General features: G+C 35.6%; 1 long non-coding RNA gene across 1 annotated transcript; it reads right to left on the reverse strand.

Annotated features, from left to right (window-relative positions):
- Positions 1-28,205: 28,205 nt before the first annotated feature.
- Positions 28,206-167,831, reverse strand: LOC134728708 (uncharacterized). The gene is made up of 3 exons (XR_010109405.1): positions 167,700-167,831; positions 118,150-118,211; positions 28,206-33,002 (listed from the first exon to the last, which is right to left on the reverse strand). It is a non-coding gene; the product is annotated as an uncharacterized LOC134728708 (long non-coding RNA).
- Positions 167,832-288,358: the final 120,527 nt, after the last annotated feature.

The raw sequence follows: 288,358 nt of genomic DNA on the forward strand, positions 1-288,358 counted from the left end.
TAGTTTATTTTTACAGAAAAGTAAGTTATAAAACACATATGCCAAATTCATTTCTCAAAAATAGATTATATGCTAAGATACAACAAAATATTTTCAATGGATATTTCTGGGTGGCATTTTTTTTGCTTTTTTATATTTTTAGCAAATGGTTTTGTAATCAGAAAATCACTTAAATCAAAAACAGCCGGGCGCGGTGGCTCATGCCTGTAATCCCAGCACTTTGGGAGGCCGAGGCGGGCGGACCACGAGGTCAGGAGATCAAGACCATCCTGGCTAACACGGTGAAACCCCGTCTCTACTAAAAATACAAAAACAAAATTAGCCGGGTGTGGTGGCGGGCGCCTGTAGTCCCAGCTACTTGGGAGGCTGAGGCAGGAGAATGGCGTGAACTCGGGAGGCGGAGCTTGCAGTGAGCCGAAATCACGCCACTGCACTCCAGCCTGGGCAACAGAGGGAGACTCCGTCTCATAAATAAATAAATAAATAAATAAATAAATAAATAAATAAATAACACAGAGATGAAATGCCCCTTCTTAAGGTGGCTTCTCCAGTTTCTCAAAGTTAATTGTTTCCTTCTTCATTCTGCCATAGTTTCTGTTAGGGAATCCTTATGATTTGTTTACATTTCTCTCTCTACCAGTCTACTCTGAGCTCCTTCAAAGTAGTTACCAAGTTTTACCAAGTTTTGTTTAACTTTATGTCCCCACTGTCTGACATACAACAGAATTGTTGGGTATTAAAAGAACCCTTAATAAGGTAAAACTCAGAACCCCTATAGAAGCAAATTTCATTTTTTTTTTAACTTTTATTTTAGGTTCAGGGGTACACGTGCAGTTTTGTTATATAGGTAAATTCATGTTACAGTGGTTTGCTGTATAGATTATTTTGTCACACAGGTACTAAGTCTGGTCCCAATCTTTTTTTTTTCTGCTTCTCTCCCTCCTCCCATCTTCCATCCTCAATAGGCTCCAGTGTCTGTTGTTCCCTTCTTCGTGTTCATGAGTTCTGATAATTTAGCTCCCACTTATAAGTGAGAGCATGCAGTATTTGGTTTTCTGTTTCTGAATTAGTTTACTAAGGATAATGGGCTCCAACTCCACCCATTTTCCCTCAAAAGACATGATCTCATTATTTTTAATAGCTGCATAGTATTCCATTGTGTATTTGTACCACATTTTCTTTATCCAGTCTGTCATTGATGGGCATTTAGGTTGATTTCATGTCTTTGCTATTGTGAATAGTGCTGCAGTGAACATTTTCATTCATGTGTCTTTATGGTAAAATGATTTTTATTTATCTGGATATATATCCAGGAATGGGATTGCTGGGTCAGATGGTAGTTCTGTTTTTAGCTCTTTGAGGAATTGCCATACTGCTTTCCACAATGGCTGAACTAATTTACATTCCCACCAATGGTGTATAAGTGTTCCCCTTTCTCCTCAACCTCGCTAGCATCTGTTATTTTTTTTACTTTTTAAGAGTAGTCATTCTGACTGGTGTGAGATAGTATCTCATTGTGGTTTTGATTTATATTTCTCTAGTGATCAGTGATATTGAGCTTTTTTCATATGCTTGTTGGTTGCATGTATGTATTCTTTGGAAAAGTGTGTGTTCATGTTCTTTGCTCACTTTTTAATGGAATTGTTTGTTGTTTTCTTGTAAATTCGTTTAAGTTCCTTATAGATGCTGGATATTAAACCTCTGTAAGATGCATAATTTTCAGAATTTTTCCCCCATTCTGTAGGTTGTCTGTTTTCTTTTTTGATAGTTTCTTTTGCTGTGCAAAAGCTCTTTAGTTTAATTAGATCAAATTTATCAATTTTTGCTTTTAATATAATTGCTTTTTGCATCTTTGTCATGAAATCGTTGCTTGTTCTTATGTCCAGGATGGTATTGCTTAGGTTGTCTTCCAGAGTTTTTATAGTTTTGGGTTTTACATTTAAGATACAAACAAATGGAAAACACCCCATGCTTATGGATAGAAAGAATCAATATCATTAAAATTGCCATACGCCCAAAGAAATGTATAGATTCAATGCTATTCCTATCAAACTACCAATAACATTCTTTACCCAGCTAGAAAAAACTATTTTATAATTTATATGGAACTTAAAAAGAGCCCAAATAGCCAAGGCAATTCTAAGCAAAAAAGAACAAAGCTGGAGGCTTTACATTACTCAACTTTAAACTATACTACAGGGCTACACTAACCAAAACAGCCTAGTATTGGTACAGAAACAGACACATAGATCAATGGAACAGAATAGAGAGCCCAGAAATAAGGCCACACATCTATGACCATCTGATTTCTGACAAAGCTGATAAAAACAAGCAATGGGAAAGAACTCACTATTCAAAAATGGTGCTGGGATAACTGGTTAGCCATATGGAGTAGATTGAAACTGGACATCTTCCTTATATCTCATATAAAAATAAACTCAAGGTGGATTAAAAGCTTCAATCTAAAGCAACAACTTTTAACAGGTGGTAGATGGACAAGTATTTGTGGTATTAAAAAGTCATATTCTGGCTGGGCGTAGTGCCTCATGCTTGTAATCCTAGCACTTTGAATGGCTGAGGTGGGCAGATCAGTTGAGGTCAGGAGTTTGAGACCAGCCTGGCCAATACGGTGAAACCTCATCTCCACTAAAAATACAAAACTTGGCCAGGTGTGGTGGTGGGTGCTTGTAATCCCAGCTACTTGGGAGGTTGAGGCAGGAGAATTGCTTGAACCCAGGAGGCAGAGGCTGTAGTGAGCTGAGATTGTGCCACTGCACTCCAGCCTGAGCAACAGAATGAGACCCTCTAAAAAGAAAAAAAAAGGCATATTTTGTGTTGTAACATAATTTTATATTTAGAAAGTAAAAAAGATGAAAATTATAGAAGGTGAAGTTTGACAAATTTTCTTGGGTGGTGGTAATGGCGTGATGTGTCTTCAGTGGGGTAGGCCACACTGGACAGGTTACAGTATTGGAGATTGAGTACAGGCTGCATGTGTGTGTGTGTGTGTGTTTGTGTGTGAGTGTGCATGCACACGCGTGTGCGTGCGTGTTCATATAGTATTTACATTTATGAAAAGGAGGCCTGGCTGTGGAAATGCTGCTCCTAGATTTGCTTTGGAGGGAGAAATTCCAGTTGAAATAAAGACAGTTCTGAGCCTCTTGAGTTCTTGGACTTCTTGCAGTGTTGACTCCATGCTGGTTTTAAGGGGTGTGGTATGTTTCTTCTATGTAGATTATGATCTAACTGGGGTTAAAATTCTTTCCTTGTAGCTGAGGTACCTCATACCCCCAGATGGCTTTATTTAATACTTAAGAGGGTCAAAAAAGCACATATAAGGAGTCTGCAAAGTTGTCTTTCTTATTCTTCCATGGCTAACTGGCTCCTATCCAACCACATGAAAATTTAGGATTGGAAAAAAGCCCACCAGGGACCCCCATTCACTCAACATCCAATCCCAACACCTACTTCTACCTCATTCTGCCTTTGGGGTTCAAGCTCTTTCTCCCAGGCTTGGCCTCTGGTCCAAGATATAGTGTCCTTTCCACCACCTGACACCAGAAGCGGTGTTACTCCTGGTAACATTTAGATGAGATCCTGCTTCTCAACTGTAGGGATGTGGTACAAGTTCAAAATCAAAATCAGAAATATCAAGAATGTTGAATGCGGTGTTCTGAAGCAAGAATTGAGTAAATATTAATAGAGTGACTGTCCTCATAACATGCATTGTGATTATATAAAGGAGAGCAACCACATTATTTTATTCATGATTCCGCAAACATATTTTTGGTGCACTAACTCATGTGTTTTTTCCTGGTGTTTGTTTCCATTCTCTAACACATCTCTATCTTGGCAAGACTTTTATTTCCATTGTCTCAAAAATTCAGAGAAAGAAGCCTAAGCGTTATCGAGCCAGGGTAAAAATAGAATATGACGTCAGATGGAGTCAGCTTCTCCTTGCCCAGGTGAGGTCTGGGGAAAAAAGAGGACACCAGTTTTACTGCACCGTAATGACGATGAAGCAGGAGTGTGCCTATGTGGTACAGCTCTGCCTCTCAGAGTTTCCTGTAACATACCATGGTGCAGCAAGTACAGAAAACTTTAGGGGTTGGGAGGGGTAAAGCTGTTACTTCCTGATGCCCAGAGTGGTTCCAGAATGGGAAGAACATTTCCCAAGGCTCAATGGTGGCATGATTATGGGACATGAACAGGCCTTGCAGTTGAGAATGAAAATCTCCAAATATTTTGAGGCTCTCTGCCTTTGAATTATTTAAATCCAATGCTTGTTATTTGTGATCATATCTGATTATGGTTATAAAATGAAGCTATAGCTCAATGTAGAACAAATTTATTTTTCTGATTTGAAGGGTGCATTTGAAACACAGTGCAACATGTAAAACAAATAAAGTAAATGGGAAGTGGATATGTATTGAAAATAGCCTTCGTGGTTTATAAATAGTAGTCATGTAATTAGCCCAACACACAAATGCAACATAATTAATGCTATTAACCAAAACGTAAGTTTCAAAATATCTAGGACAATTGTATAATTATAGTGTAATTGAAGCTACTTAAACAGAAACTTTGCCCTTTCCTTTTGGTCTCAGGTATTCTTTTAGTTGTTGAGCCCATATTTTCTGATTTTAAAGAGTAAAATATATTAAGGTGTTTTAAATCACTAGACTTCTTTTGCTCTGATAAACTGACTTACATTTAGCTTGTTATTATGTAGTTGTTCCTGTGATTCATAGTCACGTAAAATTCACACTGACCAAATACATATGTATTGCTTTGATGAAATGTATCAACATTATATGAAAATTCCAAATGCATTTATAAAATAGATAATAGTATAGGTACTATAAAAGTCAACATTTTTATGGTTAAAACTATGTCATCATTTTCATAATGTGTTCCTATTTCAAAAACGTAACTTGACCGAAAGATTTTATATTAAGATTAAATGTGATTTTTGAGCTTTCAACCAGAGCAATTTTTAAAAAGTGATTTTTCTTAGTCAGATTTGACATTTCTCAATAGTAGACAGGCATAAAAGGAGGGCCAATTTCCTTACTGTGACCATCACTTCAAATGCCTATTGTTACTGAAACACACTTGCATACAAAAATAAATAAGCAACACAGGGTTACTTGTGTCCTTGGATCCATGTCATGGCTGTCTTATGGGGGAAACAACTCATCCAATTACAAGACTCTTGACTGTGCTCCAAAAGAGAATCAGCACATTTCCTTTGTTGCTACATTCTTCTCTTTACCTAGACTTTCTCCAGACTATCCTCCATTTCTGTTTCAAAAACCATAATTCTATGAAGTTTCCCCCCTTTTAATCCTCTCAAGTGAATGAGCCAACTCCCTAAAACCATAAAGCCCTTTCTATTATTGACATTCATTTGTTTGTTTAACACACATTTTCCTACTTTTCTTATTCTTGCTTTTTTTTTTTTTTTCTTTGAGATGGAGTCTCATTCTGTCACCCAGGCTGGAGTGCGTTGGTGCGATCTTGGCTCACTGTAACCTCCGCCTCCCAGGTTCAAGTGATTCTCCTGTGTCAGCTTCCCCATAGCTGGGACTACAGGCAAGCACCACCAGGCCAAGCTAATTTTGGTATTTTTAATAGAGATGGGGCTTCACCATGTTGGCCAGGCTGGTCTTGAACTCTTGACCTCAGGTGATCCAACTGCCTAGTCCTCCGAAAGTGCTGGGATTACAGGCATGAGCCTTCGCACCTGGCCTCTTATTCTTGCTTTTGAAGACAGGGACTTAAATGAGTTTTCCCAGCTTTAAATTCCTAGTGACATAGCTCATTGCCTTATGCATATGCAGATTTAATACCTCCTAGGCCCCTAGGTCTTGTTAGTTGGAATTGAACTTTCAATTATTATTTTTTGTCTTTTATTTTTGCTCCTATTTCCTCAGCATTCTCATAGCATGTTGTTCAGATCACCGTTAGAGCACCTGGCTATTTATAGGACTCTGCACTAGAAGTTTTGGATGAGTAGGTCCGTTTGACCTAATTTGGCTTTGTCATTGGTCTACTTCACCTATGAATCAGAGGCTAATATAAAACAAAACTTCTCAACCTAGACCTCATCCTGGCAACTGCTTGGACTCTTCTTAATTGGCTCTGCCCAAGTTGTTGCTACAGGAGACCAAGTTGAGGTCACTGGTCTAACTTCTCACACCTGACCACAGAAGGCATCTGCAGAACTCACCATGCACCACCTTCTCTCCTTCAAGGGGGAAATGGGTAGAGACCAAGCCTTAAGCCTCTTTGCATTCCCAGAACTAAGGACATGGCAAAGACTTGTTAAATATTTCCTGCATAAGTGGAATAATCCACCAATCAGTTAATTGAGACTTGTTTGTCTGTTCTTTCTATTAATTAATATAATGAATATTTAGAATGAGGAACTGTTTCTCTGGCCATGAGGCAAAATAAATAAGAATTAAATGCATAATTCTATCTGTATTAGCTCCATTCACCAACCAAATGAACTTACCATGTACAGACTGTTCCGCAGAAGGTGTTAATTCACAATGATTCAAATTAACATTAATATTTGCAGACATTGCCTTTCATTTATTTTAGCTCATTTACTTTATCACAAAATAAAGCCGAGTTAAATATTACTATATGTGGAAGAAATTTAAAGTGATTATGTATTACAGCAAGCCTTATAAAGCATTAATCTTCATTACTGAGGAGACATTTGACAATTCCCTTAAGGATACACCACTTGAGTTCCAAGATTCCTCAAGGGAAAGGTGTAAGCTTTGAGATGTAAGCATCTTACACGTTACTCAAATAAAGGATTTCTTGTAATAGGTTTGAAGATAGAATCCAGAGAAAATGGGAAATATATATGCAGTTGATCAATTGAATTGATGACCCTAATTTTCCACATCTTTCTATAGCGATGCCCTTTGTCATCACTGTTAGTCCATTTTGTATCCCTATAAGGGAATATCTGAGGCTGGGCAATTTATAATGAAAAAAGGTTTAATTGGCTCACAGTTCTGCAGGCTGTAAAGGAAGCCTGGTGCTGTTATTTGCTCAGCTTCTAGTGAGGCCTCAAGGAACTTTTACTCATGGTGGAAGGAGGCAAAGTGGGAGCAGGCACATCACATGGTGGGACAGGGAGCAAGAGAAAGAAGAGGGAAGTTCCAGACTCTATTAAGCAACCAGTTCTCATGTGAACTAACTGAGCAAGAACTCACTTATCTCCGAGGGGCTGATGTTAAACCATTCATGAGGGATCTGCCCCCATGATCTAATCACCCCCAACAGGCCCCACCTTCAACATTGGGAATCACATATCAGCGTAAGATTTGGAGGGGACAAATATCCAATCCACATAATCACTGTCCCACACTTATCTAAAACTTGGCCACAGAATTTTCTTTGGCCAGCGAGACAATTTGACATAAGTGGCTTGAAAAGTGCTTGTGGATTTCCATGTATTCACTTGGACATTTGTCATTACCAAGAGAACACACTTAGACTAGCCTGCTAGAGGGATGTTAGATGGTAGAAGAGGTCAGGGTTGTCCTAGCTGAGGCCATACCAGACCAGCCAATGCCAGTCCACCCTCAGCTGACTAGACACAAAAGTGAGCACAGCCTAGATTTATTAAACTAAGTCTTGATCAGCAGAACTTCTGAGCAGAGCCATAGCTTTGTGAAAAATAATGAATGATTGTTGTTTTAAGCCATAATGCTTAGGATAGTTTGTTACACAGCATTATTGTAGCAATAGGTGACTGATAGAGTGGCTAATTTTTCTACAAGACTACGGTGAAGTCTACAATTTATTGCAAATACATAGTGAATTTATATTTTAAATTTTTCAATACTTTTCAGTAGAGGGGAGGCATATATGTGAAAAGTTGAAGTGAAATTCAAACTAAGTTTTCAAAAGGAATAAAATAATCTGAGAAAATGAGAGAATTTTCAGAGTCAGTATATTGTCTTGGTAAAACATAGGCTCTGGAGGAAAATCATATAGGCTAGAGTTCTGGTTGCAAACCTTAAGAGCCGTGTGATCTTTATCAATTTACTTAATCATCTTTTTATCCTTCCTTTTTTTAATCTGTAAAATTGGAATACCTATTGATGGTGGATGGCCATGAAAATTATATCTATATATCTATATCTATATCTATATCTATATCTATATCTATCTATCTATCTATCTATCTATCTATCTATCTATCTATCTATCTATCTATCCTTAGATGAGTTTTGACGCTTAATAAGCAGTCAATAATGTTAACTAGTATTGTGTAACAGGTGAGGCATAAAATAGAGTAACATCAAGTCATTACTATGTAGCAAGCTTCAGGACACTATGTAGAACTTCAAATAGGGGAGAGTTTTCTGGCCATGATCAATTGCTTATTTATTTTCTAGATATTTTTCAAAGGCTGGTATCAATTGCAAATCATTAAATAATAGAGGAATAGTGGGCTATAGGGAACAGCAAATCCGGATTCAAATTGTATGATGATGGGTCAAATATGGAGCCTTCCAGGAATTCAGTTTATTTATCAGTAAGTGAGGTCTTGGTTGAACAAGATGATCTGTAGGAACTGCATACTTTGAAAATTCATTATGTCTAAACCTATACCTTAGTATCAAAGTACTTTAAATAGGCAAACTGATCTCACGTCACAATTGTCAATGAATGATTTTTTAATGCATTAGTAGTTTAAATGCTAAGATAGTTTAAATGGTGAGTAGTTTGGTGAGAAAGAATAGCAGTGATAATATTTTAAGTAAAAATACACTGTTTTATACAAAGACAAAGAATATAGTATGTATTGGGGATGTTTCTTGAGGATCTACATCATTCCTGATACTGTGGTAGATTCTGAGGACTAACAGATAAAAGCCCATTCCCACAGAGTACCTACAGTGCAGTGGGAAGACAAAGAAGTAAAATCTGTGGTAACAGGGACACAGACCAATAGGGGCAGCAGAGAAAGAGAAAATAAATCATATTTGAAACAAAAACAAATTATTTTATTTTGTTCTTCAGAAATGTTAGTCTTGTTGATTGATATGAGAGAAAATCCAGATTTGTTGTGTTTATGGCCACTAGAACATAGACCATCCCACAATTTTTACTTGCTTTTAAATTTTTCCATAAAGGCATAAAAATGGAAAATTTTATCCCTAAACAAAAAGTTGTCTATGTTTTAACAAAAATTAAAAATAAGGTGTGCTCATTACTGAAATTACTGTCTCTCAGTTCTATACCCAGCTTTGCCCTGTAAGATTCTGCCTATAGAGGGTGCTATAGGAAGACTGGGAAGCTGAAGGGGAGGGAAGGCACTTTCTATTTCCTTGTGAGCTTCCTGCTCTAATAACATCCAAATCCAGTTTGCAACTTTTCCAACACGTACAGAACCAGCTTTTGGATGTCCCAATGCAGAGACACCCCAGCTAAACAGCACTCCTCAACAGATGTCTGCATTTGAGCCCCACTGGGTCCTTCCTCTAAGATTTTAATAATCTCAACCTTTAAATTTTTGTTCCCCAGTCCCTAGGCTGATAGTGGCTTTCTACAGTTGCTATTTCTGAGACACCATACGGTCCTCTTTTTATTCTTTCAATTACATAGTTATCAACTTTGTACCTTTGTCAATTCTTTATACTAAATTTTCTATGCACAAAAACTGGTGTGGTTTCTGTCTCTTGACTGAACTTTACTGAAACCAGGAACAAAATAAAAATATCTTAACCATATATTTAAAAACTGTAATTGAAACATAACTTGCATACATTAAGTATATGAATCTGACATGCTAGCTAGATAGATAAATATAGATATAGCTAGTGTAGCCAACATCTGGATTAAGATATAGAACATTTCTAGCACTAAGAAGCTTTTTTGTGTTTCTCCCAGTTAATACTCCTAGCAAAGGTACCCATTATTGAACTTTATATTAATGGAATCATGCAATATGAAATTTTGTGTGTCTGGCTTCTTTGGCTGAACATCATAGTTTTAAGATACACGGTTTTTTTGTGTATTTTCTCTTTTACCAGTGTGATGTATTGCATTGTACATATATCAATTTATCCATTTTCTTGTTAATGGACAATTGAATTGTTCTTACTTTTAAGTTATTTTGAATAAAGCCTTTATAATACATCTTGCAACAAGCTTTTGGTGAGCATAAGCACTCATTTTGGAGTATATAACCAGGAATGGAATTGTTAGGCCATGGAATACGTATTTGTTTAGTTTTGGTAACTACTGCCACACAGTTTTTCCAAAGGGGTTGTGCTGATGTATAATCCTTCCTGCAATGCCTGAGAATTCCAGTTGATCCACATCTTTGCCATTATCTCTTTAAATATTGCTTGTATCTCAATCTCTCCCTCTCCAGGAAATGAATAAATGAAGGTTAAAGTTTGTATCCTATGTGTTACCTAAGTTATGTTCTTAAAAATAATATTTTATTTGCTTGTCTTTGAGCTTACTTCTTCAGTCTTCTGTTGTGTGCTGTTAAACTCAATGAGTTCCACATTTCAGATTTTATATTGTTCAGTTCTAGAATTTCCATTTAACTTTGCAATTTTCTGTTTAAATTCTCCATGTTTTCATCTATATTATACATATTTTAATTTTTTAAATATATTAATCATAGCCATTTATGTCCCCCCATCTGATAACTCCTTTTTCTGAACTATCTGTGAATCTGTTTTGATTTTCTGTTTTGATTGAGTTCTGTGCATTGTTGAAACTATATATATTTAGTCACCACTTAAAATAGCTTCTAAAAGAGTATGATTTAGTGTTGTAATGCAAAATTATTGTGTATTTAGCAATGAACAGAAGCTGGTATAAATTTAATATTTATTTCAAAGAATCAGTGTTTGGTTTCATTGATTTTTGTCTATTTTCACTTTCATAAATTTTGATTTTTACCTTCATTATTTCCTGTCTTCTGATTTGAATTTAATTTGCTCTTCTTTTTCTAGTTTCTTAGAATAGATACTGATTTGAAACCCCCATTTTCCTAAGATGAGTACTTTACACTATGCATTTTATTTTTGATCCATGGTTTATCTAGAAGTATGTAGTTTCATCATCAAATATTTGGAAAATTTTCACTTCCTTTTTCTTTTAATGATTTTTAGTTTAATTATATTGCAGCCCAAGAACATACTTTGTAAGGTTTCTATTCTTTTAAAATTTTTAAGTATTTTACTTTTGGCCCAGAATGTGGGTTATCTTACTTATTGTTTAATGTTCACTTAAATAGATGTATATTTTGATGTTTTTAGGTAGAGTATTCTGTAATTATCAATCAGACCAAATTGGTTGACAGTGTTGTCCAAATCATCTATAAACTGACTGATTCTCTTTTTATTTGTTCTGCCAATTGCTTAAAGAGAATTAAAGAGAATTGTTGAAGTCTTAATTCGGAATTAGTCTATTTCTCCTTTAAGTTCTATAAGTCTTTTCTTCACATATTTTAGAGCTCTATCATTATGTGCATACTCATGTAGGATTAATATGACTTCTCAGAGAATTGACTGCTTTGTCATTATGTAATGTCCATTTTTGTCTCTCATAATTTTCTTATTCTGAAGTCATTTTATTTGATATTAATATGATTACTCCAGCTTTCTTTTATTAGTATTTGCACTCATTTTATATATATATGTATATATATGTATATGTATATATTTCTATTCTTTTACTGCTAGCCTATCTTTATATTTAAAATAGATTTCTTGTAGTCAGCATTTAGTTGGGTCTTACATTTTTATTTAATCTGACAGTAATCTCTATCTTTAAACTGGTAGTTTAATCCATTCACATATAATGTGATTATTGATATAATTGAATTAAAACAATTACCTTGCTAGCTATTTTCTAGCTATTTTCTATTTTCCCCATCTATTCTTTGTTTCTTATTTCCTTTTCTAAAAAAAGAAAACTTGATTTAACTGAACATCTTCATGATTTTTATCTTCTTTATTGACTTATAATGTTTATATCTCTGTTAAAAATTAATGGTTGCCCTGAAGTTAATAATAAACATACTTACTGAATCAGAGTCTATCTTCAAATATTATACTGCTTTATGTATATTGTAAGGAACTTATAACAGTATACTTAACAATTTCTTTCTCTTATTCTTTTTGCTATTGTCATACTATTGTCACATATTTTAGTTGTGTATTCTTCATAAAAATACAATGAATTAACAATGGTATATGTCTGTCTGAAAAACTACTTTTTATAATTGTCATAAAGTTGGTCTTCTTGGCACTGAATTTTCTCAGTACTTATTTACCTGAAACAATTTTCACTCTTTTTTGGAAATATATTTTTGTTTGATATAGAATTCTGATTGACATTTTTTGTTGTTGTTTAAAACTCTACATTTTAAAGATGTAGTTATCATCTACTAGTTTGCAAGATTTCTAAAGATAAACCTGCCATAATTATTTATTATTATTATCATTATTTTTGAGACAGGGTCTTACTTTGTCATCCAGACTGGAGTGCAGTCATGCAATCATTGGCTCACTATAGCCTCAACCTCCCAGGCCCGAGTTATCCTCCAACCTCAGCCCCCAGACTAGCTGGGACCACAGGTGTGCACCACCATGTTTGGCTAATTGTTAAATCTGTTTGTAGAAATGAGATCTTCCTACATTGCCCAGGCTACTCTTGAACTCCTAGGCTCAAGTGATCCAGCCTCAGCCTCCCAAAATGTTGGGATTATAAGCATGATCCGGTTATTGTAATTTTTATCTTTGTTCTGCTGTGGGTAATTTGTCTTTTTTGTTCTGGCTGCCTTCAAAATTTTCTCTTGAGCTTTTGATTTTGGTATTTTTAACATAAAATTCCTACATAGTTTATTTATTTGTATTTATCTGATGGGTAGTCTTGAGCTTATTCAATCTGTGGTTTGGTATCTGTCATTAACATTGGAAAATTCTTGGCCATTATTTCCTCAAATTTTTTAAAATTCTGTTTTTCTTTCTTTTCTTTTTGGGATTAGAGTTATGAATTCTAATGAATATGTATCTTAGATCCATTGATATGTTGATATTTTTACACTGCTTTTGTATGTTGTAGTTTTTTTTTTTTTTTAACTTTTCTTTTCTTTTTGTTTGTTTGTTTGTTTGTTCGGTTTAGGTAGTTTCTATTGACCTGTCATCAAAATATCAACAAGTTCACTGATTGCTTCTTTGCCTATGATAAGTCTAAGAATGAGCCTGTAACAGACATTAATCATATCTGTCATATTTTAATTTCTAGCATTTGCAATTGATTCTTATAGTTTTCATCTCTTTCCTGGAATTACCTAGCTGATCTTGTGTATTGTCCACCTCTTCCATTAGAGACTCTAACATATGAATCAAGTTATTTTAACTTTTCTGTCTTTTAATTTCACCACCTGTGTCATACCTAAGTCTGGTTTTTATGACTGTTTTGGCTCTTACGAGTGTGTTGTTTTTACTTCCCTTTTTGTATGCTTTGTAATTTTTGTTGAAAGTCAGGCATCTTGGAAAAGAAAGTCCAGCATTTTATATAATTTTTACCCCTGGAAATTAATGTCTCTCTTTTGAGTAGAACTATTATGTAGGAGATTTAAGTTCAAGTTAATTTAATACCCTTAAGTAGTAAGGGTATCAGCTTGGTTTTAGGTTTATTGTTGCTATGGTAACCTTTAGGGCACCACTGGCTTCAAATTCCTCCAGAAATACCTCGTGTTAGTTTGGTTTGCCAGAGGATTTTTTTTTTCTTCTACTTAGTGGGTGATCCTATATCAACTCTAGATCTTCCTTTGTGCTGTACCTCAGAAAATTTCTTTTCATGTATTGGTTCCTCTCCTATGCCACTCCAAGTCATATTCCAATGTTGTTACTTACTACTGCTTGTTAGCTTGTCAGCAGGGAGTGGTACTGGGGCATTATTTCCGGTTTACATTAAACTTAGTCGTAGGCTGGCATGGTGTTATGTTTCTGGGTCCTGAGTAGTTTCCCTCCTCAGGCTCTAGGCCTGGACTCTGCATGCAATGCTGCCCCTCTCTCAGGGGAAGGATTTTAAAAATTGTTGTTCTCTTCTTCTAGCTGCAATTGATTTCACTGGTGTGTTAAGGGTGTGTTTGCACTTGCCTCTGTAGTTTAAGGCTCTGTTCCACAGCAGAGATATAGTAGGATGCAGGTAGGGCTCTGTGTTTGTCCAGCAGGGGCTGATGTGTACCATAAGAAACACTTTCCTTCCTTGAATCTTTTTTGTGATTGCCCTTGGTTCATGGAGAAAAACTGTAAGGAGAATGTAGAACTCCTTAATTTTCTCATCTCTTAGGAACTTTGCACTCTCTCTGGAATAAACTTGGCCTCCACCAATATGCCAATTACATCAATTGAACCCTTTTTACTGGTTTTCAGTTGCATCTGTCTTAGATAAGCCATTGCATATGTCTTATCACTTCCTACAGGCACCTGTCTTTTCTTTGATTTTGGGCTAGCTGGTTGCCCTGCAATTTCATCTTCCAATGGTTTCAAGAATTGTGAATTTATTTGGCTCTGTTACATTATTTGGGTGGAAATGACATTCTTTTGAGTTCTTTATATCCCTGGATGAAAAATAAATTTGATGTTAATAAAGCATCATTGTAGAAATAATCAGAATTTCATATTTTCTTGCAAATTAACAACAAGGGTTTTATGAGACCTAAAAAAGGAAGATATCCACAAGTAGATGAAGATGTGTTATATTTTGTTCCTAAAATACTTGCAACGAGCTTACTCTCACACTCCAAGTACTGCAACTGAAGGTAGGATAGATTGCCAAATTCTTTGGAATAGATGAAATCATTTCAAAGCAATGAGGGGCTGATGTTCTCAATTCATGTTGTACAGGATTATCATTAAGGCATCATGTCATGGTTTAAATAGCAGAATTTTTTTCTTTCTTAGTGGTTCATAAAATAATGATGTGACTTAAAATCAATGGCATTCTCTGTGCTGTTAGCAGTGGGGCGAGGCTTTGTGTAGCTCCAGTGACAGGCAACTTTCAGATTAGGCACTGAAATTGAAGTGCCTATAAAAATTTTATGTATATATATGCACGTGTGTGTGTGTGTGTGTATGTGTGTGTATGTATATTCATGGAAGGCTGCCATAGTAAGCCTTTCTTATTTGTGATTGTCTTACAATAATTTTATTAATGAGGCTACTATTATAGCTGTTACATTAGAAAATGGGCAAAGAAGTTTCTAATGGCTTGCAAAGTAGCTCAGCTATATTTTCAATTAGGGGAAAGGTAGACTAAAGGCTCACAGACTACATTTCAAAAGTAAGTATTATTGGCACGTAAGAAGTATGGCATGAGACATAGGTAATTTGGGGTGGAAAGTAAGAAAAAAGGTTAAAAGATAAAAATGTCAGTGGGTAGAAACTGGAAAGCATCAATGATATTTTAGATCTTTCTTCATATATTGGTATAAAAATAATAAGGTGAGTGTGAACTTATTAGACCGAACTCTGCTACATATGCAAAGGAAATCAAATTCCTTCTTTGACAACTGTATCGCATGTAACACCAGGGAGAATTCTTAACCAGTAAGTTGACCCTGTTCAGTCTGCTTTGTCAAGGAGACATTAGTGTATTGGGGAATTGTGTACACTGGCTTCCTGAAGTAAACTGGTTCATATTTAGAGAAACTATTAACTTACAGAGAGTTCTCTAGAATTTTACCAAATCTTTGTGGTTCTTAACATGTTTTTGTCTGTACAACCCTCTTTCAAAAACTCCATGATAAGTTTCAAGGCAAAAAATGACATTAAATTAAGAGTTGTGTAGAACTGAGTCTCTATCCTTCAAGAAACATTTGATATCTTTGTTATGAAATTGTCTTTAATCATTAATTCTAAATAAAATATAAGATTTATCCATGTAACATGTTAGGGAATAAAGTAGAGTTGGGGCCAGATAAATATTGATTTCCTTGTGTTTAGTTTTATCATTCATAAAAATTCCGAATGAAGAGATATGCCACATGCTAGTGTATTTTTCATAATGTATTTCTTTGGTAGTATTTTAAATAACAGGGAGTACCAGAAAACTGATCATTATGTAGAGATTTAACCTCAGCTAGCTATTTTATAACCAATGCTTTATTCCAGCTCTATAATTAACATCTAAAATTAACATTTTTCAACATGACTTTAAACATTAGAGAATCTAAGTAGATATAAATACTTAAAGTACTATTGCTTTGCACTTTTTAGGCCTTTCAAAACGGAACTAAAGGCAGTCTCTCTCCACATGAAATATGGCACAGTACATGCTTTGGAACTGTTTTATAGTCTTAAATATTTTTTATGCAATTGAGTATAACTATTTCCATATGTTTATAAAGAGTAAAAGGAGGTAGCCACAGAGATGCTGAAATGTTCTATGTCCCTTTACATTACTAGTCACATAAGAGAACTGGCTCCTTCTTATCTCTGGTCTTTTTATCAGATAAATAGAATTTATTCACTTTCTTTAATACTAACCTGAAGATGATGTTTAATGCACCATAAACAAATCTTATGAATTTTTTTACATGATTAAAATGGTCGTAACTATCCAATGTTTCTTGCTGATTGAATCTGCCACTTCTGTTTACTAGGAAAATAAATAACACATGTTTGCTCTCTTTCTAAAAGGTTCCTATTTATTTTGTGGTCATTTCCTACTTATAATATTTCCAGCTTAATTTCATAAATCAGCTTTTATACTTGAAAAAAAGCTTTTATTGTACATTGTCTTCAAATATTTTGTCTTTGAGCTCTGGGCTTTTATTTGATGAAACATTGTTTTCTTTTCTCTTTTCTTTCTTTTTTTTGAGGCTTGTATTGGAGTTGGATTTTAAAAAGTGAAACAGCTGCATGCCTTACATATGAACAGGCAGTATTCAGCTGTCTGAGATTTTTTTCCTCCACTATATTAGCAATGCTTGCGTCTAATTTATAGCTGTCAAACAAAGAAAAACAAAATTTACAGGGCATTTATCTGTCAAAGGGCTCATTAAGATGAACAAGCATGCAGAATAAACTGTCTAACAAGAAAACTCCCATTGTTATCATTTCTTAAGTCATGGATGCCGTGAGTAATGTTATTTATGCATCCCTTCCAGTGATTTAGGGACTGTATAAAGTTCAATGAACATGGCTAAATGATATCTTCAGTAGATAAACTTCTACTCTGTCATGCACTCCATGCCATATGCTTGACATACATTCATACTGAGAGTCAAGGCCTGTTTCTATACCACCATGATTGTATTAAAATACGAAGCATCTTGGGTACATACTTCAGGGCATATCTCAAATTCACCTTCTTTAAGGAGCTTTCCTGTTATCTGTGTTTGATATGATCCCAAATCTCTATAGGCTATATATTCTGCCTTGTGTTATTATCATTTGTAGGGTTGTCTTATTTCTACCACATGTGCTCCTTCTCATCTTAACATTCCTGCTCCCCTTCTAGGAATATATATCTCTTGGTAATAGTTCTGCAATCTAAGGCAAAGGTTAAGGGTAGATGTGCTCTATCTATGGAGTTGAAGTAGCTAGTCAATGTTTCTTCCACTTGATAGCATGAGAGCCTAGCTCAGCTTGGAGTCAATGTCATACATTTACTTCAAAGCTGGGGCCCATGAAAGGAATGCACTCAATAATGGGCCAACAATCATTTTACTTTGTTAGGTCCTAAACCATGAGGTCTGCAGTTTTAAGTTAGTCTTGCTATAAATGAGGTTCCTTATCGTCAAAAGAGAAAATAGTCTTACATAATAATTTCCCATTTCTCTAGAAATTAGTTAAATTTGCAGCTTGGCATATAGGCTTTTGCTGTCAAAGTGGACACAATTATATGACATTCCAACAGAAAACTATATAGAGGGTGCTGCTAAATGGTGCTAGTATTGATCATGTCAGGTACCCTGTAATATTATGTATTATAAGAGATATATATATATATACACTTATTTAGCTATAATAACCCTATAAGGTAGTGTCATTCGTCATTCTCGTTTTATACACAGGTACTTGAGGCTTGGTCTCATAAATTAGTGAATAATGGTGTTGGACTTCAAATCTAGGTTTGTCTTACTTGAAAATGCACACTCTTAATTACATTAAGCTGAATTCCTACTAAATTTAATTGTAGATCTCTCATTTTTAGAAATCTAAACTTAGTTCAAATTCATTTTCATGAAGGAAGAGGCTGTGTTAGCCTTATTTGTAAATGGGACTGGCAATTTAAATTATATTCCATAATCAAAATAATCTGCAGCAACTGCCTTTTGCATTTCCAATGGGGCAAAAGAAGATTCTGTGAATTATGTAAACTTGACTTATTTAATAATTAGTTGACTTATTTAATAATTAGTTGCATGCTGTGGATATTCTGTGAATACACACACACACACACATACACACACACACACACAATGGAAAACTAAGGTGTTTTAATCTTTTAGAAGTTTATATCAAAAAGTTTTTGGAAGAAACCAAGAAAACTGTATAAGCATGATTTAAGATGGGCTGAAGAGAGGAGTGTCCTTTATGGAAGATTGAAGGAGGAGCATTTTCAGGGCAAGATCGAAAAGATAAGATTGCTTTGAAGGGCCCCAGTGAGGTGTCATAATGTCGCCCTTGATAACGGGTGATATCGATAGGGTGATATCATTTTGACTATAACAATTGAATAGTAACCTAGATTGTATTGCCAGCTGTTATCAGCCAACTTGGTCATGCACAACTATTTTGTTTTTGTAATTAATGTGTGCCACTAACAGTTCAAGTGTTAGATACTTATCCACAATCTCCAACCAATATTCTTATCTTCATCCCTATGCTCTACCTTTTTGTTTTCTTCTACATATGAACTTCCCCTGCTCCTGTCTAAAACCAATTCATGACTTCTTCCCTACAAAAGACATTGTTCCAGAAATTCTTCCCTCCTTCTTTTGCTTGTTATTTTTAACTCTCTTCATACAAAGTTGCTCTTATTTCTTCCTGCTCACACTTTCCCTGCCATGTATTGATCCAATCATTAGAGTAGAGAACAATTGACAACATGATTTATTTGTGAGAAAGATGATGTACATAAAATAAGTAAATATTTTGACTTTTGGGACTGATAAAATTGATAAGGCCTTTTAGTGAGTTAGGGATGAAAAGAGACTTTAAGCTTAAGTGATTGATTATTGTAGGTGTAATATATCGATAAAAATTTTCATTGAGAGGTAAAAAAAAATCACCATGTCAGATGTTTCTTCTTATCTCTGCTCAAATAGTCATGGGAAAATACTCCTGAAAAATATACTATTACTTTGATAAAGATGAAGATAAGAGGTTTTTAAGTGAATGGCATAAAATAATGGATAATTCTTTCATAAGTATACTACAAGGGAGTGGAAAAATTCCTGAAGCCACAGATTGTCTTAGAGTTAAAAAGTTTAGGACTTCCAGTGACTGTGGTAATGTCAGGAGTGGTAGGATATGTGAACAACTAAGAAAATCTATCAGAATAAAGATTAGCTTTCAAGATGTGTTGGTGATGTATTTGGAATATGCCTGGATGTCAGACCACGCTGCAGGTCTGGGGCAGCTGTGTCTGTTGCACATGGCAATGACAGTGGACAATTGAATCTTCAGTGCTTCTGAGAGCCAGATGAGCCCCAGAAAATGGATGCAATGAGAAACCCAATTTCTGAAATTTAGCAGTAAAAATAAAGATTAAAGGATAGATATAGCCTACATACAAAAAAGGCAAAATTATTCCATTTCTCAATCTGTAGATATTTGCTGAGCATCTATGTGTTATAAATAAAAACTGTGAGAGATAAAAAATGTATAAAATAAATGGCTTCAGTTTTATTATATATGTCAGTGCATGAGTATTTTCACTGAGCTAATCAGAGAGTGTTATAAAAGTAAAAACTAAGTTCTTTGGCACTTATTGAGCAGCTACTGTGTGCTTGTTAATATTCTAGGCATCTGTCCTTGAATCATCTCATTTAATTATTACAATAGTTGTAAAATGCTGGTGTTAGTATGTACCTTCATTTCCACAGAAGGAGGTCAGGTCACTTATCTAAAGTAAGACAATCTTGCATTTATCAAGTTTCAAAGGAAAAAGTGTTCACTGCAAACAGATTGTCGAAGATTTAAGTCTCATATTGGGCAGTGAAGAATGAGATACATAGGAAAGGGAAGCAGAAAGATACTAGAGGTTGGGTTAGAGAAGGAATATTGAGGGCCATGAATAGATGAGCCTGGTGGTAAGAGAGCTTATGTGCAGAACCAAATGAAAAATGTATTTGGAAAGTGAAGTTTAGCCTAAATTACCATGGGTCTATGTACTTTTAAACACATCTCTCTTACCTATCTCTCATCTACTTTTTCATTTCCATTGAGAGGAAGGTGAATTTAGTTCCATATTATCTATTTTATAGTTGTTTGGTTGATGAAAGATCAAAGATGAAAAAATGATAATTTTGGTTTCACATTCTATATCTTAAAGCAACTTGATTTTATAAAAAGATGCCCAAGCTACGCTATTTGGATCTGGTTCATAATTTGTGCCTAATATAGTCTACACCTCAGATATGTATGCACATAAAGCCAATTCCAAGCAACTTTAAAGTAACACAGGAAATTCAGGTTAACATTTGTCACAGTTTCCAATGGCAACAGCCTCTTCTATTTAACTTGTGATGAAATGAAAATGCTATACCTCATTTTCTCTCTCTTAGTGTGATGCCTTCTTCTTCTGTCCTAGCCAAAAATCTCACAAACTTGGACATTGTAAAGAATACTCTCTTCCTGGCCTTTATTGTGAGATACTGAGGACTGTTTTCTGTAAAGGACTTAAAAAATATGCATTTAAGAGATATGATGAATGTTGCTCAGTGGTAAATCTTTGTATAAAAATGTGTTAAATTTTAGTCATTTTCTGTGGGATTGTAGCATCAGCAACTGGCATGCGATGAATCAGACTGATGATTCCAGTCCTTTGCAAAGCAGACAGCATGATATAATGGCACTGAAAAAATCTCCCTTGGCAACTTTTGTAGCCACGAAGTGCAAAAGAGGTGTTAGATATTACTATACTTGGAAAGAGCAAGAGTCCTCATTTCAACTATTGAAATTATTTGAAGCCCTCTTTTACTATTTCCTTTAGTGCTGATAATGTGGATACCATCACATTTGATCTCCTGAGCAAGGTAGCCTTACCTTACTTTTCTGTGGGATTCTGGAGCCCTTCAGAAGTTTAAGAACCTTTTCTATAAAGGACTGTTTGAGCAATATATGTCCAGATACATTTTTTCCTTTGTACAAATTCAACCTTGCCAAGTATCATTTCAAGAACTGAATGTTTAGTTTTTTTACAACTGCCATAATCTTGCTGGGAAGGTCACCTTCTGTGAAAGCTGAATAGATATGATTTCTTCAAGAAAAAAATTAAGGTGAGTTATAAAATCGTAATTTTAAAGGAGATGTACATGTTACAGAAGTCACATAAAGCAATTTGTAAGCAAGAAGTTCTAAAGGCTGTCAGGATATGTTGATTCAGAAGTTTCAGGGATTAATTGACCACCAGGAACTTTCATGAATCTAGCAGTGGATCTCCAAAGTGATAAATGCTAGCATTGAAGTGTTAACTTAGTTATATTGGAGCATACAGCAGAAAGAGACTAATTCCAACTGACTTCACATAATCATCTTTTGCCTGATTATATGAAGCTATTGACTATTATAGAAGTGGGAAATCTGTTCTTAGCCACAATTTGTCTTTAGCAGCCAAGTATACTTTTTCTAATCCTAACCAGCCAAATCTTAGGAAACAAGTTGCAGAAGCCATGTGGGTTAGACTCCTGGCAAATAGCACCTACACCAGGTTACTCCAACAGCCATCTAGGTGACAGAACCACCTCGGGGCCAGTTATAAAGATGATTGTGTTCTCTCCAGCTGCTATTCTAGTTTGCCATTCTGCCTTCCATAAAGCCTTCCTTCTATTGTTTGTATTTTTGTAACTATGGAATATATAATTTCAAAAGATTTCTCTTATGTTCCTCATTTATACTCTTTAATACATCAAGGCATATTATGCAGGCCTTTCAACGTTATTCAAGAATGTTAAGCTTACTGTTAAGCTTACTGCTATCTAAATAATCTTTTTGTGATATTGATATTTTCAATGTTAACTGATATTTCATTGTAATGATTAATACATATTTTCAAATTTAAAGGGGACTTTTCAAAGTAAAGTGCTTTCTATATTTATTGTAAGAAATACTTCAAAAGCCCAGTTCTTGAGGAAGACTAAAAGGTACTATATGCAATTTCTTAATCTCTTCTTTGGGCATTCTACAAGTTGGGGTAGTCTAATTGCTTCAACATGTACCAAATCTCAATTAATTAGGATCATGCAATTTTATCTCTTGCTCGTAAGATAGTTTTATGTAAGTTTTTTGGGGGCAGCCTTTTATATATTGATTTAGGAATTCAGCTTCTTTCTAATCTTTGGTGCTACTATCCTTTAGAGTCTCATAGGCCTCTGCCAATTCTTTTACCCCCAGCAAACAAATGGGTGAAGAGACAGAGTGTGTGATCCTATGGGAGGATATTTATGGACCAAGCCTACAAGAGAGGCTTATCACTTCCACCCACGTTCAATTGGCCCAAACTCGGACTTAACATCTTCACCTACTTATAAGGGAGGCTGGGAAATGTATAGTTGTATTCCCAAAATAAAGGAAAACAGAAAAACTAGATATATTCTACTATAGGCACTCATCTTGGATTTGTAAACTGCTTATATTTTTGATATTGAACATCTTTCATTAAATTTTGCTTTCATATTATAGTATCTTTATATTGCAGTATGAGCTTCAAATGAAATAACTTCACAATTCAATCTTTGTAAATATTTTAATGACAGCCCTCTTACCTAGTAAAACATGTATATTCTCAACTTCTGATAAGAATGAGAACTTTTCTTTCAAAGGATAATGGGCGTTCCTTATGTGTAAGTAGTTGTGTTAATCTTGGGGCAGACTGTGAACTTACTGATTTTTTTTTTTTTTTGACAAGTCTCTCTTCTGCGTCTTTCTAAGGGGTTCACAATTTGCTGAACTTCCTGCCTGAAGCAGGTGCCCATTGTCTTAGCATTCTCTCCTGCTTATCTAAGGAACTTCATTCTGGGCTTTCATGCTTGCCCCACCTATTAATGGATATTGACATGAATGGATATTTACTCCTCTTTGTGTTTTAACATTGGCTTTCTGGAGTTATAATTTCTTAAGCTGTTACCCCTAGTGCCTCCCAAAAAGCACTGATTGCCATGAGATATTAATAAGTGTTTCTTTTACACAGATGCACAAAAACATACATACATAGACACACATATGTGCATAAAATTACATATATTCTATGACCCACTAAATTTGGTAACCACTGATGTAAACTAAATTAAACAGATTTCTCTTTTAAAATATTTCTTAAAGCTCATATTATGTCAATGTATGTTTTGACTCTCCAAGAGTTACGAGAATTACAAATAATATGTGGTGTTTCTCAAATTTATTTGAGCCTGAAAACTTTCTTTTTAACACCAAGGCACTAGTCTACAGAAAAACACTGGGAAATACTGCCTGACTCCATGGGAATTGTCCTTATATCAAATATATAGATGCTGCAACAGACTTGTGCGAGTGAGAATTGGGGCACAAAGCATTTTGTTAAAAAAAGTCCATCTGCAATGGGATATTTATTCTTTTTTTTCTGCTCAGAATAAATTACTTCATTTGAAGCATGCTTTGTTCCCAGTGACATTATAGTCAAGGAATATGTTATTGTGATCTACAAATTTAATTTCTATTAAGAAAAAATTATAGATATTTTTGTGAATTGTATAAGCAACAGTTACTTAATGCTTCCAAGAGGAACCAAGAAACTCTGACTCTTCTTATATTGTCCACATCTCCTTGGGAGATAAAAAAGATGCACATTTTATTTTTATGGTGAAGGGAGATACTAGTGTACTTGAAGAAGAAGCTTTTTTCTCTAAAGAAGGAACTCTAATGACTAGTTGGGAAGGGAACAAACTGTTGGTATTCTTTTGAATCTAAGCAACAAAGTTTTGGTGGAGGACTTCAAATCATATGCTATTTGTAACCAAAATTATGGGAAATGACATTAAAAATATTTTCTGACCTACAGTGTAATTTTAAGTCCCAATCTTGTTTGTTATATATCTTTAATTTGGATGGAATTATTTAAATTATTAATTCTCTGCCCAATTTTTTAATATATTACTGCAAATAAAATTTTCTTGTTCTTTGGTCAGCAAGCAGCGTTTTCAGTATTAGGAAACTAATCAAATGCAATTCGACCTGGAAAAAAAATATTGAATTAGAAAAATTTTATTTTTTCTTTGTGAAAATGTTGAGAACTTTCTCTTTAATGTACTTTCCCAAATCTTCTCTGGCAGGAGATTATATATATTTGAATAAAGATGAACATTCAAAGATTGTTTTAAACCACATACTGTAATTTCACCAGTGGACTAAACAGAGTCTATTGGAGAAAACTTACCCTGGGGCTTTAGATCTTGCATCCCATCTTAACAAGAGACTAAACAGTGAAAACCACTCCTTTGTTAATCATTGGGCAGAAAGGAGGATAAATGATAAACAGTGACAAAGTATAATTGTGTCTGTTTCTTGGACATCAATTGATACCATGCCAGCCAAACTGAGGCATTTTAAAATGACATGCTTGTCGACATCAAAGAGTCTAGGCAAAGGTTAAATATCTATGTGATAGGGATATCTTTAGCTTTGTATTGGCCACTGAAACTTCCCTTTAGTTACCAGAAGAGGAAACATTGCTGACTTACTCACTTAGTTAACATGGCAGATAGGTACATACAAATAGCATGTATAATAAAAATCCATACCATTAGTGGTTTTACTTACATGTTTCTCACAAATGCTAATACTCTATTTTAAATGTCTAGGCAATTGATTTTTTTATAGATAACTTCTTGACTAGCTATCAAAGTCCTGTCAGCCAATATGTGACTATACAAGAGCAAGGATAGCTAAAGAAAATAATAAAGCATTAAATTACATGAACTCATTGGAAATGTGTAAGAAACCATTATGTTATTATAGTTCATCATTAGCCAGATTTGGTCATTGGATATCAGATTTCCTTCTTATCTAGTCTTTGATTATATTAGATCTTTTCTTTCAGAAATTTTATTTTGAGGATTCATAATTTCACATCTTCATAAGAAAATAAGGAACTTTATTCTGATCTATTCTGACTTATAATTTGGAACTAATTCCTCTAAAAATGAGACAATTCATAAATCACAGTAGAAAGACAACTTTCATCTTTTAAAAAATATAATGTTGCAAAAGTAGCTAATGAGATATTAGTAGGTATAAAAAATATTTTTTTTCCTAAAAATCAGCAATCACACTGCTTGAAAACAGATTATGATATAACTTTATGTGGAAATCCTGGAGATATCAGAACATGCACAACATTTAATTAAAATATTTTATTGACGTGTTAAATGTATACATACATACAAGTGAGTGATTCATAAGTATACTGCTCAATAATAAACACAAAGTGAACACACTAGTATAACCCCCACTCAGATCAAAATGCAGAGTATCACTAGTACCTTAGAAGTATCTGTCTTCCCATTTAGGACTATTTCTCCAGGAAACCACTCTCTTGATTTTTTTTAATTTTTTTAATTTTTAAAAAAAATTTAAATTTTTATTATTTTTATTTTTTATTTTATTTTATTTTATTTTGAGACAGAGTCTCGCTCTGTCACCTAGGCTGGAGTGCAGTGGTGTGATCTTGGCTCACTGCAACCTCCACCTCCTGGGCTCAAGCGATTCTCCTGCCTCAGCCTCCCTAATAGCTGGGATTACAGGTGCCCACCATTACTCCCAGGTAATTTTTAGAATTTTTGATAGAGACTGACTGTGTTGGCCAGGCTGGTCTTGAACTCCTGACCTCAAGTGAATCTGCCTGCCTCAGCCTCCTAAAGTGCTGGGATTACAGGTGTGAGCCACTGTGCCTGGCCTACTCTCTTGATTTCTAATACCATGTATAAGTCCATCTTCATAATTAAGTAAACAATGTCATACATTATCCATCATTTTCTCTTTTATTTCTTTCATTCAATGGTGTATTTGTCAGGACTGGCGTGGTGGCACACACCTGTAATCCCAGCACTTTGGGAGGCTGATGTGAGTGGATCACCTGAGGTCAGGAGTTCAAGACCAGCTCATGAAACCCTGTCTCTACTAAATACAAAAAATTAACCAGGTGTGGTGGCGCATGCCTGTAATCCCAGTTACTCGGGAGGCTGAGACAGGAGAATCATGTGAACTCGGGAGGCCTAGGTTGCAGTCAGCCAAGATTGCACCATTGCACTCCAGCCTGGGCAACAAGAGCGAAACCCCATCTCAAAACAAACAAACAAACAAATGAACAAACAAACAGTGTATTTGTGGGTTTCATTCCTATTGGTGCATGTAGCTTTAATCTACTCATTTTAATACACTTTTAAAATTTTATAACAGTTTTATGTTTATGGAGAGTTATAAAGATAGTACAGAGATTTCTTATATACACAGTACCTAGTTCCCTCATTATCATCCTACATTATGATATATTTGTCACTATTAGTGAACCAATATTTTCCCATTATTAACTACAACCTATCATTATTCTTATTTCCATAGTTTTATCTAATGTCCCTTTTCTGTTCTAGGACCCCATCCAAAATTTCATATTATGTTCAGTCATCATGTATTCCTAGGCTTCTCCTGTCTGTGACAGTTTCTCAGACTTTCCTTGTTTTTGATGATCTTGACATTTTTGCAGAGTAATGGTCAGGTATTTTGTTGAATACTACTCTATAGGGAATTGTCTGATGTTTTTCTCATGCTGAGATTGGGTTTATGGGTTTTTGGGAGGAAGACCACAGAAGAAAATTTTCATTCTCATCACATCATACCAAGTGTACATACTCTCAAAATGACCTATCACTGTTGATATTAATTTTGATCACCTGGCTGAGGTAGCATTTGCCAGGTTTCTACACTGTGAAGTTTTTCTTTCCCTCCCCTCCTTTCAATACAGTACTCTTTGGAGGGAAGTCAGTAGGTACAGTCAATATTTAAGGAGTAGGGAGTTATCCACCTCCTTGAGGGTAAAATATCTTCATAAATTTTTTGGAATTCTTCTGTATGAGAACTTTGTCTATTCTCCCTCATTTATTGAATTGATTCAATTATTCATGTCAGCATGAAGCCAATAATATTTGTTTTATACTTTGAATTGTAATCCAGTGCTACTTTATTTATTTTTTACTGAAATTGTTCCATCTTTGGTACATTAAAGGCCTTTTCAATTGGCTTCTATGCCCCTTTGACATATCACCATTGATGTGTGTGTGTGTGTATGTGTTTGAGAACTTCTTTATTTTTGGCACTACAAGATGCTTCAGGCTCATCGTGTATATTTCTTGCCTTAATCTTAGAATCAGCCATTTCTCCTGGGAGCCCTGGTTTATTTTATTGGAGAATGGCATTAGATCTGGGTGTTGGGTCTGCCCATTGCTATTGGGGTATCATTGCTTTTAGACCTCGTTAATTGATAGATTAAGGAATATATGTGTGTGTATGAACCGTGTATAAGCAAAAAACCATAAGTATGCCTATATGTAATGATCTTTATGTATATGAAGCTAAACATGGGTTCATACTGATTTCTCCAACTCTAATCCATTACAACATGGGTCATTCTAACCTTCTCATCTTGCTTGTCTACAACCTTCTACTCCGAAAGCAAGAAACCTGGCTTCCACCATTCATCATTCAATTCCTTAATTGTTCAATTCCTGTATGCCTATGTAGTGGTTTGAGAAATATTAACCCATATCCTCAATTGGAAACAGTTTCATCAAGTAGAGCATGGTGCTTACATGCATTGTAGATAGTGGCTACCACTTACACCAAGATTCTAACAGCATTTTTACTTTCTATACATCAAAAAGCTTTGTAAATAAAATCTTAACGTTTTGGGTTTTTTAAAAATGCTTTTCTTTTCAATAAATTTTTTTTAATGTTAGGACATTTTATGGAGTAAGTGCCAAAAAAGTATTTTTAAGAATTTAAGTGAAATAAACATGCTATTCTTTGGCTTTAAATAAATAAATAAGAGTCATATAGACTCCACTTACTTTCCCCAGCACCATGTCATTGGTTGTTTCATATATTTCTAATGTAATTAGATTCTTTTATCACAGTTTGTATTCCATCATGGGTTACTCTGACATCCTAAATGATTTTTTTTAAAAATTGGCATGCATTAAGGTTCAATTTTTTTTTGGGTTGTAAATTCTGTGGATTTTGACAAATACACAGTGTCAAGTATCCACCATTATAGTATCATACATAATAGTTATACCACTGTAAAAACAACCCATGTGCTTCACCTATTCAATCTTCCCACTGACTCACCTCCCCACACTGAGCCCTGGAAACCAATGATCTGAGTATACTCTGCATAGTTTTGCTTTTCCCACATTTCATATTAATGACAAAATAGAGTATACTGCCTTTTAAGAGTGGTTCCTTTCCTGTACCTATATGCATTTGTGATTCACCCATGTCTTTGCCTGACTTGCTAGCTCGTTCTTCTTGATGAGTAGCATACCATTGTATAAGCATGCCACAGTTTATTCATCTCCAAGGTTGATTTTTAACTTTGTCCTACCCACCAACATTTATGGAGTGGCTATTCTAAGCCCAGTGTTATTTTAGTTATTACAGGGAACACAGAAGAAGAATAAAGACTCTACTCTCAAGGTAAATATAATCTTATTAAAAAAACAAGGATTACTATAGGAAAAAATTTAAATATGTGAGGCAATAGGTGAAAAATGGTCAGATGAGGTACATTCACTAATGTAACAAATGCAAGTAGAAAGAGAGAAAACACTATGACCTGGAATGCTCTGGGAAGAATTAATACAGAAAAATTACCTTAAATATAAATGTATAGAAATTCACCTTAAAACAAATTGAGATACCACTATGTAACAACTAGAATGGCTAATATTAAAAAAGACTGATAACACCAAATATTGGCAAGGATTTAGAGCAACTGGAACTTTTATATGTTGTTAGTAGGAATGTAAAATGGTAAAACACTTTGGAAAATATATCTGGCAGTTTCTTATAAAACATATACTTATAAAATATGTAGTTATCTTTTGAGCTAGCAGTTCTACCCTTATGTATTTGCCAAAGAGAGATGAAAAAATGTATCCACTGAAACCCCTGTGTAAAATGTTCATAAAGCTTTATTCATAATAGCACCAAACTCTAAACTGCCCAGTTGTTCATCAATAGGAGAAAATATGAAAAAAACTGTAGTATATTCATACAATGGACAATTATTTAGCACTAAAATGGAAGCACTACTGATATATGCAGTAATATAGATGAATATCAAAATTGTTAGTTTGAATACTTACAAAATATAACACATACAGTATATTTCATTTACATGAAGTTCTAAAAGAGGTGAAGCTAATATTCAGTGAAAGAAATTTGAATGATGGTTGCTTTGAGCCTAGGGATAGTGAATCACTGGAAACAGACATAAGGGAACTGCCTGAGGTTACAGTAATGTTCTTTATCATTATAAAAATTTAGTTTCACAAATGTATGCATTTGTCAAATGGTACACTTAAAATTTGTGCATTTCATTTTATATAAATTTAACTTCAAAAAAAGTACTGTAAAAATATTAAACTCTGGGATAAATGCAAAAGTATTTTGGGGGGAGTGTACTGATGCTTGAAACTTTGCAAAGCATTAAAGTAATATGCATTGATAGATGGATAGAAGTATAAACAGATGCATGAACATGTGATAAAACAAGTATATCAAGTTTTAATCAGAGAATCTAGTGATGCATATATGAATATTTGCTGCAAAATTTTTTGAAATTTACTCTATGTTTTAAAATTTACATTAAAAACGTTAGGAAAAAATCAAGAATCTAACCAGCTTTGTACTACCTCCTCTGCTACCCCTGGGCTGTGCCACAGTCATCTCTTTCCTGGAATGCTGCATTGATTTTGCCGCTTGTGTCCCTACTTCTGCCCCTGCCCTTCTGCAATCCAGTCTCATCACAGCAGCCAGATTCTTTTGGGAATGTGAGATGATGTTAAACCAACTCCTAGCAATGATCTGCAAAGGCCTGTGTGGTCTTCTCTTCCTGTCAACTCCCTGATCTCCTCTTCTCATACTTTTCCACAATACAGCTCCTCTAACCAAACCTTCCGTAATGTTCCGCCAGCAGGCTAGACATGCTCTCACCTTGGAACTGTTTCTGCTTGAGATGCTCTTTGTTCACATATCTTCATTTAGATTCTTCAATTCTTTGCCCATATCTTGCCTTCTCAATGAGGTTTACTCTGATCACTCTATTCAATAAAACAAACTGTAACCTGATCACAGTATTTCCAATTCCCTTTATTCTGTTCATTGTTTTATTTTTTCCATGGCACTTATAACTTTCTAGCATATGATGTAATTTATTATTATAATATTATTCCTCTGTTAGAATGTAAAGTATACTACAGTGGCATCTTTATCTCACTGACGTATGTAGCCAAGTACCTAGAAGAATGTCTGATACGTAGCAGACTCTAAATAATATTTGTTTAAAAATGTAGTAATGAATAAAGTTGGACTTGAAAGACAGAAAATCTTTTTCTATTTTTTGGAAAGGAGAACTACTTTTCTTAAAGCAACAAATGTTTATTGCAGAAAAATTATATCAAAGAAGGCAAAAACAAAGCAAAACAAAAACTTCATAAGCAAACCAAGCAGCTGCTATCTTTGCTGATAACTTGATGTATATTTGTTTCCTGTAATCCCAGCATCTTGGGAGGCTCAGGCAGGAGGATCATTTGAGGTCAGGAGTTTGAGGTCAGCCTGGGCAACATAGGGAGACCCTGTCGCTACAAAAAGTGTAATAAATAAATAATAAATAAAATAAAATATGATGTTTATTATACATACAAATTGTTGATAGCATATATTTTTGCAGAACTATTTCTATATGAATATATGTATTAAAATTATATTACTTGCTTTTTTCTTAATACCATGCTTTATTTAGCATATTTCTGCAATAATACACTTAAGCAGCATCATTTTAACGAGTTTGTTACTTTGTCTTCTGTTGGTCATTTAGATATTTCCAGTTTTGCAGTACTCAAAATATTTTGATGAGCATCCATATAGCTTAATCTTTGGACACATCTTTAATACTTTTTTAAGATAAATTCCAGAAAATGGAGTCACTCTATCTGAGGATAAACATTCTAAGGCTCTTAATAGGTATTATCAAATTTTCTCCTCATAAGGTCTATAAAAGCTTATGCTTACCAGTTTACCAGTAGTGTAGGGGCTTTCCCTTTCCATGGAAAGACAGTAGGATTTGGATATGTGAAGAAATAAAGGAGGGTATCCTACTGACATGAGTATCACATGCAAAAGCCAGTAGACAGGAAAGGCCATGCCATGCTCTGGGAACAAGAATCTCTGCCTGGCCCACAGGGCACCTTCACCATGGGAGACTATCCAAGTCAGCTAGGGCTGCCAGAACAAAATACCACAGACTGAGTGGCTGAAAAAACAGAGATTGATTGTTTCACAGTTCAAAGACTAGAAGTCCATGATCATAGTGTCATTAGGTTTGGTTCCTCTTGGGGCATCTCTCCTTGGCTCGCAGATGACGGCTTCTTCCTGTGTCTTCACATGGCCGTTCCTCTGTGTGTGCACATCCTGGTGTCTTTTGTTCTTATGTCTAGCAATACTAGACATACTGAATTAGGGCCTCAACCATTTGGCCTTATTATAACTTAATAACCTTTATGAAGACCTATGACAATTCAACCCATAACAGAGAACCTGGGAGAAAGCATCCAGAGGGTCTCAAAAGCTTCTCTTCAGTCCAGAACTGAGCTGATTCATAAATGGGGAGTTTTGACCAATATTTTGATGTATCCGGATCAGGTGGATCTGAGTGCAGCCCATTGAGCACATTTCCAGTTTTGCCTCACCAACCTTTAATTACAGCCTCTAATACTTAGTTCTTACTGTAATTCAGTAGGAAAAAAATACAGCTTGAGCAGAAGCCTGCCAAAACCAACATATCTGAAATTGGGCCCCCTGAAAAATAAGTACTGTTAAGAGCAGCATTTTTCCTTTAGGAAAATGGGGAACAGCTTTGCACACAGTTGGTCCGTTTGAGGCTGGGTTACCACCGAGAGAAATTTCTATGACACGTTCATGTTCCTTAGGTTCTTCTTTTTCTCCTTTTTTGACGTTTTTTGGGCAGATATTTCTCTAATCAGAAGACATTCAAGTCTGGGAGGATAAAAATCTCTCTTGACAATCTTGAGAAAAAGAAAAAGTCAATTGGTTCCTTCAGGAAGTGAAAGGATTTGTTTGGGGCCTTGGAGAAGGAGAATTATGAAAACTATTCATGATTTTTATACCTTCACGAGTCTCATTGTTTTATGGCCAGAGTCCATAAAACAATGAGACTCATGACATCTTTTTGGATGTTCTCAGATTCAATTTCTATTCTATGCCTTTGTATCCTGCCTTAAGCCAGGTATGTGGGAGTTGCAATATCTTATACTTCAACTGATTAAATATTAACTTGATGCTTTATGCAATGCATCTCAGAATTGCCCATCCTCAGAGAAGAAAAAAATATTTATACATTGGTCCTTCTCTTTTATTGGTCATAAAGGTGCTCCATGGACTTTCGAGCTGCAAACAGATGTCAAAGGTTCTCAAGGCACCAGTGAAACCCTAGAGAAACAAACAAGATGCATCTGGTCAGGTGCTGTCAGGTTAGATCTAAGTAAAAGGAGTCAAAGCAGATATATAATTGATCATCACAGGAGCAGGTGGGATAAGAATGTTGATCCCAAGAACATTTGAAGTAATGCACAGGAGTCCAATAAAACAGGTTAATTATTGAAAGCAAAATAATTATCAGATAGTAAATTATATGAGAAAAATGCAAAACACTGTGATAAAAGTTATCTTTGACTACTCCATTACCGTCAATAATATTTAACGTTTCTTTTGCTTACAACCCACCAGAAAACATATTTCAGCCCCAGGGTGCATGCTGTGAATGGGGTGCTTGAGCATATGTTTCCCTAGAAAATTCAACTTGTTTCCCATTGAAGCCATGGACTCCAATATGAGTTTGAGTACTTTTAGAATATGCACTCCCCACCCCCTAAGCACCCCTCCCTGCCAAATCTGATTAACATTTCCCAGATGGGAAGTGTGCCTGGAGTATTTGCAGGTTAAAAATGAGTTTTTTTAGGTTAAATGAACTTTATGTTATTGGAGCAACTTTTAAATTCAGCAAGTGACAAGGAATTAGCCAAGTGATAGTGCTCTTAAAATAGCCCAATTATAATGAAAAATGTAAAGCACTTTTTATTAGAGGATAAAAGTGTAAACAGTTCATTTTCTGAAAGGCAAGCGAATATTATAACAAATTTTATTGAATGTTTAAGTTCAAGTTTCAGTTATTGTCATGTTGGTGTATTTAATGCCTAACTGTTAATTATGAAATTATTGCAAGTTAGGAAAATATTAAATACTTCCTTACTTCACACAATACTATCTCCATACTTCCAACATCACTTGCTGAACTTTTTTCAACTTTCTAAGATAATTTTTCTAAGATAATTTTTAGCCCACTTTTAATATAGACTTTTCCCCCAAGAACCAGAAAGAACTGAACTTCTTCCCTAAGCTGGTTGTGGTGTTAGAGCAAATGAAAACCAGTTTTCAGTGTTTATATGGTCAGCTTCTCTCATTTACTCCCATAACCCTTAAGCATTAACCAGAAGTCTTGAAATATACTTGTCCCAGTTTTCAGCAGTATTAATTTTATAGAAGATGGAAGAATATCTGTACTTTTCCAATACTCTTGGAAATACTGTTCTGAACGTTTGTTTCCTCGAAGGTGGGTTGTAGATTAATATCTAACTATCTATCAATCATGAAAAGATAGTGAATTTTAAACCAAAATCATTTAGACCTGATTAAATTAAGAATGTATGTTTGGAAAAGTATGGAATTAAAACTAGAACAATTATTTAATTAATTTATTGTCTAATGTAAATAATTTTTAATTAGTAACTAAAAGATTCTTGCATCTTATTATTTATAAAACTTGTTCAACATTAGAAACTGGACATCTAAGCTTCTTGTAAATGTTAATATACTCAAAGACCTTTGCTATGTTCACTTCTCATTTGAGTTTATAGGAAAGATTATTATTAAAACTAATATTTTTCTTGGAAAATGAGTACCGTTATTACCATTTGATAACTGGTTTCTACACACTGCATTATCAGTATAATTTCTCATAACACTCTTCAGCATATCACAGCTTTGAATCAAGCTTGGAGAACACTGGTGTAATATCAGTTTCAAATTAACAAATTATGTGATGGAGCAAAGTTTCAAAGAGACCTATTAGAATTTAAAAGTAATTTATTTTTTAGAAGTTCTTTAGGAATGCTAGATTTTCAAAAAAAATTGTGTGTATTGTTTTAAGGCACAAATATTTTTATAACTGTTCTTGAGGCATGAGTTTAAAATATGTAAAGAGAAACTAGATGAGATTTATTTTGTAAACTTATGGTCTAAGGAATAATTTTTAAAAATACGTTTTTCTAGAGTAAAATTTGTAAGCTCGGCATGGTGGCACATGCCTGTCGTCCTAGCTACTTGAGAGGCTGAGGCAAAAGGATTGCTTAAACCCAGATGTTCCAGTCCAGCCTAGACAACATAGCAAGACCTTGTCTTAAAAAAAAAAAAAATTACATAAAAGAAGCTACAAGAAAAGGTTTTTTATTTCTTCTTGACCCTATACACTTTGGCTTGCTTACCAGAACTTTGCTAAGCATTTTAAAGACTGTTAAGAATTTTTGAGGGAAGGAGTAATGGGGATGAGATTTATCCTCCTGGATTAAACAACTGAAAAGACCCAGACAAAATCTGTGAAAAAAGTGGATTTAGATAGTGGAAAGCAAACAACTCCGGAGAGTGAGCCCTCAGATAAGCTGTCCTCAGTTTCTCACTGCATTAGAAGCGCAGCAATCCAAGGAGGAGAAACCCCCCAAATTTCAGTGTTCTCTGTAAGTTGAGGAGACAGAGTTTAAAATGCATACAGTGGCTAGACTTTGGGCAGTGTACTGGAGAGAAGAGAGCTGCACAGAGAAAGATTGAAATCTGGAGTGAAGTTTTGAGCTGAATATTGTTCATGCTTCACATGCATGTGAGGAAATTACACGAGGCGTGGAAAAGACCCACCAGAAGGGATCAGGCAGAGCCCACACGTGGCTGGGATCAAAACCAGAGAAAGACATTATAAGTTTAAAAAATTATAGGGTAATATCCTTCATAAACCTAGATGCAAAATATTAAATTCCACAATATATAAAAAGAATAATAGATAATGACCAAGTAGGGTTTATCCCAGAAATACAAGGCTGGGTTAACATTTATAAATCAATCAATGCAATTCACTATACTAAAAGAATAAAAGAGAAAAATCATAAGATCATTTCAATTGATGCAGGAGACTCTTTTGAGAGAATTTAATATTCTCTCAGATAATATTTCTCAGTAAACTAGGAATAGGAGGGAATTTCCTCAATCTGATAAACAGGATCTACAATAGTTATACATGATCAGATTAAAACCTTTCTGTCACCATTTGGAACAAGGCAAGAAAGTGTGTTTTCACCATTTCCATTCACCATTATAGTGAAGGTCCTTGCTGGTGCTGTAAGACAATTAAAAGAAATAGAAGGCATTCAGATGCAGAGTATCAACATTCTTAAAGAAATGAGCATAAGGATAGCAAGTACTTTTGTTTAATGAAACCCTAATTTGTTTCTAGTGGAAGATGAATGCAGTTTTCCTTTTTATTTTTGCATGTTTAAATTTCCTCTTCCTCATTAGATAAAATAGATAAATGAACTTCATAGTGGTACTTTGCCAAATCAACCTTTTTTTTCCTTCTACCAGTGAATGCTTTTGAAAGGCTGATGTCAAATAATAGCTATGTTATACAGCCTGTTTCATAAAGCCTGTTAATATTGATCAAATAAGTATTTTCATATTCTTATATGGCAGTTAGCCTACCAATTTTTTGGCTAGCTCTATAATATCTAGTATATTCTTATAGACATAATAACTGCCAGGAAAATGTTTGGCCAGACCTCATTCAAGTAAGGGAAAGGATATTCATGATTATGTGACATGTATATTTAGAATATAATATTTCAAGTTAGATTTGGCAAGAAAACAGTCATGCACTAAAACATGTGAGATATCTTGAATCCTTTTGGAAAAACCCTCAAAGGAAAATAATTTAAGAGCTACTAACATTTCTCTTAGCTCTGACTTCTCAATAAACTTTTGGTACAACATTTGCATTTTACTTGACTGGCTTCCTTTCTACATGAACTTTCATTAAACATTCTTCGCTTTCCAAGTATTCTTTGTCATTAAAAAAAACTGGGTGATTTACATTTTCAGATGAATTCATATACACTGAACAAAGATTATTTTATATATTATGATGTTGGGGACATTTCTCCCAATTATGTAAAAATAGTATGAGACACATGATGGATAGCAATGTTCATGGAGGTGCATGTATAATTAGAACCTCATAATAAATACAATTTCTTGTGTTTGTTGACTACAATTAGCAACTTAAGCCATCAATTGTACTGCAGCTCTGCTCTACAATCTTCTTCAAGCTACATACATACAGCCAAAATTGAAAAGTGACTTTGCAATCTGACACACACTTACTGCTTGGGATAACATCTCCCTAGTCAAATTCAAAGTAATTCTTTGTATAGTATACTGGGGCTACAAAATAAAAATAAAAATCCAGCTGGTTTGATTTCAGTTGTTTTGACTCCCTCTCACTATATCAAAACCAATTCCAGTTGGTCTTAGTTAATAAAAATGGTACCAAAATTTATGGAAATTAGGATTGAATATAGGATCATTAAAGTGTTGGTGACTGTTGCAAACATTAGAGATTGTAAACTTGGTAGGCAGTGTTCAAAAAAGCCTTCTGGTATGGAGATTGAAAGAGAAAGAGATCAAGCCCATTTATCTCTTCTCTGTATTGTATGTTTCTGGAGACAGAGCTTTAGTTCCAGTAACATTACTCAAGAATATGCCTGGGGAGTCTATTCTTCTGTGAGTCTCTGCCAAAACAGCTTGGGAAACAGCTGGTGATAATTCTGGCTTCTTTCCCCCGCTCAACAGCTGATGTTCAGGAGCAGGAAGGCAATCGGGTGGGTGTGTTCTGAGCCATGCCATCGCTGCTTCCCCTCAGCTGCTCCTACTCCCACGCAAAAAGGAGCGGACTGGAAGACTGACTTCCCAGAAGTGGCCTCAAAGGGAGGACAGTCAGTCCTATAGCTTTAGGTACTGGGGGGAAAAATGAATGGTTTTGCCATGTAAAAGTCCAGGGGCAGGATTAGAAAAGACCACGTCCTTCTAATATCTGAAGAGGAACCTTTATTTAAGATACACTGTTAAGCATTCTAGTCTTTTAAAATGAAACAATGAGATAAGTATGGAAATTGCTGATTTACCACCTACAGATAAATTCTCTCAATTAACAGAGTTTATATTAATTATTTTAAATGAGTTACCCTTTTCTTAATCCTGGGCCCTGCTTACTAAGAAGTTCAAAGGTAGTGGTGGTTTTAGATAAAGATATTGTTGCCTATTTTCCCTTTTAATAGTCTAATGAGGAGGAGGTTTTGCCTCTCCAACTGGAATTTTTGAGACATGAATTCTAGTCTCAGCTTTACCAATATCTAATGTGACTGTGAACAAATTACTTATATTTTCAGTTTCATTTTATTTCTGCAACATGAGAGAATCAGGTTAAAATAGATTCCATGTGCAGTCCCTTGAGCTGACATCAGTACACTGTAATCATAATGCTGAATCAGTGTAGGATGACTTTAATCCCTCTTTTACTTGATAGCCTTTCCCACATTTGAAGACTGCACCTGTGCTCATCCTATATATTTCCCCTTTTAAGCCCATATTCTCTCTTCTTTTTTCTCATGACTCAGTTTCTAGTTAAATTAGCCTGAACATGCTCAAGTATATCTAATTGCTTCTTGAACCATGGCTACAAGAATTATACGTGATGTCGCAGATGTGGTCCAGTCAATTCAGAGTAGCATTAATTTTTTTGCCGTTCCATAATTGTCTTGATTTTCGTTAAGCTTGAAGTCAACCCAAATTACCAAATCATTTTAACCCATGTTACCTTTCAGCACTGTTTCTTCTAAGCTCACTTTTTACTTTTATATTGGAGCTCTTTTTGGATTTAAGCAGATATTTTTATCTTGTTTACATACCGTATGTCCATTTTAAGAGCACAAATTTTGGGTTAAGAGCACAAATTTTGACTGTAGGACCTGTGATTAAATCCTGACTCTGATATTTCTGGCTTTGGAACATCATCAGTATAATAAAGTCAATTATAGGATCTTAAAGTCTTGATTCTCTCATCTATAAAGTAAGGGCAATACTAAATCGCTTAATATTATTGTGTGAGCTATTTATAGAATTGATATATGCCCAGTCATTGATAGGACATCTGGAATGGAGTGAGTGTTCAATGAAGAGTAGTTATTGTTAGTGCCCTAACTCTGTCTTTGACTGTATTGCTATCCCACTAAAGAGATAAAGAAGTTGTCCACTTTTTGTCTAGGGCCATGATAAAATATTTTAACAGAAAAGGTTTGAGGTGTGAATCTCAAGTATAAAACTACTGATCTCTAGTCAAGTGTGACTTTTTTTTTGCATTTTTTATTCAACATTCCTTGGACCATATTATTCAACTATATAAACATTCATGTAATATTGTTTTCTGGACCTCATATCTACATCTTGTTCACAATAAAAATGTAAAATAATTGGGTTTATTCTGACCTAATTCATTCCTCCTGATGTTATTCTGGTTTCTGATGATTACGACTTTCCTTTCTAAGACCTTGCAGTCTCATAATAATTTGTTCTCAAATCTTTTCCAAATCGATATCAAGTTTACTGACACTGTACACTGCACCATTCTCTTTATTCCCCCATTTCTTGTCACCTGCACTGACACCATTGTTCCTGAAAGACTGACTATTGCTGGTGATCAAATGATTTCTTCCTATTTTCTTCCCACTGTTTTCTCATTCAGTTGGGTAGTTATTGATCAGGTCAGGACATCTGCTGGTGAGAGAATTTAAATGGTCCTTTCCATATGGTCACTGGTTTGGGTTTCAAATTTCTCTTTTTTTTTTTTTTTAAATTGAGATAGAGTCTTACTCTGTCGCCAGGCTAGAGTGCCGTGGCACGATCTCGGCTCATTGCCACCTCTGCCTCCCGGGTTCAAGTGATTCTCCTGCCTCAGCCTTCCAAGTAGCGGGGACTACAGGTACATGCCACCACGCCTAGCTAATTTTTGTATTTTTAGTAGAGACAGGGTTTCACCATGTTGACCAGGATGGTCTCGAGCTCCTGACCTCGTGATCGACTGCCTCAGCCTCCCAAAGTGCTGGGATCACAGGCGTGAGCAACCGCACCTGGCCTTAACTTTTGTTTATTAACAATATACTGTTTGGTAGTATTTCCCTTAATACTTACTTCCTTTTCATTCTGTTCAGAATAATTTATCTTGAGAAGCTCGGGAGCTTCCTGAGTAGAGCATTGTGGATTTATTAGGATTCCTTTAGATGCCAGTTATAGAAAATCGAATCCAGGGAAACTTATTGGGAAACAACTGAACAGTCTAGGGACAATATGGCTCAGACATTGTTGTAGACAAGGATTTAAACACTGCTTCTGGACCCAGCCCTTCTTTTCCTATATGGACCCTTGTTTTCCGTTTAACATGGCTTCATTTGCAGATATTTGCCCTCTTGTGTATCAGTGTTTGTGGCAGCTCCAGCATCTCAAGTCCAGTGGGAAGGAACATGGGGCTTTCTGGCAATCTGAGCAAAAATTTCCTGATATTTCATAGGCTCTGCTGGTTTCTCATGCTCCTCCCTGAACCAATCCCTGTAACCAGGGAAATTTACCTGCTGTTTGCCATTCTTGAGTTTCTACTAAATTCTGAGACAAGTGATGGGGTTCAGGATATGCTACACCAAAATATGGCACCTTAGCTATTGAAAAAATAATGAAAGCAACAAAGTACTCTAACCTTTCCCTTGCCCCTTCTCCCCTGAGTAGTCATAAAACATAGTTGGCCTTTCCCTGATGGAGGTCCTAAGACCCTTATTTCAGACGTGCCCTCTGTAGAACCAGAGGAAAGGAATGTCCTTATCTCTGAAGGACAGAGGGACACAGAGAAGAAGCTGAAAAACCAAGCCTTGCTAAGTTCATCTCAGCTTATTACCATTAGATTATACTCTTTTGTCCAATCATACTTTTGCATGACTGTCTACTCTTTATTTAACCTAAGCAAAACAAATAGTTTTCCTTGTATCTTTGAGTCATTTTTTTTAAAGTTCCCATGGTATGTAAAACATATATTAAATAAATACATGTGATTTTCTCTTGTTAATCTATCTTTTATTGTAGGTGTCTCTGCCATGAACCTTGTGATGATTAAGGAAAAGTTATTACTGTTTCTTCACTGCAAAGGAAAGAACCTAGCTCCACTAGAAGTCTAAATGGGGACCAATCTCCACTATAATATTAGGTCTCTAAATAGATGTAGTACACCAGAGAAGGCAATGCATAATTGTGATCAAACCTTTAGAACAAACCCTTTTTTCCTAATTGTACTCTCTCTCACATGCATTCGCATATGCGTGTGCCCATATGAGTGCACCCATGCACGCAGGCACACTTACACACACACACGTGAGGGTGCTAGACACTCATTAGTTTATTTTACTCTTCTGAATTCTCATGATCGGTTTAACCTTTTCTTAATAACTAGGCTTTTGCAAACAAAAAATGTTTTTGTTCTAACTTTAAAGTGATATTTGTATTTAAGTATAAAAGCTTCCCAAACTGTACTAAAATGGCAGTAATGTAATGAACACATAAAGGCAAGAACAGGACAGGAAGGAAACAACTGAAAACTTAAGTAAACTGAATTTTGGAAGATAAAATTTTTATGAACAAGCAAAATGGAGAAAGGAAATACTTCACACTCTGTACTGAGAGAAGCCAATAATGAACAAGGAAATTTGCACTGGAGAATTCCAGAGAGGATCAGTAAGTGAAGGAGATGCTGGAGCTCCACACACATCTGAAAGCAACAATGTGAAGTTGGGTTGAAAACAGGATAGTTCATTTGCAGTCTGTTAGGAGCACTTAGAACATGCATATTTATTATCTTGTCTCTGCAGAAGACAGATTCAAGGTGTATTCTATGGAGAGGTAGACTCTGATCTTAGAAGTCCCAAAAACAGTAAAGTGAGGTGTTGAGTTGAAAATAAAAAGATGAATTCTTCACATTTAATTATGACTTTCATCCTCCTTTTCCAACTTGACTTTAGAATGATGGTAGCCAAGTTTGTAGCACCAGGCAAGGGACTGATATAACACTGGGGAAACTGACCAGTACAAGAAAAAAGTGCAAACCAGGTTCACTTTGCACTGGTTGCCACTTCATTTCTGTATCTTGGACTGTACTTTTACTGCTTGCACAAGTACAGTTAGACACAATATTCATACAGACAGGTTCCATGAAGTGGGTTTATTACTTATAGATAGGCAGCATGAGGCAACAGAAGCCTAGGATTTATGATTAGTCAGTCCCCCAATGCTCAGGAAAGCTGCCTAAGGTAGAGGGAGTCTCATTTGCACATGCTCCACTTGCAATGAAAGGGAAAGAGCCCAGAAAGCAGCCTATCCTGAATTTTATAATCTGGGGGCAATGATACAGTGGGGGTAAAGCATTGAAGGATATTCTGTTCCGGGGTGGACAGGAATAGAGCCCAGGCTGTTCCAAACAGTTCCTCCTTAAGATATTGCATTCCCAGCATGTTCTACAGTTATTCTGAGAACTACAGAATGAAAATGGAACCCTATTTCTCACCATATACAAAAATTAACTCAAGATCTCAAGATGGATTAAAGACTTAAATGTAAGACCTGAAACTATAAAAATTCAGGGAGAAAACCTAGGAAAAACTCTTCTGGACATTGGCCTAGGCAAAGATTTATGACAAATACCGCAAAAGCAAATGCAACAGAAACAAAAATAATAAAATGGGACTCAAAAAAGCTTCTGCATAGCAAAAGAAATCATCAGCAGAGTGAGAAGACAACCTACAAATGGGAGACAATGTTTGCAAATTATGCCTCTGACAAAGGACCAATGTCTAGAATCTACAAGAAACTAAAACAATTCAACAACAAAAAATACACATCAACCCCATTAAAAACTGGGCAAAGGACATGAACAAATATTTCTTAAAAGAAAAAATACAAGCAACCGAGCAACCGACAAACACGTAAAAAATGCTCAACATCGCTAAGCATCAGGGAAATGCAAATTAAAACCACAGTGAGACATCATCTTACACCAGTCAGAATGGCTATTACTAAAACGTCAAAAATAACAGATCCACATGGATGCAGAGAAAAGGGAATGTATATTCACTGTTGGTAGGAATGTAAATTAGTTCTACCTCAATGGACAACAGTACGGTGATTTCCCAAAGAACAAAAGATATAACTACCATTCAACTCAGCACAGCCATTGCTGGGTATCTACCCAAAAGAAACAAAATCACTATATAAATAAGACACCTACACTCGTATACTTATTGCACATTGTTCACAATAGCAAAGTCATGGAACCAGCCTAAGTGTTCATCAGTGGTTGACTAGATAAAGAAAATGTGATATACATCCACATAGAATACTATACCATGTAAAAAAGAATGAAAGTATGGTCTTTGCAGGAACATGGATGGAGCTGGAGGTCATTATCCTTGATAAATTAAGTCAGAAACAGAAAATCAAATACCACATGTTCTTACTTATAAGTGAGCTAAACAATGGGTACACATGGACCTCAAAATAGAAATAATAGACACTGGAGACTCAAAAAAGGGGAAGAGTGAGAAGGGGTGACGGCTGAAAAATTACCCATTGGGTATAAGGTTCACTATGTGAGTAATGGGCACTAGAAGCCCAGTCCCCAGCAATACACAATATACCCATGAAACAAACATGTATATGCACCTTCTGAATCTAGAATAAAGTAAAACTTAAAAAATTAAAAAAGAGAATAAAAGTTCCAAATCAAACTTAGAGAGATGAAAACTACAATGTCTGAGATAAAAATTATACTGAATGGGAATAATAGCAGATTATATACTGTAGAATAAAAGATTAGTCAACCTGAAAATATGGCAATAAAAACTATACAAAATGGAAAATACAGGGAAAAGAGAATTTAAATGCACATAGAAGCAGTAAGATGTAGAATAACTTTAAACAGTGAAATATACACGTAATTAGAATTTCTAAAGCACTGGAAAGTAGAAAACAAAAAAAAAATTGAAAAAGCTAATGGGTGAAAGGGTTTCAAATTTTATTAAAAAATACAACCTTGGGGATACAAGAATGTCAATGAATTCCAAATCTAGGAAGTATGAAGACAATTACCTCAAGTCAAATTATAACCAAATTGTGCAAAACCAGTGAGAAAGAAAAAATCTTAAAAACAGCTAAAGAAAAAAACATATATTACACATGGAGGAGCAAAGATAAGAATGGGAGCAAAGTGCTTGTCAACAATACTACAAATGATGAAACAGCGCAGCAACATTTTTAAATTACTGAAAACAGAAAGACAAATATCGCATGTTGTTACTTGTTTGTGGGATCTAAAATGGAAAACAGTTGAACTCAAGGCCATAGAGAGTAGAAGGATGATTACTAGAGGCTGGTAAGGGTAGTGGGGGACTGGAGGGGAGGTGGGATGGTTAGTAGGTATAAAAAAAATAGAAAGAATGACTAAGACCTACTATTTGATAGCACAATAGGGTGACTATAGTCAATAATTTCTTAATTGTATTATTTTAAAATAACTTAAAAATGTAATTGGATTATTTGTGACTCAAAGGATAAATACGTGAGGGGATGAATACCCCATTCTCCATGATGTGCTTATTTCACATTGTATGCCTGTATCAAAACATCTCATGTACCTCATAATATATAAATAAATACGCCTACTATATACCCACAATAATTAAATTTTTTAAAATTCCTGAAAATAAGAAAGCAAAACATAACATTATTAACCTAGAATTTTATACATATGAAAAATATTTGAAAAAGAAAGGTGAAATAAATGTTTTGCAGAAATAAAAAAGGTGAAAGCATTAATCAGGACCAAACCCTCACAACAAGGAAGTTCAGGTATAAGGAAAATGATTCCAGATAAAAATATAGCTCTACAAAAAACAATGAAGAGCATTGGAAATAATAACTATATGGGTGAATAGACAATATATATATTTTTAAAAATCCCTTAAAATATAATTTACTAAGAAAATAATAATATTGTATGGATTGTATATGTAAAAGTAAAATGTATAACAAATATAGCATACATCAGGAAGAGTAAAGAAAGCATAGTATTGTAAAGTTGTTATACACAAAGTGGTTATATCACTTAAAGATAGACTACAATAATTTAAAGATACATACTATGCCATAAAGCAATGACTAAAATAATAAAACAACAAATTATAGTTAATAAGCCAACAAAAGAAATAAAATGGAATCATAAATGTTCAATTAACCCCGAAGAAGGCAAATAAAGAAGAAAAAAGGGAAAAAATTTCAGATGAGTTAAATGGAAAATAAACAGCAAGATGTTAGATTCAAAGCTAACTATAGTAGTAATCACACTAAGTACAAATGACTTAAATATCCAATTTAAACGGGAATGAATTTGAAATTGGATACAAAAGCGAGATCTAACTGTATGCTGTCTATAAGAAATGCCCTTTAAATATAAGATACAAATAGACTAAAAGAATGGAAAAAAAGCCATACTATTATAACACTAATTTTTAAAATAATTGAAAAGATATTATTAATATCAGAAGTATATTTCAAGGAAAATAATATTTCTAATAATGAGGAAGGTAATTTCCTAATGACTTCATGATTCATCATGAGGATATAACAATGTTAAATGTTTATATACCTACCTCATAATAGAGCTTCAAAACATCTGAAGCAAAATGAATAGAACTTCAAGTGGAAATAGTCAAATCCACAAATGTTTTTAGGAAGTCTGATAATTCCTTCTCAACTATCGTTAAAATAAGTAGTCAAAGTCAATAAGGAGAGAGAATATTTGATATGTACTATCAACCAACTTGGTTGATTTAACACCTATAAAGCCCTCTACCCACCAACAGAATATATATCATTTGCAAAGTCACACAAAATATTTATTAAAATTGATGATGTTCTGGGCCATAAAATAAGTGGTACTAAGTTTAAAATGATTCAAGTTATATAGTGCCTGTTTTCTGAGGACAATGGAACTAAGTTAAAATAAGTAATAAAATAATCCTTTAAAAATTCCCAAATATTTGGAAACTAAAGAACACACTTAGCCCACTGGTCAAAGACAGAATTAGAAGGGAAATTAGAACATTTTTTCACTTAATGAAAATAAAAATACAACATATCAAAATTTGTGGGATGAACTAAAGCAGCACTGAGAGAAAAATTATAGCACTAAATGTACATATTAGAAAATAAGAAATGTCTCAAATCAGAGACCTCTGATGTCATCTTAAGAAACTAAAAATGTAGAGCAAATTAAACCTAATGTAAGCAGGAGACAAAATAATAAATATCTGAGCAGAAAGCAATGGAACAGAAAACAGAAAAGCAGTAGAGAAAATCAATGGATTAAAAAACTTGGTCTTTAAAATTGATAATATTTATTGATGCTAAAATCAGTCGAAGTATTTGATTTTCAGATGTTCTGACTCTGTTCCTCTTTTATTTATTGCTTCTTTTTAAAATTATACTTTAAGTTCTAGGGTACGTGTGCACAACATAGGGATACATGTGCCATGTTGGTTTGCTCCACCCATCAACTCGTTATTTACATTAGGTATTTCTCCTAATGCTATCCCTACCCAAGCCCCCCACCCCCTGACAGGCCCCAGTGTGTAATGTTCCCCTCCCTGTCTCCATGTGTTCTCATTGTTTAGCTCCCACTTATGAGTGAGAACATAGGGTGTTTGGTTTTCTGTTCTTGTGATATTTTGCTGAGAATGATGGTTTCCAGCTTCATCCATGTCCCTGCAAAAGACATGAATTCATCTTTTTTATGGCTGCATAGTATTCCATGGTGTATACGTACCACATTTTCTTTATCCAGTCTATTATTGATGGACATTTGGGTTGGTTCCAAGTCTTTGATATTGTGAATAGTGCCACAATAAACATACATGTGCATGTGTCTTTATAATGGCATGATTTATAATCCTTTGGGTATATACCCAGTAATGGGATGGCTGGGTCAAATTGTATTTCTAGTTCTAGATCCTTAAGAAATCGCCACACTGTCTTCCACAATGGTTGAACTAGTTTACACTCCCACCAACAGTGTAAAAGCTTTCCTATTTCTCCGCATCCTCTCCAGCATCTGTTGTTTCCTGACTTTTTAATGATCGTCATTCTATCTGGCATGAGATGGTATCTCATTGTGGTTTTGATTTGCATTTCTCTGATGACCAGTGATGATAAGCATTTTCTCATATGTCTGTTGGCTGCATAAATGTCTTCTTTTGAGAAGTGTTTGTTCATATCCTTTGCCCACTTTTTGATGGGGTTGTTTGTTTTTCTCTTGTAAATTTGTTTAAGTTCTTTGTAGATTCTCGATATTAGCCCTTTGTCAGATGGATAGATTGCAAAAATTTTCTCCCATTCTGTAGGTAGCCTGTTCACTCTGATGCTAGTTTCTTTTGCTGTACAGAAGTTCTTCAGTTTAATTAAATCCCATTTGTCTATTTTGGCTTTTGTTGCCATTGCTTTTGGTGTTTTAGTCATGAAGTCTGCCCATGCCTATGTCCTGAATGATATTGCTTAGGTTTTCTTCTAGGGTTTTTATGGTTTTAGGTCTTACATTTAAGTCTTTAATTCATCTTGAGTTAACTTTTGTGTAAGATATAAGAAAGGGACCCAGTTTCAGCCTTCTACATATGGCTAGCCAGTTTTCCCAGCACCATTTATTAAATAGGGAATCCTTTCCCCATTGCTTGCTTTTGTCAGGTTTGTTGAAGATCAGTTGGTTATAGATATGTGGTGTTATTTTTGAGGCCTCTGTTCTGTTCCATTGGTCTATATAACTGTTTTGGTATCAGTACCGTATTGTTTTTGTTACTGTAGCCTTGTAGGATAGTTTGAAGTCAGGTAGCATGATGCCTCCAGCTTTGTTCTTTTTGCTTAGGATTGTCTTGGCTATACAGGCTCTTTTTTTGTTCTATATGAACTTTAGTTTTTTTTCCAATTCTATGAAGAAAGTCAGTGGTAGCTTGATGGGGATAGCATTGAATCTATAAACTACCTTGGGCAGTATGGCCATTTTCAAGATAGTGATTCTTCCTATCCATGAGCCTAGAATGTTCTTCCATTTGTTTGTGTCCTCTTTTATTTTGTTGAGCAGTGGTTTATAGTTCTCCTTGAAGAGGCCCTTCACATCCCTTGTAAATTGGATTCCTAGGTATTTTATTCTCTTTGTAGTATTGTAAATGGGAATTCACTCATGATTTGGCTCTCTGTTTGTTTGTTCTTGGTGTATAGGAATGCTTGTGATTTGTGCACATTGATTTTGTATCTTGAGACTTTGCTGAAGTTGCTTATCAGCTTAAGAAGATTTTGGGCTGAGACGATGGGGTTTTCTAACTATACAATCATGTCATCTGCAAAGAGAGACAATTTGACTTCCTCTTTTCCTAATTGAATACCCTTTATTTCTTTCTCTTGCCTGATTGCCTTGGCCAGAACTTCCAGTACTATGTTGAATAGGAGTGGTGAGAGTGGGCATCCTTTTCTTGTGCTGGTTTTCAAAGGGAATGCTTCCAGTTTTTGACCATTCCGTAAGATATTGGCTTCTAAATGAAGATATTTTACTTTTTAAAACTCTGCCATCTTCCTCTTTGTCTCATTCCATTGTTTTATACTTTATATTGGTGATTTTTACATTATTACACACATGTTGTCTTAAGGTGATAAATCTCTAACTTGATTAGCTAGTAAAAAATGGTAGAAGATACAATTCCTAATAATAAAAATGAGAGAAGTGTCGTAACTACAGTATACAGAAATTAAAAGATAAAGGAATATTATGAACATCATCGTACCAATAATGTGACAATCTAGATGAAATGAACAAATTCTATGAAAGCAACAAACTACTAAAACTCACTAAAAAAGAAATAGGTAATGTGAATATCTCTGTATCTATTATTAATAAAAAATTAAATCTGTAGTTAATAATCTTCCTACAAAGAAAACTCTGGGCCTACATAGCTTCACTGGTAAATTCTACGAGATATTTAAGGAAGAAATAATATAAAATTTACACAAACTCTTTGAAAAATTGAAAAGAAGGTAACACTTTCCAACTCATTATATGAGGCTAGCATTAGCCTGATAATTAGCCTGATACTAAAAGTAGACAAAGAAATATAAAAAAGACATCTACAAGCCAAAACTTCTCATAATCATAGATAAAAAATTCAAAACAAAATTTTAGCAAATCAAATTCAAAATATATAAAAAGAATAATGCATTTTGACAAAGTGGGATTTATCCAGGAATTACAAGGTGACTTTAATATTTGAGAATCTATTCATATAATTGACTATATAAACTTAAAAAAATGATGTTTGTCTTTGTAGAGAGAGATTGATTGAATATTTTCTGTACTATTATTTCCTATTTTTTCAATTTTTTCTCTTTATTTCTCTGAATTCGCTCAGATTACTTCAAGCTGTCCCTCTTTGTCTATATTTTATTTTCAGATGTGCCTTTTCTCTTCCTCTTTTATTTATTGCTTCTAGATGACAATATTTTACTTTTTAACTATTTTTTTTACTCTACCATCTTCTTTATCTCAGTCAATTGTTTTTATACCTTATGTTGGTGTTTTGTCTTCTAAATTATTACACCCATGTTGTCTTAAGGTCCTGTATAGTGCAATGTACTTGTGAGACATATACTTCTATTTGTTATTTTTCTTTCAGAAAGCATTCGGAATTGTTTTGTAAATAATATTTCTTCCTTTAAATCTTTACTTGCCAAAATATTACTGCTAGAGGGGCTGCCATTTAGAGCAAAGTAAGTGAAACACTAATGTTTTAAGGGGCATGATAAAACTCAAAAAGCAAGATGAATAATATTTTAATAAAATATTTATTAAAATAAAAATTAATTTTAAAATTCTATGATTATCAAAATATCAAAATTTTACATAAAACAGAATTAGTAATCAAACTCTGCCAATTCATATTGAAGCCTGAGGCAGAGGAAATTTAAGTAACACTGATCCTTGCTTTTTTAAAATTTTAATTATTCTGGTGAGCATGTAATGATATTTTCTTGTGGTTTTGTAGTTTTGTCTTGAATTTCCCTGATAACTAATGATGTTGAACATCTTTTCATATGTTTACTGGCCATTTGGATTTTGTCTTTTTTGAAATGTCAAAAATTTTGTTCATTTTTAAGTTGGGTTGTTGCTTTCTTATTATAAATTTGAAAAAAAAGTCTTTACGAATATTCAAAAACAAGGTTTATTTTAATTCTTGCAAGTTTCTTTTCTCATTTTGTTGCTTGGTTTTACCCTACTGATGATTGATAAATTGAAGTTTTTAATTTGCAAAAAGGCAAATCTGTCAACATTTTTCTTTGTGACATGTGCTTTCTTTAACTTACTCAGGAAACTTTTTGACATCCTGAGGTTTTTACAATACTTTCCCATGTTAGCTTATTTTAAATTAATTTGAAATGTTTTAATAATTACATATACCACACATATACAGAAGCACAAAAATTGTATTGTACAATTCAATAAATTATCAAAAATAGATCTATGTGATCACCAATTATGTGAAAAACAGAACATTAAGAAGGCCCCAAGAATCCCATGACATGACCCCTTTTGAAAACTACTCTTTCTCTTTTTTTCTACAAGTAACCACTATCTTCATGTTTAATGCAATAGAAAAGTTTTGTCCATGTTGAATGTTTTATAAATGGAATCGTTCGTCAAAATTATCTCTTAAGAATTTTGTAAATACCTTTGCTTATAGTTGTAGTTTATTTCATTAGTGTACAGTTTTCATTGTATGGCTATCACAGTTTCTTTACCCAGTGGTCATTTAGATCATTTCTAGGATGTTTCTTGGCTTCTGCGAACATTTCATATATTTTTAAATTAACATATATGTTCACCTTTTTTGCATAAATACATAGATATAGAATTGGTGGGTCACATTGACAGTGTCTGTTTATATAAAAACCTGCAAAAAACTGTTTTCCCAAGTGGTTTACCATTTTATATTCACACCAACAATATATGAGAGTTTCAGTTTTTGGTTATTATTAATAACACTGCTATGAAAACAACAGCATTATGCGTGCGTGTGTGTGTGTGTAAAATAGATGACTCATAGAATATGCATATGTTTGATATTAGTAGATAATGCCAATTAGTTTTCCAAAGCAGTTGTCAAAATGTACAAACTCATCAGCACTGTGTAAGAGTTCTCATTCCTCCCTAACCTGATCAACACTTGGTATTATCAGCCTTGTAATTTTCAGCAGATCTGGTCACTCATCTCATTGGTAGTTTGAATTTGTTAATGAAGCTAAGCAACGTTACATATGTTTGTTGGCCATTTATAGATATTCTTTAATGAAATGTTTGCTTTTTATTTGCTCTCTTGTACCAGTTATTATTATTATTTTTTTACCTATTTATTTATTTTTTTTGAGATGGAGTCTTGCTGTGTTTCCAGGCTGGAGTGCAGTGGTGCGACCTTGGCTCACTGCAACCTCTGCCTCCTGTGTTCAAGCAATTCTCCTGTCTCAGCCTCCTGAGTAGCTGGGACTACAGGCGTGCGCCACCACTCCCAGCTGATTTTTGTAGTTTTAGTAGAGACGGGATTTTACCATGTTGGCCAGGATGGTCTCCATCTCTTGACCTCGTGATCCACCTGCCTTGGCCTCCCAAAGTGCTGGGATTACAGGCGTGAGCCACTGCGCCCGGCCTGAACCACTTATTTATTAAAAATCTAATTTTACCTTATTGATCACAGAAGTTTTTTCTATATTCTGTATTAGTCCTTTTGGTTATATGTACTAAAAATGACTTTCCCATGTATCTTACTGTCTTCACACTATTAATAATGTTTTTGATGAAAAAATATTAATTATAATGAAGTCAGACTTGGCAGCCTTCCTTATGTTTTATGAATTGTGCTTTTTGTGTATTCTTTCAGAAATGTTTCATAAACCCAAGATCATGAAAATACTTTCCTAAATTGTTTTGAGACACTGTTGCTTTACATTTCACATTAAGATTTACAACATTTTGCAATGTATTTTGAGGTATAGTAATGCATAGAAGTCTTTCTACCCCTATTCTCCTCCCTCATCATCTCTATCAAGAGCATTTATTAAAAAGATTTGTTTTTTCCTTTGTACCTAAGTGACATATTTAACGAATCAACTGCCATATATGCCTGGATTTGTTTTTGAGGTCTGTATTTGATTCTTTTGTTTTATTTGTCTCCATAGCAATACTATACTGATGTAACTGTGAGTTTATAAAAATTTTTGTCAGGTAGATCAATCTTCTCGCTTTGTTTTTCTTGGAGAGTGTGATGGTTATTCTTGGTCTTTTGAATTTTCATATAAAGTTTTAATCAGCTTGACAATATCCATGGTGGAAGGAAGGAGAGAGAAAGAATTAAAGAAAGATGAGAAAGGAAGGAAGGAAGAGAAAAGGCATAAAAGAAGAGAAAAGATGAAAGAACATGCAAAACAGGACAGAAAGAATAAATAAATAAACAAATAAGTGACTTATAAAGTTAGGTTATAAATTGGGGTTATTCAGTATCTATAGAACATTTTGAGATAATTGACGTTTTTATGCTTACTCTTCTAATCAATGAATTCAATATATTCTCCATTTATTTGAACCTTATTTATTTATTTTTTGTAATGCTTCATAGTTTTGATACATAGGTCTTCCTATCTTTATCAGAGTAAATCTGACATGTTTGATATTTTATGCTAGTATCTATAATATCTTTACAATTTTTCACTTATCAAATTTGTATTCTTTATATGTAAAAGTAAGTTCAAAAACAATTAATCTTGTTATACTTGTTTTAACTTCAATGACTTATTTTTACGATCAATTGGATATTCTATTTATACAATGAAATCATTTTAAAATAATTCCAACTTTACTTCTTGCTCAATCCTTATATATTTTAGTGGGTTTTTTTTTTGTTTTAATTAACAAGCTAGGGTTTTCAGTAACAGATTTCTTAGAAGTGAAGATAGTGAGTATTCTCATCTCATTTCTAAATGCAAATGAAAAAATGTCAATATTTCCCAATTTAGTACAACTTATGTTTTCTTTTAGAATAAAATCTTTATTAGCAAATATAGGAATTTACCGTACTTTTAGTTTTCTAAGAATGTTTAACTTAATTTTTGATTACTATCAACGGATGTTGAATTTTATTGCCACTATTTAGGTGATCATATCAACATTTTAAAATGTTTACCAGCTGGGCGTGGTGGCTCATGCCTGTAATCCTAGCACTTTGGGAGGCTGAGGTGGGTGGACCACCTGGGTTCAGGAGTTCGAGACCAGCCTGACCAACATGGTGAAACCCCATCCATACTAAAAATACAAAATTAGCCAGGCATGGTGGCACACACCTGTAATTCCAGCTACTTGGGAGGCTGAGGCAGGAGAATCGCTTGAACCTGGGGGTGAAGGTTGCAGTCAGCCAAGATCCAGCCATCGCACTCCAGCCTGGGCAACAAGAGTGAAACTCCATCTCAAAAATAAATAAATAAATAAGTAAATAAATGTAAAAATATAAAGTAAAATATTTACCTCTTTAATGTGGTAAATCCCATTTACATATTTTTTAATATTAAGCTACAATTGCCTTACTGGGATAATCTCAAGTTATTCAGGATATGTGATCATTTTTACATTTTTATATATTAGGATTGCTAATATTTTGTTTAGGATTTTTGGACTTGATGGTTGGTGTTTGAAATTGATTTATTTTTGTTTACTTGTTAGTTTTGAAATCAAGGCTATGCTGATTTTATAAATTAAGTTGGAGAATATACTTAATTTTAAATTTTTTGTAAGAGTTTGTATAAGCTTTGTTTTCTATTGCTCTTACATGGTTAATTTAATCATCTAAGATTAAATTAATCTGATGGCATCTGGCTCCAGATTTTTGGATTCTATTTCTTTGGTTTGGGATTACTCAATTTTCATTTTCTTCGTGTGTCAGTTTTGAAAATGTATTTACTGGGAATTTGTCTATTTGCTTCTTAAAAATTCTTCAGTTCTCTTTTATCTGCTTAATTTAGCCATTTCAGCTTCTTTAATGTTTGTATGTATCTTTTTATATTATACATTTAAGTATTTGCATATTATATTATTTTTATTTTTATTTCAATCTACTTCTTATCAAATTTGGTTTAAAGTGTCTTTTGGCAGCTATTTGGCCCATTTAAATTTACTGTAATTATTGGTATATTTAGGTCTAAATATACTATCTTGCTAAATGCTTTATATTGTTTGTACCTGCCAAATATTTCTCTTTCTCTTCTTTCCTATCTTTTGGAATGATTAAGGATTTCCTTTATATTAGTCCCTTTTCCTTTTATGAGTCTAGAAAGTATATACTATTTTTCTCTTTTTTAGCAGATACTCTGGAAATCATAACACATAAACTTTACTTATCAGCATCTAAAACTGATAATTTTATTTTCATTCCAAACAATGGAAGAAACTTAGAACACGTTAATTCAATTGACTGTGTTTGTTGTTTGTAATGCTGTTGAACCTATGTGTGTGAGTGTATGCAAGCCTCTAACAGCTTCATTATTGTTTTATCTACTATTGATGATTACTTACATTTACCCACATATTTACCACACCGCTTTCCTTGAATTCTTATGGCATCTCTGACTTTTAATTCAGGATCACTTTTTTCCTTCTGAGGATCACACTTTATTTTTTATTTTTAAAATTATTATTATTATTACTATTTAATTGACCATGTGAGAACTGGAGTCAGCACTCAAATCAGTCTCCAGGATCACACTTTAGAATGTCTTTACTCTCAGTTTGTGTGAACAATCTCAGTTTCTTTACATTCAAAAATGTCTTTATTTCACTCTTAATCTTAAAGAATATGTTTCTCAACATACAATTTTAGTTATGTAATTATTTATTCCAGCATACAGAAAATTGTATTTTAATATCATCCCATTACCATATTGCTCTTGAAAAGTCATTGCCAATATAACTGTTACTCCTTTTTATGTAATTATTTCTCATCAATACTGCTTTTGATCCCTGTTTTTTTTTTTTTTGAGTTGATAGGTTCATGTAGTTTATCAGTTTTTTAAGACAAAATTGTTAGGGATTACATGTTTAAAATGCTTTTGTCCTATGCTTTTTCTCCTCTATTTTGGGGTCTTCTGTTTTACATATACTACAACTTCTCACAGTATCCTTTATGTTTCTGAACCTCCTCCTTTTCCATCATTTTGACATTTCTTTTACTATTTTTAATAACTACTTCTGTCTGATTTTATGGGCTCCTAATTTGCTCTCTGGATATGTATATATATTCTGTTAAAACCATCCACTTAGTTCTTAATTTCATTTATTTTTCTATTCTAGAATTTCACATTTGTTTCTTTTCAAACTTGCCATAGCAATTTTTATAGTTTCAAGTTTCCTGCCAAAAATTCAAGGTTGGATTTTATTTACTCAAATTTGGTAAGCATAGTTTTACTGTCTGGAGTTGATAATGTCAACAGCTTAGGAGACTCTATGTATCCGTGCTATCTGTAGATTCTGTTGGTTTCACTTGTGTTTTATTGTCTTCTTGCACAGCACCCCACTGCTTATTTTACCAAATTAAAAATAGTCTGCCTGAATTTTATGATCTTTTATAATCTATTTCAGCACTACTCATTCAATTCTGTTTGTCACTATTAACCACCACATACTTTCCAATCCAGTTAATTCAATATGCATCATTACTGTCTCTGTATTTTCCTTATGCTATTAATCATCACTGATGTTATCTATGCACCTCCTCTGGAGCTAAGTCCTACTCATCTTCCAGAGCTCACTTTTCACACTTGTTCCTTGTAAAGCCCAATGCAACTATTCCAACCCATAATGTTCCCATGTATGTCAGGACTGTTTCCATGGCAAGCCACAGAAACTCAGCTGAAGCAAAATGGAGAATTTATTGGCACTGCTGTATTTTTCAGGCTCTGCTGGATCCATTGATTTGATGTCATTAATTCTTCTTTATTCTTTTCCCATTTAAAAAATCTTCCTTCTTCTTTCCATGCGATGACCTCTTGCAGCTCCAGGCTTATATTTTCTTTTCTTTTCTTTTATTATTATTATACTTTAAGTTTTAGAGTACATGTGCACAACGTGAAGGTTTGTTACATATGTATACATGTGCCATGCTGGTGTGCTGCACCAAATTGTAATTCCACTGGAAAAAGAAATTTTCTCCATCATTAGCACAAAAATCATTTTATAATTGACTTATATTTGCCTGTACTAGGGTCATATTCCTGTCATTGTTGCTGGAATAATTGAATATGGTCACTTCTGGGTCATGCACCCCTCTGGCACATAGGCTGAGATGATGCGAATTATAATTCTGCAAAGGAAAATAAAGATACTGTTAAAAGGAAGGAAGATGTGTGATTTTCAGAAAAAACAGTGAGGTCCTTCATATATCCCACCTTTGGGCATTCTGAAGTGATAGTCACTAGAAATATTGCATTTACTTATGTTTTAATGAATATATATATTCATATATATTTGCTTCATCTTCCCAATTAAATATATCTTTTAAAATATATTAATGGGTTTTATAAATCTATTCTATCTCTCATGGTGTCTTTTTATTAGAGCTTATAAAGCATATTCATACTCACTTCTCTCTTTTTCTTTTTTTGGACACATGCAAATACTTTCTTCCTTGCAGTTAGGTGGGTGTTATGTAAAAAATTGTGGCCAATGGGCCCTGAAAGGAAGGGAACTGTGTTACCTTTCATCTGAAGCAGTTAAGGTGTAGATATGTACCCTATATACTTTCTGTTCCAGTGATGTGGCAAATTCTGATGTCACTAGTTGATATAGCAGCATTATAAAGTGATGCAGATTTTGTCAGCCTGGAGTTCTAAGTGACTGTGGAGCAGTCTCCTGCCAACTTTTATTAGATATATAGCATGAGCAAGAAATGTAAGTTTGTTTTATTAAACCATAAAAAATTTGGGATTACTTTGTTTCTACATCATGTCCTAGCCACTCATAAATAATTTTTGAGTAATCAAGGCCATGCACTAAGTACTGTTTATGAGAAAGTTGCTATTTGAGCATTATGTTTTTAATCATATGTCTTTGTAAAGCTTTGGAGTTTTAAGGTGTTTTCTCATATATTGTCATCTGGTTTTCACAACAATTATATGAGGTAGGTAAAGGTTTTATTTTCTCTGTTTTGCAGGTTAATAAAATATATCTCAGATCTGTTAAGTGACATACTCAAGAACACACTCATATGAGACAGAGCTAGGACCTAAATATTCCAAGTTCAAGTCTGGAGTTTACATAGTCTAGATTTATAGCAAGTCACAAATTTAAAGCGTTTTTGCTTCACTGAATATCAATATGTCTTACCACCAAAAGTCAATTTTGTAATAATAATTTATATTACATAAAAGAAAGTTATTTTTACATTATGTTTCCTGTCTTCTGGAACCTAGTATCCATATTCAGGAACTGTACAATCTCAGGGGGATTATATAATTAATGAATGGTGCATTTCACTATTTAATATATATGAGTATCTTTTCCTTCTTTCAGACTTTTTTACATGACTATGTATCGTAACACACTTAAAATACTTCTGTATGTTGTAACTAAACTCAACTAGCTGATGAGTTCTCCGTGGGATAAAAAAAAAAAGTAAACCTGCCCCTTCAAGCTATCTCAGTCATAGTCTGTTTTAAATGTTATCAGTTCAGAATTTAAACTTAGTACAGTGAACATTCTGGCTTCTACTGCCTCTCTTTCTCATGTGGGGGTGATCTATATAGGAGGGTGGTGACTGGGTTTACATCCCATCTTTCATCAGGACCCTGGAGGGGGCAGGAGGGAGTCTGGTCTCAGTGTGGACCTGGGTCCCTGCTGACCTTTGCCTTCTTCTATATGGTCTATGGTCATGCTGTGTTGGCACCTGCTTTTGGTGTCCATAGTCCTTTTCATGGTCCTGGTCATAATATAAACTACTCTTGTCCACCATATTCCCACTGCAATTCTTTTTTCTCCAGCCTTCTCAAAACTTCTCTGCCTGAGCATGGGAGAGAATTGCAGGGAGGTGGCTTCGGAAGAGTTTAGGAATTCTTTGCTGCTTTCCTAGCCCCAAATAGGCTTCTGTAAGGCTGCCCTCAGGTCCAGGTGGAGAGATACCTCCCTCAACCACTAAATTCGGTGTTTAGCTTCTCTAAGCAACTTAGACTTTCTATATCCTAGGTTTCATTTATATTAAGTGCCTGTATTTTTGTTTTGTATTTTGTTTTTGTTTTTGGAGACAGGGTCTGGCTCTGTATCCAAGGCTGGAGTGCTGTGGCATGATCAATGCTCGCTGCAGCCTCCACCTTCCAGCCTCAAGGGATCCTGCCACCTCAGCCTTCCAAGTAGCTGGGACTACAGGCACACACTACCATGCCCAGCTAATTTTTGTAATTTTTATAGAGACAAGGTTTTGCTATGTTGCCCAGGCTGGTCTCGAACTCCTTGGTTCAAGTGATCTGCTCAGCTGAGCCTCCTAAAGTGCTGGGATTATAGGTGTAAGCCACTGCGCCATCCTTTTCCCTTGTATTTATTCCAATTTTTGGCTTTTATCGCAAGACTGTGCCTTACACACTTCTGTATTAAGGTCCTAGTAAAATGTATAGTAGCTACTTAGTTAATGTGTGCTGGATAACAATAGTTTGGATGAGTTAATTGTACCTTCCTGTACTATGTCTAAATCTACTGATTCTTCCAAATGTCTTCAAAATTGGTAAGCATCAAGTAAACGATCAGAAATGTTTACTGATTTATTGGTATGTTAATTATAATTCTTTTGAGCACAAGGAATAGGAAGATGACTTGAGCTGTATTAGACAGAAGAGAGGTATTTGAAGGACACTGGAGTACCTAATGTAACTCTGAGACCAGCAAGGGTCCAGTGAGCTCTCAGAGTTAATGGATACACAACACTGTGAATGCTTTCAGGACACTCTCTATTCTGTGCTACAAACACTGGCTTCTGTCTTTCAGTCCATCTGGCAGGAAACAAAACCACTGAATTCCAAGCGTCACATATCACAACCTGACCAGCAACTTACTACTCTCCATATGTTGTTTATTTTTAAAGAATCTTTTGTACGTTCAGATCTAGCTCGACCTATCTTAGGTCAGATACTTGCCTCAGAACCAGTTAATGCAGATGGTAGATTATTATTACTGGCTTGATGAGAGTCAAAAAGGTATCTGGTTTTCTCTTCAATGAGGTATCCCTGAATGAACAAATGATAACTGTACTGTATCCCTTGTATGTTTGAATATGTTTGTATGATTGAATAATCTGATTAACTTAAGAAGTGAAAGACGTGTCCAAGTTCATATGGCAATATCATTTAAGCTTAGCAGTTTTTTTGAATCATTTTATTTCCTCACATAGATCCAACTTCATGACGCACTTTATGAAAATATTCTTTTAATACATGGAGATAATAACTGAAATGATTACTATCCATTAATATGGATTAATAAGGCAGATCTAAATTAAACCATAAGAATTTAGTTTGAAATGCATTCAGAGTGATTTCCTTTAGTTTTGAAGCTTTTGCAATTCCCCACCAGACCCTCCTTTTTGGATAAATGCCCAAAATACTATCTATCTTTTGGTTCATTTAAGTAAGTGATGGCAAATGAGTATTCCATTGGCATATGTTGTAAAAACATCTTTCCTGCTGTTCATGGGCTTAATTTTCCCACCACGTATTTCAGTATTCTAAATGCATAATGCTTCACAGGACACAAAATGAAGCAGCTAGTCCCATTTAAATATTATGGCACAATCTTCTTTGAACTCTTAAAGCATCATGTTGTAGCATACCACTTTTCATGAGGTCTGTATATTTAAATTATTTATAAAGGATTTAAAATGAGCTTGTTGTTGGTTAATCAGTTTCAGCTGGGTTGACATTACCCTTGTTAGCAGCTAAAGAGATGGAGGGATAGAGAAAAGAGTATAAATATGTTGAGGGAAAGAACTATGTGAAAATCAAGGAAATCACTCCAATGCCCATGTACTACATAAGAGCCTAAACTGTTTTTCTTTATGTATTTTGAGATAAGGCATTTATTTTTTATTTTCCTATGAAAAATAAGATAGAAATATTTTGTGTTGGGTGTTTGAATTTGTCATCAAATATTTTATTCCTTATTTTTACAGTGATATTTAATGTTGGGTCTAATAGACGGAATGCTTTAAAATAGTTTTACATATAGAAAGCTTATAAAATCTGGTTTCAATGAGTAAGTCATACCTTAAATACTTTCAAATAGTTTCATGCAATAGATAATTAAGCTGTTTAATAATGTAAAATTTAATTAATTTAATAATGTAAAAAGTTTAAAAAACTGGCCATAAATGTCTGTGAGGTTATGAACTTTCAATCTCATTCAGGGCTAAGACTGTGCACAGTAATCCCCAAACAAGGTAGTTTTTACTAAGATACGTGTTGTGATCTTGTAAATTGCTGAAGCAGGATATATGTACGTATGTACACAGGCATGTATATACACATCAGCAAATATATGTCATACATACATGAAAACATATAAATATCTATATCTGTATTCAATGTTAACTATGCCTCAGCACCCTTTAGCAGTCCACCAAAGGTATCAAAACATTGTCCATTTCTTCCTAAAATTGTGAAATACAAGCAATTATCCATTAAATGTGAAAAACCAAGTGGGAAGGTTGAAATGGAGACTGCTAGTCACTTAAGGATTCCCTGAGAAGAGTGATAATACAGTGAGGGTATCATAACTCAAGGACTATTTCCTAAGATAAGATATTGGGATTTTATTAAGGGTAGTATGCAGTTTTATTGTATCAAATTTATAAATATACCTTAAAAATTAAAAATCATATTTTGTACCCCTTTGATAGTAACTAGTGTTATACCACAACCACATGTAATTGTCATTGTCACATAATATTAGAATGATTTATGGGGTATTAATTACTTGGTTCCTAACAATTATCAGTGAAATTTTAAGAATCTGGTTAGATATTTCTATATTTTTCAATTACCATTGGTCTCTAGAATATGTAAGCCAAAAAATTACAGGTAATTGCTTCACATGTCCTTAGAGTTAAAAAATTATGACATAAAGGAAAAAGAAAACTTCCCCTGTTGTTGGAATTAGACCATATTTCATTTTTCAATTCAGTGTATTTCTCATCAATATTCCTTTCCAAAACTTGAGTGTGTTTTTGTACTTTATTTTAGTGAAATGCTAATTAGAAGTGTTATAGCTAATCGATGCCATCAAAATAGTTCTTTTAAATAACCAGGACATGAACTCTTTAACAAGATTCAGTCAGTTCTATTTATAGTTCCCCTAAGCTATGAACTATTTGTACACCCATGTTTCTGCATAATGACTTTTCAGTGTGGTTTCAGTAATCATTCCAGAAGGCACAATCTCAAAATATCTATATGCATAAAGAATATATTTAAAATAAAGGCTAAATTGGCTGGCCATGCATTAAACCATTTGTCTGTGAAATCGTTTTGTGAACTATCTCCAAACAGGAGATGTTCCAGCTGAGTGTAGGACATAGCAAACATTTTTTTTTTTTTTTTTTTTTTTTTTTTTTTGCTTACCATGTTATATCACCATAACTTCTTTTGGAAACACTTCTTCCTCTATGTGTCCTCTTAAACACTTCTTCCTTCTTTCTCTAAGATGGCAAGCCATTTTGAGAATTTGGACTTTATTTAGCCCACACAGGATTAGAAGAAGAGATAGGCTCACTCTCAAACTACTTGACTTTAAATACTTAATAGCTGAAATGAGAGGCACTGGTGATTTTGTGAAGAAAGTATGTTAGCACCAGATTCCCTCAATATTAAAAGATGAGGGGTGCAGAGAGTGAATAATGTAGGCTTCCCTGGAAGAACACTTGTCTCCTATGTTTCTGAATGAGAAGCTGTTCTCTCTCTCTCTCTTTTTTAAGGCTTTGGAAGGAAAGGCATTTAAAAGAGCCATATTTTTAGTTTCAAAACAAAAATAATTCATTTCTTTTGAGCTTTTCTTTAATCAAGAACATGCGTGAAATCTTTTCACATAAATGAATAATGCTTTTATAATTAACCTGGTCTTTTATAAGACAATATCAAAATAAGTATGTTGTGCTGCTAACTGCTATCTTTCTATCTTTGTGAGTGTGAAGAGAGACATCAGATTTAGACTTATTCATGATTTCAGACCTCTAGTAATAGAGAAGAATCTTCATTATATACTTAATTTTAAAATATGCTCCCTTTTCTCCACTCAAATACCATCCATTTCTCAAATTATTAGAGTCAGATCGGCTAAAATATTCATTGTGCTTATTGTATGACTTTTTTTTTCTAAATTTTAGGGCAAGCATGTTCCCTGACATTAATCTCTATCCAATATTTACCATAGAAAAGAGAATTAGTAGCTTAATTATAACTGTTTCTTAGTAATTTTTATTTACTAGCTTCTGCTGTTAATGTGCTTTTAGAAAATAAAAATGTAATTCTACAAACTTGACTGTTTCCTGATGTTTATTTATTTTTATTTTTTATTATATTTTATTTTATTTTTAATCATGGATGGAGGATCCCAGTCACCCATATCACAGGTCTTAATTCAGGTATGGGATATAAGTGTTGGGTAATTTTTCTTACTGCCATGAAATAGTTTTTATATGTCTGTTCTTATATCTGCTATATATATGAACATACATACTTTTAAGTAGTGCATGAAGATAAAAATTTTAGGTGTGTTGAAAAATATAATTTACTTTTAGGTGTGGCATATTTACAGCCTCTAAACGGAGGTACCTACACTGTCTCTTCTAGATAAAAAGTGAGTTATATACTCTGCCATTCAATAAGTACACCTATTTTACTTATATAAGCACATGACATCATCATTTAAACCAAACCGATTTCTAAGCACCACAGCTGTTACTAGTTATTTAGAAGTCTAATTTGAGCAGAATGTGTCACGCCAACTTTGCACACACGCGCTCACACAGGCAGTATTCACATTAAAACTTTCACCTCTATTAAATAGCAACAGTTCTTCAAAAATTCCAACACTCTACTCTTAACAACTAAATAAAATATGTGTCTTTGAGGAGTAATATGCCTATTTTATTTTTATTCCTTGAGGCAAATCTTGTATTGAGTGGTGCAATTTTGTTTCACTGCTGTCACTTTAATCAGTTCTCAAAGATGCATGTGACACTGGGTGGGTTTAGTCTTCCAACCTCATTGTTTCACTCCTCTGAATTCAGGGCAAATCTCTGTGACTTTTGTTTTCAATGGAGGTCACACATATATAGCCATCAATATTGAAATAGCATTTTCTCATGCAAACAGAAGCTTTAATAGCCTCTACAAGGGTTTGCTCCTTAGGGAGAGTAAATTCAAAATGGCACAAACCATCTGTTGTGGTGGGATTTTTAAGTTTCCTTGTGCAGTACCCCTCTCTCTGTGTCTCTCTCTCTCTCTCTCCCTTTTGGTTGTATAAAATGATGGCTTTATAATCCATTCTTAAATTTCAAGTTGACTAACTCATAAAAATAATAGCAGGTCCACAGACCATTGTAGATAGGTGCACTGTATGACCAGAGTAACTGAAAAAATCAAATTTGCATTATGGAGTCCAACAGTCAATTCAGTGTTTACTGAAAAATACTCCCTGTTGCTCTGGCCATGGAGTGCTTTGGGAGATGATAGGAAAGCTGTGGGTGGGCCCAGATAGGTGACTGTGCCATGAACCACTTATTTGTGTGTACCTCTGAAGCCTGACTTCAGAAGGCTTTTTGTTGAGCTGAAATTAATATGAAAAGCATTTTTTAGAACAAAGAATGTTCTTTGGGTTGAACTTGAATATTTCCCAGAAGTCCAGAGGGCAGAATTGGTGAAAGGAGATTTTTAAATCCCCAAATCCAGAGAGTGCACTATTAACTTTTACAATACTAGAAAAATTGTAAGTAAGTTAGTATCTGTTTTCACTAATAGATTGTAAGCTTAATGCAAGTAGACACTGCCTCATTCATTCTATAGCCCTAATCTCTAGCAGAGTACCTGGTACATACTAAGTGCTGAGTCAATATTTGTGTAAAGGAAGAAAAAAGAAAGAAAGGTGGGAAGGCAGGGAGGATGGGAGAAAGGGGGAAAAATAAAATTAACCATGAAAAGTGAAAAGCTCCAAGTTCTTTAAGAAGCATTGAACCTTATAGGTTACCAACTCTAAATGAAAATACTAAAAGAATGGTTTAAGAATAAAATCTACAAATTATGAAAAATGTTTTTAAAATGAAATATCAACCCGATACTAAGCTATTCTAGCTACCATACAGAATTGGTCTCCAGATATGACATCCTTACTTTGAGTTTAGAATTGCGTGGGTTTTGAATAATTTAAAACCTCAGCTAGTCTAAGAAGATCATACTCATAATAGACTGAGGGTGAATAATGCTTTGGGCAAAAGTATGATTCCTCCTGTTTTAATAATTTTTATGTCACAATGAGGAATCCAGTAGTCAGCAGTAGCTCTCAAACTTTACTCAAGAATGAATTCTGGACTGTGTCTAATTCAATTTTCTAGACTGCTTTTTGCTATATTCAGATTAATTTGTAGTAATTAAGATTTGCAGGATGATGACAAAGAATGTTAAATAGGACCATATGAACAATGATGTGCATTTCTGTACAAGGACAATATTTTCCCTGTGACACATGCCTTAATTTCCCTGTTTTGTTTCACTCCATGAGCATAAGACCTAGAAATCACAGATTATGTAAGCAGAATAGGGTGTATAAAAGGAGATTGTGGTGAGTAATCATGGAAAGACAGACAGAGGCCAATATGTTGATGTTTCACTTTGTGGTCCCTTGGTTAGTTTTCTACGTTCTATCTTGTTTTCACCTGGTTTAAGTCAGACTAGCATTGAAGCCCCACCTCACCATCACCTGCTGTTATTCCATTTCTCTGGACTAAAATAATACAACATAAATCTTAAAAGAATGAAAGAAAGAGACAGGAAGTAGCACCAGAGCCTAGGACACAGATTTCCAGACTCCCAGGCTAGTAATCTTGGACATATGGAGACCATTTCTTGTCACTGTATCATCTTTTTTTTTTTTGAGACCGAGTCTCACTGTGTCACCCAGGCTGGAGTGCAGTGGTGTGATCTCGCTCACTGCAACTTCTCCCAGCTTCAAGCGATTCTCCTGCCTCAGCCTTCTGAGTAGCTGGGATTACAGGTGCCTGCCACCACGTCCAGCTAATTTTTTGTATTTTTAGTAGAGACGGGGTTTCACCATGTTGGCCAGGCTAGTCTTGAACTCCTGACCTCGTGATCTGCCCGCCTCAGCCTCCCAAAGTGCTGGGATTACAGGCATGAGCCAACGCGTCATCTTTCACCTTAGTTTTCTCATTTGTAAAATGAAGTGCAGGACCAAATTACACCCAGGATCACTTTATGCTTCCAAGAACTATGATCAAAGATAAAATTGTTTGACGGGTTCGATAGAAACATAAGGTTTTCCACCTGACATTGACTGGAAAGTGATTAAACAGTAATTCCTGGAGAAACTGTTACATAGGTGCTGTTTAATGAAAATACATAGGTATTGCTTATATAGAGACTCTCATTCATTATTTTAATTTCATTCACAAAAAGACTGATTCAATTAAAGGCAGGTGAACACTACATGATTATTTGTTTCAGTCTATTTCCTTCCAGCTATGCTAGTTGCCCAGCACAGTCTATTATCTCCATCTCATTGAAAAATATATTTGGCTGGGCACATGATTGACCTACCGTAGACTGTATTTCCTGGACTTTGCTGCAGCGTCGGCTCATGGAACTCAGTTCTTGCCAATGGAATGTGAACTAAAATGGTGTGTACAGCTACTATGTCACTCACTTAAAAGGAATTTGTTGTACCCCCTTCATTTTTTACTTTCATCTCATGAGTTAGAATAAAGATGTGACCATGACCCAACTTAAGCAAATAACAACAATGCCCTAGAAAATTCAGGAGTAACAGATGGAAGTAAATGGAGTCCTGAATGACCTGCAGCAGACTGGTGCCACCAGCTGGAACTTCCCATCCCCATCTATTTCTACACAGATACTTGAGAGAGAAATACAACTCTTATCCTTCTCGATTCACTATTTCGGATCCATCTGTTACCTGACTAAAGGCATGTTCTTCTCAGCAGGAGCTGGGTGCAGTCACCACAGCGGTAGGCAGAACACTAAAATTTGAGAGAGGCACTGACTCTACTGCCCTTCCACAGCTGGTGTGCCCAAAGCTACAGTACGTCATGAAAATCTTAATTCTTAAAGACTAGGCCTTGAGCAAATGCAAAAGCAAAGTATAAAATAAGCCTTGAAGGAATTAATAGCCTACCAACCAAAAAAAAAAAAAAAAAAAAAAAACAAGCCCAGGACCAGTTGGATTCACAGCTGAATTCTACCAGAGGTACAAAAAGGTACCATTCCTTCTGAAACTATTCCAAACAATCGAAGAAGAGGGACACCTCCCTAATTCATTTTGTGAGGCCAGCATTATCCTGTTATGAAAACCTGGCAGAGACACAACCAAAAAAGAAAATGTCAGGCCAATATCCCTGATGATCATCGATGCAAAAATCCTCAATAAAATACTGGCAAACTGAATCCAGCAGCACATCAAAAAGCTTATCCACTAAGATCAAGTTGGCTTCATCCCGGGGATGCAAGGCTGGTTAAACATACACAAATCAATAAACGTAATCCATCACATAAACGGAACCAATGACAAAACCCATGATTATCTCAATAGATGCAGAAAAGGCCTTTGATAAAATTCAACATCCTTTCATGTTAAAAACTCTCAATAATCTAGCTATTGATGGAACATATCTCAAAATAATAAGAGTTATTTATGAAAAATCCATAGCGAATATCATACTGAATGCTCAAAAGCTGGAAGCATTCCCTTTGAAAACCAGCACAAGATAAGGATACCCTCTTTCACGACTCCTATTCAACAAAGTAGTGGAAGTTCTGGCCAGGGCAATCAGGATACAGAAAGAAATAAAGGGTATTCAAATAGGAAGAGAGAAAGTCAAATTGTCTTTTTGCAGATGACATGATTCTATATTTAGAAAACCCCAGTGTCTCAGCCCAAAATCTTTTTAAGCTGATAAACAACTTCAGCAAAATCTCAGGATACAAAATCAATGTGCGCAAATCACAAGCATACCTGTAGACCAACAATCGGCAAGCGGAGAGCCAAATCATGAATGAATTCCCATTCACAATTGCTTCAAAGAGAATAAAATATCTATGAATACAGCTTACAAGGGATGTGAAGGACCTCTTCAAGGAGAACTACAAATCACTGCTCAAGGAAATAAGAGAGGACACAAACAAATGGAAAAACATTCCATGCTCATGGATAGGAAGAATCAATATTGTGAAAATGGTTATATGTTCCAAAGTAATTTATAGATTCAATGCTATTCCCATCAAACTACCATCGGCTTTCTTCACAGAATTAGAAAAAACTACTTTAAATTTCATATGGAACCAAAAAAGAGCCCGTATAGCCAAGAAAATCCTAAGCAAAAAGAACAAAGCTGTAGGCATCACACTACCTGACTTCAAACTATACTACAAGGCTACAGTAACAAAAACAGCAGGGTACTGGTACCAAAACAGACATATAGACCAATGGAACAGAACAGAGACCTCAGAAATAACATCGCACATCTACAACCATCCGATCTTTGACAAACCTGACGAAAACAAGTAATTGGGGAAAGGATTCTCTATTTAATAAATGATGCTGAGAAAACTGGCTAGCCATATGCAGAAAACTGAAACTGGACCCCTTCCTTTCATCTTATACAGAAATTAACTCAAGATGTATTAAAGACTTAAAAATAAAACCCCAAGCCATAAAAAACCTAGAAGAAAACCTAAGCAATACCATTCAGAACATAGGCATGGACAAAGATTTTATGACTAAAACATCAAAAGCAATTGCAACAAAAGCCAAAATTGACAAATGGGATCTAATTAAACTAAAGAGCTTCTGCAGAGCAAAAGAAACTATCATCAGAGTGAACCAGCAACCTACAGAATGGGAGAAAATTTTTGCAATCTATCCATCTGACAAAGGGCTAATATTCAGAATCTACAAGGAACTTAAACAAATTTACAAGAAAAAAGAATCCCATCACAAAGTGGACAAAGGATATGAACAGACACCTCTCAAAAGAAGACATTTTGCAGCCAACAAACATATGAGAAAAAGCTCATCATCACTGATCATTAGAGATATGCAAATCAAAACCAAATGAGATACCATCTCACACCAGTAAGAATGGTGATTATTAAAAAGTCAGGAAACAATAGGTGCTGGCATGGCTGTGGAGAAATAGGACACTTTTACACTGTTGGTGGGAGTCTAAATTAGTTTAACCATTGTGGAAGACAGTATGGCGATTCCTCAAGCATCTAGAACCAGAAACACCATTTGACCCAGCAATCCATTACTGGGTATATATCCAAAGGAATATAAATCATTCTACTATCAAGATACATGCACACATGTGTTTATTGCAGCACTATTTACAATAGTAAACCAACCCAAATGCTCATCAATGATAGATTGGATTTAAAAAATGTAGCACATATACACCATGGGATACTATGCAGCCATAAAAAAAAAATGAGATCATGTCCTTTGCAGGGACATGGACGAAGCTGGAAGCCATTATCCTCAGCAAACTAACACAGGAAGAGAAAGCCAAACACCACATGTTCTCACTCACAAGTGGGAGTTGAACAGTGAGAACACATGGACACAGGGAGGGGAACAACACACACCGGAGCCTGTCGGGGGTTGGGGGACAAGGGAAGGGAGCACATTAGGACAAATATCTAATGCATGTGGGGCTTAAAACCTAGATGGTGGGTTAATAGGTGCAGGAAACCACCATGGCACATGTATACCTGTGTAACAAACCTGCACCCTCTGCACACGTATCCTGGAACTTAAAGTAAAATAAAAATAAATAAAATTAAATTAAGCCCTTATGCATGAGCTCAGGAGTTTGAGTCCAGCAGGGCAAAATAGTTAGACCCGTTTCTAAAAAAAGAAAAGAAAAAAAAGGTAGGCACTAAATTTAGATAAACAGACACAATAGAGCAGTCACACTGTATGGAATTAGAGCAATAAGAATTACGAAAAAGTATAAATGGAGAATTAGAGGTGCCTTAGTCATAGCGGTTAAGGGTTATCACCTATTTCTTGGTGAGAAGAAACTGAAGAAGCTGAAGCCTCCTCTGAATATCCTTTATAGTTCATTGGATATATTAACAATATGTATTTTTATTACTGATTGAATTTACTCATTAATACCATTTTGTTATTATTATAATTCTATTCTTTAAAAAACCACATGATAATTACAATAAATAGATACCTGTTCAAGTAGACTCCACCCAGTTTGGGGAGTTTATATCCTAACATCCAAATTGGTGAAACTAAGTAATCAGCATGTGGTTTACTTTTTTTCGGGAGTGCTAGGTTCACATTTTATGAGATATGCTAACCCCATACTCACTTTGATTGCAGAATAAAATCAATGTTCATTATTTTTTTCATACAAAGAATCTTTTTACTGAATGGCTCACATTTATCCTCCAGGCAGTGTTATAGATACTGAAAATTCAGGGTAAAGTTACAACCCTTACAGTTTAAGGAAGGTGCTGGTAGCATTCTCTGATTTTGCTCTAATAACTGCCCTAATATATCTACACTTATTCCTCATGGTTATTATTATTATTTTACCTTTTATTTTATTTATTTCAGCGATATGCTTTCTAAGTACTTAAGTATTAGGTCAAACACAACAGTTATTCTTGACTCATTGTCCAAATTTTCATATTTTTTGTATTCATAGTATATTGATATAGCAGTATTGAATTGATATACATCAGTATACATGTTACAATTTTATCAATTATATTGAAATTACTAACATTTCTTGTATTTATATTGATATTAAGGATTTACCTAGAAATGGTATTTCCATACATTAGCAGCTGATTGTAAAGTAGTGGTCATTTGGGCAAATGTTTTCATTTTTTGAAAATTTATTCCAAATTTTGAAGTTGAAATGTATATACATGTCATATTTTAATGATTAAATGAATAATTCAAGGGTAAATACATACACTTACATTGTCTTTTTGATGTCCCAAGTTTGTATGCTACATTCCTGTTTCTCTACTGCATAGTGAAAGCAAATCAGATGTATGAGTATTCTTGTTATTTGACTGTGTGCTGTGACTGTTTGGTAATTTGGGGAAAATAGGTTGTTTCTCAAGGTAGGTTTTCCTTATCTGCATGCTCCAGGCATCCCAATAGTTAATATTTAACAACTTATATTGGTTGAATTCCTTCTTCCCTTTGATAGCTCAACTGAAGCTTGATGTTTATGGTGGAAATTGTCTTGATTCCTTTAGATGATATGAGCATCCAAGGAGTTTGAAAATGTGTTTTAATTAAGATTCTGCTAAATTTTACCAGACACCTACTTGGAAAACAAAGCAACTGAATAATTAACTCTGATGAGAGCAGATGCTGGTCTAATGACAACCTGTTACTGCTCAAGTGCATCATTAGTTGTTTTACTGTGCTCCTTTAATATGTCCAGAGCTGTCCTCTGTTAATGAATACATCGGTAGCTGGGTACTTAAAATAGTTCCTCATTCTGGACTGTTGTAAAAGATATTTCTAGCGTCTGCAAAATTCTTCATTTAAATAATTTGGTCCCTGTTCATCAACCCCCTCCCTTCGTCTATTTGGCATGTGCTTGGAACCAAGCACTTCTTTAGTTTTCCTTGTGGGATTATTTTAGCCATACATCAAGGGAAGCTTACAAATTGATGAGAATCTAATGATGCATTTATTTACAGATGTGCATTTCATTTCCCTGGTATGTTGTTGAGGGGTAGGAAGAGTCGAAAGACTCCCCCTCCCTAACTCACCCCTGCCAGTGTTATGGGAATAGCCATGCATTTGACAAAATAAGAAATAGAAATAACCTCATATTTGATTTTATGTATAGTTGTCAAACATGAATTGGTACACATTCTCTTTAAGTGCATGGTTGATCTTTCAGAATAGCAATGTAGGAAATTATTTCTCTTCAATGATGCAATAACCCTATGCTGTAGTTTTTTTTTTTTTTTTACTATTGTATGCATTGTTTTTATATAAAATCATAGGTTTACAGTTTAAACCTTAGGCACAGCACAAAACTACCTGACAAACAACATAGGTTTTAAAACTGATGCAAAATAAGGGAATGTAGAATCCAATTTAGATTCCATGTTCAGAGTCACAACACACATATTACATCTTGAAAAGTTTAAATATTTTTATGGAAATTCATTAACAAATGAAAGATGAATATGAAGAGTATACTTTAGATTACTTCAAATAATATTCTAATCAAACCAAAGGCAATGGGTACAGAATATCCATGAAGGGGAAAGACAATAATTTTTACATGCTATGCTTCATAACATTCTGTATACTATACATACTTTAAATTTGTAAGGCAATTCCTCTGGAGTTGGTCACATACTATGCAGGTCAATCAAGAGTACATCACAGGACCTTTGGACTTTCTCCTCCTCCTCATTTCTACTTCCAATACCCAACCACTGTCATATAATAGAAGTTAATTTTAGTGTTCTTAAAATATTTTCTAACAAGAAAAAAGCTATACCTCAAAGTGGTTAAAATACTGTACTTTATCAAGTCATACATAAAATATGGTTATCTTACTGTGGTAACTAAGTTTTCAAAATATTTCTTTCCTTTTTTATTGTGGAGGGTAGAGGGAAGTGGAACATGTTAAGAATTCGTTTTATGAAACGTGTTTCAGAATGGCTTTACCAAGTCACAATAAACAACTCCCTTTTATTCATTAAAAATTCTGGTTGATAGCCAAAAACATCTTAATGTAGATGGCATAGAGAAAGCCTATTTCTGTTTTTGCCTTCGATCTATCTCAAAGCTGTGTTCGAAGTCTGACATTAAATTCCTAGGTATTTTATTATTTTTGTGGCTATTGTGAATAAGATTGTGTTTTGATTTGGCTCTCAGTTTGGATGTTGGTGTACAAAAATGCTATTGATTTTTGCACATTGATTTTGTATCTTAAAACTTTGCTGAAGTTGTTTATCTGATCTAGGAGCTTTCGGATAGACTATGGGGTTTTCTAGGTATAGAATCATACAGTCTGAAAACAGAGATAGTTTGACTTCTTCTCTTCCTATTTGGATGCTTTTTTATTTCTTTCTACTGACTGATTTATCTGTCTGGAACTTTCAGTACTATGTCAAATAGGAGTGGTGAGAGTGGACATTCATGTCTCATCCTGGTACTCAATGGGAATGCTTCCAGCTTTCGCCTGTTCAGTACGATGCTGGCTGTGGGTTTGTCATAGATGGCTCTTATTATTTTGAAGTATGTTCCTTCAATGCCTAGTTTGTTGGAAGTTTTTAACATGAAGCCATGTTGAATTTTGCTGAAAGCTTTTTCTGCATCTATTGAGATGATCATGTGGTTTTTGTAGGTGAAAAAAATCTCTGCAATAAGCAGTACAAAACACTGCTCAAAGAAATTAGAGATGACAGAAACAAATGGAAAAACATACTATGCTTATGGTTAGGAAGATGCAATATTAATGACCATGTTACACAAAGCAATTTACAGACTCAGTGATTTTTAATCAAATCACCAATGATGCTCTTCACAGTATTAGAAAAAACTATTTTAAAATTCATATGGGACCAAAAAAGAGCCTGAATAGCCAAGCCAATTCTTAGCAAAAAACAAAGCTGGAGGTATCATGTTACTCAACTTCAAACTATACTACAGTGCTGCAGTAACCAAAACAGCAGAGTACTAGTACAAAAACAGACACATAGACCAATGGAACACAATAGAGAACCCAGAAATAAAGCTGCACACCTACAACCATCTGATCTTCAACAAAGATAACAAAAACAAGCAATGGGGAAAAGATTTTCTATTTAATAAATGGCGCTGAGATAACTGACTAGCCATATGCAGAAGTTTAAAACTGGACCCCTTCCTCGTACCATGTACAAAAATCAATTCCAGATGTATAAAAAACTTACATGTAAAACCTAAAACAATAAAAACTCTACATGATAGCCTAGGAATTACCATTCTTGATGTAGTCCCTGATGAAGATTCCATGATGAAGACACCAAAAGCAGTTGCAATAAAAACAAAAATTGACAAATGGGACCTAACTAAACTGAAGAGCTTCTGCACAGCAAAAGAAACTACCAACAGAGTAAACAGACAACCTACAGAAAAAAAGAAAATATTTGCAAACTATGCATATAACAAAGGTCTAATATTCAGAGTCTATAAGAAACTTAAATTAACAAGCAAAAAACAACCTCATCAGAAAGTGAGCAAAGGACATGAACAGACACTTTTCAAAAGAAGACACACATGCAGCCAAAAAGCATATGAAAAAAAAGTTCATTATAACAAATTGTTAAATAAGTGCATATCAAAACCTCAGTTAGATACTGTCTCATACCAGTCAGAATGGCTACTATTAAAAGGTAAAAAAAAAAACAACAACCAGATACTGGCAAGGTTGCAGAGAAAATAAAATGCTCATATACTGCTGGTGGGAATGTAAATTAATTCATTGTGTAAAGCAGTATTGCAGTTTCTCAGATAACTTAATATTTGACCCAGCAATTTATTATTGGGTATATACCTAAAGTAATATAAATTGTTTTACCATAAAGACATATGCATGTGTATGTTCATTGCAGCACTATTCACAATAGCAAAGACGTGGAATTCAACCTAAATGCTCGATAGGCTGGACAAAGAAAATGTGGTATATATACACTATGGAATACTACACAGCCACAGAAAGAGTCACATCGTGTTCTTTGCAGCAACATGGTTGGAGCTGGAGGCCATTATCCTATGTGAATTCATGCAGGAACAGAAAACCAAATACTGTATGTTCTTACTTATAAGTAGGAGCTAACCTTGGGAACAAATGGACACCAGGAAGGAAACAACAGACACTGGGGCCCACTTGAGGGTGGAGGGTGGGAGAAGGGAGAGATCAGAAAACTACATATCAGGTATTATGCTTATCAGCTCGCTGATGAAATAATCTGTACACCAAACCCCCTTGACACACAACTTACCTATATAACAAACCTGCACATCTATCCCTGAACCTAAAATAAAATATCAAAAAAAAATCTGATATGAAACTGGTCTTGCAGAAGTTGTTCTTCCTTCCTGTGAAACAATACTCAGTTCACTTCTAGAGCTAAAAATGGTATGGAAAAGAGACATGCTATTCACTTATTCTGCCAGCAGAGAAGAAATATGTGTTGCACATTCCAATTTCACCCTTTCAAACGTGGGGTTCCATTGTCAATTTTTTTCTAATAAGATTTCTAATAGGCACATAGACTATGCACAATATTTATAGCTTTGTACAAGTAATCAGGGATTCCTAGAATGCTATGGAACTGGTAATAATTCCTGATCCTCAAAGAAAGGATGTGCCATAGAGGAAAAGCATAAGACATTAAAGGAATTACTTTGTAGATTTAAAAGAAGCATAGCACAGAATGTTGTGACATACAGCACACATGAGTCGCTGTCCTCCTCATTCACACATATTTCACTGCCCCATGCCCTTGGTTTGATTAGAACATTATTTAGGGTAATCTAATATACCCTTCTTATATTCACCTTTCATTCATTAATGAATGAGTCAATGTGAGTTTCTGTATCTGTCCTTGAATTCAGTATTCAACTCCACTATTCTTTTGGAACTGTGTTGCTTTTCCTCCTACCCTCACCCTCTTTACACACTGGGGAACTGAGGTTCTCAGCAACAGAATGCAGTTGTAGCTCATCAAAGCAGCAGCTTTCTCACTGTCTGGATTCTAACAGGCTGAAAAATCTGAGGAGGTTTCCCTGCTCTGCTCAGAGCTTTCTTTGCACAACGTCTTCTGCAGAGAGAACTCAAGAAACATACTCTCCTGAACATGAAGGAGAGTGCGAAAGAGTGTGGGATTTGGAGTCACAAAGACTTGTGTTTGGATCTTAACCCTGTGATCTTGCCCACGCTATGTAATCTCTCTGAGCCTCACTCTCCCTATATATACATTAAAGCATTAATCCTACCTGATATTGGGAACATAATGGGCTGTGTGCAGATGTTCTGACTTCTCTCTGGCATAGGCCTTCACACGAAGACACTTAGGCATTTTTTAATTTACCAACTTTTCACAAAATGAGTGTCGTGTCTACTGTCACAAATACGTGACTTATGTTCTATTTTACATGGCTTAGTTTATGCTCTATTTTGTTTCAGAAAGTTTTCACTCTTCCCACTGTTGGGACATAGGGAGATTATATAAAAAATCAAAGCAAAAACCTTTCAGTATTCAGGCAATTCTACATATTTTGGAGGTAGTGAAGAGACATTGTGATCACATGAAAAGCACCAAGCACAAAGCAGGTGCCTATGAACATACTTCACCCACCAGCCTTGCCACATGGTGCTATGAGAACGTCTGATCCTAGGACATGTAGACAGTGAAGAGGAGGAGCTGCCCAGCACTGGGAAGCCAGGGGCCTACACCTAGCTCAGACATCCACTCTCCTATAATTTTAGGCAAATTATCAGAACCTTGGAACCACCTTTTTAAAGACATATGTATGATCTTCAGTATGTTCCATTATAAACAACTGTTTCTGAAGTTTAGATTTCACAGAACTGTAAGTTAGGAAAAGTATGGGAATCATATAGGATTGTCATTTTTCTTTTTCTTTGAGAATAATTTTTAAATTATACTTTAAGTTCTGATTCATGTGTAGAACATGCAAGTATGTTATATAGGTATACACCTGCCATGGTGGTTTGCTGCACCCATCAACCCGTAATCTACATTAGGTATTTCTCCTAATGCTATCCCTACTCGAGCCCCCCACCCCCTGACAGCCCCGGTGTGTGATGTTCCCCTCCCTGTGTCCATATCTTCTCATTGTTCAACTTCCACTTATGAGCGAGAACATCTGGTTTTCTGTTCTTGTGTTAGTTTGCTGAGAATGATGGTTTCCAGCTTCATCCATGTCCCTGCAAAGGACACGAATGCATCCTTTTTATAGCCGCATAGTATTCCATGGTGTATATGTGCCACATTTTCTTGATCCAGTCTATCATTGATGGGCTGGTTGGTTCCAAGTCTTTGCTATTGTGAACAGTGTTGCAATAAACATACATGTGTGTGTTTCTTTATAGTAGAATGATTTATAATCCTTTGGGTATATACCCAGTAATAGGAAAGCTCGGTCAAATAGTATTTCTGGTTCTAGATCCTTGAGGAATCATCACCGTCTTCCACAATGGATGATCTAATTTACACTCCCACCAATAGTGTAAAAACGTCCTATTTCTCCACATCCTCTCCAGCATCTGTTGTTTCCTTTTTCATGATCGCCATTCTAACTGGCATGAGATGGTATCTCATTGTGGTTTTGATTTCCATTTCTCTGATGACCAGTGATGATGAACTTTTTTTCATATGTTTGTTGGCCACATAAATGTCTTCTTTTCCAAAGTGTCTGTTCATATCCTTCTCCCACTTTTTGATGGGGTTGCTTTTTTCTTGTAAATTTGTTTAAGTTCTTTGTAGATTTTGGATATTAGCCCTTTGTCAGATTGATAGATTGCAAAAATTTTCTCCCATTCTGTAGGTAGCTTGTTCACTCTGATGATAGTTTCTTTTGCTGTGCAGAAGCTCTTTAGTTTAATTAGATCCCGTTTGTTAATTTTGGCTTTTGTTGCCATTGCTTTTGGTGTTTTAGTCATGAAGTCCTTGCCCATGCCTATGTCCTGAATGGGATTACCTAGGTTTTCTTCCAGGGTTTTTATTGTTTTAGGTCTTACATTTAAGTCTTTAATCCACCTTGAGTTAATTTTTGTAGAAGGTGTAAGGAAGGGGTCCAGTTTCAGTTTTCTGCATATGGCTAGCCAGTTTTCCCAACACCATTTATTAAATAGGGCATCCTTTCCCCATTTCTTGTTTTTGTCAGGTTTGTCAAAGATCAGATGGTTGCAGACGTGTGGTGTTATTTCTGAGGCTTCTGTTCTGTTCCATGGGTCCATATATCTGTTTGGTACCAATACCATGCTGTTTTGGTTAGTGTAGCCTCTATAGTATAGTTTGAAGTCAGGTAGCATGATGCCTCCAGCTTTGTTCTTTTTGCTTAGGATTGTCTTGGCTATACAGGCTCTTTTTTGGCCTTAGAACCATTTTCATCCTCATTTATAAGATTAATGCAATAACATTTATTCCAACCAGCTCACAGAATTATGTGTAAATATGCTTTATTTAACACACTTTATACATATGATGTTTCATTATCATAAGTCACTGGAATAGAAAAAAGAAAATTAGGTTTCCTACAACTGCACAGAAGAAATATTAAGAAACAGACCAAAATATCCGTTTAAGTTCTGAGAAAGAAAGGTGACTAAAATATAATTAACAAATTTATTATGGTTTATGGTGGTGAATATGGTTCTAAAAACCTGCAATTAAAATATGCTTTACATATTATAGAAGTTCTAATATTTGAATGTAATTTTTCTGGAGAAGGTGAGCATTCTAAGTTATACAAAAACATAATTGTATATATTTGATGACTAAACATTTTTTTTTTTTTTTGAGACAGAGTCTTGCTCTGTCGCCCAGGCTGGAGTGCATTGGCGCAATCATGCCTCACTGCAAGCTCCACCTCCCGGGTTCACGCCACTCTCCTGCCTCAGCCTCCCGAGTAGCTGGGGCTACAGGTGCCTGCCACCACGCCCGGCTAATTTTTTTATATTTTTTAGTAGAGATGGGGTTTCACCATGTTAGCCAGGATGGTCTCGATCTCCTCACCTTGTGATCCGCCCGCCTTGGCCTCCCAAAGTGCTGTGATTACAGACGTGAGCCACCGCCCCTGGCCGACTAAACGTATTTTTGTAAGAATCTCTGGCGTCTTAGGGAAAAGGCTCCTTTTGGATAAATTTTATTAAGGAAATAACCAAGATGGCAATTCTGGGGAGCAACTGGCTTGCCCTTGTAAGTTATCTCAGTGGGGAAGCGGCAAGGATGTTTTAGAAGATGGTTGAAGAGAGAGCAGTGATGGACAGTGTAATGGTTAATATTGAGTGTCAACTTGATTAAATTGAAGGATACAAAGTATGGTTTCTGGGTGTGTCTGTGAGGGTGTTGCCAAAGAAGATTAACATTTGAGTCAGGGGACTGGGAGAGGCAGACCCACCCTCAATCTGGGTGAGTACCATCTAATCAGCTGCCAGTGTGGCTAGGATAAAAGCAGGCAGAGGAAGGACTCTACCGGCTAAGTCTTCTGGCCTCCACCTTTCTCCCATGCTGGGTGCTTCCTGCCCTCGAACATCAGACTCCAAGATCTTCAGCTTCTGGACTCTTGGACCCACATCAGTGGTTTTCCAAGGGCTCTTGGGTCTTTGACCACAGACTGAAGGCTGCACTGTCAGCTTCCCTACTTTTGAGGTTTTGGGACTCAGACTGGCTTCCTTGCTCCTCTGCTTGCAGATGTCCTATTGTGGGACTTCACCTGTGTAAATCAATACTCCTTAATAAACTCCCCTTCATATATACATCTATCCCATTAGTCCTGTCCCTCTAGAGAACCCTGACTAATACAGACAGAATGGCACAATTTAGTCATGCTGCCCCACAGAATTTGTGGAATAGTATGTTTAATGCAAATTAAGTCAATTTCCTCCTTTGGTTTAGTACTTCAACTTCACTTATTCCCACGCAGCCTGATATTTAGTCTCTTTTTTTTTTTTCTTTTTTTGAAACAAGGTCTTGCTCTGTTGCCCAAGCTAGAATGTGATCATAACTCACCATAGCCTCAAACTCCCGGCCTCAAGTAATCCTCTCACCTCAGCCTTCCGAGTAGCTGGGACTACAGGTGTGTACCACCACACCCAGCTGATTCGTAAAAATTTTTTATAGAAATGGGGTCTCACTATGTTCTCCGGTCTTGCCTCAAAATCCTGGCATCAAGCAATCCTCCTGCCTCAGCCTCCCAAAGTGCTGAGATTACAGGCATGAGCCACCTCACCCAGCCTGTGGATAGTCTTGAATAACCATTTAGCAAGGCTGGCTCATGGGTGTGTGACCAGTGTAGTAGTACAGCACCTTTGCTCACAAGGTTTCAGCACTTGGGGTTTAATGTTCTTTGGTGGTCCTCTTGAAATTTTTAATTTTTGTCTTGGAATTTGTGTTTTGCAAGTGAAGTTTAACAGAACAACAGAGCCTGCACTGAGTGTGGGGAACCCCGGTGCAAGTGTGGTCTAGTTCTCACTCTTCTTCCATACACCTTCCATCCCCCATCCGCAACAGAGTCTCAGCTGCCCGTGGGGCAGGAGACCCTGCCAGGTCTCCCTCCATACCTCTGCTATCCTCCAGAAGAGATGGATACAGGTCCTGTGAGGTGGGAGTAGGATGGAGGAACTCACAGTCTGCCTCCACTCTCTGCACTGAGGTGCCCTGGGCACTGGAGAGGGTGGGGTGCCTCATGGTATCCTAACTATCCATCTGGCTACTAGCTGGAAGCACCACAGTGCATTTGGCAGGACACTTGTTGGGGGCCTGTTGCCCACCCTGAACTAGATGCCAAGGGTGTTCTAGTACAGAAGTAGTAATCCCTGAGGGGTCTCCCATCCTCTATGGGTGAGGGCAGTGACCCATGCTAAGGGGAGATTGATATCCCGGGTGGCTGTTTTACATTTGGTCCAGGTAAATTATGTAGCTGGCCCTGCTTTTCAGCAGTTTCCGAAACAAGATCTAAACTCAAAAGCAGTCAGCTTAATGACATGGTCATGCTCTCAATGAATTGCCAACTAAGTGTATAAGGACCCTAAGTGTGTAATGGCTGTTACACATTCAAGAGATGTAATCAGAAAGGTCACACAAGAATTTTTTATCTGCCCTTCCTCTTTTCTGGTAAGTGCTACTTGGTCTGAATTAAACAGTTGTTCTAACTTTGAGGGGACTCGATAGTAGGGAAGTGCAGAAGTACTTTTTCTGGTGGAAGAATCAAACCATCAGCTACAACAGTAACAAGAAAAAAATACATGAAATGCCTGAAACAATCCACTTTGTCCAGCAGTGTTTGCCCTGTTTTGGGGGTCAATAAAATGCTGAATTTAAAAGCAAGTAAAAAAGCTCTTTCTTATCCCCACATTGGGGTGAGTCGAGGTGGAAGGTGCTAGCTGAGTGTAATGTAACTTCTCATATCTCAGTTGTCTCACGTGAAAATGGGGGTGATAAAAACCTCATGGAGTTGTGAGGGTACAAAAGGGACCAGAAGGCACTTAGCAGCATGCTCATCACATGCTAAATTCTTAATACAATGATGATTATTGTTGAAATTGTACCGCCACCATCTTCATCATCCATTTCTATTTACAGAAGAGAAAGTCATCAAGAGAAAGAAAACATATCAGCTCAAACCTTATCTACTTTTTAAGTGATATGGATTTTATGTATTCCTCCTCTATGTGCTAAGGAAATAAACATAATTACTAGCAATTCAATAGAATATTGATACATACCGTAAATGGTGATAATATGGTATGTTCAGCTTATAGACAAGGAGAGAGTTTGGGGGGGATGTTCATGCCTGATCACACAGCCCCTTAATGGCAGACAGGGACTAAAAATACCAGGTTATGGATGCTGTGATCCCTCCTCTACTCAGTGTACAATGTGCATTTAGGACCTGAAGCATAAGTAAGCTGTTTTAAGTCCTTATCATGGGCCGAGCATGGTGGCTCATGCCTGTAATCCCAGCACTTTGGGAGGCCGAGGCAGGTGGATCACCTAAGCTCAGGAGTTTGGGAACAGCCTGACCAACATGGTGAAACCATGGTATATATTAAAAAATACAAAAATTAGCCAGGCATGGTGGCGGGCGCCTGTAATCCCAGCTACTTGGGAGGTTGAGGCAGGAGAATTGCTGAACCCGGGAAGCAGAGGTTGCAGTGAACTGAGATCACACCATTGCACTCCAGCCTGGGCGACAGAGCAAGACTCCTTCTCAAAAAGAAAAAAAAAAAATCTTATCGTGACTTATAGCTGTTGCATTTTTACCTTATCATAGCTTATTTTGCTACAGCTATGATTTACACGATGTGATCCTTGGTTAAGAATGCAAAATTCCTGTCATTGTACCTTTCCTCTGCAAAAACATAATTTGCTTTATGATACCTGTTTCATGACAGTTTCCAGAAATCCCATGTAAGCAAAAGTGGGGACAGATAGCATCATCAAAATCTCTGATAAAGTAGTTATCAATTCTGCAATTGGTCGTTCTTCCTGCACACATATGACGATATTAATATCCCTGTCTTCAGGTCTGATCCTGTGTGTAAGGGTGGCCCATACAGAACAATGTGTGGTTAATGCAACATGACTCAAATCATTTTAGCTTTCATTTGGCCAGGCCATCCATCAAGAATCTGAAATCAGCAGCCTGATTCTCATTTTGCTCCTTCCCCTTGCAGATCTCCTCTAGGTCCAGGGCTGACATTTACTTCAAAGGGAATGCTCCACATAGAGGAGGGATCCAGGAAAGGAAGAAAAATGAGAATCCGGCTCGTTATTTTAAAGATGGTTAAAATAAACAAGTCAGCAACGCATGTTTTCTTTTAGACTACTCAATTGGAATCTTTTTTGTCGAAGCACAGCAGTTCGTAAAACTTCTATTATCTGATCCCCATGTGAAGGGGATCAAATGTATTTTTCATTTGAGGAAGTTGGGTAGAAGTTGGACTGAACTGAATTACACTGATTGCTATTCCCCACAATTCCCAACACACTCTTAAAATACGTTTACCTATTATACCCCATAATTTTCTATAGACACTAGCTGCAGAGGAAAAAAGACTTGTACAGATCCAGAAACTCAAAAAAGCAAGCCAGTCACTTGTTTTTATACAGAAACCAGCATACTGACATTTTAATGATGCTGGGCTACTGCCATAGTGTGAAATTTTGTATTCAGAACATTTAAAAAAGGAGTGGAGAAAGATAAGTAGGCACCCAGTGGAATGTGTTGGATGAGCTTTTGTACAAGAGAGGTACCATGTAATGATTTGACTCTGTGGGTCACCTTTCCTCCTTACAATATAGAAGAGGCCTTTACATTTATGGGATGCACAGCTGAATGTCATGCCTTTTATGGAGGCCTCTTTGGGTCTGATTAATTAGTAACTGGGGCAAGATCTATGCACTTCAGTGACTCTTGCTGCCTTGATTGTAAATTGCAATCTGGTGCTAAATCTCAGCAGGTCACATTGCTGTTTTTGCTGTACCCCGGTGACACAACCGATTAAATCTGTGTAAACAGTATCATTATGAAAATATTTTTGTTATAGGCATGAGGAATTAACACATTTTTATTTTGGATGGAAATTAAAATTATTTGTGGGAGCTTGGTATGTTTTCATCAATTGTCAGTCATCCCAATAGAGCATGTAGTGAAGTAACTGTTTTAATTTTCACAAAGGAAGAAAAAAAGTGCTCAGAGGACTTTTAAAACTGAGAATTACGATAATTATGTCATTCATAATAGAGATAGCAATGTTACAGGCAAGTATTATGTCACTTAATAGTTAGTTAAACAAATAAACAGAAATATGGGAATTAGCCCGCATATTCCCCTTACAATGGAGCACTTTTGATAGAGTAGCTTTGTTTTAATAGATGCCAGTACACACACACACACGCACACACACACGCACACACACATTCCCAAATGCTCCCCCTATTTATAGGCTACATGTTTCCTAAGTTAACTTTAACAGAACTTAAACTGAGTTAGTTGCCTCTGGATAGGAGTAAGAGGTGCTGATGCATAGCTACAGAATGCATTGACACAGAATGATGACTCAGGGCTCCCATAGACCAGGTGGGGTTTCAGCTGGGGGATAAAGGTGAGCCATTAGATAGCCTCGAGCAGTTTGTGTAACATTGTTTATGCTTGATTCTGAAGCAAACAAATTTGATTTCTATACTAGAGCCGCATGGCTGTCTGACCATTAGCACCTTTGAAAAAATTTCTTTTGCAGGCATGGTAAGGTTAAGCAAATGTGTAATTTGCTAGGATTGAAAGCTACATAAGTCATAATGTTTCTAGTTTTTTTCCTGAGTGACTACTACCTAATTCTAAGCAGGCACTAAAATTGTATTGGATAATCCCTAATGATGCTTGATTTCACCTCAATGTGCTGAGGCTGGTAAGTCAACCCAATCAGATGGATGCTCTCCTATTTGCTTCATTTCACAGAGCACCTATTGGAAAAGGCTTAAATAAACTTTAATCAAATGTGCCTATTATGTTACTGAGATATGAATTACTGACCATCTATTTGCTAGCAGCTAAAGCGTAGATACAAGAAAAGTGACTTTTTTCTGTGAGCTCACTAAAATCATTATCAAACTATTAAGGCAAAAAAAAGAGAGCTAACAAGTCAGCGAATTTGCTATGTGCCAACTTCCACATTTAAACAAAGAATCGGCTGTATACATTTCAAATGACTGCCTTCATAGTATCTAGGCTGAAAAAACAAACAAACAAAAAGAACAAAACTGCCTTTGAAGAGAAGAGGAAGCATTTACTCTACCCTTTAATGCTATACAGATGTTCCACATCCTCTTGACAAGGTGGGAGGAGTTATGTATGGAAAAGACTGGCTTCAGAATATTGACCATCAGTAGAATATTCAGAATGATAGAATTGCATGCTATTATTTGGGGCACTCATGCTTGCCTGATAAGTAAGTTCCTAAAGAAAGACTTTTTGGTATAGATCAGTCTAGAAAAATATTATATTTGTTTAAGGACCTTACATTTTTATTTTTGTACACCATTCACCACTGCAATATTTGGCTTAACTGGAGACTCTGAGGACTGGTCGATTAGATCATTTTAGAAATGCATTTTGTATATCAGATATTACACTTATCTTTCCAAATACCAAAGGGCAAAGATGTTTAAAAAGATCAAAATAAAGGATAAGGGGTAGCAAAGAAAAAAGTTTATTGTTTACTTTTTCAACTATTCACCAAACTGATGCAAAGCATAAAGCCAAAAGCTAGAAAAAAGAAATTCAGGAGAACCGAAGTGTAAACTTGAGTTGTTCAAATAGGAATGAAGAGTAAGAAAATGTAAGAATAATTTATTATTGAATATAAACAAATTCAGAGCGATTACATTTTCTTATCAAGTAATTTATTGCTAATTCTGACATTCTATGTTGTACATACTATAACTTATATGATGTCAATAAAATTTAACTCATTAGAGTCTCTTGGAAATAATGTTTTAAAAAGTGTAAAAGGCAAATTTTGAGCAGCATTATGTGCAATATAATTTTTACTGGCCTATTAATAAACTCAAGTGTTATCTTGATTTAGAAAAATAAATAGGATCATCACTCCTTTCTAGTAAATACTTGCAAAGTAGTTTTTAGAATATAATATACCAAGAAGTCAGGACACACAGAAACACCCACAGTTAAATGCAGGGACTCCATACACTTGCATATCTTCTTCTCCAGAAAAACAGCCCTTGTGGCATGTAATGTGAAAAATTAATTCATCATATTTCTGTCAAAAAGTATGATTTTCTATCATAAAGGTGATGTGTGCTTATTATACAAGTATCAGAAAAGGTAATAAAGTATAAAATAATAAATCACCCATGGCTCCAACTCCTACAAACACACACTAACTTCTGTCTTCTATGCATTGCTTATGGATATGTTGGTCACTCTCTATATGAAATCTTGAGACTTCTGTGCAGAATTCTTTAGTAATATAAGTTCCATTCATTATGGGTAAATGAACTTCTTTTGACACTCCTAGATAATCCTTTATGTTTCCTTGTTTCACAAACCACAATGTACATAGGCAGAAATATGATGTTATTACAATGAAAGTTTATTAATATAAGACCTTGGAATGTAAAATCTTCTAAAAAGTGTTTCACACTTACGAATGACAAAACTGTTGTTGAAACCAGAAGTCATATGTAGGAATGAGATTGCTGTAGAGGAAGTAGAGCATCCTCTTGTTTATGTCATTATGTTGCTACTTCTCTCATTATTCACACTTAAGCCCACTCCTATCCTGACTAAAGACAATTTGGTAAGGCGATAATGAGGATCTAATAAACACAAAGTAAGTTCAAAATCTCATAAAATCAATTAGCCACTTTGTATTTGTGAAAACTTTCAGAAATATGGATATTTGTATATAACAAAATCTAGAGGTGAATAACCGATCAGTGATTTGGGGCTAAGGCCAGGAAAGAGTGGAAGTAAGTGGCATGGGTATGGCTATAAAAGAGTAACATGAGAGATCCTTGCGGTGATGGAAATTTCTGTATCTTGTCTATATATATAAATAAATACTCTGGTTGTGATATTGCACTATAGTTTTGCAAGATGTTACTCTGGGTAACATTGAGGAAAGGGTGTATGAAATCTTTCTTTGTTATTTCTTACAACTGCATATGACTTTATAATTATCTCAAAATAAACAGCTTAATAAAAACATAAGTTAATTCTGTTTTTGCAGATACCCCTGACAATATAGATATATGCATATCTACATGCATATATATAGATGCCTTGCCTAAATTCTTTTAGGTCTATACCATTTTGATTTCAGACATGAATTCAGCTTGCTCTGTAGAGGTTATGTTGAATATATTTATTTTGATTTGAAATATCATTTAATTTTAATAATTATGCATTATTTTGAAAAAATGTAGTGATAAGAATGGTTATTTCTGAGAGCATGTTAGAGTGCAGTGGTTAATGCATGGGCATGGGGGTCAGATTACCTGGTTTGAATCCTTTACGTACAGTGTGAATTTACGTAAGTTATTTAATCATTCTGTGCCTCAATTTGTTCATCTCTTAAAATGAAGATAACAGCAGGTATCTCATAGTGTTATTGTAAAAATTAGACAAGTTAATATATTAAAAAAAACTTCTAATAGAGCCTGACACATAGTAAGAACTATGTACATATTAGCTGTTCTGTGACAATAATGATGAGGATGCCTTATAAGCATCAGCTCATATATAACTCATGTCAATCCTAGCTGTAGCCACCATTATTAACCTTGTTATAGATGGCTAAGCAGGTTAAGTGCCTTGCCCAAGGTCACAAAACTTGTAATGTTTTAAGGGACTCTACATTAATCACTTTACTATATGTTTGTTAGTGAGAGAGTCCAAAATTTTGTTATAATAAAATAACATTATATTTTGTTAGTCACATAAACATCTGATTTTCTATTTAAACAATAGTGATTTAGAAATGACACTATAAATTTTTTTAAAAAACAGCAGCTTTCTACCTAAATTTTCACTATTTCTTGACTCTACTGGGCCTCGAAGGGCATCTTCTCTCTGCTATTTTGGTCACTCAGTTTTTCATCCTGGACAAACCCAAAGAGTGAAGAGGTGTATAAAAACAAAAGTGAGGAAGCAACCCGAAGTTCATTCTCAAAGCTTCAGAAATGTTGAGGTTTTGGGTTCAGTCCAATAAAGGGTGAAGATTCAGGTCAAATCTTATTTTATATAAAATGACTACCTTTGTTTTGAAACAATCTAGTAGTTAGAATTGTGGCAGGTTCTGGTTTTAGCTAGCCTTTGAGGGAAAATGCTGAAATTAATCTTTTGAATGAAGAAGGGACTCAACGATTTACCAGAGCTACTAAAACAGGGACTTCCTGGAAAAGGATGACTGTTTATTAAACAGATTGTAATATCAAGTAAAGAGTTCTTTGGGGGTTGTGTTATATATGTGGGAGTAGGCATGTGTGTTTGTATGTTTGCCAAATATATGGGTATGCAAAAAATCATTGCCAAATTAAAAAAATTGAAATCATGTATCAAATAAGAGATAGTATATCTGGTTATTGAGAGCATGGGCTTTGGGGCCAGATTTCTTCAGTTCAGACTTTGGCTTTGCCTCTTAACCCATTTTCCATTTGCCCCAAGAAATGAGTGCTGGCAGCAAGCTGCACTTTTTTTTTCCTAAACAGGACATGGGTTAGGTATGTATGACCTTGTACCTTAGCTTCTTAATCTGTGAGAATGGGAATATAAAAATAGTAGCTGCCTTATACAGTGGTTTTGGAGAATAAATAATGAATATATGTAAAACACCTAAAAGACTGTATAGTACATAGAGCGTACTTAATACATTTTAGCTGTGCTAAGTAATTGCATAATTAAATGCTAATCATGTGCTGAGTTCTGACTTAAGCTATTTCCAGATACAAATTAAAAATAAGAAAATTTCCTGAATATAAGTAATTTCAAACTAGTTAAGACAGTTAAATATATGCAAAGAAATGGAAGGATAATTATAACGCAACACAGAAGGGGATATAAATCTAATGTATCAGTTAGAAATGCATTTGGCTGCAAGTAACAAAACAGCCCAACTATAATTCTTTCTTTCTTTATTTTTAAATAGGGATATACATTATAGAGGATGTTTGGTGCTGAAATTTTGTCAGCAGTTAGAAATGCATTTGGCTGCAAGTAATAAAACAGCCCAACTATAATTCTTTCTTTATATATTTTTAAATAGGGATATACATTATAGAGGATGTTTGGTGCTGAAATGTTGTTAGTATATTGACGAGTGCCAATGTTTCTGCAGCTCTCTCAACATTTTCCTAATAGTTTCAAATCATCACATTCTCCTTTAAGTCAGAAAGAAATTAGGGAAGGCAGTGAATCTCTTTAGAAAGTTAAAGCTTTCCCCCAAATCATACTGTCTAGCAGACTTTTCCAAATGCTTTTCAAAATCCATGCAAATCCAAATACTATTCTTTTTTATCTGAGTTGCAGGGCCACACTTACCTGAATTGTAATCTGGAATAGTAGGTTCCAGGATTGCCATAATTGGTCTAACCTAATCACAATCCATTGCTTTGGGGCTAGGCATATATTTGTGATAAACAAAAGCAGAGTTCTGTCAGTAATTATGGGAAAATCACTATGGAGTAGGCAATTAAAGGCGTTTGCCATCCACAGCCTCAGCAAAAGAGAGAGTATGGGTTAGTTAGGTGAGGATGCCAGGAGGTAAAAGGATGAAAGGATGACTCTTTTAAATGAACTGCTGATTGTGGATTAGTAGAGACTTCAAAGACAAGACAGAGTAAAGAAATAGCAAAAGCAAACCAGGCAGGGAAAAGTAAGATGTATAAAGAAAGTCAGAATAGATTAGATCTCCCTAAAAAGAAGCAGCCATAAGGATTGAGAATGGATAAATTTGGAGAGATGTGGAGAAGCCAGCTGATGGAGAGAACAGCTTAGTAGTTTCCTTGCTTCACCCTACCACCAAATAGACCAACCAATAAATCGCCAAGACTTTGGAATTCACAAAAATTGGGAATATACATTATTTTTAAGTACTCATAGAATATTTTTAAAAATGGAAAACCTCAATAAATTCCGACATTAGTCCATGTGGTCTAACTACAATAAAATAAAACTAGAAATTATCATAATTTCTAAACAAGTATAAAATTAAGAAAATGTGGCACATATACACCATGGAATACTATGCAGCCATAAAAAATGATGAGTTCATGTCCTTTGTAGGGACATGGATGAAACTGGAAACCATCATTCTCAGTAAACTATCGCAAGAACAAAAAACCAAACACCGCATATTCTCACTCATAGGTGGGAATTGAACAATGAGATCACATGGACACAGGAAGGGGAATATCACACTCTGGGGACTGTCGTGGGGAGGGGGGAGGGATAGCATTGGGAGATATACCTAATGCTAGATGACGAGCTAGTGGGTGCAGCGCACCAGCATGGCACATGTATACATATGTAACTAACCTGCACAATGTGCACATGTACCCTAAAACTTAAAGTATAATAAAAAAATAATAAAATAAAATAGAATTATAATTTATAAACACAAAAATATTCTGACTTCAGTATTAAATATATATACATATATGCATATATTTAAACATATATATGAAATAAAAATACATATACACATATATTAATGTACGTGTGTGATAACACTTGAGTTAAAAAACAATCAGATCTATAATTATAGATTATTTAGAAAATAAAAAATAATTTAGAATTCTATCTACCAAAGCACATAAGATGTAGCCAAAAACTATTCTTAGAGAAAGATTATTTACCTTAAGGGCTGTCATTATTAAGCAAGAAACCAAAGGGACAGAATGAGATTAACTGAGCCTACCTGGAAAGCTGGAAGAAAACAGCAAACAACAAAAGCAGGAAAAAGGAAAAGAAAAGGCCGGGCGCGGTGCCTTACGCTTGTAATCCCAGTACTTTGGGAGATCGAGGCGGCGGATCACGAGGCGGCGGATCACAAGCTCAGGAATTTGACACCAGCCTGGCCGATATGGTGAAACCCCATCTCTACTAAAAATACAAAAATTAGCCGGGCGTGGTTGTGCGTGCCTGTAGTCCCAGCTACTCGGAGGCTGAGGCAGACGAATCACTTGAACCCGGGAGGCGGAGGTTGCAGTGAGCCAAGCCTGCATCACTGCACTCCAGCCTAGGCGACAGAGCAAGGCTCCATCTCAAAAAAAAAAAAAAAAAAAAAAAAAAAAAAAAAAAACAGGAAAATAAAAATATTTCAAATTCAACCTGTAAAGTTTATATAATTACAAATAAAGAAGAAATAAAATTGATTTTAAAAGCACATCTGACAACATTTGATAAATATTAGTGAATTTAACTAGTATAAAAATATAGATGACCAAATATTATTACAAACTCTAGTAAAACCTGAATAGATTATTGACTATAGAAAATGCTGAAAAAATTATCAAAGAAAATTATCAAAGAAGCTTCCCCTTTAAAAGCCGCTAGGCACACAGAAGTTTTTGGAGAACGTCATTCAAAAAAACCTCAAGAAACAGAAATTCTTAAGTCATCTAACATCTTGTATAGAATAAAAGAGAAAAAATTTCCCAATTATAAGAAAAGTCTGGAAATTCTGATATCAGAAATGCTGTTTTCAGAATAAAAGGATGAATAAAAGATTAAGAAAAAAGAAAGAAAAAATAAGGGAACTATGGATTAAACTCACAAATACAGTACAAATATTTTTAGTAAATGATTGGAGATAGAATTCAGCTATTCACTCAAAGATAGTTCAATATTAGGAAATTTATTAATATAAATTACTATACCTCTAGGACAGAAAGAAAAAGATGAGCATGAGCATCCCCTTCATTGCTTTAAATCTATTTGATAAGTTTGAAGAACATTTATATTTTAGTTAAAAATACTTTTACTATACTGGAAATATATTTCCAAACACTATAAACTTTATAGCAAACCAACAATTAGCATCATGTATGTTTGTGTAACACTAGAAGAATTGCATTTAAATCAACCTAAAGTCAGGAAAAAGACAAACACACTTGCTATCTGTCATCAATTTTATATTACAATGCTAAGAAAGAGGTAGCCAGTAAAATCAATTAAAATGTTAAAAATCAGTATGAATATTGAAATGAAAAAACTAATTATTTGATGATCCACCAGAAATACCAAGAATAAAAAACAGTTGCAATAGACAAATTATATGGTATAGAATATTACTATATTACTAATATTACTATTAAATGAAGTATATCATCAAATATGCAAGTCTTCGTAGATATCCTGTATGCCAGTAAGTGACTTTTAAAATCATATGAAAACAGATACCATTAACAACTACAGCAAAAATAATTAAATGTCTGATATCAAATTTATTAAGAAGTATCCAAGTTTCATCCAAAAAAAATTGACTTCCTAATGGGATTTTCAAAAAATACATAGTTAAAGTGAAATACACCTTGTGCTTAGCTGTAAATGTTTAATATTACAAATACATGAAATCTTCCTGAATTCAATTACAAATTTAATTCAGCTCTAATTAAAGTATGGATCAAATTTGTTTAAAAACTTGAAAATATATCTGACGTTTGCAGAATCTATCTAGTAAAGGAAATTCTGGAAGAAAACATTAATTGGAGGGAATGAAGCCCCCCTGACACCATAGAGTTAATCATGTATTCCTTCCCAGTTACCTGTACCTTCCTTTTTCAGGACTTCTCATACTTTGTAGGTATAGATTTACTTGTGAGATTATTGTCCATCTTCTTCATTAAACTGTAAGCCACATAATGGCAACAGCTGTGTCTCTTTTGCTCATAGTGTCAGCTATTATGTCTTACAAAAAGCAGACCTGCAATAAATATTTGTTGAACAGTTAATTAGAGAAATGTTTTCAAAATTAATGAATTACAGTGATAAAAGCTGTCTGATGTCACCATCATAATAGAGGGTAAACCTGTGGACCAGAACAAAAAATACAGAAGCTCACATAAATATATGCTTAAAAAATGTTAAAAAATGTTTTATTGACATCATTGTGGATAAGACAGACTATTCAGTAAATGGTATTGGGACACATGACTAATTATCAGGAAACAAACTAGTTACATTTTCACACATTACAGCAAAATAAATTCTAGGGGAATTAATTTCATAAATGTAAAAATAGATTAAAACTTCTAAGTACTGTAAAAAAAATAGGGATAGAAGAAGCCTCTTTAAATCTTCTCCTGCCTTATATTAACACTGCTGAGAAGCATTAATTTGTATAAATACATATGCCACTAGTTCAATTACTTTCTTAATTGAATTAAGGTGGGATTGCCAGTTGAAAGGATATGCACATGGTGAGAACCTTGCAAATTTTCCTCTTCAAATCCTTTAACAATTCACACACCTGTTGGAGGGCAAGCGCTTGCCCATTTTCCTGTGCTAGGTGCTCACACTCACATCACTGGTTTAAAGTAGTTAAACTTAGGATGTTTTCCCTCTCTTTAGACTGGTTTCTCTAAGATAGTTCTACAAATCCAATACTTACAAAAAGCCCAATTTGTAGTGAGATAAGACAATTTCTTTTCACATGATGAATAATTAAATGGTCAACAGTATAGGACTCGTTTATCTAGTGAAGGTGTATCTATACAATCAAATGCTATGCAATCATCAAAAATGGTGTCCCTCTATATTAAGTGATATGAAATACCATTTAAAATATATTGAACTATAATGTAAGTGATTTGATTCTAAATTTAAGTAAAATATGTATTTATATGAATAAATTTGCTTGAAAAAAGGATAAGCAAATATACAGCAAAATAGTAATAAAAACTGTCTCAACAGGCTTGCAAGTGATTTTAATACTAATTTATTTTCATAATTTCCATTTTTAAATTTGTTCTTCCAATGATTATATATTACTTATGCAATATAACATTTCCTTAACAAGGCCAAAGGAGCACATAATCTGTTCCCAACATTTTGATTTATTTATTGAGCTAAATTTATTTAAATTTTCATTACCCATACCATATGGTTTTGTTATGCCACATAATAGGCATCCAATAAATATTTATGTAATACTTCAATCAGAACCATATATATTGAGGGCCATTACTGATAAGTCACGTGTACCCTACTTTAAAAAATTTATATAGCTACAACTAAAATCTCATGTATAATGGTTAATAATATCTAAACGAATGAAAATTTATTAGTAGATTGAAGTATGTTGGGGGGAATCAATATCTGTTGACCACCTATTAAGTATCAATTCCTGACTATCTTCTTCAGCTGTATTTTTATAATGACAGGCAAATCATAGTAGAAAAAGGTGGAAAACAGTTTTACCAATTTTGTTAACTTTAAGCGTAAATCATATTATACTTGGACAGGAAATTTAATTATGAGATCCCTGGATGCCACAATAAAACAATGTAGTTATTGATTAAAAATTAAAAAGAAGCACACAAATATATTATTTCTTCAGGGGTGAATTTTCATACCATAAATATCCAAGAAAAAATTTTACCTGGTATCTTAAATAGAGATAATTTAATGGGTGATGTCTCTAATAGCAGCTTTCCTGGCAATACAACATATTTTTTCAGACAGGTATGTTTTTTATTGACTCTGAATTAAAACAAAATTTAGCAAAAATATTTTAATAGAAAGCTAATTTTCCTAGGCCTTTTATCATGAGTCAGAGACTAGCACTTAGAACCCCTTGGGAAATGGATGGGTACATGATTTTGTTTCTCAAACATATTTTTTCAACCAAATGTTGGCAGTTATTGAATGGTCTCTCAGTTTAATAATTCTGAGCTTTCTAATACCCGGGACACCAGAATTCTATGTTATTGGTTAAAATGAGACTCAAAAACTGAATGCTAGATTTTTCAGGTCCCAAGATTGACAGTCTGTTATGGTAATTAAATATTTTAATTTTTATTCTTTTTTCAGTTTTTGTAGAGACAGTCTTGCTATGTTGCCCTGACTGGTCTTGAATTCGTGGCCTCAAGTGATCCTCTTCCTCCCAAAGTGCTGGGATTATAGGCATGAGCCACCACATCCAGGCTTCACTTGCATTCTTTTCCCACAAAACAAACTGTCCCATCTCCACATGGAGGGACCATTTTTTCTCAAGGTTTTCATGTGATCAGGGACCAGTTTGAGACTAAATAGTAGAACACGTATTTTTTTAATTGGGAATAGTCACACAGTGATAATCTCCAGGTATTAATAATGGCCAACATTTATTGCACAAACATGTCAGGAGCCATGCTAAGTGCTTTACATGTATTGTCTCATTTAATCCTCATATCCATCAGTGAAGATAGAATACATTTCTCTTTATTTCGCAGATTGGAAAGTAAGACAAGTGCTTGAATCACATAGTTAGCAGGGGTTGGCGCTGAGATGGAACCCAGGTTGTCTGTCGACAGCACTTAAGGCCTGACAATTCTGCTATCCCGCCTCTTATAACCATTTATCTCCAATCTCCTGCCACCACCTTAGTTCAAGTCCTCATCACCTCTTGCCAGAGTTCTGAGCCAGAGACACCCTTCATAGGTGTACTGCCAAAATTTGAAATGCAAATCAGTTTCACAAACATTATATTTAGTTAGAAGATATCATTTTTTTTATTTTTGGGTCCACAGAATGTTCTTTCAAATTTATCAGAGTTTCACATTTAAAAATGTCATGGTTTTTATGTTTTTGTTTAACTATAAGGAAAAGGCCAGAAAGAAGAAAATTAACATTTATTGAGCCCTTAATATGTGCCAGGCAATAGTGCTTTGATTATGAATCAAATTTGATTATGAATCTTCAAAACATCCCTACTAAGGAAGATTGAGACTGATACCTATTGATTGTCTCTTCTGGGACTCAGGCTTTGTGCATATGCTAATTTATTCAGGGAAGCAGTATGGCATATCAACCAAGAACCCGTTAGAGTTTAGGCTGTGAGGTCAGTGAAAGATGGCATTGGTTACTGTTCCCAGCTTTCTGAGACTGAGGAAATAAAACATTAGAGATCCTCAGGTTTCAGCCCCACTGATTTTAAAATTTATCGGTTGTTTCTGAATATTCACTGTAATGAGTCCAAGCAATGGCCAAAGTAGTGAAATACAATTAAAATATATTTTAATTGTAGAGTCAAAACTGGATACTTTTCCCCCTTACTTTGCCCATGTTTTGTCAAAATTGGGTTTGCTTGTCTTTGGAGTCCTGCTGTCCTTCCTCCTCTTCTTTCACATTCTCTATAGCACTTACGCATTGGTAAGCACAGAGTGGTGCCTGATGAGGATCTGAGGTTTGCTTCAGGAAGTTTTTAAATAATCTTTGGGTTTCAGAATTCACAGAACAATCCAGAGTCAATAATTCCAACTTCCAACCAGATCTCATTATTACAACAGTGACTTTGTTGTCCATAAATAGCTGCTTATTTATTCTTGCCATGAGCTCTTCCTCTGAAATTGCCAATTTGAGGCAACAAGGTTAAGGATGGGTGAAGGGAATATAGTAAACACAAATGTCTGATGCAGGCATTTCAGAGAATGTCAGTCATTAATTTAAATATTATTAATTTGGGATCCATTTTGGTACTAGCCCTGGAAAGTGGCTATAAATTTATCCCAGGATTAAATTTTAAGCATGTTGTTTTATTTTCACTGGTTTCTACTGAGTAAGACATGTGCAACTGGGAAAGAAATGAATCCCCTATGGCTTGTTCAAGTGTATTTTTCTCTTGGTAACACTCATCTCCAATATCATATTTAAAAATATTAGGAGAAAGTTCTAAGCAGAAAGTCTCCAACTATGGAAACTTCAACCTTTTGCTGAATTACAGGATGACATTCAATGTCATTTCACTGTCCTATATTTTCATGGAGCTTCTTAAAAGTGGTCTCTCTGACTCATGTAGAATCTAAAATTGATCTCCCAGAAGTAGAGAGTAGAATGGTGGTTAACAGGGGCTGATAGGAGAGGAGGCTGGGAAGGTGTTGGTCAAAGGATACATATTTACAGTTAGACAGGAGGAATAAGTTCAAGAGATGTATTGTATAGAATGGTGACTTTAGTTAATGACAACATATTGTATTCTTGACAAATGCTAGGAGAGTGGGATGTTAAGTGTTCTCACCAGAAAAAATGATAGCTATGAGAGTTCATGCATTTGTTAATTATCTCAATTTAACCATTTCACAAATACATGTCTACTTCAAAACATCATGTTGTACATAATAAATACATACAGTTTTATATGTCAATTAAAAAATAAATAACTTTTTAAAAAGTTCTCTCTCTCTCTCCACACTCATACACGGGGAGTGTATTTTTCTTTTGGTGCTGTGACATTTTTTCCACTACATAGGATGCTCGTGGCTCCACATAAGGCTACTGCCAGGCAATACAGAATGAGGGCCAGGAATTGGTTGAAAGTGAGGGGCCATGGGGTGATGGATGTCAAACTAATTATTGATCAATTTACTGTGTCTATTTAGTAAGTCAGTCAGTCTCCAGATACTTTTGTAGTCTTTAAGGACGACAAATGTTCACAGTTTAAATATCCCTAAATATATAACAGATGAACAAGCATGCTTTGGTGTGTAAATGCTGCATAGATTCAGAACCATCAAAAAGCCCCTCAAAAATGCTTTTCCATCTGCTGCTTCTAACTACATATCGCACATCCTGGCAGTGCACTTCACAGTGGTGTGAAAGATAGGTTCAAAGCCAACCTGGCAAAATCTATTTATCTTTTTTTTTTTTCTCCCCAAAATGTGTTTCTTTGTGCAGCTAAACTAGCAAACATATATAGGAACAAGGTGCCAGGGCTAAGAGGAGGCACTTGTCAGGCCTTAATCATTCAGGAGAAAACCTGCTTTGTATTACGCTCTGAAATACTGACATCAATTTGCATCTTCTTAGGAAGTATGAGTTGGAGAAGCCTTGGATTCTGTGTTCTCAGTAAAACTTAACTTACCTTTGAGTAATGCCTCAGTGTCCAGGAGAACCTTGTAAGTTACCCAAACAACCCCATAGATGGAGTGGCCAGAAGAGCCTCCCGCAGAAAGTATGCGATAGCTTTCCTCTTTAGTTTTTAAGGAAGTAATTATGTGCAAATCAGAAAGTGGATTCATGAGAGGAATGCTCCGTTTTTATGCAATACAGCTCTCAAGTATAATCTGTCAGAAGAGGAGACTTTTATAAGTAGAGTGACAGTTCATATTAACGTAGTGGTGGAAGCTAGTGGCCTACTAATAAAGCCTTCTTATTTGAAATGGTACAAGTTAATTTGTTTAGATAGTGAATATTCTTTTTTTATGGGGTAAAAAGTATCCAGAAAGGTAATATTTAAAACTACCTTTCAAATTATGATATATTGTCAGGTATGTTAATACATCATATAGATGACCTATTTCTCTTTCCTGACACATTTTACTGATGCTCTACTCTAGTAGAGTGTAGGAGTATTAATAGAGGGTATTAGAATCTAATCCTAGTCATAGTTTTCATAAGGGGATGAGGGTGCATACAGATGTTCTAATGCTTATTATTACAAGGGTGGTTTTCAAATTTAATTTTAGCCATAGTATCACGTATTTAAACAATAGTTGTTTGCAAATATTACTATATATACAAATTGTGGGGGTTGAGGGGAGCTGCCATAAGAAAAGTGAGGGATGGCAGAGTCCTAGCCACAGTGTCCCTAGTGACTACACTCCCAGCTGCAGAAGCTCCTCTCAGAATTTCAGGAAGAATGACTGGAAAAGAATTGCAAGCTAAAACACTTATAGGAGCCAGCTAAGTAAGTGAGGGAAGACCACTTGGTATTTTACGTGGAATATACGGACATGATTTTCATTTTCATAAAGAAATATCCAGGCTCATAGAAAAAAATATATATACTATCTATAGACTATATAGAATACCAGGTCTCATAGAAAACACAGGCCTCCAACTGTATTTTTCATTTGATAATTTTTTTGTGGTGACATGGCAGCAGAGACAACAGTGTAAATGTGACTTTTAAAGGCAACCTACAGCCTCAGTTTAGGGGAGGCATCAGGAAATGTTGGGAATTGTGGCAAATTGAGCATAAACCCCACCTAATGGGGGCAGCTACTTTTTGTCTCCAGCCAAGTGTCGACCTGTGAGAATGTGAGCACAGCGCTAGCTGCTAGAGCCGTCTGAAAGTTTAAAAGGAGTTTTCAATCTAGGCTTTTTTTTTTTCTATGAAATTTTCTGATTTTTAAAAATTGGTTCAATATTTTTAAATATTTTGCTAGCTGAATCAAATTATTTGTCAAATTTTGCCCAATCTCTAGGCTACTAGTTTATGAACATGCTTTGAAAGAATCTATATTTGCCAGAGCATAAGAAAGCCACCTAGACCACCCTATATTTAGTTTATTTGAGTTGAAGTTTTTACTGTAAGCTATAGATAATTTTGGGTAATAGTTTTGAACTATAAACCATGTAATGTAAACCATATAAAAAAAAAGAAACCAAGGTTGGCAAATTTAGAAAGATGAGTTCAATACCTGGGCCTGTCACTTAGGCCTGAAGCAGCAGTTCAGACAGGTTAAGCTGCTCTCAAAGATTCTCTGTGAGAAATACAAAGCACCATTAGAGACCGTTATGAACAACAACAGGCCAACAAATGGGAAAACCTAGAGGGAATGGATAAATTCCTGGACAAATACAACCTAAAAATAAATAGCCAACCTCAAGGGACCAATAATAAATAAAAAGATTAAATCAGCAATAAAAACTCTCCCAACAAAGAAAAGCTTAGCACTGGGTGGCTTTACTGCTAAATTCTATCAAAATATTAAAGAAGAACTAACACCAATTCTCAAACTATTCCAAAAAATTGAAGAGGAGGGAATCCTTCCTAATTTGTTCTATGAGGCCAGCATTATCTTGATATTAAAATCAGAGAAGCACACAATGAAATAAAACTACATGCCAATATCCCTGATGAACATAGATGCAAAAATCCTCAACAAAATACTAACAAAGCAAATCCAACGGCACATGAAAAAGATAAATACATAATGATCAAGTGGATTTATTCCAGGAATGCAAGGATAGTTCAACACATGAAAATCAATGAATGTAATACATCACATGAACAGAACAAATGACAAAATAGATCATCTCAAGACACAGAAAAAGCATTTGATAAAATTCAACATCCTTTCATGATAAAACTCCCAAGATATTAGATATAGAAGAAACACCTCAACACAATAAAGGCAATATATAACAGCTAACATCATAGAAAGAATTTCCTGTAAGAACTGGAAGAAGACAGAATGCCCACTTTCACCACTTTTACTCAACATAGTACTGGAAATCCTAGTCAGAACAATTAGGCAAGGGAAAGAAATAAAGGGCAATCAAGTTGGAAAGGAGAAACCCAAATTGTCTCTCTATGAAGATGACAGGATCTTGTATATTGAAAAATCTAGACTCTACCTAAAAACTCTTAGAATTTATAAACAAATTCAGTAAAGTTGCAGGATATAAAATCAACATACAAAAAATCAGTAATGAGTCTATACATTAATAAATGGGCTGGAAAAAGATCAACAAAGCAATCCCATTTACAATGACTACAAAATACTTAGAAATAAATTTAACCAAGGAGCTGTAAGATCTCTACAGTGAAAACTATAAAACAGTGATGAAATAAATTGAAGAGGACACAACAAAATGGAAAGATATTCCATGCTCATGAATTGGAAGAATTAGTTATGTTAAAGGTGACATATTACCTGAAGCAATCTACAGATTCAATGCAATCCTTATCAAAATACCAGACACTCTTGACAGAAATAGAAAAAATCCTAAAATTTCTATGGAAACACAGAAGTACCTGAATAGCCAAAGCAATACTGAGCAAAAATAACAAACTAGAGGCATCACACTACCTGACTTCAAAATATACTGTAAAGCTATAGTAACAAAAACAGCATGGTATCTGTATAAAAACAGACATATATACCAATGGAATAGAATAGAGAACCCAGAAATAAATCCACATAAAAGCATACCTCATTTCATTGAGCTTTGCTTTACTGCATTTTGCAGATATTGCATTTTTTAAAAAATGGAATATTTGTGGTAACTCTGTATTGAGCAAGTCTATTGATGCCAATTTTTCAAAAGCATGTCCTCACTTTGTGTTTCTGTGACACTTCGGTATTTCTGTCAAGATTTCAAACTTTTTCATTATTATATCTGTTATGGTGATCTGTGATCATTGATGTTACTATTGTAATTGTTTCAGAGTGCCAAAAACTGCACTCATATAAGATGGTGAGCTTAACTGATAAATGTGTATTTTGACTACTCCACCAACCAGCCATTTCCCCATCTCTCTCACTGTTCTTGGGCCTCCCTATTCCCTGAGACACAAGAATACTGAAATGTAGCCAATTAATAACCCTGTAATTTCCTCTAAGTGTTCATGTGAAAGAAAGAATCACACATGTATCACTTTATTTATTATTTTTTTGACTCTTATTTTAGATTCAAGAGTACATGTATAACAAGAGTACATATACAAGAGTACAACACAGGGGTTTGGTGTCCAGATGATTTTGTCATCCAGGTGATAAGCATAGTACTCCATAGGTAGTTTTTTGATCCTCACCCATCTTCCCCTCTCCATCCTCAAGTAGCCCCCAGTGTCTATTGTTTCCTTCTTTGCGTCCCACTTATAAGTGAGACGTGGTATTTTATTAGCTCCTACTTATAAGTGAGAACATATGATATTTTATTTTCTGTTCCTGCATTAGTTCATCTAGCATAATAGCCTCCAGCTCCATCCATGTTGCTGTGAAGTATATAATCTCATCTTTATGGCTGCATAGTATTCCATGGTGTATATGTACCACATTTTCTTTATCCAGTCTACTGTTGATTAGCATTTAGGTTGATTCCATGCCTTTGCTATTGTGAATAGTGCTACCATGAATATACACATGGATATGTCTTTATGGTAGAATGATTTATATTCCTTTGGGTATAATCCCAATAATGGGATTACTGGGTTGAATGGTAGTTCTATTTTAAGTTCTTTGAGACATCACCAAACTTCTTTCCACAGTGGCTGAACTTGTTTACATTCCCACCAGCAGCATATAAGCATTCCCTTTTTTTTCCTACAGCCTCACCAGCATCTGTTATTTTTTGACTTTTTAATAGTAGCCATTCTGACTGGCAAGAAACAGTATCTTAGTGTGATTTTTGACTTGCATTTCTGTAATGATTAGTAATGTTGAGCATTTTTTATATGCTTGTTGGCTACATGTATGTCTTCTGAAAATTGTCTGTGTCCTTTGCCCACTTTCTAATGGGGTTGCTTGTTTTTTGCTTGATATTTTATTTAAGTTTCTTATAGATTCTTGATATTAGATCTTTGTTGGATGGATAGTTTGCAAATATTTATCCTATTCTGTAGAAATAAACTCTCTTGATCATTTATTTTGCTGTGTAGTAGCTCTTCAGTTTAATTAGGTCCCATTTGTCAGTTTTTGTTTTTGGTGCAATTGCTTTTGGTGTCTTCATCATGAAATCTTTGCCAAAGTCTATGTCCAGAATGGTATTTCCTAAGTTTTCTTCTAGGGTTTTGTATAAAACCATAAAGTTTTAGGTTTTACATTTAAGTCTTTAATCCATCTTGAGTTAATTTTTGTATATGGTGAAAGGAAGAGGTAGAGTTTTAATCTTGTGCATGTGGCTAGCCAGTTATCTTGACACCATTTACTGAATAGGCATCATTTCCCCATTTCTTGTTTTGGTTGAATTTGCCAAAGATCAGATAGCTGTAGGTGTGTGGCTTTATTTCTGGGCTCCCTATTGTGTTCCATTGCCCTGGATATCTGTTTTTGTATCAGCACCATGCTGTTTTGGTTATTGTAGCCTTGTGGTATAGTTTGAAGTAGGGCAATGTGATGCCTCCAGCTTTGTTCTTTTCGCTTAGAATTGCTTTGGCAATTTGGGCTCTTTTTTGGTTCCAAATGAATTTTAGGATAGTTTCTTCTAATTCTGTGCATAATGTCATTGACAGTTTGATAGGAATAGCGTTGAAATCTGTAAATTGCTTTGGGTAGTGTGGCCATTTTAACAATATTGATTCTTGATATCCATATGCATGGAATGTTTTTCCATATGTTTGTGTCATCTTTAAGTTCTTTCAGCAGTGTTCTGTAATTCTCATTGTAGACATCTTTGTCTCCCTGGTTAGCATTATTCCTGGGTATTTTATTCTTTTTGTGTCTATTGTGAATGGGATTGTGTTTTTGATTTGGCTCTCAGCTTGGACATTGCTGGTGTATAGAAATGCTACTAATTTTCATACATTGATTTAGTATCATGAAACTTTGCTGAAACCAGTTGTTAGTCACATCTAGGAGGTTTTGGGCAGAGACTATGAGGTTTTCTAGGTGTAAAATTATATTTTCTGCAAACAGATAATTTGATTTCTTCTCTTTCTATTTGGGTGCCTTTTATTTCTTTCTAATGACTGACTGTTCTGTTGTTTGTGTCCTTTGCCCACTTTCTAATGGGGTTGCTTGTTTTTGCTTGATATTTTATCTAAGTTTCTTATAGATTAAGAATATTGTACTATGTTGAATAGGAGTGGTGTGAGTAGACATCCTTGTCTTGTTCCTGTTCTCAAGTAAAATGCTTCCAGCTTTTGCCTGTTCAGTATGAAGTTGGTTGTGGGTTTGTCATAGATGGCTCTTATTATTTTGAGGTATGTTCCATCAATGCCTAGTTTGTTAAAGGTTTTTAACATGAAGGGATGTTGAATTTTGTTGAAAGCTTTTCTGTATCTATTGAGATGATCACATAATTTTTTGTCGTTCTGTTTGTGTGATGAATCACATTTATTGATTTATGTACATTAAACCAACCTCGCATCCCAGGGATAAAGCCTGTGCTTGATCATGGTGGATTAGCTTTTTGATGTGTTGCTGGATTTGGTTTGCTAGTAGTTTATTGAGGATTTTTGCATCTATGTTCATGAAGGATATTGGTCTGAAGTTTTCTTTTCTTTGCTTTGCTTTCTTTTCTTTTTCTTTCTTTCTTTCTTTTTTTTTTTGTGTGTGTGTCTCTGCCAGGTTTTGGTATCAGGATGTGATGGTTAAAATTAGGTGTCAACTTGATTGGATTGACGGATGCCTAGATGGATGATAAAAGTTGTTTCTGGATGTGTTTGTGAGTGTGTTGCCAGAGGAGACTGACATTTGACTCAGTGGACTGGGAGAGGATAATTCACTCTCAATGTAGGTGGGCACTATCCAATTGCTGCCAGTGCAGTGAGAACAAAGCAGGCTGAAGAAGATGGGAGAAGGTGGGATACATTTGCTTGCTGAATCTTCTGACTTTTTTTTCTTCTCAAGTGGGATACTTGCTTCTGCTCCTCTTGCCCTTGGATATCAGACTTTGGTCTCTGGGACTTACATAAGTGGATTCCCAGGAGCTCTGTGGCTTTGGTAGCAGACTGAAGGCTGCACTATCAGCTTCCCTGGTTTTGAGGCTTTCAGACTTGGATTGAGTCACTGGCAGCTTGAACCCTGTACCTGGAAAAGTCACAAGTACTCAATAACCTATGATGGCAGTCTCAGGGGCTGACCCTTGCAAAGCCACAAGGGCAGAGCTGTCCAAGGCCTTGGGAGCCCATCCCCTGCACTAGTGTGCCTTGGCTGTGGGATGTGGAATCAAAAGAGATTATTTTGGAGCTTCAAGGCATAATGACTGTCCTGCTGGGTTTCAAACTTGCATGGGGCCTGTATCCCCTTTCTTTCGGCTGATCCGTCCCTTTTGAAATGAGAATGTTTACCCAGTGCTTGTACCCTCATTATATCTTGGAAGTAAATAACTTGTTTTGATTTTACAGGCTGATAGGTGGAAGGAGATGAGTCTCAGATGAGACTTTGGACTTGAACTTGGGACTTTTGAGTGATTGCTGGAATTTGACTTTGAGAGACTGTTGGGAAGGCATGCTTGTATTATGAAGTGTGAGAAAGATGTGAGATTTGTGAGGGGCCAGGGTTGGAATCATAGTTTGAATATTTGTCCCCGCCCAAATCTCACATTGAATTGTAATCCTCAGTATCAAAGATGGGGCCCAGTGGGAGGTGATTGGATCTTGGAGGTGGTTTCTCATGAATGGTTTAGCACCATCACCTTGGTGCTATCCTCACAATTGTGAGTGAGTGTTCAAGGAATGTGTCTGTTTAAAAGTGTGTGGCATGCCTGCTCGTGCTCCCATTATTGCCATGTGTCTGCTCCCTCTTTGCCTTCTGCCATGATTGAAAGCTTCCGGAGGCCTCCCCAGAAACAGATGCTGCTGGGCTTTCTGTACAGTTTGCAGAACCATGAGCCAATTCAACCTCTTCTTATAAACTGCCTACTATCAGGATTTCTTAATAGCAGTGCAAGAATGGCCTAACACATGGGATAATGCCTGCCTCACAGAATGTTAGGGATGAATCCCTCCTCCTTAATTTTTTCAAATAGTTTCAGTAAGAATGGTACCAGCTCTTTTTATATGTCTGGTAGAATTCAGCTGTGAATCTTTCTGGTCCAGGGCTTTTCCTGGTTGGTAGGCTTTTATTGTTGATTCAATTTCAGAATATTTTATTGGTCTGTTCAAGGTTTCAATTTCTTCCCGGTTCAATCTTGGGAGATTGTATGTTTCCAGGAATTTATCCATTTCTTTTAGGTTTTCTAGTTTGTGTGCATAGAGGTGTTTGTAATCTCTCACTTTAAGTCAAAAGCTAGAAACAATTAAGCTTAGTGAGGAAGGCTTGTTGAAAGCTGAGATAGGCCAAAAACTAGGCCGTTTGTGCCAAACAGTTAAGCAAGTTGTGAATGCAAAGGAAAAGTTCTTGAAAGAAATTAAAAATGCTACTCTAGCGAACACACAAATGATAAGAAAGCCAAACAATCTTATTGCTGATATGGAGAAAGTTTTAGCAGTCTGGATAGAAGATCAAACCAGCCACAACATTCCCTTAAGCCAAAGCCTAATCCAGAGCAAGGTCCTAACTGTCTTCAATTCTGTGAAGGCTGAGAGAGATAAGAAAGATGCAGAATAAATGATTAAAGCTAGTAGAAGTTAGTGCATGATGTTTAAGGAAAAAAGCCATATTCATGACATAAAAGTGCAAGGTGAAGTAGCAAGTGCTGACGTAAAAGCCACAGCAAGTTATCCAAATCTAGCTAAGATAACTGATGAGGGGGGTGCTACACTGATTGATAGATTTTTCAAGGTGGATGAAACAGCCTTCTATTGGAAAAAAAGATGCCTTCTAGGACTTTCATAGCTAGAGGAGAAGTCAATATCTGGCTTCAATGCTTCAAAAGATAGGTTGACTATCTTGTTAGGGGCTAATGTAGCTGGTGACTTTAAGTGGAGGCCAATGCTCATTTACCATTTCTCAAATCATAGTATCCTTAAGAATTATGCTAAATCTACTCTGTCTGTGCTCTATAAATGAAAGAAAATAGCCTGTATAACAACACATCATTTATAGCATGGTTTACTGAATATTTTAAGCACACTTTTGAAAAGCACTGCTCAGAAAAAAAGATTCCTTTTAAAATACTACTGCTTATCAACAATGTAGCTTGTCACTTAAGAGCTCTGAGGAAGACGTACAAGAAGATTAATGTTTTTGTGCCTACTAAACACAATATCCATTCTGTATCCAATGGATCCAGGAATAATTTCACCTTTTGAATCTTATTATTTAAAAAAAAATCTTGTAAGACTACAGCTGCCATAGATAATGATTCCTCTGACAGATCTGAATGAAGTAAATTGAAAACCCCTGGAAAGGAGTCACCATTCTAGATGCCCTTAAACACATTCGTGGTTCATGGGAGGAGGTCAAAATATCAACATTAATAGGAATCTGGAAGAAGTTGATTCCAATCCTAATGGATGACTTTGAGTGGTTCAAGACTTCAGTGGAGGAAGTAACTAGAAGTGTTGGGAATCATGAGAAAACCAGAATTAGAAAAATGTGTTCAATCTCATGATAAAAGTTGAATGTATGAGGAGTCGCCTCTTATGAAGAGGCAAAGAAAGTGGTTTCTTAAGATGAAATCTACTCCTGGTAAAGCTGCTGTGACCATTGTTGAAATGACAATAAAGAATTTATAATATTTTATAAATTTAGTTGATAAAGCAGTGGCAGAGTTTGATAGGATTGACTCCAATGTTGAAAGATGTTCTACTGTGGGTAAAATGATATCAAACAGCATCACATACTACAGAGAAATCTTTCATGAAAGGAAGAGTCCATCAACGTGGCAAATGTCATTGTCTCATTTTGAGAAATTGCCACAGCCACCCCAGCCTTCAGCAACCACCACCCTGCTCAGTCAGCAGCCATCAACATCAAGGCAAGACCCTCCACCAGCAAAAAGATTATAAAACTTGCTGATGGTTCAGATGACTGTTAACATTTTTTAGCAATAAAGTTTATTTATTTATTTATTTATTTTAATTGAGACAGAGTCTTTCTCTGAAGTGCAGTGGCATAATTGTGGCTCACTGCAACCTCCAACTCCCAGGTTCAAGCAATTCTCATGCCTCAGTCTCCTGAGTAGCTGGGATTACAGGCACCTGCCACCATGCAAAACTCATTTTTTTTGTATTTTTAGTAGAGTCAGGGTTTCATCCTATTGGCCAGGCTGGTCTTGAACTCCTGGCCTCAAGTGATCCGACCACCTGGGGCTCCCAAAGTACTGGGATTACAGGCATGAGCCACCATATTTGGCCAATAAGGTATTTTTAAATTAAGGTATATACATTATTTTTTAGACATAATGCTATTTCACACTTATTAGACTACAGTATTGTGTAAACATAACTTTTATATGCACTGGGAAACCAAAATTTTTGTGTGACTCACTTTATTGCGATATTTGCTTTATTGCAATAGTCTGGAACTGAACCCACATCTCTGAGGTTTGTTCTTATTTACAGCCAACTGATTTTTGATAAAGGCACCAAAAACATACATTGGGGAATGGGCACCCTCTTCAATAAAGTATGCTGGGAAAACTAAATATCCATATGCAGAAGAATGAAACTAGACCCTTACTTTTCACCGTATAAACTCAACAATGAATTAAAGATTTAAATGTAAGACCCAAAACTATAAAACTACTAGAAGAAAACATAGGAAAAGTACTTCAGAAGTTTGGTCTAGGCAAAGATTTTATGAGTAAGACTTCAAAAACAGGCAACAAAAACAAAAGTAGACAAATGAGACTCTATAAAACTAAAAAGCTTCTGCACAGCAAAGTAAACAATCAACAGAGTGAAGACACTACCTGTAGAATGGGAGAGAATATTTGCAAGCTATACATGCAATGAGGGACTAAGATCCGAAATATACAACCAACTCAACTCAACAGCAAAAATAATGATGTATAATCCCATTAAATATGGGCAAAATATCTCAATAGACATTTCCCCAAAAAGACAGAAATGGCCAAGTATATGAGCAAATGCTCAGCATCACTAATCATCAGGGAAATGCAAATCAAAGCCACAATGATGTATGATCCCACCTAACTTAGAATGGCTATTATCAAAAAGAAAAAATAACAAGTGCTAGTGAGAAAGTGGAGAAAAGGAACTCATATACTGTTGTTGGCAATGTAAATTGGCATAGCCATTACGGAAAACAGTATAGAGGTTTTTCACTAAAAATAGAATGATCATGTGATCCAGCAATCTCATTACTGATTATCTAAAGGAAAAGTCAGTATATTGAAGAGATATCTGCACACCCATGTTTATTGTAGCACTATTCATGTTAGCCAAGATATGAGTTAAACTAAATGTTTATTAACAGATTAATGACTAAAGAAAATATGGTATATATTCACAATGGAATACTATTCAGCCATAAAAAAGATAAAATCCTGTCATTTGTGGCAACGTGATTGAGCCTAAAGAAGCAGTCCCCAACCTTTTTGGCACCAGGGAATGGTTTTGTGGAAGACAGTTTTTCCAGTGGGGTTTGGGAATGAGTGGGGGACAGTTTTGAGATGAAACTGTCCCACCTCAGATCATCGGGTATTAGATTCTCACAAGGAGTGCACAGTTTAGATCTCTTGCATGCACAGATCACAATAGGGTGCACACTCCTATGAGAATCTGAGGCCACCGCTGATCTGACAGGAGGTGGAGCTCAGGAGGTAATGCTCCTTTGCTTGCCGCTCACCTCCTGCTTGGCAGCCTGGTTCCTAACAGGCCAGGGAGGCTACCAGTCCAAGGCCCAGGGGTGGCCCAGGGGTTGGGGACCCCTGTGCCTAGAGAACATTATGTTAAATGAAATAAGTCAGGCACAGAATGGTAAATACTGCATGTTCTCATGCATATGTCAGCGCTAAAAATGTCGAGGTCAAAGAAGTAGAGAGTAGAATTGTGGTTATTACAGGCTGGGAAGTGTAGTGAGGAGGAAAGGATACGAAGAGGTTTGTTAATGGATAAAAAAAATTATAGGGGAGAAAAGGATTAAGTTCTGGTGTACAATAGCACTAATGGGTGAATATAGTTAATAATAATTTATTGTATACTTTCAAAAGGTTGAAGGGAGGATTTTGAATGTTCCCAACACAAAGAAATGATAAATGTTTGAGGTGACAGATATACTAATTACTCTAATTTGATCGTTACACATTGTATACATGTAACAAAATATCATTCTGTACCCCATAAATATGTACAATTATCGTGTGTCAACTAAAATGAAAATGAAAGAAAGATTTCCTGTGACAACAGGAAATTTAGTATCTTTTTTATTTTGGAAAGAACACTGATTGGGTAAACGTGAGCCTGAATCCTAGACCTTCTATGTGAACTTGAGCAAATTATTTAAGATTTCTTTGCCTTATTCTCCTAAACTGTAATCATAATGATACTAATATCCTTATAATGACTGAATAAAGATTAAAATAGGTAACAAATGTTAATACTTGACATTTAATAAACACCCAATAAAGGGTAGATACATAATTATTACAGATATCTTTATATGCATTGCTTTCTCACAACCTAACACGTTTGCACAGTCTTGTAAGGATGATTAAATTACATGATCTATATATGTTGAAATACAATGCCTACTAAACACTCAATTAATTTTGGTTATTATTATTATAATGTGTTATGAGAGTTACATGTTACCCAGTGGCGTGCAATAAATAGTTCCATACAAAGGCTGACATTATAGCTCTGGTCAGTGGACTCACAGTTCTGATGAAGCTTTACAATGCTCAGTGTCCATTTGGAGAGCTAGCCATCATGCAATTTTTCTAAAATCAGAGCTGATTTGATTATTTGCTTGTTTTTGTTTTTTGTTCAGTATAGTTTTCAGGGTACCTTGCTCAGCAGGGATGAATTTGCTAAAAGATTTTAGGAGGCTCCTATTTCACAGGAATATTCCCTGTATTAAGAGCTATTTTAGAAACATTCAAAATACTCCACAAACAAACAATGGAAAACAATCCTTTTAGAAGTTTCCACCACAGAATGACCAGATCTGTTATTTTGTCGCTCATTTTACAACCACTACAAGACGTACTGAAAAGGTCCTTTTCCATTCTGTCTAGACACCTTTTCCTAGACAACATCCTGAAACATAAGAATAAGCACAGAAATGAACATATTACATCAAACCTACCACTGAGAAGAATGATAAGTTTAACAGTTTCCCACGTGGGAGGCATATTGACGGTAATTATCTCTCCTCCCACTTCACTCAGCTTTATGAACTCCTCTGTCGTGGCTGGGAGGGTCTGGTCATGCCTCACCACATACTTGAAGCATGTTTTAATTGGCTGGAGGAATAGTGCAACTTGCAGGCAGAGGGAGTTAAAGGAAATTGGTGTTTTCTTGGGTGAGTAGGCTCTATGCTGCTCATTACTAGTACTCATGGGAAATTTATTCTCACAAGGTCCAAATGAGTTATCAGCATGTTTCAAATAATGTTATCAATTAGCAAGATGTTTTCAATAGTATGAAGCTTTTTCAAGGACATGTAACTACCCATGGGAAGTTATTTATTTCTTATGACAGGATTTTTTTTGTTGTTGTTTTTATTTCTGCATACAGATTACAATTTTAAGTTAGCAGAACACCAGCTCACATGGAAACAGTCTCCTCCGTGAATTCTTTCTTTGGCTGACAGACATGAGATGTTAGCTGTCTAAGAAGACCTTCACACCAACACCTTCTTAGAAGATATTGTAAGATAACAATCCTTGAGTGGAACCTGAATTCTTTCTAAACGCTGCATGTAGGAAAACAAGAGGCAGTTCACACAATCACTTCACACCTCTTCTTAAAAGTGAATCCTTGAAGGAGTGGTGTTCAAATATTTAAGTACATTAGATACTTTATATACGCCACATCCAAAATGCTCAGTATTCCTAATACATTTCATTTTCTCCCAAGTTTTAATGGTTGATGCACAATCACATTAATTTCCTATTAATTTCTAGGAATATGTACACAGTAGCCTTAGGAGAAAGAAGACAACTATTACTTTACATTTTTAACTGTTTTGTTTTCATGTCCGTGAGAGAAAAATTAAAGTAAGTTAAAAAATTAACTCAGACACTCTATTTATTTTTAGGAAGACATATACCCCCCACAGGGAGACTTTTACATGTTGTAATAATGTTCACAAACAGCTACTCTTTAAGTGTAACACTATTCTAAGCCTCTTTTCCTCCATTTTATCTCATATACATTTATGCATCTGCATGCATATATAACCACATGTATTTATATTTAGTAGGTATAGTTTATTACACATAAATCTAAATATCTATCATATACAGTAAATTAGAACCTAGCATGATACTAGCCATATATTAGAGACTCAATGAAAATGGTGGCTGTTTATATACAATGTATTCATTAAAAAAACCCAAAACTGATTATATGTGTCTTTATTTGATTAAAATAATGATTAAAAAATGTAACCAGGCTGGGTGGCACAGGTGTCATTCATAACATTCACTGACAAAATATGGTAAGGTTTTCCATGCATGCTATTTTCTGCTACCTCCTCACTGCCTTTAGGAGTTGAAATACAATATTAAATTGCTTACTGCAGATACCACAACACCTCATAATTATGGCTCTATGGAAATAATTTTCTCTAAATAAACCTGGAAACATATTTTTAGGGTTGCATTTTCTTTTTAGACTGGCAAATGCTCCAGCTTATCTCATTGCTCTATTTTACCCAGTGGAATTTTGCCAGCGGTGGATCTGATTGCACTCACTGCCTGAATCAGGTTCTTATGAAGCATTTCGTCTTCGCTGAAAATGCAAAATTCATAAACTAAGTTGAAAGTTACTGACGGACAGCCTTAGTGAATTACGTTTCCCATCAGCTAGCTGTCTTGAATCCGATTCCAGCATAGGAAGAATCACATCTGCTAATTCTACACCTGGAATCTGAAAGAGCGGATTCCTCAGCTTTTCCCAAAGAAAGAAATGCAACACCACACTTGAAAAAATGGCATTTCCTTAGGAAATTATATTTGTAGTACTCTATATATGATCATCTTAAAATCAGATGGAAAACATTTTACTTTCTATTTTTTTCCCTAGGCAGATAAAATCTCTAGGTCATTTTTTTGAGTCATCAATGTCTCTCATACAGAAAACTCAATTGTTGATTTGCTTGCCAAACAAAGTATAAAATAATTAACAGTGGTCTTGCAATTAAATAGTAATTTAGCCTCAGCTTTAATGTTTCAATTAAAACTTAATAAGCATGCACGAGATGTATTTGCAGTGTATGCTGAGTAGTGATAAAAAACACTTGTTTTGCCCACTTTTGCAAACTGGTAGATAGAACATATTTGTTTACTTGTAACATGATAATTCCTCGAGGTGTGAACACTGGGGTATGGAAGAGGTGAAGAGACAAACATTATAACAGGTATTCTGCAGAAGTGTCAAGAGATGCAGAATGTTGCAACACAAACAAAAGATGGTGAATTGAAAATGATCTGTCCAGGGGTTGAACTAAAATTCTAAGAATGGCAAATAATAACATTATGTTGCTTGATTCATGCATCTTTAGAAAAATTCAAGATGGCTTCAAGATGGTATGTTAAATTGTAATTTTTAAACAGATATTAATTCATTATTAATGACTAGTATATATTAGGAAAAAACAGGAAACAATGTATTTGTCCTATTATATAAAGTAAAAATAATAATTATATTCCATTTCCTTAATTTAAAACTTTTTTTTTAACACAATAGGTTTTTTTGTTTGTTTGTTTGTTTGTTTGTTTTTTGAGATGGACCCTTGCTCTGTTGCCCAGGCTGGAGTGCAATGGCATGATCTCAGCACACTGCAAACTCTGCCTCCTGGGTTCAAACTATCCTCCTGCCTCGGCCTCCCGAGTGGCTGGAACTACAGGTGTCTGTCATTACACCCGACTAATTTTTGTATTTTTAGTAGACACAGAGCTTCACCATGTTGGCCAGGCTGGTCTCCAACTCCTGACCTCAAGTGATCTGCCCACCTCGGCATCCCAAAATGCTGGGATTACAGGTATGAGCCACTGAGTCCAGCCCACAGTAGGTAAAATTATCACCTGTTTAACTGAAGCCACCGATACTGACTTCTATATTATACTATTAAAAAGTTAAATAGGCCAGGCATGGTGGCTCATGCCTGTAATTCCAGCACTTTGAGAGGCTGAGGCGGGTGAATCATGAGGTCAGGAGTTTGAGATCAGCCTGGCCAATATGGTGAAACCCCAGCTCTACTAAAAATACAAAAATTAGCCAGGTGTGGTGGCGCATGCCTGTAGTCTCAGCTACCCAGGTGGCTGAGGCAGAAGAATCACTTGAACTCAGGAGGCAAAGGTTGTGGTGAGCTGACATCATGCCACTGCACTCCAGCCTGGGTGACAGAGCAAGACTCCATCTAAAAAAAAAAAAAAAAAAAAAAGTTATATAATAATTGAGAATAAATATTATTTGTAAGATATCAAACTGAATGTTTTTATTTTTGAATTCCAATATTTAAAAGTGAAACATTTCATTTATTTTAAGTAAATTCTCATAAACTGCATGTTTTCATTTTGAAGTGTTATTGCCAACTCAGCTTTTCTTAACCTATTTAATAAAATGGTGTAATCTTGACACATTGCCTGATGTTACTCAAACCCTCCACTCCTTTGGTTCTGTCAGGATCCTTGTCAATTTTATTTTTTTAAAGCCTACTAATTTTTGAAAAGTGATTATTTTCCTCAATAATTGCTCAAATTTTATTTAATTTTCCTCTCATCTTTTGATGTACATAAAACACTTAATTTTGAAAAGAACATAAACTTAAGAAAAAGGACACAATCTTACTATGAAATAAGTATATGTCAAAGAGAAAAATGATGGCTCAGTATGTCAGTGAAGTATCTGATTTAGAAAGAAAATGCCACTATTTTCTTCTACGAATTCAGTCTTTAGCCAACATTTTTGAAAAAATCTAAGTCTTCAAATTAAAAAAAATCCATACAATTGAGTTGAGCAAAGTCTTTTTTTTTAATGTGCCACATTTTTAAGTTTTATTTTGTTTTATTTATTTATTATTATTATACTTTAAGTTTTAGGGTACATGTGCACAATGTGCAGGTTAGTTACATATGTATACATGTGCCATGCTGGTGTGCTGCACCCACTAACTTGTCATCTAGCATTAGGTATATCTCCCAGTGCTATCCCTCCCCCCTCCCCACACCCCACAACAGTCCCCAGTGTGTGATGTTCCCCTTCCTGTGTCCACGTGTTCTCATTGTTCAATTCCCACCTATGAGTGAGAATATGTGGTGTTTGGTTTTCTGTTCTTGCGATAGTTTACTGAGAATAATGATTTCCAATTTCATCCATGTCCCTACAAAGGACATGAACTCATCATTTTTTATGGCCGCATAGTATTCCATGGTGTATATGTGCCACATTTTCTTAATCCAATCTATCATTGTTGGACATTTGTGTTGGTTCCAAGTCTTTGCTATTGTGAATAATGCCACAATAAACATACGCATGCATGTGTCTTTATAGCAGCATGATTTATAGTCCTTTGGGTATATACCCAGTAATGAGATGGCTGGGTCAAATGGTATTTCTAGTTCTAGATCCCTGAGGAATCGCCACACTGACTTCCACAATGGTTGAACTAGTTTACAGTCCCACCAACAGTGTAAAAGTGTTCCTATTCCTCCACATCCTCTCCAGCACCTGTTGTTTCCTGACTTTTTAATGATTGCCATTCTAACTGGTGTGAGATGGTATCTCATTGCGGTTTTGATTTGCATTTCTCTGATGGCCAGTGATGGTGAGCATTTTTTCAAACTATACTACAAGGCTACAGTAACCAAAACAGCATGGTACTGGTACCAAAACAGAGATATAGACCAATGGAACAGAACAGAGACCTCAGAAATAATGCCGCATATCTACAACTATCTGATTTTTGACAAACCTGAGAAAAACAAGCAATGGGGAAAGGATTCCCTATTTAATAAATAGTGCTGGGAAAACTGGCTAGCCATATGTAGAAAGCTGAAACTGGATCCCTTCCTTACACCTTATACAAAAATCAATTCAAGATGGATTAAAGACTTAAACGTTAGACCTAAAATCATAAAAACCCTAGAAGAAAACCTAGGCATTACCATTCAGGACATAGGCATGGGCAAGGACATCATGTCTAAAACACCAAAAGCAATGGCAACAGAAGCCAAAATTGACAAATGGGATCTAATTAAACTAAAGAGCTTCTGCACAGCAAAAGAAACTACCATCAGAGTGAACAGGCAACCTACAAAATGGGAGAAAATTTTCACAACCTACTCATCTGACAAAGGGCTAATATCCAGAATCTACAATGAACTCAAACAAATTTACAAGAAAAAAACAAACAACCCCATCAAAAAGTGGGCAAAGGACATGAACAGACACTTCTCAAAAGAAGACATTTATGCAGCCAAAAAACATGAAAAAATGAGCAAAGTCTTAATCTCTTCAATCTACAATGTATATATTTTTCTTCCTAATGCCAAAACATTTCCGTGAAAAAGTGAAACTAGCAACATGTAGCCAAAGCAACCAGGCAAGTTAATGATTTTTTTTTTTTCTCTCTACCAGGTTGATTTGGCACTTTGTAGACACTGCTAAGCCAGCTCATGTTAGTGCTTGAAGTAAAGTGTTTCAGAGTTTTGCTTAGTTGTTTTTCTCATTTTGATATAACTTTTGTTTTCTGGAAATCTTCAAGAAATTTGTTATCCAACACTAGTAAAACAACCTGTTGCATTTTAAAAGAAATCAAATATCATAACAAAAAAGAATAAATCAAATGTGAGAACAGCTATAAATTTTTAGAACATTTCAATCTTTCACTGCAACATAACATTCATTGTGATGATGACCATGAAAACAGAAAAAAGATTTTTAGATTCTGACATAAGAAAGAATTGGCTGTACAGATTACCTTTAAGACATAACTTTATGTGAAATCAAATTGCTGTGGTAATAAAGCTATAAAATGTTACTATTAAAATTCTTAATTTACAATCAATTTTAAACCAAAAAAGTACCTTAAACTATTTTTAAATAAGTTGTAAACATATATGAAACTTAAGGATACATTCACCATGCTTAAAATGGTGACAAATGTTCATTGACCTGGATATGCCATTGATTTTGACAATGAAGTTGGGGCACCTTGACAATAACCTGCAATTGAATTTATTTTCTGATCAGTGCCACAGTCAAATTGATCTGGCTCTGTAATGATTACCAACATTTTCAGCATATTCTTCCAGATTTCCATGTATTCTTTGGCAGAAAAAGAGACAGTTTGAAGAGTTTCCCTTTAAACCATTGAAATTTTGGAATTCCTATTAAACATCTTGTCAGCGCACGTGCATCTCTGACACCACCAATCTCTTTCCAGCTCAGGATATTTCTCTGAAGATCTAGCTCTTACTTCTGAGTCAGAATTACATCAGAAATCCTCATGTTTCCTTAAGCCAGCAATAATGAATATGGATTATTAGGTATTAATTAATTTCATTATAATGGTAAATATGTTTCAAGTTTTGAACTAATCTTTTAATAATAATGTGAGCTTATTTAAGTCCTAAAAATTAATCTCCTTGCATTGTATTATCTCTGTGATAGTTAAGAGTCAGAGTGACTTTGGGACATTTTTTTTTTTGATATCCTTATCATCATGTTCCCTTTTAAACCAGTTCCAGATTTCACTTTACTTACCTCTCCTCCTGAAAGTGCTGTCCACAGTAACCTAGACACACAATCCAAGATAAAGTGATATGATCTTCTTGCCTTGGTGTTTGAAATCTTTCGGAACATGAGAGTGAATGCTGGGGGATTTTTTCCCCCAGTTTCAATTTCCTACATAATAAATAATATATTCATGAAGGAAAAAGTTTTAAAATATTGTAAACGTACTCTGAGTGAGATATTGATCCAGACACAAGACAAGTAATTTCTGCCGTCTAATGGAGGTAGAGTGGGGAGGTGGTGTATTTCTTTATTATGGTGGTGTTACAGAATTATCCAAGGTGCCAATTTAAACTGACCCATGGAAGAGTACTCTCTGGGTTGGAGTCAGAAAATCTGCATTTGTAATATCCTGCACTGGTGTTTATATACACAATGACATTTAAGAAAAACTGCATGTTTACCTGATGTGTAAGGGCATGAGTTCTGAGTTCATTTCAGCGTAAGTGGTTCCTACTTGGTGGGTAGTTTTCCTTTCTTCAGGGATATATGGATTCAGGTTCCTCCCTGAATCCATATATCCATTTGTGATCTCTGTATCCTTGGGGGCCCTAGACTCCTCTGCTGTCAGATGGAGGATAGGGAGAAAGATAATGATTAATGCAGACTCACTTGTTAAAAACCTGGGTGTGGAAGTAACACTCTTCATTTCTGCTCATAGTCTATTGGCAAGATGTAGTCTCATGGCCATATCTGAAGGCATAAGAGCCTGGGAGATGCAGTCTTTGTCTAGACAGTTAATTTTTTTTTTTGTAGCAACAACTATACTCTCTGGAAAGTGGAACACAACTATCTTGTGTATTGTTTATCTCCAACACAGCAGTCACTTTAGTGGCCTTGAACTTGGCAATGGTTTCTTAGATATGACATGTACAAGCAGCAACAGAAAAATATAGATTCATGAGATAGATAATAAATATCCTTGTGATGGTTAATTTTAGGGATCATCTTGACTGGGTTAAGGGATATGCAGATAGCTAGTACAGAATGTTTTCTGGGTATGTCTGTGAGCATGTTTACAGAAGAGATTGATATTTGAACCAGTGGACTAAGTAAGGAAGATCTGCCCTCACCCATTGTGAGGGGCCCCATCCAATTGGTTGAGGTACCAGATAGACCAAAAAGGCAAAGGAAAACAAATTCATTCTCTCTTCTGGAGCTGGGAAACCCATTTTTTTTCCTGCCCTTGGACATCAGAGCTCCAGACTCTTGGGCCTTTAGACTTCAGCACATAGACCAGCATGCCCCCACCCACCTGTTCTCAGGCTTTCAGCCTCAGACTGAGCTATACCACTGGCTTCCTGGTGCTCCAGCTTGAGTATGGCACATCGGGGGACTTATAAGGGTGTGAGAAAGCTTCCATAATTAATCACTCTTAGATACCTATATTTATATCTCTATCTATATACTCTGGCTGCTAGTTCTATTCCTCTGGAGAGCCCTGTTTTTCTGGTCCTATTTCTCTGGAGAACCTTAACTAATATTGCTCTGAATAACTGCTGTATGATCAAATGATACAGCACAGGAAACTATAATATTCATGTCACTAGACAACTGCACAATATTATTTCTGATGTTAAAGTAGATCCTGTTTATATCTTTATTAAACAGTTCTTTATGTATTAATATAACTAACTAGCGATTAGTGATACATTTCTAATTCCAAAGGTAGTACAAATACCTTTCCAGGAATAATTTTCCATGGCATAGTATGACAGCAAATAGATTGTTTTTCCACGGTACTTATTTTCAAAAAGAAGATGAACAGAAAGTCTCAAAGGCTTGATTCTTGTCACAGTGAAAGCAAAACAATCTATCATAGAATTTATGAAAGGAATTTTGCACAAGGAAATAGACTCATTTTTGGCCTTGAGAAACCCATAGGCTGCTCATGACACGCAAATAATTTTTGTGTTTTCCTAAAGATAATTAATAGGATTAAACCTTTTTCATTACCTTGTTGGAAACAAAAGAGCCAAATATATTCCACTTAATGAGAATTTTTCTTCCAGGCACAGAACACCTGGTCTGAACTATGGGAAGATACTGCTATTCAAAGATGTTAAAAAGCATCCTTCTCTGAGATACATTGAAAAAATTATATCAGGGAAAAATAAGACACATATAAACTGACTAACATCAGGGTGTACCTATTTATTTAGTGGGCGATCAGTACCATTAAGTTAAACTAAGTTTACCTTAGAATGTTACGTATATGGCGGCAGAATGAACCTGCAACTTCAAAGTCTTCACAAAAGACCTGTTAAAACAGGAAAAAATACATTAAAGCAAAAATAAAGTTTTAAAAATTGAATACAAAAACACTAATTGGTCTGTCATGGGCCTACAGTCAACCCTAGGAATTTTGGTTGGTAGGTAGCCATGAAAACAACAACAATGACAATCACAAGACAAATGGCATTGATTGAATGCTTCTTATTTTTTAGATATTATTCTAGGTGAAATTCTCATGTTTTCTTCTAAGAGCTTTACAGTTCTAGTTCTAGTTCTAACATTAGGTCTTTGATCCATCTTGTGTTAGTTTTCATATATGGTGTAAGGTAAGACTTCATTCTTTTGCATGTGGAATACAAAATCTCATTTATCCAAGCAGGAGTTGTACAAGGGAGTTATTTATCTTGGGTCAGTTTCTCTAGAGCAGATCCTGAGGTGAGGATTTGTGTTAAAGCATTTTATTAAGGTACCGCCCTGGGAGAAGCCAGAAGGGAATGGGGGATGTAGAACAGGGAAAAGAAAAAGGCAAGCAGGGTACAGTTTCTGGTGATGTTCTAGCCCTGGTCTCATTCTTTGGGAGAACTTTGGAGGGCAAATTACAGCTTGGATCTTGTCCTCATAAGGTAGAGGTTTCCATATCCCTAGGGGGTAATGTAATTCCCAGTCACTTCCAGCTTTCTGCCCAGGCAGGAAAAATGGTTCTAGTGACTCAAGGGAAGTCTTTCAAAGGGAGATTCAGATGCAGGCTGTTTGAAGCAAATGCCAAAGGAGCTGAGGAAAGGAGTATCCATGAAAAAAGTCTGAGGGAATGTGGACCAGAGTCCCAGTGTGTTCACTTCTGTTTCACTCACTTCACTTAACAGATTAAAAAAAAAAAAAAAGAAGCTAGAAGAGTGGAATAACTTTCCCAAGTTGACGTGATTAATAAATAGGAAAGCTAAGAATAAGCCTAGATCTAGGACTCCAAATCTTTTGCTTTGGAGAGTTATTGGACCTGTGGGAAGAATATAGTAAGTGGACTGTGGCAGAGATGAGCAATTCAAATGGGATAAGCACATACTTATCAATGGGACATCATTAAGAGTCCTTCCTTCCATACTCTCCAAAAGCCTGCTGTGGGGTGATAAAGACATGAATAGGAAGAGGCATGAGAATAAAGGGAGTGGTAATTTTTTAAATGTCTGTGTTCTCTCAAAATGGTGCTGGGACAATGGTTATCCACATGACAAAAAAAAAAAAAAAAGAAGAAGAAGAAGAAGTTGGATCCACTACTATGTATAAAAATTAAAAATGGCCAAAGACGTAAATGTAAGCACTGAAACTATAAAACTCTTAGAAGAAAGCATAGGTGTAAACTATTTGTGGCCTTGAATTTGGCAATGGTTTCTTAGATATGACATGCACAAGCAGCAGCAGAAAAAAATAGATTCATTGGATTTCATAAAAATAAACCTTTTATGCTTCAAAGGATACTATCAAGAAATTAAAAAGACAACCCAACAAATGAGAGAAAATAACTTACATCTAGAATATATATGTATACACATATGTAATACATCATATATCTTATACATTCATATATGAATATAAATATAAAATAATTACAATTCAATAATTAAAAGACAACATATTACAAATAAAAACTACAATATAGAAAAAGGGTCTGTGATATGGTTTGGCTGTGTCCCCACGTGTCAAGGGTGGGACGAGGTGGAGGTAACTGGATCATGGGGTCGGTTTCCTCCATGCTGTTCTCATGATAATGATTGAGTCTCATGAGATATTATTGTTTTATAAACGTCTGGCATTTCCCCTGCTTGCACTGACTCTGTCCTGCCGCCCTGTGAAGAAGGTGCCTTCATCTACTTTGCCTTCCACCGGATTATAAGTTTCTTGAGGCCTCCCCAGCAATGAGGAACTGTGAGTCAATTAAATCTCTTTCCTTTATAAGTTACCCAGTCTCAGATATTTCTATATAGCAGTGTAAGAATGGACTAATACAGTCTGAATGGATATTTCTTCAAAGATGATACAAAAATGGCCCATGCACATATAAAAAGATGCTCAAGAATGTTGAATATTGGCCCCCACTCTCTTCTGGCTTGTAGGGTTTCTGCCGAGAGATCCGCTGTTAGTCTGATGGGCTTCCCTTTGAGGGTAACTCTACCTTTCTCTCTGGCTGCCCTTAACATTTTTTCCTTCATTTCAACTTTGGTGAATCTGACAATTATGTGTCTTGGAGTTGCTCTTCTCCAGGAGTATCTCTGTGGTGTTCTCTGTATTTCCTGAATCTGAATGTGAATTTCATATCCAGCCAAACTAAGCTTCATAAGTGAAGGAGAAATAAAATACTTTACAGACAAGCAAATGTTGAGAGATTTTGTCACCACCAGGCCTGCCCTAAAAGAGCTCCTGAAGGAAGCGCTAAACATGGAAAGGAACAACCGGTACCAGCCGCTGCAAAATCATGCCAAAATATAAAGACCATCGAGACTAGGAAGAAACTGCATCAACTAACGAGCAAAATCACCAGCTAACATCATAATGACAGGATCAAATTCACACATAACAATATTAACTTTAAATGTAAATGGACTAAATGCTCCAATTAAAAGACACAGACTGGCAAATTGGATAAAGAGTCAAGACCCATCAGTGTGCTGTATTCAGGAAACCCATCTCACATGCAGAGACACACACAGGCTCAAAATAAAGGGATGGAGGAAGATCTACCAAGCAAATGGAAAACAAAAAAAGGCAGGGGTTGCAATCCTAGTCTCTGATAAAACAGACTTTAAACCAACAAAGATAAAAAGAGACAAAGAAGGCCATTACATAATGGTAAAGGGATCAATTCAACAAGAAGAGCTAACTATCCTAAATATATATGCACCAAATACAGGAGCCCCCAGATTCATAAAGCAAGTCCTGAGTGACCTACAAAGAGACTTAGACTCCCACACATTAATAATGGGAGACTTTAACACCCCACTGTCAACATTAGACAGATCAACGAGACAGAAAGTCAAAAAGGATACCCAGGAATTGAACTCAGCTCTGCACCAAGCAGACCTAATAGACATCTACAGAACTCTCCACCCCAAATCAACAAAATATACATTTTTTTCAGCACCACACCACACCTGTTCCAAAATTGACCACATACTTGGAAGTAAAGCTCTCCTCAGCAAATGTAAAAGAACAGAGATTATAACAAACTATCTCTCAGACCACAGTGCAATCAAACTAGAACTCAGGATTAAGAATCTCACTCAAAACCACTCAACTACATGGAAACTGAACAACCTGCTCCTGAATGACTACTGGATACATAACGAAATGAAGGCAGAAATAAAGATGTTCTTTGAAACCAACGAGAACAAAGACACAACATACCAGAATCTCTGGGATGCATTCAAAGCAGTGTGTAGAGGGAAATTTATAGCACTAAATGCCCACAAGAGAAAACAGGAAAGATACAAATTTGACACCCTAACATCACAATTAAAAGAACTAGAAAAGCAAGAGCAAACACATTCAAAAGCTAGCAGAAGGCAAGAAATAACTAAAATCAGAGCAGAACTGAAGGAAATCGAGACACAAAAAACCCTCCAAAAAATTAATGAATCCAGGAGCTGGTTTTTTGAAAGGATCAACAAAACTGATAGACCGCTAGCAAGACTAATAAAGAAAAAAAGAGAGAAGAATCAAATAGACACAATAAAAAATGATAAAGGGGATATCACCACCGATCCCACAGAAACACAAACTACCATCAGAGAATACTACAAACACCTCTACGCAAATAAACTAGAAAATCTAGAAGAAATGGATAAATTCCTCAACACATACACTCTCCCAAGACTAAACCAGGAAGAAGTTGAATCTCTGAATAGACCAATAACAGGACCTGAAATTGTGGCAATAATCAATAGTTTACCAACCAAAAAGAGTCCAGGACCAGATGGATTCACAGCCGAATTCTACCAGAGGTACAAGGAGGAACTGGTACCATTCCTTCTGAAATTATTCCAATCAATAGAAAAAGAGGAAATCCTCCTTAACTCATTTTATGAGGCCAGCATCATTCTGATACCAAAGCCTGGCAGAGACACAACCAAAAAAGAGAATTTCAGACCAATATCCTTAATGAACATTGATGCAAAAATCCTCAATAAAATTCTGGCAAAACGAATCCAGCAGCACATCAAAAAGCTTATCCACCATGATCAAGTGGGCTTCATCCCTGGGATGCAAGGCTGGTTCAATATACGGAAATCAATAAATGTAATCCAGCATATAAACAGAGCCAAAGACAAAAACCACATGATTATCTCAATAGATGCAGAAAAAGCCTTTGACAAAATTCAACAACTCTTCATGCTAAAAACTCTCAATAAATTAGGTATTGATGGGACGTATTTCAAAATAATAAGAGCTATCTATGACAAACCCACAGCCAATATCATACTGAATGGGCAAAAACTGGAAGCATTCCCTTTGAAAACTGGCACAAGACAGGGATGCCCTCTCTCACCACTCCTATTCAACATAGTGTTGGAAGTTCTGGCCAGGGCAATTAGGCAGGAGAAGGAAATAAAGGGTATTCAATTAGGAAAAGAGGAAGTCAAATTGTCCCTGTTTGCAGACGACATGATTGTATATCTGGAAAACCCCATTTTCTCAGCCCAAAATCTCCTTAAGCTGATAAGCAACTTCAGCAAAGTCTCAGGATACAAAATCAATGTGCAAAAATCACAAGCATTCCTATACACCAATAACAGACAAACAGAGAGCCAAATCATTAGTGAACTCCCATTCACAATTGCTTCAAAGAGAATAAAATACCTAGGAATCCAACTTACAAGGGATGTGAAGGACCTCTTCAAGGAGAACTACAAACCACTGCTCAAGGAAATAAAAGAGGATACAAACAAATGGAAGAACATTCCATGCTCATGGGTAGGAAGAATCAATATCATGAAAATGGCCATACTGCCCAAGGTAATTTACAGATTCAATGCCATCCCCATAAAGCTACCAATGACTTTCTTCACAGAATTGGAAAAAACTACTTTAAAGTTCATATGGAACCAAAAAAGAGCCCACATCACCAAGGCAATCCTAAGCCAAAAGAACAAAGCTGGAGGCATCACACTACCTGACTTCAAACTATACTACAAGGCTACAGTAACCAAAACAGCATGGTACTGGTACCAAAACAGAGATATAGATCAATGGAACAGAACAGAGCCCTCAGAAATAATGCTGCATATCTACAACTATCTGATCTTTGACAAACCTGAGAAAAACAAGCAATGGGGAAAGGATTCCCTATCTAATAAATGGTGCTGGGAAAACTGGCTAGCCATATGTAGAAAGCTGAAACTGGATCCCTTCCTTACACCTTATACAAAAATCAATTCAAGATGGATTAAAGACTTAAACGTTAGACCTAAAACCATAAAAACCCTAGAAGAAAACCTAGGCATTACCATTCAGGACATAGGCATGGGCAAGGACTTCATGTCCAAAACACCAAAAGCAATGGCAACAAAAGACAAAATTGACAAATGGGATCTAATTAAACTAAAGCGCTTCTGCACAGCAAAAGAAACTACCATCAGAGTGAACAGGCAACCTACAGAATGGGAGAAAATTTTCACAACCTACTCATCTGACAAAGGGCTAATATCCAGAATCTACAATGAACTCAAACAAATTTACAAGAAAAAAACAAACAACCCCATCAAAAAGTGGGCGAAGGACATGAACAGACACTTCTCAAAAGAAGACATTTATGCAGCCAAAAGACACATGAAAAAATGCTCATCATCACTGGCCATCAGAGAAATGCAAATCAAAACCACAATGAGATACCATCTCACACCAGTTAGAATGGCAATCATTAAAAAGTCAGGAAACAACAGGTGCTGGAGAGGATGTGGAGAAATAGGAACACTTTTACACTGTTGGTGGGACTGTAAACTAGTTCAACCATTGTGGAAGTCAGTGTGGCGATTCCTCAGGGATCTAGAACTAGAAATACCATTTGACCCAGCCATCCCATTACTGGGTATATGCCCAAAGGACTATAAATCATGCTGCTATAAAGACACATGCACACGTATGTTTATTGCAGCATTATTCACAATAGCAAAGACTTGGAACCAACCAAAATGTCCAACAATGATAGACTGGATTAAGAAAATGTGGCACATATACACCATGGAATACTATGCAGCCATAAAAAATGATGAGTTCATGTCCTTTGTAGGGACATGGATGAAATTGGAAATCATCATTCTCAGTAAACTATCACAAGAACGAAAAACCAAACACCGCATATTCTCACTCATAGGTGGGAATTGAACACTGAGATCACATGGACACAGGAAGGAGAATATCACACTCTGGGGACTGTGGTGGGGTGGGGGGAGGGGGGAGGGATAGCATTGGGAGATATACCTAATGCTAGATAACGAGTTAGTGGGTGCAGCACACCAGCATGGCACATGTATACATATGTAACTAACCTGCACAATGTGCACATGTACCCTAAAACTTAAAGTATAATAAATAAATAAATAAATAAATAAAATAAAATAAAATAAAATAAAAATAAAAAGATGCTCAAGATCATTAGGTATCAGAGAAATGCAAGTCAAAGCCACACTCTCTAGAATGGCTTTAATAAAATATACATACAGATAATAACCAGAGTTCGAAAGGATGTGGAAAAATCAGAACCCTCATCCACTGCTGGTAGCAATGTAAAATGGTGCAGCTACTGTCTGGCAGTTCCTCATAAAACTAAACACAGTTTTTTTGGTTTCGACCCAGCCATTCTACTCCCAGGTATATATTCAAGAGAAGTGAAAACAGGTGACCAAACAAAAACCTGTACACAAATGTTCACAGAAGCAGTATTAATAACCAAGTGTCCATTGGTGGATAAAATTGAGTATGTCCATAAATTGAATATTATTAAGCCACAAAAATGAAGTCCTGAAACATGCTACAAAATGGATGAACCTTGAAAACATTATGCTCAGTGAAAGAAGACCACATATAATATGATTCCATTTATATGAAATATACGGAGTAGGTGAATCTACAGAGAAAGTAAATTGGTGTTTGCCTTGGGCTGGGGGAAGGGGAGGATTGGCCAATGGCAACCAAAGAGCAATGTATTTCTTTTTGGGGTGACAAAAGATGTTCTAAAACTGATTGTGGTGATTGTTGTACAATGCTGTGAATATGCCAAAAGTCTTTGAATTATATACTCTAAATGAATCAATTGTATGTTATATGAATTATATCTCAATAAAATTGCAATATAAAAAAACTTCTATGCCCTAATATTAATTGAAATAATTCTGTGGGTAAACATTCAGCCTGAAATTTGCAAAGCAAAGCATTTATACAGGGCCATGCTGGCAGGGGTTTTTATGGTCATCTTGGCTACTTCACAGCTTCAAGTGTGAACTTTCTAAACAGAGCTGGTATCGGGTTGTGGAAATGCTCATTGAGAACAGTCACCAAACAACAGCTGTTCCAGAGCAGACCCTGCCTCATCCATGATAATTGCATGTGCTGCCCACTTTGTGGGACAAAGTGAATCCTGGAAGCTGAGTATTTGAAAGAGCTTGTTGGCCCTCTCTGTTCCTACAACCAATGCATGGATTGGAGGCAGTCAGTGGGGGCCTTGTCTGAGCTGCTCTTGGAGTTGTGTGAGACCCAGTGCACGTCGCTCCCTCAGTGGCCTCCAGATTGAAGACGGTTTCTTGCGAAATCAGCAGGGTGGGCAGCTGAAAAGTGTGTGAATATTGTGCATTTGTAAATATTTGAGCACATCTGCTTAGCTCCCTCCCAAAAAACCACTGGGAAAACCCGCTTTGCATTGTGCCATGCAATGCTGTTACCCTGTTCTAATTGTCAAATCTGTTGAGTGTTTTTCTCCCGCACACAAAAATTAAACATTGCTCTCCTCATTCATGATTAATTCAGCTGCAGTGCTGCACTGTGTCACACTGCATTTTTTAAAGTAATTGTTAAATTCTACCTCACAATCAGAGCAGTTTTAATTAACTTTTTGTCAGTTAATCTTTTTTCCTCATACATTTTCCATGTCTAGTGTGTATACAGTGTGTCTCTGCCCAGGGGTTTGCAGCCCCTCGATATGAATGCTTAAGCTCTGTCGGTGCTGATGGGTGTGCCATGTGTCCATGCAGAGAGGAGGCCTCCTAGGCTCATTCTGCTCAGCTTTCTTAGGGCTAGCTGGTCATAACATTTGCATTAACGAGATCCGCCACAGTGAACTTATTTACAGGCTTCAAAGTTCAGGCTTTCTTTTCTCTTCCTCCTAGAACGTGTTTCCTGTGTCTAGGAGCGATATGGCACATAATAGAAGTAAGAAAGGTGGACATATAGGGCACGGGGAATGATATCCAACTGGAATGTAGAACAAAGCTTGACTCTTGCTTGCAGAGCTAGCCTGTACTCAGCATACTTCCTTCAGCATCTCTGACCTTGGCAAGATTACCAAAGTCACATTTTCACATGTTTGAACTTGTTTTTGCATAGTTCGTCCACCAACTCAATGCACTCTTTCAACTTACATCTTTACTTATTCACATTTTTTACTTCTCAGATAGATAGTATTTCTCATGTGTACGTAACAAAGGAAATCCAATTCCATATTAAACTGTGCACGTCCGTGTTCTTTTCTTTCTCACAAGTTGTCTGTGTTTAAAAGCAATAATGTGTAGCTTTTCTAAAAGTTTTAAAATGGTCACATCTGTCTGATAGTGCCACTACTGCTACTTCTAGCAAAAGCAGCCACTTTTGGGTATTTATAGGACATATTTTTCAGGATATCACATCAGTTTTCCAGTGTTAAAAAGCATAAGATTGAGGAAGTAGGAGCTGATAATTCCCTATTTTAGAATCTGATGCTAAAATGCTGAGAGATTAAATAAACACACCAGATGCTCAAATTGCCAGTTAAGTTATTTAAACACAGTGTGGCCCAAACCCTAGAAAAGGGAATACATTCACTCCACGAACACTTGTGCGGAGGTGTCGCCATATTGAATTTGTTAATTAACCTGTTCTATCCAGAATTTATCTTAAGGATTAAATGCTATTCAAATAAAAATTGTGCCAGAGGTTCCTACTAAAGAATTACATTTAAAAGTACCTCTAAAACAAACTGCTTTCTAAATAAAATGTTTTGACTTCCAAAAGATTAACAGTGTGTGGGCTCCAGAGTCTGTATTCAAATCTTAAATATGTCATTTACAAAGTAAGTGGGCAGGCAAGTATCTTTACCTCGGTCCTGTTTTCCTCATCTGTAAAATGGGGATAATACTATTTCCTATCATCATACAGCTTTTATAATGATGAAAAGACATGATTCTAATATACTTAGCATAGTGTATGTTCTCAATAAAATGGTGAAATGATGGCTTGCCTTTTTCTCCGTGCCTGATATCAGAGTATCTATATCACTCTGTATACAGAGCACAGTGGGCCCAAGTACTTGTCACAGCATTCATCATGGTCTGTCCTGTCTCTGTCTCACAGGAGGAAGCTCCACCCTGTGAGCTCAAGCTTCTGGAGAGTTTCACATCTTGTTTAATTTGTGTCTCCTATAGTTCTAACACAACATCTGTGTTATGTGAACGTTCAAAAGATTATTGCTAAATCATAATTGAATCCTCCTTTTTGTTCTTTTACTCAGTCAACAATATTTAGAACACTATAGCTGAAAGATTAATAAGGCTTAATTCCTGTCCTCAAATCATTCGGAATTGAGTGAGGAGTGATCTGTATATAGACCGGTAATTACAGAACTTCATGGAATATGGTTGTTTGGCTTCCTGCAGCTGCAAAAGGCTTTACTGAAAAAAACAACATGTATCTGGGCCTTGAAAGAGCAAAGGTTTTACCCAGATTGAGTCTGAGAGTAGGTCACTTAAGACAACCTGAGTAGAGTGTATATGAAAAGGGGCAGAATCATGAAACAGAGCATGTTCAGGAAATTGTGGGAGTGGTGTGTGAGCAAATTCTAGTACATAGGAAGATCAATACCAAAAGTTTGTAGCAAATATCACACTCTCATCCTATGAGCCCATTCCTATCATCTAGACATGCTAAAAATCTACAGAATCCTTGGACTTGGGTGGACAGGCAGCTGTGGTGACTGCAGAAGACAGGGAGGTGGGAAAAACACAAAATAGGTGCAAAAGTTCCTGGTGAATGCCTCAGGGGTGATTAGAGTAGGAAGTAGTACGAATAGAAAAGGAGTGAATTTAAAGAGTTAGAGGAAACCTAGCGAGGCTGGCTATGGAACAGCCCAGAGATAACTTTGTCATTTGTTATCCATTAAAAAAACCATTTATATTTCCCTTATTTAATCTTTTTGTTGTATGTATGTGGGTGGAAATGAACTTTAATTCTGTTCTGTATTTTGTGCTTTTTAAGAATTCTTATTTCCTCTTTGTTTTCAAGTACAAAGTGGAATGGTTCTAATCCAGTTTTGATTTGTCAAGTATGATGGGAAAATAGATGTCACAGGAATGTGTCCAAATTTACTTTATTTTTGAAATCCCATAAATATGTTGTTTAGAATTATTCCCCAAGGGTATTAATTTTTACCTAGGAGTGTTTTATAATTCCACTCACAATTTGTGAGTCCTCATGGAAATTGTGCTGAGGTAGCAACCTTATTAATACAAAATTCTTGCATTTATATACTTTAATTTATAATAATTTCTAAATTTCTAATTTAAAATATATATTAAAAGAGGCTACAATAAAACTATCATAGCCATTAAATCAATACTCAAGAATATATGAATTTCTGGAAATTCCTCATGGTGATAAGAGCATTTATTTCCTGTTGATAGAGACAGGAAAATACATTAAAGGCTTACTTTTCATATTTAATTTCAAATAAATATAACTGTGCCATGAAATATCAAATAATTTTGGAATTGTATTTTTAACCAAAAATAAAAGACCAGTAAATTTTAGACTGTTAAATTTGGACAGTATTTTGGCATGAACATTCTTCAGATTTCAGGTAATATAAAGACAAACACAGATAAAGTAGAGTTCACTGATATTTATTGTTTATTGTATGTAAGCATTCATACTGTGCCCCTTTAAAATCTACTTTTCAATGTTAGAACTCTATAATCTAACTTTATTTAAATTTTCTAAGCTTATCATACGAATCATTTCATTATAATTACAAAATGAATAAAATTTTGCTAGGTTTGTGGAAGACTTCGGATCATGGACATATGTGATTTGACTACAAACTCAATAAAATTACTAACTACTAAGAAGGGATCCCTTAGGACATCTTTTTAGAATTGAAAGCCCATGATGTTAAAATGTATTTTGTAATTGGGTATTTCCAAACTAATATCAAATAGCAAGTCTTTAATTAGTGTGGATAAAATTAAAATTTACTTACAGAGAATTAAACTGGAATTTGAAGTTCTCATCATAAACCAGTATGAAGTGGAGAAATTCAATTTCACAGCCTCTTTTCTTTCATAACATATAATAACTTTTATTTTTCATTGTTATTTCACATAACAGATCGTTTTAGAGCAAACTTTGTGAGAATCCTAAAAGCGCATAACTATCTTTTACATAAAAATGCTTTAGAGTAAAGAGATCTCAGTTTGGAATCCGGGTCTTATACACTCAAAATGGCTGAGTTTTTGGGCAGTAAATGGCACTTTTAATATGTCCTAAACTTCAGAATGTAACCTCCATTTACCCTGTAGACAAGTAAAGCAATGACAAAATGCCAGATTTCTAAAGCAAAAAACAAAAAATCCACTTCTTTTAGTATTGATTAAAAGTGTGTGAGCCATTACTATCTAAAAGTGTCAGCTGGGATTAGAACAAAGAATCAACAAAAATAACGCAGCTATGGTAAGGAGAGAAATGAATTCTGGAATCAACAGTAAATAAATAAATACATAAAATCTTGTTCTGCCTTAGCCTTTACTGCACTGAAGATACAGTCTGCAGAATTTTTATTGGCACTCTGCCATCCTTATTTTCATTTATCTGCCTCAAAGCACCATTTCAAAAAGTGCAAAAGCATGTTGTTGATAAAGTAGATTGTTTATAGCTGAATTGAAAATTTCAGAACAACACGTATTGTAATAATGTCAGGGAGGAAGGTCTGGGAAGACTGCAGCTGCAGCTTTTTTAAACCTATGTCAACATCACTGTTAGAAATTGGAAGATGTGCTATTCTGCCCTACAAAATTTAATAAGGAAATTTTTATAAACTATATTAAGTGACAAGTATTACCAACAGCCATAAAGTCTGCTGAGTTTTTATTTACTGAAATGCTTTCCTAGCACATTGTTCCCATATTGCAGTCTCCTTTATAGTGTTGTTTTGTAATGTACTCAGCTACTCAGGGGTGATTTCAGTGATAGCAAATCCTGGGCCTATGAGTCCCCATGTGTACCATAGTAATTTTAATACTTCTATAGTTAAGTACTGTCAGGTATAAATTTCAGCACCAACTTTAGTTGCTTCAGTGTGTTTTTTTTTCTTGTGACTGTTTTTGCAAAAGCACATTCAATAAATATGAAATAAGAAAAATGCTTAAACAAATGACATAAAGAAGTGAGATGGTACTTTTTTTATTTATATGGCTAAAGATCATAGCTGATATAGTTTATGTATTCCATTCAATGTGTAACTGTTTTTACTATTGAATTTTATTATGTTATGTTAATTATTTTTTAAATGAAAACACTAATTTTCCTAAACTGAGTTCCCCAGGCTACTGGGGTTTCTAGAAATGTTACTTGGTATTCCTAAAAAAAAAAAAAAAAAAAAAGTTTTCTGTGGTCAATTGTGTTGTTTAATAAGAAGTGCTGAGTTAAACAAAGTTGGATTTCTTTTTTGATTTTTTAGTATTTTATATGCAACATGCAATGTTAATCTCTAAGATATGTCATTTCCTAACATAAGTGTCCTTTTGTCCTTTTTTTTTTCTTTTAACAAACTTATTTAGCAGTTGTTGAACACCAGTGTTCTATATCACATTGCAGGACATGCTGGTTTCGAAGGATGTAATACATTTAATACATTGAGATTTAAGCAAAGCTCTTGCATCTAAACTTTCAATGTTTAGAGAGATCAATGCTGAGCATAGAGAACACTTTGTAAAATCTTACTATTTGTGGAATAAATTAATGAATTCTAGAATGAAGGCTATCTTGCTAATAAATGAATGCCTGACAAGCCAGCTGGTACACTACTGCTGAAGTCAGTGGCTTTGTATTAATCTTGAGGATTGTGTTGAATTATCCTCTCATCCAAATTGTCTGCTGGAAAACTGATTCTTTTGCATTTGTGTATGATCTACCCTTTTCTCCTTCCATTCTAGGATCTCTTAGAATTGCTTTTAAAATTTTTCCTAGAATTTATTCTTAGAATTAGATCTTAGCTCTTAGAAGCTCTTTGTCTTTTGTGTTCTTCAATTTTACTATCATATGACTAATCTGTCATCCCCTGTCTTCTAAAGTCCTTCTTTTCTGTTTTATTATGTGATTTTTTCATCATAATTTATTCAATTGTTTTAATCTTTTTTCTACTATTATTTTCTTCTGAGTGCTTTATTATTTGTTAGTAATATTGCTTCTATCCTCATCCTTTAAGTTCATTTTTAAATTGCTCTTCTTTTTAATTTTTATCCAGTGTTTTCCAATTCAACCTGACTTTTTCAGTAAATTAATTTGTGTTTTGACTGTGTCCATTCTGATTAGAGATTCCAGATAAAATACTGAACATCCATTTAAATTTGAATTTCAGATATTATGAAAGAAGTTTAGTACAAGCATGTCCTGCTTTGCCTGTTATATCATGTTAGACATATTTATACCTAAAAGAATGTAGTTATTCATCTAAAATTCAAATTTTACTGGGAATCCTCTATTTTTATTTGCTAATTCTGTTTCTTCTGTTTCCTCTCTACATACTAAACTTTAGGGTATTTTTTGTTTTTTATTTTATTTTATTTTTATATTTTGCTTTCACAATCAGCTAACTTATCTCTAAAAATCCCCCCTTTTTTTGGCAATAGTATTCTCCTGTCCTAGGAATGAACAAATATAAATAATTAATATGAACTTTTAAGGAAAACTTTAATAGATATCCCCAATGTGTTGAAAATAGAATGAAGAGTACCTTGGATTGATTAAGCATTAGGCTATTCAAAAATACAGCAAATTGATTTTCAAACTTTTCGGGACTGCTGTCTAACGATATAGGATATTGTCAACTGCTATAACAATGGATTCCCAAATGCATAATGTCTCAAAAACAGTAGATTTTTTTTCCTTGTTAACATGAAAACTCTGAGTGGGTAAAAAGTCTAGGATTTTCAGTAGCCATGGTGTTGGTTCCTTCCACACCTATATTTTATGTTCACCCTGGTTACCCCCATCCTGGTCAAGGAGCCAAGCATGGAAGAACATGCACAGAAGTGTCTAGTGGATGAAACCTGAAAGTGATACCCTTCAAGTTTGCTCACATCCTGTTTGTTGGAATTCAGTCACACAGCCATGCCTCACTGCAAGGGAGTCTGCAAAATGTAACCCAGCTCTTTCCAGGAAGAAGAAGAAGAGAAGATAGACTTTAGTGTGTAGTTAAAATTTGCTGTCACACAAACATGCTCACATGCTCAAATGGTTATGCTAAAGAAGTATGAAAGCAACTTCATGGATAATGGTTACAGCATATTTTACTTTCCTGGAATTCATAATTGGATTTTTTGCTTCATTTATAATTATTTGTTGATGATGTGATTAAATAGCACAGGTGCCTCTATGAGAAAATAAAATAAAATAAAATATTTTGACATTAAATTGACATTTCTCGATTCAAGGAATGAACAGACTACTCTACTCTACTCTAATATTTAACAGATTAATTGTTGAGCTAGATATCCAAGGTGGTTTGGGAAAGACAAGGTGGTTATATGTAGAATATGGGTAAACCATTCAACAAAGCAGAGTGAGGAAGCCTGCCAAGGTATGCGAGTACCTCTTTAGCAGATGAATCAGAAACTTCTGTTTGCAGAGCTGTCAACATAGCCCCTCTCCTAAATACTAATTGCTTAACAAACAAGATATTAAGATCTTTAAAATAAGTGTTTCTTTGTCCTATATGTGTATTTATAAACATAGAACGTAAATCTCTACATGCAAAATATTTAGAGTTAGATGGTGTTGTAGGTAATTAGTGAGAAAGGCTGTATGTTTTCTCATCCACCTGCTGGTAGAAGCAGATGGTAGTTTATTTCTGCCCATGTGACCTACAGTTTCTTCAGGTTTACCACAATACTATGACTATGGTAATATCATTGTTTCCTTCCCAGGTATGGTTAAATCTCTGGTGTCTATAAATAGTTTGTTTTCCTTCTTTGCTTCACCAACCTTTTGAGAAGAAATGCAATGATATGGGTCTTGCCATGTGAAAAAAATTTAAATAATGCTTTTAGAAGCATATTTTCCCCTATAAGAACAGTTATATTTTTTGATAGAAAATAAATGCTATGATTTTCAATCTTACAATGAGAAGGAACCCTTTGGGGTATACATCCTGTTTGGTTTTAGCAAAGCACAAAACAAAACAAGCACAATAAAATGCAGTGCTGTGCAGAGTCAACCCACAGCCATTAACACCCATCTCTAAGCTTTGCCTCATGCCTAGATATTTAGCTCTTCATTCTTTTATAACAAAGAATGTGTACTTTATAATTTTATTAGCTTCTTAAAGAAAACTGGATACATTGTGTTCATTCAGCACATTTCATTTGAGTATAGTATGTCCAAATAGAGTTAATTTTTACTTCTTTCCTTTAATTACCCTTACCTAGTTCTAAAAATTACATTAAAAGATAAAATGAAAAAGTACAAAGGACATTTTATGCAACATCTACTTAATCTTAGTACTCAAATGTGTTAATGAAACTAATAAGATGAAAATAATTCATGAAAAGATGCTAGATTATTGTTGTAAAATCAGTACCTGATAGTCTTTTCTCTTTGGAAAACCCATTACAGTAGGAGATACAAACATTTGAAGCCTGCTACAGCTCAGATAATTGTCTAGTTGTTATTAGAGCAGCTTGTCTTTTCTTAAAAGCCTATTCTAGGTGATTTTTCTTGTTAACCCCCAGCATCACTTACTGTTAGTTTGTTTTAAGCTTTGCCAAGGCTCTTGAGTGAAGCCTTCCAAAGAGTTTATTTACATGTGGTGGGCAGGACTTGAAATGTTTTTTCACTAAGCTCTTCCTGATGTCTACAAATGTGGTTATTTTAATATCACACTTTTCAGACATTTTAAATGAGCTTATTATATATATATATTTTTAATAATGCATTGATGGTCAAGGCTTTTGGTTTCCTTCCTTTCATTGCATTAAAAGCTGTGCAATTAGCTGAAAAGGTAAATAAATTTAAAAATTCTAGTCTTCAATACACCTAGTATTGAAGACTCAGTGAATGACTCTCACAGGGCTATGTCTCACCTCTATTCAAGACCATGGACATATCCACTCATTGTAATGTGTCTGTGCTTCCTCCTAGGATGGCAATACCTCGTTTTTTTTTCCAAGGGCTATTTTGTAAGCCTAAAAAGATTGATGTAGAAATATTATAGAGAAATTACTGTGAACAAAAGCAAAATGTTAGTATTAAAATTAAGTGGCAGGTTAATTAAGTGCACACTAAATGCTTTGATGATTTGAAGCTTCTCTATCAAAATGTGCCCCTGGGATTAGCAGCACAGGCATCACCTGGGAGCTTGCTAAACACTCAGGATCCTACCCCAGATTTACAGAATTGGATTTGCATTTCAGCAGTATTCTACGGGTGTTTAATATGCACATTAAACTTTAAAAAAGCAACTTTTACACTAAAAAGTAACCCTGAGAATTGTGTATGGTGATCTCAGTTCTACAGATAAGGAATCTGAGGCTCAGAGAGGCTAACTTGTACGACTTGAGAATTTAAGCTCAGGTCTGTTTGAAGCTCACATTCGCACATTTCCACCACACTTTACTGCTTTCAGTGCACTGTAGCTAGTTTTTAAAGACAAGTGCAAAATTGTCACCTTTTTTTTCCTATTTTTACTAGGTTTTGACTATGCTGGCAACATTCTCCAGAAGGACTAACACAAATTCTGATGACAGTGAAGTCATGCATTGCTGAGGAAGACCAAGTTTGGTGGGAAGATCAATAGCATAGATTTTTTGTGGCTTTGCACAGTTCTATTTTTGAATGCTTGGAGGATCTTATTTATTAGAGCATGTTTGCAGAAACTGTCTGTAAACATCTTTTCTTTGTTAATATTTAACCCACCAACTCTTTCAAGCTTCCATCTTTTCCAGCCTCACAGTCCCACATGCTTTTTAATCCACTAATAGCACCAAACTGTCTCCATGGTGCAATAAAAGTCTTCTATTTTATGACTTCCTTGAATTACTACCCTAACTTATAATTTGCCAGATTTGTTTTTGCCTTCAAATCCCTTACTTCATTGTAACCACATGAAAAATGTTACACCCTGTACATTTTTCTCCCCAAAGTCTAATGCTTATTTTTAATATACTAATAGTTCTTGCCCAGAATAATTTAGTCTTGCTGCCATCCAGAATGTTTTATTCACGATTCAAAAAATCTTTTAGAAAGTTCCTCTATAAAATATTGGAAAATATTTGAAGTAGCTCTAATGACTATTGAAATTGAGTATACTTTAATTAGATTACATAATTTACAAAAATCCCCCAGTTTAGGGAAACAAGAAAAAAGTCAGATTGGCCATTTAGATGCTTTCCAGACTTACTTTTTAATGCTAACATGTTTCCAGAGGATTCATGCGCTGAGTTTCTGGAAGCCAAGGACATTTTTTTTTGAGTGGCAACTGTAAATACCTTGATTTTTATCCGAAACAAGTGAAACAGTGTGATTTCAGTTGGAGATAATTTTATTTTTATTGTATTTATTTAAGTGCCAGAAGGCGGGGATGGGGTTAGTTTATAGCTTCCTGTCCTAAGGAAGGGGAGATAAACTTGTAAAAACAAAAAGTATGTAAGCATCAGTCTTCTCTCTTTTATCATAGCTCGAAGGGTTGACACCAGTCTTGTGTGTGTGTGTGTATGTGTGTGTGTGTGTGCGTGTGTGTGTAATAACAGATTAAGCAGAAGGAAAGGACAGTGCAGAAGTGATAGTGATGGGCAGTTCTCCCACTCACCATGAAGACCACAATTTATATAATAATTAAAGCACTTCCCAGTGGATCTATGTGTCTAGGACATCATGGTCTCTGAAACAGAATCTGATTAATACCTTTACATATTCCTTCTCTTGCATTGCCAACAATGCAGACTCTTCCAAAGTAGAAGAGCTGAGCAGGTAGTGAGTTGGTTTCAAGCATGTATCTCTTAGCTTGGAACTTTTGTCCAAGATGCTAGGGGACTATGCCAATTTGTACACAATTGAACCAAACACAAATGCTCTCTGGATTTCTAACTAAGAAGGTTCAGAGCATGTAAGGCAGTGAATAGACAGGGCAGGGTCAAGTACTCTTCACCACATGTGAAGCAGCTGAGTTAGGCTATTGAATACAACAATATACAGATTGAATTGCTGGAGAAAATGTGTTTTTGACCCCTTAGCTGGATATACCAAATAGGAAATACTGAGGAAAGTTGTCTCTTCTCATATCCATTATACTTCTGAAATAGTAAAGAAGACATAAAATACATTGATTTAGGAACAGAATTCCATTGACTGACCACTGTTATAATTTCAGTAGAAACCTTTTTCATTTTAGTTGATTTTACTAAATACTGATCATGCAGCTTGCATAGTTGCTGATATGTAGCAAATTCTCAGGAAAATTAGCTATCTTATTGTAAATAATAGTGATAAAAATTTAGAATTTTTCAACATAAAATTGATCCCAATTATTGAGGAAAATATTGTCACAGTCTTTTAAGTAAGTTTCTCTTATAAGCCTGATAAAACATAATTCTTTGCTGGAAAACATAGTGTGGTTTTTAAATGGAAAATATTATAATGCTTTAAGAATACTTTGTTTGTATTGTAACATTTGAGATTTGTAAAACATATTCCATTGAATTTTATTCTTTCCAGAAAAACATAAAAATATAAAATGAAACTGGGACTTTTGCTTCAAGATGAATTAGACTGTCAGAAGAACACTTCCACTGAATACTCCCAGAATATCTCTTTATAAGAGAGGTTATAAGGCATCAAAGATTTGAGTAGGCAAGATGGCAGAAAGAAGGAAAGAACAGAGAAGTGATCTTAACCTTCAGCTCTGCTTTTACATTGGAGGTGTTTGCTAATTAGCAGGTACTGGCAAATAGGCCGAAAAGGTCAACAGAGTTTTCAGCACTTTTAGGTATACCCCAAAGGGCTACACCCTACTTGTGAGAGAAAACAAATGAAAGTTTTGCAAAGACCAAAACTGGGATTCAAAGCTGAGCATAATGTCAGATTGAATTAAAGTGATATGTCTGACAGAAGCAAAAGTAAATCCTCTCTGGAGATAGAGCACATTGCCTAGATCCTCAAATAATTTCTATGATTTTTTGTACAAAATATCCTGTAGTCAAGTAAAAATTAAAATGTACTAAGAGACAAGATGAAATGACCAGAAATTACGATAAAAATGAACAATAAAAACAATCCACTAGAAGTCTAGATATTGGAGTTACTAGATGGAAATGTTAAAATAATCATAATTACAGTATTAAAAAATAGTGAGAAAAATTTTATCAGGTAATTTTTATTATAGAAAGGAATCAAATGGATATACTCTGCTCAAACAAATAACTAAATTTAAAAACCTCATAGATGCTTTTAATAATAGGGTAGATAAGCTAAAGGAAAGATGAATGCACGAGAAGAGAGGTCAGTAAAATGTATTGAAAGTGAAGCACAGGGGGAAAATATGCTTATTTCTGGAAAGAAGGTAAGAGACATCGATGACATTAAAAAAAAACCACTAAGGTATGACATATGTGTGATTAGAATACTAGAAGGAGAATAAGAAGAGAAGGAAGTAACACTATTTGAAGAGATAACAGCTGAGATAAAAGGTATAAAGAAATTTAATAAATATGATAAGCCCCAGCCAGTTTGCATATAATAAAAACTGTATCTACAAAAATTAGAATAAAACTACTAAAAACCAAAGACAAAGAGAAAATCTTAAAAGTAGCTGGATGAAAAGGACAGATCAGAATTTCATGTACCAGAAACCTAAAAGTAAATTTTTATTTTTTTCCCCCTGATATCCACAGCTCTGGACTTAAGGCATCCTTCAACTTAGAAGTCAGCTCCAGAGGGAACACCAGGACATTTGCTCTAGTTTTAGCTTGAGTTGCAGAAGAGAAGAATCCTAAACCCTGGAGTATAAATAAATCCCCTGAGAGTTGTTTGTTGTTGTTGTTTGTTTTGTTTTCTTTATTCTACTCTCTTGTGTAGCTATGATGGTGTAGTGACAGTGGCAGCAGAGGGGGCCCGCAGGCACCTGAAACTCTCTGATCAGAGAAGGTGTGACCCGAGGAGGATGGGGAGAATGCCTGTTGCTTTTTTTTTCTCCTCCTCCCTTTCCATCACTTAGTTCTGGACACAGATACAGTCAAGGCAGAGTGAAGTAGCTATTGTCCAAGCCTTCCTGATGGACAACAGAAATGGAGACCTTCAGGAAGCTAAAAAGTACAGCGAAATTACAGTGAGCAGTTTAGAAAAAATGACTGCTTAATGTTACTCATGAGCTCTTGGGCTGACTCCTAAGCTGCCTATTCACAGATCTAACCCTAAACAATATATAAAAGGCTTTGAGAAAACTGTGGGATATACTGTCTCTTAGGTTCCAGACTATCCATTGGTTAGCACACACCAAACAGCACTGCAAAGTCTTTGAAAACTAAACTGACATTTTGTAATTTAAATAATAGGCTAGTTAAAATTTGTGGCCTAAACACAATTGAGTTGATTGCCTGCTAAAGGAAAAATAACAACAGTTCCCATAGGACTTTAGAAAGATCCAGATTCCCATAACTTGGTATTGAAAATATCTTGAATACATTCCAAAATTACACAGCATACAAAGAACCAGGAGAGTCTCAACTCACATGAGGAGAGGATCAACAGTTGTCAATGCAGAGACAACAAAACATTGTAAATATCAAATAAAGACTTTAAATCAAGGATTATTAAAGTGTTCCAAGAAGGGCTAACATTCTTGAAATGAATGAAAATATAGATTGTCTTAGCAAATAAGAGAAGATATAAAGAACCATACAGAACTTTTAGAACCGAACAACATAATAACCACAATAATAATAAAACAAAACCTCACTGAATGAGCCTAAAAGCAGAATGGAGATGATGGAGAGAGCCAGTGAATGTGAAGTAGATGAATGTGAACAACAGAGATAAAAAAGGTAAAACAAACAATCAGTCTCAGGGAACTGGTGGGACATCAAAAGATCTAAAATTTGTATCAAAGCAGACTTAGAAGGAGAGGAAAAGGAGTACAGTACAGAAAAACAATTCGAAGAATACTGCATCCAACAACTGCAGAATACAAAATTAAACGTTTAAAATATTAAAATAATGCAAAATATTATTTGCATTATGCTGCATTATACTACAATAGATTTATACTATTGACCATTGCAAGACGATAACAGGGGAAGCCCTACATACTTAAACAATACACTTTAAAATAAGCAGTAGGTTCAAGAGGAAATCTCAAGGACAATTTGAGAATATTTTGAACTGGCGTCTACGGTCATATCACCCTGAATGTGCCCGATCTCATCTGAAAATATTTTGAACTGAATAAAAATGAAAATACAACATATCAAATGTTGTGTATGCAATTAAAACAGTGTGTAGAAGGAAATTTATAGCACTAAATGTTTATTTATAGCATCACATTTATAGCATTAATTCGAATAGCAAATATAAACCCAAAGCAAACATAAACCAGGAAATAATACAGATAAAAACAAAAATTGATAAATTAATATAGAAAAACAATAGAGAAAACCAATAAAACCAAAAGCTGATTCTTTGAATAAATCAATAAAATTAATAAATTGCCAGTAAAACTGACAAAAAACTGAGAAGACACAAATTATAAATATCAGAAATATTACTACATACACTAGAGATAAAGATAAAAAAAGAATTTTTATGAAAGATTCTATGGATGTAAATTCAACAAGTTAGATTAAATGACTCAATTTCTTGAAAACGACAAACTACCTACCAAATAGTCCTATTCCTATAAAGGAATAGAATCTTTAGTTAAAATGCCTTCAAAAATTATGTAGATTCAAAATTCTTCATAATCTTAGATACAAAAATTTTCTTTGAAGTATTAGCAAATAAAACCTGGCATATATGTGTGTGTATGTACACATGCATAAACAAGTATCACATAAGAAGTGAATGCAAAGATGATGAATGCAAGAATAGTAGACTGGTGGTTACTAGAGACCAGGAAGGATGATGGCAAGGAGGGATGAGGAGAGGTTGATTGGGGGTAGAAATATACACTCAGACAGAAGAAATAAGACCTGGTGCTTGATAGATTAGTTGGGTGGGTATAGTTAACGTTAATTGATCATGCATTTTAAAATAGACAAACGAGAATAATTTGAATGTTCCTAGTGTAAAGAAACTATAAATGTTTAAGATGATGAATATCCCAATTACTCTTATTTCATTTTATGAATGTATCAAATTATCTCCTGTGCCCTGGACATATGTACCTCTAATATGTATCAATAAAAATAAATAATTAAATATATAAATATTTAAAATTAATCAATGCAATCCATCATATTAATAGTCTAACAAAAAACACAATTAGTTGACAGAAAAAAACTTTGACAAATTCAAAACGTGTGCATTGATTTTTAATAAACATACACAGTTAATTTAATGGAGAAAGGATAGCTTTTTAACAAATGTTATTGTAAAACTTGGACGTTTATATAAAATGTTAACCTTTGACTTAAACTTCACATCTATGCTAATTAACACAAAAGAGACCAAGACCTAAAGGTAAAATATAAAACTATAAAATTTTAGAAGAAAATATAGAAGAAAATACTTGGGGTTAGGAAAAATGTTCTTAGTTACGATACCAAAACCATGATACTTTAAAACAAATTGGTAAATTGAAATTTATCATAATTTTCAAAAACGCGTTGCTGAAAATACTAACAGGAGAATGAAAAGAGAAGCTACAGATTGAGAGGAAATATTTGCAAAGTACAAATCCAATAAAGCACTTGCAACCAAAATATTTTAAAAACTGTCTAACTCAACAATAAGGAACAACCCAATTAAAAATCAGCAAAATAAGGCCGGGCGCAGTGGCTCATGCCTGTAATCTCAGCACTTCGGGAGGCTGAGGCGGGCGGATCACCTGACGTCAGGAGTTCAAGACCAGCCTGACCAACATGGAGAAACCCGGTCTCTACTAAAAATACAAAATTAGCCGGGCGTGGTGGCACATGCCTGTAATCCCAGCTACTAGGGAGGCTGAGGCAGCAGAATCGCTTGAACCTGGGAGGCGGATGTTGCGGTGAGCCAAGATCGCGCCATTGCACTCTGGCCTGGGCAACAAGAGTGAAACTCCATCTCAAAAAAAAAAAAAAAAAAAAAAAAAAAAAATCAGCAAAATAGAAAGTTTACCAAAAAAGATCCATGAATGACAAATAAATTTTAAAAAGTTAAAATCATTAGCAATTGAAACTGTTATGAGATACTGCTGTACATGTATTAAAATGGCTAAAATAAAAAATCTACTCATACCAAATGCTTCCAAGAATGTGGAGCAGGTGAAATTCTCATGCACTGCTGACAGAAATACAAATGGGACAGCTACTCTGAAAAACACTTTGTTGTTTTTTTCTAACGTTAAACATATTTTTTATCTATGTGAACCACAATCGTACTTTTATTTATTACCCAACTTACAGCCACACAAAAATTTGTTCACAAATGTTTATATGGCTCTATTCATAATCACCAAAAACTGGAAATAATCCAAATGTAGTTCAACGGTTGAGTAAAACAAAAACTAAAGTGTATCCATACAATGAATAATATTTAGCAATACAAAGGAATGGACTATTGATATACCCAACAACTTGGATTGCTCTCAAAAACATTACCCAGAGTAAGAAGAACCAGTCTCAAGAAGGTACATACTGTATAATTCCATTTAAATAACATTCCCAAGAGATAAAACTATAGGGATGGAGAACAAATCAGTGCTAAGAATGTGGAAAAACTGGAAATCTCATACACTACTGATTGAAGTATGCAAATCTGAAAAACCCTTTAATAAATACTGGAGCTAGTTCTTGATGCAACAGTTGTACTCTTAAATACATACCTTAATGTACACATTCTTAAATGTACACATTCATGCAGCAAAAAGGGATATATATACACACACATACATATATATGGTTCATAAAAGCCAACACTAGAAAAAAATGAAATATCAATTAATAGTGATATAGATAAATTAGGATGTATTCATACTAGAGAAAACTGAATGAATATGTAATAAACACTGCATGAATTCATTTCTGTAACGATTAAAAAGCCAAAAATAATGTATAGTATTAGAAGTCAGGGTAGTAGTTGCCCTTGGGGAGGAGTGGATAAAGTGTTGACTTGGAAGGGATAGAAGTCTAGTTGGGTCCTGGTTATATTTTATTTATTAATCAGAATGATGGTTATAGGGGTGTGTTCACTGAAATTTTATTGAGTAGAAAATACATGATCTATGAAATTTTCCTGCATGTGGAAAAAATATGTATATATACATATATTTTTTTTAACTCTTTAAAGAAAACACAGTCCTTTCTTAGTAAAGTCTGCTAAATGAAACCATGAGTTGGAATTTCTCGCATGGTCAGACAACATAGCGATTCATGTCCAACAGAAGAAACATGCGAGGCACAAATATTTCAGAGGCACAATAGAAGAGATAAATGCTGACAGTCAGCAAATAATAGGTCTCCAAAAAGTTGTAGATGTCTTCAGGGTGTGAATTAAAAGAATTTTGGAGGATAAGGCAGGATAATAGGGAAAGCATAAAAGAACAAACTTTTATTGATAGGTACATAAGCACCATGCTAGATTATCTGTACTATCAAAGGCAAAATGCACTAAACAATACAGGAGATTATTTTATTTAGGCTATTGCAATAGAGAGAACATTTATGAATGAGAAACGTCAAAGGAAAGGAAGGGGACTTGCGGTTTTGTAGAGGTGGATAGACAAGGGAATCATCCCTAAGTTATGGGTGTCATGAGACAGGATAGTAAGGGATCTTAGCCAAGTCATTGAAGAAAGGTAGAAGTGGAGCTTACCTCAGAACATGCAAGAGCACCACACTCCTTTAAGATTAGACATTCCCGGCTGGGCGCGGTGTCTCACGCCTGTAATCCCAGCACTTTGGGAGGCCAAGGCGGGCGGATCACGAGTTCAGGAGATCGAGACCATCCTGGCTAACACGGTGAAACCCCGTCTCTACTGAAAATACAAAAAAATTAGCCGGGCATGGTGGCGGGCGCCTGTCGTCCCAGCTACTCGGGAGGCTGAGGCAGGAGAATGGCATGAACCCAGGAGGCCGAGCTTGCAGTGAGCCGAGATGGCGCTACTGCACTCCAGCCTGGGCGACAGAGCAAGACTCTGTCTCAAAAAAAAAAAAAAAAAAAAAAAAAAAGTTAGCCATTTCCTGGAACCCAAAGGAGTGGTGGTTGGTGAGATGTTTTTTAAACCCTTGGTTGTTTTCTGGGAGCAAAGGACTCAGGTAAAACCTAACATTGTTAGTATATAACGTTTAGTTTGTTCTTCATATAGACCAAAAACATGGAACATTGTATTACCCCTATTTTATAGGTAAAATGGAAGCTTAGAGAAAAATAAAGTGAGTCAACATTTTGAAAAACATAAAAATTCTTAAGAATTAAATTAAATAATCCTCAGCCGCTGCATTTTAAAGCATGCAGATGGGTGACCTTTAGGGTCCAAATCTGGAATTGGAATTTCATATACAAACTGATCAAGAAAATCTGATGCAATCTTACACAGAAGCATATGGAGTTCATGAGGGGCTGTCTTTCAGCAACTCAGGTAGCTCGGGAGAGGCTTCCTACTAAAACATCAAGAATCTTGTTTTTTTCTTTGTTTTTTGTTTGTTTGTTTGGTTTTGGTTTTTTTGAGACGGAGTCTCACTCTGTCGCCCAGGCTGGAATGCAGTGGCGCGATCTCGGCTCACCGCAAGCTCCTCCTCCCGGGTTCACGCCATTCTCCTGCCTCAGCCTCCCGAGTAGCTGGGACTGCAGGCACCCACCACCACACCCGGCTAATTTTTTGTATTTTTAGTAGAGACAGGCTTTCACCATGTTAGCCAGGATGGTCTCGATCTCCTGACCTCGTGATCTGCCCGCCTTGGACTCCCAAAGTGCTGGGATTACAGGCGTGAGCCACCACGCCTGGCCAAGAATCTTGTTTTTTAAATCTAAAAGCTATTGTGAAATGAGCTCTGTGAAAAAGTCTTGAGGAACTAAATATACATGGACAATTAGAATTCAAACCCTATTTGCTTTGAAGCTGACCCTGACTAATGCCTGAAAACAGATAATGACTCCAAAACCTAATATGGGTTGTCTTAGAGGTAAAGATGGCCTACTCAAAGAGCATCACAGGCTTCTCTGTGGGGGTGTAGGAGGGGCAATGAATTTATCAAATACTTTGTGAGCCTGGGCTATATGTGAGATGTTTTATTAGATTTACGGAATCAAAACTTTAAAAGTTATGACCCTGACCTTGAAGATCTCCCAGTCTAGTGGTAACAAAAATAATAATATAGTGGGACTAACACAAGAGTAGAAGTGTGGATATTTTGCACTGACATACCAATGGCAGATTGAAAATACCTCCAAGTCAACATTTGGAGACATCAGTACCAAGGTGTCTAATCAGCTGTTTTTCCATACCTTACAACAGTATTTTAAAAACTGTACCATTCTCGCCAAGCCTCTTACACTATATCCTCTTCCCTCATTGAGACTATATTGCCTTAATAGCAAAATAGTAATAATAATAGTAATAATAAATGCTTTAATAATCTGCAAAGAATAGCAGAAAGTTCTGTAGAAACAATTGTGTCACTAAAGTTTGAGAACTGAATTTTTCTTGATATGATGAAGACAAAAGAGGAAAAAAGATATGATAGATATTAAAATTCCAGTAAAGCATATGACAGAACATTTATCAAAACTTGAATGAATTAAGATGAATTCTTGGTTGATAAGTCAGCCTTGTAAATTTAAAACTCCATCTTTTCCAAAATAGTAATAATAATAATAAATACATGACAATGGCATATGAAGAAGGAATTTACAAATTTCCATTGGACTTGGGATTCAGTTCTATTTTGTTTTGCATTTATTTTAGAACTTAAAATTGCTAGATAAAATCCAATAAACTCTATGAACACATTATTAAAATTAATAAGATGATTCAGCAAAAGACACTTGTAAATTACTTATACAATTAATTGCATGCTTTTATAACAAAAGCCAAAGTTAGGAAATGCCGTTTAACTCCATGCATAATATTAAAATAAAATTTTTAAAACTACAAGATCTTAGAAACAAATCTAGCAAATCTGAGCATCACTTCTAGGAAACAAATGATATAAAATTTTATTAAAATACTTTAATAAGCAACAAAATGAGAGATAAATGATAAAGATGTTTATCTCATTAATCTATAAATTCAATGCAATTTTAAATTATAATTCTAAACTTTATATGGAAAAGCAAGCAAGAAATGCCAAAATATTATTTGAAAGAAGAGCAAGGTAATAACATAAGATATCAAGTCTTCTAAAACCAAGTCATTTAGAGAATATGGTATTTGCACACATACGGACAAGTAGAATAAAGAACTCACTCACTCACACGTGGTAAATTGACATAAGGCAAAGATGGCATTGCAGATCAGTGGAAAAATATGAACTATTTGCTAAATGGTTCTGAAACAATTAGCTATTCATGTGGAAAAAAATATGTAATGGATCCCTGCACCACACCATACAGCAAAAATAAATTCCAGCTGGATTAAAGACCTAAATGTGAAAAGCAAACTCTGAAATGTATAAATAATAAATTTGTATCCACAGGATACTATTTCTTAAGTAACCTAAAAAAAAACTCAAACCATAAATAAGAAGATTGATTATTTAAATGCATGAAAATTTTTTTAAAATGTGCTCCTAAAGATATTATAACAAAGTGAGAAAAATGAGCTACAAAGGGGGATATATTGTATAATATATATCATTGTAAAGGATAAGGGACTGATGAAATGTTCCTAGAAATAGAGAAGAAAAGAAGGAGGAAGAAATAGAAGAAATAAAGGCCAAGCCAAGCCAATATAAAATGATCACAAGATATAAATTTTTCACAAAAAGGAAACTATAATGGCCAATAAATATATAGAAATATTCTTGATCTCATTAGAATCAAAGAAACATAACTAATCCCACAAGAAGAAACTCTTGCCTACCTATCATATTCATCCCTGTTAAAATACATAACAATACCAGATATGAGTAAGAGTGAGGGGTGACAGAATCTTACATTCTGCTTGTGGGAATTGAAAATTCACTTTGGAGAGAAATTTGGCAATAGCTTCTGAAGATGAATATATCCTAAACCAAACAATTCCACTCTTTAACACCTAGTAAAACGTCCCCCTATGCAAAAGGAGAAATGTACAATTATGTACAAATCAGCAGTGTTTATAATAGAAAACCATTGGCAACAATTTAAATGTCAACAAAAGAAAAGATCAATAAATTTGTATATTGTGCAGAGGACTACAGAGCAGTAAAAAATGAATGATCTGTATCTATCCCTATCTAGCTGGACACATCTCGCAAATAATGACTCACAAACAATCTCAACAAGTAATGTTGAGGAGAAATAAAAGCAAGTTATAGAATACATTATGATGTCATCTATTTAGGATTAAAAGCATACAAAACAAAACTACATATTGCTTAAGGATAGAGGCAAATGTATAAATCATTAATAAACCCATGGACCAAAAAGCAACAAATAATGGCTGCGACCAAGCGGAAGGGTCAGGAATGAGATCTGAGAGGGTACATGGGGGGGTTTACCTAAATTAGTATTGTTTTATTTATTAGGCTGGACACTCAGTAGATGGATAGGTAGATATTCACTGCACCTAAAGTTACTGTACATAGGTATAGTTTCAAACTAAGGAAGGTGATGATACAAAAGTCAAGTGTTTGAAAATATGTACCCTGTATGTGAATATATGTGTATGTGTGTACATGTAAACATGTATCTACTTATGAATACTTATGTATATATACACACATACAAATACACACATGCACACACAGAACATTTGGAAAACGTTGGTAGCAACATAGAAGGGCAAATAAACAGGAAAGAATTTTGGATTTCATAGAACACTTTTCCCTTACCAAATACCATGACTGTGTTTCCAGGGAAATTTGGTGAAGTTAGACCCATCTTTCTTGTAGATCAATTGTCTGATGTTCACTGACATTCCCAGGGAAAAGCATGTGATATCTCGAGTGTAACTTCTATGAGTGGATACAACAGCTAACTTGTTTAGCTCTGTTTCCTTGAGTTTGGCAATTAGTCTGTTTTCAATGAAAATGTGCTAATTTAATAAGCTCTTGTTTCCATACTACAATATATTCTCAAATCCCCTCCCAATTATACCACCTCTCTCACTATAATGTCACATCTCATAATAAAGTGTTAGACTTACTGGAGGGGAATGGGGATTTCTCCCTTTCAGGGATCCCTTCCAAAACTCTTTTCAGGGTCTGCTTTTGGCCTCTCAATTGAACTTACTCCCAATTGGCATTCCAAATGTTCTAAATCAGTGGTCTCCAGTGCTAGGGAGCATCAGAATCCTGTAGCTGGCTAGTTAAAACACATGTTACTAGGCCAAGAATTATTTCTCCTTAAGTAAGACTAGGGTGAGAACTGAGAAATTTGTATTTCTAGCAAGTTCCCAGGAGATGCTGTTGCTCCTAGAACCATGCTTTGAGAGTCATTGTTCTAGATGGTCTAGTACTTACATAAACTTTTCATAAGAGATGGTATATGAGGTTATTTTTAAAACCCTGTACCTTTAATTTTTTTTAAACTCTGTTGACCTATCATACCAAAGGGGATGCTTTCCTGAGTGTTTCTCCTTAGATCAGGATATAAGAATGTCAGAGGATTTAACAGTTATTAGTCCAGAAAATAAAGGAGAGAAACAGTAACCCAATTAGGTGTGGCAAGAGATCCTGCCCTTAGAGGAGGGACAGGTAGAAGTGGAGTCAACCAGTTCTATATAAACCCTCTGTGCAGTGTTTGACACCGTCAATGGATTCTTTCATCTGAAAACATTCTTGTACTTTACACTCTCCAATTTCTGAACATCTTACCTTCCAGGTTTCATTTTTATCCCTCAATTTCTTTCATGAGCTTCTCTGACCATCCCATAAAATTGATATCCCCTATGTTTCCATCATAATTTATTTGCAAGGTGATCTTCTCTACTGTTAGGTTTTCATTTACCATTTTTGTGGAAATAACTTTTAACTCTGTCTTTGTAACCTTCTCTGTATACCCACATTTTCAAACACCTATATGGCTCAAACTGAATGTAATTAAAATTAAACTCATTATTTCTCAAATATTCCTACTACCCTGTCTACTCCCTATTCTCCCACCCAAACTCTAATTTATTTTCCTTGCATCTCTCATCTCCCATATGCTGGGAGACAGTAAGTATAGTGTTTACATGCGTAGACATTGGAGAGAAACTGTTGCTTGATGTTAGGCAAATTACTTAATACCTCTTAAATGTTGATTTTCTCTTCTATAACATGGAGCTAATAATAAATCTTGCTTCATAGGTTTTTAAATGATGTATCAGCAGCATCAGGGGACTTATTATAAATGCAAATTCTAGGGCCCTATTCCAGACCTACTGTATCAGCAACTCGGGTAGGGCCTTGCAATCTGTGTTTTGACAAGCCCCCAGGTGATTCTGATGAATGCTAGAGTATGAGTACCATTGATCTGAGGGAATGATCTATCCAGGCACTTAAGCCAGAAATCTGGAAAATCTTCTTTTCTTTCCCACATGTAGCCAAATTATATTGGTCATCAAGTCTCCCCAAACTCATCTAAATTTCTCATTGCATCTACTCTCCATTTCCATGTTCACTGTTGCCATAAATGCTCAAATAGATGGTTATGATTGCTTTCTGAAATCACTGCCACTGGCTTTGCCATCATCTCATTCCTTCATTACAAGGCCACGAGAGTAGGGATTTAAAGAAAAATCTAATTGTATATTTCCCTCTTTCACAATTTTTTCCTACTCCTCTATCCATTCTGGAAAGAGCCCAGACTCCTTAGCATAAAGTAAGCAGTCCTTCATGACTAGCTGGAGAATAAAATTACAGACATCTTCCTCCACTCCTGCCAAGTTCCCTCTCAGCTATTCTTTCTCCCGTCCAGACTTTCCTTGTTACAGAGCTGGTGTCTGTGAGGCTTGGTATAAAGTAGCAATTCCGGCAGAGCCCTGACTCTCATATAGGCATGTGTTATTAGTGTGGAATGAGTATAGGTTTTAAAATCTGGCACACCCAAATTCACCCATCAGTTTTCCCTTTTAATCTTTGTGTGATTATTTAATCTTCCTGTGCTTCTGTTTCCTTATCTCTAAAATGGGAAAATCAATATAACCCACTTAATTGTGCAGTCATGAATCAGATGAGTGAATGCATGTACTACATCTACCATAATATCTTCCTAGAGCAAGTGATCAATACATGAAGTTTCTCTTTTCTCTTCAATCCTCATCTTTCCAGGGTCTCATGGCTCATAGAGGCTGTGTAGGTACTGCCATTGATATTGGTTTCTTCCTCTGATAATTGAGGTACAGCATGTTGGATGATAAATACTTTATTTTGTTCTTGGACACTGTTTGGCATTTGGTTCCCAGCATCCTATCCTCTTCCTTATGGCACTCTAAATGCTCAGTAAATTATCTGTTACCCATTGTGTGCAGTTTTGGCGAGAAAGTAATTCCAGCTTCTGGCATCCCACTAAGAAAGCCAAGGGGGCCAGGTCCTTTTTCTCCCCACCATCTGATAGGGAGGGCTTAGATCCAGGACAGGAGGATAGTGAAACTCAGCCACTCTGAAACCTCTCCAGAGACTTTAACTCTTACAGGATATAGGCAAGAACTGGGTGCCCTTAGTCCTTCATCCCAGCAGAGCTATCCTGACTAGGATGTTTTCAACTCCACGATGTTTGCTGTGTTTCCATCCCTTGCCTAATGAATTTTCCAAGTAGGTCCCTCCAGGTTCCTGTCAATGCTGACTCCCCAGAGAGTCTTTCCATAAAACCATAGTTGGTTTCTGCTGATCACCTCCAAGAGGACTGATATGATATCCTTTTATTGATTTCTTCTTTTATCTTATTGAATTTAAAGACAAAGCCCTAAACCCTTTGTGATGAGAGAAAAGGTCATAATTTAAGAAGAGTTCATGTAAGCTCTTGTGAAAATGCCAGTGCTTTCAGCATTAGAATTGTATACACCATTTGTAGGCAGTACATGACCTCAATTCTCTTTCTAGCTCCTGTTGATTAAATTTTTTAAAAAAAAAAACAGATTTTCATTGGAAATGAAGAGGGAAGCATCATAACTATATTTATCACTAACAGTCCTCACTTGCCAGCGATTATCAATTAGTGAAAACAGATTTTTAGGGATTAAAACAATAACATACAGTATTTATCTTCCAAACCATACTTCTCATTAAAAAGTCTTTCCAATTGGCCTGTAAAGGGCAATGTTGTCTTTTCTCTGTGTAGAAAGAGAAGGCTTTCAAATTTGCACCATATTTGTGTCTCTCTTCATAATTACCCATGCGTAAAATGTTTCATTTCACGCTCTTTTTTTTTTGTAGTATTCAACAACTGAAAAGAAAGATTATTTACACTCCTAATCTACAGATCTAATACTTGGTTATCAAATCTTGTTATTTTACCCCTATGATGGTTACTGGTATAGACAACTACTTGCGACTTGTTTTGTAAATGGCACTTTAGTATGAGCTTTAAAAAAACAATTTCTTTTGCAATGTTGTATAGTTCTTAAATGAACTATATTCTTTGCAGTAAGAGTGTTCATTACAACTTAAACAAAGGCGATGTAATCACTCTAATAACAAAACTATAGCTGATTTTAATATTTCAAAGGAGTACACATAATACAACATTTTAATTATGCTTACTTTGTTCAAATTCATATTGTCCAATTCCATTCAGAGCCCTGGTCTCCAAAAATGTCAGGATAAATTTGCTTCTATTAATTTATTCAATAAATATATGTTGTATTCCTATTGTGTATCAAGCTCTGGGTTAGGTCACAGGAATCAAGACAATGGTTCCTGGGGTATGCCTTAGTTTAGAATAAGGAGGGATGATTTAACTCCTTGAAGAGGTTTTATGTGTTCCCTGCTGCAGACAACAGAGATGTGGAGATGCACTGAACCTTGTCCTCAGCCCTCCTGTTTCTAATACATGCCTGGGATAGGCTCTCAGGTGTGCCTTCTCCCCTCTCCCTTCATGTATGTATGTAACAAATTTTTCTGTTAACATTGTCCAGAAATTCAAAGTGACAGACCGGAGGTACTGCAATGTGGAACTCTTAACTTTTGTAAACTGGTAAGAATAGTGGAATGGCCAAGGTCTCTAGTTAACGACTTCTCCATCTTCTCTTATAGACTCCTCTGCTTGCCCATTCAGGAATAGGATATGTAATAGACAACTAACATCTGGTCTGAATATCTATTAGGAACATATGCTTTCCTCTGCTATATTCTCATCCTAGAATAGATTAAGGGAAATCCAAACCAAATGGGGATTTGGGGAAATTTTCAAGGGTCACTTAATAAAGTAATTTTGGTTTTCCCTTTGGAAAGAACATAGCACACTGTGGAGACAACATAGGGACCTAAGAACAGTCTTATGACAGAAATAACCTGAATAAATAATCATCGTAATCATCCTCATCTTCCTCACAATTTTCAAATGGGAAATAGAAACTGTTCATTGTCACAGTTACAAATGGATATATCCTGACGGGATTTTACTTGAAAGATGACATTTCTTGTCTGCTAAATGAAAACCAGTGGCTTTGGCTCTAGCTTTGCTTTCCCCAGTACTCCTTGTTAATAATATTCATAGTTGCTTTGGGGACTGGCTTTGTTCCTCGCCTCTACGAATTTCTTGATTTATGGTTACAAGATCTTCATGGCTAAATGACAAAGGTTTGTTTAAATAGAAGCAAGCACTAACTAATGTTCTCCACTACCAGGTACTGGGAGAGTAAAGTTCAGTTCATTATCGATTTTACAATTTGAAATTAAGACATTTGGCTTTGAGAATGTGTTTTCACATCAAAATTGTAACAATGAAATAGATATTATCTGTGATTTTAAAACTGGCTATCTCTACTCTTTCAAGAAATTAGGTCCACACAGAATTAATAGCTAAAGCAGTGAAGATGAGTTATGATAGTAACTAGAAGTACAAAAATTAATTAATATTTTATTTTCAGCATTCATACCTAATCAGGGATAATTTAAAATTTTATTCCTGAATTTCAAATGGATTAGAAACATGTTTTACTAAAATAATTACATATTAAGTCTAAATAGATCATAGGTATCAGGTAGGGGTGATGTCTAAAGACATGGTCTATAATTATTTTTTGAGTTCATACCTATGTATTCAGATTTTTGACATAGTGCAAACATCAGCGCAGGGGCAGGGGAAACAATAGTTGACTCCATCTTAAATGAAAGTTTACTGGTTAAAATTAGGTTGCCTATAGCAACCAAGATGCTACTTTTGGCTTTGCATCATAGGGATAGAGCTAGCTTTGAACCCATTTCCGTTTGAGAGGCTTACATTTGTTTAATAAAGCCTTTTTCACTTTTCTTGGTATGATCCAGGACCCTGCTAATGAGCAGCCAGTAAATAATTTATTTAACCAGCTCTCCAACGATCTTGTAGAATTTTAAGTTAAATGAAAGCTACTGGCAATATTTGCCTGTTTTTTTATTCTCTCTTCTTCCTCAGACCTACTCCTTCTCCTGCCTTCCCATTTCCATTAAATAAAACTATTCTTCTAGAAATGAATTTTTAGAAATTTGGGTTCAAGAGAAATTAGAAGAAAATTTATCTGGGAGTTTGTTGTTGTTAATGCCTAATGTGTTACTTTTTAAAAAATGATAGTAGCATTGCCTTTACAAATAAAGGATGAATAACTTCCAGTTGAGAAAATAAAGAGAAAATTTCTCATCAATAGAGAAAAATCTCTAATTAAAGTACTTGGATAAATTATTTTTAAAACATCAAGTGAGGTCTTTATAAATATAGTAAGGACAGGAGAATAGGATAGTTCAATCATCTAGGGCCACTGCTGCAACTGGAAGTCAGGGGCTTCAAGTCAGGATCTGATTTCTCTAACAACTTTTTCATACATGTGAAAAACTCAAACAAATATGTGTTTGATTTGGATAAAAATAATCAAGATGTTGCCATTAACAATGGAGACAAGGAGGCTACATTTTTAAAGTCATTTTTTTTCTGTTTGCTTGAATAGATAAATATGAAGAATATGTCTATATCCTAGACAAATATATAAATTTTTATTTATGGGATTATGTTTTTCTTATCAGATAGCAAACAAATGCGGTGGCTCACTGAATCAATGTAATATTTCAAAGATTAAAAGTAAAGTTTGAGTCTATCATGCAGAGGCATTTGACTTATATGAGTCAAAGCCAACAAGTTTTACAGCTAATAGAAACCATTTTTGATTACTGGAAAAAGTGGTTACTTTAAACAAAGAAGGTTGATATTTTCAAACCATGGTGACCACACATTATGGGTTTTTAAATCAATTAAATTGGCCACAACCAGATTTTAAAAGTTTTAATATTTAAAATTTTAACATTATGGAGCAGATTGGAATTAAAATTATTAGAATAAATTACAGTCAGTACTGGTAAGTGGTGGTTTTCAAAACTTTAGTTTCAGGGTATATGTTATCTTCACATACTTTAAATCACAAAATGAAATATACATCTTATTGTGAACCATAATAAAATTGTTTAAATGCCATTGCACTGAGCCGTTGATGAACTTTGCCCCTCTCTCCCAAAACTAAAAGTGAAAGTGTTAGAAGGAACTTCAGACAGTGATTGTGGCTTAAAACCTTTCATTGAGTGAACAAAACTGTTCCAAGTAGTTTTATGAGAAAGTAAACAGAAAGAACAAGCAATAGGGAAAAGATTTCCTATTTAATAAATGGTGCTGAGACAACTGCCTAGCCATATGCGGATCGAACCCTTTCTTACACCATATAAAAAATCAACTCAAGATGGATTAAAGACTTAAGTGTAAAAACTTAAAACCCTAGAAGAAAACCTAGGCAATACTATTCAGGACATAGGGATGGACAAAGATTTTGTGACAAAAACACCAAAAGCAATTGCAACAAAGGCAAAAATTGACAAATGAAATCTAATTACACTAAAGAGCTTTTGCACAGCAAAATAAATTATCATCAGAGTAAACAGACAACGTACAGAATGGGAGAAAATTTTTGGAATCTATCCATCTGACAAATGTCTAATATCCAGCATCCACAAGAAACTTAAACAAATTTACAAGAAAAAAAACAACTCCATTAAAAAGTGGGCAAAGGACATGAGCAGATGCTTCTCAAAAGAAGACATAGATGCGGCCAACATACATGTGAAAAAAAGCTCAACATCACTGATCACTAAACAAACGCAAATCAAAACCACAATGAGACACCATCTCACACCAGTCAGAATGGCTATTGTTAAAAAGTCAAAAAACATTAGATGCTGGCAAGGTTGTGGAGAAAAAGGAATGCTTTTACACTGTTGGTGGGAGTGTAAACCATTATAGAAGACAGTGTGCTGATTCCTCAAAGACTTAGAGGCAAAAATACCCTTTGATCCGGCAATCCCATTACTGGATATATACCCAAAGGAATATAATTCATCCTATTATAAAGATACATGCATGCATATGTTCATTGCAGCACTATTCTCAACAGCAAAGACATGAAATCAACCTAAATTCCCATCAATTATAGACTGGATTTAAAAAAATGTGGTACATATACACCGTGGAATACTATGCAGCCATAAAAGTGAATGAGATCATGTCCTTTGCAGGGACATGGATGAAGCTGGAAGCCATTATCCTCAGCAAACTAATGCAGGAACAGAAAACTGAATACTGCATGTTCTCACTTATAAGTGGGAACTGAATGATGGGAACACATGGACACATGTGGGGAAACAACACACACTGGGGCCTGTCAGTGGGTGGAGGTGGGAGGAGGGAGAGCATCAGGAAGAATAGCTAATGGATGCTGGGCTTAATCTCTAGGTGATGGAATGATCTGTGCAGCAAACCACCATGGCACCTGTTTACCTATGTAACAAACCTGCACATCCTGCACATGTACCCCTAAACTTAAAAATAAAAGTTGTAAATCAGAAAAGTAAACAGAAAGAATCAAGATGTTTCAGTCTTATCTTTAATGGTACAATGAGTTTCATTTATCTAAATATGGAAAATGACACAGATATTCTTGCCCATTTATATAATCTAGTCTAAGCCAAAAGTTGAGTTTCTTTCTGTTTTCCAGCTAAAATCAAACAATTCATAGTAGATAATACATTCTAAATTTGGTAACTAACAGAGCTAACCTTTTCATGATACTAAGAATATTAAAAACCTACATAACCTTTCACTTGCTGCATGTGCTGACTTTTATTTTTCTGTAATATATCAATGAGAGGCATAGTGTTTCAGAAAAAAAGAATAAGAAAAATGTCTACTGAATGTTTTGTTTCAAATTAAATACAAATGTCAAAATTATAGAAATATTTAGCTTTGTTATCCTTTGTAAAAATTTGTTTTACATATATATGTGGTGGGAGTGTAAATTAGTTCACATACATAAAACCTGCTTGATGTTAAACCAACTACATATTTAAGCCAGTGTCATGCATACAAAAAAATTCAAAAATTTTTCTTTACTGAGTGGTTAAGGATTGTAGATATGAAGGACTTTCCTGTAACCTTAAATTACATTTAATTTTAACCTCAATTAGGTTGATTAAATGGTCTAGTGCATAGCATGTGATCCTCAAAATTTTTGTTATACTCTTGTGATACGTGATAAATGACTCCAATTGAAGTTATAACACATGTTGCTTCTATATCTACTACACTGAGCACAGTCTTTCTTGTGCCATAGAGTTTTAATTGTTTAAATAAAGACTGTCCTAGAAATCTTACTACATGTAAAATATGAGTCAGATTTCACTTCGGGAAAACACTGGAAGTGAAATGGAAAACATTCAGGTTATTTTTATAAAATAAAAAATAGTGTACTTTTGCTTAAAATGTGATGTCTGAAAATAAATGTATAGCTTTTAGCTTTATTATTAGTTTTGAGCTAGTTACATCCTAAATTATGTTCCTGAAATTCATAAAAAGTGACATTTAGACTAATATATAATTGGTGTAAATAGCAGAACAGGTTGACAACTAACCAGTGTTCTTCAAGAGCATGCAGTCACTACATGAAACAGTCATTCTTAACCTTGTCTTTGCAGGCTGTGACTAAAATAATCTATTAAAATACATATTGGTTTGGACTTTTAGGAAGGAACAGTATCTTGTAAACTCTGTCTAGGGTGTATTCCCAAAATGTTGGAGTACCCACTTACAAAGAAGATAAAACCACATACCTAATAGGTGAAATTCCCTGTGAGTTTAATGAAAATAAAATTTGGTGTAAATATAGAAAAATAGGAAGAGCATTAGAATTTTTAGAGAAATCTATGTACTCTATTGAGATGTAATCATGTATTCTCACATATCCATTCTCTTATTTTTATTAAGGGGGTCAGTGCTTTCCAAGGTTAAAAGTACAGACTCCTGAGTTACAATGATTGGGGTGTAACCTTAGCTTTTCCGCTGTAAAACTGTGTCATCTGAGACAATTTTACCCTTTCTTATCCTTATTTTCCTCATCTGCACTATGAGGATAATATAAGATCTACCCCAAAGGGCTATTTTAGGAATTTAATGAGATAATATTTATAAAGTATTGCAAAGGTTTAGCATAGTGCCTGGCTCATACCAACATTGATACAGGCTAAATATCCGTTATCTGAAATGCTTGGGACCAGAAGTGTTTCATATTTTTTCAGATTTTGAAATATTTTCATATACATAATAATATATCTCAGGGATAGGACCCAAATCTAAACATGACATTCTATTATGTCTCATGTACAACTCTTATACATAGCCTGAAAGTAATTTTATATATTATTTAAAATAATTTTGTACATGAAACAAAGTTTTGACTGTGTTTCTCACAGGAGGTCAGGTGTGGAAGTTTTCACTTGTGGCATCATGTGCACAATCCAAAAAGTTTTGGATTTTGAAGCATTTTGGATTTTGAATTTTTGGATTAGGGATGCTCAACTTGTATATGTTTTATGACTAAATAATGATAAGTATTGACTGTGGAAAGTGAAGATATACATAAAGATGAAAATAAAAATGCATACATTCATAATTCAAATATTCTGGAATAACAATGCTGCATTTCCTTCCAGTATTTTATATACAGATGTTATATATCTGTGTGTAGGTGAATTTTCATATTTAATTTTATATATATTGGGAATTGAATAGTATATATGATTTTATGAGTAGCTTTTTGGTATTGTCTTGTTTGATACAGAGTTTAAAGGGGATTCTTTATGCTAGCAGGCAATCAAGAATGCTTTTCAGTTTAGACTTAAAAAATTGGCCAGTTCCGTCTGTCATGTGTGTGTGTTAATGGGTCCTTATTGTTGGACGGGATCCTGAAGCACAGGGAATATGCCTATTAACTCCATGAAAGATAAAAACATATCTTGAATTTACCTCAATCAGATAAAAAATGATAATGTCTTATATGATTATACAATAGTGCATATATGCATGTGTGTGTACATGCACGTGAAGACACAGACACACACACACACAGTTCTTGACCTCATCTCATGATGCATGAATACTGATTTCTAGTTTTGGCCTATAGATCAACAGAGTTTCCAATACCACTCTTCTACCACTATTTTGCATTTGCTCTATTCTGCATTTTTAAACTTAGTTTAATCCAGTGACTTTCTTTCACTTTAATCTACTTTATAGGTGTTTAATCTTTCTATAGGCCACTCTCAAGCACCACTTCACCCAAGTGATCTCTCCACTCCCTCTCTCTCTTTCTCTTTTTCTATTCTCCTTGACGATATCTACTCTTCTGTCACCATTGGAGTATCTTCCTCATTTTTATATACTTATATAAGACAATTTTCCTACAAAAACCAGATCAATTTCTGGATTTTCTGTGAAATCTCTCTCTCTCTCTCTCTCTCTCTCTCTCTCTCACACCCTTAATGATAGTCTTCTTCATTAAACTCCAGTATAAACTACTGTATACACCACTCACCCTGGGTGACAGAGCAAGACCCTGTCTCAACAAAAGAAGAAGAGGTGACAGAGTGAGACCCTCTCTCAGAAGAAGAAGAAGAAGAAGAAGAAGAAGAGGAACTCACAAATAGATTATTTCCAAGTTAAAGGCAAAATTACAACCTAATTTCTTCTATCTCTTTCATAATGTTTGTATTAGTCCGTTTTCATGCTGCTGATAAAGACATACCTGAACGTGGGCAATTGACAAAAGAAAGAGGTTTAACTGGACTTAAAGTTCCACATGGCTTGGAAGGCCTCACAATCATGGTGGAAGGCAAGGAGGAGCAAGTCACATCTTACATGAATGGCAGCAGGCAAAGAGAGAACTTGTGCAGGCAAACTCCCGTTTTTAAAACCATCAGATCTCCTGAGACTCATTCACTATCACCAGAACAGGGCAGGAAAGACCCAACCCCATAATTCAGTCACCTCTCACTGAGTTCTTCCCACAACGCATGGGAATTGGGGGAGTTACAATTCAAGATGAGATTTGGGTGGGGTGAGGACACAGCCAAACCATATCAATGTTCTTCACACATATGGAAGAACATGGATTCATGAAAGGGATGAAATAATAGAATCATTATATCTCCTGTGAATCTACCAGATTTAGTCTTTGTTTGCTTGTAAATTACAGGATGCCAAAGGGCCAGAGCATTTGAAAAGGAGATTCTAATACTAGCAGTTAGTATTGTTATTACTTTTTTTTCTTACATTTCCTGTCTCCCATACTTCCTTATACACTACAATAATAGGAACACAGTCTCCTTCATGTTAGATGTTTAAAACGTTTACAATAATATTTTATTCAGCATTCTTATTTTATTTTTGTTTTAGGTACATAGTAGGAGTATATATTTATGGGGTAGGTGAGAGATGTTTTGATATAGGCATGCAATGTGAAATAAGCACATCATGGAGAATGGGGTATCCATCTCCTCAAACATTTATCCTTTGAGTTACAAACAATCCAATTACACTCTTTATTTTTAAATGTACAATGAAGTTATTATTGACTTTAGTCACCCTATTGTGCTATTAAATAGTAGGTCTTATTCATTCTTTTTGTTTTGTTTTGTACCTATTAACCATCCCCATCTGCCCCTGAGCCTCCAGTTTATAACAATATTGATATAATAGTGCATGGCCTAATTTGACATAAACATTTTGCCAGTTTTGAGAACTGATGCTAAATACTCCAGATATTTAATGGAAAAATGAGTACGGCAGCAGTGTGCGCACATAGCAATGTTCTAGTGATAATGACCCTGATAAAACATTTCAAGCTAGGTATAAAATTACATTTATATGCTTAGAACAGTTTCTCAACTGGGGGCAATTTTGCCCCTATGTGAGTATTTAACAATGTCTCCAGACATTTTTGGGTGACACAACTAGGGAACTGCTACCAGCATCTAGTGGGGAGGAACAAGGGATGGTGCTGAACATTCTAGATGCACAGGACAACCCCCACAGCAAAGAATTATGTGGCCCAGATGTGAACGGTGCTGAGGTTGAGACACACTGGTTTACCGTTTCTAATGGAAGTGTAATTGTTTTGGTGGGTTCTTCATAATTGGAGAATAGGCCTCTCTAATTTTGGGAATAGAGCTTACTCAATGTCCTTCAGGGTAAGACACTAGAATAAAAACTGCTCCAGGAACTAGATAAATATCATATTTCTATAGAAGTTTACAAAACACTCTCACCAACCTGTTGGATACACAATAGGAGAGCTGCCACTCTCTCCATAAATATTCATCACGATGGAAAACTTCCCACATCCATGCACTCCTATAACCTTAAATGGCAAACACATACTTCATGAGGATGTGAAGAAAAAAGCAAATAAAGCCCTCTATTGGCATCCTATTGAATATGTAACTAACCTGCACAGTGTGCACATGTACCCTAAAACTTAAAGTATAACAAAAAATTAAAAAAAAAAAAAGAAAATTCTAGACCAGGGTTCTTCAGTTCAGGCTGTTCATTAGGATTGTGTGAACAAACTTTAAAAATTGTGATGCTCAGGCTCTTGTACCCCAATATAATTAACTGAGAAATTGTGATGATGGGCTTCAGGCATCACCATTTTGTAAAAGCTCCCAGGTAATTCTCAGGTATGATAAAGACCGAGAACTATTGTTCTAGCCTTTATCAATAATGTTGTGCCTAGGGAAAAAAAAAAAAAATAGACTGACCTGGAATATTTACATATAGTGTCAAAGAAGTTATACAAATCATTTAATGAGTTAAATGCTGCAAAATTCAAGACAGAGATTCTAGATGTCATTTGTTAATATAAAGGTGAGCACTGAGTGACCCTAAGGATTTTGTAGACAGTTGTTTAAAAGTTGGCAAATAGCTGGGAGGGGGTAGCTAGTTACTCTAATTCATGCTGATCTTCATATATTAAAATAAATGAAAGCAGAATAGTTTTTTTACTGTATTTCAAGGGCAAAACAAGGTTTTGATGAGAATGGAATTATAAGACACATAATGCGGCAAGAAGTAAAATTTGAATTCATCCCTAAAAATTTCTGCAAGAAGGGGAAATGGTGTAAACAAGCCATCTGTGTTGTGATGTGAAACACATTCCCTTGTGGTGGTCCTTGTGGGGTGCCTTTATTATCGTCAAAAAAAAAAGGAGAGGAACTTGCTGCAGGACCAAAGGCAGCAGGAATTCTGATCAACTTGTTTTCTAAATATGCACAAAATCATTCCTGCAAGGAGATGAGACAGTCAAAAGTCAGGAAATGGATGAATTAGTATAAATCTAAGAATTAAATAAAATACAGTATTGGCAAAGCAGAGCTTTGATGCTGCTCTACATAAACACAAAAATGAACCGTTAAATTTAGAAGTGAACAGATTCAAATGCAGTTTGTCCTTTTTCTATCTATAGTATGAATCCTTCTGATCATGTACTGTACATTTGATGGAAGCATGTGGCTGTGGCAAATGTCCCCCAGGAACAGATCCAAATCAGAAGTTCAATTTGCTTCAAGATCTTTAAAATGTTCCAGGGGTGCAAAGTGGGTTGAGTTCACTCAAATTCTTATATTATCTTTTAAAACAGTGAAATACACAACAGAGGGTAGTGGAGACATGAAACTTGAAAAAGCACAAGTTTGTTTTAAAGAAAACAAACACTTTATCTTAATTTTCCATGAGAGACAAATTAATAGAATTTTTTAAAAAAATCATTATCTGACCTATTTTCTAGACCTGTAATAATTCCTTTTTCTATTATTAATATTTTTTACTTTTTCAGTCTCTGAGGTATATACGGTCCTTGGGTTTTAAGGCATGAACTCCAGCTCCAATTCCTATTAGCCATGGGATTCAGGAAGCTGAGTAACCTCCTGGATCCTCAATTATGTCTTCAGTAAAGTGTAGATAATAATATCTCCCTTAGTAGTTAGTTATGAGGATTAATTTTTAGGATGGTGAAATTGTGGCATACCCATAAAAGAGAATACTACACAGCAATAAAAATGAAATATTCAAAACATGAATAAACCTGAAAAGTATTATGCTAAGTGAAGGCAGCCAGGCTCAAAAGGCTGTATATGATATGATTCCATTTATATTTCACTTTGTAAATGGCAAAGCTGTAGGGACAGGAAAGATCAGTGGATGTCAGAGGTGTGGGGTGTAGATGGAAACTTACTGCAAAGAAAAAGGAGAGAATTTTTGGGGATGATGAAAATATTCTGTATCTTGACTATAGTGGTATTTACATGACTATATTTCTGTTGATTCATAGAATAGTGTAACTGTTTCATGAATGGGTGAGTTTTGATTTGTAAATTATACATCAATAAATTTACAATCCCACTCCAAAGAGTAATGCATGAAAAGTTTAAAAACAAAAATAAATGTTAAAAAAATGGCACATGGAAGTGCCTGGTGTGTTACCTATAAACATCCTTTTGTCATCTCTTCTCCTTTGTTTCACAGCCAAATATTTTTAATGCAGAGTCTACCTTTGAATACAATTTTTTATCGTGTGTTTTCTCCTTTACCTCCCATAAACTGGTTTCTGGCCTTTCACAAAACCCCAGTGACCCTTTATTGTCTTAAAAATTATTATTATTATTATTATTATTATTGCTTTTTATTTTATTTTATTTTTGACACAGAGTCTCGCTCTTGTCACCCAGGCTGGAGTGCAGTGGCGCAATCTCAGCTCACTGCAAGCTCCGCCTCCCAGGTTCACGCCTTTCTCCTGCCTCAGCCTCCCGAGTAGCTGGGACTACAGGCGTCTGCCACGGCGCCTGGCTAATTTTTTGTAGTTTTAGTAAAGACGGGGTTTCACAGTGTTAGCCAGGATGGTCTTGATCTCCTGACCTCATGATCCACCCGCCTCGGCCTCGTAAAGTGCTGGGATTACAGGTGTGAACCACCGCGCCCGGCCAAAAATTATTATTATACTTTAAGTTCTGGGACACATGTGCCGAACATTATGGTTTGTTACACAGGTATACACGTGCCATGGTGGTTTGCTGCACCCATCAACCCGTCATCTACATTAGGTATTTCTCCTAATGCTATCCCTCCCCTACCACCACCCCCAACCCCATGACATTCCCTGGTGTGTGACGTTGCCCTCCCTGTCTCCATGTGTTCTCATTGTTCAACTCCCACTTATGAGTGAGAACATGCAGTTTGGTTTTCTGTTCCTGTGTTAGTTTGCTGAGAATGATGGTTTCCAGCTTCATCCATGTCCTTGCAAAGGACATGAACTCATCCTTTTTATGGCTCCATAGTGTTCCATGATGTATATGTGCCACATTTTCTCAAATACAGTATGTTCTTCGGTCTCTCTGACGATTCAAATTTTGTCAAAGGAACCTTTTGCTTTCTGGACTTTGAGGACCCAGGGACTCTTCACAGGCTCCTTTTCATTTTCTGCCTATAAATATAGTTAATTCCTCAAAGTTGTATATCCAGTATATTTCTTTTTCATTGTTTCTATTCATATGGGCCCTCCTACAATTTCAACCGTGAATGACTTTCAAAGACTAGACTTTTAAATATCTCCCCAAAGACCAAAATCAGATTCATATTTTCATTTGCCTGTTGGGTAGCTCATGTTCCAAAAATAATAGGTTCTTTCCCAAATAAAAAATGTCCTGGAATTGTTAATGGAGTACATTCTTAATGAATTTATGTGCCACGATGATCATTTGTTTGTCATGATATACTGGTACTGTGAGTGTGTCTAAATATCTTGTTTCTAGAGTTTCCGTTCTGTTCCAACGACATGTCATCTTCTGAGCAAATAGTTCAATGTTCTTCACTATGGTGATATTTTAATACATTTTTATTTCTGATCATGCAAGTTTCAATAATTACTTGTTCTTCATTTCTTCTTCTGACTAATTTTGCCAGTGTTTCCTCCCAGATAAAAATTAGAGTTTTGTGAGATTTATCTGGAAGAGATTATGATTGCTACTTTTATAAATTAATTTTTATAAATCAATTTTAGAGCAATTAACATCTTGGTAATATTGCCTTTCTTTCTGGTAAACTATTTTGTGTCTACATTAATTTAAGTCTTAATTTAGGTTTTTTAGTAAAGTTGTATACTTTTCTTCTTAAGTCCTGTTCATTTTTTGGCTAAATATCCTAATATTTTATGTTTTGCTGCTATTATAAATGGAATAGCTACTCGCTATATATTGACCTAATTATAGCTGCTATGTAAGAAAAATTTTCTTATTTCAATAATATTTTAACTGATTCTGTTAGTTTTTTCTAATTATACAATCACATAATTTTTAAAGACCAATAATTTTCTCTATTTCCAATAAATTAGCCTTATTTCTTTTTTCTAGACTTTTTGATTTGATCAGAACTTCCAAAACAATGTTAAATAACAGTGGTGCTAGAACTGAGTTTATCTTAGCCAGAGTTTTTAATGATAGTGCCTCTAGTAGTTATACATTAACCCATTATATGTTTGAGATGTTTAAAAAATATTAAGGAATTATCTATTGAATTCTAGTTTACATGATTTTTTTCTAATGAGGTATTTTTTTTCCTTTATACCAGTAACTTTGGAGATACATATCCCTCTTTTTTCCCACCTTTCGAGTGGTGAAAAAAATGTTTACACGTGTATAAGGGAGGAAGTAGAAAAAACTCATCGAAATATTATTTATTATTGAAGTCCGTAGAGCTCATAATATTACAATAAGGGGGCAAAATTCATCAGAGTACAAAAATGTTCACTAGCAAACTGAACACTTTTAAACTTAGTCTCTTCCTCATAAAGATATCACATTATACTATTAAATTATTCATTGATTTCAGATGGTAAGCATCAGATAATGCAAATCAATTGTAAACTGAAATGGCAAATATAAATATACATGATTTCATAAAATTTAAAAAAATATTGGAAATTGCTAGGATCATACTCAAATCCATTGATATAAGAAGGTCTGAGAGATTTAAAACAATTAGTATTTGAAGAAGAAAACATCAAAAAGTTTGATGACATTAAATGCGTTTAATACTTTGACTTTAGTGGACTTTGAGAATGCTTTGACTTTCAATGGTTCAAAAGGCCCTTGGAAAATGAGTTGAGACCTCTAGAAATTTTGCCAGAAGGATCTTTTTATGATAATTTATGAAAATGTGATCTTATAATTTTATTAGAGAACTATTTTTTAAAAGATTTATTACTTGATTCATCTTTATTTTATTATAGAAATTGGTTCATAGTTTCAATTCCAAGTTACATATTGTTAGATGAAAACAAATACAATTCACAAATTCATTTTTATTTTAAGGTTGATTGTCAATAAAATGTTTTTTGTTTCTAAAAACTACTAACTACGAGAATATGGTTCCAGTTTTAAGTGAATTTACTTCTAAAGATCAGTTCTTATTGTACTGAGACAATAAAGACCTCCTGGACACTAATTAATTTTCTAATATTGAGCAATCCATGTATCACTGGAAAGAAGCCTCCTTGTTCTTGATGTATTATTCTCTTAACATTCCTTAGGATACTAGTGGTTAGAATTTTTTAAAAAATTATTTTAGTTGTTATGATATGCATTACTCTTGGATTGAAAAAAGCATAATTTTTTAAAGATCTAATGGTAATTTATATACAATTTTTTTTTTACTTATAAATGAAATTGGCCTGTAGTTTATATTTATGTGGTATCTTTGGCAGGTTTTGGTATCAAGATTGTACTGTCTTTGTCAATTGAGAAACTGTAAACATTAGGAATATTTAAACAGTACAAAAAGTATCATTTGTATAAAAATTAGAAACAATATCTTCATAAAAATCCCTAGAATTATGACCTGATATTTAATAGTAATTCTTTGATACTTATAATTTTTCATGATTATTACATTTTTTAAATGTCTGTTTCCTCAAGTTAATTTTGAAAATTCCTATTTTATTAAAATTTTGTTTCATGGATATATACAGTATTCTATTGAGTTTCCAAAAATACATATCAGTAGTAAACTCTCTTGTCTCTAATTTTGTGTAATTGTGCTTTCTAAAATTTTGTATCGCTAGACATACCAATATTTTGTTTCTTTGTGCTCATATCAGCTGTTGAATATATTAGACATACGGTTTATATATTTCCTACTTTATGCAACAACTTTACATAGACTTCCTTTCAAAAATACTTTTTAGTATTCCTATTTAGACTTGTATTATATTCACAATGATTTTGGTTTATTTCTCTGCTTAATTGACTTTAGTGTTCACAAAATCCTCTAAGAATACTATATTATTATTAAACATTTAATTTTCCTTTACTTCTCAGTCTATTGAAATGAATCTTAAATTTTTGCTTCAATTAGAAGATATGAGTGTTAAACTTCTTAAGACTTTATGTTATCTTAGATTATCTTTATTTTGCTTTCACAGATTAAATACAGATTTATAATATGGATTAAATCTAAATGTATAATACAATTCCCTTTGGTCACTATTTTCCCCCACAAAACTCTGTTTTCTTTCATTTAGTGTTACAGAGGATTCTGAAAATAACTTGATTTCATTTCTCTAGTAGGCAAACACTTTTTGTTTTGTTTTGTTTTTGTCTTCTTCCTGGATTCTTGTATCTCTTTTTGAATTCAGTTTTTATAACACCACCGCCACCACAACACACTAACATGATCTAGCTTGCAGTGCAGGGGTGAGGTATCTACTTACTTTAACTTATCTTGTTCGAAAGTGAAGCCTGTCATTCAAAAAGAATGTACAGGCAAGGACATTTTTTTTCCTGTTAAAACACATATTCTTGCTTCCATTTGTTCTTTACTCTGTACGTTGGCTTGTATCAATCATCATTTGGATTGCACATTTTCATCACTTAGTCCTTTCCTTTATATTCCCTCTGGTTCTATACCACGGCTACTGAGAGCTCTGGCTGGGAGGAGAGAGAGTACTCTCTTCACCCTGTAGTCTGGAACTGTTACAAATTCCCTAGGCTCCAAATGCAACTGCCTAACAATTCTTCTGTTTTCTGGCCAGCTTTGTCCCTTATTTCCCTTGATGTACTTTCCCAGGGAGGAACTTTCCTCCTAGGTCCCACAGGCAATACAAACCATCCAATCAAATTTCTGACTTAAATAGGACAACCTGACTTACATTTGTCTTCATCCTTGCTTCTTCCCCTCTTTACAGTGGAGTTCTCCATCCCCCTGGATGCAAACGTTTCTTTGGTCTCTTCTCACTCAACAGACTCTTCCTTTCTGATATCGAGCCGCACAGCACCTTCACTTATGGTCTGTGTACTGGAGATTATGAATCCGAAGTCTTAAGCTGAGTCTCTCCAAAGATTCAGACTCACATCTCCAGATACCTATTAGACAATTTCACTCAAACATTTCACAGAAAATTCATATTTTCATGTCATAATTTTAACTCGTCATCCCCTCACTTCTCATCTGGTCTATATTTGTTTCCTCCCAGAGTAGATGGCATCGCCACCACTAAGTCACCCTAGCCAGGAAAACCCAAGATGCCCTTGATTCATATATCTTCCTCATCCTGTATTTTATACAATTATCAAATATTTTTGCCTGCATCTCTTAATGGTGAATAAATTCCACCCACTTTCTCCATTTCTATACTTTCTTTAGGCATCAGTTCAGGCCATTATCTTTCCTAATTATGACAATTCCTTTTTACGTGGTCACTTTGTATCTATCTTACCTACCTCTAATTCTCCACACTGCAGCAGAATGGTGCCTCTAATGTCCCTAATCATTAAAATTATATTAAAATTATATTTAAAAACTCCCCTAAACAAGCACTTGTAGCTGTATATTGCCCGCAGGATAAAGTCTTCGCTCCTGATGAGTCTCCCAGGCTCCTGGCCCCTGTTTCCTTCACTACCCCACCTCTTGCCATGCCAGTCAGTTCCTCCCGCCAGTGTCACTGGTCCATTCACTCTGTATAACCTGTGGTGCAGCCAGATTGAACTGCTGGAGCCTCATGCTTCCCTCCAATCACTGTTCTCTTAGACATTTATACTCTTTTGCCATTTACCAAAGTAACCCCAACTTTCAGCTGGATGTCAGTTTATCCGGGACCTCATCTCTGACCAAACCATCAATCCTCACCAAACTGAATTAAGTGGTCCTTCTGCGTTTCTGTAACACTCTATAACTCCCTTTTTGTAAAATGTACTACAAGACATTACAACTTCCTGTTTATTTGGCCATATTTCTACCCAGACTGAATCTTTACAAAGGGAGAAGTTAGGTATGTCTTATCTTTAAAAATTATAGATCCCAGAGACCATCAGTGCCTGGACATGTCAGGCACATAGGAAGTATTCGTTGAATTGGTTAAGTGAGTCTAAACTATTTTACTATTTTCCAAACAGACACTTATTCCCCATGTCTTCAGAATGTTGTTTTCTTTCTCCTGTTCTGCAGTATGTTTTTCATACAATGCATTCTTTTCTCTTTATGAATCTACAAATGGGGTGGGTCATAGGATGCATGTTAATACAGAACACGTGGCTGTCTCTTGCCTAACCCACTGTGTGCTAGGATGACCAGCTCTGTATCTGAAGAGAAGGCTGCTATAAACTGATCCTAGCACAACTCTAGGCATCTTTCTGGGATTCTTGCATGATTCTGATTAATCGAGGTGGGATCTTCTTTTACTCTCCCTACCCTGTTATCTGAGACTGAGCCAGTGATTACAGAACCTTACTTGTGGTGACCACAGCTCCCATCAGACAGCCTGCCACTGTTCTCTGCCCACTCTTATCTTTTGTGGCCTTGTTTCCTGGTGGTTCTTATCCCTTGAAGGATATAGAAAAAAATGGGAGAGTTGAAAGGAAGACACATGTGGGCTGAAAACCTCGACTTTCGCATGTTTGACAGAAACATGTCTGTAGAATGCTTGAAAATTTAATAAGAACATAGGCCTCTGAATCAAAAAGGCAGAGACTATCTTGGTGATGGTGTTTGTTGGGGATGATCAGATCTCTGCCTCTTTCTTCAGGTAAATTTTGTTTCTAAGGCAAAGCTAAATATATTACAAAAATAAATATGGACAATTTATTCCCCCTCAATCCAACTGCTTTAGGGTTGTATTTTGGTGAAATTCATGCTTGATTCTGACATTCAGTTTCCTGCCAGCATTCATTTTCAGTACTATGGGAATTTTATCTTTGCACTCTGGTCTTTATTATTTAATTTTGAAATTGGCGGCTCCTAGAGAGAATTTTTTTTTTTAAGCTGAAAGACTGCTTTTTATTTCTGTATGTCAAAACAGCATATTTCCTTAGAATATTGGAAGGTAACAACTGTAGTTAATAACCTAAATTTGTTAATATGGGGAGCACGAATAATTTTGCTATGCCAAGTCACTGCAAGTCCAGTGAATGATCAATACTCAAGGCAGTGTTGCTCTGCTTTCATACTCCAGCCTCCAAAATCAGGTCATTACTGGGCATTTGTTGCCTAACTGAGCTGAGCACTGTTCCAAAGCTACACTTCTCAGCAGCACACTGTTTTTCCCTTTGGTATCAGATTAAGAGCAAAAATAGTAGTAGTAATTCATTTGGCTTTTAAGGATGAGACAGCTACTGGATAACTTAGATATTATTTTCTTATGGAAATAGACACTTATGAGTCAGTTTTGTTTTTCCTGCCCGCTATGTTTGTCTCCAACCCACCATCCATCGATTTACTGTTTTAAACACATAAGATACCTCGCACAAGAATTATTCTGATGAAGAAACTTGCTTTCCAATAGAAAATAAAGGCAATTAATCAATGTCCATGAGATTTACTGCATTTATGTACCCTACCTTCCAAAACAGGTGACCTTATAGGTTAGTAAAATGGCCATTCAAGACTGCGTTAAGGTGTCAGATGAACTCTTACTCTGCCAAGTTAAAACACTAGCCTGCAAGATTCTGTGTATCCTCTGAACCAATTGTATAAGCAGAACTCACAGAAGTTGCTGTTTCTCCCCAAACTCCAAAGGAAACCCCAAACACTCAGTCTGCCAAGTTAAAACACTAGTCAGCAAGATTCTGTGTATTCTCTGAACTAATGTATAATCAGAACTCATAGAAGTTGCTGTTTCTCCCCAAACTCCAAAGGAATGGCAGTGGGGTGGCACCTCTCATAATTAAAACTGGTTACCCATTGGGAAAATGTTTGCTTCTTCACTCTGTAATTCTGAACTCTGCTGTTTAGAGATTTCAGTATCTAAAGTAATAATGCTTCCAATAGGAGGCATAAAAATGGTTCTATTGAATTGGAAATGAATTAGCCTTTTTGGAATCCTCATGTCAGAAAAAATATGGAAGAGACATACACTAGAAACAAAAAAACAAACAACAACAAAACAGGTAATCTCATATGATGCTTCTTTGGTCCAATGGTTAAATTTAATAGAACCCTATATAAATAGGAACATTAAGATACAGATTTCTCAAGAATAAAGCTTTGGGTTATTCCATTGAATAAAGAACCCCAACTGAGAGGCAAGTTCAATGTAAAAGAAACATGGAATAGTTAATAGCAGAAACTCATAAATACTGTAGATATTGTAGTGACCACCTGATGAATCAAATACTATAACTTTTATCTTCTTTTTCCACCTTGCTGTGTTGTGTATGTATTTTAATTATTTTTTTATTTCTCTATATCCCACTATTAATGTTTTAAGGGAATCAATAATAAAGAATTCTACAGTTTAATACCATGAGTGCCAGAATAAAGCCAGACCTCTATATCTGCGGGTACTGCATCAGCAGATTCAGCTAACAGTGGATAAAAAAATATCTGGTTAAAAAGCAATACAAAAGAACAATAAACAATTTAAAACATGCAGATTTTAAAAATGCAGTATAAACAACTGTTTATATAGCATTTACATTGTATTAGGTATTGTAAGTAACATAGAGATTATTTAAAGTATATGGGAGGATGTGTGTAGATTATATGCAAACACTATGCCATTTCATATGAGACGTGCACCTGTAGATTTTGTTATCTGAGGGGGTCCTGGAATCAATGCTTAATGGATACCAAGGGATGTGTGTATATACTAAGGATTGAATGGACATTATCCTAAAGTCCCATGCTTCAGCAAGAGAAATTATCTGATGGAACTTTGGTTAGTCTCCCCTAAACAATAAGTGACTGTTTTAAATTATATGAAAGAGCAGTTGCATTATATTTTTTGAACTGTAAGCATGAAAAGAAGGGTGCGTATAAATATAAGGGAGCCAGAGAGGTGGGGCTTAGTGAAATTTGTCCAACTTTGACAATTAAGAAATTAAATACATTTCTTTTTTGAGAAAATTCCAGAATCAGTGAAAGAAAGAACTCCACATTCCATCATGAAAACAGAATTAAAGCATTTGTTCTCCTTGCTTTTAGTGAGGTAGGACATAGATATTTGATTTAAGCTTGCCCAATCAGTACTTTGAAACTTTAAGAATGAGAAAATTCCAAAACAAACAAATAGTGGCTATAGTGGCAAGGAAGTGAAGGGACTGGTAGCACAGCAGATACCTACTTACTGCACTGGTGGTCAGTGGTGGGTGATACAGTAGTTGTATTTCCTGCTGCATCATCTTAACTAGGAAGTTTCTATGGCTATTCTTGCTGTCTACCTCTCTTGGTTCTCCAGTTTTTTGGATTTTGTTTGTTTGTTGTGTTTCTGTTTTTTAGTCTGGTTCTCCAATGTTCTTGTTGATTCAGAAAGCTACCTGACATCTTTCCAATTAATTCTTTATTCTACATAAATATGGCAGAGCTGATGATCTCTATTGTTTGCAGCAGAAAACGCAAATTGGTACAATTCTCAGCACAGTCCCTGGAGAGGAATAGAAAAGGGCTCCAGTTCCAGCGAGCTGGCTGAGAGCAGCCAGCTGGAACAGGGGATCTGTGTTTGTGGCCACAGTGCCTGACATAAAAATGACTGTTACTTGAAGAAAAAAAACCCTCTGGTGTTCCTCCATTTTTATTTTTATTTTTTTACATTATCGAGGAGGGAACATTTTAATTCTCTCCACTGTGAACTCTTTCCAAAGGTTTTGCTTTCTTTAACTCTTTGTAAAAATTAACACTGGTGGGAGGCTGAGGCAAGTGGATCATGAGGTCAGAAGTTCAAGACCAGCCTCGCCAACATGGTGAAACCCCATCTCTACTTAAAATACAAAAGTTAGCCAGGCATGGTGGTGCACACCTGTAATCCCAGCTACTCAGGAGGCTGAGGCAGAAGAATCACTTGAACCTGAGAGGCAGAAGTTGCAGTGAGCCGAGATCGTGCCATTGCACTCCAGCCTGGGCAATAGAGTGAGATTCTGTCTCAAAACAAACAAACAAACAAATTAACACTCATTTCACCTTGGTGAAGAACTTGTGTATATAAGCCTTAATTGCAAAATAAAATCCACTTTTATGAAAGGACTTATGAGATGGTTATAACCTTGATTTTCAAAAAGAGGAGACTTGGCTCACTGTTTCTGTAAAAACATAAACTGGTAAATCACTACACAATCAGGTAACTCACCTCCCATATCTGTTAGACCCTGAACAAAGCAGATGGTGTAGTATTTCAGAAATAGTTTGAATTTTTGACTAAAGAAAATCATAACCTGCCTATCTTGAAAATATACAGCAAACTTCCAAGAGAAGGAAATAATGAGAGGAATTTCCTGTTCGTATCTTTATTTTCTCTAGAGATAGAAATTTGTGAAAATCTGCAAGCTGAATTTCTATAGCTAATACAAAAAGCGCCTCATGCAATTTTAATAGTTATAATTAGCTACTTAGAAAACTTTCTTTCATCTCCCAACTCATTAGAGGGACAGACTTCAAAATGACAACTAAATATTTTTTTTAATCTCTTAGCCTAAAATGTACAGTTCAACATTTTTCCTAATTGCTACTGGAATTTCATTTTGTTCCTTTTTACAAAAATCCATCATATAATCACATTCTTATATTTGAAGGAATGTTATAACATGATATTTTGTAAATATAAATAATCTTGAACATTTTATAATTTTATCTTCCTCTTAATTATTTATAATGCAATATGCAGAATAAGATATGTATGAATGAAGTTTGACTAAATATTCACAGTTTGGGAATATCTGGGTTCAAAAAAGTTTAAGCACAAAAATACCCTTCATTACAATAAAGAACTGCAATGCTCAGAGGCCCCCACATAAGCCTTCACTGTGGTGAATAAGCCCGGAGGGCTTATTCATACATAATATTAATACATATTTAACTGTCAGGACAGACCAGGTTAGGGAAACAGGCACAATAGGAGTTTGGTGTCAAGGAACTGTGTTGTCTTAGCATTTTTAAAAGTGAATAATCTTAGACATGTCCAAATAAGTGATTTAAGTGTCAGGTACACACAAGACACAACATTCAGCACAGTAACAGATCCCAGGACTAAGAACTGAAGCAGAAGTTGTAAACTTTGGACCCACCAGCTGAGTTTGGCTTGGAGGTACATTTTGCATGAACTGCTCAGGGATTAACAATAAGTGATAAATGGTTGCTAACATAACTTGTGTTATGGGTTGAATTATGTCTCCCAAAAATGCATATGCTGAAATCCTACCCTCCAGTGCCTTAGAATGTGACCTTACATGGAAAAGAGGTCCTCATAGATAATGATTTCATATTGGAGCAAGGCAAGCCTCTAATCTAATATGATTGGGATCCTTATAAAAAGGGGAAATTTAGATACAGACACTCCCATGGGGAGAACAACATATAAAGATGAAGGCAGAGATGAGGGTGATGCTTCTACAAGCCAGGGAAGTCAAAGTTTGCCAGCAAACCACCAGAAGCTACAGGAGTTGCATGACAGATTCTCCCTCACAGCCCTTAGATTGAACACACTCTGTTGACACTTTGATCTTGGGTTTATAGCTTCCGAGATTGTGTGAAAATTCTGTTGTTGAAATCACTCAGTTAAGTCACTAAGCCATGCAGCCCTAGGAAACTAATGCAACTTGTGTGTAAAAATTCTGGAGCTTCAGCTTCTCTGAAAAGTAGCCAACTTTGGTACCATCCAGCTGATGAACTGGAAGAGAGCATCGGCTGCCACCTTTCCACAGGAAGTTCTCCAGTTTAACAAAGCTCCAGCCAGGCCGTTTTAATCAATTAAGTTGCCTGCCTTATTTTAACCATTTAAAAGTTGCCAGGTATCACCTCAAAGGAAAATGGATCAGGAAGTTTGGAAGTACCTCAATAAATACATTGTGATAATATAATCTTTGTGATTTATAGAAGTAAAAAAGTAGGACGCATCCAAGTGTGAAAAAAAAAAGAAAGAAAATACAAAGAAAATGAAAATAACTACCCAGGGAGTTTTCTGATCATCTAAGATTGTAAGGAATTCTTACCAAGATAAAAGGAAAGAGATAAAATTAGAAACAAGTATAGAAAAGCTGTGATCATGATGCCAGAGAGGGCCCTCAGACCACCTACACTGAACAAGAAGACAGAAGTGGTACCTTACCACTCGAGGGAGTTTTAAATGTGGAGAGAAAGCTGTGGAAAAGCAGTATAGACATGATGGAAAGAGAGGACTGAAGACAAACGTCCATCAGGCTAAGGGGATGCTTCTCCACTCAAGTTCCACTTTGAACAAGTTCAAGCTATGAAGTTCAGATAAATTACATCCGCAGATTTTCAGAAATGTTGATCACAGAACCATTGCTGATAACCCTTGAGGAATAGTAGCGGATGGAGAGGATCCAGAAGACTGGAAATGAATAACAATCAGTTTTCAAAGAAAGAATCATGGAAAATTTTTACAAAATGCAGACCAATATGTCTGATAACAATTTTTACTAAAACGTTAAAACAGATTGTCACTCAAATGTGTTTGGGACATGTAAGGAAAGCAAATGATTATTAGAACTTGGAATTGGTTTAAAAATAGAAGTTAAATAGTAATAGAGGCAGCAGGAAGGTGACACACTCCCTACTATTCTACACTCCTCTCATTTTTTCAAGCCACACTGGCCTCTTGGTTGTTGCTAGACACACCTAGCATGCCTCTGCTGAACAGGCTCTGTGATAACTGCTTGTTCATTCTAGAATGCTCCTCCCAAAGGCATCTGCAAGCCTTTGTGCCCTGCTTCCTTGAAGGTCCTAGTCCAGTGTCACCTTCTCCTTGAGGTCTTCCCTGATGACCCTGTGTAATGTTGCAGCCCCGTACTCACCATCTCTATCCCCTACCTCCACTTTATTTTTCTTCATAGTACTTGTCGCTATTTTTTATTTATTCAATAAATACTATATGCACTAACTAATGCCAGTCACTTTTAAAGGGGCTTCAGTATCTTCTCTACAGTTCTACTACACGGCCATCATCTAGCAGCCTTATATTTGACTGATCTTTTTAGGGTATTGTCTATCTCCATTTCGACTCCCATCAGAATTTTATGAGAGTAGGATTTTGCTTTTTCTCGTTTTACCTCAGCCCTTAGAACACAATGTTGTGGCACATAGTAGATATTGAGTAAATATTTTGTTAAATAAGTAAAATATAAATATAAAAGGCTGGAAATGCAGGAGTCTCTCCTTCTAAAATAAGAAGTTTCTGTGGATGAGGATAGGTATTAAAGGTTATTAATCTTTAGATTTCAACACCTGGCAGAGTGCCTGGCTTGTGTAGTGAGGGAACATAAGAAAGAGGAGAGCTGGAAAGGAAGCCGGACATGTGAGGTGCTTGGCAGAACGTGAGCTAGAATAGCTCAGCATCCCAAAAGCCCAGAGAAGAGAGGTCTGTCAGGAATGAGAGAGTGGTCCATGGTATTAAAGGAAGACAGAGATCATGTCATTGAATTTTCCATTCAACTGCTCAGTCTCTGAGACACAAATAAAATTGTCTGTAATCAAATAGGATAAAAAATTAGTTGCAAAATATGGATCAAGCATTACCCACATTTGAGCTACTTTGGAAAGTGCTATAAAACCTACCAAGAAGCAGAAGAAACATCTTGGCTCTGAAAAGACTGGCAATTCAGTGAGAGAGGATTCAATAGTCAAAGTGGTATCAAGTAGAAAACCAATTACAACAAACAGAACAGCAATGTAAGCAATGGCATCAAGTTCCACGTGACTAATGTCAAAAGGGTAAATGCTTTCAGGAGAAGATTGAGGTCACAGTAGGCTCACAGAATACATGTCTGGAGAGCTCTGTCTTTTGGTAGCATAAATGTACGTCTTCATGAGGACAATTAACTTTAGTCAATCAACAAAAGACAGGATTACTAAAATAAATAAGTGTAAGGAAAATATTAATAACCAAATAGCATTAGACATCAAGATAATCCTACCTAATGCTGTTAGCATTTGAAAGAAAAACATTCAGATTCCTAATCTATTGGGGAATATTAACATAATGTGGCTTTGAAAATTTTAAAAAGACCTCATAATTAATTTAATCACCATTTTGCATAGCATTCCCACTTGTAATCTGCATTTTTGCTTTAAAACTCTTACTATATAGCTGTCATTCTGATCTAATGAAATGCCTCTTACTTAGGAAGAGAGGAAATTTTCAAATGTTGAGTCTACACAGAAATGAAGAATGAAACATGTGTCTGTCGCTGCAATTTCACCATGGTAGACTAATTGCAGAGGCCTGTGGGTATGGATTGATGTTGCTGAGTAGTCAGCCTTTACTGCCGTCGCTTTCAGGGCAATTTGCATAGCATGGCTCATAGTGTTTTATGATTTTTCTTTTAAAAATAATCCTACTTTGTTAGTCACTAAATCTATTTAACTCTTCCAGTGCTGACTAGCATCTAGGCCATGTCTGCAGACTGAGTGCACATATCTCTCCCTTGGTGAGTGCTGAGAAGAAGGAGAAGGGAGTTTGAAAAGGGCATCCTAGCTGGTGGAGTTTACTCTCTTTATCTCTGAGAAGATTAGATTAATGTTGTACGTTGGGTTTTCTAGAAAGTAGACAGTGGTGATTAACTTTATGTGTCAACTTGACTGAGCTTAGTGATGCCAGATTGCTGGTCAAACATTCTTTCTGGGTGTGTCTGTGAGGGTGTTTCCAGTGGAGATTAGCATTTGAATTGGTAGACTGAGTAAGGTAGGTCACCCCCACCAATTCAGGTAGGCATTATCCAATTTGTTGAGAACCTGAGTAGAACAAAAAGGTGGGAAATGGAGAAAATTCCTGTTTCTGAGCTGGGATATTCATCTTTTCCTGCCCTCAGAGATTACTGCTCCTGGTTCTTCAGCCTTTGGACTCAGCCTGGGACTTCCACTATTGGCTTTCCTCTTTCTCAGGCTTTTGGCTTTGGACTGGAACTCTACCACCAGATTTTCTGAGCTTCCAGTTTGCAGTTGGCAGACTGTGGGGCTTCTCAGCTTCCCCAGTTGTGTGAGCCAATCCTGTGTAATAAATCTCTTTCTGCATAACTACATATATCCTATCGATTTTGCTTTTCTAGAGAACCCTAATACACAGATCCTGAGGCAGACATGGGTGTTCAGGAGGTTTATTGAGGAATGTTCATTGGATTAATACCTCTGGAAGAAAAGGAAGTAGGATTAGAAAGAGAGAGAAGTTGTGTTACAAAACAGTCAAAACGGAAGCCTGAAAGTGGGATGGTGCATCAGAGTCAACTCAAGTTCTGGTCAGAGGGCTGGGCTTTTATACCCCTAACTGGGTGTGGGATGATTTGGCAAGGAGGCATGACCTTGCATGACGCAATCAGCTGAGGCAATCCCTGAAAATGGCTGACAGCTGAGGACTGTCTCCCAGAAACACTCCCATCAGCTGGGGAAAGAAGTCTTTCACTCCTGATGGGGACCTAGGTGGCACAACACAGTTTCCACCATCGGTGTCACATTTCTTCTAACGACAGAGGCTCAGTCAGACATCAGGTAAACAGCATGGTACAATCTCCTTGAGTTTTGTGAGAAGGTCCTTCTGTGGAATATTATTCAAGAATCTGCTCCCTACTGTCTAATAATTTGTCATTAATCATCTTAATACATTCCATAATGCTAAACAACTTTCAGGGAGTCTTTGGCAATTTTAATAATTTGTATCATACCTGAGAGAGAGAGAGAGAGAGAGAGAGAGAGAGAGATCCACTGATTATTGCAAGCTTATGTAGAAATATATCGATTTTTCTACTGCAATCAAGCTTAGGTCCTGAAGCTTAGCATGTGCATGATTATATTGTGTTGGAGATAATGTTTTACAAGGGACTTACATGTTTTTCAAGGGTCAGGATTTTCTGGTTGTAATGCTTATTTCCTTGGACTCCACTAAAAGAAAGCTTGTACAGTGTGAGATATATTTCCCTATATAATTTTGTGAATTCTTACTAAGTCAATGAAGTTACTCTTTCAGGAAATTTCTGAAGAAAATAATGGAAGAATAGCTTAGACATGTCACATCAGTCATACAGATATTAAATCTATAGCCTGGTGTGATATACAAGGTGAATTTGTTCACCTCATGGACTCTGTACATTTGAGTCAAGGGGAAACATCTAAAGCTAGCACAGTCGAAAGCTTAGAACATGGCTTGTATTTAAACAAACAGAGGGTAATCTGGCCTGGCACAGTCTGGCCACTGCAGCAGTGTATCTGAAGGTTATGTTTTATGTTTATTAGCTCCATCCAGATGGCGTTTTATGTCCTTAATAACTTTGTCCCTGACTAAGCCATGAACCTACCATTTGACAAACACAGTAGGAAATGTCCATCAGCAGAAAAGTCATTTTATAATCAGAAACATCACTTGAACCATTCGGACAACATTTTGAAAGAATTTGATTCCTTTATGTCAATGCCTACAGTGATTTGTTGACAAATACAAACAGCTTTTTCCAACTAAACCTAAATTCATTGAGCTCCTGGAATGCCTTTAAAAGGAATACATATTTATTCTAATATCTTACATGAGTAATAACGTTCATTGTAAGAGAGAAAATTGCTTTGATACACATTTATTCATCTTTATATGTCCATAAAAATTAATGTATAGCATGTACTAATACTCCAGTATTCCAAGCAGAGAAACTGAAGAACAGAAGGTCCAAAGTCATCAGGCGAACTTCCTATAATCCTGGTTTCTCCTGGCTCTCAGCTCAGAACTTTATGTCTAGATTAGTCTACACACTGTGTTTATTCTGTGTTTTGGAGAACTTCATAAGTGGAATTTTTTTGGTAATAGTCATTTATGCTCGTGACTACATTCTATTTCAAAATTTCAACCTCCTTGAGGGCAGCTATTATATTTTGTTTATTGTTGTCTTCTTCAGACTACCAGTTTTAGGCGGTTGATGTACATTTGTGGATTTTATTGAAATAAGTCACTGCTTTTCTGATTAAACTCTGGTCTTTAACTCCCTAGTAAAAAGTGAAGGTGCTATTTTTAACTATCAAAAAAAAATTCTACATGATTGTTTTGCCCATTTCTCAGTGGGAGCAGAGATTCTTGTCTGGAATTCCTTTAGGAAGGAATCTAGACTAGAGAAGCAGAAAAAGTGTTATTAACATCTATTATAATAATATAAAAAACATCTAAGTAATTGATAAGTAATTGATCCCATTTAGTTTTTAATTTTAAATTTTATCTCCATCTCCTTCCTTCCTTCTTCTTCTTTTTTTTTTTTTTGATTTTTTGATACAAAAAACATTTACTAAAGCGTCTACTATGTACCAAGAGCCATGCTAGATCCTGTGCAGGTACACATACTCATTTAAGAATATTATCAGTGTTCAAATTTTTTTAAAAGCATTTAGTTTTTTGTTTTTTAAAAAAACACTTATTACAAATTATAAACACTTATGCCAGACACTATATTGCCCATTTTCCTGCACTGTGCCTCACCTCTTTATTTCGGCCTTAGAAATACTTTTTCCTGTATTCTTATCTTCCTCCAAATAGAATATGAAACTTAATTAAATACTATAATCACAAGTCATGGAGGCTAAACTTTTAATTATATTAACACATGATTTTTAAAATTGTATTGTAATAATAAACACTGACTTTAAGTTTACTCCATAGTTGTTAGTATTTTATAACATTTTGCCTAGATCCTAAGGCACAGAATCAAAAATGGTTTTAAGGGGCAAATCATTCCCCTTAGAACAGAGTAGAAAATCACTCACACATTTGATCAGTTAGCACTAACCAGGATACCTTTTTAAAGGATTGAGGTTCAACTCTAGGGGAAAAAAATGACTGTAAGAGAGTTTAAAATCATGGTAATACAGTAAGGAGTAAGTTTAACATCTTCTTTATTAAAGATTATCAGAGAAGAAATAAGACGGTATCTTCCTTGCAACATTTTACAATCTTACTGCCAAAGACTATTTGCTATTATAGCCTCATATATGACATTACAATTGGATAATGTTTAAGAACTTGTGGATAGTTGCTGTTTAACGAAATTTGAAAAGCTAAACAACTTAAAAATATTTGGTGAGAGTGTTTTTAAATAAATACTGTTTTTCTTTCTTTTAGTTAACAACATAGTTTCTTCATCAAGATGGTAGAATCAAAAGAACAACTTGATTTACTCATTAAAAACCAGGAAGGCAACATTACAGAGGCCAAATTTGATTTCACATATACCTCCTGGCTTTAGACAAATTACTTAACCTCTCTGTGCCCCAGCCTCCATATTGATATCATAAGAATAAAAATACCTATAGATCATAAGGTATGGCAAATATTAAAGGAGTTAAGATCTGTTCATCACCTGTTCAACGTATGGCACAGAATGAAAACATAACTGTTAATGTCTTTATTTTCCTTTGTAAAGAAAGTGGCCTTTCTTCACATGATAAAACCCCTAACCAAACTGTGGGAATGACAAAGTTTGGATTTACCAGGCTATACCAACTAAAAAATTACATTTGAAGAGTGATACACAAAACATATCACAGACTATAAGGAGGAGACAGCAAATAAATTGCTGAACCGCATTTGTAAAGAAATGAGACTTGTATTAACAATAAAAAACATTCAAGGAAACTGTAATCATTCTAAGCTTATAGGAACCACAGTGGCCACACAGACCTGTTGAAAACAGGGCCCCTGTCTCATATGCTAATTTTCAACCAAATTATTTTTCAATTTTGTTTGTGTTAGAGGGAACATTAAAGACAAATAAACAGAAATGGATGGAATGTGAGCTGAATACAAAGGAGCTGCAGAAAATATTTGTTAAATTGGATACTGGAGACTCTAAGGGGAGGAAGCAACTTGAGGGCAGGCAAAGACCTTCTGCTTACTCTGGAGAATTTTTTTTTTCTGCCTGAGGAATATGGAAAGATTTGGATCCTCAAAGCCCACCATGCCCTCGTCCACATCATGAATAACCATAAAATGGTAGCTTATATAATATTCAACTTCTTGTAAAGAAGTATTTAAATCATGAACTCCATAGGCCTTAGCTTGGAATCTTGCTTGTTTTCTGAATGACAGTTTGGGAGATAGATGCAGTTCTTAGAAAGACAGCTGTCTTTATTAAAAAATAATAATAACAAAAGTAAAAGTATTCATTCTTCTCCCTCAAAGAAACTGCTGTGAGTCCTAACTCAAGAAAGAAGTAAATGGATTTTAAAAATATGTTAGTAATTAGGTATTAGGGTAGTAATTAGGTATTAAGGTTCAAATCTATTATTTTTTACACAATGTGTTTGCACATTACAAAGTATCACTATAAAGAGGTAGCAGAACAACCAAATTATATCTAAGACATTTGAGGCAATGGAAGAGAAGGATTTCTCCTTCCCCATCCACATAGACCAAAATAGGATAGAAATAGTGAAAAGTTGTCTGTGTTTTGCAACGCACATGCCACCCCCAAAGTCCTTCCAGAAGATAAAGCTTTGATGAACTTTGAAAATACTTTGTTCCATGAGAAATGAAGAAGTAGCACTTTGCTTCTGACCTCTAAGTGTCCTTTGTTGAAAGGGTTAGGAAAAGAAAGGCTTAAGTTTAATCTCTTGATGAAATAAAGTCTATTCGTTTTCAATTTGTGGTTTTAAATATGGAATGATCTAACATGTCATTATTGCCTTGTTATTTAGAAATGCTGTGTTAGCCACTTTCTTTTTATTTTATTATAATACAGCTATTAGAAAGCTGTTTCTCCCCAGGAACCAATTCTTGGTAGGTTTCCTCTCCCCAGTCACCACTGGTTCCCAGCAATTTTATTTTTCAGATAAAATGAAGACCAATGTGGTTTTATTCTGTGCCATTTCAGTACATTGCATTAAGAAAATAATTGATCATATCTTTGTAATATATTTTTCTGTTAAAACAGGATATGTATAGTCATTGCTCAGATGCTCATTGAATTATAGCTTATCTGGGTTTTATTTTGGATTTATTTTAAATACAAAGATTATGAAGAAAAGCTGGTTAAAGCATTGCCAAGTGAACTAAACTTAGTGTGCCTGTTATCTGGCTAAATATATGTGTTTTTTTGTTTTTGTTTTTGTTTTTTTTTCTTTAAGTAAGAAGAGGAAACTACTATTAAAAGTGCAATTATCTTTCACAATACTGTATTCTTGAAGGCTGCTATACAATAGTGTTGTAACAGCACTTGCAGACTTTCTACTTACAATGAACACAAATATACAAGAAAACATTCTTGTGCAAAAACATTCTTATGCTTTCTTGAAAATACTCTCTTTGTTCGTACTAAAACACAAAGTATAATTCTGCATGGGATATTCAATAACTTCTGATAAAAACACCCCACTGGGTATACGATGCATACAGTTTGAGGCTTTCAAGTTAAGTATTTAAATTGAAATATTGCTGTTAATAATTTATTGAGTTCTTGAACACAGCTTAAGTGCTTTTGATTTTAAGGAAAAACTGTGAACATGAAATCAATAGGTTTAAGAGTCATATATACTATTATTTCATAATTATATATATTTTATTTATATAATATATGTATATATAGCATAAAATAAAATATATTAGTATAATGCATATAGTATAATGAATAATATATAATGAAATATATAATATATGCTATGTGTACTATTTAGTATATTTTTAAGTATAATTTATCATCTAATATCATGTAAATCATATTACATTTGGATTATTTAGAACATGTGTTAATAACACCCAAACATGACAATAGCCTATCATTGTAGTAATTATATCTAAAGTTACCATGCACTGCTTAATTCTCAAGTGGAAAATGCTGTTTAAATAACATTCTTCATTAAATAAGAAAAGTACACCAACTGATTTTAGGAGCCCTTAGCATTTTGGAGTGCCAGGAGCTCTTGGCTCTGTGAGAAACATCTACAATGACAGAAAGGAAATAACCCTGAATGATATTTACCCTTTTGTGTTTTATGTAAAGAGTAAATGGCCTAAAATTACTGAACTTTTCAGGATCATTTTTTCATTTTGCTGTGGGTTAGGAATCTATGAGATCCAAAGTCAGATTCTCTCCCTGTGAATATTTCTCTTCACTTTCAGAAATAATAGAATTGAAAGGTGATAAAAGTACTGGCATTTGGAGTATCTGCCATTTAATGCTGAAACAACACTTTGACTCCATTTTGATGTTATTGTTTCCTGGGAATGCAGAATTTATCCCATACCAGGATGCGTCATACCACAAACTCGAAGAGAACTGGGTATGAGTTAGCTACACAATTTCACTGTACCCAAGCCTTTTTGTTCTGATTTATAGAATAGCTGACATGAGTTGAAAAACATACACCTTCATGAGTTGATCAGTACAGCATACCCAAAAAATGGTTTGTGACATAAAGTAACCAGAAAGTTCATCTGCATCTCAGCCCTGCAGAGCTTGCGATGTGGCATGTCACAGAGTTGCTTTCAGCTGATGCGATTGCTCGCTCCACATGCTGCCATTTACAGTACACGGTATACAGTAAATCTATTTTTTGTCAAGATGGGCTGGGTTTTCACAGCTCTGCACATGACATCCAGTCACTCTTCTTGGCTCTTAATGCTTAACATGGTGTAGTCTTGATTTTTGGCTGATTGCCTCCAATATGTTCAATTTTGGATGGTTTTTAAAGTAGGTTTGTGAAATGATGCCCTAGAAATGTGAAAAATGTATAGGTTTCCTTAAAGGGCTTGCAAGAATCATTCTGCTTGCATGGGCGTCATGTTGAAACTATAATATTATCTCAAGCATTTGTGACGTGACCTCAGTGGGCACTGGGAACATTCAGAAGGTAGATAAAAGGACACTGAAGGAAGCATTAGTGGTTGTCTCTGGGGGGTGGAATTAGGGGCTGAAGTGGACAGATAGTTACTTTTCATTATGCAGTTCATTTGTTGGCACACTGGTTTTTGTTTGTTTGTTTACCTGGTACATGTCTCATTTTTACAATTAAAAAGTTTAATTAAGCAAAAGTAATGTTTCCAATACAATTGTCATTTAAAAAATTGCCTCCTGTCTATCACTCACATTTTCATAACACTATTAAGTTTCATGAACACAAACTCTAGCCTATTACAATGTGTTCTTCCTGAGTCTTAACTTGACCAATCTCATTTCTAAACCTTTATATGCCTGGACACTGTATTTTTCATTCCCACTTTTCATGCCCATGGCCTCCTTCAACCACAGGATTATTCCTTTTTCTATGTGAAATTTTTTATCTGTGTGTTATTAATGCAACTTTAGGTTATCTGAATTGACCAGGATAAAGTTCCAGGAGGCACCCCCAACTGAATGCCTCACAGAACTTAACAGTTTAGGTCAATTGGTTATGAATCATCAGTAGTCATGCTACCATGACATTAAAATAAAGTAACTAATATTTAAGTCAAAGATGAAGTATGAGGAAGAAGCCAGATTTATAACAAGTTTGATGTTTTCATATTTTCTTTATATTTGAAACTATCACATGTAAAAATGGAAAGACACCAGAGAATAGGCATGTAGGAAATTCAACATTTAGCATTGGGTTTGTTTTCTACTTAGTTTTAACATTTTTGTCTAATTTGTGTTTGAATATTTGGGAGGGAATTTTGCGTACAAATTTAGTTTCTTTTTTCTTTTCCCTGAATTAGAGGACATTAACAGAAGATAGAGGTATAGATGCAAGTAATGAGAGGATGACACTGGTCATGTGGCAGAAGTTATACAAACTAGGTACTCCAAATTAACACATTGTAATGGGTCTAAAGAAAACAAATCCTTTAATTAAAAAAAATAGTGGCAAATGATATTGCAATTTTTAGGGAGTTATATGCCTTGCCTGTTGATAAGGGAAAGTAAAACAGAAGCCGAGTGGGAAGGGAACTCTAAGAGACCTTGAAGGTTCCAGCTCTACCCTTAACTTCCCAGGGCATTTCTCTAATCTCTCAGACTAAATGATCTCTAATGTCCTTTCTAACTCTAAATTTTATATGAAAATCAGTTTTATATTTGAGGGCTTCCCAGACAGTGTCTAAACAAAGTACCTGACAGCGGCACTTAATAAATGTGCATTAGACGAGTAAACAAGAACAAGGTAACAAGAGGATGAGCATTGACCACAAGCGTTCAACTTTAAATAATAGATCCACAAGGTTATAAAAACCCCACTGAGCAGATTAAACACAATCCCTCTATGCCAAGCTCTCAGGCACAACTACATTGGCAACACACAAACCCACAAACCCACATTTTTTGTGGCGATTCATCAGGGGCATTACCCTCTACAAAAACACATGGAGAGAGTCACAGGCAGAAGTACAAGCTGACTTGGAGATTTCATTAAAATCTGTGAAACTCATGAAACTCTTTAGACCAATACATTTGTCAATCACCCAGTAATTGAGAAGTAGGAACTGTGGTTGTGGAGTTATTATATATGCAGCCATTCAATTAGCTGAGTTTCCCAAGTCTAAGAAAAACCGAGAATAAGACAAACTAAAAAGCTCCTTCTTGGATCATCTGGATAATCAATCTAGACTTCTAATTTGCAGAGCTATTCTAGTCATTACAGCAATAAACATTTTATCTGTGTTTACCAAATATGTGCCAGGCACCATGTTAAATATTCTACATACATTTTTACCTAGATGGTTTCAGTCCATTTTACGGATGAATAAACAGAGGCTTCACATTTACTCATTCACTAGAACTTTATTGAATAACTACTATATGCAAGACCTGTGCTGAACACTAAATTCATGGCTACGAATTAAATAGGCGCAGAGAGATCTTGGTTAGGACAGCCTTGCTCAATCCTTCCTGAGTCAAGTCATGAGGCAGATAAATCAGTGCAGAGAGGCCTGGATTGCTCAGCATTGTAGCACACCCCCACACACATAAAGGCCAATGGTTGTTAGTTGACTTGAAAATAATGTAACACGCCAGGCGCAGTGGCTCACGCCTGTAATCCCAGCACTTTGGGAGGCCGAGGCAGGCGGATCACGAGGTCAGGAGATCGAGACCATCCTGGCTAAGACGGTGAAACCCCGTCTCTACTGAAAATACAAAAAAATTAGCCAGGCGTGGTGGCGGGCGCCTGCAGTACCAGCTACTCAGGAGGCTGAAGCAGGAGAATGCGGTGAACCCGGGAGGCGGAGCTTGCAGTGAGCCGAGATAGCGCCACTGCGCTCCAGCCTGGGTGACAGAGCGAGACTCCGTCTCAAAAATAAATAAATAAATAAATAAAAATAATAATAATATAACACATAGTGAATCATACCGGAAATACAAAGTTTAGATTCAAACATATAAGGTTGGAGGCAAACACACGAGACAATTTTGACAGTGTTTCAGGATGATGTGACAGGGAACACAGGAGTTTGATTAATGTCTATACAAAGTGGCAGCATCTATCTCATTTAGCTTAATTATCACAGCCAACAGGATATGTCTCAGGGAGAAACTAAGATTCGAGAATCATACTCACTCAACTCATGTTCTCAGCTGTCCTTGTGTCTTTCAAGCTTGCTGCTGTGAAGTGTAATTTTCACCAAGTCTGTGTGTCTGACTCTTCCTTCTCAATTCTCAAATCCAGTTGCCTGTTGACTAATTCAATGCCTAATCTCAGGGAGCTTACAGTCTTGTTGAAGAAATCGTTTTTAAAAAGTGACCAATATTGAAATCTTAGAAAAGACAAAACTAGAGTGATAGAAAGCAGAGGAAGGGAATTGACTGTAGATGGGTACCAGGAAACTATGTGGATGATAGAAATGTTACACATACTTATGCTGTGGGGGTCATGAGACTAAATACATTTGTCAAAAGTTATAAAAATGTACGCTTAAAATTATTGAATTTTATATATAATATATCTCAATAAAGCTGCCAGAATGTTGCCATAAACTTTGTAATTTTAATACTATTTTAAATTTAAAAAAGACATTTCTAATTGTCTATATATAGACAGTGTATATATATTATATATACAGATACATATATGTAATTTTAAACAAATATAACAGAAAAAATGTGTATATATATATGCATGTACATTTTACGACATTTCTAATTGTTAAAAATTATATATGTGCTTATGCATATATGTGCATACACATATATGAACATATATGTATTATGTATACATACGTGTATCACATTTTGAAAAGGTAAAATGTAAAACTAAAATTTAAGAGGCTTTGAAGTAAGGTCCTCCATCATATTTAATGTAAGCAGTAAATGTAACATAATCAAAAGAAAAGAATCAAAAGTTACTAACACTGAGGTGAGCACTGAGCACTAAAACAGTTTAAAATGGGTTTTTCAGACTGATTTATAAAACTGGTAAGGGTCAGCTGACATAGTATATTACTTATTAAAATATTTGCACAAAGTTAATTAAGAAAAAAGCAAATGAACAAATGAGATCATAATTATAAATTCTGATAAATGCTTTGAAAGGGAAAGACCAGAGTTCAATGAGAGAGTTTGGCAAATTGTATTTTCTTAAATAAGGAAGTATTTTTATTATTAATGTTAATTTACTTAGTAAAAAATAATTTTGAAAAGGAAAAAACAACATTAGAAGGCAAGAATTTAGAAGTAATCAGCATAGTTTACCTAGGGAAACTTTAAGAGCCTTGGGCATTCTAAACTTGCTTAGAGTTTATTTGCCATAAAGATCCTGAGCTCGGAATTTTTTTCCTAAACTAGCTTTCTTATTTTCCAGATGCCTTTAACTGGTATCACCACACTACCAACAAATGAGCGCTAATGCTGATATTGATATATCATGAATGTTTCTCACTAGTATCTTTGTTTCTTTTTATTAAAGCAATCACATAAAGTATTAAATGTATTTTAAAAGAGTTTCCATGTTTTGTGTAATGTGCTAATAACTATCGCACATTTGCCTGAACAAATGGTAATGACATGAAGACTCTGGCTTCATTAGACAGTGACTATTATTGCAGAGGGACGCAAATGCCAATGTCTCATGAAAGGGTTACGATGTACTATGAAACAGAACAAGGTAATACTGTGTGATTTTACACAGAGAAACATAATAGGGTGAAAACATTGACATGTTCAGTTAAAAATAATCCTTCAAAAGGCCAAAGTTAACAGTTAAAACCATTTTTTAATCTAGAAATTGGCAAAAGATTTATCTAAAATGTTTATATTTTTGCCACCCCATAAATCAAAATTAGTTTTCCATTAAAAAAATTGGATCAGAGATGATAATATTCTTGCCAATTTTGTAGCTAAATGCAAATGGAAACATCTGAGATTTTAAACTGAAAACTGAAGTTTATAGATATATAGTAAAACTACTGCCTGTGAGTGTTACATTGTGAGATCTGAATAGCATATGAGGTTATGAATTAACAGTAATCTGAGATACATAAAGCCTTTAGTTTCCTTTTATTAAACCTATAAACACAAAGCAAAAGCCTAGCTTTATTATTAATGTGTCTGCTTTATTATTTCTACCTTTTAATGTTGATGGAACGATAATGTAACTTCTATTTATTCTTCAAATCTCAATCAAAACTTTTTCAGGATCCCCAGACAAGCCCAGGTTCTTATGATCTGCCCTCACGGCACCATGTTATCTTCCCTTTGTAAATTGGAATCTATTTTTAACTTGAAAATAATTAACGGGCAAACAAAGACTGAATATATTCAAGGTATACAACATGGCTTAATACATGCATACATTGTGTAATAATGACAATCAAAATGAATTCACACATCCCTCACCACACATGCTATACATTAGATACTAGAACTTGCTCATCTTACGACTGAAAGTCTGAACACTGCTATTCTGTTATCATTTTATTAATACCTGTGTGAATACCTTATTCACACATTTGTGAGCTGCACTAGAATCTACATGGGGTTTTATTCACCATTTTATCCCTAGGACCCAGTATAATGTCCAGTGCACAGTTGACATTTAACAAACATTGATTAAGTGAATTAAATCTGATTATCACAGAGTAATTTCTATGATTTTTCAAGAATATGACCAATTATTTATTAAGTGTTATACCAATAGTAGGTTTTCTTTTCTGAATTTTTCAGCCTTCCTCTGTCTTAAATGTCCCAAACTGGAAAATTAAACTGTTTCTCAGCATCATTGTTTTGTTTCTCCCTTCTCTGATTTCCATCTTCCTTCCCCAGCCTAGCTAGGAATGTTACCAGTGGATCCATGGGCCAGAAAGTGGGCAGCACATTTGCAATTCCTCCTCTATTATATTGCATGGTATTATTACAACCTTGACTCCACTATCAGAACTTTCCCCCTACCTCTAGTGAAGGTGTCAACATTTCTGGAAGAGGAAACACAGTCCAAAAGAGTTTCGAGATTTTAGGATCCTATGAATGCCAGGAACACATTGTGTAAAAATATGTCTGTTTTCACTTTTAAAGTGAAATAGCTTCAGATCATCCAGTTCAACATTCACTAATGGCTATGAAAGCTACAAATTACTTTTAGAATGGCCTTATAGCTTTAAAGAGCTTTTCTCAAAATTCTACTGACATCCTTTCAGTTAAAACCATTAAGTCAGCGGATGCAGCATGTATTTACATGACAGAGCGCAACCAAACTGAGGATGTATAAAATAGATCAGCAGGTACTAGTGTCTTAATGCAAACCATATTTTATGAGGTGGAAAGTCAATGAACACAGAAGAGATTGTTGGCAACAGTGTAACAACAGTGAGAGTCTGCTCTCTTAACCCTGGGGACAGAAAAAAAAGCTAGCATGGAAACCAAAATACAACTTTACCTTGGGCCATAAAGACAAAGCAAGCAATAGAAAAGATTCATTCTTGATGATCAATTACATTTGCCCCATGTAGGTTCATTGTGGTAAAAAGGATGATTTTTACCAAAAGACACACTTTGAGCAAATGTGCTCATTTCCATCATGTTTACAAGGTCTTAAGTCATGATATATGCTAACGTATGTATCCCACAGCTTCATTATAAAATCATTAAGCTGATTCCTTCACCAAAATATATTTTTTTCTCTTTAAATTTTGAGGGAGAAGACAGGTGGTTAAAGACTAATACATTTTAAAAGAACTGATGGTATCTAGCCAGCTCCCCCCTTGTCACACAACTCTTTGAATGATTAGGGGTACTGACTGCCAAATGTGTTTAAAAACTCATTTGAAATGAAGAAAAGACTCAGAAATAAACAAAAAGGGGAGGGAAGAAGAGGACATTTTATTTTTACATTTTTTCTTGCTTTATTTTTAAGATGAGAAGTAAAACTGTTCTTTTATTAAATAAATGACAAAAGTTGTATTCATGCAGGCTTAAAACACATTTCAACTCCAAAGTCTGAAGGAATTTTATTGTTAACTACTGATCCACAGACTTGAAGTTAGCAGGATAATTATTTTGTGATTTTAACATTTGTAATACTATAGACCTGCAGTCTTGGAGATTAAGATTTTTACCTAGATGTCTGCAAAAGCTATAGCTGCATAAATGAAGTATGTACAATAGCGCTGAGGTATCAAGAAAGCAATGCTTTTATATATTTAAGTATATAAATTACACGCATCACATATATGTCTGTGACAAAATGCACAATATAAATGCACCTTTGCATTGGCATAACTATGAAATATTTTTTAAAAAAACAGCAACACTATAGGTGTGTCCTACAAAGCATAAAATTGGTTTGAAAATAAGTTATAAAATATTTTAAAATGGACAGATTCCTGAGTTTTCCAACAAGGCAGAAAGTACTATAGAACACACTTGAGTGTCTACCATTGCTCTAAGTGTAGAGAGACAAATGCCCACGGGTTAGGGTCAAAATGCTATTAGTGCCACCATGTGCAGGACCAAAATCTGTCATAGCTGATTTGGACTGTGGCACCTCTTAAGAAAAAAATGAAGAACATGCTCTGCAATTACCATTCGCCTGGGCATGTACATAGAGAGAGCTGACAAATGATAAAGGAAATTGGAAAGGTTGAGAGGATGAAGTCAATAATAGATTTATCTCCAGACATTTAGCACTTGAAGTGCATCTGTTATACAATATGTAGACATATTTTACAGCAAATTTGGAGATACTGTGAGCCCACTGGGCAGGGACAATATCTAATTTTATATTCTATGTAATTCTGAGCGTAACTTTGGTGCTTAATCAGTTAGAGGAGGAGGTACCCCCTGTGCTTACAAAAGGGGAAATGCATGAAAAGGACATAGGAACGTAACCCCGGGTTTTGTGTGCAGCAGCAGTGTGGAGGAACAGTGCAAAAAAGAGCAAAGCCAAATATGAAATAAGATAACTATATTTCATGTACAACATGAGGAGACTGCACTCGGAAAGTTCTTTCGACCTTTAAAAGTCAAAATTTCTATTTTTTTCCCCTCAAACTCAAGAAAAGTTATTTGCAACTTTGTTCCAAAAGAGTACGAAAGTTCTGTAATAAATTGAAAAACAATAATATGAATAGATCTCATTAGATAGCATTTTAGGGAACAATTTCTTGCCAGCCTAAACATTATTTTCCCCAAAATAATTTATCTTATTCTTCAAAAAGTTTCTTATACTTCTCGAAGACTGTAAAGACTGCTAATCATAGGTATCATAATGTATTAGCTTTTATAATACTAGTATTAAGATAACATAGCCTCATTTATAATATGCATGCAAAAATATTATGCCTGTTTGTTTATTTAGAAAAATGTGATATGTATGCATAATTGAGAAATTTCTATTTTACCATTTGTGGGTTTTTTCCCTCCACCTATCTGTTTTCTTTCTTCAACCACACATGTACAAAGAAACACATATCCTAAGGCTTTAATTTTGCTTAATTTTGTGTAAATTTATCTGGTATATTTAAAAATCACAGGAAAAGACTAAAAAAGAAACAATAAGGCTCTAAAATATTCTTGCATCATAGCTTATTTCCCTAGGAATGGAAAAATAAATGCTTTACCTCTATTGTTACTTGTTCTTATTGTACGTGACGCTAAAGCAATCGGTCAATTCAGCTAAAAAATGCTTACCCAAAGGAGTTACTTATGCTCCTCTAACTAAAACAGGCAGTTGGCTGACTTTTGCCCTACCATCTCCACACATACTTAATTTTGTAGTCACTGTGTGAATTTCTAAAATGTCTGTTTTAGTTGTCAATTAAAATGAATTATTTCCTTCAGTTGTTGGAGAAAGTTTTTTGATCAGTATGAACAAGACTTGGTACTCAGTCTCACTTGTAGGAGGGTTTTATGCTTTTACTGTGGAGCCAATTGCTTAGTGTTAGGTGGTGTGATATCATTATTTTCCCCAAACCACAGGATTCTGTTCCGTCTTTCGAGTTTACAGGTCTACATCGTTTTAAAAGGCATTTCACATTCGAATGATCTGTCTTAGGTAGCAAATAACCCCAAGATGGAGTGTGGATAAACATAGCTTACTATCTTTTTGCTTGCCACACTGCCACGTATAAAATGACAATCTTACCAAAATTTAATGCATACATTTAAAAGATTTACCGAGCTTGTTTTACTTATATTTTAATTTATTTTACAGTTATATAGAATCATTTGCTTCCTTACACTTCCTTCTCTGAAAAGTCAAATATATGAACATCATTTATTGCATTAGCAGCAATGAAAAAGCTTGAGAATAATTTAATATTTAATCTTTACATTCACTTTGAAAAAAACCCTAAGTTTTTCTGGTTTTAATATCTAAAGCAGGTATCATGATATATAACTTAGTTAAAATAGGTAGCCTCTTATAAGAATTTTTTTTTTAAAGGAAAACCAGATCCTGGCATTATCTCAGCAAAGCTTAATCTAACATCCAGGAAAGAATACAGAAAACAGGAAAAGCTGCTGTCTCTCTCTCTCTCTTTTTTTAAAAGACATACTGCAGCTTCCCTTTTGGAACTTTTATGCTAATAAAATCCAGGTACATTACTGTACAGTGTCTTAAAGAGATGGACAACATTGTTTTAATGGAATAGTTTTCTGCTGGACTCAAGGGCATTTTCTCCTGCATAAAGAAAGGATTCAAGACAATGGTTCTACCATACTTTAACTGTATTTTATTTTAGCTTTGAATGGTAATGTGTATTAAAGTAACCTTCACACTCACAATGAGAACTCAAACTACACTCTGATCAAGTTCTTTCCAATAAAAAAATTAATAATTTCTAAAAATCCCCAGTAAATCATGCTTTTAAAATAGCATGAAAAAGAATAATATCATAGTCAAATGTATACAAAGAAAATATAATAACCAATGGAATCTTCTTTTACATCTTTTGAAACATATAGATCTCTAATATTGTGTTTAAAGAAATGTACATGGTTTAAGACACTAAGTACCAAGAACACAGCAGTGAACTAAGGAATATATAACATTAAATTGTGTACTGAATACTAACTATACATTGCAGTTGTATACTACTATTTTAAAACGAAGGAAAATAGCCAAATATTGCTTTCTAAAAGGAGTAAAAAGAGAACAAAATAAAAGTTCAATAAGCTGAGATTTTAGTGTGTTTGACACGAAATATAAATGCACAACTGTGATTTGGAGAATGAATAGTCAAAAGATTATTATGTGCTCCTGTATATTCAGAAAACTGTGTCCAGATTCATTTTATGTTATAGGCCCCTAAAGTCCTGTGTGTGCCTTCTCATGTGAACATAAAGAATTCTGAACTATACACTGTGATGCACCAAGATGAAATGCCTTTGAAATTATTTTATAAACAAAATTTCAGACAGAAAAAGAAGCAACATGAATTTTTGTCTTGGAATTGTGCAAGTAGATAAGGAAGAATGAGCCAAAATAGTCACTTCCAGCCTTTTTCATTGATCAATTTATGGTTGCAAAATAAAAATCTTTCTTTAGATTTTCAAAATGAAAAAATATGGATATATGTTATATATATTTTTCTGCATGTTTCCAATATTAGCAATTACAAACTTGTTTTAACCACTGCTTCTTCCAAGGTGGACTGTATGCCTTCCATGAGTAAATATGGATTTACAGGAATTTTCTCTGACCTTTATGAAATGCTATGGCAGATTATATTACAGCATTTCATTCTTCTATATACAATGTGAAGGTCACTTACGTTCTGTAATGACTGAAACCTCTATTTTACTAATGTTTTCCATATCACATTTCCAACTTGGTCTCTAGCTTTATCCTTGTAGTCTGGAAGTCATTGGGCAGACCAATTTATTGCCTAAGGTTAAGTAAAAACAATTTTAAGAAAAAGTTGTAGATATTCTAAAATATTCTATAGTGACTTTTTCTATGTTCACAACTTTTTCACTTCTTTTTCCAGAAAATCCTAACCAGCACTTACTTCTTCCTACCCTGTGTATTTTCTTCACTCATTTTAGTTGCTGCCTTTGATCCCTCTTCCCTCGTTTAGAAACTTTCTTTGATTCTTTAGACTAAGTTAATCAAAGAGGACCTCCATAGATGCATGGGGCATGTCCCAAGCCCAGGCATGCTAAGTGATATGGCTTGAGCTTCTCAGCAGATAATGTCCTGTTCTTTCATGTACACTAGTGACTCATTTGCAAAAAAAAAAGAAATAAAAAAAATCAAAATAAGAACTGTTTTTGAATATTACACATGCTAAATATGAAGTCACATAAAATAAGTTTATTATTGATGGTGTGAAAAATTATTCTAGTGTGCATTTTTTTCACATGTTCACTGAGAAGACAATGAAATAGAAATCGCTATTATTGCTACCATCATAGATCTTTTCCAAATACAGTAAACTGTTGGTGGTTAGGGATGAAGAAAATCAGGTATCCTTTGGAAAATATAAGATTATGTGTTTAAAAATTATTTTAAGCTTTTGATTTTAGTGACAGGAGTGTTTCAAAATTCAGGAAAAAACTTTCTTTTTTTTTTTTTTTTGCCACTCTTTTTCTAACCAGAAACCAACGATGCCAAAAGCATAAGATCAAACTCTGAGGGAACATGAACCTATAGATAAATCACTCACATACACAAACATGTATGAAATGGTATTCAGTGATATAGACGCCACACGATGTACAATTTTCACAGCAAAAGGAGGCTTGTATAAATTTTTAAAGGTACTGTAGACAAAAAATTTGGCCTAGGGTGTCGAAGGCAGTTGCCACCAGAGGGCGATTATTGAATGAGAGCTTCATTCTGCACAATTGCTTTTGTGTGTGTGTGTTTGTGTGAGTATATGTGTGTGTCCAATTAATCAAAAAATGTAAAATACTCACAATGGAGCCTTAAACTTCTTGCAGGAAAACTGCGATTTCTTTTTCCATTTCAAAAAAGAAAGCAAATATTGTTGGTGTGAGTAAAAGAAAGTAAAAGAAAAATGGAATTTCATAACTTCTAGATGAGCTAGTAGATATTTATATGACAAATTAAATGAAGAAAGTAGTGCCTTAGCACATGCTTTAAAAGCCAATGTGCTTCCCCCCAAAAGGTATTTATTTACTCTGTTTTACTCCTTTATGTTCCTTGGGAGTCACAGAGCAATTTGATGCCTATTGCCAGAGGTTTCTGAAGTCATTAATTTTTAAAGGACTTTTTTCTTCTCCTTTCCAAGAGATGTCTTAGTAAGATATTTTGGATTTGATCCTAAACATCCTTTATAATTTCGTATACACTTCATTTTGGTCTGAACATCAGACCACATAAGGGACAGAGTGATACATTTAAAAACATGAAATGTAACATAATGCAAGCTTTAATACCTGGAACAGAGTAAACCAGTAGCTTTGAGTTATATTACCCACCATAAACTTTTTTAACCTGTGGCTCATTTTCAAAATAATAAACGTAACTATTCCATAAAAATATCTCAACACGGAAGAGCCAGAAAAGTGAAGGACATGAACAGATGGCACATCAATCTTCTGCATTTATACAATTTGTTTTTTAATGCAGATAGTGTGGGTTGCCTGCTCATGCCTTGGATATTTGTTCCAAAGATGAGCACATTTTCTTATCTTTCTGGATCAATGTGACATTTGCAGTTATCATAAAGTGGGAGCCCATTTAATGATGTTAATGCTTCCTTAATGTAAAAATAAAATCACCTTCTTTATAAAAGCAAACAGATTAAAAGTCCCAAAGAGACCATTGAAATCTGTGACATTTGCAGTTACTGGGAACTAGATGGCTTGATTATACACAGGTAAAAAAAATCTTAAAAGCATTGTTTATGCTCATTAATTGGAACATTAAATACGAATTCTAGATTCTCCTATGAGCAAGAGAGTAAGAATATATTTGTATAATGAAACCAAGATGCCAAAGTATTTTTTAAAGTTACTGTAGTTAAATGTTAAATTAACAAGCATCTCTACATTTTCAAAGAGCTTGAAGATTTTTAGTCTTTGTGGATCCTTAAATAATACTATTTCTAAGATGTACTATTTTGCTAAAATAGAAAATGTGATCAAAAATAGCAGAACCGCTTAAAAAGGTGTGGCAGTAATATTTTTTATCATAATTCATATGATTGTACCAATGTGTACCTGTCTCCTTTCCCCATATATTTCAACTCTCATGGAGAAGTGCTATTTATAGAGAAGAAGAGTGCTGTTTCCATGGTTCATTCAGTTCGATTGGTAGATCCCATTTGGCTACTTCATGGGGAGCCAACTCTGGGGATTTATTTCTTTTTTGTGTGTATTGTTGTATCTGTTTTAGATGTTTCATACACATGCCCAGAGGCCTTTTGGCAGAAGATACACTTTTCAAAGCCAATTTGAAAAAGCAAATCATTTTCCTTCCTGCTCAGACAGCTGGCTATTGCATACAGCCTTTTCCACTAGAAATGAGTTATGGTCACTAACTAATTCCAGAGGGTCCAAAAAGTTGGCATTTGATGAGAGAAAATTTTGATCGCTATCAAGTTGGCATCAACTCCCACAATAGGATAACTTATAAAATACAGGGCAAAAGGGTGCTATGTAAGTAACCTAAGCCACTCTGTGTAGCTTCTCCACAGAGCTTGTGTAGATAAAACGAGAAGATAACACCACCTCAGGAATGTTCTCTAAAACAGGTGGAGATATGTCTTAGGTATTTGTGACTTTTTATAGATCTCATTTTATGTGGAATTGTAATCCACCCTTCTCTGGTAGGTGGGGCTATGCTGGCAGATGTTATCTATATACTTGCTATAGGATACGCACACCCAATTTAATAAATAAAGCTGATGAAGTGAGGCAAATTCAAATTTGAGAAACAGGACCTTTATTGTAGCAATAAAATATATTTCAGGCTCAGGCCTATGTGCCTAGGGTTAAGATGAAATCATGGCAGCATGAAATAATTGAATCATATTTGGAAAAGAAAATAAACATGCTAGCTGGGACTTCAGTCTCGGGGGAAAGTTTTCCATCCATTCACTCATTCGATCATCCATTTACCAACAAATATTTATTTAACACACCTATTATGACAGCCAGGCACACTTGATGGTAGGCATGAAGGATGCAGTAATAAATAAAATGGGCACAGTCTCTATCTTTATAGAACTTGTAGTCCATTGGGGAAAACATGTTAGACCATATTATTATTATTACAAATAATAATAAAGATAATAAGAGAGGCTATATAGGTGTTATGAAAACACAGAGCATGGGGTGGTGATTTTGCCTTAAAGCCAGGGAAAAGAAGAAAGAGAAAAGTGTTTCCAGTAGAGGGAACATAAGTATAAGGGCTCAGTGATGAGAGTGTGGATGGTGTATTGGAGGAACAGGCAGTAGTTCAGGAAAACCCAAATCGGTATCATGGCAAAGAGGATGGAGAGATACTGACGTTCCCATTGTTAGAGATAAGAGGCTATTAAAGGGCTTATGATATGACAATCAGAACAGAAAACTAATGGGATGGAAAACTAATCACCAGGAGTTTCTGGAAGCTTTTGAGATTGTTGCTCTGGTAAAGAAAAGTCCAGAAGTGCTTGGCATGTCTACAGAAGAAGCCTAGATGGTAAGTCTTTATTTTCAGTAGCTAAAGAATGTTACATTCATCTTATTTTCCTACGGAACTGGTTAAAGTCAGATTCACCATCACATACTCATACCTGCATTCCCAGCTCCCATCTAGTGACTCGCAAATGGCTGCTCAATAAAATGTGAAACAGACTCCAGAGGAAGAATGAGTACTTATATTAGTTTCCTGTGATGGCTGTAACAAAGTACCACAAATTCGGTGACTAAAGATAAATGTATTCTCACAGTTCTAGAGGCCAGACAACTTTCATCAGTATCACTGGGCCACAATTAAGGTGTGGGTAGTGCAGGGCTCACTCCAGAGCCTTTGGGGGATGATTAACTCCTTGCTTCTTCCACCTTCTGGGGGATGCTGGCATATCACAGCACTCTGTTTCTGTCTTCACATCGCCATCTCCTCTATGTGTCTATCTAGTCTCCCTCTGCCTCTCTCTTATAAAGACACTTGTGATAGCACTTATGGGCACCCTAATTATCCAGACTCATCTTCCTATCTCAAGGTCCTTAATCACATTTCCAAAGACATTGCCTTATAAGGTAACATTTAAAGGCTCCAAGGATGAGGACCTGATATCTTTGGCAAGGGGCTAGGGTCAGGGGTGTATTTTCAAGTGACCATAGTACTCATTCACAATTCTTAAAATCTTCAGTATTGAGGGAAGAAGAGGAATAGAATTGCATGCAAACATTCTAGGATGTAAGCATTAAACTCCAACATGGAAGGAACCGTTTAACCTTGGTCTAAATATCATCCTAGTGAGCTGGCAATTCTGTGCTGTAGCGTGCAAGTAGGTGTCAGAAAGGTCCCTAGGTAAAAATTATCACCAAGAAGCTTTGAGTAATTTAGTGTTAAGTGAATTGTAAGAAACTTGAGGGCAAAACCAATGCCATTTTGTAGTTCCCACAGGGATTAAATCCAAAAGAGATATCTCCATGGTCTCCAGAAGGTCCTAACATAAAGCAGGTCCTTTCAGAGTTTTATTGAGATGGGTTAAAACTTCCAAAGGAGGATCTTCATTTGAACCATACATCCAATACTGGATTTTTTTCCATTTATATAAAATGCATATATATATGTGGATACCTTCCATTTATGTATAAATGTATAGGTATATGCCTTTTTCCATTTATGTATAAATGTATATATATGTCTATACATTCCATTCATATGTAAATGAAAAAATTATGCATCATATATATCATATATATGTGTGTGTGTGTATATATATATATACACACACACATATATATATACACACACACACACACATATAATGCATCAAAAAATACCCTCTATGCACCAGGCACTGCTCTAGACCTCTTGGGTGAAGTTTCACGCTAGAAATAACTAAATGAAATAAAATAAGTTCTAGGTATTTTTCAGTCCAGCACTGTATCCTATCCAAATTACATTAGTAATGTTGGAATCAGTCCTAGCCCAGAACATAGTAGAAGGGAAATTCAAAAGTGTTCTAGGCACTTTACATATGTGCCACAATCCTCAATTCTCACCAAGACTCTGTGAGATAATGTTATTATCACCATTTAAGAAATAATAAATCATGACTCAAAAATTTCAATAAATGCATGAAATCATACAGCTAATTTGGAGTGATCTGTGATTAGAATTCAGGTCTGCCTGATACCAGTGTTCCTAATTTTTTCATCATACCAATCTTATTGCTCAGAAGCAGAACTAGAATTTAGATGTCCTTGGATCCAGTTTTGAGTTTTGCCATTATGCTATACACCAAACGATAAATCCTTGAAATAGGCCATTTTGGGATAAATAGGATAACACATTATTTTCCCACTACATTTGAGGAGTTGATCTCCTTAAGATGGAGTATAGGTTAATAAAAAGAATAAGTTCAAGTAAGTGTAGCTAAACCAATGGATCACAGGGTCATAAGCATCAAGAAAATGAACTTCATGGAATACTGCTCACTTTTGAGTCTGCTGCCACTAAGAATGGTCATGACCTTACACAAAATATCCTTGGGGACATTGATAGAGACAACAGTAATTTTGCTTTCTTTTGTTTCAGATAAGAGATGAGAAATTTGTAGAATTTTTCTTCTAAGTTTAAAGATATGGCTTGCTAATATTAGCAGGACTCTGAGAACATATTTTTCTGATTTCTATGGCTTTTACATGAGCCAGAAGTACAACTACAAATAGTAAAATGTTCCTATTAAGTCATGGTAGAATAAGGGTTCTGGGCATGCCAAGGCTGTGGCTCCTGCTTTCTCTTCTCCAACAATCCTTGGCATCCTAAGGATGTCACACAATTTCTTCCTACAGTGAAGGACAGATTCATGCTGTTACTTTTTTTTTTTTTTGAGAAATCTTGGTTGAAAGCACCAACAGTGATACAACTTGGTTCATTTTGTCATTTTTTACTCCCTTGAATTACTACATAAATATTAATAGCTAAACACATTGCAAACAGGTGGAGCTCATTCTGTCTCTGGAGCGCTGCCACCGTTATGTGATATCTCAGATGGGTGACGAGATTTTCCATGTGGGGAGGGCGGTCTGTCATTCCATGCCAACCCCATTGGACACACCCTTGGCTTGGAGTCCTTTATTTCCTGTGATATCTCTATGACAGCCTTCTTGGTCTTTTAACAGTTCATTCAGTAGAGTGGGAAGGAGTAACACATTCCATTTAAGAACCACATTCACTCCACTGTGTATCTGGTTACTTTCTTTCAGACAGTGGCTGCTACTGATAAAAACATGGAATAGAGTTCCCAATATTTAAAGGTGCACATCAGTTATGCGTGAAATATGTTTCCAACACATCTAAATTTATGTATGCTTGATGAACTTTTCAAATTAAAAGAGTCACAGAGCTATTATGGTAGATAACATTATGATAAAGTCCCTCTTTTGTCTCCTGATTGGCAAATTCAAAGCTTGAACTATAGATCCAGTCAAAGTAATAATTTATTCTCTTACAGTCTATCAATGCATAAGTGGCATACTTCTTTTAAAAGGCTTTAGATAATATTTGTCTACCTTTTATACTGAATGATTTTTTATATCTATTACCTTCAATGCACCAAACATATTTCAAAATAAAATTCAGAAATCCAGCTGTCTTCCATTTTGCTAGGCATAATGGCTAGTGTGTTTTTCCTATATCAGTAAACGATTCACTTGTACTTGTTTCATAGGAAGCAAGTATGTTTAGAATTGTCCTGGACTATGTTTCATGTGTGTGATTTTTTTAAGACTAGTAAGTGCATGAGGTTCAGTGTACTTGAATTTCTTAACTGTTTCTATTTTATCATAAAATTTAAAAACTTGTCCCATAAGCTCGAATGACCCACCTTCCAAATCTTATGCATTAGAAAAGTTTCTGATGTACTGCTGTAATTTGACAAAATTTAGATTTTTTTATTTTATGGAAGACGTTTAATTTGGTCCAACCCATGAAGCAAAATGTAATTTTACTGTCTTCTTATTGGTTAGTTACCATATGTTAATGAAAATAAAAATATTGAGGTAAAACCACTTTTTTTTTTCATTGAGGTAACATTGTTAACATTCATTTAGTAATCTGCATTTAAATGGATTCGTTTTCTGGTAAATTTAAAATGATTTAGTCAGTTTTTATTTTTTATTTTTTTCTACTTTGAGCTTAAATCAGTGCCTCCCTCATTTTCTCTCTCTGTCTTGCATTATCTTGGGTACGGGGTCCTCTTCAGGGTGGTTTTGTTACATGCTTTACTTAGAGAGACAGCCCATAACTGCCATTATTTCATACAGGACTCTGTGGCAATCTACTGTAGGAACTCATATACTTAGATGATTCAAACCAAGATAGAAAGTGTCCAGAGAAATGAAAAATAAGTTATGGGAGGAAGGAGACATAGCTTCCATTTTCATCAGACTCAATGTATGCAGATTGTTTTATTACAGGCAATGTATACAGAGGAAGACCAATGTGACTTATGATTCACAACCGTAAACTCAGCCTTTTGCTTGGATTGCTACATAGACATGTGACTATATCACAAATATGCAGAATCCCAGATTTTCTTCCCATTTACTGATGTCTTTTAAACTTTTTTATGTTGAAATTCAAGGCCTTGAGTTGAGATAATTATATATGAACTAATAACCGGGGGATAATAGACTTAAGAGAGGTCTCATCTTATGGACTGTTTTTCCTGATTAGAGAAAATAAAAACCAATGGAGAAGAATAGGGTGGCTTCCTACTATGACAATCTGAAATTTCACTCCAAGGCTTCCCTGTTCATCTACTCAAATGTGAGATACAGAGATACAATTTATTTAACTCATAAGCATAAACTGTTCATCCCATTTGAAGAAACAATTACTTGTTTTGTTGAAGCAACCTTTTCAGTTTAGTTTTTCAGTTCTATTTATCAGTTTTCCCTTATTTGCCTATGAGTTTATAGGATATTGGGGGCGGTATACTATTTGTCTTTGAAATTCTAGTTTAGGACAAATCATGAATTAAGAGGTGGCAGTTGACAAATATTTACTGAATGCTGAGTGAACAAATGCCTGCACTCATCGAAGTATGATGAGTGTGTGCGTGTATGTATGTGTGTGGGAAGTGATATTTTAGACAGCTATAACAAAGTATTTCTTTGAAAGTTTCATTTAAAATTAGAAAATTTCATTTTCTAATTAACAGACAGGGTTGGTAACATATGGGGGGATATGCCAACTGTTAAACATTAAGAGGCCATAAATCAGGTATAGTTGTTGAGATCCCTTTAGCTACCAACACTAGATGGTTAAAGAATCATGACTTTGATGTTGGAAGAGACTTTAAAGCACTTATAGTGTGAACGTGGATATTCTAATTGGGAATATGGCATAGTTTAAATTGGTTTGAAACAATGACTAATCATTGACTCTCTCACCTTCTAAAAGTGACCCGTTTGCCCTTTAGAACACTAAGGAGACAGTAACCCAATTAAAAACAAGCCCCCAAATTCCACACGACAGTAGAGCTGAGGAGCTCAGGAAGCACACCTTTCTTTCCACTCACCCTTGAAGAAGACATGCTGAAACCCCAGTGCAGCAGAATCAGAATCCAGAGGCCTCCCTACTGGGTGCCACTTTCAGATTTCCCCAGAAAATAAAACTGAGTGTGTATATCAGGGGGTTGAGGGTAGATGTGATGGTTGTGTGTACAGATGTCATCATAAGTTCATTCACTCACATTCTCGAGGTTTTGACCCCTGCCCAGCACACACACACACACACACACACACACACACACACTCTCTCTCTCTCTCTCTCTCTCCCCAGACTTCATGATACCATAGATTATTCTTTGCAAATTACACAAAATTATACATTAATATTCTCATCTTTGCTTACTTATTTGGCAAAAACAAGTCCACATGCCAATATCTAGGGTCACCTATATGATGCTTTTACCGGAAAGTTACAGAATGTTTTATTGTATTTTTCTGTGAGGAAATTTTGAGAAGAGCAGCCTTGTCCTTTTTTCATAGCAATATCCATTGACCATTTGTATCATTCTACAAATATTCATTGGATGTTTACTGTGCACCTGGCACTCCTCTAGGTCTGGAGAGGTTTCAGATACTAACAATAAAGAGGAGAGAAAAGGAGAGGGAGGACATAAAGAGGAAGAGATGCCATCTTGATAAATCATAAGATGCCTTTCCCAAACTGGCAGCTACTGCTTTTCTCCCTGCCCTCTCGGCCACCAAACAAACAAACAAACAAACAAGATGTGGGGTCCTAGGAAATGTCCTTGTTGCTGCTGGAAATATTTGTAATCCCTTTGGCTAGGTTTGGTGGCTCACACTTGTAATCCTAGTGCTTTGGGAGGCTGAGACAGGCAGACTGCTTGAGCCCAGGAGTTTGAGACCAATCTGGGGCATGGCAAAACCCCTGTTTCTACCAAAAATGCAAAAATTATCCAGGTGTGGTGGTGCATCCCTGTAGTCCCAGTTGCATGGGAGGCTGAGGCAGGAGAATCACTTGAGCCCAGGAGGTCGAGGCTGTAGTGAGTCATTATTACGCCCCTGCACTCCAGCCTCAGCGACAGAGTAGACCCTGACTCAAAAAAGAAAAAAGTAAAAAGAAATATTTGTAATCCCGTCTATGTCTTGACAGACATATTTGAAGATAATGAAGTCCAATCCCAGCACTTTGGGAGGCAGATGTGGGTGAATCACTTGAGGTCAGGAGTTTAAGACCAGCCTGGCCAACATGGTAAAACCCATCTCTACTAAAAATATAAAAATTAGCCAGGCGTGGTGGCACATGCCTGTAATCCCAGCTACTTGAGAGGCTGAGGCACGAGAATTGCTTGAACCTGTGAGGCAGAGGTTGCAGTGAGCCGAGATCTCGTCACTGCACTTCAGCCTGGGTGACAGAACGAGACTGTCTCAAAAAAAAAAAAAAAAATTTTATTTGTGGAGTTTATAAAATCCTGTCCAAAGTCACTTCATGGAATTTTATTAGTATTAATAAAGCACCAGAGCTCTGCAAATACTCTGTGAGATATTCAGGAGTATTTCAGTTTTCCTTATTCTTAAGAATGCTGTTAAAACTGTCTGCTCCTAAACACAGGTTGAACAAACTTACAGAACCATACTTTTTCATATGATACTTGCCTTGTGGCCTCATGAGGACCTCTCTCAGAAGCAGTAGATACAATAAAGTACTGGTTCATTAATCCAATAGCCTGACTATACTGTTGATTTGTGGGTGTCTCTGAATCAGTCCCCTTTGGGGCCTTGGTTTTCTCATCTGTACCGTGAGGAAGATAGTGAATGGAGTCAGATTTATTTGGATTCTAATTCTAGGCCTGTCACTCACTACTGTGCAACTCTGGGCCAGGTACTTCAGGCTGTTCGTTTTCCCCATCTGTAGCGGTGGCTCAGAACAAACGTTAGATTATATCAAATGTTTGAAAGAATGCTTCATGGAAGGCTCTGCATGTATTCCTTTGATGCTCAGAGGCAGGTGAGTGATAGGGTGAGTAGAAGCTACATGGGAACAGAATTTGGCTCTCTATAAGCAGGATCATTTTTAATGTCAGAGCTCATTCAAAAATGGAAGATATTGTCTCAGGAACATCAAATTACTTATGGACTGACTATTGTTAAGTGGTGACAGATTTCAGATCTGACCTAAGCATCAGAAAAAAAAAAAAAAAAGAAAGAAAAAGAAAACTTTCCCTATATTTGAACCAAAATCTTTCTATATTTTCTATTTTTCACTTTAAATTTTTTACATCTGTTTTCTAAAGTTACCACTCGATTGACTGTTCTTTATAATGTCATCAGTGAATTTCTAATTCCTGAATCTAATTTAAAAACCTTTCATTATTTATATATGTTACATCTACTTTTCAATGGCTACTCAATAAATACTATAGTCACAACCCTATCTTTTTTCCTGAAGTCTGATACTTTGGCAAAATTTGTTTTTTTCCTTGAAACTTTCTCTTTCTTTAGTTTTTACACACTAATTTGTGAAATCCAAATTCCAAACATCTCTTCCAATCTTTTTTGCTGTTCTTTTCTTAGGTTAGTTTGTGGGCTTCTTATTCCCTGACTCTGAAATCTGGGAGGTCACAGATCCTTGCTCTTTCTTCTTCTCCCTGGGTGACTTCATCCCATGTCAGCCAAGATTCACAGAATGAAACACTACTGCTTTCATTCTTTATTCTATATGATGAATTAAAGTTTCTCCTGTGCATTAAAAATGAAACAGATAATGTACCATCCTTAAGAGAATTGAGAAAATGGTCATTTATATCATTTTCTACAAAAATTAGTTAAAACTTGGATTGAGAAAGACAACTCTCCAAAACCTCTCTGGGCCAGACCACTCAAGACCCATGTTTCCAACAGCTTACTAGTCATCACCTGGATAAACTGGAGCCCCTCAAGCCTGTCATTGCCCTCACAGCTTTCTCTTCATGTTTGTGCCTAATGATACACTATTTTTCAGTCACTTGTTCAAGAAGCTCAGGAGGAACCCCAACTTCTTTCATCTCTGAAACTTATAATGTACTAAAAATGTCTTACATCAGTTCTTTTCCTTTCTGTCCTACAGGCTAAATTTAGCCGTTTAGTGTATTTTATTTGGACTATTATCAGAGAGAAATAGTTCTTTACCTGAATTTCTTCTTGCACATAGACTCATCAAGCAACCACCAACATCTTCGACTGATCCTTTAAAACTGTCGAAATGACCATTTGTATGTCTTCTTTTGGAAAATATCAGTTTGTGTCCTTTGCCCACTTTTTAATGGAGCTATTTTGTTGTTATTGTTTTTAGTTGTTTGAGTATTTGTAGAGTTTGGATATTAGTCGTTTGTCAGATGCATAGTTTGCAAATATCGTCTCCCATTCTGCAGGGTTTTGGTTCACTCTGTCGATTATTTCTTTTACATTGGAGAAACTTTTTAGTTTAATTAAGTCCCATTTGTCTATTTTTGGTTTTGTTGCATTTGATTTTGAGGTCTTAGTCACGAATTCTTTGTCTAGGCCAATATCCAGAAGAATTTTTCCAAGGTTTTCTTCTAGCATTTGTATAGTTTCAGATTTTATGTTTAAGTCTTTAATCAACCATGGTAACTTTTTGTATATGGTTAGAGATAGGGGTCCAGTTTCATTCCTTTGCATATGGCAATCCAGTTTTCTCAGCACCCTTTATTAAATAGGGTGTCCTTTCTCCAGTGTATGTTTTTGTCAGCTTTGTCAAAGATCAGTTGGCTGTAGGTATGTGGCTTTATTTCTGACTTCTCTATATTATTCCATTGATCTATGTGCCTCTTTTTATACCAGTACCATGCTGTTTTGGTTACTGTGGGCAAAAGATATGAATAGACATTTTTAAAAGAAATCATACAAACAGAAAACAAACATATGAAAAAATGCTCAATATCACTATTCATCAGAGAAATGCAAATTCAAACCACAATGAGATACCATCTTTACCAGTCAGAATGGCTATTATTAATGCTTATATTGAAATACTTTGCTAAATTTATTATTAAATATCTTTGCTTCTTCATTATTAAAAAGTCAAAAAATAACAGATGTTGGAGAGGATTTGGAGAAAATGAAATTTTTTTTATTACACTTTAAGTTTTAGGGTACATGTGCACAATGTGCAGGTTTGTTACATATGTATACATGTGCCATGTTGGTGTGCTGCACCCATTAACTCGTCATTTACATTAGGTATATCTCCTAATACTATCCCTCCCCCCTCCCCCCTCCCCCCACCCCACAACAGGCCCTGGTGTGTGATGTTCTCCTTCCTGTGTCCATGTGTTCTCATTATTCAGTTCCCACTTATGAGTGAGAACATGCGGTGTTTGGTTTTTTGTCCTTGCAAGAGTTTGCTGAGAATGATGGTTTCCAGCTTCATCCATGTCCCTACAAAGGACATGAACTCATCATTTTTTATGGCTGCATAGTATTCCATGGTGTATATTTTCTTAATTGTGGCAATGGTGCCACATTTTCTTAATCCAGTCTATCATTGTTGGACATTTGGGTTGGTTCCAAGTCTTTGCTATTGTGAATAGTGCTGCAATAAACATATGTGTGCATGTGTCTTTATAGCAGCATGATTTATAATCCTTTGGGTATATACCCAGTAATGGGATGGCTGGGTCAAATGGTATTTCTAGTTCAAGATCCCTGAGGAATTGCCACACTGCCATCCACAATGGTTGAACTAGTTTACAATTCCATCAACAGTGTAAAATTTTTCCTGTTTCTCCACATCCTCTCCAGCACCTGTTGTTCCCTGACTTTTTAATGATCGCCATTCTAACTGGTGGGAGATGGTATCTCATTGTGGTTTTGATTTGCATTTCTCTGATGGCCAGTGATGATGAGCATTGTTTCATGTGTCTTTTGGCTGCATAAATGTCTTCTTTTGAGAAGTATCTGTTCATATCCTTTGCCCACTTGTTGATGGGGTTGTTTGTTTTTTTCTTGTAAATTTGTTTGAGTTCTCTGTAGATTTTGGATATTAGCCATTTGTCAGGTAAGTAGATTGCAAAAATTTTCTCCCATTTTGTAGGTTGCCTGTTCACTCTGATGGTAGTTTCTTTTGCTGTGCAGAAGCTTTTTAGTTTAATTAGATCCCATTTGTCAATTTTGGCTTTTATTGCCATTGCTTTTGGTGTTTTAGACATGAAGTCCTTGCCCATGCCTATGATCCAACTTACAAGGGATGTGAAGGACCTCTTCAAGGAGAACTACAAACCACTGCTCAACGAAATAAAAGAGGATACAAACACATGGAAGAACATTCCATGCTCATGGGTAGGAAGAATCAATATTGTGAAAATGGCCATAGTGCCCAAAGTAATTTAAAAATTCAATGCCATCCCCCATCAAGCTACCAATGACTTTCTTCACAGAATTGGAAAAAAACTACTTTAAAGTTCATATGGAACCAAAAAAGAGCCCACATTGCCAAGTCAATCCTAAGCCAAAAGGACAAAGTTGGAGGCATCACGCTACCTGACTTCAAACTATACTACAAGGCTACAGTAACCAAAACAGCATGGTACTGGTACCAAAACAGAGATGTAGACCAATGTAACAGAACAGAGCCCTCAGAAATAATGCCACATATCTACAATTATCTGATCTTTGACAAACCTGACAAAAACAAGCAATGGGGAAAGGATTCCCTATTTAATAAATGGTGCTGGGAAAACTGGCTAGCCATATGTAGAAAGCTGAAACTGGATCCCTTCCTTACACCTTATACAAAAATTAATTCAAGATGGATTAAAGACTTAAATGTTAGACCTAAAACCATAAAAACTCTATAAGAAAACCTAGGCAATAGCATTCAGGAGAAAATGAAATTTTTATACATTTTGTGTGGGAATGTAAACTAGTATAACCTCTGTGGTAAACAAACAGTATGGAGATTTCTCAAAGAACTAAAAATAGAACTTCCATTTAATCCAGCAATCCCACTACTGGGTATCTACCTAAAGGAAAATAAATCCTTATATCAAAAAGATACCTTCACTTGTATGTTTACTGTGGCACTATAATAGCAAAGGTATAGAATTAGCCAAAGTGTCCATTAGAGGATAAATGGATAAAGAAAATGTGGTATATCTATACCGTTGAGTACTACTCAGCCATAAGAAGAATGAAATCATGTGTTATGCAACAACATGGATGGAACAGGAGACAATTATCTTAAGTAAATAACTCAGAAATATTGCATGTTCTCACTTTTAAGTGAGAGTTAAATAACGCATACACATGGACATAGAGAGTGGAGTAATAGACACTGGAGACTCAGAAGGGTGGAATCATGGGAGATGGGTTAGGGATGAGAAATTATTATGCTCTAGATACTCTATTACACTAATCAACTGGGTGATTAAAGAGTATTAATGAGAACAGTAAATTTTACTTGAATAATGAAGGAAATGCAAAGTTTACCAGATAGATAAAGAGGAGAATGGTATTTAGAAAAGGGAAACAGCAAAGATAAAAGCTTTTGGGGACACTATTTGGGTGATGGCTACACTAAAGCCCATATTTCACCACAACCAAATACATCCATGCCACAAAACTGCGTTAATACCCACCGCCTAAATCTATTTTATAAAAAACTGTCTAAATCATCTCTTCAGCATGTAAATAAGGTTTTTTGTTCATTTGGTTCTATCTTGATATGATTGCTCCTCTTTCTTTGGCATGGCATGCAAGGTGTTTTATATCTTCCTGCCCAGGTTAATTTTCTGAATCCCTTGATGCAATCTGTCTTCTACTATTGAATAATATGAAGTACATTGAATGTACATCATCTTTTTCTTTTTGCTCTGAGCTTTTACTTTTGCTGTTTCCATTTCCTAAGTACCATTCTCCTCTCTATCTATCTGGTAAACCTTGTGCTTCCTTATTATTCAAGTAAAATGTACTGTTCTCATTAATACTCTAATTACCCGGTTGATTAGTGTAGTAAAGTGTCTATAACATAATAAATACTTAATAAATGTTAAAACTTAAATATCATGTCATATATTAATACATGTTATTTTATTATTATGGTGTTGAAGATGGGATGTAGGCTCTAGGTGACAGGTTGTACCAACAAAATTGTAGGTTTCTTCCAGTTCTGAGATTCTATAGGTCTATGATTTATTCTAAACTAAATATTAGCTCACTGGCACTTCAACAAAATTCTTTGGCCATAGTTTCTCCTTGTTGTGTCCAGGATAAGCCATATTTTATAGGACTTCAACAAAAAAAATCATATTTTATTACTCCCCTCACCTACTCCTGTGACCTAGTTTAAGTTTAAACAAGTCCAAGTCACTAAAGTCTCCACCTTACCTTTGGGACAAAAATGCCTGGAAGAGAAATCTCTCATTTTCTCAGCAAAATAAGACTTTAAATATCTCCCTAGCCTACCTTAGTGCTCCGTGTTTTTACTTCCTTTCTCTCATCTTTTCTCCTCCCTCCCTGCCGACATTAGCATAAAAATGTGCTACCCTAACTAAGCAGTCTGTTAACTGATAAGTTATCAAAAATCAACTGTTATTTTTGTTATTATTTTATTTTTTTGAGATGGAGTCTCTCTCTGTTGCCAGGCTGGAGTGCACTGGCATGATCTTGGCTCACTGCAACCTCCGCCTCCCAGGTTCAAACGATTCTCCGGCCTCAGCCTCCTGAGTAGGTGGGACTACAGGCGCGCACCACCATGCCCAGCTAATTTTTGCATTTTTAGTAGAGACTGGGCTTCACCATGTTGGCCAGAATGGTCTCGATCTCCTGACCTCATGATCCGCCCACCTCAGCCTCCCAAAGTGCTGGGATTACAGGCGTGAGCCACCGCGCCCGGCCAATCACCTGTTATTTTTATAGCTCAAAGGTAGACACCATTTCAATAACTAGAGTTGAATGGGTAGGATTTGTTAGTGCTTTTTAGATGCATCATTGTAAACTCGAGGTCGTTTAAAATGGAGCGATTGGAAGCTTGAAGTATTAGCCCATAAACAATCAAGCTTTAGAATTTTGCTATCCTTAAATTTTTGTCTGCATAAAATCATTGTATATCATATTTTATCATAAAGAATCTTGGTTGTTGTCTAATGCTTAAACTGAAAATCTCTGCTACATTTAATTCATACCAATGTAATCATCAAACAAAACTCAGATCAGAACATCCTCTTCTATTCCAGCAGGGGCTTCCTTTGCTGTAAGATACTTTTCAAAGGGTCCCTGAAGCAGCAGACATGTGCTTTGTAAGCAATTATTTTCCAAGTTTGTATTTCTAAATCACTTTAGGTACAATGAGGTGACACTCAAGTTAGAAGTGGGTCTGCTTCAGGCCCCAGGCTTTATGGCACCTGGGATTGCTGGTAGAGGATTGGATTCTAAATCAATTTGAATAAAAGAATTATTTAAAAAACCAAGGGACTCAGGTTGCCAAGATTTTTCACTGTGATGAACCATTTTTGTGTTATAGGGCCTAGTCACCCATTTAAACATGACAGAAAAGGAAAAGAATACTACAAATTCTGGAAAGGAGGATGAACTATTTAATCACACAGATATGAAAGCAGTCAACATGACCTTGGATCAAGATGTACCTGTTATTATACTCCAATATATCTTATATTATGTAATTGTCCAATAGTGGCCCAACAGGTTGAAATTTTAACATGGTTAATTGAATGATCAATAAACTATTTAAAGTATATGATCTCATTTGTTCTTAAATTCTAGCCCTTGTTGACATGATCAATACACAATTTGTCACAAATAACCAGCAACATTATACACAGTTAAGTAAACTGAAAAAGTGTAACATGTATTTGTGTGTATAATAGATGATTATTTTAAATTAAATAATTATTTTTAGTTTTACAAGTATTGAATGAATAATTCTTTAGGATATAATGCTGCTGTGTTAAAAAAAGGAATAATTCTTGATGTAAAACTCCAAACAATACCGAAAAATACTGAGTTAAAAAGACACTCCCCACTTATCCTGAAGCCAATACTATTAATACGTTAATGTATATCCTTTGAGGTCTTTTACCATGCATTCATAATGTGTTGCACTATGTTATATATACATACGTAAATATACCTGTAGAGTTTTAGATATTTAAAATTGTTATTGTCTTTATTTTGTTTTTAGGGAGGCCTCATCTCATATGCACACAAAACTCAGGAGTCAGACGGCCTGAATTTAAAATCTTCAGCCTTCTCCAAGTCAATAGACCTTTCTGTGCCTCAGCTTCCTCTTATTTAAAATATGGATAATAACAGTATACACCTCAAAGAATTTTTTGAGAATTGTTGCATGTGTATGTGTTCCACAATTCTTAATACTTCATATACATGAAATACTTATAACCATTGCTAGCACATAGTAAACATTATATAAGTATTGTTGTTTTTATTATTTTATACTCTACAACCCTCCTTTCACTTAATAATATATCTTATGATTTTTCTGGATCATTCCATAAAGATTTATCATATTCATTTTAAATGTTGCATAGTATTCCATACTCTGGAAGTAATTTATTCTCCTGTGGATAGATCTTTAATTTTTTTCTATTTTTCAAAATTAGCATATGTTGCAATGAGCATCGTGTGTGTGTGTGTGTGTGTGTGTATGTGTGTGTGTATCTGCATTTCTGTGAGTACACCTGTAACTTCCATTCCTAGAATTAAATTGTTGGATCAAATGGTATAAAAATTATCTTTTAAGAAACCCACAAATCATCATCTAAAATGCATTAAAAATTTGCATTGCACCAACAGTGAGTACATGTGTCTTCACAACCTCCCCTGCACTCCAGCAATTCTATACAACTCTTTTAAAGTTGCAATTCTCTCATTGGTAAAATTGGGCATTACCAACCAAATAGAATATTAACACTTTTAAATTTCATGTAATCTAATGAATAAAAAATAGTAAATCATTTTAAAAATAATTTTGGATTTGTCTAATTAATGATAAAGTTGGACATCTCATGGATTATGTATTTTTTGTCTATGTGTTGGGTTTTATCTTTAAATTGATGATTTTCAAGATCTAACATATTATGAATATTAATCATTTGAATCAGATATATCAAATATTATTTATATTCTTTGCATGCTTTTAAATTTTGTTAATGTCTTTTATTACTATAAAATCTTTACATTTCATTGTAGTAAAAATGTCATATGACTTCTATATTTTGTGTTCTATATAATGCATATTAAGACTTTTCTATTTTTGGTAGTTTTTAAATATGGAAATCTTGAATCCACCTGAAATTCACATTTCTGTGAAATAAAGTGTGAAAAATATCTGTCCTACTTTCTGCATATGAATAGCCATAGCTAACACCATTTAGTAAGTAGTCTGTCTTTCACCTAATTATTTGAAATGCCATTATATCACATACTAAATTCCCATATATAATGAGTCTTAGACTCATTATGTTCTCTACTGATAGACTTACATTCTCTATTCTGTTCTACTAATAAGTTTGTCTATTCATGCACCAATACTGCATAGTTTTAATTAAAATAGCTTTATAGTATGTCTTAATACCTGTTAGGGCAATACCATTACTACCGGTTTTTTTTTTTTTTTTCAGTTTTTTTTACAGCTATCTTTATTGTTGTTATCTTCCAAATTAATAATCAATTTGTCAAGTTCTGCAAAGCCAAATTGAAAGTTTTATGAGAATTTAATTAAATTTATAGATCAATTTAGTTTAACTCTTTTAAATTATTTTATTCAGGATCATGTTATTTATTTCTACTTCCTTCAATAGAAGAAAGTAAAACTGACTTTTAGTTAATTTGTGTTTCCATTTGAGTGTATCTATTCTGAACATGACTTTTATTTCTATTTTTATCTATTACCTGATATGTCCTTCATTACCATTTTGTAATTTTCTTCATGAAATAGGAACAATAATAATGATAAACTAAACCTACCATAGAATTTACTCTGTGCCAGGCACTTTTCTAACTAATTTACACATATTCTCCTTCTTTAATCCACACAAAAATCCTGTGAAATAGCTATTATATTTTGCATTTTTAACACAAGGTAATAGAGGTACATTAAAAAATTGCTCAGCATCATACAGTTAGTAAGCAGTAGAGCTGTGATTCGCATTTAGGTAGTCTGGGTCCAGTGGTTATGTCCCTAGGAATTAGTTAGGTATACTATCATTATTTGTGTATTTTATGTCATGATACTTTGTAATTTTTTTTTATACTTTAAGTTCTGGGGTACATGTGCAGAATGTGCAGGTTTGTTACATAGGTATACATGTGCCATGGTGGTTTGCTGCATCCATCAACCCATCATCTACATTAGGTATTTCTCCTAATGCTATCCCTCCCCTAGCCTCCCAACCCAACAGGCCCCGGTGTGTGATGTTCCCCTCCCTGTGTTCATGTGTTCTCATTGTTCAACTCCCACTTCTGAGTGAGAACACGCGGTGTTTGGTTTTCTGTTCTTGTGTTAGTTTGCTGAGAATGATGGTTTCCAGAGTCATCTATGTCCCTGCAAAGGACATGATCTCATCCCTTTTTTACGTCTGCATAGTATTCTATAAATCATTCTACTATGAAGACACCTGCATACATATGTTTACTGTGCACTATTCACAATAGCAAAGACTTGGAGCCAACCCAAATGCCCATCAATGATAGACTGGATAAAGATATTTTGTAGTTTTTATTGCAACTGAGACTGTGATCTTTTCTCCTATTAAATTTTCTAATTGCCTATTGACAATATACAAAGAAAATGTTTTCTGTAAGGCTTGGTATTACAAACATAATTATTAAGGACAGTTTTGAATATCAAATGTAGTGCTACTTGAAGTCCAAAACTAGGCAAAGACTCAATCAGTGGATATTTAGTTTTGATTCCAACTTTCCAATGGAGTGACTGCATTATTCCTAGGAGTTTGGTATCTTTTAGAGTACATCAATAAAATGAGAAGAAAAAGAAGTTCTCATCTTACTCTTTCTTCTAAAGAACAACAGACCTTATTAATCCTTTATCAAACATTTATTAAGCACAAAACAAAGCTATGCTCATTGTACCATATGGACAACATGAATGTAAAATATAATTCCACATTAGTAGTTTTGTGACTAATGAAGCTTTAAAAAATTCAGCATTGAAAATCATTATGGTAATTACATAAATATTTGTTGATCCTATATTTTAAAAGAAACACTTTGCTTCTCACATTATAGTGAGTAAAATTAAATAGTTTGAAGCTGTGTGACCTAGTATCGGCACAGGAACATCCATTATTTTTACTTTCTTACCTCTATATATTATTCTATTCTCTCATAAATATTTCTTTTCCTGTTACTAAGTTTTCATTTTCTTTAAGACAATTCTCTGCCTGGTAGAAACCTCAAACAAGCAATATGATTTCCAATAAAGAAAAAAAACATCAACAATAAGGGGATTCATCTTAGCAAGAAGGTGAAGTAGAAAGACCTAGACCTTCCTTCCCTCATGAAAATACTGATTTAATGGTAACACAGAAATAGAGCTACATAAATTACCTGACAAATAATTCAAAATAACCACTGAAAAGATGCCCAACAATTTCAAGAAAATATGCTTGAACAAAATGACAATAGTAACAAAGAGATAAAATATATTTTTAAAACGAATAGAATTTTTAAGCTAAAGAGTAGAATAAATTGAAAAATTCACTGGAGAAACTCAACAACTGACTAATAAAGCAGAAGAAAGAATCAGTGAAATAAACAGATCATCTAAATTTATCCAGTCAGAAGAGAAAAAAAGACTAAACGTTAGTGAAGAGAACCTGAGAGACCTATGGGACAACATCAAACAGACTAATGTATACACTGAGAGGGTGTCAGATGGTACAGAGAGACATAAATGGAAGAAAGCTTATTCAAAGGAATAATTACCTAAAGCTTCCCAAATTGAGAGAAGGAAATGGGCATCCGGATTTAAGAAGCCAATAGATTTCTAAATAGAATGAACCAAAAAAGTCCACACCGAGACACATTATAATGAAATTCTCAAAATTAAAAAAAAAAAGAAGAAAAGATGAAAGCAGCAAAAGCGATTTATCATGTAAAAGTAAGCCTCCATGAGACTATCAGCAGATTTCTTAGCAGGAACATTACAGGCTAGAGAGGGTTTGAGATGATATAGGCAAACTGCTGAAAGAAAAACAAAATGCAACAAAACAACTCTGTTGACCAAGAATTCTTTGTCCAGCAAAACTGTCTTTAGAAAATGAAGGAGAAATATTTTCCCAAATAAATACAAGCTGAGAGAGTTTATCACCACTAGACTTGCCATACAGGAAATGTTAAAGGGAGTTGTTAAATTGAAACAAAAAGAGAGCACACATGAAAGCATATGAAAGTGTAAAGCTCACTGGTAAAGATAAATATGTGGGCAAAGACAGAAAACTGTAATAATGTAGTGCAATGGTGGTTTATATAATATTTTAGTTCTGATAAATAAGATAAATAATAAAAGTATTTTTAAAATTATAACTATAAAACATGCTAATAAAAATACCATATAAAAAGATAAAATTTGATGCCAAAATATAAAGTGGCATAAAGTAGAGTTAAACTATAACACAAGACAAAGAAGTACATTATAAAATAATAAATGTCAATTCACCAGGAAGATATAACAATTATTTATACAATACAATAAAGTTTATTGATGTTTATTATTTGTTGTCCTATAATTTTCTTAGGTTTTTAATTATTTATTGTTACATCTTCCTGGTGAGCTGACATTTATTATTTTATAACGTACAAATTTGTCTTTGTTATAGTTTTTAACTCTACCTTATATCACTTTATATTTTGGTGTCAAATTTTATCTTTTTATATGGTATTTTGAGACTATTATTCTAAATGAAATAACTCAGGAATGGAAAACCAAACATCATATGTTCTCACTCATAAGTGGGAACTAAACTATGAGAATGCAAAGGCACAAGAATGACACAATTGACTTTGGGGACTCAGGGGGAAAGGGTGGGAAGGGAGTGAGAAATAAAAGGCTACAAACTGAGTGCAGTGTATACTACTTGGGTGAATGGTGCACAAAAATCTCACAAATTACCACTAAAGAACTTACTCATGTAACCAAACACCACCTGTTCCCCAACAACCTATGGAAATGCAAAATTTTATATATATATATGTGTGTGTGTATATATATATGTGTGCAAATATATATATGTATATATATATATATATATACTCAACACCATAGCACCCAAATATATAAAGCAAATGCTGACAGAACTAAAGGGAAAACTAGACAGCAACACAATAATAGTAGGCTATTTCAACATCTAACTTTGAATAATGAATAGAATATTTGGAGAGAAGATCAATAAGGAAACAAAGGATTTGAACAACATTGCAGATCAAATGGTTCTAAAAGACATAAAAAATAGTCTACCCAACAGTAGCAGATTACACTTTCTTCTCAAGTGCACATGGAACATTGTCCAGAATAGATCACATTAGGTTACAAAGGAGGACTTAACAAATCTAAGAAAGTTGAAGTTATACCAAATATATTTCTGACCACAATGGGTTGGAAGCAGAAATTAACAGTACAAAGAAACTACAAATTCACAAATAAGAGGAAATTAAACAACATATTCTTGAGAAACCAATGTATAAAAGAAGAAATCAAAAGGGAAATTGGAAAATATCTTGAGACAAACAAAAACACATTATACCAAAACTTACAGGATGTAGCAAAAGCAGTATTAAGAGGGAAGTTTATAGTGGTAAATGTCAACATTAAAAAATAAGAAGGATCTTAAATAAACAATTTAAATTTTCTCTCAAAAAAACTAGAAAAAGAAGAACAAACTAACACAAAAGTTAGCAGCGGGAAGGAAATAATAATAATAATAGAACATAAATAAACAAAATAGAGATTAGAAAAATAATATTTTTAAAAAATCAACAAAACTGAGTTTTTTTTAAAAAGGCCAAAAGAATGACATCTAGCTAGACTAAGAAAAAGAGAAAAGACACAAATTCTAAAAATAAGAAACAAAAGAGAATACATCACAAACAATGCCACAGAAATAGAAAGGTTTGTAAAAATACTATGAACAATAATATGCCTGCAAATTGAGTAATCTAGAAGAAATCAGTAAGTTCCCAGAAACATAAACCTACCAAGACTGAATCATGAAGAAATAGAAAATCTGAACAGACATATCTAGTAAGGAGGTTAACTCACTAATAGTAATTAAAACAAAAAAAAACTTCTAGAGAATTCTACAAACTTCTAAAGAAAAATTAACGCCATTCCTTCTCAAAATCTTCAAAAACATAGAGTAGGAGAAGACTCTTCCAAACTCATTGTATGAGGTTATCATTACACTCATTCCAAATCCAGATAAAGACATATTCTAAGAAAAAAACCCTGACATCAATATATCTGATAGATAGAGATGCAGAAATCTCCAACAAAATACTAGTAAATGAAATTCAACAACACATGAAAAGAATCATACACAATGGCCAAGTGGGATTTGTTCCTAGGTTGCTTCAGCACAGAAAAAAAAAGCAATCAATGTGATACAGCACATTAACAGAATTAAAGATGAAAACGACATGATCATCTCAATACATTTTTTAAAAAGCACTGACAAATTTCAATAAAATTTTATGTTTAACACATTCAACAAACTGGGAATTAAGTGAGGTTATCTCAAAATAATAAAGGTTATAGATGGAAAGCCACAGGTAACAACATACACAAAAGAAGAACTAAAAGGTTTTCCTCTAAGGTTAGGAGAGTGACAAGGATGCCCACCCTTACCAATTCTATTCAACATAATACTAGAAGTCCTAGCTAGAGCAACTAGTTGAGATAAGTAAATAAATAAAGACATCTAAATCAGAAAGAAAGTAAAATTATCTCTCTCTCACACACACACACATACACACAAACCTGTTAAAACTAATAAATAAATTCAGCAAAGTTTCAGGACATAAAATCAACATGCAAGATGCAGTTGTTTCTATACACTAACAGCGAACAATCTGAAAAGGAAATTAGGAAAGCAATCCCATTTACAATAGCATCAAAAAGAATGAAATACTTAAGAATAAACTCAACCAAGTAGGTGAATGACTGGTATACTAAAAATGACAAAACAATTGTTAAAAGAAATTAAATAACACGCAAATAAGAATAACCGCTCACGTACACTGATGAAAAGACTTACTATTGTTAAATACTTATACTACCCAAAGCAATCTACAAATTCAAGGCAATCCCTGTCAAACTCTGAATGACATTTGTTTGCAGAAATAGATAAAACAATCCTAAAATCCCTATGGAATCACAAAGAACCCTAAATTTTCAAAACAATCTTGAGAAAGAACAAAGCTAGAGACTTCGAAACATATTACAAAGCAACTGTAATAGTGTAGTACTGGCATGAACGTAGACATATAGACCAATGGGACAGCAATAAAACCCATCCATGTATGGTCAAATGATGTTCGACAAAAGTGTCAACACTACACACAGTGGGGAAAGGGTTCAACTCAACCCAGTGGGAAAACTGGATGTCTTCATGCAGAAGAATGAAATTGGGCCCTTATGTTGTATTATACATAAAAATCAACTCAAAATGGATTAGACATAAATGTAAGACCTGAAACTACAAAATTCCTGGAAGAAAACACAGAAGAAAAGTTTCATAATATCAGTCTTAGCAATTATTTTTTGGATATGACACCAAAAGCACAGGCAATAAAAGAAAAAAAAAGTCAAGTGGGAGTGCATCAAACTTTAGTTTGCTTCTGCCCAGCAAAAGTAGTAATCAACAGAGTGAAAAAGCAATCTATAGAGTAGGAGAGTAGGAGAAAATATGTACAAACAATATGTATGATAAGGAGTTAATATCCAAAATATATAAATAACTTCTACAATTCAATGGCAGAAACAAATAAAAAACTTGGTAAAAAAAATGTGCAAAGAATGTGAATAGACATTTCTCCAAATAAGACATGAACAAGATCAATAGGTATATAAAAAGATGCTCAACATCACTAGTCATCAGGGATATGCAGATCAGAACTACAATTAGATATCACCTCACAGTGGTTAAAATGGCCATGATATATGTGTATACATTATACATAAATACATACATCAAATGTTAGGAGGATGTGGTGAAATTGGAACCCTTGTAAACTGTTGGTAGGAATGAAAAAATGCAACTTCTGTTGAAAATAGAATGGAGGTTCCTCCAAAAACTAAGAATAGAACTACCATGTGATTCAAGTATCTCACTTTTGGGTATTTATCCCAAAGAACTGAAAACAGGATGTTGAATAGATATTTCCACTCCTATGTTCATTGCAGAATTATTCACAATAACTAAGATATGGAGCCAACCTACAAGTCAACTGGTAGATAAATGGGTAAAGAAAATGTAGTATATACATAAAATGGAATATTATTTCCCCTTAAAAAAGAAGGAAGTCCTGACATACGCTACAACATAGATGAACCTGGAGGTCATTATGCTAAGTGAAATAAACCAGTAACAGAAGGACAAATACTGCATAATTCTTTATAGGAGATATCTAAAGTAGTCAAACTCATAAGACCAGAAAGTAGAATGGTGGTTCCAGGGAATAGGGGAAGAGGGAAATGAGGAGTTGTTGTTCAATGAGTATAGAATTTCTATCAATAAAGATGAAAAAATTCTAGCGATCTGCTGTACAACAATGTGCATAAAGTTAGCAATACTCTTTTGTATACTTGAGAATTTAAGAGTATAGATATCATGCTGTGTGTTTTTTGCCACAATAAAAAAAGAAAAGAAAAACAAATTAAATGCTTATGTTGATTTGCTGTTACATATTTTTTTCCAATGGCAGAGTTGTCTGGTTTCAGTGGTTTATCAGTGATTAGTAAACTACTGCCCACAGAACAAATCCAACCTGCCATCTCTTTCTGTAAATAATTTTTTATTGGAATACAGCCATGCCCATTTGTTTACATATTGTCTATAGCCATTTATGATCTATAACAGCAGAATTATATAGGTGTGATGGAGACCATGCGACCTATAAGCCTGAACTATTTACTCTCTGGGCCTTTGGATAAAAAGTTGATCCTGATCTGAATAGTGGGAATTTCTTTAGTTCATTTAAAGCCAAGCATGTGTGTGTTTAATAAATATCTGTGAGCCATGCTGTTAGTACTGCTGTTGATACTAATATTGAAATGCAAACTCTATAACACTTTGAACACATAAAATTAATATAAAGAATTAGCATAGAATTTTAAAATTGGACTGAAATTCTGTCTCATCTCTTCCAATAGGCAAAGGACATGAGAAACAGAGGAGCAAATGCTGGTGGTTATTACAACATGAACCATTCCAAAACAGCAACTGCGTATTGTTTCTTGGGAATCTATGATTAACTTAGCAGATCTCCTGTCTGGCTGGGCTCCGTTGATATTAACTGGGCTTGCTTAAACATTTGCAATGAACCAATGAGTTGGTTAGGAGCTGGCTGCAGCTGGGATGGCATCAGCTTGGATGAATTAGGTCTGTTCCAAATACCTCTTTCATCCCTTCCTTCAGCAGGGCAGCCTGGACAAATTCTCATGGTCATGTGGGAGGGGTGGGGGATTCATGAACACAGTGGAAATGCACTTTTTTCAGGCCTTTATTTTCATCAACTTTGTTAATGTTTACTGTCCAAATTAAGGCATATGACCAAACCCAGAATCTGTGTTGATGGGCATCAGTAGTGTGGATACTTGGAAGCATGAAAAAGTGGGGCTATTAATACAATCAGTTATCCTGGAGTCTGGGGCAAGATGGCCAAATAGGAACAGCTCTGGTCTGCAGCTCCCAGCGAGATCGTTGCAGAAAGCGGGTGATTCCTGCATTTCCAACTGAGATACCCAGTTCATCTCATTGGGACTGGTTGGACAGTGGGTGCAGCCCATGGAGGGTGAGCTGAAGAAGGCTGGGGCATTGCCTCACCTGGGAAGTGCAAGGGGTCTGGGGATTTCCCTCTCCTAGCCAAGGGAAGCCTCTGAGGGACTGTGTCGTGAGGGAATGTTACCCTCCAGCCCAGATACTGTGCTCTTCCCATGGTCTTCACAACCCGCAGACCAGGAGATTCCCTCTGGTGCCTACACCACGAGGGTCCTGGGTTTCAAGCACAAAACTGGACAAAGGTTTGGGCAGACACTGAGCTAGCTGCAGGAGTTTCTTTTTTTTTTCTTTTTTCATACCCCAGTGGCACCTGGAACACCAGTGAGACAGAACCGTTCACTCCCCCAGAAAAGGGGCTGAAGCCAAGTGGTCTGGGAAGCCAAGTGGGAGCCAAGTGGTCTGGCTCAGTGGGTCCCACCCCCACAGACCCCAGCAAGCTAAGATCCACTGGCTTGAAATTCTCACTGCCAGCACAGTAGTCTGAGGTCAGCTTGGGACACTCGAGCTTGGTGGGGGGAGGGGTATCCACCATTGCTGAGGCTTGAGTAGGCAGTTTTACCCCCACAGTGTAAACAAAGCCACCAGAAAGTTCGAACTGGGTGGAGCCCACCACAGCACCACAAAACTATTGCAGCCAAACTGCCTCTCTAGATTCCTCCTCTCTGGGCATCTCTTCTTCAGGTATCTCTGAAAAAAAGGCAGCATCCCCAGTCAGGGACTTAGAGATAAAACCCCCATCTCCCTGAGACAGAGCACCTGGGTGAAGGGGCAGCTGTGGGCACAGCTTCAGCAGATTTAAACCTCGCTGCCTGACAGCCCTGAAGAGAGCAGCAGATCTCCCAGTACAGAGTTCGAGTTCTGATAAGGGCCAGACTACCTCTTCAAGTGGGTCCCTGACCCCCATGTATCCTGACTGGGAAACACCTCCTAGTAGGGCCCGACAGACACCTCATACAGGAGAGCTCTGGTGGGTGTCCCTCTGGGATGAAGCTTCCAGAGGAAGAAACAGGCAGGAATCTTTGCTGTTCTGGAGCCTCTGCTGGTGATACCCAGGAAAACAGGGTCTGGAGTGAAACTCCAGCAAACTCCAGCAGACCTGCAGCAGAGGGGCCTGACTCTTAGAAGGAAAACTAACAAACTGAAAGGAAGAGCATCAACATCAAAAAAAAGGGTGTCTACTCAGAGACCCCACCCGAAGGTCACCAACATCAAGACCAAAAGTAGATAAATCCATGAAGATAGGGAGAAACCAGCACAAAAAGGCTGAAAATTCCAAAAACCAGAACACCTCTTCTCCTCCAAAGGATCACAACTCCTTGCCAGCAAGGGAACAAAACTGGATGGAGAATGAGTTTAACAAATTGACAGAAGTAGGCTTCAGAAGGTGGGTAATAACAAACTCCTCTGAGCTAAAGGAGCATGTTCTAACCCAATGTAAGGAAGCTAAGAACCTTGAAAAAAGGGTAGACAAATTGCTAACTAGAATAACCAGTTTAGAGAAGGACATAAATGATATGATGGAGTTAAAAAACGCAGTGCAAGAACTTTGTGAAGCATACACAAGTATCAATAGCTGAATCAATCAAGCAGAAGAAAGGATATCAGAGATTGAAAATCAACTTAATGAAATAAAGTGAAAGAACAAGATTAGAGAAAAACGAATGAACAAAGCCTTCAAGAAACATGGGACTATGTGAAAAGACTAAATCTACATTTGACCGGTGTACCTGAAAGTGACGGGGTGAATGGAACCAAGTTGGAAAACACTCTTCATGATATTATCCAGGAGAACATCCCCAAGCTACCAAGACAGGCCAACATTCAAATTCAGGAAATACAGAGAACACCACAAATATACTCCTCAAAAATAGCAACCCCAAGACACATAATCGTCAGATTCACCAAGGTTGAAATAAAGGAACATAAAGGGCAGCCAGAGAGGGCAATAAAGGGCAGCCAGAGAGAAAGGTCGGGTTACCCACAAAGGGAAGCCCATCAGACTAACAGTTGATCTCTCAGCAGAAACCCTACAAGCCAGAAGAGAGTGGGGGCCAATATTCAACAATTGTAAAGAAGAGTATTTTCAACCCAGAATTTCATATCCAGCCAAACTAAGCTTCATAAGCGAAAGAGAAATAAAATCCTTTACAGACAAGCAAATGCTGAGAGATTTTGTCACCACCAGGCCTGCCTTACAAGAGCTCCTGAAGGAAGCACTAAACATGGGAAGAACAACCAGTACCAGCCACTGCAAAAACATATCATATTGTAAAGACCATTGACACCATGAAGATACTGCATCAACTAATGCGGAAAATAACCAGCTGGCATCATAATGACGGATCAAATTCACACATAACAATATTAACCTTAAATGTAAATGGGCTAAATGCCCCAATTAAAAGACCCATACTGGCAAATTTGATAGAGTTAAGACCCATCAGTGTGCTGTATTCAGGAGACGCATCTCACATGCAAAGACACACATAGGCTCCAAATAAAGGGATGGAGGAATATTTACCAAGCAAAAGAAAAGAAAAAAATAGGGGTTGCAATCCTAGTCTCTGATAAAACAGACTTTAAACCAACAAAGATCAAAAGAGACAAAGAAGGGCATTACCTAACGATAAAGGGATCAATTCAATAAGAAGAGCTAACTATCCTAAATATATATGCAACTAATACCGGAGCACCCAGATTCATAAAGCAAGTTCTTAGAGACCTACAAAGAGACTTAGACTCCCACACAATAATAGTGGGAGACTTTAACACCCCACTGTCAATATTAGACAGATCAACGAGACAGAAAATTAACAAGGATATTCAAGAATTGAACTCAGCTCTGGACCAAGAGGACCTAATAGACACCTATAGAACTCTCCACCCCAAAATAACAGAACATACATTCTTCTCAACCCCACATTGTACATATTCTAAAATTGACCACATAATTGGAAGTAAAACACTTCTCAGCAAATGCAAAAGAATGGAAATCACAAAAAAACAGTGCTCAGACCATGGTGCAATCAAATTAGAACTCAGGATTAAGAAACTTACTCAAAACTGCACAACTGCATGGAAACTGAACAACCTGCTCGTGAATGACTATGGAGTAAATAACAAAATTAAGGCAGAAATAAAGATATTCTTTGAAACCAATGAAAACAAAGACACAACGTACCAGAATCGCTGGGACATATTTAAAGCAGTGTTTAGAGGGAAATTTATAGCACTAAATACCCACAAGAGGAAGCAGGAAAGATCTAAAATTGACACCATAACATCACAATTAAAAGAACTAGAGAAGCAAGAGCAAACAAATTCAAAAGTTAGCAGAAGACAAGAAATAACTAAGATCAGAGGAGAACTGAAGGAGATAGAGACACGAAAAACCCTTCCAAAAATCCATGAATCCAGGAGGTTGTTTTTTGAAAAAATCAACAAAATAGACCACTAGCCAGACTAATAAAGAAGAAAAGAGAGAAGAATCAAATAGACACAATAAAAAATGATAAACGGGATATCACCACTTATCCCACAGAAATACGAACTACCATCAGATAATACTATAAACACCTTTACACAAATAAACTAGAAAATCCAAAAAATTTGGATAAATTCCTGGACACACACACCTTCCCAAGACTAAATCAATAAGAAGGCGAATCCCTGAATAGACCAATAACAAATTCTGAAATTGAGGCAGTAATTAGTAGCCTTCCAACCAAAAGAATTCCAGGACCAGATGGATTCACAGTCGAATTCTATCAGAGGTAGAAAGAGGAGGTGGTACCATTCCTTCTGAAACTATTCCATATGATAGAAAAAGAGGGAATCCTCCCTAACTCATTTTATGAGGCCACCATCATCCTGATACCAAAACCTGGCAGAGACACAATAAAAAAAGAAAATTTCAGGCCAATATTCCTGATGAACATCGATGTGAAAATCCTCAATAAAATACTGGCAAACTGAATCCAGCAGCATATCAAAAAGCTTATCCACTACGATCAAGACGGCTTCATCCCCGGGATGCAAGGCTGGCTCAACATACACAAATCAATAAACATAATCCATCATCTAAACAAAACCAACGACAAAACCACATGATTATCTCAATAGATGCAGAAAAGGCCTTCGACAAAATTCAACATCACTTCATGCTAAAAACTCTCAATAAACTAGGTAATGATGGAATGTATCTCAAAATAATAACAGCTATTTATGACTAACCCACAGCCAATATCATACTGAGTAGGCAAAATTGGAAGCATTCCCTTTGAAAACTGGCAAAAAACAAGGATGCCGTCTCTCACTACTCCTATTCAACATAGTATTGAAAGTTCTTGCCAGGGCAATTAGGCAAGAGGAAGAAATAAACGGTATTCAAATAGGAAAAGAGGAAATCAAATTGTTTCTCTTACAAATGCCATGATTGTATATTTAGAAAATCCCATAGTCTCAGCCCAAAATCTCCTTAAGCTGATCAGCAACTTCAGCAAAGTCTCAGGATATACAATCAATGTGCAAAAATCACAAGCATTCCTATACACCAATAACAGACAAAGAGCCAAATCATGAGTGAACACCCATTCACAATTGCTACAAAGAGAATAAAATACCTAGGAATACAACTTCCAAGGGATGTGAAGGACCTCTTCAAGGAGAACTACAAACCACCGCTCAAGGAAATAAGAGAGGACATAAACAAATAGAAAAACATTCCATGCTCATGGATAGAAAGAATCAATATCATGAAAATGGCCATACTGCACAAAGTAATTTATAGATTCAATGCAATCCCCATCAATCTACCATTGACTTCCTTCACAGAATTAGAAAAAACAACTTTAAATTTCATATGGAACCAACAAAGCGCCCACACAGACAAGACAATCCGAAGCAAAATGAACAAAGCTGGAGGTATCACACTACCTGACTTCAAACTATACTACAAGGCTACAGTAACCAAAACAACATGGTACTGGTACCAAACAGATAAATAGACCAATGGGACAGAACAGAGGCCTCAGAAATAACACCACACATCTTCATCCATCTGATCTGATCTTTGACAAACCTGACAAAAACAAGCAATGTTTAATAAAATCTGTTGGAAAAACTGGCTAGCCATATGCAGAAAACTGAAACTGGACCCCTTCCTTACACCTTCAAAAATTAACTCAAGATGGATTAAAGACCTAAATGTAAGACCTAAAAGTAAAAAAAAAAAAAAAAAAAAAAAAAAAACCCTAGAAGAAAACCTAGACAATACCATTCAGGACATAGGCATGGGCAAAGACTTCATGACTAAAACACCAAAGGCAATGGCAACAAAAGCCAAAATTGACAAATGGGATCTAATTAAACTAAAGAGCTTCTGCACAGCAGAAGAAACTATCATCAGAGTGAACAGGCTACCTACAGAATGGGAGAAAATTTTTGCAATCTATCCATCTGACAAAGGGCTAATATCCAGAATCTACAAAGAATTTAAACAAATTTACAAGAAAAAACAACCTTATCAAAAAGTGAGTGAAGGATATAAACAGACAGTTCTCAAAAGAAGACATTTATGCAGCCAACAAACACATGAAAAAAGCTCATCATCACTGGTCATTAGAGAAATGCAAATCAAAACCACAGTGGATACCATCTCACAACAGTTAGAATGGTGAGCATTAAAAAGTCAAGAAACGAGATGCTAGAGAGGATGTGGAGAAATAGGAAGGCTTTTACACTGTTGGTGGGAATATAAATTAGTTCAACCATTGTGGAAGACAGTGTGGTGATTCCTCAAGGATCTAGAACTAGAAATACAATTTGAACCAGCAATCCCATTACTGGTATATACCCAAAGGATTATAAATCATTCTACTATAAAGATACATGCACACGTATGCTTATTGCGGCACTGTTCACAATAGCAAAGACTTGGAATCCACCCAAATACCCATCAATGATAGACTGGATCAAGAAAATGTGGCACATATACACCATGGAATACTATGCAGCCATAAAAAGGGGTGAGTTCATGTCCTTTGCAGGAACATGGATGACACTGGAAACCATTATTCTCAGCAAACTAACATGAGAACAGAAAACCAAACACTGCATGTTCTCACTCATAAGTGGGAGTTGAACAATGAGAACACATGGACACAGTGGGGGGAAACATCACACACCAGGGCCTGTCAGGGGGTGGGGGGCTAGGGGAGGGATAGCATTAGGAGAAATACCTAATGTTGATGGGTGCAGAAAACCAACATGACACATGTATACCTATGTAACAAACCTGCATGTTCTGTATATGTTCCCCAGAACTTAAAGTATAATAATAGTAATAATAATAAAAGAAGGCCAAAAAAGTCCACCCAATGCACTAAATAACTTGGACAAAACCACAGCATATTTTAGCATCTGTCATTACTCTCCCGAGTTCTTTCTATCACACCAAGTAATTATCGGTAAAGTTCTTCATGATATAAGTTAAAAGAGATTAATCATTTTGGGTAAAACATAGTGAACAGTTTAGATTGGCTCATGATAATCACATAGACCACACTTTTAATAGAAATATAAGATAATATAATATATTTAAAAAATGAACACATTCTTCTAAGCTTCAAAGAAGCTATTTTTAATTGGCACTAAAAAGAGGAAATATTTTTCAATTTCTGTATACACTGGCATTTTCATAAAGAATGGATTTGAGGCTTACATAATAAAAAATACCATTAATCAATGGATGACCCTATTTTTTTCTATCAGATGTACAAGAAGTTGAAAATTCTGAGACTATTTTGTGTTATAGATATTTGAGATAATGATTAAGTGAAAGGACAAACAAATGCTGAATATCTTTAATATTCAAATATTTGCTGACTTAGGATATAGAAGTGATTCACAGCAGGAAAACAAGAGAAAAACTGTGTAGCACATGCCTTTATTATTTGACTTTCATATACCTTAATTGTGCAGTAGCATTACTGGTTGACATTAGCAGATGAATGCGCACAAACACACACACATGCATGTGATCTGTCATCGATCTTTCTTTCGAGATGCTCACTTTTTTGTTCTGCCCCTGATTTCACTAGCGTCAACATAAAATTCAACAGAAAGCACAAAACTTAAAAAGGCCATTGGACACACTGCATTCAGATTCCATCGAAGCAGTGCCATAGCTTTGTTCTGGAGATGTGGGTGCTCAGTGTATGTTTCAGTACTAGCAATTTGTGAACTGGTTCTGTGCATACAGTTTGGAGTCAACCTGCCCGTTTTGGAATTCTTACTCGCCCACCTACTGTGTGACCTTGGAAGAACACCTTGACCTCACAGGACTTGGTGGAAAGAGCCAGGCTGGGTGTAAAGAGAACCGTAAGTGATCAATGAGCATTTGTTTTAAAAATAGCACTAGGATTTATTAAGCACCTGCTTTGTGCCAGATATCACTTCAGGTGTAAGAATGCAAATCATAATTATAGATTACAGGTTTCAATTGCTTTCTGTGTGCCACTAAGCAAAAGTCTTCATCTAAACTTTTGGAGTCAGATATGATTTGTAATTCAGAATTCTTAAGATGCTTGTGGAGTATACAACAAGCTAAATGGGTCTGGAGCAGCACCCCATAATGCAATATATTAACTTTTCTGCACTGAAACATTTCAACAGTCACACCAAATGGGATAAAGTCTACAAGCAGCTTCACATTAGTTCAGGCCAGGTTTTGCCAAATGAGTTTGCTACAAATTTATGAAAAATTTTCCAGTCTCCAGAACATTTTGGATTTGAGTATTGTGAATAAGAGATTGTGTTTCAATTTAACTCACTTCATCATTATATCAAACCCATGAATTTGGTGCTATCATTCCTGTTACTTAAGTTCAAGGAAACTGAAGCAGAGTGAGAACAAGTAACTCGTCCAATTTTACCCAGCATAGAAGAAGAAAAGGCAATCTGGCTTCAGAATAACTGTCTGAACTAAATGATGTCAATAATAAGTAAGATAAACTAGGAGAAGCACAGGAAACTCAGAGTTCATTTGGATGAAACAGACAGCTAACAGGTACAGCCTAGAGTGGGAAGAGCAGGTGCTGGGGTGTCCAGGGTACTGTGGGAACTAAACAGAGGTGCAGAGGACCCCCGGGGATGGTGGGGAGGTGGTTCACAGCACAGAACAATTCAGACCACCATGTCTCTGAAATAAGTTGAAATCTAAAATTTAACTTAAAATCTGCCATTTCTTGTGATATTAGGTTTAGTGTCCACATCTTGACTTCTAAAAAGATACTCTATTTGTTTAAAACAAAACCTGGAATTCCATTGCTAAGGAAAGCAAGCCAGAAAACCCAAGGCTTTTGAGGGCAGCCAAGTTAAATATTGTATCTCTTTTTAAGAAGTTAATCCCCCTGGGTCTTCGACCTTTGTTCTTTGCTCCCAAAGGCAGCGACATATGATGTCTATCTTGCCAAAAATAGTTAAAAGTCATCTAGGAGCTCTCTGCTGAGTGGGCCAACCCGCGGTGACCTTTTTGACTAGACCAACTCCTGTTACGTTAACCTCTGACTTCAGTCCTCTTAATGGCAATATTCCCCAGCACTGTAATTTCCCTCCCACTGTGTTCTCTCAGGCAAATATTTACTACTGAGGTTTCACAATTTATTTTTCAAACAAAGTGGCAGGGACCACCCCATGCCACCACATCCTCATTTCGTATTAGAACCCATCATTCCCGAGATATAATTTTACCAGAACAAATGTGCTTTAGGGACTTTTGACATGAGATGAAGGCTTGACTTCCTATCAAAACCAAACCAGGCCCTTGTCAGCTTTTAGGTGGATATAAACAAGAAATGCAAGCCTGTAATTGGTGATGGAAATCGGATAAGACCTCTTTAAATACAACCATTGATACAAAAATGTGAACTCGAATTACCTTTGATTAAGTCACTTAAGAAAATAAAGCTGGGGTGGGTTTAAAAGAAAGATTCTGAACATGCTTGTGAACAAGATCTTGTAGTTTTTCAGTGTCTCAGAGGCAAGCTGAAGAAAATTAAAGTCAGAACCGAAGGCTTATGAAAGGAAACAGAACTCAGAATAGAGCTCCCCTCGACCCCTACCATTTCTAAAGTACCAACAATGACAAAGATCCAGCAATTATTCGTTCTCAAGCTGCAGCGTGTCACTCTGTGCAATAGAAATCTAAATATCGAAGTAGTCGATGTTTGATATTTAACTTCTTATTGAGCTGTGAGAAATTCAGCCCAACCAGTGACAAACAACCCTCTACTTAACCACTTGACATTAATTTTCCAATAATAATTTTTATCCCTGAGTTATTGTACAGAGAGATCGCCTTTTCTAATGCTGGCGTTCTCCATCCTTGGACATTTTATACTCTTTTCAGGAAAAAATAACATGCAAAAGAGTGAAGCTCCCCCTGCCCTGTTTTTATATTATTTTCATTAAGCTTCACGACAATATTATTCTCAAGTCCTTAAAATTATTTTCCAATTTATTTGTGTGCCAGAAGTTATAATTAAATTTTATGTATTTTATTCAGTAAAAAAAGTTCTAAGTTATTTTCAGATCTCAAAGAGAACTTTGTAGCATTCTTTTGATAATTATCTAAAATGCTTTTGGTAGATGGAGGATACAAATGTAAATAAAATCTTCTTTCACATCATTAGATTTTATCAGTTAACAGATATGTAGGCAAATATAAGAAGAAAACAAATATACTATATGAAAAAATGTTTTAAGTTCTTTGGATTTTTTTTAGCACTTGAATATTGTTTTCCTGTCATTATATTATAGAAGCCAAATCCTATTATCGTGTTTGGGCTCTAGCTTAGAAAAAAATGGGAATATTCTACAATACACATGTAACATTTCAAAGTTGGCTTCTGGCTTCAGAGACAATACCACAGAGAAATATTACATATTTAAAAAGAAAGGAAATGACAGTATCTTTTAACAGATGGCAATCTAATTGTTAAGTGAAAACTTTGCTGCTATGTGTTATATTAATGTATTACTTTAGAAATAGTAAATGCTCCATGACTTACCCTCCACTGTTGTTAACCCCTACTAATACCCTACATTATCAAATATTCATTTTCATAATATTGTTAGAAAGTTATTTTATTTTACACCTCAACACACACACACACACACACACACACACACATCATATTCATGGGTAACTTTCTAACAGAATAAAATTACATTTCCACAAAGCAATGACGTGAGGACAGTTTTGGGCGGTAGCACACAATATATCACATTAGAAAATCCTCCGAATCACACAAAAAAAAGCATTACACAGATTCTTTTTTTTTTTTTGCACAACTGTGAGTACTAGTATTTGTATTGAAAATAAAATAATAAAATTAAATTATCTAAATAACTAAGGACATTTATTTATAAATATTTTCATATTTACCATGGAGAGGTTTTATTTTTTCCATCTTGTCTCTCTTTGTGTCTTTGACTTATTTTTTTCTTTTTAATCAGAGGCATTATTAAGCCATTCTATACAGCCTTCCACTTTTCTTGGGGCTGCTGTTGACACTCCTGAAGAAGTATCAGGAGAAATGCTAGGAAAGAGAAACATCGAACTTGTATTTATTTCTTTGAGACATGGTGGTGCTAAGGAAGCAGTAACTCTGCCTGATGGTTACTCATATTCCACTGGTTCACACTTTCTGTGCTAAGGGGATGGAAAAGGGGAATGGAGAGCTATCGTAGGGCTGCCTGTTTGCCACATTTTCCCTAAAGACAGGGTAAGTTATGAACATGCAAAGGCTATCCCTTCCCTAGGATAGAGTTAAAATAAGAGATTGGGAAAAATGCTGGTGCTATGTTAAAAAAATTTAAAACGTGTACATCTCTCATCAAAATGTATTACTATGTGTTTATTTGTTCAAATGGTAAATACATAAGCCCTCAGATTTAAATATTAAAACTCTAATTTGGGGGAAAATTTTTAATAAAAATAGATTTAATATTTTTAACAAAAGAACGCTGGTTGTATTCCCAATGACAACAATAATGACTCTTATCTGGAATATAATCAATATCATGTTCTACTTTATTACATTTACATCTCTGCAAATCTATTCTGCATATACACATATAAAATCTCTAGGAATTGTAATATTTCCAAACTATACAATCAAGGAAATCAAGTTTCCTTTTAGTTATTTTTTCTGTAAAGAATCATTTACAATAAGAAGTTACCTTTGGAACACTCTATAGAAATATGACTACATGCACAAGTAAACCCCAATTGGTCCCTTTGTGCAGATAAAACTAAGATTCCTTTTATTCTCTTTCCCCAAATTGTTGTTGAATTTGTGCTCAAGGACTGATTGTGGGAAAAATTGCATTCTCTGTCATAAAAATAAAAAGAAAATATAATAAAACAGTAATTGGCCAATGACAATTGAGGCAACAACTTTACTGTGCCAGTCAAACATGCATCATAACTGATCTTTGTACTCTGCTCAAGGTGCAGTGCTTTTCATAAAACAAATCCTACCTTATAAAGTTATTATTTTACACCAGGCCCTTTCATCCTCTGGTACACAATGCTATAAGTTATATGGCTATTAAAGTGGCTCTTTTGTTCTATAGTACTGCCATCAATAAAAGGACACTGGTAGTAAAGGTGAAAATAGATAATCTCAGAAATAAAAAATGAGATGTTAATTTTATTGTTTTCAATACTGAGAATATGAAAACATGCACATGATTAGTAAGAAATGGGTCACAATAGGAGGAAAGGCAAGACTGACTTGCTGGTAATTATGCATTTAAACTTAGCCAACTCAGATAAAGCTAGTTATTTGAGACATCATCCAAAAATTTGGCCACTGAGTTCACCTCTCCAGTTACTCTTCCTGCAAGTTTTCAAAGATTATTATTTAGGAATTATTAGATCTCTCATAACACCACGCTCTGAAGGAAAGAGAGCTTAAGCTACCACCACAGCAATCACTGGCCTAGTTTCTTACCAGGTATCGCTATAAATTTTTAAATATTACTTGAGTAACTTTATTAGCTTTCTGCTTGAGAAACAACAGATTACACTTTCATTAAAGGATAGGACAAAAAATAAAAATTTTATAACGGGAAGCTGTTAATCTCAAAATCTTCTTTTTGGGCCACCACAACCTTAACAGACACAGTAAATGTCTCAGAAAACATGTAACTGGTTCTCCTTTGAGAAATGACCACAGAAGAAAAGTGTCTAATAATTAAATTTTCAATAATTTTTAGAATGGCAAGTTTTGAAAATAATCTCAGGAAGAAGCATACCATGAGTTAACTGTTGTATTCTCTTAAATTTACGGAGTTGTTTTACACCTAAGTATAAATAAAATCTTATTTAATGAATACTGCTAAATAATAACATTTTAATTCTCATTGCCCACTTCATTTTATGTACTTTTTAAGAAATCCATTTGTTTTCAATTTGATGCTTCTGTGCACTTACTCAGCAAACATGTATTGATATGCACTATGTGAATAAAGTAGTGTTTAAGGGGGCAAGTTCTATAGTTGGACTGACTGGGTTTAAATGATGGCTCTGCTGCTTACTACCTGTGAGTCCTGATGCAATTTATTTAACACCTCTGTGCTTTATTTTGGTGGTATTAGTACTTACTCCATAGGTTTGGCATAAAGTGTTAAATGAGATAACATGTAAAGCACATAACACAGCACGAGGCACATAGATAGGCAGCACTCAATAACAGTAGTATTTACCATCAAGACTGAGGTTGATAACAATGTTGATGAGGGTGACTATGTGTCAGGCATTGTAACAAGTTCATTGGAAGCTATAAAGGAGAAAGTTGTTTAATTTCAAAACACTCAAAGATATATAAATTCTGTTGCAATCATGAGTCAACTGATAAAGCAGTTGACCCCTGCTGATTGCTTAAGGGTTTGTTCCTGAGGGCCTTCTGTGCATGAGGAAGCCTAAGCAAAGGTGAGCTGCAAGGAGCTTTAAAGCACATTCCCATTTATGTCTGAGAATTGTAATCTCGGCAGCAATGTAGAGCATGTACTGAAGGGGAAAGAAAGAGGAAGCTATTAATAGTAGAATATTGGAAACCTATTAAACCATCTAAGAGAGAGGTAGTGGGGATCTGGTACACACCGAAGACATTAAAAAATAAGACCGACAGGAAGTGTACCACCTGGATCTGAAGAGTGATTTAAGGTAATTCCTAGATTTCTAGCTGGTTATATGACATTGCTCTTCAGTTAAATAGAAGAAACACAGGTATAAGGGCAAAATGTGAATTTCTTTCTGCACATAGGGGTAGACATCCAATGGGATGTGGAAAAAAAACAGGAAGTAGGAAAGACAGAGAGAGAGGGAGAGAGAGAAACCCTAAGTACTGGATGATATGTCCTTCAAACACATTATCTCATTTAACATCACAATAATCCTGTATAGTCAGCATTAATATCACCGTTTTCAGATGATAAAATCCAAGGTATCTGTGACTCCAAGCTGTGGTCCCAACTATGATGTTATTATTTGGTTCTGCAATAAATTTGAAACAGCTGGAAAAGTGAGTCTGACACACAGAAAAGAACTTAGTTCTAGCAATATAAATTTCCAAGTAAATGTGTAAGATTACCCAAAAAGGTGGTGGAAAAAAGAGAAAAAGAACTAGAAGTGGAAGCTTGAGGAACAATAGCACTTGGCAGATGAATAAAACAATAGTTGCTGATAGAAAGAGGGAGAAATGGTCAGAGAGGTAGAAGAGCAAGGGAGTGGTGTTTGGGTAGCCAAAAGGGGAGAGGAAGAGAAGATGTGGCTCAGGGGAGCAAGAGCAATTGAGATGCAGAAAAGAAAACATGCAGGAGGAAGTAGAAGTGAAACCAGGTTATATGCTATAACCTAAAGGTTATATGCTATATTCTAAAGGAATAGAAGAGGTTGAAATGGGATGCATGAATGTAGAGTACTCTTTGACAAAGTTTGGCATGAGGAGATAGAGGAAATATGAGAGGTTTTGAGAGGTCACTGGGTATAGCACAGAAAAAAAAAAAAAAAGAAAAAAAAGATGAATTGAATTTCTTCATGCCAGACGCTGGCAGGGGAAGGATGGGGTCTGGCTGTTACACTGGGGTAAGGTTGGTCTGTGTGTCGAGAGGTGGTGTGGTGGGTAATGACTGCCACCTTAGAACAAGGGAAATTTTTTTTGAGTAAAAAGAAAACATTAGAGCTATGTTTTAGAATTCTTAATTCTTTCAAATTTTTAGAATTTAAAAATGTTTTATTTGAGAAAAATGTGAGTAAAAATTAAGTCATTAAGAACACTTAAATCTCTCACTTGAAATAATCTTTGAAACAAGAAAGCATATCAAATTGTAATTATAGAATATTAAGAAAACAATTCTGTCAATAACACTGTGCATTAGGTTGATCCATATGAAATTATCATTTTTGTTATCTCAAAACTGTCAACTATTGTCAATTTTATTGGTTCAACCTAACATAGCAATGTGTAAGATTTTTTACAAGTTATACTCAGGGAAAATTTCTTAGTTTTAAATACTTTTATTGTTAAATAAGAAAGAATAAAAATTAAATTGAAGAAGCTAAAAAGATATCAAAATTAACCCTAAGTATGAGGACAAAAACCAGAATATTAATAAATAAACTTTGAAAAAATAGAAAAGGTAGAATTTGTTAATAAAGCCAATAACTGGTTCTCTGTCTATAAAATAGACAAACCTCTGACAAGACCAATATAGGAAAAAAAGAGAAAAAAGTCAAATACATATAGTTTGGGAGTTAGGAGGATGATTTCTGAAGTTAGCCTGGGATTGAAAGGAATACAGTCATAGTGATTTATGTGAGTTTCAGCAAGGCTATCTCAACATTGAAGGATCTGCTATTATCTTTATATGTTACTCCATCAAAGGAGAAAAATGTAACCATTGTAATAAATGCCTTGGTTTTCTCATTCAAAGACAGGAAATTGATAGCATCTAGCTCTTGGTGCCGTGGTAAAGACTGAAGAATATAATGTGTACACGGCATGGCACGGTGCCTGGAAAATAGTATTATTACTCTTATAATTGTAATATTTTGTTACTATTATTATAGAGAAGTAGGAAGATCTGATTAGAAATACAAAGACTTAAAAACTAACTGCTTTCTACATGAAGCTCTATTAATTTTTAAATCTCAATGAGTAAATAATTTTAATAAATTAAAATTGCCAAAGTAATAAAAAAGTAGTCATTATAGAATAAATTTCTAAGCTTATCCATAATCATCAAAAATTTGTCAAGCCAAGATGGTTTCACCAGCAAATTATTTGAAATCTTCAGGAGACAGACACTCATGGAACAATTAAACCCTGTTCTAATTGAACTGTTTTAGAATGTAAATAAAGAATAAAATCTTCAAAATTTATTTTTCAAATTTAGCCTAATTCTTACCTGAAGTCTACAAACGACAGCATAAAAATGAAAACTATGAACCAATTTCACTTATAATAAATATAAAACTCCTAAACGAAAGTATAAGAATTCTAGAAGGATTTTTTTCTAGGATTTAAAAGATGCATTGATATAAATTACACCTAGAAGAAGAAAAACAAAACAAAACACACCTTTGTGGCCATATTAGCAACAGCATACCCATTTTACAAATATTTCTGTCCACTTCCTGCTTTTCCGTGGTTATTAAAATATTTCTCCATAGCTATATGGAAGCAGTCTATTGCCATTTCCTTTCTCACCCCTTTGGCTTTCTTTACCCTAGAGCTCTTTTTATCAGTGCCATGCATTTAAAATCTTTCAGTTCAGTGAAGATTAAAGGCAGAATCGTAGTCAAGCCAAATGGTCTTTCCCCACAAAGGCTATGGGGCCCCAGGGCAAATCATCCCTGGTTCAATGCTTTCTATTCTTAACATTGCTGCTATAAGTGGTAAGTGAAAGCAAGTTAAAATAAAAAAAGGCAGGTGGGAGGGCAGGTGTATCAGTCTGAGTCTCCGCAGGATGCAAATGACACTAGCACACTGGATAATTTGAAGAGACTTTAACAAAGGGATTTCACATGGTGTAAACAAATTACAATTGCATGAACAAGTTCATGAAAATGAAGAAGGAATAACAAGCCCCTGAACTTGAAGAGGTAAGAAAGGGAGTTGGATACATACTGGGTTGAATAGTGTCCCATCTCCCAAATTGATGTCCACCTGGAACCTGTGAATGTGACTTTATTTGGAAATAGGGTCTTTGCAGATATAATCAAGTTCAGATGAGATCATAATGCATTAAGATGGACCCTAATACAATGACTGGTGTCTTTATACGAGAAGAGGGAAATTTGGACACAGATACAGGAGAGAAGGCAGAGACGAGTGATCCAACTACAAGCCAAGGAATGCCAAGGATTGCCAGAGCCACCAGACAGTAGAACAGGCAAGAAAGAACTCTACCCAGAGTCTCAGAGAGAACATAACTCTGCTGACACCTTGATTTTGGACTTCCGGCCTCCAGAATTGTGAGAGAATAAATTTCTGTTGTCTTAAGTCACCCAGATTGTGGTATTTTGTTATGTCAGCCCTAGTAAAACTAATACAGATACCAAAAACATGGTGGAGGACAAACAGAACCTGTCCAGCATGGCAGAGGAGTAGTGACAATGAGATGTATGCAGTGTGGGTCTAGCGTCTTCTTCAGTGTTTAGTAAGCCATCTGTCTCTCTTCTATTGACTGCCTCTTAGAAATGCTGTCCATTCAAAGCATGGCAACTCAGGCCTTCAGCTTTCTGTGATATTGCTGTACCTTGACCATTGTTTTACTATTTGGACAACAGCTAGAATGGGGTGAGGGGATGGCGGGTGATATATCAGTCTGGACGATGCTCATACCTCTTCAAAAAAAGACAGAGGTGCTTTAGAATACAGCTGATATGCTGGCATGCACAAGGCAAACAAACAAATAAGCAAAAGATGCTGTATGATGAATGAAGGGAGAAAGTACAATATGGCACTGCCCATTGAGAGAATAGGAAACTCAAGCATAGTACCCAGAGCCTGAAATAGAGAGATGCCCAGCTAATTTGTGTTCAGTGCATTCATGGGTGGCTGGATGTATGAACAGATGGATGAATGAATGAAGCGCTTATATAAACACAAGAACTACTCTACTTTTTTCTAGTCCTGAAGACCAATTCCATTGCAAAGTTCTGAGTAGCAAATTCACAAAATCCTATTTCACTCATAAAAGAAAGATTTTTGAACATGTTTGACTAGGAATTTTATTCTAGTACAGAACTAAAATGAACCAGAAATTACATTTTAGTCCAGAGTGAAAATGTCAGAGAATAAATTATTTTTTGATTTAGACCATTTAACTTTGAAATAATTTTAGATGTTTAAAACCATTTTACTTAATTTTAAAAATATTTTACTTTTAAAAAGCACCTTATGTTTTTTGGGTAAATGGATATTTACTTTCCAGAAGTGAATTATAATGATTAGAACTGTTGCACTTTCACTTAGTGTTTGCCTGAAAAAATGAATTGTATCAGATAATTTTGAAAATCATGGATGTGGCAATTTCCAAAGAAATGCTTAAGACCACAGAATTGTGGCATCACCCCTGGTTTGACCTATGTATTGAGAACACCCACAGGAATAGAAAAGGTTTCCCTTGGAAGATAACTTATTTTGAACAGATCTTGGGCAACATGCCCTTTGTACTGTTTGTTTCAGTATTCTTCATCCTGCCCCTCACATGCCTGGCACATAGTAGGTGCCTGGTAAGTGTGCACTGAGTTTAATCAAACTAATTTAGTGCATAGATCTTCAGAAGAAGCTGCCTTGCTTTTACCACTGTCTCTGCTTTCAGCCTTTAAACTCAAAACTTAAAGGGCAAAACATATAAATATATGCAAAGCTACTTGTGTTTTCATTTTACTCAAGGTATTTATATCATAAGGCATTTAGAGTCATCTGCAATGCTTTCTGAGACATTTAACTAGTACTGCCTTGGTTTCTCACTAATTAAAAATCAAGTTATTAGAATATAAATCTACTGGCAACATATTTAGGCAAGCACAACACAGAGACAGTGTAAAATATAGGGAGGGGTCAGTGTTAATTTTTATGACTTTGAGACACTGAAAATAAGTTCCTCATTAAGAAAACATCTTGCTTCAAAGTGCAGTGGCTAGTCTCAGGGTCTCAAGACCCATAAAGTAATTACCCTGATGACATTTTTTTCTCTACAAAAATATCTTCCATGTTTCTGAAGATCCATGAAGCAAACCTAGAGTCAAGAAACAACAAAGGGTTACCAATATTACTGTTTATTGTCGCAGTGGGCTATAGGTAAGAAACAGATGAATAATTAACAAAGAGTCCCATCCTGTTAACCAGAAAGAGTGAAAGTACTGTGCTCACTGGGGTGAGGTACAGGTTATCCTGGCCCATTCAGAGAGCTGTAATGTCTCTTATCAGGCAGTGTTATTTCACCAGCAACTCCTAAAGATCATTCTGCCTGGTCTTGATGCTATCCAAGACACAAATATGGATTCAGCTAAAATCCAGGTATATATCCAGGTTGAAATTTCCTTTCAAGTTCTAGGTCCACGCCCTTAAGGGACCCACATAAGCTGAGAAATGAGTCAAACAAAGAATAGCTACAGAGCAGTTACCAAAGAGTTTATTCCCCTCCAAAGGTGATTTTGCAGTGAGGTTCATCTCAGCCTAGGTCCTGGGGGTTTTGGACTAGGAATAGACTGGAGCTTCTAGTCTATTTATACAAGTGGAAGAATTGCATAGCTAGACTTAGAAGATAGTGTGTTAAATGTGTCTCAAGCATTTGTTTCCTTAAGAAACAGTTATTTAGCAATGACCATGTGATTCCTGGACCCTGGACCCTGAGAGTACAAAATTGGGTAAGACCATACTTCACAAAGCTCACAGTCAAGGCATATCTAGCCACTGAAATGTGATTGTCTCATTCCCAAAGGCTGGCTCAGGAGACTTGGAGAACACAGAGGAGCACCTAACTCACCTGGGCCTGGCATCACAGAGGGAGTAACACTTAGGCTGCATCTTGAAAGATAAGTAGCATGTGGCAGCACAGAGGAGGGTAAAGGACATATGAGGCATAAGAAAGAGTAAATGCTGAAGCATGAAGACATGAGAATGTGCAGCATGTCAAGAAAAGAAGTGGGTAGCTCATTATGGCTGGAGCTCCAGGTGCTTTGTGGAGGAGTGAGAGGGAAGGAGCCTGGTTAGGGAAGACGAGTTCAGATGATTCCATGCGTATAACACAAAACTTGGGTTTTATATTGGAAAGGACGGGAAATATTGAATAGAATTTTGAACTAATTGAAATATATTAAGTAAGCACAAAACATAACCAGACTTGAGTTTCAGAAAAATTACTCTATTTGTGGAATATTGTCCATTTTAATACATAATACAATTAGCCAACTGGATTATGGAGCCCCATCCCTAGGTGCCATTTTTTCCTTTTGTCTTTCTCCTAATGTCCGAAATACATTCTAAGTTTAATCATTTTCTTCATTTCACTTTTCATCACCATAGTGCAAGCCATTGTCTCTTAACCTGGATTGTTGCAATAGCATCCTAACTCGCCTTTTTGATTCAGGCTTTGCTTACATGCAATCCAGTCTCCTCAGGATAGCAAGAGTAAGCCTATTAAAAATTAAATTATATGTTATATGATGCTACTTCCCTGTTTAAAAACTCTCCAATATCTTCCTATCACTCCTAAAATAAAATGCAGACTCCTTTCAAACGCCTCCAAAGCCACATAATCTGCTGCCAGTCCACCTATCCATCTCAGCCTATATGACACTTTCACATTTTCTATGTTCTATCCTTGTGGGCTTGCTCTCTGTTCCAGCCTCATGCCCTTATTCATACTTGGAAGACTGTCTTCCCAGCCCTTCAATAGCTGGTTCCTTTTCCCCATTCAAAACTCAGTTAAACGCTACAAATTCGAAATGCGTTTTTAAAAAAAGAATCCTCCCTTAATATCCACCAGTCAGTATCACATCACTTTATTTTTTTCATTTGTAGTACTTAAAATCACCTGAAATTATCTAGTTTATTTATTTGTCTTCTCGGTTATTATTGTCTCTGAGCATCAGAACAGAAGACCCACAACAAAAAGGATCTGGTCTGTATCCTCAGTACCTAGAAACCACTAGGTACATAGTTGGTCCTTGATAAATATGTGTTGATTGAATCACAACTGGATGAAAAATGAAAACAAAAATCAATTTGGAGACTTTTGAAACAACCCAGGTGAAAGATGTAAGGGTTTGAATTTAAGCAGTAGGACTAAAGGTGGAGAGAAGAAGTGGATCAGAGAGATGGTTGGCGGATGGAATTGATAAAACGTCATAACCAGTTGGATGTGTTGAGAGGCAAAAAGTGAGGAAAGTGGGAGGTATCCCCTTAGCACTGGAATGAGCCAGACATAAAGTGCCCTTTGGGTCTACTAGTTTAAAAGTTTGGAGCTTTTCATTTTCTAAATAAAAGGATACACAGCATGTTCTGTTGAATGAGTGAAAGGATCATTCTAACAAAAGAGTTACTGCATTATTCATGTTACCTAGGAGAACTTACAAAATATGTATTAAAATTGCACTGAATGCCAGCACTGTGTAGGATATTATAAGGGATATGGCAGAAGTAAAAGATGCTGTCCCTGCCCTTTTTAAAGTTGTGGATTAAAATGAAGAATCATAAAACAATTAGAGAACAATCCAAGATAATATATTATCAATTTCAAAAATGTGTGATACACCAGAGCTTCAGGAATCATAGATCAGGCACAACATTTTAATGAAATGCTGTTCTAGGGCAGAAAATTTCATTCTGATTTCACCTCGAATCCTTTCCTATGGCCAAAAATGTTCTTAGCATAAGTGAGCTATCTTTTTGGGCTCCAAGAGGTATTGGCATTTTGAGAATTAATTCAAGAACTTTCAAAGGGGGAGTAGCACAATTCATTCTTTCAAGCAGTCAGTGGATTTAATATTTTTAGACAAGTGCCAGATTGGAACAGTTTGTTCTAATGCTCCATGGATAGCATAGGCCCAGTTTCCAACAGGACAACTTAAAAACAAAACAAAACACACACAAAAAAGAAGAATTAAAAAAGAAGAATGAACTGAAATTGCTTTAAGAGGCATGGTCTTGGCCAGGTGCAGTAGCCCATGCCTGTAATCCCAGCACTTTGGGAGGCTGAGGCAGGTGGATCACGATGTCAGGAGTTTGAGACCAGCCTGGCCAATATGGTGAAACACTGTCTCTACTAAAAAAATACAAAAATTAGCTGGGCGTGGTGGTGCAAGCCTGTAGTCCCAGCTACTCAGGAGGCTGAGGCAGGAGAACTGCTTGAACCTGGGAGGCGGAGGTTGCAGTGAGCCGAGATCATGCCACTGCACTCCAGCCTGGGTGACAGAGTAAGACTTTGTCTAAGAAAAAAAAAAAGAAAAAAAGAAAAGTGGGAGGGGGGCATGGCCTTATAGGCTGTTTTTCTCTGTAATATCTTACTTAGTTTCTCCCTACTAGACTGGAATTTCTTCCAGTATAAGCATGGTGGTACCTTCATTTCTTAAAAGATGTTTCATAGCTCAGCACAGATATCTGCTCAACGAACATGTGATAAATGAGAAAAATACAAGCCATCAACACTAAGGAGAGTGTATAGAAGATTTCTGTTTGTTATCTTCATGTTAAAATTGAAATTCCTGGGAGTATAATTAAATAGGCAATATGATTTTTGAAGATCTCTCTGATGTTGATGGGTCTGAATGGAAATCAGGTTATTTTTCATCATCACATAATCTGTGTCAATGCAAATGGCTTACTTGAAAAGCCGCTGGATTCTTTAAAAACAATGCAGTGGAGTTGGATGAAGGCCATTACAATTGTACAGTCATGCTATAGAAATGTACTATTTCACTTGTGTTAGCTCATTTTTTTTGCTTCCAAGTAACCCTCTAAGTTGACTTTCTACCAGCAATGGTCTCATTGAGTTTATTTGGCTCATAGAGAGTCATCATGAAGCTTGGGTTATATCCTGGCCTCTTCATTCCTTGCTTGTTCCATGCTAAATACTGTGGGCATTATTATATGTGCAATAGTGATTTGTGGGCATCAATAGCTTAAACGTAAACATCTTACAGTCACTTCAAAGCCTTATTGCTCTTCTAAAACTTGGAATCATAAAAGTATTATATAGCCTTCCACTGACAGTCAGTATTATGAACACTTACTGTACTGATAAAAATTTATATTTACTCTGTGCACTTGGCAGTCTCAGCCATGAACACTTCTGTTACAGAGCAGTGCCAAAACATATAAAGTTTAAGGCTTGACCAAGCACTAAAGCAGAAGCTTTCACCCTGGAGACGACTGCATGGGAGAATTAAGCAAACACTTTAATATTGTATCAAAAGCATCTCCAACCCTGCTAATTAAAATCAAGTTGAAATAATAAACAATTGCATTAATGTATTTCTAATAACCAATAGGTTTATTTTAGGTCCAAATTTGAGTTAATTTTGCAGGTTTTAATGACAAAATCCTGCAAAGAATGGACTCATTAAAAACCTAATATATAATTGATATTCTAAAGAATCACACAAGTAATTCAAAAGTAGGGAATAAAGAGCTTCACCTATGTATGGTTTATACCATGCTAAATCCTTTACACATGGTATCTCTTTTAGTCCTTAAAACAGACCAATGAGGTTGGTATTATTATTTGCATGTTAAAGATGAGAAAACCAAGGTTTAGGAAAGTTAAGTAAGTTCTTAAGAGCTGAATCAATGCTTCTCCAACTCTGATTTCTTAACTCCCACATAAGTGAGAAAACTCATACAGTTACAGTTTGCCATCAGATACTGAAAAACCTACTAATAGTCACATTGAAAGATCTTGACTTTCTGGACAAAGACAAAGGAATATGGCCCTTAAAATAATGAAAAATCCAGAACTTGTAGGAATAAAGATAGCAGTAGCAAGTGACCCAAGGCAACACCATCAGTGTTTACCAGAAATAGAAGCATCAGTGAGCAATCAATGAGATTGAAGGAATCAACAGTGGGATGCAGAACAGGAAACCTAGATACTTAGTTGGAAAAAATTCATTCAAGTATATGTGAATGTTGAAACCCATGCTGTCTATGTGTGGTTCTCAAACTCTCTGATCTAACACTCTACTCCTACAACAAATATTTTGTAAATCTCCTTTACCACTATGAAATAAAATTCAGAGATAATATAACAGAACTTTAAAAAATGGCTGTAAAATAAGGAAGAAATAAAAAACAGTATATAACTAAACAATGTGTTTCAATATGTAAATACCTAGGGACCTCTACTCTAGAAGACAAATCCACTCCCCTGCATTTCCAAACTGTCCCTAGGGAAGGTCCCTCGAAATCCACTAGGTGAGATAGAGACAGGTATGTAAGCGTGGGCTTTTACCTTTACTCAAAGGTAATGGAAGGAGCAGTATTTAGGGCTTGCTGCCCTGTCCCTTTACTTTCAAGGAAGTTACTGGTTTAGAGGTAGAGTTGAGGTGGCAATCAATGGGAACCATGGTTCCCAAGATGGATATCTCTAATGGGAAAAGACGCACAGTTGAGAAGTTAGAGAGAGAGGGGTGAATTGGCCCAAAGTTACCCCATACCTACTCTTCAGGAGAACTTGGGGGACTTTTTCCCGAAGGCTATAGATATCCATGGAGCCTCTAAGTCCCTCTTCAGGATCACTCCCTGATGGAAGCAGAGCATCCAGATTCAGTGGGAAGTTCATGGGGCAAAGGAACACCTTTCCCTCTAATCTCGTCTCTAAATCAATTGTGCATCCTTCAGTATAAAAAGCAGTTGTGATTAATGCACCATAAGCTGTGCAGGGCAAAGAGGGTGAAGGATCTGCATGACCCTAGCACAGGCTTTCAGTAATACCCAGAGCACAAGATTTTTTAACTCTTAAATCACCTCCACTTTGACTGACCATATATATTTAATTGAAGCCTGTCAAATTCCTTCTTAAACCTGGCACCATGTCAATGACCTCCTGGCAATGGTCTCAGTGGGGTGAAGTGTACAATGAAAGGAAGTATTTCCTTTTATTGCTTCTAAATTTACTAGCCTTTAGCTTCATTGAATTAAATTACGGCACAGGGTTAACATTATAGTTATAACTGACATTTATAAACTGCATTCCATTCATTAATCCTGAAATGCTATGCAAACTGATTTAACAAAATTAAATGTACAGATGTGCACTATTTCAGGCTTTCTGATGGCTCTCTGGATACTTACAGGACTTCTTCAGTTTGAGAAATGCAGTATTGAGTATTACCTGCATTTTTAATCCCTGCCTTCCAGAACTTTTTATTTTTTGTGTGTGTACAGTTGGTATAGTTTCCTAAAAGCTTCAGATTTTTTCCCTGACTTGGGCAGAGGAAACCATTTGCCATTGCTGTGGCTGGTCAGCAATCCTGTGGGTTCCAGCAATATTCTACCTTATCTACATATGTTCTGTCTTTCTTCATTACCTCCCTCCTTCCATTTTCCTCTTTCTCTTCCTCCTCACTTCTTTTTTCTCTCCCCTCTTCCTCGCTCCCACTCTCCCTCATTTCTTACTCTCTTTTCTGTCTTTTTATTTCTATATTCTTTACTGATCTCTCTTTTTTCTTTCACATTCAGGGGATACATGTGTAGGTTTGTCACATGGTAATACTACATGATGCTGAGGTTTGGTCTTTGAATCTATCACCCAGATAGTAAACATAGTACTCAATAGGCAATTGTTCAACCCTTTCCCCTCTCCCTCTCTCTTCCCTTTTGGAGTCCCCAGTGTCTATTGTTCCCATTATTATGTTCATGTGTACCCAATGTTTAGCTCCCACTTATAAGTGAGAACAGAACATGTGGTATTTAGTTTTCTGTTTCTACATTAATTCACTTAGGATAATGGCCTCCAGTTGCATCCATGTTGCTGCAAAGGACATGATTTCATTCTTTTTTATGGCTGTGTGGTATTCCATAATGTATATGTACCACATTTTCTTTATCCAATCCATTATTAATGGGCACCTAGGTTGATTCCATGTCTTTGCCATTGTGAATAGTGTTGTGATAAACATGCAAGTGCAGATGTCTTTTTGGTAGAATTATTTATTTTCCTTTGGTATATAGCTAGGAATGGGATTGCTAGGTTGAATGTTTACTCATCTCTTGAGTCATTAGGGAATTGATCCTTGGTGTTAACGTTTTCATTTCCTTTTGCCTTGCTTCTAGGGGATGAGTAAAGGAAGTCAAGTATAGGTATACACATATGTGTCTTTGTTCTGTCTAACCTTCTGTTCCACAAAGAGCAAATCTCTCTAAAGTGAAATCTGAAGGCTGGGTCCTGGGTGACTTGTTCAATTTGTCTCACCTTAGGATGAGTCTGACAGGCAATATAACATAGAGGAAAACCCAAAGGGATGACTAGGGCTTGTATGGAGGCTCTGATATCTACTCCCTGTATGATCTTCGGTGAATCACTTAACCACCCTGATATATAGTTTTATCAGCTGTAAAATGAAATATTTGGGTAACATGGCCCCTAAAATTTCTTCAGTGAATTTTCAAAGTTCAGTGCTGCATCACCTCTTTTTAGATTGTGTGGTTTCTGTGAGGCATACTTTTCCCAAATCAGCCCTGGTTTGCATTTGTTTCAAATAGAATCATAGACTTAACATATGCATGTCCCAGAACCAGGAAGAACAAAACACCTTTTCTCACTTATGCATAGATATGTGCATAAGAAGGCAAACTGCAAAGTTCTGCTTGGGCTATACAACTATTGAGAATATGGACCAGGTTGGAGGATCTATAAGGGATTTCAACCTCTCCGTAATATTTTTTAAAATTATAATACACTTTGAGGAGAAGAATGTTTGTCTTAGAGTTGACAGAAGGCAATCAATAAAGTAGGAAGTTATTTCATGATTGTCTTGGCAGACATTTGATCAACAGTAGCGTTTGGATACTTACTTGACACACAAAAGGTACTAGGTGCTTTATTTATCAGCCAAAGAACACCACTGGGCCCTGACATAGCCATGCTGGACTAAATGATAAATTACACCATGTACCAGGCCCCAGGTGCAATTACCACTAGGCAAACAACTAGTGAACAAAGGACATTGCCCTGTCAACCAGTAGAGAGGCACATGACATCCCAACAGAAGTCCCCATTCTCATCTCTGTTGTCATGAGGTTATATCAGGCATACCTAGACTCAGACATTAGGAGGGAAACACAAGTAAGAAGATACTTGAAAGATTGTACATACTTATATGAGAGACTGATCTCTAAATGGACTATTTAAATCATTGGATCCGACCAGACTTTAAACCATATTTTATATTTTTTTCTTTCTGCTAATTAATGTGTGGGAATTTGGAATGGGGGTGGTGGTAATTGGCGTAAGACAACAGAATTAAATTTAGGTAGAATTAAAAGTATTCCCATTTTTCTTCAAATCCAAGTTATAGAGTGAGTTAAAATTTGTGACTCCATTAAAAAATAAATAGGAAAAGTAAAGAAAATCCTAGTACACTGATCTCATAAAACATTTTCAGATGTAAGAAAAAAAAGAATGAAGACAGAACTTTGGTGGGTGGAAATGTGCAAATACACCATTAATTTTAGTGTAGGCTGAGTCCTAAAATCTAGAATAACAGCAATTATTATTTAAATTAATTCATTCATTTAGTTAAAATAGTTTTTAATGGCTACCATGTGCCAGGCACTATGTTAGGCTCTGAGGATGCAATAATGAGCAAAAAAGCATAGTCCCTGCCTTCATGGAAATTAGTTTTGTGGGAGAGACAGATAGTAGTCAATGGTCACACAAATGAATGTAAAATTACAGCAGTGATAATGTGCTTCAAAAGACAGCTAATAGTGACCTATGAGAATGCAACATGGAGGAAGGGATCAGGGAAAGTTTACACCCTGCAGGGCTAAAGTCTCAGGACAAGACTAGTAAGCAGGGGATAGGGGAAATCCAAGGGTGAGGTCAGAGCAGAATGAGAAGTGTGCATAAAAGGTTTGTAGCTGGGGAGCAGCCACATAACAGGGGTGAGAGGGAGGCCAGGCCAAGGCAGCCCAAGCTAGGTGGGCCCTAAGAAAGGAATTGGTCTTTCTTCTAAGAGGAATGCAATGCCACTGAAATGCAGTAAAGGTATTTATGCATCTTGAAAAGACAAACATATCATTTCTGCTTTTAAAACTTACTCCCATTCACACATGCTTTGTTTTAGGTGGAAGTAAGGCAATGTTTTGCAGATAAATTGTGTTTAACTAACAGTTTTATGTTTATTATTATTAATTACTCAGAAAGTGCCATCCAGCATCCCAAAAAAAGGAAAAGGTTTGCAAATTATCTGAGAATTTACTTGTATATTGAATGATCAGTACATCATATCATGTGATTATTTCTCTTAAAATTACCTATATTCTTTCAACTGACAGATTTAACTAATTAGTAATGGGCCTTATTAAGAGACTGGATCCCCAACCTAGAGGATTTTGTAGGTTTCCTGAAGATGTTATTTTTATTTAATTGGGTATATATTAAGTGCTGCTTTGTGTGTGTGCATGCGTGTTCATGTGTGTTGAGATGTTAGATTAGGAAGGAGACAAGGATCATTGAGCAATGATACAATCTCATCCTTAGATCTCAACCACATAGAAAATTCTCAAATACATTTGTAAGAGCCCCATTGGCACTAAGCAATATGCATAAGTTATTACTAAATATAATACTACTATACCACTTTTAATTATAACAGTTTTGCAAACAGTTAACTAACCCTTAAGAGCAACCGCAGTTTTGCCAAAATATGTGTGTGTGTGTCTTTATTGCTATACCTGATTATACAGAGAATGCATATTTATAAATATGCACACATCACGTAAGTAAAGAAGCAAAACAAAACGAATGTCTCAGGCCAGGCCCAGTGGGTGGCAGATACCTGTAATCCCAGTACTTTAGGGGCCTGAGGCAGGTGGGTAACTTTAGCCCTGGAATTTGAGACCAGCCTGGGCAACATGACAAAATCCCATCTCTACAAAAAATTTACAAAGAATTATCCAGGCAGGGTGGTGCATGCTTTTAGTTTCAGCTACTAGAGAGGCTGAGGTGGGACCCCCTGACCTGGGAAGTTGAGACTACAGTGAGCTGTGATTGTGCCACTGCATTCCAGCCTGAGTGACAAAGTGAGACCCTGTCTAAAAAAAAAAAAAAAACAAAAAAAACAAACAAAATTAAAAAGAAAAATGTCTTGAAGGGGGAGTAGAGCTAGCACACAGGCCACAGCTACTTGTTGTTCATAATAGTTGATAATAAACAGTGGAGCCTCTACATTTTTAAGGCACCTTTTTGATATAGATGCATTAAAATAGTCACATATAAACAGTGAAATCTAAGTTCCTTTGTCAAAAGGTTTTCCTTTGAGATAATCTAATAAATATATCCAATGATAAATTATTTTCCCACTCTTTAAAAAGTTTTTTCCTTTCACTTTTGTTAAATTTTCTTGTTGCTGGTTTGATGCTTGTCGTGTATTTTACACTGTCCTTTCTTAAAACAGGAGACTCATAAACCTAAAGCAATTCCATTCCTGGCCCAAAATGCAAATGCTGGTCAGTGTATTATAGAGGGGGAAGTTTTTTGACTTCTCCACTACCCAACTCAGGGAGTTGTGAGGGTTTGCTATCCTGAAATTTGTTTCTGGAAGACAAGTTCTACTTGTGGTAGCAGAGTAGACTCTATTCTCTGTGACATATGTGGACCATCTCTCTACCACCTATTTTATGTGGGCAACGTAACCATCACACACTACTAATTTTCTCCAACCATGAAAAAAATTACAAGCCATTATATATAGTAAACCAACTTTATCTGTTGTTGTTGATGCCTGTGTCCATATCAGTTATATTTATTTCCTGGGCAACTCATGTGCTTTGCTTGAAAAGAAAAAAAAAATCCAAAACAATTCAACAAATAACAAACAGAAGGCAAAAAAAAAAAAAAAAAAGTGTTGTTGCTTCATTTACTTTTGTTTTGATTCCAAGTCTAGAAGGCTACATATTTGACTGTGTTGGACAATTAATAATTTCATTAAAGATACTTATTTGTAAATACCAACATAAAGTTGGTACTCATTCATGGAAGGCAGTAATCTTAAACTGTCTTAAAAATAAGTGTACTTCGGCTGGGCACGGTGGCTTACGCCTGTAATCCCAGCACTTTGGGAGGCTGAGGCGGGTAGAGCACAAGATCAGGAGTTTGAGACCAGCCTGACCAACATGGTCAAACCCTGTCTCTACTAAAAATACAAAAATTAGCCGGACGTGGTGGCGTGCACCTGTAATCCCAGCTACTCGGGAGGCTGAGGCAGGAGAATTGCTTGAATCCAGGAGGCAGAGGTTGCAGTGAGCCGAGACTGGACCACTGCACTCCAGCCTGAGCAACAGAGCAAGACTCTGTCTCAAAAAAAATAAATAATAAATAAATAAATAAATAAATAAATAAGTATAATTCTCGGCCAGGTGCTGTGGCTCACGCCTGTAATCCCAGCACTCTGGGAGGCCGAGGCGGGCAGATCATGAGGTCAAGAGACCAAGACCATCCTGGCCAAAATGGTGAAATCTCGTCTCTACTAAAAATACAAAAATTAGCTGGGCCTGGTGGTGGGTGCCTGTAGTCCCAGCTACTCAGGAGGCTGAGGCAGGAGAAGCGCTTGAACCCAGGAGGCAGAGGTTGCAGTCAGCCGAGATCACACCACTGCACTCCAGCCTGGCAACACAGTGAGACTCCGTCTCAAAAAAAAAAAAAAAAAAAAAAGTTTAAAAAAAATAAGTATAATTCTCTAATAATTATTTAAAAGACTTATGGTACTTTCTTTTCTGTACTATGCTCACTATGGGGTATGGAACCCATACCCCAAACCTCAGAATCATGCCATATACCAATGTAACAAACCTGCACACGTACCCCCTGTACCTAAAATAGAAGTTGAAATTATTTTTTAAAAAAGAGTCCAGGTGTGGTGGCGCACCCTGTAATCCCAGCACTTTGGGAGGCCGAGGTGGGTGGATCACGAGGTCAGGAGTTCAAGACCAGCCTGGCCAACATGGTAAAACCCCATCTCTACTAAAAATACAAAAGTTAGCTGGGCATGGTGGTGCATGCCTATAATCCCAGCTACCCGGGAGGCTGAGGCAGGAGAATTTCTTGAACTGGGACCCAGGAGGCAGAGGTTGTAGTGAGCAGAGATCGCACCACTGCACTCCAGCCTGAGCTAGAGACCGAGACTCTGTCTCAAAAAAAATAAAAAAATAAAAAAGACACAATGCTTTAAAAAAATCATCAGTTATATCATAAAGGACCTTTTGAAGATCCACATAGTCTTCCTTTTTAGTCCATGCCTTGCAGGTAGCAGTTTCCTGACACATAGTAGTGTCTATAGCAACATGAATAACAAGGTAATAGTACATCCAGGACCAGTCCTAGACAAATAGTTATACCATTTAATCTCCTTTTAAGGAAATTCTAATATTCCTGACACACTCAGATGCCAGCCCCTAAAATAGACTCTACTCTGTGACATAACTTACTCTTGCATTTTGTCAGGTCCTGGTAGAGAGAAATTGATGTGGCGTGTCTTTAAGTGGCTATGTCTTTTCTATTAATACCAGTCACCATTCTGCTGGTAGCATATTGCTTCTTAACCACAAAGAGAGTGCAGCACATGACCTAGGCTGGGCCACACTGTATCTGCTTCAGTTATCTATTCCTGCATAACAAGCCACTCTATAACTTAGTGACTTAAAACAACTGTAATTTCTGTGATTCAGTGCAGGGACAGCTTATCTGTGCTCCAGGTGGTGTAGGTGGAGTTGACTGAGTTACTCATGCAGCAGCATTCAGCTGGGAGCTTAATGGGGGATGAAATGTCCAAAATGGCTTCAGTTACATACCTGACGCCTCAGCTGGGATGGTTGGAAAGGCTGGTGTGCTGTGGTTTTTCTCTAAGTACTAGAGCACTCATCATTCACTGCTTACTCCAGCTTTTTTACATGGCAGTTGACTTCCAAGAAGACACCAGTCTCTTACAACCTAGGCATGCAACCATCACACATCACAGCATCATTTCTGCCACATTCTATTGGTCATAGCGAGACACAGGGTCAGTGCAGATTCTGGGTAGAGGATAGATTCTTCCCTCCTGATGACGGGCGTACCATGCAATGTACAGAAAGAGAGACAACTGTTGACAGCCATGTTTGTAAACAGTCTACCACAGTCCTTACTTTAAATGGTTGATCATCCTGGTCACTCTCCCACACAGTAGACCTGAGAAGAACTAGGCAAAAGTACCTCTCTGGATTGCCAAATGGAAAGTAGGAAAGATTTTTAAAGGAGCAACAAGCAAATAACAACAACAACAAACAACTTTTTCCTGTTTTTATTAATCTGGAAAGATGTAAGTCCTGTGCTGATAGTGGCCACTTTCTCTGCTGCATAAGAAGACCCCTCTGCCATTAGGAAAGGATGTAGTCAACCCAAGAAACAGGAATGAAGAAAAAAGAAAGAGAGAAACAGAGAAAACAGATAATTCCTGGTTCTGGTGTTGAGATCAGCTTAATTTGCTTAAACTAAATTGAAATAGGTTTTCTTTATTTTCAATCCAGAGGTTTTCAAAAGATAGAAAAATCTTTGTGAGCTAAAGTCACCATCTAAAATATTTAGTCACAAGAATTTTGTGTTTTTGGAGAGTTGCACAGGAATTAGGGAAAGTTTGAAAAGAAAAACATCAGTTTAAGTTAAGCACTAAAGAAAACTCTCTGTGGATTTTTAATCCCAGTATTGATTTTTGTAAGGCAAAAATCCACCACTTTAATTATATGTGATTCTTTGCTCTCTAAAAATAATGTGAAAAGAGAACATTTTAAATGCTATCACAGACTAGCTTAGCATTAAGAACATTTAATCACACATTGTTTTCAGATGAGGTTACTCTATGAATATGCTCTCAACAGGAGTAAGAAAGAAAATTAATATACCAACACTATATATTTGTGTGGCATTCTAAAATCAAAAGTGTTAATAACATTTTAGAGGAGTATTTTACTTAATATTCTGGGTACTTTTTTATACTGAAGTAAATAATAGATTGGGTTTAATCTGACTTAATAGAATTTGAAGCTGTGTAACTAATACTGTGTAAAAGTTATGATAACAACATGTATAATTTATTCATTATTTATTGTGGGCTAGGCACAAGGGAAATTGCTTTATATGTGTAATAGACCATCAGTGAAATTTTTCCTTTTGTACCAGAACTGCAGTATAGAATAAATAGGGTTAGGTATATCCCTATCCTTATACACTCTTTGAGGGCAGAGACTTTGCTTGCTATTGAATCATTCCTAACTGAAGCTATGCATAAGGCAGAAAAGAATACCTCATCATAGTGACTCAACTAAATATGGGATTATTTTTAAGCAAATCAAGAAGTCCAGAGGCAATAAGTCAAGACTGGTGAAGTTACTCCAAGATGTTATTAAGGACCTGGTCATCTTTATTACAGGTTGAGTATCCCTAATTTAAAACTCTAAAATCTGAAATGCTCCAGAATCTGAAACTTTCTGAGCACTGACATGATACTCAAAGGATATGTTCATTGAAACATTTTGGATTTCAGATTTTTGAATAAGAGATGCTCAACCTCCAAGGCCTATTTGAAAGCCAAACGTGGTGAGAGTAGGAAAAACCTGTGGACCCGGCTCCCTTAACATGGGAAAGATGAAAGGAGTATTTGACATGTATCCTGCATACTTTAAAATATAGTTTATATTACATTCAATTTTGAAGGATAGGAAGGCCCATAGATAAGGAAATGATTGCCTTTGAAAAGATAGTGTAGTACTCACAGCTTCCAAGAGGAGCAGGCTTGCCACACCATCAGGGACCACACAGGAGGCATGGGACAGCCACGAGACAGGGGTGGGAGTAGTATGGGCAAGAGCCTGTATTGTGGTTTCTGTGAGAAGGAGCAGGTGAGGGAGGCACTCAGCCTTAAGATGGCTAGTTTGAATAATTTAAGTGGGCTCTGATGCATAAGGATGTCCCTAGTTGCTTGGTACTTGGCCTTAGGGTAATTATGGCAGGTGTACAGTGGCTGAGAGTGTGGGAGCCCTGTAAAGGAGGTGACTGGGAGTATGGACTCTGGACTGGATTGTATTTGAAAAGCCTACCTCTAGGAGAGGGAATGGCAGAGGGGGGCAGTTTGCTAAATGAAGGAAGAAGCAGGAGGCCAAGGCCAGGTGACCCAGGCATATTATCATGTTGTTCAGAACAAGACATGTCCAGCATATACACATAGGGCCAATGTTAAAGCATCAAGTTGACAGAAGCTAGTGACATGATTAATACCCCTTGAAGACTGAGGTTTCCACTCCTATGTTAGAGATTTCTGATGGCTAGAAGCTCATAGGAATTGTCAGAGCCAAAGGTGCTTGAAGAGACCAAGTTGTAGAGAACATCAAAGAAGATGGGCCAATCCCCCTCCATCTCAGTTCTCCATAGCTTTCAAGGGGTCCAAGGAGCTCAAGGGTTGCAGTGGCTTCACATGAAGCAACAGATAAAAATAAAGGGCAGGAGCTGTGTTCTTGTAACAGGCAAAGCCTCCTCCCCATACTGGCAAATAGTAGTCACTTGAGCAGAATCACCTCTCTCTCCTTAATGGTTGGGGGAGGGAGACATCCTAGAAGTGACTGAATCCTAGAGGCTGAAGCCTGTGGGAATGGAAACTAGGAGAAAGATAGAGAGAAATCAACACATAAAATGTAGAAATGCACATTGTGCTCTACTCCTGCTCACATGCTCCAAGTTTGAGCTTTGAAAAAATATGAAATTATGAGACTGAAGGTTTTTTTAAAATTATACTTAAGTTCTGGGATACATGTGCAGAATGTGCAGGTTTGTTACATAGGTATACGTGTGCCATGGTGGTTTGCTGCCAGGAGACTGAAGTCTTAAAATCACCAGGAACGAGTCTTATCTGCTTATATGGATACTATTCTGATATATCAATAATATGTTATTCTGTAAGCAAAGGTGACTTTACAGTTAGGGCATATGACTATGATGTTATCAAAGGAACTGCCACAATTTAGGGAAATTAGGTTAAATCGATTCATGTTTATATACCAGTAGGTTGACACAATGAGTTATATACACACAATCTTGGCTGGTCTTTATGGTAAATATTATTAAATCTATTTGACAGATGAGGAAACAGAGGCTCAGAGAGGTAAACTAAATAAACAGTTTGAAGTGGCAGAGCTGTAATGTGAACTCAGATTTGTAAGATGCCAAATGCCTGAATTCTTAAGTCCTGAACTACACAAATTTGAGTCTTGCTGGTTGGTTTTGTTCCTAATATTGTATTCTGAATTTATTTATCCTCTTTTCCCTAAAGATTTTATTTTAATCTGCATATAAATACATAAAGACTCACAAGATCATCTAATTTTTTTGACACAGCAGTTGAAAAGGTAGGTGCTATACAGGCCAGAGGTGGCTGTGGAGCCCAGATCTGCATGTAGAGTTTCAGGCTCCTTGGACTAGTCTTTCTTTTAGTTTGTCACATCACATCTTTAATGTTAGTCATCATTATCATTTGTTAATTTCAATCTTCTTTACAAATAAGAAACAGGTTTGTGACTATCATCGTAGTTGCTAAAATTTAAGCCAGGAGCCAAGAAGGCAGGGTTCTAATCTCAGTTCTGCCCCTAAACAGTTTGTGTAGCCTGGGACAATTTCTTTAACCACTTTTGGTTCCAGTTTTTCATGCATAAAATGAAGATTTGACTAAATGATTCCTATAGTTCCCTTCAGTTTTATCTTTTCAAATTGATATGACAAAGTCCAATCTTCTTTCTACAAGACTACTAAGTAATTTTTTCTTTTTTTTTTTTCCAATTTATTTCCATAGGTAGCTGGGGAACAGATGGTGTTTGGTTACATGAGTAAATTCTTTAGTGGTGATTTGTGAGATTTTGGTGCACCCATCACCTGAGCAATATATACTGGACCCTGTTTGTAGTCTTTTATCCCTCACCCCCTTTCCACCCTTTCCCCCTGAGTCTCCAAAGTCCATTGTGTCATTCTTGCACCTTTGGATCCTCATAGCTTAGCTCCCACTTATGAGCGAGAACATATGATGTTTGGTTTTCCATTCCTGAGTTACTTCACTTAGAATAATAGTCTCCAATCTCATTCAGGTGGCTGCGAATGCCATTAATTCATTTCTTTTTATGGCTGAGAGACTACACAGTAATTTTTTCTTAAAGTGTACCCTTTTATTCCACATAAAAACAGTCTTGCAGGAAAAAGCTCAGATTGCCAAATCCCTGACTCCTTGAACCATTTGAGAGGTGGAGAAACTGAAGCCCAGGTAGGATAAATGATTGTTACTTAGCCTTAGATGTATGTTAAAAACATATATATATACTTCACATACAGAACTCTAGCTTGGCTTTTTAACGTGCCTTTCCTTGTATCCTGCCATCAATAACGCTAGTGTGTGAAAAAAGCACAGTATCAGGTAGAAAGTATGTAAACTGCTAAAATTTAATTTTGTTTCAAAAAGCATTTCATTGAAATGATTAAATCACTTTTCTAAAAAATGACAGGATGCATCATCTGTCGTGGAAGGAAGCGTGTTTTGGTTACCACTTCAGAACTTCTGTTCAGATTGTCCAAGGCATGTGTTATGAGAGGAAGAAGCACTTCCTAGGTCACTGAGCATTTGCTGCTGAACATATGCTATCTCACAATGGCATACATCCACAGCTTTTTTATTACATAGTGATCTGAATATTTTATGGATATTCTGAATGGTGAGATAATTGATGATAGAACACTGGAGGAAAGAGTTGATAGCTTTTTTTTTTTGTTGGTAGCATTTATCAGATTGTCAATTAAATGCTTGTCATGTGGTAAAGGAAAAATATTTATTGCTGAAGCAGACATCTAGACAGACCTTCAACCAAAAGTGTGGTACATGTGAGAAGGCACAAAGATATGCACCTTTTGGAATGACGGATTGCTCTTTTTTGTCAGCTGAGAAGGACGAAAGGTTTCAAATTAACAACAAAGATTGGGGTGGCTTATCTTGTTTAAAGTTTATTGATAAAAGATGAAAGTATTTGCATTTCTTTCATAGATATGTAAGACTAATTTGCTAACAGAAATATTATCTGCCTCAAACAATTTTGGGGAAGAGGCCAGGTATAAAAACTTTAAGGCTTTGAAATATTTATGTGCAGTGTACTGAAGTGTACTGAAGAAAACTATGTACTAATCCAGAAAAATCAGTTTTAAGGTGCTTCTCATCTACATGAATTATTTATTTTTATTTGCTGGAAATTGGTTAATTCCCTAGTACATGCTCCCATAGTGCTCTGTACTCAACCTTTGGTGAGATTCTCAGCTCTCTTGTAATTACGCACATTTCGCATATCCTCCTCAATAGACTACAAACTCCATGGGAAGAGAGACCATGTCTGTCACATTTATGTCCATAACTGCCAATGCCAAGTATCGGGCTAGACACAGAGTAGGGGGTCTATCGATATTTGATGATTAGTTGGTAATTGCCTAAAAGGGAGGTTTTCTAACATATAAGAAATTGAATGATAAAGCAGTTAGTTGATATTTACCACTCACTTGTAAAATTCTGCCCCAGAGTTCTCTAACAGTAGAAAGTACCTATATTATTTTTAGTGCAACAATGGTAACACTAAATCAAAGACTTATTAAGTGTATGAAAAAAACTTATCTTAGTTTCTTCAGAGCATAGAAGAGACTGCTCTGAGAACTCTAAATTATTTTGTAATAATGAGCACAGCTAGTGTGGTAAGTAAAATTTCAGTCTGAAAACTTTTTCTGTGACACTGAACAATGAACTTTTTCTTATTTTTAAAAATCATCTGGTCAGTTGTTTTGATAATATTCACATATCATAATTGTGTTCATATTTTTGTACTATGACTAGTTTTATTATAATGAGTACAAATCTTCAGTTCTCTAAATTTCAGGATCTATCACTCCAATATCTGTGCATACTTGTATTTTAATAGTTACTTTTTGTTGATACTGTTGTGAATTTTGTGTTCTTTCTAGAGTGTCCCATAGCAACTAAAATTTTTACTGCTTTCTCAAGGCCAGGCACACGAAATAGGCTTAAAATTACAGTTTACTAAATAACCTTTGAAAGTAATCTCTAGATAGAAGTAATCCACTAATGATATCCTGATATGCAGCAGCTTTGCCATTCATTTTGGCAGGCTTTAGATCACGTTCTGCAGGGCAAGGCTCTCGCAAATGCCTAATATGGTTGGAAATCTGGGGCTGTGGTGGGTTTAATAAGTCCCAGTCTCTCTACAGAAACCAAATTCAAAGACATTGTCACGATTTTTGGAGCAGCAACTGAGAGTCACTTAATATTAGAAAGAGCTGGTTCCAGGGGACCAACTCTATCCCCTGAAGTCAACTAACAATTTTTAGTTTGCTTATTCTTTCCCAGCTCGCTCACCCTAAATTATAGAGCTTTCATTTCTTTGGCAACCGCTAAAAAATGACATCAAACCAGGAGAAGGTCATCAAGTTCATACCTTAAATATGTTCTTACTAATTGTATTTGAAAAAAACTTCAGCATCCTCAATTCTATAGACTTTTATTATCTGAGACACTCTTAAATACCTGATATCATTTCCAGATTGTTTAACATATCAGAAACTGATTATCTTGGCCTCATACCACAAGACCAATTATTCTACCAGATTGAGAGATGAGGAAGAGGAATCTGTTTTATTTTTATTTTAATACCATTAAAAAAGTGATGCAAAATTTAAAAGCAAGCTTGCCTTTAAAATCATAATACCATTATAACTTTTCTACAACTAATAAATATTTGTTGAATACTCCATGTGCCAGCACCATGCTCATTTATGGTTTTCAGTAACTTCATGAGCTGATACTAATCTCCACTTCACAGATGCGGGGACTGAGGCTTAGAAGGAGTAAGTGACACACTTAAACTTATACAACTGGGAAGCAACGGACCAGCATTCAAACAGGGACTAACCATTGATACCAGGAACTGACTACTATGCTACAAAGCTAAGGTGCTATAGGTATCAGGAGCAGGAAGTTTTTGAGCTATGTTGATGCAACTCATCCTTGTTTCAAAAAGTAGGTTATTGAGATCTCGAGTAGATATTACAAAATCACAAAGGCAAAAGATGGAATATTGAAGACATGCACTTTGGGAGGCCGAGGCGGGTGGATCACCTGAGGTCAGGAGTTTGAGACCAGCCTGGTCAAAATGAAACCCCGTCTCCACTAAAAATACAAAAAATTAGCCGGGCATGGTGGCACGTGCCTGTAATCCCAGCTACTCAGGAGACTGAGGCAGAAGAATCACTTGAACCTGGGAGGCAGAGGTTGCAGTGAGCTGAGATTGTGCCACTGCACTCCAGCCTGGGCAACAAGAGCAAAACTCCATCTCAAAGAAAAAATTATATATATATATATATTCATAAACAATATTTTATTGCTGCCATAAAAATCACTATTTAGATCCCAAAATTCACCTATTTTAACATGCAGACATGAAAACTAAGAAACATGAGCATTTGTATAAAGGGTAATCTTGAGTATTGAGACTTCAATATTATAGTAACAGAAAAATAAATGATGTTTGGTATGTGTTGGGAGCAGGGAGTGGTAGACAGATGTGTTCTTATTTAAACCAATGGATGTGAACCAGAAAGACTTTAAATATTAAAATAAAGGAAGATGCCTGGACTAATTGCTGAGTACCTTCTACAAACTAAGTTTGGAAAACATAGGAAATACACAGGTGCTTTGGATACTTTGAAAATGGGAGCACATGGAAGGTTGGGCAGCTTATCTTTATCAACTGTGAGCAGTAGCTTCTGATTTTCTTTCCAGCCCTAGAGCTATATTGTGGAACCACCCAGATGACAGTAAATCCATAATACATTTCCCAGATCATCATTCTTCTGTTAAATTTTTTCCTTTTCCTTCATCCATGCTCAAGCACATTTCCTAATGTAGGTGCTCCCAACAAGACACTCACTTAGACCTTCATCCTCCTCCTCCCCATTTAGTGCTAAGTTTATTTCTACAATCATTATCTCACCCTTCCTTCCAGAATATGAGCTTACCAGTGCACTGACCCAAGATCGCTTTCCAGTTCCCACGAACCCTTTTGCTCTTTAGTGGCACCTTCTTAATGTACCCTCCATCACTGATTCATCCAGGCATATCTGTGTCCACACTCTTCTCAAAGTGTCTGAATAACCTCACTGATGCTTTTAGTCACTGGACTTTTCAACTAAAATTAATCACATGGTGGCTGGGTGCGGTGGCTCATGCCTGTAATCCCAGCACTTTGGGACACTGAGGCGGGCAGATTGCTTGAGCCCAGGAGTTTGAGATCAGCCTAGGAAACATGGTGAAATCCCATTTCTACAAAAAATACAAAAATTAGCCAGGTGTGGTGGCATGCACCTGTGGTCCCAACTACTCGGGAGACTGAGGTGGGAGGATTGCTTGAGCTCAGGAGGTTAAGGCTGCAGTGAGCCGTGATTGTGCCACTGCATACCAGCCTGGGTGACAGAGTGAGACCCTGTCTCAAAATAATAAAATAAAAGAAGATAAAATAAAATAGTCCCATGGTGCCTCTATTTTTCACTTAACCCTCAGTGCTCAGAGTGTACTCCCCACCCATCCTTCACATGGCTTCTGGCCTAAGTACTTGCTGAACTTAAAAGTCCTGGAGCTCACCACTGACTACCTCACTGTTATTTTGTTGTTGTTGTTTGGTTTGGTTTTCAGACTACTCAAATACTTTGATTTATTATAGTACATGGGTTGGTACTGATGGGAGGGTATACATGTAGCCAGCAACCACTTCCCTGGTTAGCATCAGATGCCTATTCCATGGCCACAGCTGTGCCAAAGGTGCCACTACCTGTATAATGATTTTCTCAATGCCACCCATCAACCCCCAACCCTGTATTTATTTGTTTGTTTGAGACAGGTTCCTGCTCTGTCCCCCAGGCTGGAGTGCAATGGCATGATCACAATTTGCTGCAGCATCAACCTCCAAGGCTCAAACAATTCTCCCACCTCAGGCCCTAGAGTAGCTGGGACTACAGGTGCGTGCCACCATGCCTGGTTAATTTGTTGTTGTTGTATTTTTTGTAGATGAAGGGTTTTGCAATGTTGCCCAGGCTGGTCTCGAACTGCTGAGCTCTAACCATCCTCCCACCTTGGCCTCCCAGAGTGCTGGGATTACAGGCATGAGCCACCATGCCTGATCCAAACCTGTATTCTGATCTTGAGACAGGAAAAGTTGCTGAAGAACTGCCATGAACACATTGAAATCCATCACAAAGCCCATCATCAGGCGGTTAAAGCAGTTTGGTTGGGGCTTTTGGTAGGGACCCAGAGCGACTATCTCACTCACAGTGGTGCTGGTCTCTGCCACTAGGACCATGCTGCTAGGACCCCGTTGAAGGCAGGCAGTTCTGGAGCTAGAGTCCACTTGGAGGCTGTGTCTCTTACCACTTTATTTTTAAATCAAGTGTTTTCTCCTTTCCCATTCCCCACAGCCTGAGTGTAACAAGATTGTATTAACCATTCACTCCCCTTTCCAAATGTCTCCTGATAAATGTTTTTTGAAACATTTGGCTTTTTCATTTGTTACTGATTTATTTATTCATCTACTAATTTATTTAGCAAACACTTATTAAAGGCCTTGGTGCACTTGCAGCTAAGTGTGGATACAGAAATGAAAGTTAGCACCATCTTCAAGCAAGAGACAAGAATGAAACAATTATATAAGAGTATGATAAATGTGTGATACAGTGGTGAAAAGATTGCTGTGAAGTGGAAAAGTGGGGCTTCTGGTCAACTTAAAGCAGTAAAGGGAGGCTTCTAAGAGGAGGGGTCGCTGGATCTGGTGTGATGATAAGGCTCTATCCAGGCAGAAGGGAAAGTAATTACAAGGTCAAGGTCATGCAGCAATGGGAGAAGACGGCAAATACTTCAGTGTGTATGGCAGATAGGTGGTAGTCACAGGAGCTGGAGCTGGCTGGAGATACAATCAGAACATGCATAGCATTTTGTAGAACGCTGTAGAGTTTAGAAATTATCTGAAGCTGTGAAGAGTTTTGGCTAGTGGAGATGAGATTATCAATTTTGTGGTTTTCAAAGTATTTTTCTGGGAGGACAAGACTTCCTTTAACTCCCTCCTTATTTCCTGTTAAGGAAATTCCTCAAAGCCTAATTCTCTATGCTGTTATTTTATACTCTTTCCCTGGGACAGTGTATCCACTAATGTATAGTCAATTGTCATAATAACCCGATGACTCTCAAATATTAATTTCCACTTCTGACTTTGCTCCCCAATAAGGGCAATTCTGCTTCTGCCTGCTGTTGTGCCATTTTCTCTCTAACTCTGTTGTCTTTCAATGTTGACAGGGTTTCACAGCATGGAGACACCTTAAATTAACTCTGTTCTCTTATGTCCATTGCCCAGCAACCAGCAGGTTTGATTGCTTTATATTCTCTACTGTCATTTGCATTGTTTGTCTCCATTCCCATTCTTGTCAACATAGCCCAGATCTATGTTGCTTATCTAGATTACTGACATTCCTCAAAAGAAGACATTTATGCAGACAACGAACATATGAAAAAAAGCTCATCGTCACTGGTAATTAGAGAAATGCAAATCAAAACCACAATGAGACACCATCTCATGCCAGATAGAATGGTGATCATTAAAAAGTCAGGAAACAACAGATGCTGGAGAGGATGTGGAGAAATAGGAATGCCTTCACACTGTTGGTGGGAGGGTAAATTAGTTCAACCATTGTGGAAGACAGTATGGCGATTCCTCAAGGATCTAGAACTAGAAATACCATTTGACCCAGCAATCCCATTACTGGGTATATACCTAAATATTATAAATCATTGTACTATAAAGACACATGCACACATTTATTGTGGCACTCTTCACAATAGCAAAGACTTGGAACAAACCCAAATGTCCATCAACAATAGACTGCATAAAGAAAATGTGGCAGATATACACCACGGAATACTGCGGAGCCATAAAAAAGGATGAGTTCATGTCCTTTGCAGGGACTCAGCAACTAACACAAGAACAGAAAACCAAACACTGCATGTTCTCACTCATAAGTGGGAGATGAACAATGAGAACACATGGACACAGGGAGGGGAACTTCACACACCGGGGCCTGTTTGGGGGTGGGGAGATAGGGGAGGGATAGCATTAGGAGAAATACCTAATGTATGTGGCAAGTTGATGGGTGCAGCAAACCACCGTGGCATGTGTATACCTGTATAACAAACCTGCACATTCTACACATGTATCCCAGAACGTAAAGTATAATAAAAAGAAAAAGGAAAAAGAAGATTTTGTTTTCTTTTTTTTAAGACAGAGTCTTGCTCTGTCACCCAGGCTAGAGTGCAGTGGCACCATCGTAGTTCACTGTAGCCTCAGTTTTACAGGCTTAAGCAATCCTCCCGCTTCAACCTCCCAAGTATTTGGGACTACAGGCACACGCCACCACTTTTTGTTGTTTTCAGTAGGGATGAGGTCTATGTTGCCCAGGATAGAAGATTCTTAACTGTCTACTGTTTCTTCTTCCTCTAGTTGTTCATTTTTGTTATATGTATAGAGTAGGAGTATGCAGGAAAAAATAGCGTGCACATAAAACAACATAAAAAACATTTCTAGTTTAGAAATCATAAAATGGACATTGATGATTATACCACCAAGATTAAGACACAGAACATTATTAGTAAATTTAAAACCTTCTGTATACCACCCTCCAATATCATCTACTCTTTCCACCACCCAGAAGTAACCACTATCCTGATTTTGTGTTAATCAGCCCCTTCCATTTCTTTATATTTTTAACCACCAGCGTATGTATATTTCTTGTTTGCCTTTAAAAAGAAACTTTTTATAGGATAAATCAAACAATATATATTCATCAGAATGCTATGTATTCATTATACTATACATAATCATAGTATATAAATACTACATACATCTTATATATTCACTCATATAATATAGTCATTCATACTATATACATTATCATATATATTCATCATACTATATGTATGAATCATATGTATTTCTTTCACTTAATATTACATTTTTGAGATTTATCTAAGTTGATGCATGTAGCAGTCACTTGTTTATTTTCAGTGCTAGCAGTATTCTATCACGTGAGTTTACCTCAATTTATTTATTCTAATGTTGGTTCTTTGTTTTTTGGTATTACAAACAGTGCTCTTTTAGATATCCTCATACAAGTTTTGTGGTTACATGTGCAGGCATTTTTTTGGAGAATACTAAATGCTAAATTGTAAGTTGTATGCATATTCAACTCTCCTGATTAGTGCCAATCAGCTTTGTAACTTGGTTATATAAATTTACTTTCTGATCAGAGTTTTTCTTGTTCTACACCCTTGACAATGTCCTTTCTTTAAAGTTTTGCCAATCTAGTGGGCATGAAACTGTGTCTTATTGTTATTCAGATTTGTATTTCTCTGAGTATTCATTCGATTGAGCATCTTTTCCTGTGTTTATAAACCTTCTGAGCTTTTTTCCTTATGAAATGAAATTCTTATTTAGTTTGCTCACCTTTTTATTGGCTAGTTACCTTTTTCTTTTAGAAATCTACCTGATTTCTAAAGGTTCTTTATGTGTTCTCTGTTCAATGCTTTGTATATTATATATACAATTATATTTTTCTTATTCATATTATTGGTTCTTTTTCTATAATGAACACATGCTACTAGTAAAATTTAAAAAGTTATTTACCAATGAAGGTATAAAATGGGAGTTTTCATGTAAAGGGGCATTAGTTGCACACTTTAGTGGATTTTTTTTTTTTTTTTTTTAGCACTAACACACCCAGGACAAGAAAGGGAGCTAACCATTTCAGTACACTGCTCAAATGTCAGTAAATAAATAGATATCAAGTTACAAATGTCCAAGGCTAAATCTAGAGATTATTTTATCCTTTGAAAGCATGAAAATATGCAGACATTTTAATAATGCTAGGTAGAAAAATTCTCTAGCAAATATTAAATGTATTTATGATATCAATAAATGGCAAGACCTTGTAACTAGTTCCAAGGACATACATTTTATAGACATATATAACTTTCTAATATGTCTTAAAATGAATAAGCTATTTTTACTTTGTTGCATGTATATTTTTAATAGAATTCTGTTTGTAATTTTTTATTCACACCCCTTTTCTCTTGCTTGCAAGAGCCAATTGTGCATGTCATTTTCTAATTCTGTATTAAGAAAAGTCACGTTGGAAGCTTGAAATTAGCCATGATGGTTCTGTTTACACCATGCAAATTGGAAAATGTTTCAATCAGAATTGCTGGGTTTTTGTTTTTTTTCCCCAGATTGTCAGTTTTGAAAATTTTCCAATACACCACTGCCCACCTACCCAGCACATAGAAATTGCACTTGTTAAGGTCACTAATGACCATAAAGTTGCCAAATCCAGTACACATTTTTGTTTACTTCTTATTTGATCTCTCAGTCACATCTGGTACCATTGAACACTTTTTTTTTTTCTCAAAATGCTTTCTTCAGTTGAACTCCACGACTCCTCTGTCTCTTGGTTCCCTGGTCACTTTATTGGTCCACTCTTTCCTGGTTCCTTGACCTGTTTTATCTCTCCAGCCTCTAAACGCTGGATGCTTCAAGGCTCAATCCTCAAAGTTTTTCTTTCTTTTTTTCTATTTACACTCACTCTCTAGTGATTTCATTCATGCCCATGTGTTTAAATACGCTTCATGCACTGATTACTCCCAAATGCACCTCTCCAGCCTTAATAGTTCCTCCAATTAGTATATCCGTATATCAGCTGCCAGCTTGACATCACCTCATGAACGTCTAACAGACAATTCAAGTTTACACATGTACGAAATCCAACTTTTGATTACTTTCTCCAAATTTATTATCCAATCTTCCCCATCTCAATATATCATATTCCAATAGATTGTATTTTATCAGTTACTTACCCCAAAAATCTTGAAGTCATTTTTGACTCCTCTTTTCTCTCTCTCTCCTCCTTGGTCCAAGCCACAATCATACCTCTATATTACTGTCTCCTGGCTTCCAAACTCATCCTTTTATAGTCTATTCTCCTCACAGTAGAAAAAGCAATCCTTTGAAATCACACTGGAGCTCGCCATTCCTCTGCTGAACATTCCAATTGTTTCCATCCACCCCTGCTAATATCCAAAGTCCTTATCATGGCCTATAAATTCCCCTGTAATGTGACCACCCACTGCCTCTTTGACTTGATCTCTTCTGACCTCTGCACTACACCTAAACCATCTCCAACCACATGGGCAATTTTTCAAATACGTTGACTACATTCCTGCCACAGGACCTTTGTATGTGACTAGTTTCTCTGTCTGGAATAGTCTCTCCTCTCAGAGCTACAAGACCCACTCCTTCACATCACAGCTTATCAAAGAGGCCATGCTCAACATTCTTTGATGATTCTCTACCATCTTCTCCCCACCTTATTTTTTATCCTTTTCTTCAGGACACTTCCCACAACCTGGCATGTTGTCTGTTTCTTTATTGTGTATCTTCCCATTAGGACCTAAGCTAAGTAATAAAAGAAGCCCTGTTTTCCTTACAGCTATATCCTAATAGCCAATAAAAATGCTTGCTGTGTAGTAGGTTCTTGGTAAATACTTGTTACATAAAAAATGTTTAAGGCCGGGCGTGGTGGCTTATGCCTGTAATCCCAGCACTTTGGGAGGCTGAGGTGGGAGGATCACCTAAGGTTGGGATTTAAAGACCAGCCTGACCAACATGGAGAAACCCCGTCTCTACTAAAAATACAAAATTAGCCAGGCATGGTCATGGCGCATGCCTGTGATCCCAGCTACTTGGGAGGCTGAGGCAGGAGAATTGGTTGAACCCAGGAGGCGGAGGTTATGGTGAGCCGAGATTGCATCATTGCACTCTGGCCTGGGCAACAAAAGCGAAACATTGTCTCAAAAAAAAAGAAAATGTTTAAAATAATATTTTGTTTGATTTATAGCAGATTAGTTTTCATATGTAAAGACAATTACAAGAAAAAGGAGTTGACTGCTAGGCTCTGGTTAGATATTTTCTGTGCACTTTCTAAAGAAGATATCAAATATAAAAAGGGGCTTTTGTGTAGTGGAAAGTGATCTGCCCACTTGCCAAGGTATTTGATACAGAAAAAGTAAGACAAAATTTAGTCATAAAACCTACATGAATGCCACAGGTATCTCTGCCTGCTTAGCTGTAGAGAGGACAGAGCTCTGGATAACTGTAATTTTTCTAGGTGCAGAAGAGTGGTCTGATCAGGCACATATTGGCTTTAATCTTGTTATTCACACTGGTTACAAAAGTTTGCTCTTCACCAGAGAAAAATACCATACAGACGTCCCATCAGTTCTGTGAAAAATTTCTGAAACCCTCTACTTGATATCTTCCTGCCAAATTCCTGCTGACTGCAAATGAGCACAAAATGTCAGCTTTTGTTATTTGAAGCACTAATGATGGATTTGAAATATTACTCTAACTTTGATTCCAGGATTCACTATTATGGTATAACTGATGCAATATCCCAAGTCCCATTGATAGAAGAATCAGATTTTAATGGTTTTAATAGGGAGCATGATCAAATCCATATAGATAACATTTGGGGGAGTTATTTTAAAAGGCTTTTTTTCAGATTCTAATCGAACTATAAAAATCACGTCTGCCTCAAACATGCTGAGTTTCCTGGCGAATGGGGGGTACAATACTATTAATAAAGATTATTCTGATTTTAAAAAATGTGTAGTTTAAGTTGTACTCACCAAAATAACCTCAATCCATCAAATATTTAATGATAGGACATTTAAAGAAAATATTTTAAATTTAAAATTAAAGAAAATTATGATTTCTAATTGTCCTTGCCCTTTGGTAAATAAGAGCTTTTTAAATAAGAATTTGGTACTCAACAGTAAAGATACTAACAAAGTAAAAAATATAATGTCCCGTCTTTCTTCCATTCACCTGTCCATCTGTTTCCCTGAAGTGTGATTTTAACTCATCTTGGTGTTCATTGTGTCTTGTTATAGTTTATGTCTAATTCGTTTCTAGAACAAAGAAAAACTGAACTGAGAGGTGAAGTGATGTCTGTGACTAATCTCAAAACAAAAGCCTATTCTCCATAAGCCTAGCCCAGTTTTGAACATACCAGAGGTTTGTTCTTGGAAACCTTGAAAAAGCCGATATTATTTCCCAAAAGACAGTGAAGAGGACTGGCACATTTGTGTAATGTCTTTATGGAGGACAATTGAAAAGTGGTGACTAATACCTAGACTCTCATGTGAATTACCCATTCAGTCAGTTGTTACATATGTCCCTCCAGCATGCTTATAATTTTTTTATTCTTCTAATATTGGTTAATTGTTTTGAAAAAAAATTCTGGTGGATTTTTTTAGCCAACTGCCTGGAATGTTAAAAAAAAAAAAAAAAAAAAAAAAAAAGATTCCTCAAGTTTATTTGCAAATCCATGGCAGAAAAATGAGGTTTGTTGGTGACTTTTATTATGATAGTATAAGGATCCAGACAGAGACCCAAATCAATACTATTTTTTTTTTTTTAAGAGAGGGGGGTCTCACTGTGTTTCCCAGGCTGGACTCAAACTCCTGGGCTACACGATGTTCCTGCCTCAGCTTCCCAAGTAGCTGGGAGTACAGACATTTTTAAACATTTAATTTAACCATATTGTAAGTAGAAAATGGAAAAAAACATATAAATTGTTTTAAAATCATTACCTTATAATTCTAGAAATGAATGTTTTGAAATAAGAGATAATATGGAAAATAATAACCAGAAAAATCAGAATCTTGACACTAAGTACTAATAAATAACTCTTATAAAGTAGGTAACTTACAAGAAAGTAACACTTTCATATTTCAAATTTCTTTCTCTAAATCATTATGCATATATTATATATAAACATATTTACATAAATGTTAATATGCTACATACTAAACATGTACTTTATATCTATATATCTATCTATATATATATGCATATAATACCTACCATGTAAAAAGCATTGCACTTCATAGTGCTGATCCAAAATGACTACAACACAGTACCTGCTATTAAGGAGTTCATAGTTTAGTGGGAGGGAGGGATTAGCACAGCAGTTATTTCCCAGGTCATTAGTCTGGTTATTATTATATTGTCTAGAAAAAACTACTCAGTAGTAATTCTTTTTTCTCCCCTGCCAGCCAGATTGCTTTAACTGTGGCTTCCCTGAGGCCCTTTATCTCAAAGGCTCCAAGCAAGACACTGGAGACATAGAGCTGTGCCTCTCTTTCCTGCATGAGCATTCCTATGGTTCTCAGGCTTTATATGGTTGCCTGATAAAATACATGATTTCCAGTTAAATTTCTGATCAATGAGTACATTTTAAAGTATATGTCATTCAATATATGAGATATCCTTATACATTAAAATGTTATTTATCTGAAATTCAAACTGATATTTTATTTGCTAAGTGTGACAACTGCACTGTAGGCCATTGACCTAATTCTATTTCCCTTTAAAATGAGTTGCTTTCTCACTAGCAATGCACAGGAATTGAGGAATAATATTTATCCACCAATTTTTGCCAATTCTTAGATCAAATTCTACAATTATGGTAAAATAAAGAATGGTAATATAATGGGAGTATGCAGTATGCATACCTGATTTGGCACCCAAATATTATATATATGTGTGTGTGTGTGTGTGTGTGTGTGTGTAGGCATGGTGTTGTGCCCCTGTAGTCCTAGTTACTTGGGAGGCTGAGGTGGAAGGATTGCTTATGCCCAGGAGTTCAAGGCTGCAGTGAGCCATGATTGTGCCACTGCACTTCAGCCGAGGCAACAGAGCAAGATCATGTTTCTAAACAAAGAAAGCAAATACATAGAATATTATTCTAGGCCAAGAAAAGCCTCTGTAAAAATACAAAGGCATTTGAGAACCTAGTTATAATCTATTATAACTATAATCTAGTTATAACCTATTATAACTATAACCTAGTTATAATAATAAGCACGTTTTTAAGTACTGCTAGAGTTTAGTCATGTAGAAAAGATAGTAGGAGATTAAACATAGGTTAAATCCTGTCGCATCTTCCCTGCTTATCTTGTTAAAAAGCCTGGGCTTCATCTTGGAAGGAAAAGGGAGTAAAGAATTTTAAGAGGTGAGCTGCAAGGTCAGTATCTTATATTGGGTTCCTTCAAAAGCAGAGCCTCAGACAAAGACTTGGGTGTGGGCAGCTTATTTGGGAGTGATCCCAGGTAGCAGGAGTGAGGAAGGAGAGGAGTGAAGCAGGGAAGCAGGAAACCCAATAGAAGACTGGGTTTGGTAAGTTGCTGCTGGAGACAACAAGGCCTGACTCCATAAGGATATCTGAGTAGAGCATAAAATGCATTGAATTCTAGGAAGGATAGAAACTAGGTAATTGATCAAATGGTTCCCATTTTCCATTGGTTGAGGAAGTGCAGAGGGGTTGGTTGGTAACTCTCCTAGATCTCTCATCCTAGTGTGTGCAAACAGCAGTGGCTTTTTGTTTTGGCAAGCAGAAAGCAAAGGTGGGGACACTTGCTTGAGGTGGGACACTGCATAAATCTAAGACTATGGCTAAAATTAGAAGTAGTCCTGGGGATGAGATGCAGGGAACCAACAGAGTCTCTGCAATCAGAGATTCATCTGTAATTTACACTGTAAGTATAATTTGCTAAATTATCATCTAATCATAGCAATTAAGAGGGAATCATTCAAGGAAACCCAAGAGTAGAAAAAAATAGCAATTGATGCATAATTGTGATTTATTATTTAGAATTAAAATCTTTTACACAAACAATTCGTATCTGCTAGGACTTGGTTATGTAAAAACCAGAGTACTAATAATGCCTTCCAAAACTATAAAATCAGCCAAAAGATGTACAGAAAGAATGTAAACACTATAAATCTATATGAAAAGCAAACTTGCTTTTTAAAAATAGAGTAATATGTTTGTCAGTATGAATTCTACGTAATTCAGAAAATTGTGAATGGATATTCAAGTGCAGATAAATTGCATTTAACTTAATTAGCTAAATTGATCAAATAGAAAGAAGATCGGGGTGATACAGGAGTAGTATTTATTGAGTGTCCACTCTGTAAGGTTTTTAATATGTGTTTATTCTGTATACTTCACAGTGACCCTGGGAAGGAGATATTATTAGCCCTTATAAATATTAAAAAACTGAGGAACAAGGTGGTTAAAGCGTTTGTTCAAAATCACACACCTAGTAAATGGTAAAGTCAGGACTCAAATCCATTTCTTTTCAACTCCTCTTTCCACTTCATTGCTTTCTCTTAAAAGCCAGTTGCTTTGCAAGGTAAACCATGGAAATACTTATAATTATTTTTAAAAATAGAATTTTAATATTCACGGTTACTGAAGGATATACTGTGGTATTGCATGCTTGTAAAATGTGTACTTTCCTAATTTTATAACCACAATAATATTTATAATAGAATATATTCAGGCCATATGAAAGGGATCTCTGAAAGTGTTAAAATGTGAAGAAGGTTCTTTTGGCCATAGGCAAAAGTTTAATAAAAATTAAAAAAAAGTCAGCATGTTTAGTAACGAGAGGAAAAAAATGTTTTCTGTGGTCATGTTTTTCAACTTTAACTATATTTGCCTATCATTTTAATATAAACATGGTATATTTATATAGCCTAAAGCAATAGGAACCAGATTCCTTGTTTTCAGGATGCCAAAAAATACATCTTCAAGGATGATAAGCAATAACAGAGAAAAGTGAATCAAAAATATCAAGCTTCTATCTGATTCCTGACCAAGATTTTAATTTTATTGCACAAATATGCTATGGTGACAGCTATATACAGTAGTACCACCCACCCAACCCTGATGCAGGGAAGGGTCTGCCAGCATTCCCATTAGAATCCCTAAAGGGATTTCTGATGTTTTAACGCACATTAAATTGGCATCTAGGTTCTCAGAAAGATGTGTTTTTGTTTAAAAAAATAAGTTTTCTAAAAAGAGACCTAAATAGTAGCAGCTGGCTTTGATTAGAAGGTGCATAGCAGGTGATTTCTGGTGAACTGTTAGACCTAATGATGTCAGCGGAATGACTGCATAGTACTTGTGACACTGAAGGGCATCTAGAGGATAGTGCCAAAGGAAAGATTTTTATTTCAAGGGGTACTAACAAAGGTGCAGCCGCCAAATTTTTTAAACCATTAAAGAAACTACACATGTAATAAATAGCTGAATCATAATTTAAACCACTCTGCTTTTTATTTTACAAAGTGAAAAACTATCATGGAGGAGAGGGAGTATTGCATAATGGCAGAAGCAGAGACTCTGGAACAGACTGTCCTGAGGGGTTTGAATCCCAGATACATTTATATCTTAGCTGTGGGACCACGGGCAAGTTATTTAAACTTCTAACGCTTCCACTTCCCTGTCTATAAAATGAGACTAGTAATAGTACCTATCTTACAGTTTTGAGTATTTCATGATTTAATACAAGTAAGTTCTTGGGACAAACATCAGACAGAAAGCCCTCATTAAATGTTGAATACAAAGAAAAAAAATCCATTGTGTTTGCACCTACTTTGGATAACTATACTCTTGAATTGTACAGGAAAGAGAAAAGTGTAAATTGTGTGTGTGTTTCTCTAAAATACAGGTACTGTGGAAATTGTCACAGTTATAAATAGAAACTCCTTTCTGAAGATAATAAAAGTAACAAAAATATTTCTTAATAGTTTTTAATACTGTAGTAAGAGAAATCTATATGCCAAAATGTGTGAGACTCTCAGAGTAGAGATAAGAACAAATGAACCAGCAAACACATTACGCAGTATGACCCATGTCTATTGCAACTTTGTCTAGTAGACATATAATGCCAGCCACACCCGTAACATTTTCTTAAAGTTTATGCCACAAGCTCATAGTGGCTTTAATTTCTTTGCAGGTGGAAAATGGGTATGAATACATACATTGTTATGGAAAAGTACCAAAGATACCCAATGTAAGTTAAAATGTGTTGTTTACTAATCATTGTTTTACAAGAAGTAAGGACAAGAAGCGTTTACCTCCAAAAGCTGCCTGACCACCATAATGCAGTTTCTTAGCACATCAACTCTCTCGCTTCTGTTTAAACGTACTTCAACCTAAGAATATGCCTTTAATTCAGGTGATGGCTGGGACCAGGGGAAAACATGGAGTCCTAAGTCAGCAAACTGCAAAAGGCAATTTGTAAGGTGTGGTGGTAACATACATGTGAAGGCATTCACAATGTTTATTCAGTAAAACATTACGGTTCTTTTTTTTTTTTTTTTTGGCTAAGACTGTCACATTTTCTCTAATGTGTTTTTCACAGCATGAGGTTCTGTCTGTTGTGGCAACTAGGACTGAGGCTGGGGGCACTGAGGGAAGGGCACACGGATGGCCAGGTATACTGGAGCCCATAGATTCTGGGGTTTTGTGTCCTGCATCTCCATATAATTCTTCTAGGCCTCTTGGTGGCCTTCTCTTTGTCCTCTGTGGATGCCAGAGGAAAGTAAAAGCATAGATAGGGGCTCTTTTCTAGGTTTTTAAGTTTACCTTATAAATAGTATTATTATAAATCCCTCACTTCAATGATCCCCTTTATGGAATTTTAAGCAATAGTTTGTTTTATACACACAAACTTAATTCATGATGTTTAAAAATTTAAATATTCAAATATTTAAAACTGTATTTATTAAACTGAATTCCTATGTAGGAACCTCAATTAAATTTTTAAGTAATTCAAATAAAATCTTCCTGATGAATAGCTGTATAACTTTAAAAAGTTAAATTTGTAAATGGAGAAGAGCTTAAGTTCTTTTAAAAACTTCAGCACTGCACATAAGCTTAATGAGATTCCAACATAAAATCCTGAGTTTAAGTATTCAACTACTTACTTCTCATCAGATTTATTCTAAGGAGATAACTTGTTTTACAGTTTATAATTACATAAAATATCAAGTATATACAGATTATTTCTTAATTTAAAAATATTAATAGTATGGTTTTGAGTTTTTTAAAGTTTTTTATGTTAAATTCAAATACTCTAAAAGTTGATAGATGCTTGACATAAAAAAAGGAATTAACATTGCAGTTAATGGAGGTAATTAAATACTGCTATTTGGACTAAGATGTTGAGGAAATTCTTACCCATGACCTTGATGAGATACACTGACCTCTATTTATAATTTCTATATCAGAGGTTCCATAACTCACTAAAGAAGTGACATCTTTGCCCACTTTGCTGGGTTCTAGTTAAACACATTACCGCATTCTTCTGTCCACTCACAGAATTCTGGAGTGCTTGTCCTATGTGATCATTTGATTCAATTTGGCATTGTAATTCATAATTTAGGCAAGTAAATATTCCTTTTAACTTTAAGTAATTTTAAATTTAAATAATTTTCAAATGGATTGTCCCATTTTTTGTATCCTTGGGAATATATGATTGACATGGATATTTGAATACTTCATTAAATTTTAATTTAATAGCTTTGTCTTGCTAGTGATCACAATTTATGAGGTTTTTCTAATGATATGTCCCCTTCATTCCTCTTACAGATTTACTTGACATTCTTTAATTTTCTGTTGTTCGTTGGAATAACAAATGAGTTAAAAATATCAATATGATGGTGTAACAAGATTCAATGAGTATGTTTTATTTTCTGTAGAATAAGATTAGCTTTTCTATTTTGTGTAATATTATAAACTTATGGCTTTTCATACATTTGATGTTTTTCCATCAACCCTAATTAATCTTCTCCTCCTGGTGCTTATACTATAACAATTTTGGCTAGTGGGGATCCTTGCAAGGTTGGTAGTTGTGCCCATTTGATATGGCCCCAATAATCTTTGAAAAATATCTTGTTCTAATGAGCAGGCTCATTTTGTCCCTGCTCCAGATTTGAGATTGGTAATTTCTTCAGATTAATCCCAGGTTTCAGTAGGGGGAAAAAAGGCACCAGAGATAATAATCTAATGATGTGACTAGGCTCTAAGATAAATCATGGTAAAACATTACTTTTGGGCTATATCACCGAACCAAGCTAAGAAAATAGATGTGTATTGATGTTTACTCCTTAGTTCTAACAACGGAGTATTTCTACACTTTTAATTCTAAACAATTATATCTATTTCCCTTTAAATGAAAATATCAGTTATTTTGGAAAGTAAACAAAAGTGCTTATTTATCTGTCAATCTTTAACAAAAATTTCAAAATAATAATACCAGAATAATGTAAATAGCAATACTGCTGAGTGAAGTTTAGGGTTTTCTATGCAGTCCTTTCCATCCTTAAAATATCCCTGTTAGACAATGGTGCACCAAGGTAAAAGAGGGAGTGGAAGCCATCTGCCCAGTAGCAGTGGTATCTTATCACTAACATTGCTAGACCTGCTGGCGCACAGTGATAATAAAAAGCAGACCAAATCTTAGGTCTTTTTATTGTTGTTTCTAAATTCTTTCAGGCTGTACAGCTTTATTGCCTAAACCCAGGTTCTCTAACTCCCAAAGCCCCTCTCTATGCCCCTGTACATGACTACTACCAAGTATGTACAGGTGAATTTCTTTATTCTAGAGTCACTCATACATTCTCATTCAGTTTTACCTAGTAAGAGCTTCCCTAGTAGCTGCTGCAGCAGTTTCTGCTCATTTTCAATTTAAAGCCATTTGTACAGCTGACAGTTTGGAGTTCTTAGAAGGTGACTGCTTTAAGCTGCTAGTCTTTTCTTGGTGGCAGAGCTCACCTCACGGAAGCGGGTAAAGTCCCACTCCCATTCCACCTGGAGAATATAGGAAAACTTGAGCAGCTCTGTATCCAAAATTTGGTACATTGAGTTTTATTTTACCACCATCTGGTTAATCTACAAAGAGATAATGTATATTTATAAGTGCAAGATTTATATATTTCAGTTCTGGCTAGCATACAAAAGAAGAAAATCTGCTTCCTACTATTTAATTTCTAGTGATATTAGAAACGTTATATTATCATGTATTCAAATACATAGCAACTTTTCTAAATCCTGTTTTGATATTAAAGATTTTAAACTTATCTTGCTCCCTTTTCAAAACCACAAACTCTTTTCTTTTTTACACTATGCAACATTCCCTTATTGACACAATATTCATGCTATGTATTTTTATAGCAAAGTTTGCAGAAGAAAGATCCAAATGATTTCATAGAGTTAGATTAGCAAAGAACTAAGTGCAAATAAAGGCTCTTGAGTTTTTAACCAAAATATCCTTTTTTGACTTTTATTATGAGCAGATATATAAAATTTTAAAATTGTAATTTATAACTTACACACAATACATAAAATTATGTAAATATATGTAAATGTTACCTATATGTATGTTTATATATGTCCATAAATATTATATATATATTTCTTAATTTTAATCAAAGATAGCCCTAGAAGAAAACTCAGTTTTTTTCAGTGCCTTTAACCTAATGCTTCTTAAATTCATACTTCTAAAATCTAATCTAAAAAACTGTAATCTATTAAGATAAACTGTAAATGAACAAATAGAAGAGGCATCACTGAAATTTTATAGAAATCATATAAATTAGTGGCTTCTGCTAGAACCCATTCATTAAAAAATCATTTTTTTCTACTTGTCCACACTGTAATTGCATGTGAGTCTCTATTTTACAAAAGATTAATATAAAACTTTAGACATTTAGTTTTTAAATAGAAATCCAATTTCTTTGTGGAATCAAAATATGCCCTGCTCAACAGTCCCACTTCTTCTTTTTGTAATAATTACATTAAACTTTTCAGAGAAAAAATACATGAAACAATGTTATTTAAATTTAGGGGAAACCACTGATGTTTGCAGTTTTAGTGTACAGTCTATTTTAATCAATTCATGATATTTAAAAGACACAAATGATTTATTAACCAAGAAGAGAGGGAGAGTTGATCTGATTTCCAACTTTCTAGAATCAGTTTTGCTTATGATAAAACTTTAAAGCTGCCACCTTTATCTTTATTTCTGCCTTAGTCTCCTATTTATTCCTTAGCCTAGGGACTATTCTTCTCAGCCCAAAGTAAATTTTTTTTTTGACTTTAAGTCTATTAAGGTCATGTGAAAGAATTATTGATTTAAACATAGTTTTTAGCCACATACATATATATTCACAATGTCATCCTTTTTTCGTGGCTAAAACCACATTAACACCTACTAGCAAATAATCAAACACAAGCTCTTTACTTTTCATAATGTTACTAATTGAAACTTCATGGTTTCAATTGAATATTTTCTTAAGGTTTTATTCAGTCATTCTTAAGACCCTGAAATCTCAATATACCATTTTTAATTCAATAAATTTACAATGTTTATATCAAACTTAGCACTCTAAGCTCTTTTTTGGAGACAGTTACTTTTTGTAATATATATTTGAATTTCAATATCTATGCAAGCCTTCTTCTGGAAGAGCATGCTCAAATATAAGCAATGCTTCCACTCTTGTCTTTTTGTAATCCAGGCGTAGTCTAAGAAAAGAATTACTGTAATTTAATTTATTTCTAATGACTCAGAACTTAAGGTTCAGCTGGAGGAGATGTACATCTCAATCCCCATAGACATCCTCTGGGGAGGTTTTCTCAGTCCATTTTCTGTAGGCTATGCCCCGTCAAAGGTCAAAACCAGGGTTGATGATACCTCAAGGACAAGATTCTCTGTGAGAAGGTTTATGATTTTTGTTTGTTTGTTTTTGTTTTTTTTGTTTGAGACGGAGTCTCGCTCTGTCACCCAGGCTGAGTGCAGTGGCGCAATCTTGGCTCACTGCAACCTCCACCTCCTGGGTTCAAGCGATTCTCCTGCCTCAGCCTCCAAGTAGCTGGGATTACAGGCACACACCACCATGCCTGCCACTGGCTAATTTTTGTATTTTTAGTATAAATGAGGGTTTCACTATGTATAGATGAGGGTTTCACTATGTTGGTCAGGCTGGTCTTGAACTCCTGACCTCGTGGTCCCCCGCTTTGGCCTCCCAAAATGCTGGGATTACAGGCGTAAGCCACTGCGTTTGGCCGGTTTCTGTTTGTATGCAGGCTTTTCTATAGGAATCTAAAAAGATCACTCCTGTGTTTTCCTTTCCTTTCCCTCCCTCCCTCCTTCCCTGCCTGCCTCCATCCCTCCCTCCCTCCCGCCCTCCCTCCCTTCCTTCCTTCCTTCCCTTCTTCCCCTTCTTTCTCTTCTTTTCCCCTTAAGTCCTTGAAGCAGCTTGCAACCTCAGCTGATCTCTGATGGAAGCAATTAAGGATATGCCTTTTGTAAGTCTCAGCTTCCAACAGACACAGCCACTTCAGGATTGAGTTTTCCAACTTTTGTCTTTGATGTTTGATAGAACTAACAGCCACAAAAGCCAATTTTGGGCATCCCTGGTGTTTTAGTTCCAAACTTTAGAGCTCTAAAACTACAAAGGCCCAAAATGATTTAAGCAGGTACTATGTTTCTCATCTAAACCCTGAAATGAGAAGAGCCCATATGTTGTATGGTGAAGTGGATGGTGAAGGCATGACGGAGGACAGGTGGCAGAAAAGCCACAGGTGAGCCCATAAAAGCAAATAATGATAAAGGTAGAAAGTGAGAGAGTTTCCTCTGAAGATGTTGGCCCAAACCAAAGTCAAGGACTTTGTTATTTTGGTACGTCAGGGAAAGGGCCATATGTGAATTAGAGAGCAGGACCTCCAAGAATAGTAAATGGCGAGTCCAGACAATTTCATTTACAGGGCTTCTGACTGGATATTACCCGTGCTAGGAGTATCTTCCTTTTTACCTTTAGAATCTATTCAAATTTGGCAAATGGCAGAGACCCAAACTAAGGACAATGTGAGGTGGTGGGGACATGGAGAGAACTGGAACTAGTAGCCTGCCCAGGTCTCCAGTAAGAAGGCAACACAATTTTGTGTTTAGGAAAAGTGGCTCCAGAGATTTTGCATGACTAGGCCCTACTCTAGTCATCCAGCAATCCACCTCCAGCAACCCCCAAGATCGAGAGGCAGTGCTACAGTCAGTGGTGAACTGCAGAGACAAATATCTCTAGGTGACAATGTTTAGGAAGGTATGTGAATGGCAGCAGGTGAAGGGCATGGACAGACATAAAAAAATAAAAAATAAAAAATAAAAAATAAACCATGGGACTCCATAATATGCCAAGTGGAAACCAAAGAAAGTGACTGGACTTCTACAAATTTGGCATGGGGGGCCTAAAAGTTGTACAACTATGACTTTTTATTGACCACGCCAGTTGGTAAAGTTTGTGATATTGTATGCAACATGGAACATTTTGGTAACTTGACTTTTTTGCTGAATGAACTAAACTTTATGTAAATATTTACCATCATTTACAAGTATTTTATGAAATGATTTTTGGCTGCAGTGTTGTATTCTATCATATGGATATACAACATAATCCATTTAACTAATCTTCCAGATTTGGAACTTTAAGATTGTTTCTATTTTTTTTATATTTTAAATAGTGCCTCCATGAACACATTTGTAGATATATATTTGTAGATATGATTTTGTGTAAATCCCCAATAATTTACCTACTGGCATTTTATAGTTTTTTTTTTCATTTTTGCAAGTTTCTGTAGGTCACAAGTAATCATTTTAATGTTTATTTTTCTTTCTCTATTTTCTGTATTTTAAAAACACCTCTTTGTAATGAGTAGCTTATTTTTTAAACCATACAAAGGAAAAGAGAGAAAAAAAATTTACTGACTCATACTTAGCTGCATTGTTCCATTCATATTATATCTATAACACTAATATCTATTTTCACATCAGCATTTGACACTGATAATTTCAACAGCCAACACAAAGAAAAGTTTTCTCTGAAGACCACTCCCTCATTTCTCCTTATCAAATAATGTCACTTTGAAATAGATGAGTATCAAATTGAAATCACAACTATTCAAATAAAATTAAAAAAGAGAATTTTGAGTCATCTCTTTTTCATGGTGAAAATGTCCAGATATTTCAATACATTTACATTCCTATTCACCTCTACAGAGACAGACTTATTGACTACATGAATTGGTAGTCATATCACAATATGAATTTAACTTTTCTACAAAAAAAAACCCTTTTTTTCTAAAGCATTTTGGAAGTAAATTAAATATTAAAATTCATGCCCAGATTTTTTTATAAAGCTGTCAAATTCTCCTTACCTTAAAAGTAAACTATGTAAGACAAGAAAAATAAAAGCTGGACAAAGAAATACCGCGCCAAGAATTCTGAATTGAAAGAACAACATGCAGCTCCTCTACATGGCTGCAAATTGCCTGGTTGATTGTGAGAGTAACAACAGCTACCACAGAAAGAGGTACCATGGACTGGCCACTTAATTGTTGTGAAGGAGATTACTGCCATTACTTTATAGATTAAAAAAAACTGAGGTTTAGAAATCTTTAGAACTTTGCCCAATATCACATAGCAAATAAGTCACTAAGGTCTGTTGAACTTTAGAATGTGTGTACATCCAACCGTACCCCATTGCTTTCTAACACAAAATTGGCATGAATTCAGAACTGTTGACTTGCCACAGTAGATCTGCCTTGAGACCTCCATTATGGCCCAAGCTCTCCCTTGTGAAAGACCCAGAGAAGTCTGGGGAAGTAAGTGTGATAATTTATACACAATTCATATAGTCCCAAGATAGTGATAAAATTAATTAATTAGAAACTATTAAAAATGTATACATGTGAGATTCCTACAATTTTCTTCCTGAGTAGAAAACTAAAATAACTCAGGAAGACATTTGGGGAGAAAAATTGGTCAAGCGGCACTCTCCTCCCCCACCCACACATGTTCTCTAGGTTCTTTGCTCCCTGGCCTCAGTTTCCCAGATTCTGCCTCCTTTGTCAGGCCGGCAGTCATTCTGTGCCCCACACAGCTTCACTGGGTGAGGAAGGGATGATGAAGAGGCTTTCCTGTAGGTTTAGTCTGTGAAAGAATCTATGAAATACAATCAGAACTTTTGTGATTCATCTTATGCTACCTTATCTCCTATGCTTTAGTATATTACAAGAATTTCTCTTTTTCAGCCTTGAATTACATTACAAAAGGAAAAGTTCCCTTCTGTAACTTAAACTGAGCCTTGATTTAGGGTGGAGGTAGTGGCCTAGTGGGGTAGGAGAGAGATACAGGAAGAAAGTTTATGAAGGTTTGGGAGTTGGGGACTGCTTCACACTAATTGGTTCAAAGTCACACACCCAGCAAGTGCTGCTTAGACAATGACAAGGAATTATTAGGGTGAGAATATTCACTTTTCTTAAACTGGCCAGCAGGTTGACTATAGGCTTCCAGCCTCACGCTCATTTGTAAACAGGATTATTTCTTTAAGAAAGAAAGAATTAAGGAGGGGTGAATATGCCAACCCAAAGCCTTGGGGAGCCATTGTTTTTTATTTCCTCTCCTCTGGTCATTCTTCTCTAGATAAGTCTACAGCGGTTTTTAAACACCCAGTTCAAATCAGCACATCTTTATAATTTATATTTATTATTCTAATAATTAGCTAAAAACAAGCCAATCAAGCCCTGTATACCTCTGATATTGTGCCAGGGTTGTTACTCTAAAGATAACTAAGATGTGACTCTTGTCCTAGAAGATGGAAATGTCTAAAAAAGGAGAGAAAAAAGCAAACAGAAATATTAGTAATACTTTTAACATACAAATTAATGTGCTTTTATCTTTCAAACATTCTGATAGATAAACTTGCCCATATTCAGTAGGAAGAGTTCATTCTTTGAGCAGCTTTCAGTTTTTGTGACAAAGAGAAGCAGTCAATGTTCAGCTTTTGGCCCCCAAAATAGACTATTGAAGTCCAAGCCAGAAAGTCAAAGCTTTCGTCTGCAGGATTTAGACTTTTGTAGAGAAGAATATGTTGAGAATCAAAAGGCAAAGTCATGAAGAAATAGGAATTAAGAGATATCCATTAAGAAGATGCCAGAAACCAACCTTACCCAGGGAGAGGAGGGAATTTGAAAGGGTGAGGAGAGAGGTCCTTGAGGTATTAAGTACCTGTGATGACGTGTGGGGAGAAGCAGCGTGCAGCAGGGGCTTCCCAATGTCTCTAAACCAACACCATCCTTTGCTAATACTAGGAACAGCCTGGGAGGTGAGTCACCACTGACCCACCTCCAGTATCACTCAACACACTGTGGGACATGCTTAAGCTGTGATGGCAACTCAGCTAGTTGCCAGACGAACAGGGCCTGTCAAAATGCTTATGGGTTGTCCTTCACAGCTGATACCCATCTGTGTCCTAAAATGCAGCCCTTTTGAATCATTCTACATGGTCCACCTCTCTTTTAAAGGCCCAGGTACTGTCAGTTCTCTGACAGTGAGAGTGGCAAAGCCCCACAGCAGCACCCTGGCCCTGTGGCTCCATTGCAAGCTGGGAGAGTGCTGTACAACCCAGCCCCCCAGTGAACCTTCTTTCCTTCATTTGTAGTCAGAGCATGTTTGTGGCTGGACACATGGTGGCTCAATGCAAGGTTGCACTCCTGAGCTTGGCACCAGCCCTCTGCTCTGTTCCTCTCCTGCCATTTTGCAAGTACCAGGTATTTCATGACTTCATGGCTTCATAGTTTCTATCTTGCTATCATTGTACAACAATATACACATGGCCAGGCATCTTTTCCAAAGAATCCAATTTTTCCCTTAGAAATCCATTTTGATTAACTCTTCCCCCAGAAAGTGGTCCAGCCCCACCCTTCTCCTAGATGAATCTGCTTGGCAAGATCCTGTTCATTCAACTGTACACAGGTGTAGGACTGGGGGTGGAAATATGAGCTGTTTATTAAAATGAAATGTGATGTATCAAATTAAAGATTTATCATATTACTGAATTATTAAAGTTAGTAAACATGACTATATTACTTAAATGATATACCAGATTACTTAATTGATATACCAAATTACTTAACTGGATCGTACACATGCCTAATTCTATCAAATTTGCTAAACACTTTACGTTACTAAAGAGCCCTGTCTCATGCAAATAAATTATGCCAGGAACTGAACTTATAAAGCAAATGCTACTAATAATGTAATCCGAACCACATTACAAATGTGACAGATCTGACATTAGCTGACAGATACGAATTGACTTAATTATTAATCGTAATAAATCGAGGCAAGATTTAAATATGTGATCTAATGTGACTTTCCTATCAATAAAAAACTGTGATATTGCTGCCCTCAAAAGAGATAAATTTCTGTTGCTAAGGACAGTGTAGTAACTACTTCATAATGAGGCTTACCTGTCATCAGACAGCAGTAGTGTCCTTAAACATGCAATGGCTCATTTACATAGCTAAGCGGTTTGGTCACACACTTAGCACTGGACTATTCATTTTAAGAATACAGAAAATATTCATAGAGAGTACAGAGAAAGTGAGAAGACCTCTTTAACTGTCTAAAAACAATATTACATGTAAGTGTGTGTGTGTGTGTGCATGTGTGTGTGTGTGTACATACTCTATCATGTAATACAGAGTATAAATGCTGTATCTCCAAGGGACCATAAGTTGGTGGTCTTGCAGTCAAATTCAGCCTGCAGACATGAAGACATATTTTGTTTGGCCCATAGTGTTTTAAACATAGGGACATTTCAGGCAAAATATCTGGATTCTTAAATTTCGTTTTGGAAAATCAGTGGGCATTCTCCTACTGCAACAGTTGGTTGGAGCTGAGTAGGAGCTATCCCAGTTAGGTACAATACACACACTGCTTTGCCATGATCTCCCCTCCACACTACTCTATTCTGGCCTTCTTCACTTACTTGTGTAACCTACCTAGCCCCTGGCTCCTGTATGTATTTGAGTTTTTCACCTCTGTTCTAGACATTCAAAACAGGCTCATTCAATATGGTATAAAGGAATGAAGGGAAATGAAGACTAGATAATTCAAAGAATGTTTCATGCTTAAAGGGATCTAATTTGGGAATTTAAAGGTGAATTTAACTGGACTTAGGCTAGTCAAAAGGGGGAAAATATGTTCTTAGTAAGGAAAACTGGGATGAGTGAAGGCATCAAGGCATGAGCGATCATGGTACGTGGACTTCAAAGATTTGAGCAGATAAATAAGACTAACATTCTTTATGAAAACAATCTAAAGTGTTTGCATTTAGTCTAAGTTGGTCAGATGTGAGTTTACATTAAAAGAATTTTAGGAGGGAAGTAACACAATTAAAGTGGTATTTTAGGTAATTCCAGGTAAATGGATGTATTGGCAGTTACTGGACTCGGAGGGACTGGTGGGTGGGTGCAATGATCAGGTGTGAAATAAGGAGGAAGTCCTAGCTGGAGGTTTGTAGTAATAAGAAGGGGAGAGAAGGCTACAGATGAGACCTTGAAGAACACTTTTCAGTATCATATGTTCTTCAGTACATGGTTATCCTGACATTAAAATATTAGATGCATTTGTTTCAAAAATTAGTTAATATTAGACTATCTTGAAATATTTTTTTATTTTTTGCATTTTATTAATCTTCATTTAATTAAAGCTATTTCTGAGACCAATTATTTCTCTGTTGAGGACTCCAAGCCTTTGACTTTTTATCATATCCCTTCCACCAGCATCAAAAATTATCCGTCATGTGTTTAAGTCCCTTAGTAACTCATTTATATTGTTATAGACAATGATTTTTAAAAGGTAATTCTTCTTTAAAGAACAATGAACGTTAAGGTAGGACTTGGAAAAAATAAAATCTAATCTTTTGACTTGATAAAATATTCACTTGTCAAAATAGTCCGATTCATATTTTGAGTTATAAAAGACTTTAGTGATTAATCTAATCCCCTTATGACCTAGCCTATTGGTCAGAAAACAGGTCCAGTTGATACAAATGACAGAATGAACTAATAGAATTGGCTACTTGTGAACAATGCAAAAGCATCTTCATCCCAAGCCCAGGAATTTGGATAAATTATCTCATGCTTCATAGTTCCTAGAAGACAGAGAAAAATCCATATCCAGAGTTATGGTACAGGACATATTAATGAGACATCAAAGGATTTGTTTGGTGCCAAGATCATCAAGTTTTTCTTAGGGCTAGATGTCTCTAACATATTGCTATTTCAAATTTGCTGGTATAAAGTGTTAATTTCAGGTATACTAAATTTTATTTTTCTTCACCGAGATTGCATTACTGGAGTCCTGAAGCAGAGAGTTTAATAAGCCTATGCCTCTAAGCAAGTGTCAGGTTAAGCAGTGGTCCTGATTCAAGGTCTGGTTCAAGGACCTGCTCCATCTGTTGCCTGGCTCAGATGTGTCTAGATAAGGAATAGATTTCACCTTCATTAAGATTTATAGGTATTTTAATCCACATATTAATTAAAATGCCTTCTACCTGAGTTGAAATATTACAGTATCAACACATTATCTAATAAAACAATTTATACACAAAGAAGATTTTATTCTCTCATTTCAGAAGATCCGCCTCTAAATTTTAATGACATGACTGGATGTTGGCCAGTATGACTCTCACTCCACAGATATAATAAATCCAGATCCCTTAAAGATGATTTCACTAGATGTTGATGGTATCTATGCTAACAAGCTCTAGCTAAAACAAAGTACCAGTCCAGGATGATTCTTCATTAAAACAAAAAACAAATGTGCATGTAATTTATAACAATATATTCATGGGTGTAGACTAATATGTATATATGATGAACAAATTACAATTTAAATTATGACAAATTCTATTTGATTTCGTCTGTTAGGATAAATTCTAAATTTAACATTGATGGTAGTTTCTCAATCAGAGGAGAAAACATGCATAGTGTAAATAATCCACATAACCTACATTTTAGACATTTGTTTAAATATTTGTATATTATATAATTACAACATGACATTATACATTATATGCATT

Source organism: Pan paniscus, chromosome 13, assembly GCF_029289425.2.
Source record: "Pan paniscus chromosome 13, NHGRI_mPanPan1-v2.0_pri, whole genome shotgun sequence".
Taxonomy (NCBI): domain Eukaryota; kingdom Metazoa; phylum Chordata; class Mammalia; order Primates; family Hominidae; genus Pan; species Pan paniscus.